Here is a 283,920-nt window from a genome sequence, read left to right as displayed (position 1 = left end):
GAATTGTCGTTTTATGATTTTGTTTTGACTGCTACGTTTAAATTAAGCGTTTACTTAGAATTTGTTAGTTTTGAATGACTGAGTCACTGAGCCATTTCAGTGTGAAGATCGAACGTGATTACCAAAAATGGTGCAAATTAAGATACGTTGCTCTAACGACACAGAAATGGTCACTTAATCTAGGGGATTAATATAGGGTAAGAATTGAATCTTCTGAATGAAAAATAAATATATATTGGCGAATAATACGGGGTACGTAGCCGTGACGTTCCCAACCGTTTACTATTCGAGTTATCGATGAATAGTATAAGTGCGTAGCTTAATATCGCGCGGTGAATAAAGACAATGCTGAATAGGATAGTGCATCTAAAGGACCACGAGAATAGAATAATATTTTTTGTACAAAAAATTTTAGACATTTGTCGTTCGTTTGACTTTGAAATATGTTTAGATGTATGTAAATAATTAGAAAAGAGATCAATCAAAGAGATAAATATTCTCAAATATACTGTGCAAAATTCGATGTTTAATTAAATATATAATACAACTCATAAGAATATGTCTATCAATATATATATATGGTGAGTATAAAAAATTAAAAATTATTGTAGAGGTTAAAGTCAAAAGATAAGTTGCATTTAATGTAGATTGAAAATTAAATTAAGATTTATGTGATTTAAATGTAAAGTGAGAGATTATCTTTTATTAAATAAAACTTATTTGAATCTCTGCATTAAAAGTTATCTTTGTTTCAATTTTTAAGAAAGCTTATTTATTATAGTTAGTGACAATCTTCACTATAAATAAGAAGAAAATTAATGGAAAAGATATACATGAAGAGAAAATGTGTGAGAAGAGAGATTATGAAATAAAGTCACTTTGTTTAGATAAAAGTGTCTTTATGTGAGAATGTTATCATTTCTTGTAATCATTGAGTGCGATACTTGGATTTGTACAATAATACACTATTTAGGATGGGTTATAATCATTTTTGTGATAGGAAAATATTTTTGAGACGATTTTGTGGACATAAACAAGAAGTACCGAACCATATTAAATTCTTGTGTCTGTTATTATTTTTCTTATGGTGTAATTTTTTGTTGTGTTCTTCGAATCCTTTTAGGATGTGAGTAATTTTACTTGTGAGAACATTAATTACCCAATAATTATGACATCATCTTCACCTTCCTCCAGCTTATCACGACGGTGTGCTCAAGATTTGAAACTAAATGTTGACAACTAAACATGGCGGGACTTAATAAGTTAAAAAAAATATAGGGGTTGGTCTATTTTAATTAGTACTAATAATGTAACTCTTAACCTAAAAGCCTCAATGATAATTATAGATTTTTGTTTTTCTCTAGTCAGAGTCGTGATAGAAGGAAATGAATTAAGTTAATTAGCCACTAAGTGGGAATGAATTAAGTTAATTACCCACTAAGTCGTGATAGAAGGGAATGAAATTATTGAAATGAACAATTCTAATCGAAATAAGTTCTTTCGATTGCATAATCAAGTTTTCTCAAATTTGTCCCAATTCTGCTTGTTTTTTTAAAAAATTCCTCTATTCAACTCTAGACAAGTAAATCAAAATTTGATTTTCATAACTTAACCAAATTTTACATAACAAAGGTAACACATGTTGAATGGGTTTTCAATGGGTACCCAAACCTACACTATGTGATTAAAAGTGTGTCCCTTGTGAATTTTGCTGAAGTCATAAGGTAAGCTACAAAAATCTAAACAAACTATCAGAATAACTTCATAAAAAGAACTTGAAATGGAGCAACCAAAGTCTCAGCTTGAGTGCCTTTTTGACTACCTAGATCAATATCACCATGTTGCTAAGAGACACATAGGATTTTCTTCTTGCACCCAACATCTTCATACACCCGACAGTGAGAGGAAAAATAAAAAATACACTTCAATTAACCTACATTTTCACTTATACGAATTGACAATCCGTGTGAGCTATACGAATTGGCAATCTGCATAGCCTAGACGGATTGACAATTTGTATTAGCTCGAACAGATTGTCAATCCGTATAGTGATAAAACCCTAATTTATGGATTTAATTTTTAGTATCAACAAACTAAGGAACCTATTTGCGACTCTCTAAAATTGGGTTAAATAAAAAGAAAAAAAAAGAATTAGAAAAGGAGATGGAAAAAACAATGTCACAATCTTGAAAGATTGATAAGTTGAGGATGATTCGCTACAAAGAATAGAATTCTTTGATAAAAACCTAAAATTTCACACAAGAACCAAGAGAAACACTCTCTTAATTGTGTCTAATATGAAATTTTATAAAAAAAACTGTCAACACAATGTTTAAGGAGTCTATTTATAACTCCTACTAATAACTCTAAATTAGGACCAAGGCTCAATAACTAATCTAATAATTAAAAGACTTAAAAATAATAATAAAAAGTCATGGCAGCCCATTACAAGTCCAAAAATAGGCCCATAATATAATTAAAAATAAAAACAAGTCTTATTCTAAAAGTTGAATAAAATTTATGAGTTTTGCTTCTTCTTCTTTTCCTTCATGAGAGAATTTAGTTTCTCGTCAAGCTCTTCTTGAAATCCCTTACTCTTTGCTCAAGTGATTGATTCATCCATGTTGAATTCATCTAAGTCAAACTCTTCCTCCTTAAATAATCTTCTATTATATATACTATACATAAGGACAATGTTGGAATTAATAAAAAAATTGAATGATGTATGTAAGATTTGACTGGTGTAAGAAGAAAACCCCTTGACACAAACCCAAAAAATTATTTGGCCCATTTAAATATGATGGCTAATGTTCAAAGTAATTTAATTTTTTTTCAATTTTATTTATAGCTTTGGCTCAAGAAACATGCAAAAGTAGTGTAAATGTTAGACTGTCCATTTTTTGGTAAAAGAATAATGGTTAATTATACTTTTAGTCTTCTTATTATCGTCAAATTTAGTTTTTTCATTTTTAAAAAAAAATTAATGTCTATCTATATATTTTAATTATACAATTTTAGTTCATATATTAAATTTAGATACAGTTTAACAGAAATGTTGATTAGATAGTACTCTAGTAGAGTGTTAACATAGATGTGCTAGTGGATGTGCATCACAGCGTCGTATTAGCATTTTTTGTTAAATGTTAAATATCAACTTAATAGATAAATAAAAAGTATACAATTAAATAATGGAAATCAAATTATTAAAAAATAAATGAGATCTTCACTATACTGGATTGAAACAACATTGAAAACTGACAATTTTTCTTTTAGTTGTAATTTTTAAGGAATAAATATATTTTTTATCCTGTAACTATAGTTTTATTTAGTTTTAGTTCTCTAAAAATATTTTTGTCACTTTATAAGAATATATATAACATACATGCTGTAAAAAAATAAATAACATACGTGTAGTGGTGTCGTATTACGTGTTATCTTAAAATAATTGCTAAATACATGACCGATCATCATCAAATAATGATAGGAATTGTTTTTTAAAATTTTAAGATTTGTAAAAAGAAATAAAAGAAATTTTAAAAAATCAATAAAATCTTTATAAGAATTAAAAACATATTATATCATTTTGGAATTTACACGTGCATGATTAATGCAAATCTAGCTAGATATATAGCTTATCCTATCAATTTCTTAACAAAACAAAACCGTCAATGCAAAATAATGACTCATTACCTAGCTCCACACTGTAAGAATTTATTTTTTTTGTTACCATTGAAAACATGAATCAACCGGTATAAAATTAGTCTAACTTAATCATTGACAGTAACAAAGCTTCATACGAGCGGAAAGTAGCCATGGCCCCCAAATTTTTTTCTTCCCTTTTGGTAAGTATTTATAAATAAAGTTGTAAATAAATTTTAAGTGTATTGGTTTAATTATTTGTCCCATCCCTCAAACTTTTTGAGTAAAATTTGTCACTAATTATTCATCTCGAGTTTGAGTTTTAGATATATAATTGGGAGGAATAACTTTTTTTTTAATTTACAGCCGAATAATATTCCGTTGGAAGCTTCTGACTCGGACTTGCAATTGTTGGTCAAATACAAGGTCAATAGAAAGCACCATTGTTAATTTGCATGTTTTATTTTTTAACTTCGGAATTTAAACATCATAGTTAGACCTATGAAGATCGTGCGTGGAGGGGCGATCTTACGTACAAACTGGACTTTGTTTCAACATTAATATATATCATTTAAGATTATTGCAATGGCATGAGAATACAAGAAAGTATATGATAACATGAAATTTCATTTGTACTTAAAAATAAAGAAAGGAAATAATCTATCACATGAAATTAACTTTTACAACTCATATATAGTTTATTGTCTCCAAGAGCTTTTGGGGTTGGTTACTATTCTTTGCTAAATAATTATAACTGCTTGAGCTATGTGCACTCAATTACTCAAAGCTGGCTTATACTAGTAAGTACGTATGGAATACCACATTGAAACCATGGTGCTACCACGATCGGCTTTAATGCTACCATGGTTTTTCAAGGTGATCCACCATGATTTCAAACAAATTATTAGTGAATTAGATCCGGGTGTGATGGTGGTGCTGGGCCTCGTAGAATCAACCCAAAGAGAGACTCATTTTCCCTCGGCCATTGATCATCTTGCGATGATAATGACCTACAGGCTGCTCCTAATTGAGGAGAAATAACCAAAATGGTGAAGATGACCAGCAGAACCGTGAGGAGGGTGTTCTTGTATGTGAAAGCCATGCCGTGTTCAGTTAATAAATGAAACAAAAACAAAATGCACTTTTTGTTGTTGTGAACTTGTGAAGGAATTTAGTTTGCCTTTTTGGTAGGACTAGAATGAATATTTTGTGAGCTTGTGAGGGGATGATATGATATGTGCACAACATTTGTTTATATAGGAATTGGGGTTGAAAAATGGTAAGCAGATATGGCTAGACCTGTTCTTGCTCTGCTGGGCTGATTGCTAACTTGCTTGTCTGAAAATGGTTTTTTTTCTTCTTGATTTGAAGGTTGAAAATTTGGAACCTGGATTAATTCAACAAATCAACACGTACACAGTGACTTGGACTAATGAAACAACCGACAATTCACACCTGATACGTAGTTTAACGATTAATGGAAAATGCATGACACTCAAAATTAATGGATCAATGTTTTTTTAAAAAAATATATATAAATGGATCAATGCTTTTGAGTGCTGATATTTCAGGTATAATTAATTAACAGGGATATAGTAAAAATTATGTAAATCGTCAATTATTCCAAAAACATAAAGTGGTCATGTATGATTTTTTTATTACATTTCTTTCAATCGTACTTAATGCAAAGTACTTACAACTTAGAAAATCGTTATTTAATTTATTAATCAACCAATTAAAAAAATCAACCAATTAAAAAAATCATTTCCATGAATTCATACGCATTTGTGCCTAAAATATTGTTACTAAATAGCTACTCTTTTTCATATAACATTTTTAATAGAAAATCTATTACCATGTAAATCTTAATATGTATTTTTTGCTATTTTCACGGTGTAAAATCTATTAGAAGAGGACTTTTTTTTAACTTAATTAATAGTTTCGAGATCCAACTTTAAAATTGCAACTACATTAAAATATGATAGGAAAAGTTCTATTGTTCTTAATGGTTTTATCGGATGATTCGATACTGATTATTGAATAGAGTACATCAAATATTCACAAAAATAAAAAATAGGTAGATCAAATTAAAAAAAAAACTTACTACTTATTTATATGATGACATTTTAGAATCGAAAATCTTAATGAGTTAAGAAAATAAAAAAAGGGAGCATTTTTCTTTCACTAAGCAAGTATTTGTTAATTAGATAAATAAATAAATCTGCATTTTTCAGCAGGATTGAAAATCCCTAACGTAAGTTCCCAATACTAAGATCTGGGGGATTAATATTTGAGTCATTATAAGCATGCGTGGAGATATATCATGTAGAAGAAAAAGAAATGTACAACCAAGAAAATCATTTGAAATAAATAAAGACGTGTTCAACTTAAATTTTTGTTATGTCTTTAGGTTGACAAAATTCACGTTGCTGAATATAGTTATAACTTATAGACCTTACTTTTAAAAGGGAATTTCTACTTAGGAAGTTAACGGCATAGAATTCCTTGATCTTCCTCAAACATAAATTATGCAAATGGAGGTAAAATATTATCAATATGTAGTTGTTTATATTGTTAAATGCTGTATATCAATGGGAGGCAATTTTAACCTTTTTTTAATAGGAAATTTTTTAACCTTATAAAAGCCAGCTTCAAACCCAAAGGTCAACTTATAAAGAAAGTGACACCAGCATTTCTTCATATATAATATTCAGATCGAATATTGTATTTAATTATTCTGAGACTTAAAAATCTAAAAATAACTTTAACAAAAAAACGAGGATTTGAAAATGAAAAATTACAATCACTAATGCATAATGGAAAAAGAAGTCATATTTTATCATAGAAAAAGGAAATGTCATACGTTAGGCCTTGTAAGGCTATTTTTTTTTTTTGGTGATGGAAGGATTTTCTTTTATTTTACTTAAGGTTTTTACTAAAAGTTTGCCGAAGTTCGAGAGGAAACTTAACTATGGCTGAGGATTGAATGGGCTATTAGAGTGCATAAAAGACTCGTGGGTGGAACGGCAAAAGTGGTCATACATACTGAGAGGAATTAGAGGAATTCAAATATAAAAAATGGACTCAGAATTAACATAAGGAAGCATCAAAGAAACGAGTGATAAACATGGACACGACCCAACCCACACCACACGATTTAGCAGCAAAGTAAAGTATATGAGGTTCACGGAGTCCTCACATTGCATGAGTCATGCATGACCATTTTTTGCACCTTCACGGAAGGGGGCACTCTTGTTCTCTTCTTTGGTCCAAGTGACTCATCAAAAATAAAAAGAACAAGTATATCTACCATTCCAACTGAAGAAAACTTCTCACACACTCGCCTTCTTTGTCAAATTTAGGTATAGATCCTTAACATTAGGAACTAACATAATTATATTAACGCTAAATATAAATATCACTTTCGTCTATTATATTTTAGTGTTATTTCATTTTTGTACATTAAATTGTAAAAGTTTTATTTTAATATATTTTTTATGTTTTCAAAAGTTTCACTTTGGTCTACGTTAGATCTAAAATTTCTTATCATCATTGCACCAAACGTTTTAGATTTACGTTTGTGGTGGATCACGGTGTAACTTTGTGGTATCACAATAATATTGTTTGCATATATGAGTATTAATGAGACACTAACATTGGTTAAAAAAATCAAAAGAAATAAATAAGATGAATCTTTCAAAAAGATAAAATATCAAAATAAAACTTTTTAAAACATAAAGAATTAAAATGAAAACTTTAAAATATCAAAATAAAATTTTTGGAAATATAAAAAATTAAAATAAAACTTATAAAAATAAAACATCACTCAAACGAATCAAAATTAATATTTAACCTTATATATTAGCAGTTGTTAATTCAAAGGACTAGAAATTCTTTTTAATAATTTTAGAAACTGAAATAACTAATAATTATAATCTCAAGTACTTAATTAACTCATGAAAAGGAGCCCTCAGATTACGATCAGTGTGGAATGAAACGTTGATTTCGTCATAAGGAGCATGTCACGTGTATTGTTTACACGTTTTTCCAGTTCCCTTCTGTAGGACGTGACTCAAATCTAATTTACTCCTCCAGCCGTTTAATGCACTTCATCTTTAAGAAAATTGAATAAAACTGCTTCTTTAGGTAGCAAAGTGTAGAATAGAAAAAAAGAGATCAAATTATTCATCGCATATGAAAATAGTCTTACATTTGTCATATATAGTATCTACTACAATCTTCAGAGAATGAAAATGACTTGTATAATGAAAAAGAACATGCATAAACGTAAATATTTTTTATTTTTTTTACTTTAACCATTTCAAAATAATTAAGGACTTTAGTTAATTTAATTAGTGAGATTAATATTTTCAACAATTGGTTTTTTAATCAGTATTTCACTCTCTTAATCTCTTTTTCATCTAAGTAATTAATACATATCCACTTAAATGTATTTTATAAAATAAAAATAATCCAATAGATAATTTAAAGAGAATCTTGTAAAGAGAAAAAAATTCAAAACATCTCAAAAATCTTATAAAAAAGATCTAAAACGGTTACATATTTGTCAAAGAAATTGTAATTAAGTTGGTACTCTAGCTTTGTCCTCTTCCATACGTTGCCCAACCCGCGTGCGTGCTCGCACATTAAATTAGTACTAGTTGTTTTATTTCAGCCAATGCCTATGTACTAGTTGAGAAATTAAAAGTGAATGTTTTTTAATTAAAAATTATAATTAATTTCTCAATCAGTTTCCTAAATGCCCCCTATTAACAAGACCCTTACATGTTCGGCTTCTTTGTGCTGACAGAAAAAGGTTGCTCTTTTGTAGGTCAACATTACGTCCCAACACGGAATAGAAGGGGATTTTCTTTTTTGTATAAGTCATTTTTCTTCTACATCTAACATATTTTTTATAATTTTAATATTATCCTTATATATATTCATACGAATTTTCATATTATTATTAATATGATACTCTAATCAATTGAATTAATAAGTCAATTATGTTATAAAATAATTAATATCATATATATAATATATATTTAATACACATATAAGTTTACATAATAAATTTTGTAACAATTAATTTTGATCTAATAATGTATTTTTTACATGTATAAATTTTAAATAAAATCATAGGTTTAATAAAAATTTATATATGTAAAATAATTAATTATTAGATCAAAATTAATTGCAACAAAATTTATTTTGTAAACTTATATGTGTATTAAATATACATTAAAAATTTTAATGTTATATATAACAATATTAATTATTTTATAACATAATTGACATATTAGTTCAGTTGGATACAAATTGACAATTTTTATGATTCATACGAATTGCAAATCCATATGATCTATATGAATTGTAAATCGGTAATAGTCTTGTCTTATGAATTGTGAATCCATAATGAACTTACATATTATCAATCCGTACAAATTATAGTTAAGGATATTTTTTATTTTTTTTCTTTGATTACTAGGTGTAGTAGAAAAATAATTGATGCAAGAAGAAAATCTCATAACAAGCACAAAGCATACTTACCACAACTAGGGCAATGAGGCCCATTCTCTCGAAAACTCAGATCCATCTTAAAGAAATTTTTAATTGGTGAAGCGCGCGCGGGCACACACACCTATATTACATTTCCAAGAATAATTTTTAGTAAAAGCTTGTAACATATAAATATTACATTCCCAAATTCACATTAACATAAATGAAATTTTTAATTGGTGAAACACACAGTCTTATCCTCCCAAATATCATGAGGCACTGTCATTTCTCGGAAAAACCTTGATAACTTTAGAAGAAGGAAGTCTTAATCATATAAACCATGAACAGGAATAAACATGTAATTGTTAACATCAAGTACACAAAAATGTTTCAACATATGGTCCAAAATTTGCCGGCTGAGTAAGCCAAAAAAAAAGTTTCGATGTTGACGGCTTTTTTACAAAAAAGGGACAAAATTTTACATTTTTTTCTGATCGGATGTATGTTTTAAAAAATTACCTAAGAGGGGATAAGTCATAACGGGTGAGTTAGAAGTCATAACACTTGTTACCACTCCTTTTTTTAAAAAAAAAACTGAAATCATAAAATTAATTAGTTAAAAAAAATTGACTTTAAAGTCGTAAATTTTTTTTTTGGTTTTACGATTTTAAGGTCGTAAAACCTTTTTTTTATGGTTTATTACTTTAAAGTTATAAACCTTTTTTTTTTATGGAGATCAACAATCAAGATTGAACCATGAAAGAATGGATGGCACGGATTGAAGGATGAATATTGAATTATTGAAGTCGTGAAAGATTACACGACTTCACTATTCATGGAAGTTATTTTATATATATCCATATATTGATTGCATGCCATTGGTGTATATGCATTATTATAATTATTATACATGTTAGATATATTGCGTATCTAACGTAAATTAGTATTTAGTTATTATTAATCTAGGGTTTACTTAGATAAATTATTATACATGTTAAATTAATTTTGTTTAGTTACTATTTTATGTTTTAGTATATTAGTGTTTAGTTATTATTAATTTAGGGTTTAGTTACATAAATTATTATACATGTTAAATTAATTTTGTTAAATTATTATTTTATGTTTTAGTATATTAGTGTTTAGTTATTATTAATTTAGGGTTTAGTTACATAAATTAATTTTTAGAATATTAAATTAGTTAAAAAATTCATTATTTTATGATAGCTATTATTTTTTTATTGATGGTGGATACAGTACGTAACATTAATGACATCAAAATCATGAATATGATAAAGGTAGGACATAGGTACTCTAAAGACGTGTATGTCATGATGCAAGAAAGTCAATACATTGTTATCCCACATTATGTTCACACGTATGAGAAACATGGGAGTTTGAGGTTCAAGAAATTGTAAACACGCGACTTGGTCGACGAGCAATGATATGCACTATCAACTTGAATGAATAGTTGTCTCATTGTGGACAATTTCAAATACTTCAACTATCTTGCTCGCATGCAATTGCAACGTGTGTTTTTTGTAATTTAAATTATGATGACTTTATTGACCTTGTATACAAGTTGGAAAATATTTTCAAAGTTTATTAACATCACTTTCATTTCCTTGAAGTGAAGACACACATTTTATGTCTGATCCTTCGAAACGATGACAGACATCAGACAAATCGGCTACTACTCGAATACATAATGAGATGGATGAACCAATTTCAAATAGGTCTAAGAAATGCTCATTATGTGAAAGTGAAGAACATAATTATACTAATTGTCCATACAAATAAGTACATACTAATATAACTTGTACTTTTTATGTTTTTCTTTCATTTGTATTGTGCGTTTAATATTAATGTATTAATTATGTTATTTTTTATTTTATTATGTATTTTTATTAATAGATTATCTAAACTTTAAATAAACAACAACAATTAAATAAAACAATATTAAAAATATATAACATGTTTTAAATAATAAAACATTAATATAAATTAATAGCATATCAAATAAAATCATAAAAAATATACTAATAAATAAGTCAAGTTGATAATATTTATTATACATTTAAATATTATTTTTTTAAAAAAAAGAAAAAAACATAAAAAAATTATAAATTTGAAAAAAAAAATAACTTAAACATTAATAAAATAAAAGATTTACAACTTCAAAGTCATAAACCATAAAAAAAATATGATTTACGACTTTGAAGTCATAAACCATAAAAAAAAAAGGTTTTACGACTTTAAAGTCGTAAAATAAAAAAAAATATTTACTACTTCAAAGTCATAAAAAAAAATTAATCAAAGTCGTAAATATTTTTACGATTTCAATTATAAAAAAATTGTAACAAGTATTTGGACTTCTAACCGTAGTACCTTCCAACTTACTCCTTCTAGGTAATTTTTTAAAACATATCTCCGATCGAAAAATAACATAAAATTTTACCCCATTTTGGTAAAAAAGCCCGATGATGACATTTTTCATACTTAGATTGATGGTAGATTAATTATAGTTCAACTTATATTACCCATCAACATCAAATTCAACTATTAATCAACTTAAGTACATAATTAAGGTCACCTATGATGACCTAAACATATTTTAAAAGAGATTACAACTAACAAAGTACACTACTGTAAAAAAAAAACTAAGTACATTAATAACAATATTATGTCAGCTACTTAGCCTACAAGACAAACAGAGTATTTCTAATATGGTTTACAATATCCTTGAGATGCTAAACATAAATATGATTATGATCTGACTATCGATTTTTGGATAGGGATGCTTCCAGCTTTTCTTTCAACTGTATAGCAGCAGTCTCCCCTCCCTCAGTTCTTATGGAGAATGTGTGAATAATTTTATCATCTGTAGTCGAAACACTGGAGTCTTGAGCCACAATTTGATGCTCCTTGAACGTTTTAACAACATTAGAAACAGGGTGAATATCTAAGGGGCATCTCACTGTCACAACTGTCTCATCCTCTCTTTCCTGAAAATCCATATCTGGCAATGACAATTTTTGGTCCTGATTGTGGATCATGTTCTTCTCAGCTTCCAACACCTTGATCTTCATCTGGAGATCAGTGATAAAGGTAATGGCATCACCAAGCAAAGATGCCTTGTCCATTTTAGATATGTTAGGGACAACAGCTCTCAAGGCATAAAACCTTTGGTTAAGCTTCTCACGTCTTTGTCTCTCAGCTTCAACATGATTCAGCGGTTCCTCTCTCCCATTTGCCGGCTTTCTACCTCTTTTTCTGGGCTTCCGCTCATCTGCATGAATGGAGGATGAGTCTTCATTACCGAGATCTAGACAAGGAACCCCGCTTCCTTGAGCATTAAAATTCCCAGCCATCATTTGATTCAGTTGAGGGAACATTTTACCTTCATTACTGACACCTAAAGTCCCATTGGAAGAATTTCCATAAGCATGGTTCACCCCTAGTGCTTGAACCTCATAGGAGTCCGAAGTAAAACCAGGATCATCTTCCACCTTCGGGGAGAAACTAATAGTTATAGACTGAGATTTTGTGTCCCCTAGGCTTAACTCATGCCCAAAAATCTTCGGAAACACCTTTGCCTGTCCGGGACTGGATTCCCCAAATGCTGTCCTGACCATCTCCACAACACCGTGCTCTTCAGGCACCATTTCGAGCGAACCAAGCTCCACCACCCCGGACTTCAGAGGAACAAACACAACAGTTTGAAGACCAGCCAATTTCCCCATAAACGATCTAGATTCTAATTGGTTTAAACAACCAGCAGCATCGGAAGCCCAAATCAATTTACCAGACTTGAACGAACTGCCAGGGCCACATGGCGAATCAAAACCAAATATATAACACATTGAGGATAAGTAAAACATGAGCAAATCCGAAACCCTGTCCAATCTCGCATAATTAGCCTCTTTCGACACAGACCCACCAAAGCAGGCATCAAGCTTCTGCAGCACATTCTTTCTCACCTCCTGCTCATCCTCCTTCCCAACTCCATTCCTCTCCCCTTTGGGATCACTGCAATGCCCATCACCCCAAACCAAGGCAGAACCACCAGATTTCAAGACAGCAACCTGCCAAAACACAGCATAATTCCACTTGGAACCCTCAACAAGCTGGCACAACCGCTGTCGGAGACCCGGGTCAGTACTGGCCGATGGCGCAACCACACCGGAAAAGACATTATTGGAAAGTGCGGAAATAAAGAACGCAACAGCCTCTGCACCCAGCACAGACTCCAACACACCCTTGTCTTCCTCGTTCACACAAAACTTCTCACCCATCATCTTTCTTTCACAGTTAATATCTCATAAATCTCAAGACCAAAACTTTTTCCAAAACCCGTTTCACAGAGATCTCAACTGAGCCAAAATTCCCAAAAACCCCCCAAAATTTGCATAAAGAACCCTAGAATCAAACTCTTGAAAACATCCAACTAAAACCCACAATTTGTGAAAATGGTGACATGGGTTTTCCTAATCACAGATAATGGATGAATATCCCAAGGAATCTAACTTAGTATTGAGCTCCAACATAGTTGGTCGCAACCCCAATTAAAAACGTTCAAGGAAGGGGAACAAACAGATTCAGCGTAAAGACAAAAAGAGCAGAATTACCTGATGGGTATTGTGATTTGGCGTGGTGTATGATGAATACGAAGAATAGGAAAGTTTTGAACAGATATGAGATTTTATAAAACCTGAGAAAGAGGTTCCGTTTCAGATCTGGAATGTTAATGTTATCAAGGCTATTTGTTCTTCCACTTTATTTTTTTTCCTTTTTTCTTTTTTAGGTTTCTTTTTTCTTAATTTTTTTTTTTTGCTCAGAAAAAGATTAGTATATACAGAGGCACAAATATAATCCTCTGAAGTGTTAATTGAATATTGGATCACAAATATCCTTGAATCTATTTTATAGATTGTAAAAACATTATAGTGAGACATAATTATCTATGACGTCAAAAAAAGATAATTATATATAGAATTTATTTTTATACATTATTAGATTTTATAATATTAATTAAGTAAAAAAACTTTATTTATATATATGGATAGTTATCATAAAATTTATTAAATTTTATTTATATAATAATTTATATTAAATGATTATGTAAAATATTTTTAGGTGTTAATATATTTTAATTGATTGTCTTATTTTCAGTAATATGAAAATCTTACCTTAATGCCTAAAAATTATAATTATTAATAATGTTAACTTTAAATATGAGATACGTTAATTCCTAAAAAAATGTGACTGGTTTTAAATTTATAATTTATAATGATTAAGAAAAGTCTTTTCCATTCTCTTAAAAGAACGTGTTATGTAATTATTACTAAATTTTTTAGGGGAAAAAATAAAAAAAAAAGCACTCTAACAATGTTTATGAGTTTATGAGTCGGTTGGGATTGTTTTTATAAAATTGAACAGTTAAATTTTGATTGGTGTACTTCAGTCTGATTTAAAAAACAATTGAAACTCATTCTATTCATAAGTTGTTTGATTTAATTCTCAATCATGATTTATTCATTTAAATTTGATCTTTTTTTAACTATTATTTTATATCATGATTCATCTAAATATCTAATACAATTAACAAAATATTATCAAACATCAAGAGTAGTAAAATTGATTCATTCAATATCATCAACATAATATTCTAAAATAGATTAATGCAAATTAAAACAAAGTATGTTTTAACAAGATTTATTATAATAGTTTGAATCACTATTATTTCCTAAGAATTAAGTTCTTGCAATAAGATTTGTTGTAACTAGATTTAGTGAAACAAATGAACAAAATATGATTCATTAATATTATAAACATGAAAAAAAGTAAAACAAACAACGATGTAACGTGAAAAAAGTTTCAACACTTGAGGTTCCAATGTTAATAGTATTTAAAGTCAAACCAAATAATTTTAAAATCTTAATCAGTTCAGTTCGCTTTTGATCGAATTTATAAATTTAAATTTATGACTCAACTCATACATGAAAGATTTTGATAAATTTAATTCAATCTTGATTCAACTATATAAATGACTCAACCCAAATTTTTCACATCCATGTGGATTAATTTAGACACAAGTTTTGACGTGACTCCATGGAAATACCCTTACCTTAAACCTTTTAACAGTGTTCAAATAGTAATTTTCATAAATTTGGAAGTTATGTAGTTCTCCGGTGACTTCTTTCTTAGTACTAAAAAGTGTTAATGATCACCAAATATTTTTTGTATGTGTCTTGTTTCGAGTGAATTTTTTTAAGAAATTTTATTTTAAAAAATATTTTTATGTTACTTTAATTAGTATTTTTTATTTACAAAGCAAAGTTGGAAGTTATCAAATTATTAATATATTTTCTTTCCAAAAATTATTTAATTTAAATGGAGACTTTAAAATTAAAACAATGCAAGTAATATTATTTCATGATTAAATGAATATTTATTTTTGAAAATATTAAACATATTTTATCATGTTTTGTTGAATAATAATAAGAATAAATACTTCCCGTGAGATTTCGTGTAACTGCTCAATCTTTTATTTTTTAGTCATTACATTTATTTTTATTACCATAAGGATGTCAACGTAATGTTTTCAAACTTAAAGGAAAAATATTATAGGAAAAAATGATGGGTTATGCGTAATTTATTAAAGCTCAGGGAAATGTTATTATAATTTTCTCTAGTATAATAATAAAGTTGAAAGTAAATTTTTTTATCATATTATTTGATATTTTAAAGTAATTTCAAGAAAATTACAAATTATAATAATTATTATAATAAAATTGTAGGTTATATTTTTTTAAGAATCTTTAATATACTTTATTTGTGTGATTTAACCAATAATCTATTAATTGGACAATGATGCAATGTATTTGCTAAGTTAATAATCACATTTAGTTAAATAATTTGATAATAATTATGGTAGTAACTGTGACAATAATAAAAATAATAATAATGTATAACAAATAATAATGATCATAAGAATAATAATAATAACAAGAGCACCTGCTATTGTAGTAATGATTACTATGGAAATAATAATAAATACAAGATAATGGTTAATTAAATCTGAAAATTACAATAAGTGTTTTTTATCATGAAAAATAAAAGGACAAGAATAAACACTACAACCTTAGGAAATTCCTACTGCTGTTGTGCAATTCCTTGATAAAATTTTGTTTCAATTTTTAACATAAAATTAAATAAATAATTTTTTTAATTAGTACCAAAAAATCGGTACTATACTGTAATGTTATCTTTTAATTAAAGTTAAATTTTTATTCTAATCACTCACATGATCAATATCAATATTAAAATCTTACACATACTACTAAAATAAAATTCAACTTTCATTAAATAATAACATAAAATATATTAATAGTCATGTAGTTAAGTTATGTACATTTTTTCCCTGAGTTTTTTTCTTTTAATTTGAACGAGGATAAAAAGGCTATCAAAAGCTCAAACTCGAGGTTTAAAATGTCTAAGAGTATGTTTTGATAGATAATTTTAATTGAGAAAAATAATTTATTAGAGAATTTAAATTTCTTTAATCTAAAATTTACTGTTTGAATGTTTTTTTACGAAAAATTTAAATTTTTAGAATTTTAAAACAATTAAAAATATGGAATTTTAATTTTCTTTATAAAAGGTGAGAAATTAAAATTCTCTTATTGATAGAAGAACTTTCCAAAATGTTTGTGTTTCCTTTATCACCTTTATCCTTCCTTCCACCTAAAAGTTCTCAAAATTATGTTTTCGAACCCGCGACTTTTCTCTCATGTTGATGATCCTCTTCTTTGAAAAGCACCGTCCAAACTCGCAGAACTGCACCCATCAACTAAGGGAGTAGTCGTCGCCCATCATGCGACGAAGGTGCTCGTCGGCGCAGATGACCTAGGTCATGCCTTGCGCCGTTCATTGAATGTTGTGATCGGGTGTGGTGATGTACATTGTTGTATCTAGGTTCCTTGGGAACTTCACATGCTACATAGTATTATTCTCTTTGGAAGTACTCCAACCATATCTTCTTTTCTCTTTGCATTTATTTTCTTTCACCCTCACAATTTTAATTTTCTTTATCCAAATACAAAAATTTGAAAATAAAAGAATTTCAATTGAAGTATTTGAAATTTTTAGAATTTAAAGTTTTTCAGAATTTTAAATTCTCTTATCAAAACAAACTCTAAAGAAAATGTACACTTCACTAGAGGCTAGAACATGGACACCACAACAATACTACAAGGGTTTTGCTTCCTACACCACCCTATTTGCTTTTTGCACCTCCCAAATTTTCAAAGTGACCATAGTAACCTTGTCTTCCTCACTTGTCCATAAGTTGTTTTCCTCACTTCTCCATGCCTGAAACATTGTCTTGTTCACTTCCTCACATTTCATGGCTCAGGTTCACTTGCACAGGTGAGTTGATTATTGTGTTGTTTATACTTTTTGTATTAGATTATTATAACCAGATTGAGTTATCCGTAATTATTTTTTTAGAAAATGAATTTTTAGGATAGGTCCAAATGAAAAATTATGGAATTAAATCCATAAAAGTAACATAAATCCAGATTCAACAATCTAGAATTGTTGTTATACAAATCCAGATCAATGAATCTGAAATGGTGAAATAATAGTACCAGATCAAATAATATGAATAATATAACATATTTCTGGATTGGATAATCCGGATTTTTTCTTATACAAGTACGGATTTATTGGTCTAGAAATTATGTGCATTTGTTTATTAGTTCGAATCAATCAATCTGAAATTATGGAATAATAATACTGGAATTGTTTAATCCATTTTGAGTTTTTTGTTTCCTAGATCAAATAATTTGGAACTTCAAAACATGAATTCCGGATAGACTAATCCATAAATTATATTATATTTGGGATCCAAGAATCTAGAATTAATGTTTTGAAGTTTCGGATTAGTCAATTCGGTTTAACTTTTTTTCATTTTATTGCCTTTTCTGGAAGGTTGGTTTAGGGTATTTATATTGATTTTAGTTATAAATTGGTCTGAATATGTTGGATAGTTTTTGTTCATTAACTTATTTTTGTTGCTTCTGAGAGGTTTATATGGAAGACGATTATGTGAGGAAGATGTCAGATGAAGTGGATATGGAGGTTGACATGGATAATGAAGTTAGAATAGATGAAGATATTCATAAAGATTATGGACAAGAGATTGGAAAAATTGTTGATTGTAGCAAAACATTCATAACTTCAGAAATAATTATTTTGTGTCAGTTTGTAATAACTTGAAAATATTGTACATTGACATATTGATGTTGTATGTTTTGTATATAGATTTTTGCTACTCGAGATGAACTGTTGAAATGAGTTCAGGATGTTGCATTTGAAATGAGTTTAGTTGTCATTTTGAGGTCAAATACATCAAAAGGGCAACTTGGATGGAAGACCATTGTTGTCTATATCCCTTATGAAATCCCTGTGACATGCCATGCCTGGAGAAAAAAAAATATTAAAAGGAGAAAAAAATAATCAACAACTAATAATGATCATCTCTCTAGCACAATTTAAAAACATGATCAACCACAAAATCAACTCATAAAATACTAAAATCTTTCTACAAAATCATATAGAGAAAATGTTCACCTTTTGTTTTGTAATTATTTTTGCAAAAAACCAAAACGCTCTTTCCCACCCAAAGCACGACCACCAAATGAAAAATGTATCCAAACATAGAAGTGAAAAAAGAAACCCCTCATTCTGAATATGGAAATCATTGTTTAGCTCTTTCATACTGCACAACCGAATCTTATCTACAGAAACCACAATTCGACCCATCACATGCATCATTCAAAATGAAAAGAGAGAGAAAAAAAATCTAAAGGAGGGAGAGAAGAAAAACATAGAACCGACTCATTCTTTTTTTTTTTTTTTATCCATTTTTTTTAACTTTTTTCTTTTCCAAGCTCACTACACCACTTCTCTTCTCTCTTGTCTTTGCCCATTCCATTCTCCCTCTATTAGCTAACTCAACCAAGTCCAATAACAACTTACAGAGCCCAATTTACTAATATGCCCGTAACATGTCACGTGTTGTCCAACTTAAGAGGTTATAAATGAAATTTTATATGTTTACAACTTTCATATATGTTTAGTAGATAATTTCTTATACATCTTTCCAACCCATCTACTCCACTTTGGAGTGGACAGTTTATCAACATCCTAATTAAGTGCAAAACTTGTATTTTTGTTTGACACATAACCCTTGTGGCAAAATGGGCAAGAAATAGGGCGTAGTTTGGCACTTTGGCATATTTCATGGGTCTCGAATTTCACTATTTATAACTCTTCCCAGTCGATTTTGGTTGTCTCGCAAATTATCTATTTTTGTCGCTAGTTCTGTTATTTGTCTCTCAACATCGCTGGTCTTACAATGTCGCATTTATTCTCGTCCTTTTCACTTTCAACTGACCATTGAAGAACAAATTGCGTATAGCTCTATTATTTTTCATAAATTTGTGTTAACGTATTTGAGACATATCCTAAACTCCTAAGAATTTTGGGTACTAAGCTTCATAGTTATCTCTCCAATCCTTGTCTTGAGTTTGACAGATAAGCTAATTAAATAATGAATATTTCTAAATTATTCTACAATATCTTTTTTTATATTAGTTTTCCTATTTATCAAATAAAAATATTAAATATTTTTTATGTTTTTAATTTTTAAGAAATTAAATATATTTATTCTTTATTAATATGGTCTTTATACAATATTTAAAAAAGTAGCATAAAAATATTATAAATATAATGCTACTCTATTCACACACACACACACAAAAAATACTACTCTGAAACAATCAATCAAAATGTATATATAGTCACTTTGTTGTTGTCTTTATATGATTATATCTATACTAAATCTACATACTATTCTCTCTCATTCTCCAAACTAATAACACATGAGAATTTACTTAGCAAATAATCACTGGACAACCATTTTCGCAGTTGCTGTCATCATTAATTAAAAATATTTGAGGTGGAACTTTTCTTTGATTCAATTTCTATTCTGAATTAATTAGCAGTATTCTCTTAAGATCAAACTAAATCGACCCGTTGCAAACGAAGAGTTCTATTTGATTGTTCGTTTGCGACATAGTAGTGTGTAGTGATGTGGCTGAACGCGGTTGTGCCACGTGGTCATTCATTGTTTTTTTTTCTGAATAAAAAAATAGAGTTAATCAGAGTAATAATAATTTATATTATAAATTCTTCTCTAACATAAACTTATAAGTATTTCTAATATTCTTCTCTAAGTAGAGTTAGAATTTTATCTTATTAATCTGCGTAGTAATAATTTATATTATAAATTCCCATAAATTATCGAAATTAAACTTCAATAGAAGAATCTCTACACAAAAATAACTAATTGTTTCGCAAACAGACAATCTTGTAATTTGCATCTATTTATTGATTATTGATAGCGAATTTTTATGAACATATACTTGAACTGTTCATTTTTTCTACGTCAGCATATATATATCGCCTTCAATATATATAGAATATCGAAATGTATTTTTCTACTAATTAAGAAAGAAGAGAAAGGAATCAAACTAATATCTTATATAGTTCTACATATCATACAAAGCTAGATGACTGAATCGATGAACAATGGATCAATGGTTATTCTAAACGGAGAAACCCGTGTATTTCATCAGTCCTCACAGCTCGTAGATTTAATTCATGTTTGTTCGAGAATGATCAAATAAATTTTAGAAGACAATATTTATTTAATTTTTTGATAAATTGATAAAAATTAATTATTCTTAAAATAAACTTAACCAAAATCACGTACTCAAGTAATTATAAAGTTCTAAAAAGAATTCTGCAAAAAAATTTTTTTTATAATAAATAAAGTCCTAGTAAATAATATGACTAAATTATCAGTTACTTTAGAAGTTATAAAAGGAAGAAATTAAAATATTCTTAAGAAACCAGTTTATAGTTATTTGCCACTACTAATATACTCGTTTTCATTAAAATAAATTAAAGTGTATCACGTAGTAATTTCCTGAGAAATTTTAAAACAAAAAATTACTGTAACAGCTTTAATCAACCACGGAGAGTGCAAGTTACTAAAATTTAAACTTGAGAACTCGTACAAATCTTCGGCATTAAGTAATTAGTCATTTATTTAATCCAACAAGTTGAGAACCAAATAATTAAGCTACGAACACATTTCATTGCATGTAATTATTCGGCGTCTCTTAATGCTTACAATACGCAACGTATTATTAAGTGTGTTGGTAAATTAGGATCAAAGTATGTTGGTAAGTTAGAATCGATCGGTTCAAAAGTAAAACAATTAAATCTTACTTTAGATCTATTAACATTTGTTATTAATTTTTTTAAAAAAAATCACACATGCTAACAAAAGTCTCCATATATCACTATTTTCTTTAAAGTAAAAGAAAAAAATCTATTTAAATTCTTACTTTAGACTTCATTTTGTACTGGATTAGTGCTATGTATTAAGAACTTTTTTCTAACATGATGAAACCATGATAAAAACACATACATATATAACAATTACAGAAGACAGATCAAGTTGAAGACATGATGGGATTAATGTGCATAATCGTCCTGAGCATGCGATGCCTTATTTAAGAGTAAGAAGTATATATATATATATATATATATATATATATATATATATATATATATAAGAACCATTAATGTAAGTAATTAATGGCTATTATATATATATATATTATTCCATACATGATACATACATACAAGGTGCATGCCTAGCTAACCTATCTTTGGCACACGAGTGACCACCCCAATTTTGTCGACCCAAACCCAAACTCGGTTGCACCAAAAGTCCATTGTCACCATAGATCCTTCTCCCACCAATCTTGCACGAACATTATCATTCTCTCTCTCAATCTTCTCCACTGCTACCACCCCGTTTGTTCCCACAACCTCAGGCCACGAACTCTTCCCTACACCAACATTAAAATAGATAATATATAATTAAGCACACATTCATTAAAATCATAATAATTTTATATACAGCTAGATTGTCTTCTCTTCTGCTAAATAGATGTGATTAATAACGAAATTTTTGAATACAAATGATTAATGTGCTGAAGTTAATGTTACATTGTTTAGATAATATCTGAGTTTGATCTTTGACAGAAATAATTTTTATTAAATTTTACATATTTCTAGATCGAACTCCGAATTAATTATAAACTTTTTTTCTTAATGAATTGGATTAAGACAAAAAAATAGACGTCATTAATACCTTGACATAGTAGACTTGCCATTTTGCTTTCTCGGTGTTATAGCTCTTCCTTCAATTTTCTCTCTTGTAACTGAGTGATCACAAGATTTTAGAAGCGTAGTACAAATTAAGTGTTGCGTGCATATATATATATATATTGGGGGTGGACCTAGCCAGCTAGCTAGGTGTTTAATTTCTCATCAGATAGTAACGTCAACTCGGAGAGTTTATCGTTGAATTGATTGTTGTATGTCCTTATTAGCTTTGGGGATAAAGTTTGAATCAGATGATGTACAACTTTGACTATTAGATGAGGTTCACTTTGGAATTTATAGAGCGATTGCGGATTTCTTTGACTTTCTCGTAATTGCTTTTTAAAAAAATTGATATTGAATTTTGCACATATATATAAAAAAACAATTTGACATTGAATTACTAACTTGTTAACCCGGTTAAACGGCTGTGAATAAAAAATCTAAAATTTGATAATTACTAATCATTAATTCATTATTTGTTATGTATGTACGTAATAGAAATTAACTAAAATTTTGCACGTCATTAAAATGCATAAACAACCACGTGCACGCTGAAGGAAATGATTTTGGCCAAATATTACCTTTAAATATTTTAAAACAAAACGCAAAATAAAAGTAATTAAGGTCATATTTTTAATCAGTAATGAAAACAGAAAATTTAAAAATATTTTTAAATTAAAAATACTTGTTTGAGATTCTGTTTGGTTTATCTCATCTCAATTGAAATATTTTCTTTTATAATTATCAAAACACGATCTTTTATAATTAATTCTTGTTTTTAATATGTTGAGCATTTGTTTCAACTTTTATAAAAATTCATTCTAAAAGAATTGAATGGCCCAAACTAAACTAACTCTAATTTAACAGCATTATTTATTTCTTTAAAACCAACTATTAAAAGGGTTATGTAACTTATACTATCTAAAAATAGAGTTAAATAACCTAATTATAAATGATGAATACAATTCAGAAAATTCTATGACTATCTTTTGTTTTTTCAAAGAAAAGAGTAGTTAAACTGAGATATATAATAAATAATTTACAATAGCTCATACTGTTTGTACATACTGATCAATTGAACTAAATTCTTTTAGTATCAGCTATCTTCTAAGTATATAGAAAATTACACTGACTATCCAATATGAGCTTGTTTTAACTACTTTGAACAAGTTAGATAATCCTATTAAACTAATAATGTTATTTCTTTATTCCATCATAACCGAAAGAAACTGAAATGTATAATAGTGCAATTGCACCTCCCTTTGACAGAAAAGATAAAGTGTACATTACTGATCGCAGTGTTAGATAAAAAAATTAGAAAATCAATAACAACAAACATATGCAGTGGAATTAATACACAAACAATTCTTATAATAATACTTAATACCAATAATAAATAAGAGTGTAGAAAAAGATTGGGTTAAAATGCGCTATATGTTAATCCGTTAATCTAATCGAGTGCATCAAAAGAATTCTGAAAAAAAAAATCATGCTATATATATCGTGTTACTTGTGTGTCTCCCTTTCTTGCTCAGGGAAAAGAGATATATATAACCAAAGAACCCCAACGTTCAGTGAGAAATAAAATGGTGAGGAACAGGAAAAAAAAATTCTACTTGCAGCAGCCTTTCTACGGATAATAAAATTAAAATCACCAACGTGCAAAAGCCAGTTAAAAACAGTACAATAAAATCTCTTTAAAACCGTTAAGATATATATTGACCCCGTAAAAGGAAATTTCCTAAAAGGCAGAAGCACAAAAGTTATAACATTAAGTAAAACATAGGAAAATATATATAATAAAAAGATAGCTTTATTTTTTTAACAAAACTAATTCCGAAAAGATATTTTTATCTTTAAATTTTAAATTACAATATAAATATTTTCCAACACGCAGTGCCTTTAATATTGGACAAGAAAGAAGATGCTAGTGCAGTAGTGCATGTATCTTAGTTTGATTATGTGTTTTGTGGGACGTGTCTCCACTCTGCTGCAATTTGGTCACATGCTGCAATTTAGGCCCAAATTAAGCTAGTGATGATCAGTGGTGTGAATGAGCAAGTGTTGATAGATTAAATTTTGACTTTCCCTCACTTCTGTCTGATGAGTGATTATCGATTAGACAAGTGCTACACCGTGATATATATACTTGTAATAGAACATAACATAACTTCTATTAATTTGTTGAATAATATATGGTGTTATTATGGCCCGGGGATCTCACCAACAGCATCATCAAAACAAAAACAAAAATTATTATAATTAGGTGGTTTAATATCATTTTGGTCTCACTAATCACTTGGTTTAAAATGATTATTATGACGAACGTACCTGCAGCTAGCTACTCTTTGTACGTTGCATATCGTGGCAAATGTATCACTCGTATATATGCGTGCTACAGGATTAGAATTGTCATGTTGGGTATCATGATTTTTTTCTTGCATTATAGCAGAACCTGGCTCCTTGTGTGGTGCAACTTTATTAAGCACCTAGTGATCTTATCAATAACTCATGTGAAGCAGCGAGCACTGTGTAAGCTTTAATTAATTGGTCCTTGAAATTTTTGTTTTGTGTGTATGTATTTTTATCTAATAGTGATGAAAGGTATATATATATATATATAATTATTTATGGGACTGAAGTGTGAAAAAATAATAAAAATGAGTTCGGTCTTTTTACAGTAAACACGGTCAAAGTTGGTCAAATTATAAAACTTTTCTGGTTGGGGGAGCACCAGAGCAGACATTGGTTTTGTAAGTTGAATTGTTGACATCTATATATGTTGTTGGGTGAGCAACAGGTCTATTTTCTTGTAACTTTTTTGTGGGTAATTAACCTTCGCACATCTCGTGCAAAGTGTGGCTATAACACACTTCCTTGATAAAATATTTTTTATTATAATTTTTTTTATTTGATTGAGAATTTTATACTAAATTTATTATAAATACTTTTAACATTAATTTTTTTAAAAAATATAGATCAGTTTAATATAATTCAAAATGAAGGTTACAAAATACTTAGCCAAATTAAACCCATGCACGTATAAAATGAAAACAAATGAGAGTGTGGGTTATTGTGTGGTGAAGTTGTGATAGACTGCAATGCCCTCACACCAGTCTCCCAACGATGAATATGACATAACAGGACGAAGAATTAATAACTCAACAAAACAGTTATGCCTTCATGAACCCACCGGTACCACTTCGCTTTCATCATGCAATGGCTACTATGGAACTTTTTAAAAGGCCATGTTACTATCTAAAACTGATAAACCTAGGGCATGGGCCATCCTAGCTTCTTTTCAGTGATTATGAAGGGAGGTAATGAAACAACTTTAACAATTTTTTTTACTCACTCACAGTGGTCATAGAGACAGGATGAGATTTAATTTCCTTCTCCAACTTCCTTGATTTAACTACTATTGAAAATTTGACATAGAAACAAATTAAATTACATTCCACGCAAGACTTCCCCTTTTATTAGCTAAAAAAACATATTGAATATGCTTTCACTATCTTGATTTAACTATTATTGTTGTTGCAAAATCCCAGCTATATATATGCATTTACACCTTTCAAAACATCATACATAAATGTATTGCTGTTGCAAAATTCTAGCTATATATATGCATTTGCCTTTCAAAGCATCATACATAAATGTATTGTTGTTGCAAAATCCTCTACTCGCTACCCAAAGCATATGAGTAATTGTGTGTTTAAATTAAATTTGTTATATGAGTTTATTCATAGTTAACTACATTATCACGAGCTTAAAATTTTATGTAAATTAAAACTTTATAATCTATTCCACTTCATTCTTTGAGAAATTATAAATTTTTTTTTAACTTCATAATTTAATTTTATATTTAAACTACATTTGAATTAATTATATATATATAAAACATGATATTTAATATCAAATTAATTTATATAAGAAGTGATTTATGAATCAAATATTAATATTCACAAAGTTGTGGTGTTGTCATTGTGAGATAAAATGGCTTTATTTGAGATGAAGGTCATTTTTTAAATATATTCCAAATTTATATACAAGTAATGATAAATAAATATTTTAGTATTTTTTTTTAATTTTTTTCTATCACATCATAAATTTTATTATATTTATATACTTTTTTCATTTTCTTTGATTGTTAAATAACAAAATGTATGTTCACTTAACATTTTTCTTTTGATTAATTGTAAAATTTGTCCCCCTATTTTTCTTATTACACTAAATCAATTATCCTATTTTTTAATTCACTGTTTGAGTCTTTCTATATTTTAAAGTTTATTATCTTAGTTAATTTTAATATAATATTAATATAAGTTTTATTACTACATCCAAGTAGTCATTTAAATATTTGATATAAAATATAATATTGATATAAGTTTTATATGAAAATAATTCAAAATTCAATTTTTTTTAATTTATTATATTTTTATAATCTTATATATTATCTTTTAAAATGTAATATATAAGATTAAATTTTATTTTCACACATAAATTAAAATATATATATTTATATAAGTTTTATTTTTATTTTATATAAAAATAAATTTTTTTCTTATATATTATAATATATAATATATAAAAATAAAATTTAAATTTTCAACTATATATATAATTTATATTTTATATCAAATATTCAAATCAACACTATATCGGTAAAATAATGTTTTTCTTACTTCCCATTAAACCTTTTTCTTTATATATACAAGGGAGAGATGAACAATTATTTTACAAACAAACTCAAGCATATAATAAAACACATCAAGTCTGCAAATACAGCATGCTCTATTGCCAACAAGAGAATATTTGTGATGGATAATATGTAAATAGTTATCTAGTTAAAACAATCGTTCTAGCAAAAAAGAAATGTGGCTGCTACGTTACGTACGGTTCTGAATCCTGACAGGGAAGCCACCAACCATGAAAGAAGTGAGATACGCAGCGAACTCGGGTTCGGCCACCTCCGACAGCACCTTGAAGCTCTTGATAATCCCGGCCACAAGTCTTTTCATCTGCAAAAACGCCATTTCCCTTCCCAAACACACCCTTGGTCCAGCCTGAAAAACCGGATAAGTAAAAGCATCCACCCCCTCGAATTTCCACCTCCCTTCCACCTCGTCCCTACTCAGCCACCTCTCTGGCCTAAACTCGCCCCAATCCGCCCCCCATATCTTCTCCGACCGCCCCATCGCGTAAATATGATACGCCACTCTCCACCCTCTCTTCACCTCTGTCCCATCCGGCAAAACGTCGTCTTCCCCTGCCTCCTTCGTATCCACCGGCACCGGCGGGTACAGCCTCATGCTCTCGCACAACGCCGCGTGCGTGTATACCATGTCCTTCACCTCATCATACACGTGCGTGTATGCCGCGTCTTTCTCCATAACCTCCTTAACCACCTCCTCCTCCACTTTCGGGTGCTTGGAAATCAGCCAGAAGAACCACGTTAGCGCCGCGGAGGTAGTGTCCCTCCCCGCTAAAATGAAGCTTATGATAATATCCATAACGAACTCTTCGTCGGAGTGGCCAGAGCACAAAAACCGTGATAACAGATCCAAGGTGTCCAGAGTTTCTTTCTCTTGAAACTCTTTCTTCTTTTCTACGATGATTCTCCTTGCTAAGCCTCTTACCTCGGAGATCGCTTCCTTGAGGCGCTTCTCGGAGCCGAGGTTGAGGAGGCTTTTGATTTTCCAGAAGAGAGGGAAGGCGGCGTTGAACCTCTCGCTGCTGATTCTGGTGGCGTCGTCGAAGGCGGTGGCGAAGGGGGTTAACGGGAGGGAGGGGAGGAGATACTCCGGGTCGAAGCCGAACGCGATCTTGCAGATGTTGTCAAACGTGAAGCGTTGGAGGATGTCCTGAAGGTCGGGGATGACGGTTTTGTTTTTGGCGGCGGCGGCGAGGAGGGGGAGGAGGCGGCCGGAGAGTTCGGCGTCGACCACGGTTTCGACGAACTTGCGGAGAGCGCGAGTGTTGAACTCGTGGCTGGAAATTTGGCGCTGAACTTTCCATCCAGCGCCATCTGAGTTGAAGATACCCTGGCCGAGGAAGTCTCCAAGGGCCCGATTCAGAGTCAGGCCCTTGGGGTACACAGGGAAGTTGGTCTTGAGAATGTGCTGGACAACGGTGGGGTTCGCCGTGAAGACCTGGCGGGAGCCGAAGGCGCGGTGGAGGACGAAGGTGGAGGAGGGGGAGGCGTGGAGGATGTCGGAGATCCAGTGGATGCGGCGGCGGTTGTTGGCGGCGATGGAGAACACCGAACCGATGACAGGATATGCTTTGGGAATGGTGGTGGGAGAGGGTGGTGGAGATTTGCCTCTGGAAAGTGTTGTGGCTAAGAACCAAAGTAGGGTTGCAAACAAAATAAGCAACAAAGCTGGGCTTTCAGGTTCCATTTTGCTCACTCAATCACGTCCTTCCTTTGGCTTCACTCTACATATAACAAATGTACTTAACCCCGCAGCTGCTTTATATATAATCCCTTATCGTGCAATGCTTACTTACGGAGAATACTTTATTCCTAAGAGAGACAAACTAATTTGGTGAATTTTAGATACTGTCATGACTTTTAATCGTAAAAATATCTTCTTTTTTTTTTTTATAAAAAAGATAAAATTTAAAATTGTGGACTAAAGTTTTTACTATATATAGAAAGATATTTCTCGTTTTAACGGTAAGATATTTTGATATTTTATTTGGGCATCTGATCTTAGCCACTGAGAGTGAGAGAGCGTGGATTAATTTGTGCTACTTTGTTTTAGTTTAAAGTTGTAACGTGAAATGGAAAAATAATTGAAGAAGACATGATAAAAAGAAATTTGCGGCAAAATGTAGTGGCGACGAGACAAGACGATGAGAAGAGTCTCCACTTTCACATGCAGTGCGCTAAATGCGGTGCCTCTCTGCCTTGCATTCCACTTTCAGTCTCCTCACTCATTGCAGTAGATGACTATAGCACCATGCGAGAGAGGGATATAATAAATCAATTCATCTTCTTCCACCTTCCGGTCATTAGGATAAATATTCAAAACAAATAAGGTCCATCAACACATTTGATAGATAGATAGATAAATACATGTTTCTTAAGCATGCTAACATTCGATACCTAATCCGGTGTATGGAATTTTATTTTATTCAAAAAGACAATCAACCTTGATTGTCTCTATTTCTTAAAAATTAGTATTATGACTTTCTCAAATACCTTACTTTTAGCAAAATAAATAAATATATAGGATATTTTATAAAATTCGTTAGAGTTAAATAGCTTACATTTTTAAGATAGATATTTCCTAATGCAGTTTTAGAATTTCAACAAAGGGGTCAAGAGTTTGAATAACTTAACTAATGTGATTAAATATTTATTATATATGTAAATCTCAAAACTTGTTCAAAGCTACGTAGATGATTACACAAATCTTCAATATTATATTCATGTTCGTTATCAGCGTGAACATCTTTTAATATTATGCATTCTTTACACTAAATCCCATGCATCAAACAACTCTTACACCAAGAATTATCGATCAAACTGGCCAACTCATACAATTATAATTTTTTTGATTATCTAAAATTCCATCCTTAAACACATGTTTTGTGTGTAAAAAATAGATACAGTAAAAGTTTTCTCCTTTCTTCTTACAAGAAAACACATAGGATTTTAGGCTAAGGCTCGGTATTTTGGACGAAGGGAAGATAAGTGGACAGAAACGAAGAGCTAAAACTTTTAGCAACAAAAATAAAAAATAAAAAAAAAAGAGAAGGAAGATAAGCTTAATTCGTAGTTACATATGAAACAGGTGCTTGGCATCAATATCAGACAATGCCTATAAATGATACCCAATAAAGATTAGTATGCGCAAGTCATTCATGCGCTATCAAAATAACATGAGTACAAAAAGATAAGTTAATCTGCCAACACATTAAGGTATTCGGGCTTGAAAACTTGACAAGCATCAGATCCAGTTTAAGGACCTACCACCACTGAGAACTTAACAGTTACAACCCTCTACAAATTACGTCGGACATTATAAACTTGATCATGTCATTAGATTTTAAAGCAAGACCAACATTTGAAAGCAGAGTTTAACATGTAAATGAGACTCCAAAAATTTGTAAAATTTGTTCATAAACTTTCGTAATCATTGAACAACCCCAAGCCTGGCCAAAAATCATGACCACCATTCTTACATGTCTGCTTTGAAAGTGCAAAAGTATATAATTGTCAAAGCAAATTGAGAAGATTCTGGGTGGATTCATATCGTCTCTATTGATACGAGTGTTCACAATGCAGTATAATATACCATATGAAAGTTTATTTGTGCCTAAAAATAAAGGAAGAACTAAAAACACTTCCATTTATATGCTTACCATCTTCATCTTATTGCAATTTTCCGAAGCTCATGCAATCGATGAGCTATGTCTTGAATAAATTGTTTTCCATCATTGCCATTTTGAAGAGAATTTGTTAGGTGCTCCAGAAGATCATGATCAAATTCAAGTGCTTCCAACCGTTCATTAAGGTCTGATATTTCATTTTCTAGAGCAACCAACTCAACTTCTCTTCTAGGCGTGCAGATTTGTAGTTCAGGAGATTTGGAATGATTGTTTTCTGCACTAAGAGAACAAGCATCAACATCTTCAGCAGCTGATCCATCTTTATCAATATGATTTCCATTCAATGTATTAATGCTTTTCTCTGTGGACAATCCAGTATCTTCATGACCATCTAATTGATGCCCTTCACCATTAGAAGCTCCTTGTTGATTCAATTCACTGACTTCAAGTTTCTCAGATCTATCATTAGGCGCATGCAAAGAGATTTGATGAACCTTCTCTTCCAAGTTTTTCAAACATTGAGAAATGTATTCCTTTTCCTCCTCAAATTCCAAAAATGTGGTTCCACTGGTCACATCTTCCTCACCAACTTTGGATACCTCAGCATTCTTTGAACTGCTTGCGGTATTTGTGATGTTATGCACACCAGTGTTTTGCACTGTGACATCTTCTCCTTTCAAATCCCGACTTTCCTTATGCATATTATGGACCATAGGTTCATCATCCCCCAAGTTTGATCTATAATATTCCAGCTCGGCTTCCAAATCTTGTATCTCTTTTTCCTTTTCTGTGAGTAGATCATTAACTTTCTCCAATTCATCATTATCATATTCTGCTTGCTCCTCCATCATTCTTAAATATTGAAGAGCCTCCATCTGCAGTGCTGCCTTCTCCTCCTGTAACCTTGTAATCATAGACATTGCTTCATTTGTAGCAACAGCAGAAGCGTTTCTTTCTGCCTCCAGTTCCTTCTGTAAAGAATCCATGCATTTCTTGTAATACTCAATTTGTCTCCTCAGTCTATCATCATTAGAATCTCCTTCAATTTCATCAATATTGCTTTCATCCAGAGAATCAATACCAGATTCCACTGAGGATGACTTTTGAAGTACCTGAACTCCGTTAGAACTAGAAGCCTCAGCATCTGTCCCAGGTGGCGAGTGAATATGATTTATGGGAACATATGATGATATATTAGACCCATTAGGAGAAGATTTGTCTGATGGTGATTGCTCCAGTTCTTCCTTGACATTATCAACTTCCTTAGGATTTATAGGAGCAGAATTACATACCTCCAGATGAGTCTCAGTTGATGCTTTTTCCTCTGTACCAATCTTCTCTAAAACTTCCCCTTTCTTTTCAGATACCATTCCAGTATCACTTGCTTGTGCAACATCTGCAGCTGGAAATATTTCATAAAGCAAATGTTAAACAACTATTTTGAAGAACAATAATGGAAATATAGGGAGAAAGAAATGTAACATTTTTCTGATGATGCTTCAGCATGTGCATGTGTGTCGTTCAAAGTCATAAGCTCAGATAGAGGAGTAGGACGAGAATCCTGAGAAGGAGAAGTAATCTTACTATCTTCTGATTCTCTATCAGGAACATTCATAACAATAGGTGATGGTGAAACCTCGTTTATTGAAATGAGCTCAGCCAGGTCAGAACTGAATGTCTCTTGCTTTTCTTGCTGCAAATTAATTTCTTCTGCAGAATTGGCATTCACATCTTGATGTTCGCTGACATTAGGCTCCACACATTGATCTGAAGGCAAAGGCATGGATTTGGCAGAACTATCATTCAGATTTTCCGGATTCAAAGCACTCGGAATACAGTTTGAGGAAGGTGCAGATGTAACTTGAGCTTTAGGGTCATTGCTGGCTTCAATGTTCTCATGAAACACACTACTAACATCATCATCATCAGAAAATAGAAATTCGGACTCAGAATCAGAATTAAGTCTCAGCTCAGTGTACCCAATATGAGATAGTGGCTGAAAACTGCTTTTTCCCTCTGATCCAGGAAATTTATCCCTCATTTTCTTCAAGTTATCCCGGTGATTTAAACGGCTTTGCCTCGGTGCACATGGAAAAGGAATATTTGGCTTAAGAAAAGCTCTCCCAGGTGATTTTAGTTGGATAGATCTTGGGGAGTTCTGATCTGACTTCCAAAGCTTACCACAACAAGTACATTGTCTTGTACATAGTCTTGCACCCTTAGAGCCAGCAAACAAATCTCTACTTAGTGATGGACTTTTGAAACCAGAACCACCAAGAACCAGCCCAAATTTACCCACCAACAATTTGTGCGTTTTTGCATTGCACTTGGTCTTTGCAGTGACGGACAAAAGACAATCATCACACATCCTATGCCCATCTGCCAGCTTACCATGAATATGACACAAAATCAGAGATGATATTTCTGATTTGTGACTGCTGCAAAACAGGTTCACATAGAACTCCGGCCTTTCACGGCATAAGATTTGATCAAGCCTAGAACACAACAAGCAAGGCATTTGCAGTTGGCAATAACTCGCAAACTTGGTGAGCATATATGATAGCAAGGCATTGAGTAGCAGCAGAAATATCAAAAGCCACTCACAAGCTGCAGATGTAAGAAGGGAAATGAACCCTTTCATTCTCCTTGCTTTGACAAATGAAGTTTCCTTTCCACCTGATGCCATCTCCACCACAGTTGCTCTTACAAATCCACAACATTCATGACAAGACAGGGAAAGTCATCAATCAAATCACAGCCACCCAACTCTAAGCCCAAAATTGCATCACCAAGTTAGATGGTGAGCTAAGGCTAGAAGGCTACAAAATTGGCATCAAACAACCACCATTAGACTCAAATTATAATTAAAACCCAAGCTAAATGCAATGCATTTAATTTTGTTAGTTTAGAACCACATGTATCCTGGACGAGAAACAATCCTACTCTAATACTCTAGCCAAATAAAGACTAGATCACCAGTAAAATCTTTTCTTTCAAATATTGAATATAGTTACATATTCAAGATTCAAACTCAAGACTAATGACTAAATCAAAACAACCACACGTGAGTTGATCCATGTGTTAGGTGATGGATTATATTTAATTGACGCGCCATTTTAACGATGAACAAATCCAGACAGACATCATCCATAATCATAGACAGCCCAACCACAACCACAACCAACATCAAACAAATTGAGCAAAGCCATAAATAAATCCTCAACTCCTTAGACAACGACAAAAAGAAATTAATTAAATAAATAAATAAACAGGAATAGATTTTCGTTTTGCAGAGTAATTGATGAAAATGAAATATACACCCTCTCATCCAACCGACCTACACTAATAATTGTCGAGTAACCGTAAACATAAACAGAAAGTGAATTGAAACCAACCCAACCGTAACGCATTACGCCTTAGATTATCAACTACCAACTGCAAGTTTAGTGACGACAATTAAATCAAATAAATTCAAGGGCCATAAATTTCAAATAAATAAATAAATTAATTAAAAAGGTCGTGGAAAATTCAGAAAAATTGCATGATTTATTTATTTTCATTCATATTTTTTGATGTTGGGGAAATGCGGGTACCTGTTTCTGTTCTGCAGCCTGCGAGAGAGAGAAGAGGATGAGGTACAGAGGCAATTTCTGATCAAAGATGCCAAAGAATTTGTCTTTCTTTCTTTCCTTCCAAAAAAGGAACAAAGAAAATTATCAAAAATAAAAATAAAAAATAGTAAAGAGAGTGAAGAAAATTGAAGAAAAATAAGGCGCGGAATTACGTGTAGGTCCCTCTCCGCTTGATCCAGTGACCGTTGAAACCAACGGCCTTTGATTTGTTTGCTAGCAAATGCATCTGAAAAATAATTTAATTTTGTTAGAATATTTTCATTTTTAAAATCATTTTGATTTCTGAAAATTTGTTATATGAATGAATGAGTGACTTTATTTTGCATGCATCATTTGTGTAAAAAAGAATAAAAATTCATCTAATAAATTATTTAAAGCATTTTATAATTCATGTGTTGTTGTACTATCAAATATGATGAAACAAAAAATATATTAAATTTAAATAATTAATACATAATAACGATTATAAGTATAAAAAGTGTATATAAGTTTTGTCGACTGCTCAACACGTTGCTATTGCACAGCTGCAACAATGGATGAAATGTGGTGCTGTCAATCATTTTCTAAAAAAATATTCCATCAATGAGTTTCTATGTATTTTAATATGTTGAAACAATGTATCGTATCTTTTCCTATATATTCTTCTTTATTTCTTTCCAAGCAAACAAATACTGTGAAAGAGAATAAGTTGAATGCTTGGAAAGTAATTAATTGCATGCATGAAGGGACTGGTGTTCATTGCTTGATCGAATTTAGTGTTGATTATTCTCTTGGTATAGACTTTGATCATCAAACTAGTTTGATACCCGTCGCACGCGTCTTTTATTTATGTTTTTAATTTGTCTATATATTTATCTAAAAAAGAGTGTGTATATTTTTTATTTGTAAAAATTGAAAACAAATACTAAAAATTGAGTTATATCTTTTGGTAAACTGTTGTGTATATATTAATATAGGAATATAACATTATATGATAAATTGAAAGAACCATTAATTTGATTTAATAAACATTTGAAGGGATCAATTTTTTAAAAAAACTTAGGAGACAAAATTAAAACCAAAAATAAAATAAAAGATCCAAAGTGTATTATAATACTATTAGAGTTTGACTGGTGGCCAGATTAAGAAAGGATAAGGTAGAATAATTATGATATCCTATTATAATTAGTTGTTTGTTGTATCAATAAAATATATATAGTGTTCTCCTGTCTATTTTTATCCTATTATTTCACCGGAAGCTGAGTTAATAGGATAAAAGTCTCTCTTTTTCTCTATATGTATGATAATAAATAAATTTATGCAATATATATATATATATATATATATATATATATATATATTATGCACTAATATATTAATTTATATAATATATATTATATTTTTTAATTAGCATATTATCTTTTGTATATATATATAATAATTTTTGACACATAAATTTAAATTAAATTATATATTAAAAATTAAATAATTATTATTTAAATATTTTTCAAAGCAAAATATTTGACTATTTTATAAAGCTTATATAATTTTTTATAATTATATAAAAAAGTAACAGCATGAGTAAAATACAATTTTGTATAGTTTAGTTAAAATTATTTTTTTGGAGTTTGAGTGTAATTGTGAATGAACAACTGAATGAAATAATTGATTTTGGGGTTTGAGAACTGTGAAGGTTGGTTGAAACTCCCCTCTTTACTCTGAGTCTCTGATATGCTTGTTGGAAGGTTTGAAATTGATTCCAGAAATCCCAGAAGCCAAAGGTGCAGAGGCATGAGGTCTTTTTCAAGCAATTTGACTTGGAGCACAGAATATAATTTTTGAGTTAGATCTCAAAACTGTGATGAACGAAAAAATGAAAAACTCTGCTGGATATTCTGATTTTCGTGTTTTATTATCTAAGTGTAAAGTTATTCTTTTTTTTTTTTTCTTTCAAACTTGTGAGTTTTATTTAGAGACAAACGAATTATGTTCTTTTTTATTCTCTTATTTTGAATAAAATGACATAAATATCTTTATTTAAAAAATATTAAGATAATGATAATTAAAAACCGTCCCTTTGTATAACCTTGCAAACTTAAAAGGCTAAAACAAAAGATAAAAGAATAAAACAAGAATTATTAATAACATAAAGGAGCAAAATTAGAAAAGAAAAAAAAATTATTAAAGCCATTTGTAACATGTGAGTAGCTGTTATTTGCTAAATTTGATAACACTAACAGTGCCATCAAAAGGGATAAATGTAAGACAAAATAAAAAGTTAAAAATACAATACTGAACCTAAAAAATATATTAGGACGAAGTTTAATAAGAAAGAAATTTTTCATGGGAATCATAAATAATGAAAATATGTTTTTTTAGAAAGAGTAAAATCTATTTGTTTGATTAAAAACATTTAGATAAATTTTTAAAAAATTAAAGAATTATATAATATTTTATCAATTGTTTTAATTATTTATTATATTAGTAATGATATATAATATTTTTATGATAGTAAAAAATAAATTAAGCTCCCATAATTTCTCACATATCCAGTGGGAAAGTTTTCTTTGAGAAAAATTGTATATGGGAAAGAGGTGGTGGTTGGTTTGGATGTTTTCGTTTTCAGCACCTTCTCCTTCAACCTTAGTCTCCCAAAACCACTGTCACGGTAAAGACTTGTTACCAGTCCCGTTCGCACACCCACAACAACCTCTCTTAGACCATCTGCTCCACCATCTTCAACGCCACCAACCTCCTCGTTTTGGATCATGCTGAGTAAAAATCTCCTTCTTCCACCCCCTCCGTTGTTTACATTTCTTCTTTTTCATTAATTTTTTTTTATTTAAGTTTGTTAATTTGCAAAATTTTGATACTTGAAGTGCCTGCTCAGTAATGATTATTGTTTATTCAAGTTTGACACACTGAATCTATGTTGATATTGTGTTTTGATTTTGATTAGATTTGGTTTGTCTAGTAGTTGTTGATAAGATGTTTGGTGTAATGTCTCAATCTATTTGTTAATATTTTCATATTTTGAAAATAGAAGATAACAAATCAAAACAAATTTAAAAATGAAAATTATTTTAAAAAAATGAAAATAAAAAATGTGTCACCTAAAAATTCTCAACCCAAATTCTTGGGAAACTAAAAACTTCTCTCCAACCAAACGCCTCCTACGGGTCAAACACTTAAACCTAAATAATTATTATTATTTCTGTTTCAACTTTCAAATTAGTTTTCACATTACATACACAGAGTGACAGAGAAGATCCGTGGACGAAAAAAAACTGAAAGCAAGTGATGACAAGTGCCTTATGGAAGAACCAAATGACTTTGTTTGTTAGGGTTTATAGCACGGTGTTACTTCACTGAAGCAGCGTGCATTGTGTTCGCAGGTGGCACCAATTGATGAGGGTAAGGGATCTCAACACTGTTGAATTGGCTATTTGTTTATGCATCTCAATGTTTTGGGTCATTGAATTTTTGTATGTGTTGTTGTGCTCAGAGGCTAGGAAGCATTCGGAGCTATGCAAAGCATCTTCGTATAGATGGTGTGAAGGATACTATAGCTGTTGCCTCTGGCAAAGGTGGTGTTGGCAAGTCAACCACTGCTGGTAAAAACCCTTTGATGCCGTACCCTTTAATTGTGTCGATTTGAATGAGTGAAGTGTTGTTTGAACTTTGAATTGAATTGGCAGTTAATTTGGCTGTTGCACTTGCAAGAAAGTGTCAGCTTAAGGTTGGTTTGCTTGATGCTGATGTGTATGGACCCAGCATTCCCACCATGATGAACATCAATACAAAGCCTGAAGTCACTCATGGTATATCCTTTTCTTTCTTTTGATGGAAACATTCATCTTAAGTGCCATCGGATAACTTCATGTATGTAGCTATTAATATCAATCAAAGTTTGCTTTCTAGGCCCCTGTTTGAATAAATTTCTCCACAAGTATTTGTGAGAGAAGAAAGTAAGAAGGAAAAATTAAATGAAATTATGCTATGTTAATCTGTAGGGGCTCTTTCGTATTTGCTTGTCTAAAAGCTGATTTTAACTTATCAAAGAAGTTTATTTCATTTTTTCCTTCTTATTTTCTCATCTCATAAGTGCTTATGGAGAAATTTATCCAAACAGAAACCCTACTTTCTGCATTCCACCAATGGTGGTCATAATGTCAAAGCAATATGACTTATATATTAAGCTTAGTTTTGCGGCTAATGCTTCCAGCTTCCATTACAGTTAATGCTAATATCTTGCTGTTGATTTGCTTTCAGATAAGAAAATGATTCCTATTGAAAATTATGGAATCAAATGTATGTCAATAGGGTTACTTGTGGAGAAGGATACCCCAATTGTTTGGAGAGGTCCCATGGTATGCCTATGACTGCCTTTCTTCTTAGTTTTCTTCTTTTCCCTTTCATTTACTATTTCTTGCTGTAACTGTTTTCTGCAACTTTAGTTGTTTGTTGGGATATACTATGAAGGATTTCTTATTGAATGCATGTTCTTGCAAAAAGCCACTTCTGCTGTTTTCTATCTGAATTTTTATTGCTGGATTATTGTAGGTATCAAATGCTCTTGAAAAAATGACAAGGGGAGTTGACTGGGGTAACCTTGACATTCTAGTGATGGATATGCCTCCTGGCACTGGTGACGTCCAGATAGCTATGTCTCAAAATCTTCAATTATCAGGTAGTTAATTCTGCACAGTTCCTTCTGTGGAGATTGTTTATATATTTTTATGTATTTGGGCATATACTAGTCTATTATGTGATTATAATACTTTGCTATAACAATAAAAACAAAGATATTTTTCCATGACTGAATATCTATTGGGAGAGATCAATCTCTTAAATGAACCTTGGTATCTCGAGAGATTAGTTTCTAACCCTTGATTGGGATACCTTGCGTTCGACCCCCAAAAAATATATTAATGATTCAGTATTGTTAGTCAAGAAGATAGTTCTAGTCAGAGACTCTGAGGGGGATAACCTGTGTGAGAAGTTTAGCAGCAACTTTGACAATCATCTTGAACCTTCACTTTGTCCGGCTTTATGCATTTAGTCTTTTTTGTTCTCATCTGCCTGATATATGCAACGAACTTTACATGAAGATTGTGGCAAGACCTCATGTTTACCATGCACTGTTAATTCATAATCGAAACGTTTTCAATCAAATATCAATTGAATTATAAGAATTATATTTTTTAAGTTTAAATAAATCAAAGACAAAATTGAACAAAGTATCATGCTATTGTGATATTTCATATTATAACAGTATTGCTAATATTTCTTCATATTGACATTTTTTAGTTTTCATATTCTTTGGTTATTCATGGTCATGGCTGCTTGTATGGTAGGTGCACTGATTGTTTCAACTCCTCAAGATGTTGCATTAATGGATGCCAGGAGGGGAGTAAAAATGTTCAATAAAGTTGATGTTCCGGTATGATAATCACTTGGTGTACTTGCTTTCTTACTTGTTTACGAGAGATTTTGAATCAGAATATACATGTGTATGCTTTTCTATTGATGTTCAACACTTAAACATTTGCAGTGTGCATATAGTCAGATAGTATTGTGCCATCATTTGCATGGTTTTTGAGCTAGTGACACACAAGCACTGGATTCTTATTAGGTTGTCTGAAATCCCAATTTTGGTGAATCAGTAGATTGCATTTGATTGGAATCAGTGTTTAGGAGTCAGAGTGAGTGTTGTGCAGAAATTCTAATAGCTTATTTCCGTAAATTATTCATGATGCTAAAATTAGTCTGAATATAGACGAGAAGTATATATTGTATCAAACATTTGGTGGAAGCATAGTGCTTATTGTGGTCTGTTTTCAGTTTTTTATTTTATTTCTCCGGACCTATGTGTGCCAATTAGGATGCTGAGAATGAAATACATGATACCTACCATTGATATATCAACCATTCCTTCTTATGATATGGTGTTCACGTATCATCTAAAAGCTGTGAGTGGATCCTACCTTTGATTTGCATAATCCATTCATACGGGAATTTGAACTGTTCTTACAGATTTTGGGAATTGTTGAGAACATGAGCTGCTTTAAGTGTCCGCATTGTGGTGAACCTTCATACATATTTGGTAAAGGAGGGACTCAAGGGACAGCCTCCGAAATGGGATTAGAACTTTTAGGCAAGGTATGTTTGATTATCTGTGTGTGGCTTGTACTTTTTAAGTTATAATTTTATTGATATTTAATGGGGACTTAATTGAATGAAATAATTGGTCAAACTTAATCTTACTCAGTGATAGATCTTTAAATCTTTTTATAATTTATATGCGACAACTAATCACTTTTTACTTTGCTTTGATGTTGCCATAAAATTTCTCTTTGAGCATATGAGGAATGAGTGTTTAACTAATCTAATGTGTAAAGTAAATCCTCAAACTTACGGTTTCCGATCAACCAAATTGAATTTATTTATTGGGTATTTCTGACATGTTTTGAATTCAACAATTTATTCCAGATACCACTGGAAGTGGAGATCAGAGAAGCTTGTGATCAGGGGCACCCCATAGTGTTGGCTGCACCTGATTCAGTAGTTTCCAGAGCATACGGCGAGGTAGCTGAAAAGCTTGCTCAGAAACTCAAGGAACAGCAGTTCCAACCGGAGATAATACTATGAAGTGCTGCTTTTAAACATGTTACTCCGCGACCAAGTTACCAGTACATTATGCATCCTTTTATTTAATAAAAGAAGACCTAGCTAATTGCCCTGATACTCTGTATACGGGATCTGGCTTCTTTTAAATTGTCTAAATTGTGGTATAAGATATAGGCCCGGCACAAGATTAGTAGATATAGAACTTTTGGATTGAAGAGTTATAGCATAGCTAAAGCAACATCTTGTGAAAGAGAATGCACTGAGAAATCTATGATTCTTGACCAAGTAGATGTGGTAGTTTTTACGCAAGGTGTGCTAGATGCTTCCGAGCATCTGATTGGGTGTGTTGCTATGGGGAATATGTTCTTAAATGTTGAAAAGAAAATTGAGTTGATTTTTTGAGGTCCAAACTTGAGGTGAATTCGACATGCATCTTTCTTAACGACCTTTCGCAGTGGCTGCCTAGGTTGAACATTCGTCACAAGATTGGTCAACCAACCAATTGAAAGCAAACTGAATATCTAGCCTCAACTTTTTGGGGAGATTGGAATATGTATTAGCGATTACTACGTACACATTTTACAAACGTGTAAAGCATATTTTTTTCTTACTTCAAAAAGAAAAGATAAAAGGGACATTGTACTCATCTCTACTTTAACGCCTTTGTTAATATTTACATTTTTTTATGGTCCAATGTATTTTGTTTTTAATATTTTATTATTTTATTACGTTGACGGGTACTTGATCGATAGTAGTGTGTATATTAGTTCATCATAAAATCATAGCTTATTTTAGTTTTTTTATTTATTTCAAACACAATTGAATCATAACTTGTATGAATCCTTGGATAGTATTATCACTTAGTCTTATGAAAGTGATTTAATAATTTTTATAGTTTATTTTAATTTACATCAATAAATTTCATAATTAAATTTATGAGATAAACTCATTTATTTGATAGAGTACTTGATTAAACAATTTTCTCAAAGCAAGTAGACTTTCATGCTACATAACCTTTCTTCGTAAGTTTATAATGTGGGATAATGACTAATAATCAATACGGAGGTTATTATCAGGCCAGCTAAGATCCTTCAATTAGTTCAATATTTTTAAGGACAATAGTAACCAAACAAATTTTAAGTTTAAGCTGCCAAAAGTGCATTGACAAGGCCGAAGCTATAACCTTATCTTAACTAGTATTGCAGTCAATAAATTGCATGAAATAAATGTTTACTCTTATATAATTAAAATTTATAATAAATAAATATCTTTAGATATATATAAATTATATTTTAAATTTATAATACATAAATCAATTTTTTCTATTAAGATTTTAAAAAAACTAATGAAATTTAATTTAGAGATACAGATAAAAAAGAGTAAATTGAAGGGGTATGTAGTTAAAAATTGAAAGAAAATTGTTTTGACAAATTACAAAAATAATGTGTAAAATACATCGTCAAATGGTAAAAGAAAGATGATGTTAAATGTGTATTAAAGAGAATAAGTCTCACTCTCCAAATAATATATTCTAATTTATAATGTAAAAGTTATTTTTAACTGATTCGCTCTTTTAGTATTTGAATACTTGTCCTATAAATCTAAGCTTCCAACCCTACCCTTGTTTTTAATTTAGTGGTTAAGACAGAAGAAGGATGAATAAGATAAAAGGATAAGAGTAAGAAAGGTCATCAACAAGATAAAATATAAAATAATCTAATGGATAATAATATAAATTCCATGAAAATGACAAAATTGCTCAAACAAGTATCATAAATAAGCTATTACGATATAAACAATTTTTATTTGTGGCTTCATTTCAGTAATGTTTTTAATAAAAATTTAATGGTTAAGTATTTTTACATTGTTAAACGATTAAAAATAATTGTTAATATAAAATTTAAGATAATTATTATAAAAACTAAACAGACTTTCTTAAAAAAAAAAGCTAACATATATGTTATTTGTTTTTTTAATACAATAATGTTTTTTAGTGAGAGTTAGTTAAAAGATACCCCAATATCTGACCTAAGGAAAAAAAAGATATTCGATGATAATGTGGTATTATGAGTGTAGAAGGTATTGTTTCTTCTAAGATAAAATGTAAGTGTGGGTTTTTCTGGGTGTACTAGAAAAGGCAGTTTTGGTTTCTGGCCATATCTAATATCTTTAGTTTCTTTGTTGTTGTTCTCCAATCTGCACTGAAACGTGGCTGAATGCCTCTCTCAGTCCCAGCCAGAGCGAGAATCCACCATCTCCATGGACCCTCCTTTTTCCCTTCCATTTCCAAACCAAAACAAAAACCCATTTGGCCAACCCTTTTGCCTCTGAATCGCGCATTCGGGTGCAGAAGCCTCGAAATCGCCGTCCCTAGCCCCTCCTCCTCGCTCCCTTCCAACGTTGGACCGAATAGTTGGAAACACGTGGACGTTGCCACTCTGAGCAACCTCTGCGTCGACATCGTCCTCAATGTCCCGCAGTTGCCCCCTCCCTCCCCTCTTCAACGCAAGGCTTTCATGGACCGCTTGGCCCAATCTCCCCCTGACAAGGTTCTCTCTCTCTCTCTCTCTCTCTCTTTCGCCTCTTTTTGTTGTTAATTAAGGGTTTGTTTCTTGGAGATCCCACATCGACTAGTTATATGGCCAAATTAAAGTATTTAAACTCTCGCCTCGTAAGCCGGGTTTGTAGGTTGAGTTAGCAGAAGCCCTCACCAAAGTTGGGTCGCTTTCTCATGGTGTGGTTGGTTATATATGTAGACCAAATCTTGGGGGACACTGCACTGTGGAGTGGGGTCCAGAATATTATATCCTCCAACAACAAATTTCACTTCTATGGGACTGTACAAGTTAACTTGTCATTAGTCATTCATTACATTAGATGGCTCCTCCTTTATGCTATTACTGTTTCTTCTTCTTGTTATCTTGTTTGAGTAAGTTCTTCAGGATTGCTTATATGAAAACAATTTATCCCATTTGTAAGTACTTGCATGATAAGTACATATTCAATAAACACTTAATTAAGTTGTTTACCCAAATAGACTCTTAATAATGGAAATTTAAGTTCTCTTTCTTGCAAATTCCCCCATTTTCTGTACTGTTCACTTCTTATTTATTTGCTGCAAATGATTGTATTTCCTTAGTTGATCCTATGGTTTTTGGTGTAGAAATATTGGGAAGCTGGTGGGAACTGCAATATGGCTATAGCAGCTGCAAGGTTAGGACTCAACTGCATATCAATTGGTCATGTGGGTAATGAAATCTATGGGAAGTTTCTGTCAGATGTGCTTCGTGATGAGGGCATTGGTTTGGTTGGGATGATTACTAATGACGATATCGTCAACAGCTCTAGTGGTAGTGCCTCTTGTGAAACTCTTTTATGTTGGGTTCTTGTTGATCCTTTACAAAGACATGGTTTTTGCAGGTAAAAATCATTTGTCTTCTAATTTGAATTGTTGCTATCATGGTGGCAATTATTTGTTCTCATATTTTTTGTTTACAAGGCCCTAACTATGTTTTCTCAATTAGTCGGGCTGATTTTTGCGAGGAGCCTATATTGCATTGGATGAGTAAATTGTCCAGTGAAGTTAAAATGGCTATTAAAAATTCAAAGGTCTTGTTCTGTAATGGATATGGATTTGATGAGCTCTCTCCTGGTGCACTACTCTCAGCAATGGAATATGCTGTTGAAGTTGGCACATCAATCTTCTTTGATCCTGGACCACGTGGAAAGAGTCTCTCCACTGGGACCCCAGATGAACAAAGAGCTCTTAACCAGTTACTGAGAATGAGTGATGTTCTTCTTCTAACTTCTGAGGAGGTTTCTTTTAAATCTCTCCTCATATTGCATTTATCCTTGATGATTATTATGATTGCCTATGGTTGTCTGCTTTAAGCTTTAGCTGTACTATTACTGATATTGTGTCGTACAATTACTCTTTTTCTTTGCCTTATAAAGTATAAAAAATTTCCTTCTGTCTCTCATTTGAGCTATATATTTATGCTGTTTGCACTTTGCATTTAGATGCATGGCAAGTAATCCATGTTTATCTGTTTCCATCTCTCAGTTTCTTGTTTTGTAATTTAGGAATTCATAATCATATTTTGTGTTTTTGAGCACCTTTGTAACCTTATGCAGTGTTTCCACCATTCCTCAGTATGGACAATTGGGCATATTTTGTTTGTTTGTCCAACTTTTTATGTATGCTGTATATATTTCTACTTGCATATTTATGGATTCTTTCGCCTTGCAAAAGAGTACTTTGTCCAAGAAACTGAATCAATCTAGAACCTTTAAAAGTGTTGTGTAGTTTTGCAAATTTCAGTTTGCTTCACTTGTTCTTTCAACATAGATAGCAAAAGTCACATGAAACATTTGGAAGTATGAAGAAAAGGATAATCTTTAATTGAAAGTTATCCTGAAAATTCATTTGCTCGTGTCAGTCAATAAATAGTTCAGAGTCTATGGATCATGTTTATCATCTGTCTTTCTCAGTTTTTATTAAAAATATGGCAGGACGTCTGCATGCAGGATAAAATTAAGCCTAATTCATAAGCATTTGCAGGTTTTTACAGTCCAAACCCATGCATACTGATCAATGATCACTAACCTTTCCTGCTTGCCCACCAGACTCCCACCATCCATCCTCTGTTGCTACTCCCTTTTCCCCTAGTGTACATCTTGGTTTTGGTAGGGTGCCCATCACATTATTATTTAATGGCCTTTTTTATTTCCTATTATTTAATAGCTTTGCTTCACTTGAATTACATATTTGAAATTCGGTACATTTCAAAAGTTAGCCCTGATGTACAAGTTCATACTATATTTTCCTTTGTTTGTGATTCAGTGATTCGCCAACTATTTACATGCTAACTTCTCCTATCACTACACCTAATTTATTCTACATTCTTTGATGGATGAGTCAAGACTAAAGACACCAGCAGCTTTTGGGCCAATCTAGTTGACAACCACAGACTTCAAAGGATGGCCCATTCAACAAATGAAATGATCTTGGTTGGTAGAGATACAAGCCTGTGTATTGGTTCAGGTTGAGAAAAGTAAAAAATGCAGCCATAACTATCCTTTATCTAGTTACATCCCTGTTGCAACTCTCGCCATCAATGTCCTCCTCAGTCACATGGGTGCCTTGTTCTCCACAACCTTGGTGGAATTATTTTTTTTCCAAATTTATTTATATATAAAAGGCTGACTTTAAACCTTACTTCCAAACTGAGTTCTCATCTGTCACTTCTGTTTTCTTATATCTCCTCTGCCTCCAGAATCTTCCTCTACCATAGAATTGCAAGGCAAATGGAAAATAACTAGACTTTTCCTTTGGCGTGACTAAGTTTTATTTTTTAAGCATGGATGGCCGCTCTACGGATCATTCACAATCCATTTATGTTTCCAAATTGCCTCAGGTTTGCCATTTCAAAGTCTCATATTTCAGTAAACTTTGAACTTGTGGTGGCCTGGTCCTGACTCCAGAAAGACTTGCTTCTATCTTTGTTTAATGAGACATTCCAAATATTATGAAATTCATAGGCTTCAGTTGATCAGATTATATAAATCCTGCAGCAATTTTTATTTTTGTTACAAGTCCATTTGTTGTCAAATTCCTGCCTAAGCAAAAGACTATTGGAGTTTTCATTTTTTGGTGAGATTTGTCCTGGCAATATGTATAGAAGATATTGGTTTTCTCTTATTCCCAAAAAACAATAATGTAATGCAAAATAATGATGTTTTTGTTTCTGCTATTTGTAGGTTGTTTTACAAACTACTTTCTATTTTATTTATATTTTTTTGCAAGGCAACTACTTTCTAATTTAATGACATCTTTGATTTTATTGTTTTGCATGACAGGCTGAGGAATTAACCGGCATAAACGATCCAATATTAGCAGGGCAGGAGTTTCTCAAAAGAGGGATTCGCACAAAATGGGTGATTGTAAAAATGGGTTCTAAGGGTTCAATTCTTATAACAGCATCGAGTGTAGCTTGTGCACCTGCATTCAAGGCATTATCTTCTCATTCTAATTTTCTTCATTGCTTTCGTTACATTCTAGCAATTTTGAAACAATAATTTTTTTCACTTTATATACTGCTATTCTGCTTAACAGTGCTATGACCCACTTTGTTATTTAGAGTTTCATGGGTATTATTGGCTTAGTGGTGAAAATTTCAGTTGAAGACAAATTAATGAAAAGATTGAAAATTAAGGCTATAACCACTTTTTATGAAAGATCATATATCAAAACAAAATGTCCTGAACGTTGCTTGTGGTTTCTTCAACTGGAAGATTTTCCCCCCTTAATGATTCAAATATGAATTTCAAAGGAATAACCAAGCTCAAGTGTTTGGTTTACTCTAAATATATGCTGTTATTTCTTCATTGATTGTTCAAATATGACGTCTCTCGCAATAATATTTATTGAACTTATGTCTGACAACTGTGTCCTTTGACAACATTAATCTTTTTGTGATAAACTAATTCAATTTCTAAAATGTTATCAGGTGAATGTTATTGACACTGTTGGATGTGGAGACAGTTTTGTTGCTGCTATTGTCTATGGTTTTATACATAATATGCCACTGGTTAATACATTGGCAATTGCAAATGCAGTGGGTGCTGCAACAGCCATGGGCTGTGGTGCTGGTAGGAATGTAGCAACACTGGAGAATGTAGTACATATATTAAGATCATCAAACCTCAGCGAAGATGATGAATTTTGGATTGAAATACTTGAAAAGAATGTGGTTGCTCAGGAAATAACATACCTGTCAAATGTTATGAACGGAAACAAAAACCGTCTCAACCTTGTCTCATTTGACAAGGTTGCCTCTGAGCTCTTGCCTAAGCTTGAACTTCCACAAACAGTGGGGAATGCGCCAACTTGATAGGTTGTGGAAAAATAGATTGAAGTGCATTCATGCGAAAGAACACTTCTGATTCTTGGGTTCTTGGCTTTATCCTGTAAAAGTAAAAATTTAAGCATTAAGACTGCAGAGTTTTATCTCTCTTGGGTTACATAAATTGCCGTAGCTAAATTGCTTTGAGCAAGTACATGAAAGGTAGCTAGCTTCTCATCAAGCACTTTAACTGATTTTTGGCATTTCAGTCTCAACAGGATTCCTTTGATTTTGATGTCAAAGGTATTTTTACTCCCTGAACCAGTGGAGCAGAGCTCTTATCCTCTGAGATCCCAATGTTTTTGCATCATTTTTTGCATGAGTGCTTCTCAAACAGTGTATGTAATAGTCTTCATCTTATCATAGTTGATTGTTGACGCAGACAGGGAAAGATTGTTTGTATGACTTAAAATATTTGATTAGGGATTACTCTACAATAGTTTGTCTATGTTTCTCCCCTTTTTCTAGAATGTTTTTTCCCCCAAATTTAGATTCAATGATGTTACAAATGTTCCATGTTTACGACCAGCCAAAGCAATGGTATTTCGAATGCTATTTCAGTTTGTTTTGTTTTGGGGTTAGGCGGAGTTATTTTACCACAAACAAAATGATTATGTAGTACACAAACTTCAGCCCAATAAAGAAAACGATATCTGCTACGGCTATGGTTCAAGATGTGCTAACCAAAATGGTAATAGATGCATTCATTTGGTTTGTCGGGTCTCTTGCATAGTGTTTGATTTTGCTGGGTCTCCTTCATATTGTTTGATCAAAAGGGAGGGGAGAGGAGGGATTTAATGAATTTTCTTGTTTCAAAATTTTGGTGAGAAAATAAAAATGAAAGCTTAAAATATTTTTTTATCCAAATTTCTTTCAGTGTGGAGATTTAGAGGATGGGATTTGATACTAATTGAAATAAACTATTTTCAACTGGATGATTCTATTTATCTATTTTTAATATAACAGTAATTTGTTTTTTCCTCTCATTTCAATGTAAACCAAATAATGTCTTTTTTCTTCTCTATTAAAATTGTTTGTTTAATAGAAATATAAAGTTGGTCTAATCGTGAAGGGAGAATAGGAGAAAAAGAAAAGATGGTGAGTTCATATTCTTGTTACCAAAAACTAACAACTAATATTTGTTCTTAATTTTTTTTTATTTCCTTCACCTTTCAACGAAATAGTTTTAATTTTTGTGTGGATTTCTGTTTTCCTTATTGTTGGGCCACCAAGCGTCTTGGGAATAATAGCAATCCATCCTTTTTACTTTACCTTCTTCGCTTTTTGAATTTATTTTTATTTTCCTAAAAACATTCATTTCCATAAAATTAAATTTCAGTTTTTTTTTGTCATAATTGGTGGATGCTTCTGATTTTAGCTTGTATTTAATACATTCTAAAAATTAAATTTTGGCAAAGCGTGTTAAGAAAGTCCAGCTCTGCTAGGTTTCCATTTGTATAATCTACTAGTATAACAGGCTCTTTATTGCAATTTAAATACTCGAAAAAAGCATGTGCACATGTTTTTTTATTACAAAAAATTCAAAACATAAATCTTGTTTCATTAAATTTACATGAAAATTATGAAACTACACTAATTCGAAACAAAAAAGACAGTAAACATAATAAAATTGCGTGAAATAAATCTCATGAACAAAAAAAATGATTAATTTTTTTAATTTCAGTGTTTAGTTCAACTATTTTGACTCACTTTTAAATACAAAGAATTAAATTGATATTTTTAATAGATAAAGGATCAAACTGAATATTATGTGCATTTTTTAACCTAAATTATATGAAAACATTTTTATAAGGATCAAAACAGGAAAATCTTTAAGATTAAAATCATATAAAAAAGTTAGTTGAGCCAATGAAAATAACTATCAAATTATCATATGCTCTAAATCCTATTCAGTTATTATACCAAATGTAATACAGCAAAAATATAGGGGATATAAGACACAGGACACGCACAGGCCCGGTTACAATACCCACGAGAACCAGAACTGAAACTGAACGCTCAATGTTTACAAAACGTTGGGATCCACATTTAAAATTGAATGTAATGTTCTCAATAGCCATAATTGGTGCCGTAAACGGGACCATAATCTGCAGAAGGTACATGGCCTGCATGACCAGCAGCACTTGAGGGCGGAGATGCATAGACAGGGGCATTAGTAGGATAGGAATTGTAACCTTGGTTAATTGATCCCCCCATATGATCCTGTGCCGCACTTGCAGCTTCAGCCATGAAATTCTGCATCAGATACATAGTGGTCAATTCAGAATAGCACCAACCATAATAATAACAATGACAACAACCACCACCATAATAATTAGTTGGAAAACAGGCACAAAAGCCTTGTGCCTTAACTGCCTTTTTTTTGTTTGAATTAGATATAGTTGTAATAACTGCCATGTTGAAAAGCTATTAGATAGTACTAGTAACTAATTGTGATTGAGGGTGGTTTTTGAAAGTAGTTAAAGGATAAATTAGGAATAACAAATGTGTGCACGAAAGGGAGTAATTGTCTTTATTGGAAGCCAATGCGGTTGCAGTTACCGCTACCAGCGCTGTTGCTAAGGTGAACTTGATGCCCCCATCTGGCCTCAACCAAATGAATCATCCAACCTCAGCTAGGGTAGGCAAAGATTTGGGAAGTACGGGTGGCCCCCATTATGCGCAAATTCAAAACAAGCATGCCTTCCCACCATATGGCTTGCCTCCCAACTATACACCACCCAATGTGGCATACACTCCCAATGAGGATGTCAATAACTCTGCTCCCATACTCATTAAGAGCTGACAACCTCATCATGTACATGTCTCTCAAACCATGGGGGAGACACATGAAATTCCTCACCACAATCTAGCCGACTTCGAGCCTTGCCTCAGATATGCCACTGAAGGGCAAGCATTTGGTGGTATACCCTTGCAAAACACTTTGGAGGGCCCTCAGTTTCGCCACCAACCACAACCTTTGCATGTCACAACAGGTAAAATCCCTCCTATTATGGAAGGAAAGGGAAAAGTTGGATCATCTAGAGGAAAGGCTCAAGGCCATTGAAGGAGGCAAAGATTATGCCTTTGCTAATCTAGAAGAGTTGTTCCTAGTACCCAAACATGGTCATTCCCAAGTTCAAGGTGTCGGACTTTGACAAGTACAAGGGGACTACTTGCCATAAGAACCATCTAAAGATGTGTTGTCGAAATATGGGGGCATACGCAAAAGATGAGGAATTGTTGATACATTTCTTCCAAGAAAGTCTTACTAGAGTAGCTGCTACTTGGTACACTAACTTGGAGCCTTCCCGAGTCCATTCTTGGAAGGACCTAATGGTTGCCTTCGTTAGGCAGTATCAGTACAATTTTGATATGGTTCCGGATAGGATGCAACTACAGAACATGTGCAAAAAGGGGCACGAATCTTTCAAAGAATACGCCCAAAGATGGAGAGACCTGGCAGCTCAAGTGACACGAATCTTTCAAAGAATACGCCCAAAGATGAAGAGACCTGACAGATCAAGTGGCACCTCCAATGACGGGGAAAGAAATGATCACAATAATAGTAGACACATTACCAATGTTTTACTATGAAAAATGGTGGGGTACACACCTTCAAGCTTTGCGGATTTGGTCTTCGCTGGGGAAAGGGTTGAAGCGGATCTTAAAAGAGGCAAATTTAATCATCCTGCTTGGACGAATGAGAAAACTGGGGCAAATGAAGAGGGTGAGGATGAGGGAGAAACCCATGCTGTGACTGCCATTCCTATACGACCAAGTTTTCCACCAACCCAACAATGTCATTACTTAGCCAATAACAACCCTTCTCCTTACCTACCACCCAGTTATCCACAAAGGTCATACCTAAATCAACCACAAAACCCACCTACCACACAACCAACACGAACACCACCTTTAGCCTAAACCAAAACACCAACCAGAAATGAATTTTGCAGCGAAAAAACCTGTAGAATTCACCCCAATTCTGGTGTCCTATGCTTACTTGCTCCCATATCTACTTGATAATTCAATGGTAGCCATAACCCCAGCCAAGGTTCATCAACCTCCATTTTTCCAAGGATACGACTCGAACACAACATGTGCTTATCATGGAGGAGACCTGGGGCATTCCATTGAGCATTGTAGGGCCTTGAAGCGTAAGGTGCAAAGTCTAATTGATGCGGGCTGGCTGAAATTTGAGGAGAATCACTTGTGAATCCTAACATTGACAAACGACACCACGCATGGGGCAATTTTGAAAGCTGTTGTTAGATGTCTCTAATGACTCATCAGGATCTTCAAGTTTATGCCATTATTGTAAACCACAGTTACAATGCTAAATAAAATGGATAAATTTGACATCTTTGTCCCTCATCCTCTCACAAACACATCTTTTGCTTATTCAAACTTCCACCGGAATATGAGTGGAAGCCATTGGTCTGTTTGCTCAAGCGACTTGCGCTCCTGAGTGTTGACTTCCAAGACCGTTCAATCAGAGATTACTCGTCTTGCACGTTGGTGGGGGTGTCGTAAAACCACGAGTAAAGTTCAAAACAATAAGTTTAAAAAAAAAAGCATTTGATTGACTGTGTTTTCAAGTAAAAATATAGACATTCATGTGACCTCATTTTATCATTCCTAGAGAAGTGAGTTATCAAGAATAGGAGTCATTTGACTTAATCCATCAACTGAAAAAATCCTTCAACTATTTCTCGTCCTTGAAAGTCCTTTTTGAGAATCAATCGCTTCTTTCATTCTTCCTTGCTACAAGGTTGTGAAAACAAGACAACGATTGATACCTCAAAGCCCTACATTGGGGCAATGAAAGGCACCATGCATAAACCTTAAGTGAACCTAGGGGTAGATTAGAAGTCCTCACCTAATAGGTTCCCTGCTACAAGGTCATGACGAAAGACAACGATTGGTACCTCAAAGACTTATACTGGGGCAGTGAGAGGCATCGTGCATGAGCCTCAAGTGAACCTAGGGACAGATTAGAAGTTCTCACCCAATAGGTTTCCAACTACAAGGTCATGATGAAATATAACAATTGATACCTCAAAGCCTTACACTGGGGCAATGAGGGGCACCGTGCATGAGCCTTGAACGAACCTAGGGGCAGATCAAAAGTTCTCACCCGTCGATGTTTTTAAACAAAAAGGGGGGGCACAAACTCGAGAATTTCAATGGATTGGTTAAACATCAAATGACCCCATTGTCGTCACACCAAAATGGTCAAGTGACTAAATCAAACAGAACATACATTCTGAGGGAGTTCCCGGAGAGATTTGCAAAAAGATAGGATGAGGTTGCATGAATTATCACCTCTTTCAAAAGGACAGTCAATTTGTGTTTTTCAAAGAAAATTAAATCAAAATCAAAATCACAAAATAGGGAAAGAATGTCATGAACATTGTACAACTTTCCATTACATTGCATTGTTTCATATGAAGTCTGCTTTGCCGCATTTCAAGACAAAGGTTGCATGCATCTGCATCCCTAAAAATCATGTTAACTGCATAGATTTCCTACATCTAATATCCAATCGTGTGGATTTGGGATGACCGACCCTCTCGATGAGTCGATCTCTTGCTTTCTCATAAGGGTGAACCCTTGGGTACTAGTACCTATCACCTTAAGAGGGCTTCACGCCTTCACCTTCAGAGGACTACACGTCATCGCCATCAGAGAGCTATACGCCCTCGCCTTCGTAGGGCTACACGCCCTCACTTTCTGAGGACTACATGTCCTCACCTTTAGAGCGCTACACGCCCTCGCCTTCGTAGGGCTACATGCCCTCACCTTCCGAGGACTACATGTCCTCACCTTCAGAGGACTACACATCCTCGCCATCATAGGGCTGCACGCCCTCACCTTCAGAGGGCTACACGCCCTCACATTCAGAGGGCTGCACGCCCTCAACTTCGTAGGGCTACACGCCCTCGCCTTTATAGGACTCCACATCTGCACCTTAAGAGAATTTAAGGTCCTCTGCCCTTAATGCTTAATCGAGACTTGCGCTCCCGATTAAGGGGCCAGTAGTTTCCCTTTATCAGTTCTTTTTCCTGGGCCACCCCCTGATATTGGAGGAGGGCTAACTATGCAAGTACAACCAAAGGAGGAGGCTATCGCGTAGCTACTGTGCATACCGGGGCAACATTTCTCCCGTGCCACTACAAAGAAACGAGTGCGGATCATGCGCACCAACATGACCACTCTTACACAGATGTGGATGACGTTACTACTTAACAACATTCTGTCCAGCGATCGCAATACCGATCTCCCACTGCGGAAGTATCAGTTGGTCTGTGCCATTTCGACATAGGTAAGTATGCATGTGGCTAAACTGATTTTTGATGTCATCCACTATTTGCAGGGATCGTGCCCACAAGGCACCCAGTGGACCCGGAGGAGTCCAACAGGGCCCTGGGGTTTCCAGCTCGGGTTACGGGCCTCCGTTAGTCCTACGAGGTGTCCGTCCCCCCTAACAAGGTCATACCATCGTGACATAGGTAAGTATGCATTTCTCTCAACTAATTTCTGATGTCATCTATTGTTTGCAGGGATCGCGCTCGCAAGACACCCAGTGGACCCCGAGAAGTCCAACAGGGTCTTGGGGTTTCTAGTTCTGATTACGGGCCTCTGTCAGTTCTACGGAGTGCTTGTCGCCCCAAGCAAGGTTATCAGGCCCCCTACTAATCGAGCTTTCATCAAGAAGTGTTGCGCCCTCAGGCAGGCGCATGGCGAAACACCACAGCAGTTTGGGGATGGCCAGCAGCGGGCAACAGACGCACCGCCACCACCTCTAGAGTTCACCTCAGCTCATCCACAAAAATGTTAGAGCGTTGCCTATGACACATGGCCGACCAATAGGCGACCAAGTCCAAAGCCAAAGGTAAGCAATGTACTAGGTCCGTGACCGACAAGTCATCACGCGTCCAGCTCAAGACGTTAAAGAAGCGTTACTAGGAGGCAACCTAGTACCTTTTAAATCTCTGCTTGTTATTTGATCACTTTTGTTTCTCAAGTCATAGTAGGACACACCTAGTTGCTCATGATCCTTGGAATTTAAATAAAACATGCACAAGCTCGGAAGGTAGTCATACCTCACAAAACATATATATGTATGTTTAGGTAGCAAGATACCTTGGATATGCATGTATATAGCAAAAATATCTCACAAAACCTATATATGTATGTTTAGGTAGCAAGATACCTTGGACACGCATGTATATAGCAAAATACCTCACAAAAATATACACATGTTTAGGTAGCAAAATACCTCAAGAAAAGGAAGAAAAAAAAAAGAAAATAAATAAAAATAAAAAGTTGTCTAGCTAGAAAACAACATGCTTGTGAAAAGAGATAACTTCCAAATTTTGTTTGAAAAAAATTCACTTATCATAACCATTTTTTGGAAAAAAATGTGTATACACTTGAAGAATGAACGTTGTGAGAATTTTCCCGAATACCCAAAAATAGACTCGGATGAATACACAAATTGATAAAAGAACATATTTTGGAAACACTGGGTTGACTAAAATAGAGAAAATGAATCCTGAGCCCTAATATCACATGACCATAAAAGTTTGATGCTTGAGTGTCCACGTAGATGCATGCATGACCAGTTTTGCATAAAATTTCCTAATCATCATTGTTGCATGTGTATCATGGAAATAATGTGGGACATCCCTTTTATCCCTGGACCGCTAGCCAAACCCACACCCTGATATTTATCATGTCCAGCCGTTCTACAAGCCTTGAGCCCAAAATCCCAATTACCATAAGCCTCAATCCAGGGTGAGAATGTCAATCCTTGCCCTCGGAAGAAAACAAAGAAAGAAAATTCCCAATCAAAAGAGGGGGAGAAAGCAAGAAAGGAAAAAAAATTCCTAATCAAACATCGGAAGAAAACAGAAGAAATATACAGAAAGGTCTTTGGACCAGACAATATCTGAACAATACAGAATTGTCACCAAGTAAACAAGAAAAAAAAAAAGCAAACCACGACCTAAAGTGGTCTTTTCCCTTTGATTGCCAACCAAAATTCTGTGCGTTAGCGACTTTCTCGCCCTGCACTAAACAAAAACAGAAAAGGAAAAGGCAAGAACACTCAAAGTCGCATTCCCCACAAGAAAACAAATCATTCCCAAGAAAAAGTCCTATTGATCCATGATCACGCATGTAATCTTTGATTTGATAGGAAATAATTTGCAAAATCAAGTCATGACATATCTATGGTTCGGAATTAAGACGAAACACTTACCTGTGTGAGATTGATACACTTTGAGTGATTTTCTTCTATTTTTGTTGAACCCAGTGTTTCCTCTAAATGGTCATTTAGAAACGAAATGCTAACATCCAAAATCTCATTTATGGTTATGAGAAGATTTCATCAGCATACTCTCCTTCCCCAGTAGACACATTGTTTTTCATCCAAAAAGCATATGTTGCTCTGATAAGTTGGAAGTTTTGTCTCTTTACTAAAGCATGTTCGCATTTTAGTATAGAAAAACTGAGACTATTTTAGTCTCACAAGTTATCTAGAACTATGTAGGTCTGAATTCCTCATTGAGGATACGTAGGAGCAAGAGCCTCTCTTTTGTCGGCCGCCCCACAATCTCTATCATACGGACCCTGCAGTCATGTGACGTGCGGAGACAAATTATGGTCATTCCGCACACTTTTTCGCCATTCAGACACAGTAGTGTTCGATGGCACGCAGAGACTAACGTCGTCTTCTGCGCCTTTTGTCATCCAAAGGCGGTGGGCTCGATGACATGCGGAGATAAATTATGGTCATTTCGCACACCTTTTCGCCATTCAGACACAGTCATGTCTGATGGGACGCAGAGACTAACGTCGTCTTCTGTGTCTTTTGTCATCTAGAGGCAGCGGACCCGATGACATGCGGAGACAAATTATGGTCATTCCGCACACCTTTTCGCCATTCAGACACAGTCGTGTCTGATGGCACGCAGAGACTAACGTCGTCTTCTGTCCCTTTTGTCATCCAGAGGTGGCGGGCCCGATGACATGCGGAGACAAATTATGGTCATTCTGCACACCTTTTCGCCATTCAGACACAGTCGTGTCTGATGGCACGCAGAGACTAACATCATCTTCTACACCCTTTTGTCATCCAGAGGCGGCGGGCCCAATGACTTGCGGAGACAAATTATGGTCATTCCACACACCTTTTCGCCATTCAGACACAGTCGTGTCTGATGGCATGCAGAGACTAACGTCGTCTTCTGCGTCCTTTTGTCATCCAGAGGCGGCAGGCCCGATGACATCCGGAGACAAATTATGGTCATTCCGCATACCTTTTCCGCGGACCCTAGAAATATAGCATTTTTCAGCCCTTGTATTTTAGGGCACCTAGACTAGTTTTTGTATTAGGGGTACTTTTGTAATTTCAAATGCACTAAGTAAATATTTGATGTGTGTAGTTGGAAATAAATTTAATTGAATTGGTTGAAGCCCAATCCAATTAAATTTTAGAGGGGGAGGTGAGCATTTGCTTACTACACCCCATTGCCACATCATATAGTCACACTTTGTGCATGTCCTTCATGCTTTACATGCCTCATGACACCTAAGCACACTTAGTGGAGAATCTTGGAATTGATCTTGGATTAGTGGACTGAACCATAACTAAAATTCACTAATCATAATTAGTGAAATTTTGGCTCCAAAGTTTGGCTCCACAAATTCAATTTCAAATTCAAGTCAAATTTGAATTGAAATTCAAATTTCCCTCCAATTTTGTGTGACACTTAGGCTATAAATAGAGGTCATGTGTGTGCATTTTTTTCAACTTTGATCATTTGAATATTAAACTTCAGATTTCAGAGCTCTTTTAGAGCACAAAATTTCATGTTCTTCCCTCCCTCTCCCTTCATTCATCTCCTTCTTCCTCTAAGCTCTTATCCATGGCCTCCTATGGTGGTGAGCTTCTTCTAGATTCATCTTCTCCTTGAAGTGGTGTCTCCTCTCTCTCTTCCTTCTCCATTCCACTGCCATTCATCTTCCAAGAAGCAAAGGAATTCATTGATGAAGAAGATCCTAGGCCTACAAGCTCCAATGGAGCTTACATCATGTGGTATCAAGAGCATCTTCATCTAGGTGATGTTCTTTTGCTTCCTCTATCTTTTTGTTCGGTGAATTTTCTTTAATTCCTTGTTCTTCATCTTATTCTCCATGTATATCCTCCATTGTCTTGTGGTTTGGTGTTGTTTAGAGTAGATTCAAAAAAAAAAATATAAACCGATTATATCTTAGATCTACACTTGTTCTTGCATTTCTATGGTTCAAATTTTGTAGATCTACTCTTGAATCATGTTTTTGTGTTGATTTTAGGTTCTATCATTTTTCATTCATAATATTCTTGTGCTGAACCTTAGATATAAATTTTCTTCCAAAATATTGATTAGAAAAAAAAACACAAAAATCTAAGTGTAAATCACTTAATCCATGTTGTCTTAGAGTCATGTTTAGTCATAGTAATTGTCACATTATGTTCTAAGTTTGTGTTGAATTTTTATTTTGTTGATTGAATTCTAGATACATTTTTTCATGTATTCTTGTCATTCTTAGCCTATCTTTTGAATTTTGAGTCTAATTCAAGCATGGTATTTAGTTCATAACATGTTCTAAATCAATTCCTAGAAGTAGTCTTGTTGTTGAACTCTTTTTTTTTCTAAGTTTCCTACATGATGCCTATGATGAAGTTGAGTTGTGGTGCTGAGTTGTGGCTGGATATGTGAATCAAAATAAGTCTTAAGCTCTCTTAAATTGTGTTATTCAAGATAATTGAGCATAAGCAAACACAAATTGTAACTATCCAAGCCTTAAGCAACATAAACACTACTCTTGATTTCTAGGTTGAAATTGCTGGTGTTGACAGCTTGAACATACGAACTTGTATAAATTACTGGGAATTGGTAACAACGTGTTTTGAGCTGAAATTTTTACTTAATTTTCTAGACATCTGGACCAAAATTATGAAAAAAGAACCAATCGATTTGGATTAAAGTAAAAAATAAGAAAAATCACACAATTGGCAGAAAAATCAGTGTCCAGGAAAAGAAAAAAAAAGTGAAAGGGAAGTGTGCTTGTTGTTTTGGCTCAAAATTTGTTCTATAATTGGTGACTATTTTATACCAATCCTAGTTCTAAAATTTCAATTGAAAACTATTATGAAAACAAGTACCAAAACTAGAGGTTTCTTGAGTTTTTTTTTTTTGTTTTTCTACTCTACTCTAGATCCATTCTAGGTTTCTCTTTGAGTCCTTGCTTGTTTTTGTGTGCTTTTCATTGCTTTAATTGTTGAATAATCCTTGAAAATTTGTCTTGTTAAAACTCTATTGATTTAGCTTTCATTTCATTTTTTTTTTGTCTTTGGTTATTACTTGTCTCTTTGTTTCCTTGTTTGTGAGTTGTCATATAGGAAATTGGAAAGGAGGATTGGTGCCATACCTTGAAAAATTTGAGTCAAGAAGCAAGAGGCCAATCACTTTAAAGTAAATGAAGCAATAGAATATTGCATAGTGAGGAAGTTTCACAGAAATTCTTGCCCACGATGGAAGTATCCGAAGACAAATCCAATAGAGAATTTTGACAGTAATTGGATCAATCAAAATACAATCAATTAGCACCTCATACACTGGACATAGCTTCCACCAATTCCATAATGTAAGCTCTAAAACTTTTATCTAATGTCACTCAAAGGCAAACAAAAACATGCCCTGGTGTTGGTGAAAGAAAATTGAATAAAGGAATTCAGACCTCAAAGTATGAATCCTTAGCACAATCCAAAGGCATATTTCACTGTCACACACTTATAATACAAGGAAAACTTAAATAATTACATTTGAGAAAAAAAATATTCAAGGTCCCATTATGTTTCTAATGGAGCTTTGTGATCAGGTCCAGCAAGAATAATCTGCATTAGAAATTTAGCAATGAAAGACTAATTGGTTAGAAAATCATAGAAATGAATGATGAATGCTTCAATTCTAAAAGATATGATTCTCAGATTTGGCTCCTCTAAATTCTGGGATGCACCTTAAAGGGTAGAGTGTAGATGATAGCTGTTGATTGAAAAATTAACGATTGAGATTGTAATAAAACACATGCACATGAATAACAAAACAGGAAGTTGATGAAAGATCTTACAATCAATAGCTATCATTCAGCACTTCAACATTTCTAAAGTGCAACATGCACTTTAAAAGGGCCAAAAATGTCTTGGCATAAATCTAGAGTAAATAGTTTAGGGAGACATACATTACAGTCAAATGCAAATCTCCTTGCAAGCATGATAGCTGCATTCCTTTCTCGCTCTGACTCAAAAGCTAATACAAAAGAAAGACCTTGCTTCGGTTGCCAAAAGACTGCCTGTGCTGCAGCATTCCCACCTCCTCGAACTCCACAAAGCTAAAAAATACAAGAAAGCACCATATTTTAGTGTATAACAACAAACAAGACAAAGAAAGGAAAATATAAAAAATCTTGAAAATGATTAGAGATACTTTACACAGAAAGATAGCTACATTGTTCAAGGTGCAAGAAAAAGGTTAGAAACAGTATTAATCACAAAGTAAATGTATGGATCCTTTCCTTATGATAGAACATGAAAAACTACTTTTGAGTTTTACCAAGAATTATCTAGAACCGAGCGCCCACAATGTGAGATACCTGCATTGAACTAGAATAGTATTCTTTGGCAATTGTTGTATTTCCTTTACAGAGCTTCATCCTCATCTTTCCAACATGAAGTACATGAATAGATTCATTTGGATGGTCTGAGACAGTCTGAGTTACAACCACCTGCAAAGTGTTACATTAAACTATTATTATTGTCACTGACTTTGACCATTTTCTAAAACTTCTTACATTAAAAACAAAGTGACAGCTACAGTTTACTATAACCAAAGAATCTGACAATATTTTCTAAAACTTCTTAGTTGAAATGTTAATTAAGTACAACACCAAGCTACAGTTAATGAAAATCAGACACTACTTTTCACTGAAATTTGTTTACAAGATGGGAAGGGACAAGCATGGAACTGTATACAATTGGTAAAAAGTAAAAACACTGTTCAACTTAAAAATCACAACTGCACAACAAGCTCACAACTTACTAGCAGCTTGTATTGAGATTTTAAATTGAGATTGGTGGTAACTAGGATGGCACAAGACTTAGTCAAAGAGACTCCAATATCATGTCAAAAAACTATTAGACATATTAGTTTAAGCAAATGATAATTCTCAAAATCAGAACCACCTGGTCAATCATACTTTGATGCAATGTCAAAGAACCACACAGCTTAGAAGGTTAGACTTAAAAGTATTGATCAAAGAATTATAGAATTTTCAACAATAGCACCCTGTAAACCTAAGAGTTGCTTGTTTTGCCATATGCTATCACGAGAATTACTTCTGCAGAAGGCTTCTTTGCAAGAATCACCATCACGGAAAAACCTTATTAAGTTTTTCTTTTAGCAAACCCCCCCCCCCCCCCCCCCCCAAAATAATTGTCTCACCACGATATATAGTACATAACATAAGGCACAAGATAAAAGCAATTTTTTATTGTTGGTTAAACCACCCTTACAAGCACCGGAATAGAATGCGCAGACAGCACTGTTGTTTACTTGAGTTAGAATTATAATGTTAGTTATGGGCCTGTCTATTTGGGTTAAGATTAGTAAATGAGCCTGGCTAGTGTGTACTATCTGCATTTAAACTAATCCTAATAAAAATAAAGGAGTCGGAGGTCTGACAAGTTGAGTCAATGTATCCCCTTTATAGACTCTAGCTTTCCCTCCTTTCTAACAACTTAGAAGTAGTTATATTGCAAAATAACATGGTCAAATGAGCTACAAAATAGACATCACAAGTAACGAATGATAAACTTATAAAACAACTCTAATTATTAAAATAATAACTTCAGATAGATGCTTGGATCAATTCTAGGAGGTAGAAAAAGAAAAGAGATCAAAGTTGACATACATTGAATTCAGTGTCATGTTTTCGCACAAGTGCCTCTACATAGGTTCCCAAACCAGCAGCTGGAAAAGAATATAAAATGCTTTTTTCAACTTGATTGGACAAAGAACCAAGTCCATCTATTTAAATTCATGATACAAAAATGTATAGTTTATTTATATAAAAGAAAATACATAGAAATGATTCCTGTTAATGAATACTAAATCAAACATTTACGACCAGGAATGGGAACCCAACCTGGATCAATTGGACCAGTGGTTGACAATGTGATCTGCTGGCCCTCTGAAATAATATCAACTTGCAATACACGTCCAACATCAAAAGGTTCGGGGGCATAAACTGACTTGGTAGCTCCTGAGAACAGAAAAGTTGTATCACATGATAGGCAAGGATAGAAAAGATACTAGACATGGCATTTAACCAATATTCCCCCACAATGCATCTCAAATGGTACACCTTACAGATTAAGCCCTTCAGACAGTTAAGATAGGATAACATAATGTATAATGGCCACAAAAACAAAGTCCGTGCTATGAATCATAAAAAAAATAGTTTATAACAGAATCATTGTGAACATCTACCATAAAATGTTTAACAAATGAGAATTTTGTTTAGCAAACTCAGACTTATCGATAGAGAGAAGGTTAATGACAAAAAAATTGCTCCTTCAATGGGAAATTGATATCTAATAGGATGGAGGATATCAACAAGCATATTCGTGATAATCTGAGGTACAGCACATTTGTTGAAGTGAATGTGCAGCAGAAAGAGACTGCTAATATGGAGCAGAAGGAGGTTGCTTCAGAATACTTTGTAACGCAGGTTCATTTATCTTTCTCTGGGGCAATCTTGTTTTTCTATTATGCAACAGGTAAATGAAACGTGTTATTATTTATGTTCACAAATTAAACAGGTAGAGAGCAGCAAGTGGGTAAGTTCAGGGAGAGTAGCTCTTCAAGAAAGGATAAATATCCCACTGAGATAATTCCAAAGAGAATTGTATTGGATATTGACAAGGCAAAAATACAATGCATCACTGGAACAATGATCATTTTCACATTTTGTTGGTAATATAATCGCATATTCCTCTTTTACTTTATGTTTGAAGATTTGTGTTCAGTTTATAGTTCACAATGCTTAGTATAGGGAAGGTGGAACACTTAAGAAGTGTTAGATTAAAATGTGCTTTTTAATGTTTTATTATCTTTCTTATTTTGCACTCTTCCTCAGCTGTCTGCACCATATCTTGTCTCATCTTGTCATGTACTTGTTTCTTCTTTATATATACAATAGTCTCAGCTGAGTGAGACAAGTTCTCCAAAATATTAAGTTCATCATCTTAACTTGGTATTAAAGTGGGAACAGTCCCGCTCTGGAGTCTGATTGTCGTTTGCTGTCTGCCGGTGCTCCGTCACCGTTAGCTGCCGGAAAATTTTCCAGCTAACTCAGGGTTAGGTGCGCCTTGTTGAGCGCAACCCAACTCAAGTTGTTTCAAGAGCAAAAGCTCTCTCATGCTCTCTCACACACCGTTACAGTACAAACTTGTGTTAGGCACGTGAATCTCACACGTCACCTTCCCATCACTGGACCACCATCACACCACCACCATCGTCTTTGTCGGCCTCTTATGGACCCATTCCATCCCCTGTTTGGCTCCAGTTGTCACATCAGAAAAGTGAACATATGATCCAGCCATTCTTGGGTTTCTTTTTGATTCAGATCTGATAGGTAACCTCTGTGGTGTTCTAATTGTGGAAAAGAAAGCCATACTCAAAAGAAGTGTTATGACCTACATGGTTGGCCTGATAAGGCAGCAAATATCTCTACATCTGAAAAGGCTGAATCTCGATTTTCTGATGAAGAATATCAGGAGTACCTGAGGCTGAAATTTAGCAGCCAGGCTCATTCCTCTTTAGAACCAAGTGTAACAACAGCCTGCATTTCTCAATCTATGGAAGGTCAAGGTCCATGGATGGTTGATTCAGATGCTTCTAATCACATTTCTAGTAATAATTCCTAGTTTTCCTCTATCTACTCACCTAAATTTCCTCACCATGTTACATTAGCCAATAGGTTCAAAATTGCATCTCAAGGAATTGGTCAAGTTCCTCTTTCTCCCTCCTTGAATTTAAATTCTGTTTTGTATATTCCTAATTGTCCTTATAACCTAATTTCTCCAAGTCAGTTGGCTCGTTCCTTTGATGTTGATTCCTTTGTTATACAGGACCGTGGTACGGGCTGAATGATTGGCGTAGGACATGAATCACAAGGCCTGCACGGACATTGTTAATTAGTGCAAGTGTTCTTGTTCACCATTGGGGTGATACAATCCTCACTACCTGTTTTTTAATAAATAGGATGCCCTCTTCATCTCTTGAAAATAAAATTCCTCATTCAATCCTCTTTCCTAATGAACCCCTGAATCATGTTTCTCCTAAGGTCTTTGGATGTACATGTTTTGTTCATGATGTTTCTCAGGTCTTGACAAGCTCTCAGCAAGAGCTATCAAATGTGTGTTTCTTGGTTATTCCAGCCTTCAAAAGGGATACAAATGTTACTCCTCTCCAACCACCAGGAGATACTACATGTCAGCTGATGTTACCTTCTTCGAAGAAACCATGTTCTTCTCCAAACAGGATGATTCCAACTCTATAAACAGGTTTTGCCTATTGCTTGTCTTAGTCAAATAGTATCTCTTACTCACACAACATTCAATCACGGAGAAATTCAGCACTCTTCTCCAGTCAATCGTCAAGCTGAATTATCTCCATCTTTTGTCTCTACCTAGTAGAGCGGGACACAAAGAGATGGTTCCACATGAAGATACTCTTGATTCATGTCCTTCACACTCAGTTGTTCCTAGAACAGATCCTTCTTCATCATCATCTTCTCATGATCCAGATTCAGGTTGGCCCATCGTCTTTAGAAAAGGTATTCGGTCTACTCGAAATCCTCATCTTGTTTATTTGAGTTATCATCGGTTGTCTCCTTCATACTTCTCCTTTGTTTCTTCTTTGTCTTCCATTATTGTTCCCAGGAATGTTTGTGAGGCACTTGCTCACCCTAGATGGTGACAAGCCATGATTATTGAAATACAGGCTCTTGAACATAGTGGTATATGGGAGTTAGTTCCTCTTCCACCTGGAAAGAAGGTTGTTGGTTGTCAGTGGGTATATGCAATCAAGGTTGGTCCTAAAGGTGAAGTTGATCATCTTACAGCTTGCTTGATAGCCAAAGGCTACACTCAAATATATGGTCTTGATTATGGAGATACTTTTTCTCCAGTGACCAAGATCACTATTGTTCATCTCTTCCTTGCCATTCGTCATTGGCCTCTTCATCAACTAGACATTAAAAATTGTTTTTCTTCATGGTGAGTTGGAGGAGATTTATATGGAGCAATCTCCTGGTTTTGTTGCTCAAGGGGGATCAGGTTTGGTTTGCAAACTTCATCAATCCCTTTATGGTCTTAAACAATCTCCAAGAACTTGGCTTGGAAAATTATTTTTTTTGCACAGCAAACAATTAATAGTATTAATAATGGTTCAGTACTAGATGTACTGAAAATAGCAAATAGATACAAAGGCAAATCCTGCCAAACCCAACTACTATAGATAAAAGCACAGTAACTGGATACTCAGCAATCAAACAACCCTACGACATTTCTTCCTTCAATCTAATAGACCACTGATTAAAATGAGTATGGGAATCTTTCTCCATACAATTTAACCAAGACCAAGTGTGGAATAAAGCTTCATCCATGACTTTTTCGGGGCTAAAAGTCTGGTTTTTGAATACCAGAGAATTTCTATGCTTCCAAATAGTCATAGATAGAGCTACCCATAACACTTGCCATCTCTTGTCTACTGAGGTTTTCCCACTCCAATTAAAAAATTACATAAAATGATATCTAGGCTCAATGGGGAAAGGACCCACTCTATTGACCCAGCTCAAAGTCTCCCACCAAAGATTCCTAGTTTTTATACATGAATACATGACATGACCAACAGTTTCCTCTTCCCTATCGCAGAGAGGACAATCATAAGAAGGCAACTCCACATGTCTCCTTCTTAGATTATCCTTGGTAGGTAATTTGTTTTTATAAGAAGGTACTTGCTCTTGGTGGCATTTTCAAACTCCAAATAATCTTGGATGCGCTGTCTTCAGTAACATGTCTGTCCTCAGCTTTTAGGAGATTGTAGGCTGACTTTGTGGTATAAGAACCACCAGAGTCAGCACTCCATAAAAGAAAGTCCCTACTTGAAGGTTGGATGTGAACATCTTCAATGTCTGCCATGAAAGCTGCCGCTGTACCAATTTCATGATCAAAGAGATTTCTCCTCCATTGGAATTTCCATTCCCATCTGTTATCAACTAAGAGGCCCATTGAGTTGATGGAATGGTTCTGCTGAGTACTCACTTGGTACAATGCTGGGTATTTGTCTTGGAGGGTTAACTCACCTTCCTTCCACTTGTCCTTCCAAAACCTAATCCTGACCCCATCACCCACCTTCCACCTCATGTTATTGATGAGACTATTGCTATGCTGCTGCTGGAAAACAGCTCTTAGATCCTTCCACCAAGGAGAGAAGTCCACCCTGTTTCTACCATAGCATAAAGCATTCCACCCACCATATTTGGACATCAAGACTCTAGCCCAAAGCTGATTCTGGTTATTTGCCAAGTCCCATCCCCATTTACCAAACAAGGTCTCATTAAACTTGGACATATCTTTAATCCCAAGCCCCCTTTTGTTCTTGGGAAGACAAACAGTATCCCAATTGACCCACGCTATCTTGGCTGCCTCAGAACCTCCTCCCCAAAAAAAACTCCTCTGAATAGAAACAACCTTATGCACCACTTTTTTAGGGATTCTAAAAAAAGAGAGAAGGTAAATAGGAAGGGCTGTTAAGACAGAATTGATGAGGGTTATCCTGCCTCCCATAGACAGACATCTTTGCTTCCATTTTGCAAGCTTGACTTCATATTTGTTGATGACAGGCTGCCAGACGTTCCAACTTTTAGAGCTCTACCCCACTGGAATTCCAAGGTAGGAGAAAGGAAACTCCAGCTGTCCACAGTTGAGAAAAAGAGCTGCCTCCCTACACCAAGCCTCAGATTTGCCCATGCACCCAAATTGGCTTTTAGCATAATTGATCTTGAGACCAGAAGCCATCTCAAAAATTCTCAGGATAGATTTCAGTACTCTAACATTAGCAGTAGTTGCAGAACCAAAAAACAAAGTATCATCTGCATATTGTAGAATATTAATCTCCTCCTTTTGACTCCCCCACTTGATAACTGCTGAACATGTTCTTAGAGATGGCTGTCCTCATCAATCCAGTAAGGCCCTCAGCTACTATGTTAAAGAGGAAAGGTGCAAGGGGGTCTCCCTGCCTTAAACCTCTCTCGGGCACAAACTCTGTAGTGGGACTGCCATTGATTAATATAGATATGGTTGCACTAGACAAGCAGCCATAAATCCAATTTCTCCATCTTTCACAGAATCTCATCCTCAACATCATGTAGTTTAAAAATCCCCAAGAGACCGAATCATATGCTTTTTCAAAGTCAACTTTGAAGACCATGCAAGGATTATTTTTGGATTTGGCTTCAGCTATAACCTCATTAGCAATCATCACACCATGAAGGATGTGCCTTCCTTTCAGAAAAACAGTTTGTCTTTCATCAATGAGGTGAGGTAGAACAAGAGCAAGTCTATTAGCCAGAATTTTGGACACTATTTTATAAACACACCTTATAAGAGAGATGGGTCTATAATCATTAAGAGATTGAGGGCTATTGGTCTTGGGGATGAGGGCTATGAAGGAAGCATTGCTTCCTTTAGGGAATATTCCATTGATGTAAAACTCATCCAGGAACCTAATAAAATCAGGTTTTAGAATCTCTCAAAACTGCTTGATGAAATTAAAGTTCAAGCCATCCGGACCAGGACTTTTATCTCCCCCACAAGCCCACACTGCTGATTTGATTTCCACTTCAGAGAATTTGGCAACAAGGCTTTCCTTCTGTCCTTGGCCAAGGGAAGGAAACTGAATCCCATCCAGGGTTGGCCTATTGAGATTTTGTTATGAGAATCTCTCTTTGAAATGTGTGAGTACTGCAATCTTGATACTGCTAGGCTCATGGACCCACCCACCCTCCATGAAGAAACCTTGAAAAGCATTGACCCTCCTTCTATGATTGATCAATCTGTGAAAATAAGCTGAATTTCTATCCCCTTCTCTTATCCACTTCACTCTAGATTTTTGCCTCAACATGGATTCATAAGCAAGAGCTGCATTCCACAGCTATTCCTGCAAAGATTTATTGAGCTCCATTTCAGCTTGAGATAAGTTTGAACCATTAAATCCAGCCTCCAAAGCATTCAGGTCCTTTAAATTCTGGATTTTAGTAGCTGTAATAACACCATTTTGTAAACTCCACTGCCTTATGCGATCTTTGATGAACTTTAATTTCTGCTTGAGAGCAAAACCACCCCAACCACTAGGATGATAGTTACCCCAGTTGTGAGCCACCATATTCTGAAAGCTTTTGTCCTTCAGCCACCAATCCATTATCTTGAAAGGTTTAGGTCCCCAATCATTGGTTCTAGACCTCAATAGGATGGGGCAATGATCAGAGAAATCTCTATCCAACACGAATTGAGTAGTATCTAGCCATTGGGACAGCCAGTCATCAGAAAGAAGGAACCTATCCAATTTGCTCATGACAGTCCCATTGGGTCTACACCATGTGAAATATCTCCCAACAGACCTAACCTCCTCAACCTCCATATCTGAAATCCAAGAATTAAACTCAGAGATGCTAGTAGTTTTTATCATACTTCATCTTGTCCTTACAGTTGTTTTTATCAGCATAGGACACACCCAGGTCTCTAGCAATCTCCCTATGAAGATCCTCCTCATTCTCAAAATAACTATTATTGAAGCTGCTATTAGTGACAGGGCTTTGGGAGGAACAGTCCTGCTTAGGGGTCCTCCCAGCAGGTTCTGGAGAATGAAGAACCATCCCCTCCCCATACTCTTTTTGATTAATCTCAATGCCCATGTTCCGTGAATCAAGCTCATCCCTATAATGACCTGGGTTGAGATTTACATGGGCCATATGATTTGCTGCAACAGACCCCTTTCTTCTAACATACACCTTGAAGGCTGAAAGAGACTGAGTTCCTTTAGAACTTGGGCTGGTAGTTACAAGGCCCAAATTGTGGTCCGAGACTCCCTCCACCAGGCCTGCAGAAATCCTTTCGTAAGGGCAAATGGGGTTTGACCCATGTTTGACCCCTAAAGAGGCTTTGGGGCTAATAACTGAGGGTTCATCTCCTTGTACCCAAAGGTTATTAGATTTTATTAAAGCATCTTGGACTTTATCGTCAACGTCCACTTCCAAAAATGGATTATGCTGCTTGCTTGGATAGAACGTCCTAGTATCTGCCATGCCCTCCCCATGCATGTCTGAGGCAAGGGGACCGTTGCAATCCTTCTGCCCCACGCCTCCAGGTGTCAGGCCCTCAGGAGCTGCCAGAGGCACGTGACAACCTCGGAGTGACACCTCAGCACGACTGTGATGATAGGAAGGAAGTTATATCCGACAAAAGTAGAAGGAAGTTATATCAGGCAACTACAAGGAAGTTATATCCTTCTGCCCCATTCCTGGAATATCTTCCATAGGTCTTTTTCACGGACCTCATCGGGGGAATCGGGAAAAGTAGAAGGAAGTTATATCTGGCCTATCCCTCCACGTTGATGATGGTTGCTTTCCTCTCGCGGTGACCTGGTAAGGGGCTTTCAGCTCGTCTATACCCCTTCCAAGAACTGGAAAGGTCTTCGAAGTTGCCTTTCTCCTACTCTTCACTTGAGTCCATTGTCCCTCCTGAAGGTTGTCGCAAGTGTGTCTTTGACCGTCGTCCTCTATGGTGTTATTGCTATCAGCATTCACACTTCGTCTTCTTCCTTGTTCACTCCGACAGCGGGCGTTGACTTTGCTGGCTCTCGCTCCTTGATCACTCGTGTCATGCAAAGTTTTCACATTTCCTTGTTCACTCATGTCATGCAAAGTTTTGGGATGAAATGGAGTGAAGCAGATCACTCTGTTTTTTATTATCACACTTCTCCTGATAAATGTGTTTACTTAGTCATTTATGTTGATGACATAGTAATTACAGGGAATGATGATATCAAAATCTCTCAATTGAAGCAAAAATTTTCCATTCACTTTCAGACCAATGGTCTTGGCCACCTAAAGTACTTCCTTGGTATGGAGGTAGCTCAATCCAAGGAAGGCATTATTATCCCGCAGAGGAAGTATGCTTTGGATATTTTGGAAGAGACAGGAACGATTAACTGTAGACCCATTGATAGTCCCTCAGATCCAAATCAAAAGTTAATGGCAGAACAAGGTGAACCATATTCAGATATAGAAGATTAGTTGGGAAACTCATATATCTTACTATTACCAAACCTGACATTTTCTTTGCAGTTGGGGTTGTTAGTCAATTTATGCAAGCTCCTTACGTTGATCACTGGAAGTCTGTTCTTCGCATTCTCAAGTATATTAAGAAGACTCCAGGACAAGGACTGTTGTGTATGAAGATAAAGGAGACACTCAAATTTCTAGATATTGTGATGCTGATTGGGTAAATAGCGGATAGCGTCACAGGCAAATAGCAGAAGCCGCATAGCGGTTGAAATAGAATATATATAACAATTAAATATGTATAAAAAAGCATGCTATATGCAAATAAAAATAAGCTGGACAAACATTATCATAATATTATCACAAAAGTTAAATTGTTCAAGACAAAATATGTTCATTCTCCTTTGCTCCTTCCCCAATATAATCAAAAAAAGCTAAAAACAGCAAAAATCTAATTAGCTAAACAAGTCCCAATAAGGCATATAATCAAAAAGAGTTGCATGAAGGAGAAGTGAAAATGCTATTGTTGGGTCTATTAGAAGAAAGCCCAAGTCCATTAGTAAAAAGTAAAAAGAATAGAGTAAAAACATAAAATTTGATTCTGATGTTTTACAAACCAATAGAGTAAAATTTTAAAAACACACATTACTACTGCACATGAGTTTTAACAAAGCCAAAAACCTAGTCCACAAGCCCAAAACTACTCTGAAGTGTCGTGAAGACACGACCCGAATCCACAGTTCGCACCTGACCCGGTTTCATTTCTTTCAGAATAATGAACCAAAGAACCCTAAACACCGTCGACACAATTTCTCTTCAGATTCAAGCTTGTCGGAAACCGACAACACAATAGCCGCGACACAATACGATTACGCAACACATAAGGCACCCGCGATTGCGATTTTCACGGAATCCGCAACGCGATGCCGTCGGGATTGCATTTTCACAAAAACCTGCTACGCTATAGCACGATAGCTGCTATTTGACAACACTGATTGGAGGAAATGTTATCTCTTGGAAGAGCAAGAAGTAGAATAATGTTGCTAGATCTAGTGCAGAAGCGGAATATAGGGCTATGGCTTCGGTCACATGCGAATTAGTGAGGATCAATTGATCAAACAACTTATTCAAGAGCTAAAGTTCTGTGAAGTTCAGCCAATGAAGTTGTATTGTGATAATCAGGCAGCTCTCCATATTGCCTCAAATCCAGAGTTTCATGAGAGAACTAAACATACTGAGATTGACTGTCATTTTGTGAGAGAGAAGCTGCTGACCAAAGAGATTAGTAGAGTTTGTCAATTCAAATGATAAGCTTGCTGACTTTTTAACCAAATCATTAAGGGGGCCTCGGATTCAGTTTATATGTTCCAAGCTTGGAGCATATAATTTATATGTTCCAGCTGAGGGGGGATGTTAGATTAATATGTATTTTTTGTATATGTTTTATTATCTTTCTTATTTTGCACTATTCCTCTGCTGTACTAGGGGATTCAGTCTGCACCCTATCTTGTCTCATCTTGTCATGTACTTGCTTCTTCTTTATATATACAATAGTCTCAGCTGAGTGAGACATGTTAAGTTCTCCAAAATATTTAGTTCATTGTCTTAACTCGAAGAAACATGATATTATATGCAGATAAGACAGTAATCATGTAGGCAGATACTTTGAAGCCAAAAAGTTTGTCTGAATAATAATAGTTTCTGCAAGTAGCAACGAAAGTGGGATTTTTTTTGAGGAAAAAAGTAACACTTCTTGCAGTAAAGCATCAATATGATAATAATCACAAGTTATTAGGTACCCCCCATTACTTAGTTAGGTTACATAGTTTGAATGAGACATGTTGCCTATAAATAAGGGAGGTTGAGAGAGAGATCTTGTCATTTTGAGAAAGGATTGTACTCTTAGAGAGTGGGGACAGAACAGGATCTCTTCAATACACTGACAGCTAAATAAAAATTCAATTCTTTTTCTAGTTTCTAATCCAGTTCCTGCCATAAATTTGTAGATATGTTATCAAAAAGTATATCAATTTATATTGGGAGTATTTTGTCCCATTAAGAATAGTTAGAAGTTTCTTGATTTGCAATAATTCTATAATCAGTAATCACTATGGATAGAAGTGTCATAACAAAACATGAATATTAAGTTGATATCAATACCCAAACATGGTGTAGCAGAGGTAGATAACAGTGTAAGTAAAGAGTCAACTGATTTACATGATCAGCATTAAGAAAAATCAATCCAGCATAACATGTTGGCTTAAAAAAGCTATTCATCATTCAAAGTGCAAAACCTTTGGAATTTTTACCTGAAATAAGTTCCTTTTTGGCACCTTCAGATGATACACGATACCACTGAATTGAACATTTTGAAAGTTCAGGGCCATTATCAGAGCAAGGTTGAATTTGCAAATATGAGCCTAACGTTTCAGTTCCTTCTAATTCATATAAATGGGGAGCATTTTCCTCTCCTTTCTTTGTCCTTGCTAACTGAAAAGTGAAATGGAAGAAAATCAGTGATAAATTACTATGGAAGACATCACAACAGTCCTCAATTTTATCAAAGAAACATATCATTCACTTCAAACAAAAGTATAATTTAATAATGATGTCCAAACAATAATCATTACCATAGAAGACCTTTGAAAATCCCCAAGTCTATATCTCATATTATAGCCAAAGGAATATGGAAGATATGAATATTTTTTATTTTATTTTTTTCATTATTTCCAATAAGTGATGCTGATATTAGGTTTGAGAATTTGACAGTAAGATAATTGTGTGCAGTGTGCGCACACACCCATATCAACAATCAACATACATACACACATATCACATACTGCAGAATAAACTAACACTTCCTAAAGTCTTGTACATCAAACAGTGTATTAATATTTCATAAAATCAGTCAATGAAAGAAAAATCACAACCACTTGAAAATGACATAAGATAATAGGCATACCTCCTTTTGTAGACGAAGATATAGTCTAGACTTCTCAGCAAGTTGAGCCCTCAATGCACGAAGCTCATGTTCCATATCCATAACCTAAAATAATACATAATGTATTGATTTCCTTAAAATAGCAATGAAGTGTTAATATCATGGAAATATGATATGTGGCTAAGAAAACAGTGAGAAGGAGGAAATTTCAACATAGGAGAATAATATCGATAATGTATTTAAAAGAAAAATAACACAGGCATAACCAAATACATTCCCTGAAATTCCCTGGTTTTAGATCCACTCTACACCTTCATAGATGTAATATTTTACACTGATTCAAATTATTTATCTTGTTTTGCTAGTTTAATGGTCATACATCAATAGTACATAACAGTACGATCAATCAGCTAAGTAGCTATTTGTGAAAACCAGCAAGCCAACAAATCAACGGTCTCAAGAGGACTGAGATAACTTAAACTTTAACCAAATACAGAAAAAAAAGAACATACAAAATATGGTGGCATTAAGTATACAAACTTTAATCAATGTTCTTCATTTATACAAAGTATTTTCCTCATATATCAAGAATTTCATCACCACCTCCAAGGCTCCAACCTCTTTATAATGAATAAGAAAGTCAAGAGACCAAGCATACTGGCATACCAAAATATGGTGGCATTAAGTATAGAAGAGAACATACAAAATACATTGCCAATAAGTATTGAGGAAAACTTAAAAAGTAGAGGTTGGCTGAAGACAAAAGAACATTTAAAATAATAACAATTGATCTATGACAAGAGATAAATGAACAACGGAACAATGTATACCTTGCTTGGCTGATGCAGCATTTTGATTCTCCGAGCCTCTTGAACTTCCTTCATTAACTGTTCCAGGTCCTAAAGTTCCAATAGAAATAAATTTTGTTAAATGAAAATTACTTACTCGATGCAGCACTGCAATATCAACAGTTACATTTTCGATGCAACCAATCAATATTATGATTATTGAAGAGTTTTTCTTATTTGATAATTTCATATAGAATAAAATTATACAAGAGAAAGTGAGTAAAGTACAATTAGGGGAATATTAAAAAAATGGAGGTAAAGAATCAAGATTCAAGAATGCATAAGGTTGTCCACTCTTTCCATACACCAGAAATTATGTAAACAACTTTGAAACAGTCATGAACATGGCACAAAAGAGAAGCAATAAGCACTGTGACAAAGCAGATCTAGGGTAAAAGATTGACCCTCAAAAAACACATTTTTTTCCAACCACATACACAAAGAAAAGAAATTCAAAAGCTGCATAATGCTACCAATTTGGTATCCTTGTTTCATCCCCAAATCTTTAAAAAGAAACAAGAGAAATCACTTATAAGAGTTAAGCGAAGGGCCACATCCCAGATTCATTCAGAATACCAAGCATCTTATTCCAAAGGAGAGAAATCACCCTACAAATACATCTAAAAATATATGGGTCACTGATTGAGTATTAATCATACTGATTCAGTAATGCAGTATAGACAAAGATCTGTCATAGGCATACAGGGAGTTTTAGATTTTCAAATGAGGTTGTCATAAGAAAACCTCTCCATGTTAGGAGACAGTTCAAGATATTGAAGATGAATTTGTTGATAGGAAGAAACATGAGTAATTTAAGCAAAAGCAAGAGGGGTTGAATCACATTACTCTGCCAAACATTCAGTTTTCTTCATAAGGAAAATCCCAGGAAAGATTAGATTAAGAATCATGAATAGAGTACTGTATTCTTTTATGGTGCATAATGTAAAGAAGACAATGATATAGGAATGGAAATAACTCTAACAAGGAATGTCCCATATTGAGACAACCACCAGATATTTGACATCAGAAATGACATCCAAACCAAAAAAACAAACCATGCTCTAAAGTCTAAAAGAACTATGTTCCCAACAGATAACTTCACATCATGCAAACTACCCTGGACCTACCTCAATAAAGGACAAATCAAACATGAAGAAATTTTTATTCACTAATAATTCCATATATCATAAATTTAAAAGAAATGTATTCAAATTAGAAAGAAAATAATTGATAATAAATAAGATGCACTTAACATTATGGCAGAAGGAAAGATCCAAACCTGTTTTCCTGAAGCTTGAGACATTCTCTCATGCTCCTGAAGTGCCTCCTCCACTCTCTGAACTGCTGCTCTGGCATTTTCTATTTCAAAACGAGCAAAAGCTCTTTCCTCATTCACAAGTTTCTTAGCATCTTCAGAAGCCTACAAATGAAGATAAACTCTCAACAGTGGAAAAGAAAGTTTCTTTGGTCACTCTTCCATTCATTCATAATGATCGAATAGAACGATACATAATGCTGATAAAATGTTGAATAAATAGACTGAGAGGTTTCATTCCCCAGACAAACTAGATAGCCAATAGACTGATAGACAGAGAAAGTGGCATTTTGTTCATATTGCCTGTACATTGTGCAATAGCATTAATATAAAACAGCACTCTGATAAATTGTTATACTTATATGTAATAACTAAAAATCAGCTGGGTTGATATTGAAATCACAAATTCTCTCAGATCATTGGTGCAATAGTCTAGTCTCTCTTGGACCCAAAAATATTATGCCCCTTAATTTATGCACTGTACAGTAACAGTTTATCTTGTCCTTTGATGTCTGCAGTTGAAGCAAAGCACTTAGTAGTTTTAAGGAAATATTTGTCATAAATATATTAAGGGACGTTATAGTAGTTTTAGGGATTTCAAGCAGACATGGAGAGGGATCAGACTGCAGTTTTATATTAATGCTATTGCTGGTCATGTTTTGCTTTCTTTTGCTGCTGAGTTTAGAGAGAATATTAATTTCCCTTCTTATTCTTAGCAGACCTTTTTTTTATTTCTAATCAAATTTCTGCTTCTATCTCAAAAGAAATTAGCATCACCTGCTTAAGAAAATTTGTTAGCTTCTTCACCTCAGACTTCTCTTGTATTAATTCCCCTTCCCTTTGAGTCAATTGAACTGCTAGAGCTTCAACCTGCAGAATGCACCAAATAAGCTACAGTTTATTAAAATCACAAATAAACAGATGCAAGAATAAATGATCGATAGAAGTTGTAACTTCTGCGCAGGAGAGGTGGAACAACGAATCTATTATATAGATCAGAAAAAATGAGACAATACAAATTTGTGATTTAAAGAAAAACTATCCCATATTTTGTTATCAATGTCTTTGCATTCACTCCCCATCCATCCCTACTATGAACACACCCTCCCCGCCGTGTTTATTCTGACCCATCATGACATAACAAAAAGAACATAAAAAAACAAGTGCTCTGCAATCATGTTGGATATTTGTTGATGCAACTCCTTTAGAAAAATATAAACACCAAGAGAATAATACATTGATCTATATTATACTGGAATTATTACTCATTCCTTATTCCCTAACTGCACCATACTGTGGCAATTATTTTACACTTAAGAGTTTCCCATGACCTAAAATGAATCAGCAAGTGTAAAATTAATGGGATAACTTGCTGCAAACTAAAACTTAAATAATCTATTATAAATGCATGATGCAACCAATCATTGCTAATAAAAGGCCATGGTTCACATACTAGACCTCCAGCAACAAGCACTTGCAAATATTTAGTGCAATCACTTATCAAACAAAATTGAGTTTAAAGGGCAAACAACACTCTCAAGAAGATTGACAATAAGAAGCACTCACATAGTGGTGCACAAACAAGAAATCTAGGAAGGACTATTGAAGAGAAGTGAGTACCCTCAAATATCTCAAAAACAAACTCACGTTCATACCTCCAGACAAATAATTATCTTATCTTCTCAAGCTAAAATAATTTATAAACTGATTCATTAGCCACCATCCACTACCCATAACCCACAAATGCCTCTAAAATTCTGTTGTCAGACAGTCTTTCTTGATTGTAGATGGTCTTCCATGTTGGCCATTTATCCTCATGTATATAGTGTAGTAATTGGATGGTACCAACAGTCATTCTACAATACTTTCCAATCATCTCTCATAGTCAGAGGTATGAATCTAATCATTTTACATTAAATCAGTATAGCATAAGATTATATCAATTATCAAATACTGTCATCTATTGTATATATGATTTAAGCATTCAAATCTTCTCATCACCAATTAGCAGTTAGCATTAAGTCTAAGTTTTGTGTTTTCCATCTTACATGATGGGGGTCACACACGACACTGGCCTGCAGCAAGAAAGTGTTACTATTTACATAGGTCCTTAAAATTGAAGAAACAGCACAATATATGGAATTCTAGCATATGCCAAATATACTCTCCAGTCTTCCCTTCTTTTTTTGTTTTTTAAACTTTAAGGATCCAGCCTAATTGAGCCCAATCATCCCCCCTCCCCTCCCACTCCCCCAAGGAATTTAACTTTTAGAGAGGAAAAGGTGCTCATTGATCGAAGTATAATGAACATGACTTTAAATTATACTATCAGCTTCATATGAATTATTTATCAAATAACAGGATAAATTTGAAAAGGCAGATCAAAGAAAGGAACTAACCATAGCAATAGCTTCCGCTACATCATCCTTGTTTCTTCCTGCCACTCTCCCTTTTAAGGATTGCAGTGCATCTCGAAGCTTCTTCAAAAGAACATGCTTTTCCAGAGAAGCTGCTTCTCTGAGTCTAGCCTGAATGTCACCAGCAAACAAACAACTTAGTTATGATAGCAAGATGAAATTCTTTGCAAATTGTAAGCACGGATCATTTCAATCGAAAAAATTGAAAAACAAATTATATAATAGAATTCTCAAGTTGAAATGCTCTTCAAAACTATGCATTACAGTGGTATTAAAAAATTTAATTTAATTTTAAGCATAAAATGATGACCTCTTCAGACAACTTAGCAGCAGCTGCCAAACCCTTCTCAAATTTGCTGGCAAGATCGCGAACCGACATACGTTTCTGCTGGTCCAACAGCTGTGCAGTCTCTCGCGCAACAACCTCCTTCATAGATAGCACTTTTGGATCATCCTTTGTCTCCATGATCTGATTATTAACTCCGATTTTGTAATTAGGAAACCGAAGAGAAGCAAATATTACATCGGCCGACACCACCGGCACTGCATCTTTCTGCATAGTATCCCCAAAATCATGGGTCATCCTTGTCATTTTCACGATCTATCACCTCTGCCAATCACAAAAAAAAAATGCAGTCTTTAGCAACAATAATTGAGCAGATTACATTCCACTCAAAGCAGTCCAATGAATTTTAAGAAGCAAACCTAAACAAAAAAGGAGCATTCACCCACAGATATGCATAAACAGAATAAAATAATAACAAAAAAAATACTCCAAAGTCAGAAACTAATAAATTGAGATACCAGTACTCCACTCTAACCACTAAGCTTATTGAATCAAAAGCAAAATCTGACAGCTTGCAACAATGAAACTAAACCCTAATCCTGCTACTTACCACATTTTCTTTTTCTCTATTTTTTTTAGCTGAAGCTATAGGGAAAAGCAAGCTGACCAAAAGCAGACAAAAAAACAAAAACTTGAACTTACAGATCATGAAATGACAAAAAATGGGTACTTGAAGTTGGGATTCTTAGATCAGATGCAAAGGGGTTGCTGAAGTTTTGTTATCCACCAACAGGGTAGCAATGAGAGAGAGAGAGAGAGAGAGAGAGAATATGGTAAGAAAGATGGTAGCTTTGCTTTTTGAAAGGAAAAAAGAGAATGGCGCCCCAGAGAGGGGTGGCCCCTAAACAAGTTTGTGTTTTAAGTGTTAACGTTTTTTGTTGTAGTGTTTCCATCTATGTTGGATACTCTCTTCTCTTCTCTTGTCCATTCCTTAAAATGCTTTAAATTAAACTCAAAACTCTCTGGCGGGTCCCAACCTTCTCTTCACCGTTTACTCACATACTTCTTTCCACTTTATTTTTCATTTAATTTTTTTAATAAAGTGATTTGTTTTTAAAATGTGCATAAGTAATTAACAAATTTGAAAATTCTAAAAGTATTATTTATGTCACCAGCTCATTTTATATCATCAAACACATCAATCAAATCACATCAAAAAATCACATCAAAATGAATTTAAAAATATTCTAAATTCAAATTAATATAAATTTTTAGACATGACAATTTTTAGTTTCTATCTTAACGTTAAAATCATGGGATGGTGTTTAAAACGTCTACCCAAACATGATGTAAATTATTCTAGATTAATCAATAGTATCAAATTGTTAGGACTGAGTTTAAAAAACCATTCAAATCACATTAAAGAGGAGGGAAGAAGAAACTTGCTTTGAGTTAAACGTTGTTACAACTCCAATACAAAAACCGGTCAAATAAGGCAGAAGTTTTACAACTCATAACCTTTAAGTGGAAAATTTTTCATTTTAACATATTTTATTCTATAAGTGAAATTTATTTTTTGATAAATACTTGAAATTTATTTGAATCTTATTAAATATATGAATCTCATTTCTTATTTAATAAGAGTCTAATTTCCTTTTTGGTAAGAATTAAAGACATGTAAATGTAAAGAAGGATTTCTAAATTAATAAGACCCACATGATTTACAGTTAATAGTAAAAGCTAGAATATATTTAAAGGTAGTTTCTATGTAATAGCTTAGGCCTCCTTCCTATAATATATATATATATATATATATATATAAAGGAAAATGATAGAAAATAAGTTTGACATACACCAAATTAATTTTACCTTTATCAACTTCAATACAAAATATTTTCACAATTGAGATTTCCTTAAATTAAAACATTAATAAATTATATTTTTCATAAACTTTATAGCTTCAAAATTAAATTATTCTAAAGTTGAAAATTTTGAGAATTAAGTTGACAAAGGATTAATTTATTATAAAATTAACAAATATATAACATGCAAATTTTCAAAATCAAATCAGCATATAATCATACATTATCCTTTTTATTTGAGAATAAATTATTATCTTAGTGTTACTTTTTGCTGGAAATAACACCATAATTGTGACTGTATATATAGTCGAAATTTTTTTGTTTTGTCCGCAATTATTATATAACTGAAACATTAGCTATTTGACTTGCCTTTGTTGAAATGCATAATAATAATGTCAGGCAAAACTTCTGTAAATCATGAGTTGTTATATTCTTCTGGAAAGGGTTGTTTTCATTGTGTATTCAAATTTCCTTGCACTTCCTTGCCATCAATCATCATCTATCATCTATCATAAACTTTTGTAACTTCCTATGTACCCGGATACTCGTGTAGCTTTCTCTCCCTTTCACTCTCTCTTTCACTCTTTTTCTTCTATTCTTTTTTTATAAATTTTCAAACTTACATGACCATTTTCACTTCATATTCAACCTGTTCATTTTAAAATGCTTGGATGATTAAATAATATCCTTTTATGAACTATACATAGGTACTATTATAAATTCGAGTTGATATATAATTTTCTATAAAATTACAAATTGAGCTTGTTTTATTCTTGAAACTTGTCGTTGCAATAAATTAGTATTTTTTTAACAAATAAATTAATCTTTTAAAAAAATTAGATTATTTGCTAGTTAAAAACTTAATAGGTGTCAAAGGAACAATATGTTTTTGTGCTGGTAGATGAACTATAGACAATGTTTTGGTAGCTTATCATGAGATGTTGCACTATTTGAAGTGTAAGAGGAAGGGGAGGAAAGAGGATTTGACTTTGAAAATAGACATTAGCAAAGCTTATGATCGTATTGAGAGAGTTATTTATGTGCTATGCTAAGTCAGATGGGTTTCCATATATATTGAATTTGTTAAGTGGATTATGATGTGTGTGACTATAGTCAAATTCTTTATTAGTGTGAAAATGGCTGGATATATTGCTCCAAGAAGAGGCCTTAGACAAGGTGATCTTCTTTCTCCTTATTTGTTCATTTTATGTGCTAAGGGTTTGTCTACTCTTATAAAGGATGCAAAAATGAAGAGTGGGCTTCATGGAGTTAAAATCTATAAAGGAGCTATACTATTGTTTCGCACTTGTTATTTGCATATGAAGTTTCTCACTACTAGAAAAATCAGATTTAACATCGACGGATTAACATCGATTTTTAACAAAACCGATGTTAACGTAAATACGGTGACATAATTGTAAATAATGTGTATTCCTTAACATCGGCTTTTAAGAAAACCGATGTTAACAACCACATGTATATGAATCTTACGAAATATAATCTTGTATGAGCATAGTAAAATTATTATGTTCAATAAAATTTTAATTTCTTTCTAAATATTTAATGCATATGTCAATCGTATGTATGTTCAAATCTTAAATTATATTTAAAACTACCAAATAATACAGATGTCATCACATGTCCAAAATATAAATTTGAGATTATTAATTAATATGATACCAGTTGATTTATACACTAGTGATTATCACCATAGATTTCATTTCTATTAAAAATTCCCATCATGGGACTCTTGCAAATGATTTGTTCCAATAAGTCCATGAACAAGAATCCTTGGTGAGGCCAAGGGAAGCTTTCCCAGGAACAGGTCAGTTGGTATGCCCTGATCTCTGTTCTATTCTCATGAGATTTGAAATTGATCATATGAACCATTAGGCTGGAATTTCTGGCTGGTGGGATATCAAAATTAGGATGTGGCCGTGCCGTTTGAGACATGTCCACACATCCATGATTTTTAACTAAAATGTGAGCACATACGCAACATTCTGGTTTGGTGCTGTTGTTGCTTATGGATTGTGGTGCTAGTAGTTGAAACTGCTTTGTCCCTTGATGTTATACTTATAATATAGTTAGCTTAGCTGGTATTGTCACGACAGTTCCATTCATCCATCCATCCATTTTATATGTAATCGCAGTTATATATAATATATATATATATATATATATATATATATATATATATATATGAGTGGTATCGTAGAATTATGAGACCCTCAATAGTTCACGCATATTTTTTTAATAATTATGTAGAGGTTGGGTCTGGTTCAGGTTTATACATGAATTCAACATTATTTTGTACATAACTTAATGTGTCTTTTTTGAGATATATAAATAGTTTGTGCTAAGGATGATAAGTATTTCTCATGAATCATGATGGCGAGTGGTGACTAAAATCTTCTCCTACCTAAAATTGAACATTTGCAGATTGGAAGTATCTTGGAAGTTCAGTAAAAATGCTAATCGTCGAATTGAATTTGCTAATGCCTGCGTGTTTTTTGGCTTCTTCCATGCTTAAGCTTCAAACTCCATTTTAAAAAGTGAGAAGTTTTGAAACTCTTAAACATAAGATGGCCAATTTGTTCTCTTGAAAATAAATTGTTAGACATTTTAGTGTAATTGATCTCTTTATTATGTTAAAATAAGAGTGCATGTTTGTTTTAATATAATAACGAGATGTTCGGTTTAGGCAAATTTTGGAAGTTACATGGAAGTTACTAAAACTTCCATCAACGGTTGGAAGTTACATGGAAGTTACTAAAACTTCCATCAACGGCAGTTTTTAAAAAGGAAAAAACTTCCATCAACCGCCAAAAACCACCTGTTCTTTGATTATAAATAATCATTCTGGTTCAGAAAGCATAACGGTGTGACAAAACATACAAGACCAAAACAAAACTCTTGAATTATAATCTTCTGATTTTATCCGATTGAACAATTTTGGTTGAACCCCGAAATTTGATTCATTCTGAAAGTGTTATACACGACTTCAGATTTATCCAGTATTATCTCGATTTTCAAATTAACCAACAAAAGATTGAATCAAATCTTTCGAGATGACGAACGATAGTTTGAAGATGACAAGCAAGTTTGCGAAGTTGGACAAGTTTGAAGGGCAGGATTTTAGAAGATGGCAGAAGAAGATGCACTTTCTCTTGACAACATTGAATGTGGTATATGTGCTAAGTACACCGATGTCGGTGTATATGGAAGATGAAACTCTGGATCAAACAAGGAAGCGTTCGAAATGGGAGAACGACGATTAAATTTATCGTGGACACATTCTGAACGATATGTCTGACTCTCTCTTTGATATTTATCAAAATGTTGAGTCTGCTAAGGAATTATGGAACTCTCTTGAATCTAAGTATATGGCAGAAGATGCCTCAAGTAACAAATTCTTAGTTAATAATTTCTTTAATTACAAAATGATTAATTTGAGGCCTGTTATGGAACAATATAATGAACTGCTGCGGATTTTGGGTCAGTTTACTCAACATGATTTGAAAATGGATGAATCCATTGCAGTTTCATCTATAATTGATAAACTGCCTTCTTCTTGGAAAGACTTCAAGCATACCTTGAAACATAAGAAGGAAGAGTTGACTCTGGTTCAACTCGGTAGTCATTTCATGATTGAGGAGTCGCTGAGGGCTCAGGAAATTGACAAAGTCAATGATAAAAACGTAGCAGGTTCCTCTTCCGTTAATATGGTAGAGGAAAGTGGAACAGTTAAGCAAAATTACAATGCTAAAGGTAACAAACGAAAATTTCAAGGAAATAAGAACAAAGGTCCAAACAAACAGGCAAAATTGTCATGTTGGAAGTGTGGGAAACCTGGTCATTTAAAGAGGGATTTCCGGGTGTTCAAAGGAAAGAACAAGATTGGTCCAAGTGGGTCTAATGATCCTGAAAAGCAACAAGGTCAGATTGTAGTGAATAATTTTAATTCGAATACGAATTCAAATTATGTATCACTAATATCTGATGCATTCTATGTGCAGGATGATGACGTTGCTTGGTGGTTTGATTCGGGAGCAACAAGCCATGTGTGCAAAGATTGTCGTTGGTTCAAGGAATTTAGACCAATCGATGATGGCTCTATTATGAAGATGGGCAATGTTGCAACTGAACCAATCCTAGGATTAGGTTGTGTGAATTTAGTTTTTACTTCCGGAAAAAATTTGTATTTTGATAATGTCTTATTTGTACCTGGTATTCGTAAGAACTTATTGTCTGGTATGGTTTTAAATAATTGTGGTTTCAAACAAGTACTTGAAAGTGACAAGTACATCTTGTCAAGACATGGTTCGTTTGTTGGATTTGGTTATCGTTGTAATGGAATGTTTAAATTAAACATTAATGTTCCTTTTGTTTATGAATCTGTTTGTATGACCTCGTGTAGTTCTATAACTAATATGACAAAATCAGAAATTTGGCATGCTAGATTAGGACATATTCATTACAAAAGATTAAAAGATATGTCAAAAACAAGTATGATTCTTCCTTTTGATATGCAAAACTTGCATGATGACCAAGATCACTAGGAAACCTTTTAAGGATGTTAAAAGTGAGACTAAAGTCTTAGACCTTATTCATAGTGATTTGTGTGATTTGCATGCTACTCCATCATTAGGTCATAAAAAATATCTTGTTACTTTTATTGATGATGCATCAAGGTATTGTTATGTATATTTATTAAATACAAAAGATGAAGCTCTTGATAAATTTAAAATTTATAAGAAAGAGGTAGAACTTCATCAAAATGGGTTAATCAAAACTCTTCGTACGGATAAGGGAGGTGAGTATTATGATCCGGTTTATTTTCAATCTACTGGAATAATACATCAAACTACAGCTCCCTATATACCACAACAGAATGGTGTAGCCGAAAGGAAGAATAGAACCTTGAAAGAAATTGTGAATTCCATGTTATCCTATTCGGGTTTAAGTGAAGGATTTTGGGGTGAGGCTATGTTGACAGCCTGTTACTTGTTGAACCGAATTCCTAACAAAAGGAATAAGGTTACCCCATATGAACTTTGGCTAAGGCATATAGTTAAGTGTATAATGGGAAGTCTAGACACTTGGGTGTTAGACACAACATGGTTCAGGAGTTAATAATGCATGGTATGATATCAGTGGAGTTTGTGAGAACTCAGCATAATTTGGCCGATCATTTAACCAAAGGGTTAAGTAGAGATCTCGTGAAAAGGTCGGCTGTGGGATTAGGATTAAAGTCCATCTGAAATCTCTTTTGTTAAGATACCCAATTCCCATCTAATATGACATTAGGTGCTGAATTCAATGTGGAAAGCTTAACATGTAGAGATTGGAACACATCATCGAAAGTATCCCAAAAGGAATGTGTTCGGTTCTGTAAGTTAAGAAGATTGAAGTATAACTCCTCAATGGTTCTTTTGAAAAATTGCATTTGCAGGTGCAAGAAAGAAAAGGACTACCTATATAAGCATGAAGTTTAGCCGCTTCAAGAAGCTGGGACTTGGCTTTGATATGCTTATGAAGGATAGGGACACAGGCTAGTAAACTAGTGTCGAGTAAGAGTAATGTTATAAACTATTGTGCAGATTATCTGCATGTATTCATTATGAATAGAAAGGGTTCAATCCTTAGTGACACCCTGATATTTGAATATTTGAAACATGTAATTTGCTAAGATGAAATTCAATCGTCACGATATTTCATCTATGCAGTAGTTTGTTGTATGTTATGACTTTGGTGATTTGATCGGTAATTACACTAAAATGAGGGAGGTTTGTTGGACATTTTAGTGTAATTGATCTCTTTATTATGTTAAAATAAGAGTGCACACTTGTTTTAATGTAATAACGAGATGTTCGGTTTAGGCAAATTTTGGAAGTTACATGGAAGTTACTAAAACTTTCATCAATGACAGTTTTTAAAAAGGAAAAAACTTCCATCAACCACCAAAAACCACCTGTTCTTTGATTATAAATAATCATTCTGGTTCAGAAAGCATAACGGTGTGACAAAACATACAAGACCAAAACAAAACTCTTGAATTATAATCTTCTGATTTTATCCGATTGAACAATTTTGGTTGAACCCCGAAATTTGATTCAATCTGAAAGTGTTATACACGACTTCAGATTTATCCAGTATTATCTCGATTTTCAAATTAACCAACATAAATGACATTAATTTGATGAAAATTGGAAAGTGACGTCAACTTGGTCTTTTAAATAAATCGAGCTTGATTTAATTGTTTAGTAATATAAAAATAATATTAATTCAATATAGCTATCTATTAATTTGGTTCCTCAATGATAAGAAATGACATCAACTTAACTCATTATAGACAATGATGATCTTGATGTCACTTTTCAATGATTGAAGGATTAAATTTTAAGACTAAAATGATCATGTCAACTCTTTCAAGAAATAAAATACTTGCTTACTTTAAATTTTAAAACAATCTATTGTTTTTCTATTTATCATAAGTTTCATTAGTCCATATGTGTAAGAAAAATGGGCCGGATCAAACAATTTAAATAATTAAAAAAAAAGTGCTGTGGCAAGTCCAATACCCAATATCTGAGTTAAAATTTAATAAGATTGTTGAGCTGATTAATTACCAACATTGATAACAAACGGTATTAATAATAAATTAAAGGGACATTCAGTTTCCAAATGCATCGCATTGAATTATTGATTATATGTATGTATTGAACCTTGGTAACAAATTATTGATTATTGTGTCTGGTTCTACCGCAGTTTGAAGTTCAATGACAACGTCATGGTTGCTGCCCTCTTGGGCGGTGATAACGCATATAAGAATATTAATAAAGAATGATAAATCAGTTTTTTTTTAATATGTAACAATATCAAGAGTTTATAACCATTCATAAACTCTATTATATTTTTTTAATTGAATTAGCTATAATAGTTAATTAAATACTTCATATTTAAATAGTCTTGTCTGATTTATGAGTACCATATTTTGGTACAAATTATATGTATTTTTTGAGGGAGGTAAATACGCACTACTCAAACTAATAAAACTATTATGGATGATGAAATTATCTTTCAAATAGTTAATACAGTTAAATATTTACTACTCAAATTTGAAATTAATTATTGATTATACTATAATAATTATGTGTGAGTTGATCTAGCAGTACTCATAAGTACAATTTATCAGAGAAAAAACTCATAAGTACGATTATTACATAATTAGAGAAATTAACGTAATCACTAACTTACAGTTCATCAATAATAAATAATACTACTAAGAAAAGTCACCGAGTAAAATACTACACTCTTCAAAATCACCTATACGGCTATACCATGCATGCAATTGTGTGCTTCCATCCTCTCCCTCAACCACACCGCCATAGCATCCATCCATGACCCATGCACCTTAATTTGGCAATATCACCACCGACAACACCATCATATCAATGCAACATATGTGTAAACACAATAATTTTTTTTGTACAAGTTGTTAGCTGATTTGAATTACTGGTGTAATTCTTATAGCATGTACCATATATATATATATTTCCGTCGTTATTTGTTTATCACAAATTCATTTGAATTATTTTATCTTATTCTTAAACAGATGGGTGAATATTGACGATAGTTGTATGGTATATGAGTTTAGGACAACAACTCCTATTAACAATCTTCTTTGCAGCACATGAAAAATCCTATAACCTTGGTCTGAGGAACTCCTGTATGCCTGTCTTTGAAGTTTGATGATTTACTTTCAAGTTTCTATTTACTCCTGGACCCCCAAGCCTTTGTCCTACTCTTTGGTAGTTATGCTGAACAGAAACAAATCACCTCGTTAAATGCATAGGAATAGAGTTGTAAAAATGGGCTCAACATGTAACATGTGAAAACAAATCAAAAAGTGTAAATTGCATTGAGTCAATAAAATTGATGTAGGGTGTTTGTTGTAAAGATTAAATATGTTTTTAGTTCTTTAAATTTTGATAATTATTTTTTTTAATCCTTCAAAATAAAACATGTTTTTATCAGTCTCTTAAATTTTTGAAACGTTAACTAATGAAAAAAGTCACTTTTAAAAAATTGAGAACTAATAAAAACATTTTTTTTGAAGGACTGAAAAAATAATTATCTAAATTTAAATATTAAAAATATATTTAAGTCTTATTTTAATTATGCCAAAGAATTAATTTTAAGAAAATTAACATGCGTTTACATATGATTTTGTAAAAGTGATTTGAAAATTTTGATTTTCTTTAATTGGTAAGGTATAATTGTCATTGGAGTGTAATAAAAAAAAAGATATAATGCCCCCTTCCTTTGTTTTAATTTTTTTAATAAAAAATATTTTTTTAAAAATGCTTTCGAAAAAATTTAGTGTTTTGTTTTTTTAAAATGAAATCTGAATATATTTCTGATTATTTTGATAAGTATTTTGAATGAATTTTAAAAAACTGCAATTACAACTATCTTTTTGAAAAATGCTTTTAAAATTAATTTTAAAACTTTACTGAGAATATTTATTTAATCTTGTTTTAAGTCCTAATGCAAAATTATGAAAAAGAGAAAAATAATATTCAACAACAAATATTTTTATTTAATATAATAAATTTTAAAAGTACTTTTTTTTAAATGGTTGAGAACAAAAATATAAACTAATTAATTTATAATAAAGTATTAAACTATTACCATAAAGTTATTTAGAAAATATAAGATAAGAAGACAATTAAGTATATTATATATTTTTTTATCTTAGTATTTCATTTAAAAATAGAAAAAGCTTGTTTTTCTCTTGTACACTTGTACCGTATTTACTAACATGATTTTTGAAAAATATTATTTTACGCAAAATATTGAAAAATATTATAGTCTTGTGCCTAATTTACTAATATTGTTACATATGTTAATTTCTACCTTTCATTTAAATGTTTTCATTTTTTTAATTCATCCGTATCTTGTAAGTGATGTAGGAAGGATGAGCACAAGATGTGATGTACTTGACTAGTAACATAATTATTTTAGATTTAATTACTGATTTGAGATTTAATTACTGATTTGGTTGTTATTTGATGTTTATATTTTTATGATTTTTATGTTTTTAGTTCTTATTATTTTGAAAGTGATATTTATAATCTCTATAATTTAAGTTTTATTTATTTTTTAGTTTTTATAGTTTAAAAATAATATTTTTAATTCTTATAATTTGTATTTTAATTATCTTTTAGTTCATATAATTTGAATATGATTTTTTTAGTTCATATAATTTATATTTTAATTATCTTTTAATTTTTATTACAAATATATATATATATATATATAAATTAACTATAAATTAGTTATAAATTATTAACTATTTTTTTATTATAAATTATCTTATAATAAATTAGTTACGAATTAGTTGTTAATATTTTTGTATATGAGTATAATTGATAATATTATTCATATTTTGATAATAAGGACTATAAAAGAATTAAAATATAAAATATATGATTAAAAAGACCATTTTTAAAAATAATAAAAATTAAAATATAAATTATAAAAACTAAAAAAATTAATTTAAAACTATAAGAAATAAAAGATATAAATTATCACTTTATAAAGAAGAAATGAATAATTAAAACATTTTTTTTATAATAGAAATTTCATTTCTCACCACGCTAATAGAATCACATTGTACGAAGTTGACTTTTTTAACTGATGCCTTTTTCTTTAAGAGATTAGTCTCCTAATTTTTAGTTATGAAATATCTTGCTATTGGAAAAATAAAAAGTGTCATGGGAATAACTTTGATAATAATGTTTGTCTTTCTGTTTAAAACCCTCAAAACAAACATTTAGCTAGAAGCTGGCATTTATGACTTCTCATAAAACTGAGCTTTGAAACGTATGTCCAGCCCGTGAAAATGTGAAATGCAAAATTAAACACACTCTAGTAGTCATCATCAACTATAACTATAAATCTTACGAGGACCACTTGTACTTACCAATTTAAATAATAGACAATGTACTTTTACATTTTTACAATTTTTTTAATAATTGAAACAGGAAAAAACAAAATAAAATACATAACGTGATGTATCAAACAAGTTGAATGAAAACAATAATTCCAAAAAACAACATTTTTAATTCCTTCTAAAATCTTTATCCTCTTCAATGAAAACCTTTATTTTATATGAAACAAGTAATTTCATTATTTTCCATGACTTGTGAACAATGTTCACAACTATAGCAAGTGGTTACATATTTTGTTTGTCATATGCATGATATATATATATATATATATATATATATATATATATATATATATATATATATATAGAGAGAGAGAGAGAGAGAGAGAGAGAGAGAGAGAGAGAGAGAGAGGAGACAATGATATTACGAAATTATAAATATTATGTTATGTTTTTAACATTGCTTAATAAATTAAATACTAAAATGATACTAATAATTACTATTTACAGTAATTCTATTACGGTATTAAATCTTCAACTAATAGTTTCAAGAATTTAATGAGGTCTGTCAAATTTTAAAAACCTTGACTATTACAATTTACAAGGGCCACCGTCAAAGGTTTTTTTCTTTTTCTTTTTCTTTTCAAACCCACCAAATTATATTTTGCTAAAAAAAAACAAGTTCATAAATATAATTGATAAACCATCAGATGTGAATAAGTTAACGTAAGATTTTTGTAGTTTAATTAATAATCTCAAATTTAAATTAAAATATATAATTGTGTTAAATATTTAAATAAAATATTTTATTATTTGCAATTAGTAATTTTATATAATTAAAGTATATTTATTTACAGTGAAAAAATAGTAGTATTATTCAGAAACCAAAGAATAATTTACTAATTTAGAGGATTTATAAAGTAAGAGACAGTGGTCACTGTACTGTGTAGTACCAATGTTGCAGGTGCGTTACTCATCCTCTGCTCCATCACACCATTTCACGCACATGCTCCCTCACGCGCTTTCTTTTCGATTTGAGCCTCACTCGCGCTCGCTGGATCTTGCACTCATTGCTTCGCGCCATAGATCGCCACAATTTTGTCTTCTCCACTTTTTCTTTTTCTCCACGTGCCCCTTTTCTCGCTTCTTCATGTTCCAGCGTTTGAATCGATGCCGCAACTCCAAAGATACGAACTTTACTCCATTTTAGAAGACGGGTCTTAAACAACTGCGTTCAACTCTTCCCAATTTTGGATTCTCGTGTAACTGAAACTGAAACTGCTTCTGCTTCGGAAGCTTCTTTCTTTGGGGGCAACAATGATGAACAAAACTCTTCTCCTCACTTATTTCTACTTGTTCATCTACATTTTGCTTTCTTCTGGAGTCATTTTGTACAACAAGGTATATATGTAGATATATATGTTTTTGTGTGTGTGTGTGTGTGTATAATGTAGCCACTTCAATTCTTGGGTTAGACTAGTTTTTACTTTTAGTTAAAGCATTACCAATGCAGTATCATTTTTTTTTTATAATTTTTTTGTAATTTTGCAGTGGGTTTTGTCTCCAAAGTACTTTAACTTTCCGCTTCCCATATCACTCACCATGATTCACATGGGCTTTTCTGGGGCAGTGGCATTTTTTCTTGTCCGGGTCTTTAAGGTATGTTATGCCATTTTTGGTGTTGTGTTGTACTTTGGGAATATACTCCTTTTCCTGATTTTAGGTCCAATTTGGATTGCCTTTAGTATTCAATGTTGGCCTGACCACAAAGTTATTGAATTAGGTGTTTCTACAGTGGATGTTACTGTGCTCTTTATTGGAATTTAGGCTTTGATCTTGGTTGCATCTAGGGACCTTTATCATGTTCAGTTTGTTGGAGTGTTACCTTTAATTGTAGTTTTTTTTTTTTCTCTTGTTGGGTGAATCTAAATGATGTGATTTTTGTAACCTCTTTTTTTATATGCATACATGCATCTATACATGTTGATGTCAGTGTTTCACTTTCATTAGGATGTGGTGCTTCGCTTCATTTGCGCAAACCTTCCTCTGTACTTGATTGATCTTTTACTGCCTTCCACCGTTGTTTTGATCACTTTCATAATCTGGCTATTTGATTGGTGTTACCTACTTACCTTAATTTATATTCTTTTTCTCTGTATTGCAGGTTGTCACTCCTGTTAAAATGACATTTGAAATGTGAGTGTCTTTGAGTTGAAGCCTTTTTGAGCTTGCTCTCCTTTGACCAACTTATTTCTTAAACACTTCCTTCTATTGCAGATATGCTACTTGCGTGATACCAATAAGTGCCTTCTTTGCATCAAGTCTTTGGTAAGCACTACAACATGGGCAAACTGAAGTTGCTCTGAGTTGGGATAAACATAATCCTTTGATAATGGGAGATATCCCTCATGTTTGTGTTCCTCATCATGTTTGATTTGTTAAGTGCTTGTGAAAAAAAAATTGAGCCTTTATTTATTGATGAATTTTTGTAAAAGAAAAAGTAGATGGTTGTGACTGCTTTTAGCCAGTTCTTGACTAGTTTTTTTTGTTCCATCAGTTTTCTGGATTGTCCGAACTAGGGACCAGCTAAGCCTGGATTGCAAAATTATGTTCTACTGTTACTCTGTTTAAGGACATTCTTATGCTTCCAGTGTGGTATAGAAGTTTTATTAGCCTGCATTAGTCTGGACATCTCACTCCTGCAATGACCAAAACTATTAAGATGGTGCTGTAGGCATGAAGTTCTATGTTCTAATTTCTCAATAGAAAAATCCTGTCAGAGAATCTGGCATAATAAAGAGTGAAGACCATCTGGTACTTGGAAATACTATGATTCTCTATCCAATGAAAGGTCATTATTAGACTCCTCAGAATGGATTACCAGTGGTCTTAAGTTATTATAATATGATTTCCGTAAAGTAGATTTTACTTTTTTGTCTCACCTACACATTTGGAATTTGTTCATTCTCTATAATTTTAATCTGTTCAAAGTATGATGTTTCTAAGAAATTATGATAGTTCACTTGAATAATTCAATGATTACTTTGGTGGATCTTCTATGTTCTCTTATTTACATGTTTACACCTCATGTAATATCAGTACTTATGAAGAAACAATTATGTTTTTGGTTTTTACAGGTTTGGTAACACAGCTTATTTGCATATTTCTGTGGCTTTTATCCAGATGCTCAAAGCTCTGAGTATGTCTTTAATGATCTTCACATGCTTGTTTACTGTCTGAATGATATTTTCTTAATTCTAAAACTTGATGTTTCAGTGCCTGTGGCAACATTCCTCGTGGCTGTTATGTGTGGCACTGACAAAGCAAGGTGTGATGTGTTCTTCAACATGTTGATGGTCAGTGTTGGAGTTGTCATTTCCTCCTACGGAGAAATTCATTTTAATGTAGTTGGTACAGTTTATCAGGTCACTGGCATCTTTGCTGAAGCTTTAAGACTGGTCTTAACACAAGTCCTTTTACAGAAGAAGGGCTTGAGTTTAAATCCTATTACAAGCTTATATTACATAGCTCCATGCAGGTATATTCTGTTGATGTTTTCAATGAGTAAATAAATAAATAAATAGTCAATTGAGTCAGTGCAGTGGTCATATTAACCCACGTCGACAGATTTCTCTTTTCCTACTAACCCGACAATTCAAGCTCTTATGGACTTGGGGAATAACTCCTATCAATGTTGATATACTTTTCTCTATATGCATGTGATTTAGTAGATAATTATGTTAGTAATACTGATTTTTGGGCAATGTACAACATGCATATATATGAGTAATATGTAATATGCAGTCATTCTTGTATTTTAGTTTCTTTGATTTATGTCATATCTATTTAATTTCCTCCATTATTAAGTAAAAAAAATATATTTGATGTTATTGGGAGTATCAATGTTTGCTTATCAACCAACCCAACATACCATATGTGATCTGCTCATTCTTTTGTACTTTGTTATATGCAGTTTTGTGTTTCTCTCTGTGCCCTGGTACCTGCTGGAAAAGCCTGTTATGGAAGTTTCACAGATTCAGTTCAATTTTTGGATCTTCTTTTCCAATGCTCTATGTGCTCTAGCCTTGAATTTTTCCATTTTCTTAGTAATTGGTAGAACTGGGGCCGTAACCATACGGGTTGCTGGAGTGCTCAAGGACTGGATATTAATAGCCCTTTCGACTGTTATATTTCCAGAGTCTACAATAACTGGGCTGAATATAATTGGCTATGCTATTGGTAAGTTTTGTTTGAAATGATCAAATATGATTTAATATCCCTCCCTCATCATCCTTACATGTTCTACCTGCAGCACTATGTGGAGTTGTGATGTACAATTACATAAAGGTTAAGGATGTCCGAGCCTCTCAATCACCAAATGAAATTATTCCAGATGGAATCACAAAGGTATCTTCTTGACACTTGTTAGTATTTCTACGAGTCAATGTAAACTTGCTATATACATGGTAGCAAGAGTTTTAAGAATGAAGTAACAGATAAAGATCATGAAAATGTTCTCACATATATTTTAGCATGGTCATTTTAATTTCTAGTTTATTTCATCGAGTTCGATTGACATACAGGACTGGAAATTCGAGAAGAGGTCATCTGATTTTTATGTGCCTGATAATGTTAGTAACAATGGGGGAAGTGGTGGAGGCAATGGTTCTCTTTCTGATATGAACATTGATGAAGAAGCACCGCTAATTTCTTCAAGGGTGTCTCATATTGGACGTATGCAGCTAGCCAACCATGCAACAGGAAAATGAAAACCCCAATACAAGATTCATTTTAGATCTTCCCCTTTTGGAGAAAAGAACAAGAGGAAGTTGGGTCAAAAGCACCACTCTTTATTCTTTTCTAAATAGTGTGCTTTATAATGGAATCATGCATGCTTGCTCTTTGTAATCACATTTATGTTGACCTGTGGTTTAAGACCAGAGTGGGGAATCAATTCTCCTCTTAAATCCTATAATAATCAATTTAAATTTATAGCCAGCATTGGGGGCACAAAATTGAAATGCAGCGGTTGGTTTTCTTTGAAAATATTTATAGCTTTACTCCCAAGCGGATTTAGTAACATATCCCATAGCCAAAGTCCAGGATCAAAGCGAAGCAGTTTTCAGATACCCAAATAGAAAAAATAAAGCCACCTTTTTTTTAATTTGATTAATCGTAATTTGCATCATGTAGATTTTAAATCCATCCACTCACTTTTAAGTCAAACTAGAGACTCCAATTTTGAATCTAATGGTTACTAAGAAAAATTGGTCATGGATAGGTTTTTACTAATGGTTTGGCCTTGTGCTTGGCTGATCATTTGCCAAAAAAAAAAAAGAAATTTTAGTATCCATTGTTACATACTTGTCTACATGCATTTGCACATCATGTAATCACATTTGTTATATTTTGTAACTCCAGTTAAAAAGATATTTTTTGAATTGAATGTTAATTTACAGCCATTGGGCTTAGTAGGTACTCCAGGGTCTTTGTTTGTTTTAGGAACGTCAAATAGCAAATTATTTTGGAAGTATATTAGAATCTTCAGTTTAATGTTTTAGGCGTTGGAGGATACCCTTGGTTCTCAATTTTACATGTTGGCTTGGTCAAATTGGCTGTTCCCTGTTTTATTCCTTTTTCACCTATTGGCAATGTCTTTCGCTTGTAAAGGATGACTCCGAACAAGAAAATTAACGAACACTGAAAATTATTATTAGGGTACAGTAATCAGTTTTGCACGATGTTTCTCATTCAAAGGCAGTTAAGTAACTGATGATATATAAGAAAAAACAGAACGTGATAATATTAGGATCCGCACATGATTTATTCTTACCAATCCATGACTAGAGTAGGACTGCAAATAGCAACGACAAACAACCCATCACAATAATGACTAAATGCATTTTAGGTAACACTTATTTCAGGAAAGTTTTTTTTTTTCCAAATTCTCTTAATAAACTGATAAAAAAATATTATTTTTCTAAAGTAAGTTAAATGAAACACATTAAGGCTTGAATGTCTAAGAAAAGAAGCTTCATATGAACAGCAGCAAGCCAACTCTGAATGTAATTTTACAAAAACAATCCAGCACAGTTTCGAATGTGTACAGAAATAATAATAATAAAAAAAACAATGAAGGGGGGGGGGGGGGGGGAGGGGGGGATAAATCTCCTTTGAATTAGACATATACAGAACGAATTTCACAGTATAACTTTCTATCTAGGCCTACACTTTTGGAATGTTACATAAAGAAACACGGCACTCAAAAGAAAAAGCAGAAGGCTCTCGTGTGATTTACATAAAATCACAGACAGGGTACAGGGTATGCAAGTGTATATATATTTAATTAATCGATGAGACCAAAATAATGCCTTCAGACAGCAATCCTCTAACTTTCCCACTAATGAGAACAATAATCAAGTTGGAAGGACTAGGATGAAGTTCACTCGTGTTCAAATATAAGAATTAATCAAGGTGATCTCCACTCCTTGCATACAAAAGCCTCCTGGTGGGAACTGGAGGTGCCAACCCTGGGATATCCCTAATATCTTTGTTGTTGGGATGCACAATCTACAAAAGGTATCGCCAGTTAAATCAGAGGCATAAAATGTCGGCAATGTAAACAAATATGAAACATTTAATAGTGCACACCGGAAAATCTGTAGACAAGATATTGAACATGAGCATCTTCCAAGTATGGAGGCTGGTCTGATTTTCAGTCTGTTCGTGTCAAAGGGGGGTGGGTATTCCTACTGGTGGAGGGACCTAAGGAAGCTTTATCATCAGTCTGATCACAGCATCTTCCACCAATATATGATTTGGAAGGTTGGGTGTGGGGATAAAGTCAACTTCTGGACAGATAAGAGGCTAGGGGAAGATTATACTCTTGAACAGAAATACAATCAGCTTTTTCTGATCAATAGGCAGCAAACAGTCCTCATTTCAATGATGGGCAAATTCTCTCAGGATAATTGGAGGTGGGACTTGAAGTGGAGGAGGAATTTATTTGATTATGAAAGTGACCTAGCAGTGAATTTTATGGAAGATATTACTTCTATACCTATTCAGAGATATGTGAAGGACATCATGATTTGGAAAGCTGATCCTAGTGGTGTGTATTCCACTAAGTCAGCTTACAGATTAATGATGAACCCCTATACTCCAGCCTCTGATGTGAGAACCTCAAAATTAATTTGGAAGCTGAAAATCCCCCCAAGGGCTGCAGTCTTCACTTGGAGGCTTCTTAAAGATAGGCTCCCCACTAGGGACAACCTCATAAGAAGTGTGCTCATCCAGGAGGCTGTTTGTCCTCTCTGTGGTCAAGAGCAGGAGGAGGTGGGTCATCTCTTTTTCAACTGTAAAAGGATAATAGGCCTGTGGTGGGAATCCATGAGATGGATCCAGGTTGTGGGACCTCTCCCAGCTTCTCCAGCAAGCCATTTTGTCCAATTTTGTGATGGGTTTGGAGCAGATATAAGCCATAGTTCATGGTGTGGGTGGTGGGTTGGTCTAACTAGTACCATATGGCAGCATAGGAACCTCCTGATAAGCCAGGACAAACCTTTTGATTCCTCTAAAGTCATGGAAGATGCTTTGTTCCTAGCTTGGTCTTGGCTAAAAGCTAGAGAGAAAGGTTTTAACACTAGTTTTAACCACTGGTCTTCCAATATCTCGGAATCCTTTGGTTAATCTGTGTGGGGTAGCCTTTCTTGTTGGGTTAGCTTGGGTTTTCTTTTGGAGGGCAGCACCAGAGGTGCCTTGTACTTTTCTTTCATCCAGTACCCCTTGTACTGTTTTGATTATTCTAATAATATATATACTTTATGCCTTCCAAAAAAAAAAAAGATATTGAACATGAGCATTTCAATATGCATTCGCTAGAGGGATCATCATACAATATAAGTTCTCACCACTTTAGTGTTGTATAATATGATTTCGAAATTAAGTTGTTTCAAATATTTCCAGTAAAATGCAAATGCTTCTTTCAAATAAATTCTTGGAACATCTTAGTTTAAATTTCAAAATTTGTAACAGTATTTGAGAGGAAAAATATCCACAACAAATTCATCAGAGTAACAGATGAAATGAACATGATTACCTTCACCACAATAATGGCAATTACACCACAGACAATAAGGAACAGAAAAAGCATGATGCACTTGTCAGTAGCTACCTGATAACAGGGAAAGACAATTTAGTTCCATGACACAGGTTTGAAGGAAAGTAAATAATGCATGGAAGCAATGAAAATGAATCAACCTGTCTACCAATCTCCTTAACAAGTTGGGAAGCCTTCTTAATTGAGAACTGAATTGAATCAAGCTCATTAACAATACGACCCATTTGTTCAGTCTGCATAAATTATAAACAGAAATAGAGGTCAAATTTGTTATCATTCACTCTTCCCTTCATATAGATTACTCAATGCAAATCAGACTTACTTGGCCTTTCAAGGTAGCAGCAGTTTGGGTGCCAACTTCAATTGTTTGATGTACAACCTACATTTTGGCAGAAGTAAGAACAAAGGTCCAGGGGCAATGGAGGTGCAAGTATGAAGTGACTCACCTGCTTAGATCTCTCAATTGCCTGGTCAGTTTCATCCATCGTCTTCGTCCCAGCATTGATAAGTTCTTGATTTGACATTTCTATAATAGAAGCAAAAAACATTATTGCTAACATTTACTAGTTAACACAAATAAACATTCAAAGGGTGTGTTTGGAAGAGTTAATTTACAGCTTATTTGCGCTTGTCTTATGGCATAAGTACTTGTGTAAGTGTTGGGAGAACTTATGAAAATATCTTCTATGTCTATAAAATGTTTTCAGCTTACTTTAATAAGCTCTCCAAGATAGATTATGGGAATAACTTATAACTCGTATCAAAAAATTTTAACCTTATTTACTCTTCAATCGTAAAAACAACTTATACATATTATGTAAATGCTTACATGATAAGCACTTAGGGTCCATTTGGAAGAATTTATTTACAGCTTATTTAAACTTTTCTTATAGCACTTGTGCAAGTGTTTGAGAGAGCTTATAAAAGTAGCTTATGATATGTCTATAAGCTTTTTTAGCTTATTTCAATAAGCTCTCCTAGGTAACTTAGGAAAATGGCTTATATACAAATAGTTTAGCTCAATTTCCTCTTCAATTGTAGAAAAAACTTAAACATAAGTGCTTACATGATAAGTACTTACTAAAAAAAACTCTTAATTAAGTTGTTTATTACATAATAAGCTGTTAACCCAAATGCACCCCCATGCACAACAAAGATGAAAGCCTGAAGTTTTCCATTGCAAAAATTGACACTCAAACACAATGCACACATTCTATATGGAGGACTGGTTACAGAAGAAGCACAAATATAAAGTAAAATCAATTTCAATTAATATGACAATGAACACTTTACCTGATGCCAGTTGAACATTTTCTTCAGCTGTAGGTACGCTTACTCCTGCTCCATTGTCAAAAAGTTCCAGTTTTTTATTTCCAATGGTATTCATGTACCTGTTAATCATTGAAGTGATTTATAAACCCTCCTTTCAAATAGACCAAGACCCAAAGGAAAAAAAAAACCTTTATTTAGCAGTAGAAATCTACAAAAATGGAAACTAACTTTTGCTTTATTGGATCCACTAACACTCAATGTAACATTTATCATGAATTCATGATTTAGAAAATTGAATATGCCTGTAAAGAAAATTGGTATCGACAATCTGATTTGCTAAAACCTTCAAAAGAAGCAATTGTGTGTTAAAGACAGCAATGGAAGAAATATGAACTTACGTTTTTCTCAATGCCACATATGAGTTTAGCTCCTTAATCTGCAAGAAGAATGTAAGTTAGAAGACATAAAGAGTTGGTTGTTTGTTTAGATGGACATGCAATGTATAACAAACATGTGGACAATCCTCAGACACTCAAACTATTTTCTGACAGTCTGGAAATCACTTCAGTTGATGTCTTGACAATACCAACAAAGTAATTGCCATTGCTTGCAAACTATTTATAAAGTCTTACATGTCAAACAGAATAAGCCAGAATGCCAATTCTAAACATATATGATCTTGTGCCCCTTTCAAACTTTGAAAAGTTAGATACAAGATTTTCAACATGAGCAAGGAAAAATAAAAAAGCATTCCAGGTACTGACCATTGATTGCTTTTCATCATTGAGCTGCTTATTCACTTCTGGGGGATTTCTTCCCTCTTCGTCTTTAATCTCACGATCAAACTCCTTTATCAACCTGAAACCATTAACATTTCATATTCTAAGAATGCAAGTAACATATTCCAAAAGTAAATTACAAAATATGCCAAAATCACAAGAAATTTCACTTCTTTCAGCAATATGGTGTATTGAAACGGGGAAAATTAATTCTACTCTGTCAAATCAGAGGATTGGAAAGCAGATAGGTAGTATGATAAACAACAAAATAACTATCCATTTTTTTTCATAAAATATTCAAAATAGAACAGGGTTCCATGTTCCCATGTTATCATGATATCACCATTTCAAATCCAGGGAAATTGGCACGAGATGTAAATTCCATTACAGAACTCTTGTTTATGATATTTAATAAGGAAAATAAAAGGTGATATTTTGAATAGAATCTGCATTTTCCTTCTCCTTCACAGTTTGTTTTTAATCTCATTCAGAGAGCTACAGTTTTCACTAAGTAATACCAAGATTAAAATTACCGAAATGCATAACTAACCTTTTGCACTCCCTCATCTTGTCCGTGAGTTCTTCCAGCTGATTACTTTGTCTATTGGCATCTTTAATCTTATCCAGCTTCTGAAAGCCATTTCTGGATACAAAAGGTGAACCTTGTCAACAATAAATAAGCTAAGTAACACATTACAGATCATCTACATTAGAGCACATCTCCAACAACTTAGACGATGGGATCTATTTGCAAAAAACTATTAATCTCTGTTTCCTTCATTCCCTTCTCCATGAACTGATATGGGTTAACTGTTAATGTAGCACCAACTAAGGATACATTATTACAAGACTAAAGCGTAAGAAAAATACAAGTAAACCATAAATCACGTGTATAAAGATAAACGAAGGATAGCGTAACAATCATCATTGAGTGAAAGAGGACAACCTAGGCCGTATGAGACAGTAAAATTCACAGTTTCAAGAGATGAAAAATAAATCACTCTGACCATACAAAATATGTGTAGTGGGAAATAAAAACAAGCAAAAACTTCCCTAGAGTCTGACTACCCCCCTTAAAAGTCCAGATGAAAACTCTTCTCTTCTGCACAATATAAACAAGTCTCTTGTGTAGAAAAAGCTCAAATATCACAAAACCTAAAGGCCAAACAACACCAAGCTAAATAATGAATAGGAAATTACATTACAGAGGCTAACAATATTATTATCAATGAAAATAAAAGAGGAATACGATGAAAGGAAGAATCATAATAGGATAGAATTAAGAGAGGGAGCATACGCGAGGGCTCGAAAGTTGTCGCGAATTTCACCGTGGATCTGCTCCACCTGAGGGCTCATCTGCAAGTTGGAGGCCATAGCTGCCGGAGATTAAGTCTGCCCCCAAAATCCCGGCGAGAAACGAAAAAAAAAACCTAACGTCGGAGAGAAACCCTAGGTGGTTGGTGAGAGAGGGAGACGAAGATGCATAATATAATAGTTGTTGAGAAAGGAAGGAATCGAGAATGTAGAAGAAGAATGCGATCGAATCGAATTGAAAATTGAATGAATCGCTTGGAGAAGAAAGAGAGAACAGAAAGAGCTGTACACACGAAACAGAACAGAACACAACGAGGAAGTTCGACCTGTGCTGTACCAATGATGGAACAAACAAATGAATTAGGAAAGAACCGTTGTCAAGACAATATTTTATTATTTATATTTTTATGAGATTAATCCTTTCCGTTTTTTCTTTTCTTTTAATTTCATAGTTTTTAAGTGATAAAAGCAAAGAAATTAAAGAAAAAATAAATTGAAATAGCATGGATGACAGCTTGGCACAACGCGAGAGAGTTTTGTCGCCATTCGTTTATTTTATTTATTTATTTTTAACGAAATTGTATTGTAGAACAAAAAAGTATGGCATTATGTTTTAGTTAAAAAGAAATAAAGATAAATTCTCAAATTTGAAAGAATGTGATCCTAGAAAAAATTTGAAAGAATGTTAATAGAACATTTATGACCAAATGTAATTTAGTCCTAAATTTGTATTTTTTTGGAAACATATCTTGTTATTTTAACCAATAAAATAAAGAAAAAAAATAACATGTCTCTAAATTTTTTATAGTTTTATTTAAGTTCCTAATTTTTTTCTCATTTTGATTCCTATGTCAAAATTATTAAATATATATGGAGATATATATTATAAAGTAATATATTACTATATATTATATTTAATATATTTATTTTATTATTATATTATATTATATTATATAGAGAAAGAAGAAAGCTTATCCTATCACATTTATCCTAATCTAGCTTACCTCGGATAAAAATATACTAGATTAACACAATAGAATAAACGATAATATCATATCTTATTAACGCAACAAACAAAAAATTATAACATGATATAATAATTGTTTAATTTTATCCTAATCACCAAACAGGCTCTTACTATCTCAAGTCTCCAAATTAGGGACTAGAGCATATAAAAAAAAACTTGAGAAAAAAAATAAGCACTTTCAGACGAAGAAGAAAATAAAATATTTTTTTTATAAAGCTAAAATTAAATTATACGTAAGTTTTTTTTAAGCACTTATATATGAGTTAAAAATAATATTTTAGGGAAACTAATGAGTTTTTACAAATTAGTTTAGGTATAAATTAATTTTAGATTATAAAAAAACTCATTTAATTTTTTCTCCTAAAAATATTTATGCAAAAGTTTATCCAAACATGACTCATAAAAGTCATTCAAAGCTTTATTTATTACTTAAATTACAATTTTTGTCCATTATAATTTTAAATCTATGATTTTAATTTCCTATTTTTAAATTAAGATATTTAATTTTTTTTATTTTTATAAATAAAAAATTTTAATCATTCCATCAGTTCAAACATTCAATTTGATGTGATTTATTAATACTAACGTGATACTTAATACTCATGACTTTTAATTTAAGGATAAAATAATAAATTATTAAGATATTTAATTAATTTTATAAACATTATTTTATATGAAACTTTAGCCAAAAATTATTTTTGTAATTATTAAATTTATAATTAAAATAAAATATTTAATATTTAAATATATTTAATAGTTTACATATTGATTGATGTAATTAATATTAATTTATGTGATTAGAGAAAAAATAATATGTATATTAAAATTAATTTATATCTCTTAGTATTTTATTATATTATCTTTGAATAAAAGGTTAGAAGATAAACTTCACTTTTTTTATATTTTAAACATCTTATCAACAACTTATGTAATATTGATGTTAGATAATCAACTGAGGGAAGAATTAAAATTAAAAAGACTCAATATCTTTATGAATTTAAAATTATTGGGTATAAAAATGGTAATCTATTCTAATTTATTGTTATCAATTAACTCTGCGTTAATTCCTAGCACCACGGTTCATAAGAAACACGCATATTAGATATTGAATCTGTTTTCTTAAAAAGTTGAAAATAAGTATTATACCCTCTAATAAAAATAAACATTCCAATAAAAAGTATATAGTGCAGATTATTTTATTTTAAATACATTGGTTTAAATTAAAATCAACGGGTATGTAGATTTAAATTTTTATAAGTTATTAAAATCAAATGCGCAACATGAAGTTATAAAAGTGGGTTGAGTCCAAATTTAAAGGATAATAAAAAAGGAGATGGTACTGGTTGAGGTTGGTGTGTTATTCAAAAGAAATGTAATTTGGTTGTTATAAACTGAAGTCGTGATGCAGTTGCAACAAATAATTGAGAGATTGATAAAAGACATGCGCTGTTTGTGGGTCTCACTACCTTAGTGTAAAAAACAAAATTGATTATATAATTTACAATAATCCTTTTTATTTAATTTTTATAAAAAAAATTTAACATCTAAAACATATTTTAAGTGCTAATAAGTTTTTAATTTAATTTCATAATATATAATATAATTGACAACAATACATTCCTATATTATAAAATAGTATTTTAGCTTTTACACTGCACAAGTAAATGTTTATTTTTTACTAGGAGAAAGAAAGATATTCCATACTTGTCTGTATATTTTTTATAAATAAAACACAAAATATGAGAGAGAAGGAAGGAGTAAGTTAAATAAAAAATGGGAGTCTGTAGTTGAGTTGAGGGGTAAAACTTCAATTGACTCTATCAAACAAATTGGAACAAAAATAAATTCATGTTACCTAGCCTCACTGACACCCCTATTATTTGCACCAGCAGTTAAGCCTTTTATTTAGGCTTATACAATGACCAATTCATAAATTAAAGTTAAATGAGTTGTATTCTTTATTTTTTCAAGTAATTGAAAAGGATGATATTAAAAGTAACTCGTATATCAATAGAGTTAAGTCAAGGGAATGAATTAGTGTTTCACAACATATGATAAATTAAAGTAATTAAAGTTTGAATTTCAGTTGAGAAAGATTCCAACATATATTAGTTTACTCTCCAAAGGAGGATACTTATGGAGGAAAAAAAACTATTATAATAATAATATATTTGGATAAGAAGAAAATAAAAAAGAGAAAAATATAATTAGTGATATTTTTGTTTTAATTCCGTTATAGAAAAAATATGGAAAATGAGAGAAAAATAAATTTTAAAATTTAAAATTTCCCCTTCTGTCACTTCTTCCTGAACAAATTAAACCGAAGCTTAAAGCTTCTTCAAATACTTCATTTCAGTTAATTGCTTGTAGATTTCGCCTCCAAGCTGCAGGCTTTACCTACGGGAGAAAAAGGAGATTCTTATTGGTGTTCAAGTTCAACCAGAAAGAATCCAATTATTTTCTTAATTTACCTACAAGGCTACAACTCTTTCAGACGATTTCCCTTTATTTTAAATTTTAGTAGAAATAATTTTAGGCTATTAATGTAATTAGATTGCAAGTGTAAATTAAGTTTCATAATAATTTTTATATGTTGTAAAAAAATTATGTTAAAACATATAAAATTAAATGGTGAGTGAAACTAATTTTGATAAAAAAAAAAAATAGATCCTTGGTTAGGAATATTTGTGATTGATAATTCTCATTTTTGTGTTGGAGGAAAATGGCATCTAGTTTGGGACCTACACATAAGATAAAATTATTTGTTTGTCGTGTTCCTGATGTTCTTCCTACCTTACCAGGTTCCCTTTATCTTCAAAGGGACTTCAGTGTCCAATTGTGTTCAGAGTCAGAAGCAACCTCATTACTGGTGGCAAATCACCTTGGTCGTAGAGTTGAGGCTTCATAATGTTATATTAGAAATAGATTGCAAACATCATATCTATGATAGTTTTCATTCGGGTTTAATTGTAAGGATAAACTTGCTTTGATAAACAACTCATCATTGAGTTTGAGTTTGGTTCTAATCTATAGTATGTTTGAGTATCCTGTAGGGTAGTCTTCAAATTGCGTTTTATGAATGCAATAAAATGTGCAGTTAAAATTGAAGCCCTGTTTTTTCAGACCCATTTTTCTTTCCCCACCCCACTTGTCCTTTTCTGCCTCAGCGGAAAACCCACTTCCAAACTTCTGTTCCTATCTCTCTCCACACTTCTGGGGACACTGTTGTTGTCGTTTTCATCTGTGTCACTTCCTAGCTCTCGGTTTCATTTATTACATGTTGTCGATCTGTGTGTTGTTGGGTCCAGAAACAAGGCATGGAGGTTAAGATTCAGAAAACGTTGTCAATGTGCAAGAATTTGATGAAGGAGGTAAAGACATGGGGTTGTTTGCAGCAGACAGGGCTGAGTTTACGATATATGATGGAGTTTGGTTCCAACCCCACTCCCAAGAATTTACTCATCTCTGCTCAGTTCCTTCACAAAGAGCTTCCCATTAGAATTGCAAGGAGAGCCATTGAGCTTCACACTCTCCCTCATGGCTTGTCTCACAGGCCTCCTGTCTTGAAGGTACCACTCTTACATTGTTGGTATTGCTATTCAGGATATTCGGTGTTGTCTCTTGGTTTTAAGAAAGCATGTTTAGGATATTTCTAATGTTTTACAGTTATTCTACTGTTCTGTTGGTTTTGTTTACCATTTTTAAGAACTTGGCATTAGAGTTACTATGAAGCGTTTGTGTTTAGTGTTAATATAATATGCACCGCAGATTGTTGTCCTCTGTCTTGTATTTGTGGACAATCATGCTAAACCTATTTTGCAGTTGACACTTGGCATATAAGAATGTGAGGTTCTTGTTATATTTGTGTTTAGTATTTCAAAAGGTTAAAGTCCCACATTGCTTGGTTTGAGATATTTTGAAGTCATTATAAATTGTATTTAATAAAAAAAATGTCATTTGATTTGATTTTCAGTGAATTTGATGTTTTTTTTTCAGTTGTGCATTTTTTGTTTATTGATTAACTTCTGGTTTTGTAGATGGTTATTGATCATTAAACTTTGTGCTACTGTTTTATGTTTTTATGTTAAAGATTGGTACTTGGATTCTTTCCGTGAAATTAGATCTTTTCCTGAGATGAAGAATATGAATGACGAGAAAGAATTCACTGAACTGATTAAGTCCATCAAGGTGAGACACAACAATGTGGTACCTACAATGGCCTTGGGTGTTCAGCAATTGAAGAATGTTTTTGAGGACCCTGATGAGATTGATGAGTTTCTTGATCGCATTTACATGTCAAGAATTGGAATCCGTATGCTCATCGGTTAGTTCCAAGAACACACACCCTACCTTCTGTGAGACTAATGAATGTACTTGCTCCAAAATTTGTGTGTTGAGATCTATATATTGGAGGTTGAAACTCTAAAAAGCCAATGTTTGTGCTTTTCGTTTTAATCCTATTCAGGACAGCATGTTGAGTTGCACAATCCCAATCCTCCTCCCAGTTGTGTAGGTTATATACATACAAATATGTCTCCTGTGAATGTGGCAAGGAATGCTAGTGAGGATGCACGTTCTATGTGTTATGGTGAATATGGAAGTGCTGCAGATGTTCGAATTTACGGGGATCCTGATTTTACTTTTCCGTGAGTAACATCTGTGAATTCATTTGCCTTTTGTTTTTCGTAGAACCCTTCTTATCTAGTGCATGGAATGGAATCGTCTGCTATCTTTTTCCTCCTTCTTTAATTCTATGTTTTCGCTGAAGGTATGTTCCAGCTCACTTGCATCTTATGGTTTTTGAGTTGGTTAAGAACTCACTGCGTGCTGTCCAAGACCATTTTATGGACTCTGACGAAGTTGCTCCTCCCATTAGAATAATAACAGCAGATGGAATAGAGGATGTTACCATAAAGGTAAGTTTCTATAACTTTTAAGAACCTTTTGTTGGGGTATCTCCACCCTGTTCTCAGTGTTATTTGATTACTGGATATTGCTTAAAAAATTCCACATGCCAATAATGCTGGAGGTGCCTCAGAACACAGCTTTTAAGGTGGGTTTGACAGTTAGATTTTGGAGGAAAAGGGAAGGGATCGAGGACAATTTTTTCAATTTTCATTGCCAATAAATTGTCTAGTTTGATAATCTTTTTAAATGAAAACAATAAAATGACAGATTAGCATAACTTAATGTCTGAATTTTTATTTACTTTTACAAACATTATATAACTCAATTTAAACGTATAATTAATAGCTTTTGGAACTATCTTTTTTTGTTGAGAATTTTTGCCTTTTGTTGGGCGCTTTTTAATTGCTATAACCAAGATGCTTTTTTGTTTGTATAAATGACATGTTAGGTCTCAGATGAGGGAGGTGGAATACCAAGGAGTGGTCTTCCAAAAATATTTACATATCTCTACAGTACAGCCAGAAATGCATCGTGGGATGAAAATGAACCTTCTGATCTTGGAACAACCGATAATATAAGTGTAAAAATGGCTGGAAATGGTTATGGACTTCCTATTTGCCGCTTGTATGCTAGGTATTTTGGTGGCGATCTTCAAGTAATCTCTATGGAAGGATATGGTGAGTAAACTATTATTTGTTATTTAATAATATTTGTCATTTAGACTTCCCTTCTAAATTCCAACATTCTGCTGTAGCCCTTGGAGTATGACAACTTTTTTATTTTTCTTCTTTGTTTCACATATGGATGGATAGGGTTTGAAATATTGAATGTCATACTGCTGTCAACCTTTCCCAAAGTTTATCTCCCGCTAAAAGTCCTTCTACTACTAAAACTGTTACATCTACCAGTAACGTTATATCCTTTTGTAATATGCACCTTATGAAATTTATTAAATACAAGTGTTCAATATTTGAAGATATAAAAAGTAGATAATATTCTTTTTTTTTTTCATAGTTGAGATGATTTTACTAAGATATTATAAAAGGATTTATAATTGTTTGAAATCTTATACCTTACATTTGTAGTTAACTGGTTTGTCTTTATTTTGTTTTGTGGACCGTTTTCTTTTCTGGTCTTATCTACTGAGAATTCTGAAGCTCTTGATACATTGTTTGCAGGGACTGACGCATATCTCCATTTGTCTCGTTTGGGGGATTCGCAAGAACCTTTGCCCTGAAAGTAAAATGACTTGGGTAAATATTGTGCACGGAGAAGCACCAAAACGATGCAGACGCGGGCAATAAGAACTGTTTCTGTCAATGCTATTTTGATTCTAACAATTTGGGACTTTGTTATAGACCAATATGTTTCCTGCTAGCCATGGAGAATCTAATTAAGAAAAGCAAAAAGAATTTATCTTATACAAAAGTGTAACTTTTAAGGATATTTTCATGTTAACTACTTTGGGGGTGTAATTAAAGTTCTGTTTAAACCAAGAGAGAATAAAGATTTTTAACCAAAGAAGTTGTTCATATTAGCAATTACAATTCCTAAAAGTAGTCAAAGCTTTGGTTAAAATCTAAAATCAGATTTTGTTCAATCCTTCAGTGGTGGCAATGCCACACCAATGATGTGCATTTGTAGTGTTGAAAAAACAAATAATGGGTTGGCTTTTGAAGAACAGACGTTGAAAAACTCCCTTAAACCAACAACGGAGAGACGGCGTGAGTTTATGATATATATTTTCATTTCAATAGAAATAGAGTGCCAGTGAGTAAAATAACATCAAAATCATGTATTACCTATAAAGATAAAGAAATCGATTTAAGCTGAATTGAAAGGGGCCGCGCGAACGCAGGCCCCCACTACCACAAATTATGACGTAGGCTCTGTCACTTGGACAGACCTTAGAAAAGCACCCCTCCTCAGTGCAATGGAGGTCACTTCCCTAGGCCATGGACCTTCTTGATCATCCATTGACCCCGTCCAGGTAAGTATGTTGCAATGTGATACACATCTTAATTTTATAGGTCATCCTCCCTTCTACTCTGACAAATCTGTTCGATGTGGGATTTTTTGGGCAGAGTACTTCAAAGGCTACGATAAGATGGTTTAAACAAGACTACAATCAAGTGGAACTATACTAGAAGATGTGTTTTGTTATTATACTACCAGTGGAATCAAGATTATAAAGGTTTAGTTTCCCATCAACTAATAATGAATCGGGTATTCAAACTCCAAATAAACTTCTTCAAGATCCTATGAATTGAAGGATTCAAACCTTCAATAAAATGTTCGTTGAACATTTTCTTACAAATACAACCAACATTTTCTCACAGCATCCTTCAAGTTGTTTACCATAAGACAAAATAGACATTTTTTATCTTCGCTTTTCTTTAGACGCATCTTTACCCTCAACTACACGTCTCATCTCCCTTTCTCTGTCATGACTCAGTTTTACCTCAGATGACATGTGCATGACTCAATTCAATCACAATTAGTATAATTACTATATTAGAGCACACTTTTTTAATTATATCTGTATTGTCGTAACTTTCACTTTGGACCAGGTAAGATCCAGTCCAACCAAAGATCATAAATTATTTTCTATATTTATCTCAAACTTTCAATAGTAGCAGATTTGACACTGATGATCAAAATCAAACACATAGATATCAAGAACTTAAATACAAATGATTTTCACCATACCGTGATAATCAAATTTACATTTTCTAAATGAAACATCTGTACAAATAAAAACAACCACAAGCTAACAAAGTTAAATTTTGCATGGACAAATTCTTTTCAACTAAAACACAAATTTTAAAATTTCTTTACATTAATCATTTCACTGTATCTTTCAACATAGATATCAAAATCAAACACATAGATATCAAGAACTTAAATACAAATGATTTTCACCATACCGTGATAATCAAATTTACATTTTCTAAATGAAACATCTGTACAAATAAAAACAACCACAAGCTAACAAAGTTAAATTTTGCATGGACAAATTCTTTTCAACTAAAACACAAATTTTAAAATTTCTTTACATTAATCATTTCACTGTATCTTTCAACATAGATATCAAGAACTTACTTAAATAGAAATGAATTACACCATACCTTGATATTTTACATTTTCTAATTGAAATGTTTATACAAATGAAACAACCACAAGCTTAAGTCAAATTTTGCATGGACAAATTTCCTTCCACCTAAATCACAAATTTTAAAAATCTCTTACTAATTATATATAACTAATATTCTTTCAACGGAATTGGAAGATGTAACAGGCCATTGCTATATTGTAACGCATGTACGCCAAGCCACGGTACAGTAAAATTTGGCACTGACAAATTCCTTCCTCATCAAAAAAGAATTTTATTAACATGTGAACATAAGCTCACATATCAGATAATAACTGACTAACACAAATACTACACCCGAACTTCGCCAAAATGCCTAGACAGGTATACGTCTTTCCGTATGGAATAGTGGATTTTATAATAAAATATCAAGTCATTGTTGTCTCTTCTCAGCAATGTGGGACTTCATCACTAGTACTTCTGCAACATCCACCAAATAGCCTTTCTCTTATATTTTTATATTAACCAAATGTTATTCTTGTGCTAACGTTGGATCACGGATTCATGACCCAGTAAAACACGACTAATATTAACCACAGAATCTAACTTTCCATTCTGGTTTCTTGTTGCGTAGCACTTATAATTTTGAGCAATTGAGGCTGAATATTATTGCTCTTTGTGGAAGAGAGACAATAATTCATGGACCCTTTTGAACCGAAATCTACTCACCATTTCTGGCCCCCTCTCAAATCCGTTCAAGAGTTCTTTCCTATTCAATATTCCACAACCTAGTGACGCGTTAAAGATTTGGTAGAACAGCCTGAGAAATTGAAGAATGAGTGAGTGTCATATGAGACGATCAACAATTCATAATCCCAGATTCCAGAAACCATTATGGATTCAAGCTAAACCTAATATATCTGATTAACTGATTCCCTTAACATTTAATTAATGGTGGTGAGATTACTGCTTGGCAGCACACTCTTCATCCTCCTTTAGTTCTCTATATAGCTGAACATTAAAGAGACATGCTTAGGCAGAACTTTAGAGTTGACTTGGGGAGCGAAGTTCACTTTTCTCCTTGGGATAAAGTAGGTATACATATACTAGTGGAATACTGCTGATTGCAATGCACAGTACAAATATACGAGAACCAACCAAGGAACCTTGTTGCTACTGAATTATGGATACGATCCAGCATGACTCTGTAACAGTGTCGTGGTAGAGATATGATTAGATACATAGACATATTTTAAGCATGCTTCTTGGACAATCGTGAGTTATTCACACTTGCACATTTCAAAGACCATTGTAATAAATTTAGCTAAACCCCATATATCTGATTAATTGATTCTCTTATAATATTCAATTAATAGTGATTACTGCTTGGGAGCACTCTTCATCCTCCTTTAGTCCTCTATATAGTTAAACGTTTAAGTGTTAAGAACCAACCAAGGAACCTGGTTGCTACTGATATGGAGCACAGATACAATCCAGCATGGCAGTTTTATTAGGTAGAAATAGACACATTTATAGCTTAACTGATGATTAGCTACATAGATATATGTTAAAGCATGCTGCTTTTAGATTCACATTAGATATATAGGATTTATACATTTTAACTTAAACGAATAAAAAAATGGTAACTCATCACAACAGTAGTAGTTACCAGTAGTCTTTACAAGAACACTCTCCATTACTAAAATGGTGGAAACGGCTCCTATCCCTTATTATTATATCACAATCATAAACCTTGGAGATCATTTTACTTGCTTGGTGACAATCTTTACAAACCCTCAGATTCTTGGTGACACGAAGGGTCTCTCCTCGTTTGGTCTTCAACAAACCATAAGCAATTGCAAGTTTTTCACTATGGTAGAACAGGGGATTCTCCCTTTCCTCCTCAACAAGATCATGCAACACACCATCAGTATCAGGAACATAACCAACCACCCTAATTGATTCCAACATCTCATAAATCTTGGCATATATAGCCTCAGCCAGGGGATGATCCCTCCCCCCGGCAACAAATTCATTCACTACACCCTCCATTTCAATCATTGAAAATCCTGGTTCCTTCTTCACTCCCCTATCATCCATCAATTTCCTCACACCAGCAACTTGTTCCCATTTTCCACAACTAGCATACATATTACCTAGTATCACATAACGTCCACTATTTTCAGGATCTAGTTCAATCACTCTATTACCAACCTCCTCCCCCAATTCCAAATTCCCATGAATTCTACAAGCTCCAAGAAGGGCACCCAAGACAGCAGCATCAGGACTCATAGGCATCTCATCTATGACCTTTTTCGCTTCCTCTAGCCTTCCAGCTCTAGCAAGCAAATCAACCATGCAACCATAATGCTCCTTGGTGGGATCAATGCCATGAACATCAACCATGTAACGAAAGTAATACCACCCTTCCTCAACCAAACCTGAATGAGCACAAGCTGTGAGAACGTTCACAAAAGTGATGCTGTCAGGCGCAACCATTGCTTCTTCCTCCATCTCCTTAAAAAGCCTAATAGCATCCTCTCCTTTGCCATGCATTGCAAACCCCCCGATCATGCAATTCCATGAAGAAACTCTTTTTACTTTCAACCCACAAAACACATGAAACGCCTTGTCCAAACAACCACACTTGCAATACATATCGATAATAGTTGTGGCAAGTTTTGAATCCAAGACAATCCCAGTTTTCTCAACATATTTATGTATCCACATCCCTTGCTCTAGAGCTCCCACTCCCGTGCAAGCAGAGAGCATTGTGGCAGCCACAAACCTATCCAACTCCATCTTCTTCTCCACCCTCATCCTTCGAAACAAAGCAAACGCCTCGCGAAATCGGTTTCCCTTGACAAAACAAGCAATCATGGCGTTCCAAGAAACAGAATTCTTCTTGCAAGGCATGAGCTCAAAAACGCGAAAAGCCTCGTCAACGAGTCCCCACTGAGAGTACCCGGAAACAAGACTAGTCCAAGATACGACATTAGGATCAGACATGGTACAAAACACTCTCCTAGCATCATCCAAGGAACCAAAAGCGAAATACACGTGAATCAAGTTGTTGAGAGCGTAGGTGTCCCCTCCAAACCCGAATTTAAGAACGTGTGCATGAAGCTGTTTTGCTTCTTCCTCAAGTTTACATGCCCTTATGAGAGAGGGGAAGGTGAAAGCGTTGGGCGTGACGCAATGTTGTAACATGTGGGAGTAGAAGAGGAGGGAAAGGGAAGGGGTTTGGGAGAGGGAGAAGAAGGCTTTGAAGAGAGTGTTATAGAGGAAGGTGTCTGGGTTGGGAAGAGTGGTGAAGAGTTTGAGGGCGTAGTTGATGTCTCCGTGCTTGGAGAGGGAGCAGAAGGTGAAGATGCGAGACATGGCGTGGTTGTTCGTGGAGAGTCCCAAACGGAGGAGGAGGGAATGCTGTTGCTTCACTTCGGCCATGCTTGAACATGCCCAAGGTGGAGGAACCCAACAACTACTCATTTCACCTCAGAACGATGCACACCTTATCTACTTTTTTCATTATTTATAATATTCTGTGTTTTCCTTTTCTTTTTTCTTGCCTCGTCAAAAGTAAAAAATATTTTCTCAATTCTTTTAAATTCCTGTATAAAAAAGTGTTATATACTGGCGAGAAGCCTTTCGGATACACGGACTCATACTCTAATAATTTTGGTGATCATTACTAAATTTTTTATTCAGAAAACTAAATTTATCATTCAAACTGGAAAATGGAATTTATAAAGGATGCACATACAGCGACAAAAATGAGTAACAGATAAAATTAACCCACCAACCATCGAAAAGCAAGGTATAGAAAAAGATAAGGTAATGATAAAATGAAGAAAGGTCCAACCTTTTGTCTTGTTGGACTGCGAGAACTCAGATACTATAACAAAAACACATACACCGATATTCAAACCTCATGATACATCGGTAAAAATAACGTGACAGTTCCAGTCAGAATGAGCAACAAACATAATGATAATTTTATTGACAACGTAAATGAAAAAACAAAGATAATTACTGAAGAAAAATCAAAGATAATTACTTAAGAAAAATCAAAGATAATAATATATAAATTGAACATAATAAATTGATAGTGATTAATTGTGAAGTAGAAAATTAAAGAAATTGTTTAATACCCTAAGGTATTGGATTAACAACATTAATGAAAATATAAATAAAATAAAATTGAAACAAAAAAAGTCATGAACTTTAGGCATGGTGATTCAAACCGGGAGGTCTTCATCCCACATAACTTGTTTCCTAAATATGACCTCCCAGACATGTTTGTCAAACCTAAAGAAGAACATGACTTCATCTCCTGCCATTAAATTATTTTCACAGAGGTATTGAAACCATGGATCTGCAACAGATGGCAGACCATTGTGCACGGTGATCTGTCATTGGTTTCGTGTGCCATTTGGAAGCTGAACAGGAACAATTTTTTTTGATCCAAACAAAAAATTTAAAGTTGTTGCTGGAAGAACCTACATTGAAACCAAAACAGTGATTATACAACCATTCAAAGTGATCAACAGTGAATGTAATTTGAAAATGATATTTGAAGTAAGAGAAGATGGGAACCAAAAAATAAAAACATCATTGAGTGGGTAACAAACTCCTACCAAAGGGTTGGTATGTTCGATCATGTCTTGGGTGACATCAGCGGTAAAGATGTGCCTTCTGGTTGTAACAACCGACCTTTGACATGTCTGTCTAAGGATAGGTCCCATGATGTCGACTTCCAAAGAAGTATCTTTAGAGGCTGCAAAAAATCGGATAATGACACTGTCATTAATGTCGTGGGTTCTTCTAAACTCTTTCAGCCCATCAGCAAAAAAACATCGAGTGCCACATTTGTGCACCCTAATAAAATGCTTGGTTCCATTGTAGTCAAATAAAACATAAGTTGGGTAATATGGCCTCCATTGACTATGGTAACTCAATGGAACTTCAATGATGTTCTGCACAGAAACATGAAAACATTAGGCAATCACAATTTTTTTATTTGGAATAAGAGAAAAGGAAAAGTGGTTGGGATTGTTAATGTTGACCTTCTGAACACGAAATGCTGCTGTAAATCGTGTTCTTGCCATCATATTTGATGGGCCCTATAGCACAACATTGAATGTAATTAGTTTCAAAACAAAATAGGAAAGCAACATATACGAAAGGACAAAAATCGATTCCAAAATGCAAACAACGTATAATGAAGTAATACATAAATATACATAAAGATTGATGATTGGAATGTTAAAAGAAAGAAAAGAAGTTAAACATAAATAAGAAAGAAAAGAATAAGGATTAGAATGTTAAAGAACTTACCGCATCAGAGAAGAATGATGATTGGGTACTCATACTGTTAAGGATTGAGTGATGTTGTTGGAGAAATGAGAAAAGAAATGAGGAGAGCAAATGAGGAGAACTGTTGGTTATGATTTGATATGCTTGAGTTTTTGTAATTTGTATTGAATGGGCTTTAATTTGGAAACCGCTTATAATTCGGGAGTCTTTTACAATTCTCGTACCCGTTTTTTAATTTTGAAAATCCTAATTAATAATTAGGAAGCTTTAAGAATTCCCGTACTGGTTTTCCTTCATAATGGTAAAAACAATGATTAGCATTGATAACGGTGAAAATATACTAATATATTAATTAATTGTGAGGCTTTAACAATTCCCGTACTGGTTTTGCTTCATAATGGTAAAAATAATTATTAGCTTTGATAACGGTGAAAATACTAATAAATATATTAATTAATTGGGAAGCTTTAACAATTCCCGTACTGGTTTTCCTTCATAATGGTAAAAACAATTATTAGCTTTGATAACGGTGAAAATACTAATAAATATTAATTAATTGTGAGGCTTTAACAATTCTCGTATTGGTTTTCTTTATAATGGTGAAAATAATTATTAGTTTTGGTAATGGTGAAAATATTAATATATTAATTAATTGGGAGGCTTTAATGGTGAAAACAATTATTACCTTTCTGCCATGTGAAATATGATTAGACGTGTACAACACGAATTCCAATAGGATCTATTGTGGGGATATTGAACATTTTACACGGTACCTTGAAAACTAAGTCACCATTGATATGAAGCTTTAAATTGGATGTGACTGTCCTACTTCGCAACCTGCAACCACATCAAAGTATGACCTTCCATATTCAAAAATTCAAAATTCAAATCCGTTATTAAAATAACACTTAATGACTGTTTTCGAAAATAAAAACACATAAATGTTTTGACGAAATTGAATGATAATACAATAAAATGAAAATGAATTTAATAGTAATTACAAATAAATTACAAAAAAAAAAGTGATAGCAAAGTCGTCAGGTATAGGACCAAAATTGAAAATCAAAACGCAAGAAATATGGGTATAAGAAATGACAAAGTAATAATAATAAAAATAACAAAGTTGATCCTCTTAGCAAGTCATTCAGAAGTGAATTATGACAGTCTCCAAATGGGGATTTCTTTGCAAGATATGAGTACAAATTGATGCAGACGTGGCATTATGATGAAGAATTGATATGAACACTAAGATGGACAACAAAATTTAAGCAAAAATATAACTGAGACTTCAAATAATAATTTAACCAAATCCATCTACAACACATGATTGACAATAAAAATGTAAGCCTATGTGAGCGGCAAATCAGAAGATAAAAAAAAGTAAGTACATGATATACATGGTGTACCAAAAGATAAAATAAGAATAAAATATGCTAAGGTCCAGGTTGTGTGATGTATCCAATCAAACAGATCTGCACAATCGCCAACATGGAAATGAAAATAAAGTTATGAAGGTTTGCCTCGCAAGTCGCTCATAACGCAAACATTGCAATCATGGAGATCGAAGGTCTTTAAAAATGTAAGCTTGTGTCTTGCAATACATCAGAAAACCAAGATGGAATACAATTGTAACCGTTTGACTTGAAATACATCAAAACATGAAAAAAAGGCAACAATTTGCTAAAACATGAAGAAAACAATAATGTGGACACCATATAACAATAAAATGAACAAAACATGTTGGGAAACTTGCAGAACGGACATCAACAAAGCATGGTGAAGGCCTTCTTTCTAGGACATCTTTGCAGAACAAACATGAACATTTAAGCAATTAAAAGAGAATTAAAAAACAAACTTGTAGTTAGGTTTGTGGGACAGTGTTAACGACCTTTATTGTGCTTCACTTATCGTTTTTGCCTTCTTTGTTGTTCTCGACTTTCATGCGACCAAATAAAAACATGTATGTAATGAGTTGCTAAGAAGGTTGTTCATGATGCAGATGCAACACGAAAAGGTAAATTAACGAAAACTCATATACCCTAACAAAAATTCATACACCGATATACATCAAAAAACGAAAATTAGAATTATGACAGTCTCCAAATGGGGATTTCTTTGCAAGATATGAGTACAAATTGATGCACACGTCACATTATGATGAAGAACTGACATGAACACTAAGATGGACAACAAAATTTTAAAAAAATATAACTGAGACTTCAAATAATAATTTAACCAAATCCATCTACAACACAGGATTGACAATAAAAATGTAAGCCTATGTGAGCGGCAAATCAGAAGACCAAAAAAAGTAAGTACATGATATACATGGTGTACCAAAAGATAAAATAAGAATAAAATATGCTAAGGTCTAAGGTTGTGTGATGTATCCAGTCAAACAGATTTGCACAATCGCCAACATGGAAATGAAAATAAAGTTATGAAAGTTTGCCTCGCAAGTTGCTCAGAACGCAAACATTGCAAACATGGAGATCGAAGGTCTTTAAAAATGTAAGCTTGTGTCTTGCAATACATCAGAAAACCAAAATGGAATACAATTGAAACCGTTTGACTTGTAATACATCAAAACATGAAAAAAGGGAACAATATGCTTAAACATGAAGAAAACAATAATGTGGCCACCATATAACAATAAAATGAACAAAACATGTTGGGAAACTTGCAGAACGGACATCAAAAAAGCATGGTGAAGGCCTTCTTTCTAGGACATCTTTGCAGAACAAACATGAACATTTAAGTAATTAAAAGAGAATTAAAAAACAAACCTGTATGTAATGAGTTTGTGGGACAGTGTTAACGGCCTTTATTGTGCTTCACCTATCGTTTTTGCCTTCTTTGTTGTTCTCGACCATCATGAAATCAAATAAAAACGTGTATGTAATGAGTTGCTAAGAAGGTTGTTCATGATGCAGATGAACATCAAGCGGCAACAATGTGTGACAGACAAAATTAACCCACCAAAAATCGCAAAGCAAGGTATAGGAAAAGATAAACTAATGATAAAATGAACAAAGGTCCAACCTTTTGTCTTGTTGGACTGCGAAAACTCAGAATAAATTACAAAAACACATACACTGATATTCAAACCTCATGATACATGGCAAACCAAGCTGAATACGAATTCCAGGCTTAATAAAAGCGTGAGAGCAAATCAAAACAGGAGAGAATTCAAAACCCACAATCCAAAAGGCACAACGGAAATGGAAAATGGAAAACTGGAAAGGCGTGTAGCAATGGAAAGCGTGAAACATCGAAAAGAGTGAAAAATTAGAAAACGCGCATTGGTAACTGAAGGGGTACGCAGAAAACGACGAAAACAATTAATGGCAAGTGAAAAGACATTTCTTCTTGGCTTTCAGAAAGACAAATACCATAACAAAAAATGGTTTGTTTGACACAGATCTGAACAAAGAAAACATGGTTGGCTAGTAAATGAAAAAAAATGAACAACCCTAAAAATCCATTTGCTGTTCAGAGAACTGAGAAAACCACAAAAAAGTAGTAAATGATGCAGATGCAAAATGAACAACAAACAACGATGAAATTGTGAGGGCCTTGTTTGTATCATGATAGATGAAGATGATAGATGATGATATATAAATATATAAACATATATAACCAAATGAAACACATGAAACCAATGGACATCAGGGAAATCAAAAAGAAGTTATGTACATTTTTTTTTATCGCAACTCATTGAGAAAAAAAGCATTGCAAACCACGCAAGATCAAAACACAACAAAAGCCCACAAAAATTGATCATGACAACAATCCAAAGAGAAAGATAGAAAAGCTGGGTAAACGAAAACATACCGTTCATTGTCGTTCTTCAGTAATCATCTTTGTCGGCTTCTTTGTCATTCTCGACCAACATGAACAAAGGTTGAAGCTTTCTTGTTGCGATGAAACAAAAAACCACAGAAAGGTAGTAAATGATGCACATACAACATCAAAACCTAACAAAAAAAGGTCGAACCTTTTGTACTAATCATAAAAAATGAACGAAGATTGAAGCTTTATTGTTGCGATGAAACAAAAAACCACAGAAAGGTAGTAAATGATACACATGCAACATCAAAACCGAACAATAAAAGGTTGAACCTTTTGTACTAATCATAAAAAATGAACAAAGGTTGAAGCTTTCTTGTTGCGATGAATCAAAAAACCACAAAAAGGTAGTAAATAATGCACATGCAACATCAAAACCCAACAAAGCCCGAACAAAATGGTACATAACAACAAACCACCCAAGAAAATCGAAAAGCTTCGTATACAACACAACAAACTCATGATAATGTGGTGAAAAAAATTGAACCTTTCGGCTTGAAATACCATCATACATGCCGAACCAAGCCGAAAACGAACATCAAACAACGTTTATGAACAAAAAGGTAGAAGTTTTTGCTTTCTTTTTGTGCTGCTATATAACAACCAACCACCCAAGAAAAATCCATTAGCTTCGTATACAAAACAACAAACTCATGATAAAATACAAAAAGGTCGAACCTTTTGGCTTGAAAAATCGAAAAGCTCCGTACACAAAACCACAAACTCATGATAAAATACAAAAAGGTCGGACCTTTTGGTTTGAAATACCATCGTAGAGGCCGAGCCAAGCCGAAAACAAAAAACAAAAATGAGGAAGAAAGACAATGAAAAATGGAAACCATGGAGAGGAAATCCAAACGGGAGAGAATTTAGAGGTCACAATGCAAATGGAAATCGGAAAAATGCAAAGGCGTGAACACTGCAGAGCCAAGGCCAACTCGAAAAGACAAAACAATAAGTGTAGCGTTGGTGGAAACGAAAAAATGAGGGAGGCCAATGCACGTACACACAAAATGACAGAAACAATAAATGCAGTGTGATAAGACGTTTTTGGGCGGGAATGAGGATGACTCACAGTGCGACACGTAAGCCCTGGCAATGCCACGTAGGCATTGCCAGGGCCTTGTTTGTATCATGATAGATGATTATTTTCTTTTCTTTCTAAAAAGTGATAGAATTGGAAAATAGTCTTAATATTACTAGACAAGAAAACAATGATTAACACTGGGCTGCCAACTGAAACCTCCTACCCAGAAGAATTATTATATAAATAAATTATCCATAAACAATTTTGCCTTCAATTAAATGCACACAGAAGGTCTAAAATAATTTAGTAGGTTACATAAATTATTGGAAATCTCTTGTTATATATATTTATTTTTATGGATAAAAAATTAAACACGATAAAATCTCTAAGTTGTCCACCAAATAATATTTTAGTGATATCAAGAGAAATTAAACTCATATCCATGTAAATAAAGGATAACAACATGCTCTTCTTTTTAAATACTATATTACTAATATTTCTCTTATCCATATATTGATAAAATGCTACTTGATTATTGGTGAAAGAGTGACAAAACAAAAGCGAAATATGAATATGCCTAAAGATATAATGTGAAAGAAAAAAGAGAAAGTGAGAAATGAAGAAGGTTGATTGAATATTTTAAAAAATGATTGGTCATATTAATATTGATGTTAATGTTTTTAATTATATAAAAATAGATATCTATTGCATACTTTTAAGACTAAAATATTAATTATTAATAAGATTTAGTTCAATTTGGTTGAGAATAAATAAATGCATAAGCTGATCTAAGCACACTGTCTATGATATTACTAAAATATTAATTTATTAAAAAAAAATAATTGGATGAGATGCGATGGGATGAGATGACCGGTAGGAACCAATTGAAAAAAAAAAAGCAAAATAAAAAATGAAATGAAAGCTAACTACCGAACAACCACAAACATTGTTGTGGAGAAGAGAGAAAGCAAGCTGAATGGAGGTGTTGCAGTTGCTGGCTTCCGATTTTACCCTCCGCCATTCCCTTTCCAAGCCCACCGTCTCCCTTCCTCCCACTCACTCACTCTCCGTCGTCGTGTTCCGGCGGCGGAGATCACCCTGCGGCGGGCGGTGGTGGGCTCCGCGAGCATGCGCGGTGGAGGTGTCGGAGTCGGAGGGAGGGAAGATGGTGATGGAGCTGGTGGGAGCCTTCAACGAGTTGACGGAGAGAATGAACGTGCTGTCGACGAGCTCTTCGCGTCTTCTGTTTAAGTGCCTCAAACTCTCCATCCCCATCTTGCAGAGCTCTCCTCTCGCTCCCGATGGCCGTTCCCCTCTCTCCAAAGCCTTATCCGTCGCCTTGCTCCTCGCTGATCTCCAAGTTAGTTCATACTACTACTTTTGAAATTCTTTCTATCTTCATTCTAAATATTATTACTACTTTAGCTTATAGGATAGATCATAGATGTTTAATTTTTATATTATTAAAATTCTTAATTGTTGACACTTTCTTTTAAAAAAGAACAAACTGAAATTCAATTCAGATACAGTGATAAAAGAAGGTGTAAAGATTAAAAAAAAAAGTTTGAACTTTTTTGGCTAGTTATGGTGTTGTGTGTAAAATGCATTTCTAAATAAAGGAAAAGAAAGAATATTGAAAATTGAGAGTAGGAGTGGAAACCCATTTTCAAATTATGAATTCTAATTTATAACATGATTATATTTAATTTAAGTATTTCCCTAATTTTGAGCATCTCTGATACAAAAACTCAACTTGCATTCTTAACTCTCTTTTAGTATGTCCCTTGTTGTCGAGCATAGAATTTAAGAATACTCATTAATTTTTACTTTAATGGTAGAATTCAACTTTAGTTTTTATTTTATCTCTCCACTTACACAAGAATTCTCATTTTTACTTTAAAAATTGTTTTTAATGGTTAAGCAACCTTGCTTGTAATTGATTATATAAACAACTTCTTTAAGAACTCTAAAGGAATTTATTTGCTCCAATGATATTCTCAAATTGTTTAATTTTAAGAACCAACATAAGCAATTATTAAATCCGAGTTGCTCTTATAATTCTGTCCTTCCTTTTTTGTTGTCTTGTATGGGACATATTATTGTTATTTTCGTTGCTGTTTATTGTTTGTTTATAGTAAATGTGAATGCAGATGGATGCCGAGGTAATCTCTGCTGGGATATTCAGAGCAGTATTGGAGGCGGGTGAGTTGAGCATACATGAAATTCGGAATCAGATGGGTCTAGCCACTGCTCATTTGCTGCACGAGAGTTTGCGGGTGAATAATTTTCCATCCAGAATAGATGTTGTGGATGATGATAATGCTGCTGCATTGAGAAAGTTCTGCCTCACTTACTATGACATCAGGGCTTTGATTCTGGACCTGGCTTTGAAGCTTGACATGATGAGACACCTTGATTATCTGCCCAGATATCAGCAGCAGATTATTTCTATGCAGGTTATGAAGATACATGCTCCTCTTGCTCATGCTGTGGGAACTACCTACTTGTCACTGGAATTGGAAGATCTCTCGTTTCAGTACTTATTTCCTTATTCATATCTTTATGTGGATGCGTGGTTGCGAAGTCATGAGACTGGGGGTGTATCTCTTATTGACATCTACAAGGAGGAACTGCTCCGTAATCTAAAGGCTGATTCCTTGCTTGCTGAACTTGTGGATGATGTCTCGATCAAAGGTCGCTTTAAGAGTCGTTATAGCACAATGAAGAAGCTGTTGAAGGATGGTCGGAAGCCAGAAGATGTGAATGATGTACTTGGGATGCGAGTGATATTGAATCCTAAGGCTGGAGAGAATGCATTAGAGGCTGGAGAGAGAGCATGTTATAGGACTCATCAGATCATCCAATCTATGTGGAAGGAAATCCCTTATCGGACAAAGGATTATATTGCCAGGCCAAAAGCAAATGGATATAAAAGTTTGCATATGGCAGTTGATGTGAGTGAAAATGGTAAGACAAGACCATTGATGGAAATACAGATAAGAACAACTGAAATGGACAGGCTAGCAGTTGGTGGAACAGCTGCTCATTCATTATACAAGGCTGGCCTTACTGATCCTGAGGAGGTTAGTGTCTTCTTTCAAAATGAATATGAATGTCTATCACAGAAAATTGAAAGCAATTCCATCTAAAAACTAACTACATATGAGGGCATTGAACTTATTTTAATTCTTTTATCTTCTTGAGAGAACACAAAGAAGGGAACTGGCATTTATGTTTTAGTTGTTGATGCTCAGGCAAAGCGTCTGAAGACCATCATGTTGGCTGCAGCTGAATTGGCTGCGCTGCGCCTTAAAGATTTTCCAACAAGTACAAATCATAAAGGAATTGAAATTCACCAGAGGGATAGAGTGTTTCGCCTTCTTGACAAGAACGGAGACGGTAAAATTAGCATTGAGGAACTTACAGAAGTGATGGAGGAGCTTGGTGCACCAGCAGAAGATGCCCGAGAAATGATGCAGCTCCTTGACTCAAATAGTGATGGCTCCCTCAGTTCTGACGAATTCCATATGTTCCAAGAACAGGTGATTTGATATCTTGTGACAGATAGAATAAAATTTGATTTGTTCTTTGTTGTTAAGTGCATCTTCGTGCAGAATTCTTTTAAGTTATGTAGAGTTTCTTAATGATCCCATTATCAGATTACCAAAGCTTACTTTCACTATAAGTTCATGGTTAAGTTAGAACGTTTGGAGATTGTATATATTGATGCCTGATTGTCTTCCAGATTTCATAATTGGTCCAAACTACTACTATTTTTGGCCTGAATTCCCGATTGCTGCCATTTTTATGATATGATGCTGGTTGTACGCCAATGATGGAGATCAAGATAAATGCTTGCTAAATCCCGTCTCATTTGTTGTAACTTTGTTGTAGGTTGAGTTGGTGCGTAATTTAGAGGTCCGAGATGATCAATACAAGAAATTATTGGATGAGAAGCTTCATATGGCAGATGAGAGTGGTTTAATTCAAGTTTATAGTAAGGAGTTCGGCAACAGGCTTGCGAGCTAGTGCTTCATCCATTTGAAACGAATGACAGAACAAAACACACTCAATTTACTCCACTTGTGATATGATCATTAAGCTAGAGCCACGCGTAAGTGATGTAATTTCCATGTAAATTAATTAATGACAGAAATTCCAGAGATAAAGAAATTTGCAATATCTTATTTCTGACCTGTTGTTTTATAAGTTAATATTACCATAAACTGTACGCTCCTATAATGAGGATTAATGAACTCTGGTGATGGATAACTATACAAATGGTTCTAAGCATGCTTTATTGCTATTAATATTTTCACAAATCACAAGGCAATTACATTAACTTCTCTTAAGGTTAACATTCAGACAGATGAAACTCCATTTCTATTATCTTGAGTATTTCATCTAACCTAATTTTTTGAGAATTTGACTCAACTACAAAAAGTGAAAAGAAAAATTATGTTTACTAAAGTAAAAATGTTAAAAACTAAATCTACTAAAAAAATTGTTACTTTTCCTTTTTTAAAGGACAGCTCGCATCTTATAATAATAATAAGAAGAAGAACAAAAGAACATTGTATTTCATAATCTGTTTTCTGAGTGTGCTCACGGCACAGCAGGGAAAGTTTGTTGTTGATAGTTTAAATACAGTCATTACATTGGATTAGCTTTTTGGACAATCAACTAGCTACACTTTCAATGGACGCCACGCGAGTACCTAAAATTTGAGTTTGACCACCTTTGATGTTCAAGTTAGATAATCTTTCAAACCGAGTTGTAAGGAGTGTATGATCCCTGCTATAATGCAAAACATGGACGAAACGTGAGAGTCCCAGTAGCTAGCTACTGTGTTGAACTCTCCCCATCATGTCAGATACTGAACCAATAAGAACAGACAATGCGCTTGATCTTAGCCAAAAGGCCAAGAAGAATATGAGTTTCAACAAATAGAGAGGTGCATTCTATAGTAAACCATCAAGGCATTATTATCATTTCTCAGCGTTGTGGGACTTAGTCACTTGGTTCAACATTGGGCATTGAGTAACTTTTCTATCCTTATTGTCTTCGGATCGAATGACTGGTAGCACAGCTATCTTTTCATGCTTGTTGGTGCAAACACGGGTGATTTTGAGGAATGGGTGAGAATTGAAAAGAAAATCCATTCTTGCTCTGGGTCTGGCTGAAAGAGTGAACTGATAATTCCAATTCTCCAAAACTAAACAAAACAGAGTCTGGTTTGTGTTGAAAATCTTCAATCTTTCCACAGAGAAATCCATGGACACTACTGAATCGAAATTTACTCACTCTTTCTAGCCTCCGTCTCAAATCACTATGAAGACAGTTCCTTTCCTATGCAACACTTTGCCACCTGATGATGCACTAAAACTAAACGGTTGAAAAGCTTACGTAATTGAAGAATGAAGGACACTAGATATTACACACACCCACATTTCACAAACTCATCATCATGGGTTCAAGCTAAACCCCATATAACTGATTCATCGGTTCCCTAGTAGTTACCACCAGACACTTGTCCTTACAAAAACATTTCCATATAGCTAGAATGGTGGAGACAGTTATTGTCTCTTATTTTATATCACAATCATCATATGCCTTGGAGCTCAGCTTACTTGCTTGGTGACAATCTTTACAAACCCTTATATTCTCTTGGTGATACGAAGAGTCTCTCCTTGTTTAGTCTTTAATAAACCATAAGCAATAGCATGTTTTTACTGTGATAGAATAAGGGGTACTCCCTTTCCTCTTCAACAAGATCATATAACATACTAAAATTAGTATCTAAGGGAATGTTTGATTTGATTATTTTTCTGATTTTATTTTTACTAAAAATAAAAAATGGTGATAAAAATATTCTCAATCTGAAAATAATAAAATCTCATTTTCAGTTAAAACTAGAAATCTCATTTGAAGTAAAATGAAAATGTGATGGCAAGGAATGTAATTTTAAGTAAATCTAAAAATATTTTTTTTTTCAAAATGCATTTTCAATGTTTTTATTTCTTGAAAGTAGAAAACAAAAAATCTAATCAAATATGTTTTCAGAATTCTAATTTTTTGAAAATGAAAACAGTTTTTAAAAAAGAGTTTTCAAAAAATGAAAACTGAAAATAAAAATGCAAACCAAATACACCCTAATTTGTCTCCCAGATTTCATAATTTGGTTCAAATTAATTTTATTTTGGCCTGAATGGTTGCAGATTTCATATCAGTAATTACCAAAAGCTTATTTTCACTACTTGTTCCCGTTTGCAGACATTTTATAATATGATATATGCTACTGGTTTGATTTTGTTGTAGGCTGAGTTGGTTAATTTAATTTAGAAGTCCGAGATGAATAATACAATAAAATATTGGTTATGAAGCTTCATTTGACAAATGACAGTGGTTTAATTCACGTATATAACGAATAGCGAACAAAACACTGGCCTTACTTCATTTGTGATTTGCTGTAAGATCATTAAGCTAGAGGATGTGTTATGCACCTTCCCTTTTTGTCAGAGTTCAATTTTGGAAGTTGGCAAGTTGCTCTAGTCCCATGTTTAGTATTGGATTCATTAGCTTTAGTGATGGGTCACTATACTATACAAGTGCCTTTATGCATATTCTATTGCTATTGATATTATCACGAGTAATTACATCAACCTCTCCCAATGTCAAACACTTATAATAGTTGTTGACAGTGACACTTCTCGATTGGAAAGATTAAACCACATTCCTTACATTTGAGTTGTTATTACATCTAACCACCTTTTTCCTTTGGCATATGTATGTTTCCTAGACCACATAAATGACAAAACAGGAAAGAGAGGTGTATTTTCCCAAACAAGAGGGGTGTGATGAGTGTTATCAGTACAAGTGTATGCATCGACATGCAGTGCCTTGGTTGACTTCAAAGTTCAAACCATCAAGGCACTTGCTAAACGCCTCATATTTTGGAAGGCCTAAAAGAATTAATTCAGTACATTAAAGCTTTCAAAAATGTTGTTGATTTAAATAAATAAATAAAATTTCATTATAATAACTTTTTAATGCATTACATTATATTAAAATATTATATTTTTTTCTTTAAAAAAAACAAGATTAGATTATTTTTTATTGTAAGTATTGTACTTTATTAAAAGATTAAATTCTTTTTCACTAACATGCATTACTTATAAAAGATAATCTGTTTCTTCTTTTATTTGGGATTATGATATAGTTATTAATATAAACGGTTAGTGTTTTATGTTCATTATTACATCATAACACATTCAACATATCATATTAAGGGTCATTCCTCAATAAATATATACAGGAAAGAAAAAATAATTTGAGCAGGTAAAATAAATGAAACTTCTCTCACCAGCTAAAGTTTAACTTATATACACATCAACTTCAACTTAAAAAGAAGTTAAATAAGAAAGTTTCTAAAGAATTGAAATGTACAAATTAAGTTTAATTTGAGAGAAATTTCATTCATTTTACCCTTTTAATTCATTTAATTTTCTTCTTCTATAACAATTTATTAAAAAGTTTATTCAAACTTACCTCTTAGTCAATATCAATTTGAGAAAATCTAGTTTCTATTCTATCCTTTTCCTTTGTCAATACTTAAATCCCCATAACCTAAACAAGTTTATCAATTATCCAGTTTTATTCATTCCCATTTTGATGGTTCGGTTCAGAGGTAAACTTCCATGACATGTTACAAGGCCCTGGAAAAAACTGAAGCCAAGCAAGACAAACTGCCTTTCAGGTTCACAGTTCACTAGACATGGAGAAGCCATCTTCGAGATGATGGATTCCTCAATTCAAAATTGGTGCCATCATTGTCTAACATGTGTGCATTTCTCTACTCTTTAACTATAATGCATTTACAATTGGTTTTTATATCATCTGCGTAGCTATCCACCTGAGCAAAAAAACAGAAAATAGCCTACACATAATGTGGCTTCTAATTTGCTGCTGATCTCACTAGCCCTTGCTTGGGGGGAACACCCAAATCATTCAATAATTTCTTGCATAACTGCACCGTATGAAAAAAACATCGATATCAATCACATCATCAGCCTCAGATTTTAGATGGGGAATAGACAAAGAGAGTATAAATAAATACCTGTTTATACACAGAACCATCTCCATACGACTTCCTTAATTCTACTACATACAATGATGGACTTATTTCAAACACCTGTTATATTTGAAATGAAGTTAGTTTCTTAGCATCAGCAAATTATGCAGACATTGAGATTAGTTTACGATCGATTAGCTCATTCTAAACATACATTACCTCTACTACCACTGAGAGGCAGCCGAGAGTTTTGTGCACCTTGTTCTCTCGCATCACTTTCAACTGAAATTTTGGTATTATATGTACTTTTAGCTAAACTAACATTTAGTTTATTTGCAAGTTTGTAGGAAACAGAAGCAACTTCAATAAAACATAAGTTATAGTACTAACTTTGCCATTTTTCTTCTCGACTCTAAATTCCATTTCTGTCACAGTATCTTCAATCCTATCGATCAGATCTTTAACCGAAAGAATTGATGCAAATCTTATCTTTCTCTCAGAAACATCCTGTAACTCAAACCACATTGTGCATTAAAATGAGTTAAATTTCATTAGGACGTGGTGAATGTCCAAAGACACAGGAAATTATGCCCAAAATTTATAATAGTACAAATACTGCCAATTGACTTCCATGCTCACCTCTTTCTCAAAAAAGCCAGAGAGGTCTAAGCATGAAGACATCCCTATCAATTGAAATGCATTGATTAGGGTTGGTGATCCTGAATTCCTCTGTTCTGCTTCATTTGGCTGTTACCATGAGAAAAGTTTTAATTACAACAGGAAAAAAAAAAATACAAAATTCCTCAAACACGAATTGTACGAAAAGGAAAAATTACGGTGGTTATTTTTTGAAAAAAATAAATATTAACTAACAGATTCGAAAACATGTAATACAGGATTTGTTGCTAATCAACGTTCATGCAGTTACACAAAAGTAACATTGGTACTAAATAGCATTTTTTCAAAAAAAAAAAAAAAAGGGGGTGGAAGAACAAAAGTATAATACTTCTTCATGGGAGGAAAAGGCTTCATTGTCAACATGTACATCCTCATCCTCAGGATTTGCTGGAATATAACCCTTCTTGAACCATGGGTCTTCTTTAATCCCAGCCATTGTTATCCGTGTTTCGGGGTTAGGATCAAGAATTCTCCTTATCATATTTTGTGCACCCGGTGATAGCCATTTTGGTATCTGAGCATCTCCTTTAAAAATCTGTTATCCCTCACACAAAAATGGCAATTATGATATAAAACTAATATACTAACCATGTAAAAGGAGAACATAGAGGCAACATATGAATATACCTTCTGATAGAGAACTACAAGATTTCTATCATCAAAAGGTAAGTATCCTGTTAGGCTTACATACAATATAACACCACATGACCATGTATCTGATGTTGCACCATCATAGCCCTTGTTAGCAAGAACCTCTGGTGCTACATAATTGGGACTTCCACAAGTTGTATGCAGCAGTCCATCTTCCTGAAAATTTTGACGAAGTTATAGCATACGCCAATACCCAAAATGATATGCTTTACACTGAGGTGTGGTTCAAAGAATAATATCTTACCCTAAGATGCTGGGGTAAAGCACTAAGACCAAAATCAGTTACTTTTATGTTCCCTTTATTATCCACTAGTACATTCTCAAGCTGCAAGGACATAGCATCACTTGTGTGTAATAAAATGCAAGACATAAACCCCAAAAAAACAGATAACTGTGTTGTGCAATTTCAACTTGAAAAGGGAGAGAAGGTACCTTGAGATCCCTGTGGAAGACACCTTTAGTGTGGCAGTAGCTCACCCCATCAATTAACTGTTGGAACAGCTTTCTACATTCTCCTTCGGTAAGTTTACCTTTGGATGCCTATGAATACAATTAACTCATCAAACACCATTTGTCATAAATCATACATAAGAGTAAGTGTATGCATGTGAAATATTTTTATACTGGCATCTAGTAATAAAGTGTCAAATATAATAAATTGTTAGTTTTTATCATAATTATTATTTTAAAAGTTGTATTAATAATAATGTCTGATTGATTGATAGTGTAATTTTTAAAAAATTAATAGTGCATAGAAATTAAACTAAAATCATAAAAATCACTAAAAAAAAAAAGTAATTGATTCTTACAATTATGTCAAATAACTCCCCTCCATTCACGTACTCAAGTACCATATAAATTTTTGTTTTGCTAGCCAAGACCTGCATAATTATAGTTATTAATCATAATCAGAAGCATCAATGATAAAGTTGCATGTTGCAGACGCAATAGATTACTCTACCAAATAAATTAATAGATAAATAAAACGCAGTAGATTACTTTAATGTGCAAAGGGACCGACCCATAACATATTTCTATCCAGAGCAGCAGAAGCAATAAACACAGGGAAAAAAATTTACAGTCAACTGTGTGCCAAACCAATTGCATTCATACACTATATGTATATGGTGGGACCACCGGATTTGAATATAATGTGTGCTCATGAGTCATGACAGTGGTTAACCAGGTTCTCATCTCATCCAAGATTTTTTAAAAATAGTATGTTTTTATTCTGGGCATTTTCACAATTGGAATGTAATGGACTGAAATCCAAATAAAGCACCTGTGCCACATGTTAATCATTCAGTCACCACCTTCATTGGATAAGATGATCATCAGGTGCAATACACGCAAGAATACATAGAAATTAGGACAAAAGTTTAACAAATTTCTCGTCCACAACTTTTTTCTTCTTCTTCTTCTCTCTACCTAATTTCAATTCATATAAAACACAACACTGTATAATATATTATTGTGTTCTTTACTTTTTGTAGTTATATTGACAATAAAGATATGAAAAGATATCAAATAAATCTAAAAAAAAAAACGTGAATATAATTTAACCCGTAAATTGTTACTTTGAGCTAAACAAGTAACTGTTAGGTGCTAAATAAAATGCTAACTAAGTAACCATAAGTCCAAAGGTGCAATCCAAAGTTTGATAAGCAAAACAGGTATCTACATTGCTCACGTGGTATGATTTTATTGGTGTTAACAACTTGCTCCAGAATTTTTAATATGAAAAATTGACCTCTTGCATATCCTCACACTATGTATCAATCTCCCTCATGGGCTCAATGTCACATATCATCAATATAGTCAAATAAAATAAAAGTGTTTGAGGTCCAACCACCGTCTGTGTCATTTAATTAATCAATGTGACATCAGAATCTGAGGATGAGTTGGTGTTCTGACTCGGTTCAACACCACTTCCATGAACTCAGCTAAACTCAGTAATTTATTCGAAGTGGACGTTTGTCCACATAAAACGTACTGTATACTAATAACGTAGAGTTTGCTGTATCGTATGTGCAGAGCATTAAATATTACAGAGATCGAGGAGAAAGAAATGTTGATAAAATGCTTGAGGAAAAAAGTTATTGTAAAATTTTCAGTCACAATGTTAAATATTTCAATTTTTTTATTTTAAGAATCAAAAACAGGCACGAAAACACTTCACACGCCATACTTAACCAATCGAATTAAATTTCCTTGATCAATATTTCATTTTAATTTAGTATTTTTGTTTAATTAAATTTTTTTATTTTTAAAAATTTTGTATGGTTTGAATTTTAATTTTTTGAACCACTGAATTTTTTTATTAAGAGAATTTAAACAATAATAGCAGCCTAGCAGGTACTATTAGTCAGTCGATTATAATTATTTTTTTCTCTCCATGATACTGCCATGTCATCTACTTCACAAAGTTCATTAATTTTGGAGATTATTATGTTTCTATTTAAATTTAAATAACATAACATTGCTATGCAGTTTTAATGTGTTTGATTTTTCGTTAGAATATATGTTTGAGTTTGACATGTTTGACCACGTTTAAAAAAACTGAATTTTTTTTCTTCGTAACGAGCAAATTATAATTGCAGTGGGTACATCATACATGCCAGATCTAACAGTAACGGAGGACAATAAAAATCCAGTCCATAAATGAATTTCACTAAGATTAGGTGCGTCGTGCGAGTGTGCAAAAAACTTGAGATTTCAGATAGTAGTTTTTTAATATAATAAAAATAAAAATGGTAAGTCAGAGATGAATATGAACAGAGCATGACAGTACCTCATATAATCTAACAACGTTGGGATGCCGGAGGAGCTTTAAGGTGGCTATTTCCCTCTTTATCTGCAATTTTTATTTTTCACCAGAATTGCACAGATTATTGTTCCAACATCTATGATTATTTAATTAGGCCTTATAAACATGAATTCAGTAAGAGACTACATGTGCGTTTGAATTAATATTTCAAAGGATTAAAAAAAAAGAACAGATAGATGCTCAGTGGACTTGAGTTTTCTAATCAAAACAAAATAAGGACCACATAGTTTTTTTTTTCTTTCCCATGTCACTGAAATATTCATGAGGGAAACAAACCAAGAAGAAGGTGTGAACTTTTCGAAATTGTGAAAACAAGAGAGAGAAGTAAGAAGAACCCATTAACAGACCTGATTGGTGATGTTGAGATCAACGATCTTATTCTTCTCAATGATCTTAACAGCAAAAGCTTGGCCAGAATCAGTGTTCCTAGCGAACTTGACTTTGCCAAAATTGCCCTCACCAAGAGTCCTACCCAACTCGTATTTCCCAAGTCGCATTCCTTCTCTCTCGCTCTTCTTCTTCCCAAGGTTTATAATCACCATTCTTCTTCTTCTTCTTCTTCTTTCACTCGTTCCCCCGTATTTCGTTTACGTATAACGCGTGGCACAGTAGATGAAATGCAAGAACAGAAGGAGAATATTATGCAATTTCCCAAAACAGGAAAAAACCGAAAGAAGAATTGAAATGCGCAAAGTGGCCAAGCAAGGATTAGGAATGGATGAAGATGAGGAAACACGCCCATCAAATTTATGAAACTCGGTCATTATTTATCCGGTTGAGGCAATGGGTCAAAGATACAAGGAATGAACTAGTAATTAATTACATTTAACTTGATATATATATTAAAAAATTCAAAACGTATTTATATATATATATATATATATATATATATAATATAACTAATATTATTTGATTAAAAAAGATTTGTTCATAATACAAAATTTAAAATAACAATTAAAGTATTAAAATTGATAACAGAAATTCACAAATAATAATTCAATAACATAATTATATAAGTCTATGATTTTTTTAGCCTTTTGAAGATTTTTTTGTTTTTTTACGCAAAATGAGATTTAAAAATCAACCCAATTCATTGAGTTTATTTCAAATCAAGTGTGTCTGACCTGGTTATGTGTATGATTGATTCAGCAATCCAACTAGTTTGACTATTCCACTCAATCTCAATTGGATCAATCTAACCAATCAGATTGAACTTAATTTTAAAACTATAATAGCCAATTCGATATTATTGAGAAAGATTCTATTACATTATATTTCTTTTCCTCCCAAAATAAGTGTTATTTTAAATGATTTTAGACCAATAAAATTAACAAATAAATAAAAAGAGTAATAATTTTATAAAAATAAAATTATTAAAGAGATGAATGAGAATATTATTAATATTAGATTCAAAAATTAAAATAATATTTATTAGAAGTATTAATAATAAAAAAATACTTAATGTTAAATTTCAACTGCGACACTCATTTTAATAACGAGCTACTATAATTTTTTATATAATAACTGGTTAGGATGTTAAATTGTTGGTTCTACTATTGTTACACAGTAAGAGATGCCCTACACGTAAAAGATTCAATATTCCAACCTACCCCACGAGGCCACGCGCGATTTCGGTGATTTCGTGAGTTCCCCACGTTTTTTGCAATTCCCATCCTCCACTCATTTTTTATTTTTTATGATGCAAATGACAAAGCTTGTTTTGGTTTATTTTTGTTTTTTTAAAACATAATTATTTTTATTTCTCTTGTTAGGTTGTCAATTCACTCTCAAATAATTGTGACCATATATAAACTTTAACAACAATATTAATTTCATGAGTTTAATTTAAATATAAAAGATGTCATTCAATTATATATATACAATAAATTATATATAGTAATATAAAATGATATTGATAAATATAAATTAAATTATACACTGTAAAAATATTTTATTTTATGATAATAAATTTGTATTTATTGATATTAATTTATTAACATATTAAATATTAATACATTTAAGAATATATGATAATAAATTTTGCATTAAATCTTATTAAATACAGTAATTAAAATATCTATAATAATATTAAATATTAATACATATAAATTAATAAAGATACAATAACAGTATTAATTAACTTATTAGAGATTTATTCTTATATTTATACTAATGTTCATGACCTTGACCTATTTATACTAATGTACAGATATTTTGAGACCTAAGGTGAAATTGTTAAAAAAGTTTTTTTTATAATAATTTTAAAGAGATTTGGTATATTATATAAAATATCAATTTTTATATTAATTTTCTAGCTTTTTTAGCTGTAAAATCATTTATCAGAATTTTATAATTAAATAATTTTAACACTTCACTTTCAATAGATAAAATAACTAACTCATTCAATTTATCTTGTAACATTGTTGATTTTAGATAAGATTTAAGCAATTTTAATTTTGAAAAATTTCTTTCAGCAGTAGCAACTATTACAAGGATTGTCAATAAAATTCTATATGCAATGTAAACATTTAGAAAAGAGTCTAAAGTTTTAATATAACTCAATACTTCTATTGGTGTGCTAATTTCTTCTCTTAACACTTATCTTAGTACTTTCAATTCTGAAAATAAATCAAGATCATCAATATCAGAGTCTTCATTAAACCTTAAAAACTTTTCAAGATTAATACAATATTTTTTTAATTCATCCTAAACTCTAAAATAAACTCTAAAATAAATATAGAAAATGATGATCGATGAACAGAACGATAGAACCTGAAATTGGAAACAGACTGAGATTTGTTATTTAGATATTGTGTTAGGCGCAAGGGTGCTACGTGATACGTGTTGTATTACTGCGTATCCAGAGTCATGCCCATGAAATGAATTGTTCCACCAATCCACCGGGATGGAGATGAAAGGCTCCATACGCGGAACGCCGGGATGTATGTGATTTATAGGCGTTCAGAATCCAGACGATGTCAAATCCAGAGAGGTTGAGCCGCGGAGACAAAGTTTGATCAATAGACAATAGGTTTCATTCAAGGGAAGGAGAATAATAGATTTTTTTTTATGAACAAAAGATGAAGAGGTGAAAAAACTTAAAGAATGAAGTCTGAAGAGTGAGATACGTTGATTAGAGAATTGAGATGTGTTAAAGAAAAGTTAATAGAGATTTAATTTTTTGGAATAAATAAAACACTTTAAACGATATTAATTGTGATATTGGTTAATTTTTAAAAAGATGATATTGATTGAATAATTTTTAGGAAAGAGAGAGATTCTAAATTATTTTATTTTAATCAGTTAAAATTTGTTAATAATTAGTAATAAAAAAAATTTAGGGGCTTACAATTTTTTTTTTATCTTAGGTTAATGCCTAATTTGCCTTGCATCTTACACGACCCTGTTGATAAATAATTCAAACTTAAAATACATATATAACACAACTAAACTAATTTTTTTAGAATGTTAATAAACTAGATTTAAATCGTTTTCAACAATAACTATATATCTCTTGTTTTTTACCGCTAGCCGCCAGCTGATAACTGATCACCAACCTTATATGCATGTACCATGATTATAAATCACTCTGTTTAACTAATAAAATATAAGGTATATATATTAAAAAAGTAAAAAAATAAAATAAAATTCAACCAATGTCCTCGATCTAGCAAGAAACTTGATTCTCTTTAAGCTATGACTGAGTTTGATTTGAATCTTGTAAATAAAAAGAAAAAAAAATACAGGGAGAATTTGGCCACTTAAATGATATATATATCTGGTTTGACTTAAATTATACTGGTAATTTTAAAAAAAAACAAAGAAGGTCATTTATGAAAATGAAATTATTAAAACCTTATATTTGTTTAATTGTCGGTCAACCTCAAAATTTTAAAATAATTATTATAAAAATAGAAATTTATTATATATGACATTTTATGATTAATGTAAAATATATTTACATTCTCATTGCATTCTAATCGTTTTTTTAATACATGTGAAATTGATGAGAGGGTTTCTTTTAGAGGGAACTCCATAGTTCAACGACATTTCCCTTACATTTAAATCATCTTTTAAGGAAACTACGGTATTTTTATTGTCAGGAGGAAAGTTAGAAATACACTTTCTAACACATAATTCGTCATTGACAATGTTTTTGGAAAGTAAAATTACTTCTTGGATTACAGATTCAGCATTTAATTAGTTTTGCATCGTCAAAAGTTAATCCCAAATCCACCAGTCGCAGGGTCGTAGTATCGGAAATAATTATGAGATACTGTGGTACTGTTCTGTCTTCTCACTCTTCAGTGGTTTCTGAGAATTTGTTTAGATGCATTCTTAATTATAATCATTTAATGGACCCTCTCGGATATTTCCCTGTGTCCGAGTGAAATTTCTTCATTTTTCGGAAAGTAGACCTTTCACAATATCAAATACTAACAATACTTTGTAACAAACGAACCCTCGGAGTATTTCATAATATTTTACAAGGTAAAAACATATTTTACCCTAATAACTTTATTATATAATCCTCAATTGTATGTGACCAGGTAGGAAGACAGCACCAAATGCACATGCGCCATCTTACTATGAAAAAATGTTTTATTTTTGTAACTGTAGATAAACGTTTTAGTTTTAGTTTTAGTCTTTAATTAATTCTATATAATGCACTACTTTAACATTTACATACTTTATAATAATATATCAGCCATCGGGTTTTTGTGTTGTTTTTCATTTGGCTATGCAAGGGCACTGAATCCTTTGCATTTCTTGAAAGATAGCCAGCTTGGACAGAGCCTAGTTTTATTGCAGATGCGGAATTTATGTTGTGGTCTCGGTTTTGGATATAAATATTAATAATACATTAAAAAAATTAAAATAACATTTTATCTTAGGATTTGTTTAACATGACACTTATTACGAGTCAAACATAATAACATTATTATTAACAAATGATAAAGTGAACTAAATAAATAAACACTACAAGTGTGTCTGTATTAACCATTTTCTACCCCCTACCACGCATCTTTTTTATCCTACTAACCTAGTTATTGTCCTGTTTTATAGTTGAATCAACCATGCTATACAGTTATACACGTGATCCATGGTAGCACTAGCATCACGTCTTTAACTCACCCCTAATACCCACTAGAGTCCTCTAGCCTGAAAAGAAAAAAAATATTGCCTCTCATGATGGCGTGGTGTGTATTGCACTATTCCTGAACCTCTTGTTTCTCAAGGTCTTGACTCTAGTTGACTGATCCATGTGTTAAAAATCTAAATATGTTGCCTTTACTTGCCTTTGTGGAAGAGACTAGAAATTATTATATGGTTTTGGATAAAATTGATTTCTAACTCAAATTTGAAATTTCTTTACCTCAATTTTTAAAACAAAAAAGTTTACTTTTGTTTTTAGTCACCAAAACAAATCATTTAATTTCTTTACCTCATTATTATAATATTTTATTTTCAAGGTCGTTAATTTTATCACAAATTTATGTCATTACTATAATTAACATCATTATTAATTAGTGTTTTATCACATCATTGTCATTAATCATTATAATCATCATTGTGATCACACTTATTATTATCCCTATTATTATCATCATATCTGTCACCATAAGTCAATTATCATTATTTGTCTTCTCATGCACACATTGTTATCGCACAATTATCAAACAAGCTTGAATTGAGAAGTGAGAGTGATCTTTTATACCTTAACTATTTTTATTTTATTATAACATCAAAACAATGAAATGCCATTTCTATTACAATAATGTTATATAAGAATAGTGGAAATGATTAAAAATATTATTTCTATATAAATATTTAAAAATAAAAAACGTGACATTTAGAATTAAAAATAAAAAATATTTTTCAAACCAAACAATTCTTTTGTTTTGCTTATGAAAATATTTTTTTGGATCCATATTGCGGAAACATTTTATTTTTTTAGCTGGAAATAATTTTATCATTCAGCAACTTCATCTGACCAGTGACAATGGGCAGCGAAGAAAGAGTAGCCCATGATTGGAAGAGGACGCAAAATATGGGGTGTTTCTTATTGCACCTCGAAAGATAATAAACAACACACATTTCATATTTCGAAAGTCCAGTACATTTTGCATTTCTCTTTTCGGGTGCAGGAAGCATTAGCCCAGAATATGTCACCAACTCTTGATACACCTGTGCTCTCATGCCTATCCGGCTGATGAGACTCTTTGACACTCTCCTTTGGAGATTTTTTTTCTGGGATTGGTTGATTTTCAATAAATTCAGGAGAGAGAGAGAGAGATATTATTTGAGAAGCAAAATCTATCACTAATCTGATATTAGGCTAAGATGCATCTTAAATAGGTTTTAAAAAATATTTTTTAGAATAAGAAATATTATAGTATAAACTAATTTTTAAATATGCATCTTAATATGATATCTAACTAAGAAATATTATAGAAGCTAATTTTAGAACAAGATTTTTTAATGAAAATATTGTTATTTGAATTTCTTAATAAATTTTAATTTAAAGACAAAATATCTAATATACCAATCCTCATAAAGTGTGATCGGCATTTAGCAAGTGTAACAAATGCAACGAGAGAGTAATAAAATAAGAAAATAATAGTCATGCGAAAATATAAAATATTTATATTTTTACGTTGTCCATATGTTTGATTATCAAACTAAATTAAAAGTATAATATATAATATATAATATATAATATGTTTATTAATTTTTATGATAATTATTTTTACTATGTTTGATTATCATTTGTTAATCATGTATGATAATTATTTTAAAAACTATATTAAAAATATAATATATAATATATTTGATTATTATGTATAATATATTTATTAATTTTTATGATAATTATTTTAAAAATTACGCTAAAAGTAATTTAATTAAGTTATTTAATTTTAATTTGTAAAAAAAATACTTTTATGCTATCATTTAATAAAAATATATAATATATTTATTGACTTTTATAATAATTACTTGAAAAATAATATTAAAATTAATTTATAAGAAAATAATTTTGTCCAATCACAACGTATATGATGATATATGTCTAATTCACACCATGTATGACCATGTATGATGATATGTCTAATGACTCGATAATTATTTTAAAGATAATGTTAATTTGTAAAAAAATTAAATATAGAAATAGTTCAGAAAAAAAAAATGATATTCTGTGAACTTTCATGTCACATTCACACAATGCCTCCTCTGCCACTTACAGGAGATGGAGATAAAGCATTCAATATACTACATCATATGATATGTTTCCCAATTCAAACATGGATGGAACCTACAAATTGGGTACTTTATTCAGAGAAATGACATGCTGAGTATCTATTATTTTTTAACTAAACTTGAAGAAAACATGAGGATATTCAGTACAAAATATTCCAACCTCGACTACGTAGTTGCTAATATATTATATCAGACCAAACCCCTTGATCACACAAAGACAGATACTGCCATATAATATATACACACAACATTATTTCTGGCAGATTTAGACAACTATTGTGGCATAATTAAAAGGTTCAAAGTGATTCAAACATCTCAATTCTCAAAGCTCGGCATCCCGGTGTTGTCCACCTAATTTCTCTTTCACCTCTTGTGATTTTTGCTTTGCAGCCTTTGCTATGTCACTTGCCTTCTCTGCTGCTGCATCCTTCATTTCTCTAGCTTTCTCTGCACTGTATTGACCAGCTTCTGCACATCATACATTAAGAAATTAAACTAGCTTTACCATAACTTGATTTTATTCTCAAAATATTTACCCTTTTTGATTTAATACCCCCTTAAACCTGAACACATCCTTGTCTCATACTGAGATAAAGGGTCATCCAAATCTGTACATGTTTACAAGTTATTTGCCATGTGAAACCTTTAAGGGTGTGTTTGGTTTAATCAAGAAAGCATAGATACTTACAAAGCTCGTGCCTCATGAGCTGTAGTAGCACCATTTACATTCTAGATGAGCACCATGTGGAAAAACCAAACACTATATTGATTGCCGACAAGCATGAAATTATTTTAGAAAATAAAATTAATGCCAAAAAGTGGAAAAGAAGTCAAGCCATTAAGTGAGTGAAAATGGTTTCTCTCTGTAGCATGTATAGCTTGTGCAATGCAGAAATGTTTCTAAAGTTGGTGTACAAACCAGATGCAATGTCTTGGAGTTTTTCCTTGGTTCTCTGAGCAGTGTCACTGGCGTAGTCTTTGGTCTTCTGAGCCATGTCATTGGCATGATCATTAGAAGCCTCTTTGCTTCTCTTGGTAGCATCACCAGCATACTCTTTGGTCCTCTGAGCCGCATCACTAGCATATTCAGCAGCCCCTTTGCTTCTCTGAGCAGCATCACCGACATAATCTTTGGTCTTCTTAGCCGTCTCACTGGCATAATCAGAAGCCTCTTTGCTCTTGTGAGAAGCATCACCAGAATACTCTTTTCTCTTCTGCACTGCATCACTTGCATAATCTTTGACATTCTGTGCAGCATCACCTGCGTAATCTTTGCTTTTTTGAGCATAATCTTTGGCATTCAGTGCAGCATCACCTGCGTAATCTTTGCTTTTTTGAGCATAATCTTTGGCATTCAGTGCTACATCACCCGCATATTCTTTGCTCTTTTGAGCACCATCACTTGCATAGTCCTTGGTCTTCTGCGCAGCATCACTTGCATAGTCCTTGGTCTTCTGCGCACCACCGCTGGCATAATCCTTGGTCTTCTGCGCACCACCGCTGGCATAGTCCTTGGTCTTCTGAGCAGCATAATCTTTTGTGTTCTGTGCAACATCACTAGCTTCACTTGCATAGTCCTTAGTCTTCTGAGCAGCATAATCTTTAGTCTTCTTTGCAGCATCAGTTGCATCACTTGCATAGTCCTTGGTCTTCTGAGTAGCATAATCTTTGGTCTTCTGTGCTGCGTCAGTGGCATAATCCTTTGTCTTCTGTGCTGCATCACCAACATATTCTTTGGTCTTTTGTGCAGCATCACCAACATAGCCCTTTGATTTCTGAGCAGCATCACCAGCATAGTCCTTTGATGTCTGTGCAGTGTCACTGGCATAGTCTTTGGTTTTCTGAGCAGCATCACCTGCGTAGTCCTTTGATTTCTGAGCAGCATCACCTGCATAGTCCTTTGATTTCTGAGCAGTGTCAGTTGCATAATCCTTGGATTTCTGTGCAGTGTCAGTGGCATAATCAGAGACTTTGTTAGTGGTGGATTCTTTGGATTCCTGATCATGTTTGAAGCCAAGACCTTCACTGAGTTTCTCTTTAGCCCATTCTGTCCATGACTCTGCGGCTTCTTGTCCCTCTTTACCAGTTTCCATGGCCTTGTTCGCAGTTTGTGTGGTCTTGGCTTTAGACTCCTGAAAATCGTGACCTTCCTCTTTGGTTGAAGGCATGTGGCCAACACTAGTGCAGTTACAGTTCATGGCAAACAACATCATCGCTATAACCAAAACCGAAACCACCTTAGAAGCCATGATAATATAAAAGGCTCAAATTTGTATGTGTGAGAAGTGAGAACAAATAATAACAAAATAGAGAAGTTTGGAACTTGTAAGATTGCACAACAAATGAAAGTAACGAAATGCAATGCAAATGGTGGTGGAGGTTGGTTATGATTGGGGTGGTTTTATAAGAGAGTGGAGTGAGTTGATGCATGCAACGTGGCTTGGTTACAAAATATGTCAAATTTTACGTGTCAGTTGAAGAAAGAAAGGTGTCAAACTGCATGTCATGATTTGGTTCGTATTCTTATGCAGAGTTTTCCGAGTTGGCACGTGTCAATGCCCGGATGGAACATGGATGCACCGAGTAAAAGGATGGTAGATGGAACTAGTTGTCTTAGTTCTTTTCTGGCTGCTTCCTGCATTCTCTTTTGCTTTTATCCAAGAACAACAATTTCCATTTCAGAATGCAAAAAGCCTCTAATGTTCCGTCTTATCGAGTTAACCTTGTTTTCTTGCTTCTCCCATTCATGAAATTTTTTAGAATTGAAAATGCATATGACAAACAGCTTATTTTTCGGTTAAAATTTGTAGAAGAGAAGTGTTAGAAACACGTTTTTTTAGTACATATTATTTTAAATACACTTTTATTATCATTAAAATGTATTAGAAATGAAATTTTTTAGAATTTCATTTAAGTTTATGAAATTAATTACTTTTTTCATTATTATCCTTGAATTAGAGATCAAAATGAAAAAAAGAAAGATTAATTTCTTAGACTTAAGTGAAACTCTAAAAAATCTTAGGAAATTACGAGCTTTTCTTAGTTTCAAGGAATAAAATGAAAATGAGATGCAAAATCAAAAACTAAATTAATCATTTACTTTTTTTTATATATATAAAACATTTTTATGTAATTTATACATGATCAAATATGTTTGGGGTTCTCTTGAACCCATTTCCATAATCTCATCAAAAAAGTAAAAACAATCACTTAAAAAATAACAAAATTACAATTTTTAGGGAGATTTTAGTTATAAAAAAATTATTTAATTCATTTTAAAAAATTTACTGTTACAAATTATTTAATTCATTTATAATCAAATTATATCTATTAATTTATTAATCACATCAAATTACAATCTAACAAAATTATCACTCAGAATTATAAAAATATAATTTATTTTCACATAGATCAAATTAATACATAAAGTTTTGTAAAAACTAACTTAATACTTTTCAAATTTTATATGTACTCCAAACATATTTTACACATTTATTACCCTTGGATGGATCCGAGGGGAATGGCATCCGGCCTGGCCTTTACCTCTTCAAATTTTTAAAAATTACACATATATATAAACTCTAGTCTTTTTTATTATTATTATAAAAATCCTTTAATTCATAATTTACTAAAATAATTGTGTAAATTAAAATTGACTTAACTTGTACCTTCCCTTACCTGCTTTGTAATCCGTCCCTGTCAATAATTACATCAGCACACAAACTTCTGAAGCACGGTAAATACAAGTTGTACCTTCCCTCACCATGAGGACTTCGGAATGGGATTAGTAAAGACGACATCATGATACATATTTTGGGCTGAAATCAAATCTTACATCTGTTTGATAAATTTGCCCGGCGAAATAGAGAAAGAAAGTCTTATGAAGATACTATCAAATATCATTAAGAGTTTTATCAAGATTATATATTAGGCATTCAGTAAGGTATGCAAAAAACACTTCACATAAGCACTCTTGCAACTTGTATTGTGTGCAACATATATCTAGATGTCTTCTACTGTTCGTGATGAAGTTAAGGTAATATCTAAGTTTATATCTTTAGCCAAGAACTAGATTCCATTAAATAAATAATAAAATCAAATAAATAGAAAACCGTAACAAGGAAAGCCTACTCTTAGAACTTTTGGTTTCTGTTCTATCTTAACAAAATATATATACTTCTCAAGACCAAGTAATTGACTAGTGACTAATACCGCAATTTGATAATCTCTAGATAGTCAGCACAAGAATTTTGGAGATCCGAACCAAATCCCATGCAGCCACGTACTAAAGTGTATCTCAATTCTCTACTGTTGTTGGAAATAGCTCAGAGATGTGCATTTTGATTCAAAATGATTCCCTGTGTCAAACAAATGTTTCAGACTTCTTGTATCAGTTACTAGTAAAAAATAACCATATATAATTCCTAATAAGCAGCATTAAGCATTTATATGGATGATTAAACAGTTCAGACATATTCAATGTTTTAGGAAGGCAAAAGACATGCTATTATGTAAAGATTAGAAAGCATGGCATGCTGACGTATGACATCACTGATGAACACAAACTCTTGCTGTTGAGGTGTATAAAGGCTTTCATGAAAACAACCCAACGGACAGAATCCCCTATCCTTGATTAAGAACACGTGTAAGGATTCTAAATTCAACTGTGATTGACTCATTAGAATAATTAAAACAGTATTTTCCTAAAGCAAGTGATTTTCAACTGTTGTAAAAAATATTAAACACCTTTTTGAAAATCAAAAAAGGTTTCTATAATTAAATTGGCTTACAAATAAATTTGAAATTGAACCTTAACTCAAGCCAAAATATTTTTTGCATGAATTCTAAATCAATGTTTTAAATCCCAAATAGCAGTGCATAGCAGCCGGCCACGAAAACATTACTTGATAGCAGATACCAAGATATCCACTATTTTGAAATTTTTATATAGTCTATGTGTATACTATATACATATAAATTCTCAAAAATAATAAAAATTGCTTAAAATTGTTGACATTCATAATTAACAATAAAAATTCATAAGTGTCTTAACAAAACATACAAGTAAATGCCAACAAATTAAGGATTTCAGAATTCTCAAATTGCCAAATTACCATTATTAAAATGCAAATAAAAATAATGTTTCCTAAACTTCAAAATTCAACCAATTAGGAAGAAGTGAAGAAATGGTTATATACTCTTTGGAGCCTTTTTTGTTGGGTTAGAGTCATAGTTGCGCTTCAATTTGTTTTTATCATCACTATATAGAGTGAACCTCTACTTTTGTTTTTCTCTTGTGCAAAAGGGAGGGTAGCCCCATTGTTTTCTAGGGTGTGGTAACAATCACAGGAAAGACTGCTGGAAGAGTCAGGCATATTCTCACTTCAGGCTGGATAGATGTGATTGCTTATGTAAGGCTCTGTTTGTATTAGATTTTCTTGAATGCTGACAAGCATTCATGGGAAAGGGAAATTTTCTCCTACTCATAAAGGCTAAGGGTTGGAAGTGTCTAGGCGCTTTGGAAAGTGTGTGGAAAGTAGGTTCACGGTAAGAGAAGTCCAAACCAAATAGGTTATAACAAGTTAGAAAGGTCTAAAATACCACATGAATCCAATCCAATAATTTTATGCAAAAATCTAGCTAGGCAACAAAATACACACCCGGAAGTCATACATTGTTTAGGGACCCAAGTGCATGCCCAAAGAAAGACACATAGAGAGAGAGAGAGAGAGCTGCTTACTTTGTTGTGAATTACGATACTATGAAAGTTTGCATGTCTTCCTATTGTGGCCAAGTCCCTTGCACTTACTGCACTGAAGCTGACGTTTAATTATGTCTATTGATTCAACTTGCTTCATTTTTGGCCGACCTGGAGGGCGCTTAGTTGGTGGAGGGATTACCATAACTAAAGCAGTAGATTCACCTTGGACTGGTGGTTTGTCAACATTTGGTACAGGGTGAATAGATTCTGCATATGTTAATCGATAATTCTCAACTGTGAAGTATCTCGAACAATAATCATATGGGCTCCTACCAACACATTCAAAGACAGCAATGGCATGACAACAGGGCACACCAGTAAGTTGCCATCCCTTGCAGCTACAATCCCAATTATCAATATCGACAATATCCACAGATTCTCCACGGACCTCAAATGTGCTACCTTGTGAGAACAATACTTGAAGTGAATGAGCAACTAATCTTTCCTTTTGGAGCAATTCCTCCTTGGATGGTGTCAACTTTGTCATCCATTGATTAGATTCTACCTGTCGTGTATAAATTGTTTCCATCATCTTACCTCGTAATGCATCAATCATTTGAGTAATTGGCAATTCATGTGCCTCTGACACCCAACTGTAGAATTGCTGTCCAAAATTTGATGAAAGAAGATTGTACCTTGCTCCATTAAAGAATGCATTTGCCCAGTGTTCTGGCTCACTTTGTATGACCCAATCATAGGCTTCAGGAGAAATACCTTTAATATTCTCAATACTACGTTCAAAAGTCTCCAATTTGGGCGCATAAGCAGCAGCATAAAAATCATTAACCATGAAACGTCTGGCCTCATGAGAAAATTGTCCCTTCAAGTCCTTGTTCAATTTCTCAGCAAGGTGGCGTAAACAATAGCTGTGGTAGCATTTTTCAAATACATCCGACAATGATTTTTTTAAGCCATTCTGAAAATCTGCAACAAATGTGATCTGCTCAGATGTTGATGTCGCTAATTTCAGTTCCTGCAGAAACCAGTGCCAGTTGTCTTCAGTCTCGGTGTCTACAACTGCAAAGGCTACAGGAAAAATGCCATCATTTCCATCCACAGAAATTGCAGCCAATAACTCCCCTTGGTACTTTGAGTTTAAAGGAGTTCTGTCAAGGAAAATGAGAGGGCGACAGCCAAGCTGGAAACCAGATATTGAGGCATGAAATGCTACAAAGAGACGATGGAAACTTGAGTCCTCTTTAGTTGTGAATGTTGCAAAACTCCCTGGATTGGTTTCTTTTATCTTCTCACAGAACAATGGTAACTGAGTATATGCCTCTTTGTAGGAGCCTTGAAGCTGCTCTCTAGCAATTTCTTTTGCACGCCATGCTTGAGAATAATTTAACTGAATCCCATACTCCCGTTTTATGTCATCAGCAATATCCTTTGGCTTGTAATTGGGTGAATCTTTCAACTTCTCTTTTATAATACTTCCCACCCAACCCCTAGTTGCTCGGTATCCAGCTTTAACGACAGATCCTTCACAAGTATGATTGCAGTGCATTTTCTTAATGCAAATCAACTGAGTGGTTGACAACTTTGATGCATATACTCTCCAAGGACAGCCTTGAGATTTACATTTGACAGTGACACGATGACTATCATTTTTCTTATATTTGTAAGCAAACCCATGAGCAATAGAGTATTTATGCAAAGCTTCTCGAAATTCACTAAAACTATTGAACCTTTGGTCCACACCCGTGATGGTATTTTCCCACTGCTGTGCAGCTTTACGATGATTGTCATCATTGCCCCCAGAACAAATTGAACGTGCAGGGACTTCATTAGCTACATCTACTACCTCTACCTGATCCATGCATTGGACAGCATCAACAATGACATTCATAGGAGCAACAACAGGTACAGCGGCTTCTGACACAGTTGTCCTGCTTGACCTGCAATTACAAGTTTTCTATAAGATTTTCAAAATAATGCACAAGTGAATGCATATGGCTCTAAAATACCCTATGGCTATTCATATTTGGTCACAGACATGGTATCCCAATTATGTAGGTCACATCTTCAACTTGAGACAACAGGAAAATATGATATTAAAAAGATGTACAACTCTTAATCATATCATGTCCAAGCCGTAATTTCTAAATTTTGGCCAAATTAAACTATATAAATAATAAATGTCTATTAGTATCAAGGGAAGGCTATAAGAGACAAACAGAACTTGTGAATAACTACCTACTACCAGGCATGTTGGAATTGTTATTTCGAGCAGCTCCTTCCTCTGACATAACAAACACATCAACCGTGTTAGCATCCCCGAGGAAATTGACCATGCGTTGCAAATCCTTGTCTTTTGACACTGTAATAAGTGTTTTCTTGTTGCCAGGAAGGAAGTACTTGATAATCATCGTACTTACATTGCAGTTGAACATTTCTGCTATCTCCGACTTAAAATCACTCAAACTTGTCTGCTGATCAATGTCTATTGCATAGGCATCTCCCCCACTGTATGACAATGATCCATCCTTATCAGTTACAAACTCACCTCCTGATTGACATATAGCTATAACTTTCCTCGTAGCCATGACCTACCAAGTAGCAAACATCTAATTATTTATTTTATACCAGTGTGAAAATGCAACTGTGATAATTCAAAGTCAAATATCAGGGGACATAATAATAAACAGTGAAAAAGGTTCTTGCATTTAGCATTCTGAACTCTTCATTGCAAAGACCCAACAAGTAAATTTCACTGCCCAAAATCCAAAGTCATATTTGGCATCAAATTTCAGAAGCGAAATACACATTAAACAAACACAACATAATCTACCATAGAAATTTTAGATAAAAATTCAATCTTTATAACCCAAAAAAAAACAAAACAAAACAGTGCCCACATGAGAAACCTATGATTTAGAGAAAAGAAAAAATGTTGGTTGATAGAAAAAACAAAAACAAATGAAATAATATATTATTTTGATAGGGGGAAGGCAGAAGAGTGGTAGCAAAAATGTAATTGAGAGAAAATATGGAAAAAAAAAAGAAGAAAGCCCTAACCCAGAAGAGAAGGAAGAAGAAGATAGGAACCTAAAATGCAGAATGGAAGGTGCAATTGTTGGAATGCAGAGATGACGAGAGGGAACCAATCAGAGGGAGAAAGCTCTGTTCTTTTTCGTTTACGTCCCAATGTGTGAAACCTGCCTCTACGACGACGTATTGGCAATGTCACTTCACTTTCACCTTTCTGTTTTGCACAAAACACCACTCCACTTCTTTTTTATCACTACCATTCTACCCTAATTTTGTACACTTAATTTTTAAATTAAATTAAATTAATATATATCATTTTAATTACTTAATAATTTTATTGAATTAAATTATAAATCCTCAGAAAAATCGTATTAAATTAATTCAAATTACTTTTTTGTATTAAAAGTATTAAATATTCATATTTTATTTTATTTTTAATTTAATAAAAATATTAAGTCATTTAAGTTATCCCATATATACTAGAATAGCTATATGAAATTGTTTTAATGTCTCATTCTTTTTTATATAAATTTATTTCTCATTCTTCAACAAGAGTATTTATAAGGATTCTTTTAACCTCTTACCTTTTTAAAACATATCTTTTTTAACATTAGTTTAAACTTGAATTTCAATATTTTTAACTAAATGGTTTAATTTTAAGTTTTTATCTTCTTTTTTTAATATATTTAGTTTTTACTTAAATTTGAATATATTTTTTTAAAAAATTATTAAAAATTAAAAATAACAATATATCACAATAAATTATTAATCATAAATAGAAAATATATTTTATTTGTTAAAAAATATAGAAGCATTTATTTATTATAAATTGTAAATTTTCAGTTGTATAAATAAACATATTTTAAATATTAGTTTTTAATTCAAACCTATGATTTACATATCAGGCAGACCCTTGATCACTTCTCCCGGACTATGCATGGACAACTAGGCCTACCTAGCGGTGAACTTGTTTTTAAGTAATTTCTAAAATTTAAGTCTTAAATAAATAAATAAAATATAATTATAAAAAATTATACTAAAGTGATCAATTAAATTTTATAAAAAAATTAATTATTAACGAAATCAATAAATATTTTCCATCAATAACATAATAAAAAAAAATTAAACACATCCAAAGTTAATTTTACACATGAGACATAGTAAAGAAAAAACTATTTGCCAACAACGTGAATCATTTATTAGATAAATTAATCAATAAAATTATTTGATTTTTAGTTAAGTTTTTAGAAATGAAGAATTTTATTGCTTATATTAGAACACGATAGATTCAAGTGGAGGATACTGTTGTCTATTTTTTTATAAAAAAAAATACATAATTAGATATTTGGTCTAGCAGTTTTTTTTTTCAATTGAGTTTGAGGCTTTAGAGTTTTTAAAATCATATGCAGCATATGGTCGTTTTAATGTTTATATTCACAAAAAGTAAAATGGATAATGAAGAAAAAGTGTTGATTTTGTGAGATGAGTCATGCAGTAGCAGTAGGAGCACTTGCTGTTCCATCTCCAACTCCCATCCCTTTTGTATTACCTTCTCTCTCTTCTCTTCTCTTCTCTTCTTTCCCTTTCTATGTATTCTTCTGTTTTGTCTCATCATAACAGTTTCTTTTCTTTTTTCGTGGATTTTAGTTGAATTCCACTGCTCCAGTGGAATTGGAACATGGTCATGGTCATGGGGTGAAGCTCATTCAAGATGGGTATAAGTGGCGCATCGTTTTGGCTTACGATGGAACCCAATACGCAGGTTTCCCACTCTGCTCATTCCATTTAATCTATAAAGTCCTTACCTTTCTAAAAAATTCTCACTTGGGTCGGACGTTATCTACTTATCTGTATCCGGGTTTTGTTGTTTCACTTGGCTCTTCTACTTGTCTCTGTATTCCATGCTTTTAGTGTTTCTTTGTTTTTCTCTTGTGATTCTATAGCTGTTGTATTAACAAACACCACAATGCCAATGAAACTGCTTTGTTTATTAAGATATCATAAATTGTTGTGACTCTTTGGCATTTTTGTATGTATTCAATTTTCAGTTGCTTTGAAGAATCTCAAACATTGTATCTATCGTTTTAGAGTGATCTCAGTTATTAACTGAGCATTGTGATTATAGTCAAGAGGTCAGAAATTTATGGATTCCATAGTTGTATCATTATTTTAATGGTCTAAACTCTTTGTCTTTCAAAATCCATTGAAAATAGTTTTTAAGTCCCAAAGTATGGAATGGAATTTTCAGCTCAATTGTAATGATAGTCAGTGTACTTTAAGTAATAAACCTCCATTTTAGTCCCTAGATTGTAATACTGAATCACTTTAGTCATGACTGACTTTACAGAATCTTCAATTTAGTCCATGAAGGTTGCAAAAACTCTTTAATTTTAGTCCTGTTTCACTTCATTTTTTATTGCCATTTTTTCATCCCAAAAGACTAAAGTGAATGTTGTATAGCTAAGGATTTAAGTGTTGGATAATTACAATTTTAGGGACTACTAGAACCGGGTTTTACTTGAACTTTAAGAGGATACCAAATCCTTTTGTCTTTAGGCTATATAGAAAGGTGCACTTTTCCAGTATTAATATGTAAAAGTATAGTTTTAATAATTGAATTCTTTCCTTTTCTCCCTTATCTTGAATGATGATCATATTTCAGGCTGGCAATATCAGGAGTCTCCCCCTACTGTACAATGCACTGTGGAGAAAGCTTTAACTCAGGCAACAAAGCTTCAAAGGAAGGATCTCTGTTTGGTTGGTGCAAGCAGGACCGATGCAGGAGTCCATGCTTGGGGTCAGGTCCGACGTTTTTTCATTTTATGTGGCTTCAACTTTCAAGCAACAACCATCACATATTTATAACTTACTGTGACTGCAGGTTGCTCATTTTTTTACACCTTTTAACTATGACAACTTGGAACAACTTCATGCAGCTTTGAACGGTCTTCTTCCTACTGATATCCGAATTAGAGAGATCAGCCCTGCATCAGCTGAATTCCATGCTCGATTTTCTGCCAAAAGTAAGATTTACCATTACAAGATATACAATGATGCCATCATGGATCCATTCCAACGGCACTTTGCTTACCATAGTGTGTATAAACTCAATAGCGCTGTTATGAGAGAAGCTGCAACATATTTTGTTGGCAAGCATGATTTCTCTGCCTTTGCCAATGCATCCCACAATGATCGGGTACCAGATCCAGTGAAGCATGTATTCCGATTCGATTTGAAAGAAATGGTATGTAACTAGTTCTATGTCAAGTTTCTTCCCCAATATCATTATAAGTATTACACACTGTATTTACCCTATTTGTATCTTCTTTCTTTATTCTATGTGAAGACGTTAAAGCTTAAAAGGCTTATTACTTCTATTTTCTTGCTTAGGGAGCTCTTTTGCAACTAGAAGTTGAAGGCTCAGGTTTTTTATATAGGCAAGTCCGAAACATGGTAAATAGTCTTACTTGTTCCTAAATAATGTAAAAGATTATTTTGCAGTTGCAAAATTACTGTATAGTTGTTCCACTTTTGCAATGAACCTATCTGTTTGCTTTTCCAGGTGGCTTTGTTGCTTCAGATTGGTAGGGAAGCTATCCCTCCTGACATTGTACCACATATTCTGGCGAGTCGAGATCGCAAAGAGCTTGCAAAATACTCCTTGCCTGCCCCTCCACATGGTCTTTGTCTTGTTTCTATCAACTATAATGAAAGTCACCTATTGCCTCCGCCGGAGTCCCCCCCTGCAAACAGTTTTGGTAGACATCAGACCATAAGGAAATGCAAGGTTCCATTCTTTTTGTAATAATAGGCAGCAAAACAAACAATCTAACTATCTTAGGACTGTTTTTTTTTACATTTAGATTTTAAGGTTGTTTAAACTTCAAAGATTTCATTTGATTGAAGTACTCTATTTGTTTAATTCAAATATGCAGTTCAGTGAAGTTAACTGTATTTTACTACATTTATGTTAAAGTAAAACATTAAATCATTAACTCAGTCCTCTAAATTAATGCCATCAATCAATTTGATCCACAACATTACCACCAAAAAAAACAAATTTAGTCCATGACTTTGAAAATCATAAATCAATTGATCCGTGACATTGCTACCACCGCTCAATTTGCTTTCTGATATTATTAAATCAGTTAATTTAATTGTTAGTCAATTTAGTCTCCAGCGATAGAAATCAAATTAATTGATTGATAATTGCAAACTTAAAGAGTAAATTTGTTTTCCCTATCGTGAAGGACTAAATTAGCTGGTGGTAATTTCAACTTTCAAGGAGTAACTTGTGAATGACCAAATATATTGGGGAATTTTTTTTTGCACCTAACGTTTTTCTTGTCCAATATTTTGTCGTTTTTTCAAAAATTATCCCTACTAATAAATTTACTCATTTTACAAATTAATAACATATAGTCCATGCAGGATTTGAACCTATAACTTTCAAGTTATTAGTATAATATTTTAACCAACTAAACTAATAAACTAATTATGTTATAAAATAATTAATATTGTTATATATAATATTAATTTTTTTTAATTTATATTCAATGCATATGTAAATTTACATAATAAATTTTATGACAATTAATTTTGATTTAATAATTAGTTTGTTTATATATATAAATTTTTATGAAACTTGTGATTTTTATTTAAAATTTATATATGTAAAAAATACATTATTAAATCAAAATTAATCGTAATAAGACCAAAAATACAAAAATTTAAATAAAAACCATAGATTTATAAAAATTTATATATATAAAAAAATTAATTACTAGATCAAAATTAATTGTCATAAAATTTATTATGTAAATTTACATGTGTATTAAATATGTATTAGAAATTTTAGTGTTATATATAATGACATTAATTATTTTATAATATAATTAGTTTATTAGTATAATATAAATAACATGAAAGTCATAATGAGTTATTAATTTGTAAAACATTTTTAATTTTTTTTAAAAAAAATTGTAATCCTTACTCTTACGGATTATGGTCTCTTATGGACTATGAATCCGTTTATTAGTAGAGGTAATTTTGAAAAAAATGAAAAAAATATTAGATGTAAAAAAAATGCTGGTGCAAAAAAAAATCCCAATATACCGGTGTGCCCTTTTTCATGGGCTGAAACTGATGCTTTGCTCTATTCTACCAACATCCACCTCCACAGTTTATTGATATAAAATTCATTTGTATAAGCTACTTCGACTCAGTTCAGAATTGAGGGTTTAAGGATTACATTTGAAATCAGTTTAAATATTGAGAGTTTTCTATTTTTGTCTTTATTATTATTTTTTTTTTCTAATCGTTGAAGGGTGCAATGCCATTGTATCAAAAGTTCTCGTATCCACAAAAGCTTAATCATCATTTACTTCTATAGGAGCTAATCTGGCCATTCCCATGATTTTGTTCCAAATACATTAACTTTGCTTCAACGTTGATGTTATGTAAAATAAAATAATCCTCATTCAAAGAAAAAAAAAAAAAGCCGTACTATATGGTACGAAGGGAGGAGAGTACGAAACGCACGAAATTGCTTGTTATAACTTCATAATGAGAAGACTTACGTATAATTGTTTATGAAATGCAATTATTTTTAGAAAAAACATTAAAATTTAACAGATAAGAAAAAATAAAATATCAAGATTTGTTCTTAGATTCTTTCCCGCTAATTATTGAGTTATCTTACCAAAATAAATAAGCAATATTGTCAAGCAAATTCTAGAGGTGTTATAATAATAATAATAAAATTCTAGAGGTGTTCAAATTCAAATAAAAATAAAAAACCACTAAAAAGTAAAAAAATAAAAAAAAATCAATATTTTTTGTAGTTAATTAAATTGATTTTTGGTTAATATGTACAATTTAGTTTATTATTCAAACTATTAAATTATATCTATATATTATCAAAATTATTTGACAACTATTACCTCGGTATAATTTGATCCCTCATAATTATTTATTTAATTTTTTTATTTCTTTATTTTGATAATAGAAACTATAATGAAAATACTAATTAAGAATATATTTATCAATACTATATATGTTAATATTTAATACTAGAAAATACCATGCATGATAATTGATAAATTTTTTATTATGATATTTATTTGTTACATATAATATATAATATAATGAATAGATCCAATTTTAGCTACTAGGTACTTAAATGAATAGAAATTTAACAGAATATTATTATAGAAAATACCATGCATGATATTGATAATTTTTTTCATCTTTTTTATTATGATATTTATTAGTTACATATAATATATAATATAACGCGTATCATCAATTTTTTATTTTTATTATGATATTTATTAACAAGTTTTTATAGATTTTTATAAATATTTTTTAATATAATTTAATTTAAAAGATGAAAATAAATTATAAATTTTTTAATAGAATAATTATTATTTTAGTAAAATCTCAAGATTATTTTCAATGATGCAGAGATGAATATAGTTCTTATAATGTGCATGGTTAAACTGAGATATTGGATGTGGTGCAAAGCTAATGTACAAAAAGTTTCTTATTCGGTTATTCATTATATGATTGTACTTTGCTGCTTTTAAATCTCGTGTGGGGTGAATTTTTAATTTCCTACTTATCAGTTGTGGATAATAGATAAGCCACCTCATTAGTGTGAAAAGTACGATTTTTTCCGTACCGTCAAGGATTTTCCACAAAAAAAAAGGTAAAAAGTGAGAAGCAAAGAACATTGGAAATTTTGGAATTACTGCTAGTCCTAAAATTTGACTATATTCATATTCCCAACGGGGAGAACTAGATCAAATAATTAAGGAAATTGCATAACATCTATCATGATGGTGGGAATACAGTTCAACTAAACGAAATATAGGATACACTTGTGAATAGTGACTTCCCACGTTTTGCCAAATTGTCAATCTGGTTACATGATGTATTTGGATGTTGCTGAATTAGAATTCAGTTCATGCCAATTTTCCATCCAGTTGGAAACAAAAATTCTAGCATTTTTTCTCCCTTTGCTTGGGATTGTTCTATAACCAGTGGCCAACTAAAACACCACATGGACTTGACATCAGTTTAAATAATACAAGGTAGCATTATCATCACAGCATCAATTACTGTTACAATGAACATCTGCTCGTAATGTCAACAGCAGACTCTTATTTCTTCTACTTATCCTCCTTTTTCTTCCATTTTTCTCTAGGAAGAATTCTCATTATAGAGTTGTGAACAATAGTATGTGTATGAGTCATGCGCTAGGTTCTGCAGAGCACAAAGAAGCATATCTAAGTCAGTTTAAAGTCAAAACAATAACCTAATGCTTTATATGATTAAAAAACACTCATCTGAATACCTGTTCCTGAGAGCGGAAATACATGAAGGGTGTATAATACAAAAAATTTGACACCCTAGATGTATAAATATCAGCATATCTGCAATAATAAAATTTAGACAGTTCAATATCAAAAGAGTAATGTGATAAAATAGAGATCAGGGTCATAAAAAAGTAAGCACATACTTCTCAATTTGTCTCATCAAGTGGCTTTTATCCCACAGTCCAGCACGAGATAGAAAACCCCACCTAATGCAGACGTGTAAACCAAGTAAATAGCAAATACATGTCGTAAAATAACCAAAAAGAAAGACAAGCAGCATGCAAATTTTTGTTAGTAGGAAGTCTTAACCCAAATAGCAAAGGTACAAAAACATTAGATATCCCAACTTCTCTGCAACTTGTTAAAAACACAAAAACTAGGACTATTGATATGGTCTGTAGTTTGTCTGCTGTTTCATTTTTTATGTTCATCTTCACTGTACCAAGAACAGTTTTTCATTCACTGTGTGACCACAAAAGAGAAGTAACCAGTGGGGAAGGGATTGAAGGTTTGCTGGTTCAGAAATTTCATGACAGAGGATATTTGATCTTTCTAATTAATCTAAGGGAATATTTTAACCCGGGAAACATTGACTGAAGTCTGGACTCAATCACCAGTAAATAGTAATTCTTTTCCATGAGAAGTAAGTTATTAGCATGAAGTAGGTTCACATATTTAGCCATCTGGCAGAAGTCAATAAACTAAGTACAGACCGAGTACAATTAGGGAGCTTCTGAATCAAAAGCTCTATCCATTGAGCTTACCTTGAATTGAAGAGCTCCCCATCTGCCTCCAGCATTGGAGCAATTTTCTCATCCAGTCTTTGCATAACAATAAGTAGCTTTTGCATGCTATCAGTGAGGTCTTCATCATTCAAGTTAGTTGCTGCTAGGGTCTTTTAAGAACATGGAAAATCTTACAATCAGTACTGAAGCAATAGGTCAATAATGTATATAGTCTTATCTGGGTAACTTAAAAAAAATATAATAAAAAGTATGCCCAACACCTCCAAAGTGAAAAAATAAGCAACCAGATAAGGTTAACCTAGGGATAAGATGTAAGTAGTTTGGGCACAAGAAGCTTAGTTGAAGAGTTAAAAGGCTTCAACATATGGAAGGAAAAAGCTTTCCAAAATCGAAGAAAGTTACTAACTAGGCTAATAATATCACAAGTTTACAACAAAATAAACTATGATTAATTACTGAGATATGTTGGGAAGATCAATGAATGCATTGAATGATTATATTTAGATTAGGAAGGTGTAAGGAAACAAACTAATAGCAGCAGAAAATCTATCACACAAATGCAAAAGCAAATTCTCAAGAGCCTAATGGTTTTAGTTTTCCAACAATGGTAATAGGTATTTCCATAACTGCAATAAAGCGTAAAAAATGGAATACACAATGGGATTATATGACCAAAACTTACTTGAGCAGGACGGTCTTTGCTTCGCCTCTGCAGAGCCAGCCGAAGTTGATTAAAGAGATCCCCTACAATCTCCTTTTGATTAATAAGCTCCACCAATGATTCTCTATAACTGCGGCTACCAATCAAGGCATCGTACTGCAGTTTGAACATTTACAAAGCACAAGGATATTATTACATGGCTGGATCCTGTCATGGCATCATATTTGCTATAAATAGTACTGATACATGCAGTTCAACACAAGACCATTGAAAGCCATTAAATACATTGTAGCTTCAAGCAATCATATCATTTGTGTATTTTGAGAAAAAAATAAATAAATGAAGTTCTGAAATCTTTCTTTACTCAGAAACATGAGTCAAACATAGACTGATTGTACTAACCTCTTCTTCCAGTTCTCGACAAATCAATGCTGTTCGCCATCGCAGATGGACTTTTGATTGACTGACATCAGTGTAAATATGGTCGCCAACATACAATATTTCATCTCCATGAATATCTAGGGAATTTTCAACCATTTGTGCACTTCCCCCCGAGTACAAACCACCTGCAGAAGAGGGTTAAGGTAAAGTATCATGATCGTAATTCATAAGTATTAAAATTAGCGGCTCAGTTATCGGCAGTGAAAACTAACGTGGTGAATGGTTGAATAGTATTAAAATAAATTTTAGAAAAAATGTCAGCCAGTCATTTTGCATTTCAGCAATAGATTATCATCACAGAAATAATAAGATGCAATACAATCGTTATTTCTGAATCTGATCAAACATAAAATATCCAGAACTAAGTGGTTGAATATTTTTAATGCATCATAAAAATATCATTCAGTTTTTTTTTTGTATTGAGGGATGTCAGATTAGTAGCTAACTTGTCTACAATCTGTGACTTATTCTCCATTCACATTTCTATAAAGGAGGCAGCAGCAGATCCAAAAGCTATCAGTAACAGATGTATTAAACAAAGGAATGCTGGCATATAAATATATAAACTTTTTTATTTTTAGATAAATATATAACCTTTTTGGTTTTGCTAAAGGAATAAAAAGCCCATTTGTCTCAATTTGTATGATTCATAGTCCATTTTTGGAAGTCTCAAAAAGTATTTTTAAATAATGTATTTCTCATTTTGAAACCCTATTGTCCTTGTATTATCTGTTTAGTTAAAAAAATTGAGGAAAGTATTCAAAATGATAGTCTTGATTTATATATTAACCTATAAAATTAAAAAATTTAGAAAGATATGATATTATTTATTGGAAAATAAGGATCTTTATCTTCTTATACAGTGAAAAAGGAAATGATTCAAAAAATAAGGAACAGACAAACTACTAATTACCAGTTTGAGCTTTGAAGCATGGACGCATAAGGCCCTCGCCTGTGACCACTTCATACATGGGATGTGACGTTTGGAAGAACTCTGGTTTTCTTGCTGAGACTATTACCTATCCATGAACAAAACCATGTCCATTTATCCAAAGTTTATTTCATAATAAGATAAGGTTGTTAATTTAGGGAAAAATAATGACGTGGAGATAGTGTATTTTATTCCTCCAATGTCGAGAATGTCTCATTAATTTTCTTCAAGAATAAAAATATGGAAGAAATAATTTACATGAACTTACAATGTCAAATAGATCTCGCCAACCCATATCGTTGGGAAGGAATCTATTAAAAGAATGCTGCATCATTTTGTCTGTGTAAAGATAATCTGAGTTGGTAATTAGCAGAAGTTTCTTGCCAGCCTGTTTCATGAAGACAACTAAATAAGCAGTAGAAGGGCATTATAATATGTTATGCAAAATATAAAACATTAGAAGTAATACCTCCTTCTGATCCAAAAGTGCCAAAGGTAATTCTGGATCAGGCTCCACAAATAGTTCAGGCTTAGACATGATCTCACTCTGCATAAATTTCATATGTCATTCATTGTGAATGAAGCACAACACTATTGCTTCACAGTGGCCAAAAACAACAACGTGAATGTGTTTACCTTAAGACGACCTTCAACATGTGCCCAGAAGAGAGCTTTTCCAACAGCCTGAAAGTTGTGGCAATGGTAAAGAAAAAAATGTCACTAACCAAATACATCATTTAATGTTTCTAAAACATTTGCACTATATTACCTTATATAGCCCTTTATAATCAAGAGCAAGATCTGCTGGTATAGTTTCATCATCCAATCTGTCAACCATCTGGGAGAAATAAAACATTATTAATGAAGTCTCATCATAATAAGACATTATTACATTAAATAAAAAGGTATCCCCCTCATAAATTAGGTAGGTACTATAATTAGTCATGTTATTATCAAGAATTAGATAGAGCAAGGCAGCTTACAGGAGCTGCCTTATATTCAAACTTCACATCTTAACCCAATACCCACTTGAAATTTGGAATACCTAGTTGGCCTCTAAAGAGTCAACAAGAGGAATATACATTTTCACGACTTTCCTCTTACCCTGTCAGGGTTCATAAGACATAGCTAACAATGTTCAACTTAGCAACAAAACCAATGACCCACAGGAGAGATAAAAAGAAGCTACATAAACCAAAATAAAATTATATCAGAATATATCTCCGCTACTGAAAGTTTAGTGGTTTTCAACAGCAACTGCAACATACCTGCATGTAGGCCACAGCTTCAGACACAGAAAACAGTGTATTGAGAAACTCCCATCGACTCTCCTTTCGCAGGTCCACCAGTTCTCTCCCATACATCTCACTTCCATTGCATATAAAATTAAGTAGCACTACAGAAATTATTACTCCGGTTTTCGATAAATGACATCTACTAAGCTAATAATGTGTGTGAACATGCACACATGAGTGTTAATAGTGTATACATATCATATATCAATTTGAAGGCTGTGCTGCAACACAATCAATCAATGAATAGTAGATAATTCATGTGCAAACCTATAAATGCATAAATGAGAGTTATGTTAGAAGATGGATTTCTGTCAGCCTAAAATGATGTATGTTTTGATAACTTATGTTCATATAACAAGTGAGCAAGAAGCCTGACACTTACCTAACAGCTCGAGTAGATAACATTTTGGTGCCATGCATAGCTCTTTTTATGTAACCAAATCGATCAGCTTTAACCAAATTGCCTTTCTCTTTGTCTATGACAAGGCCTCTAATTACCTGAACAATTTATAAAGGAATGCAAAGATCAGGTCACCCAAAAAGGGATAATATGGATTGCCAAATGCCTTCAGCTTGCAAGAGAGAACTACCAGGTCAGGATCAAAGGCAAGTCCATCAACAGGGAAACCCATATTCTTAAGGTTTTCCATACAGTAGTCATAAGCCCTCCCTTCCCAAGCCTGAAAGAGCACATGTCAACATCATAAAAGTCCATTTACCTAAATAGAAATAAACCTACAGTTCCAGGAAAAACCACACAATACATAACCTATTTCGTACTTCAATAATTTGAAGCACCATGCTAATGATTTTAACATATAAGATACAAACATCAAGCACAGAGTAAGGGGAAAATACCTTGTACTTTTACCAATGTGGTAAAACATAATAACTAATGGAATGAATTAATATTATAAAAAAGTATTGAGTAATGACTCATTTAATGATTCAGTAGAGTTGGTATTACCTTATGCTAAACATAAAAAGGTGGTCTACCGCAAAAAAAATTATTTAGCTGCATGCTTAATGATTATATAGTTCATACAGACTATATGATACATGGAACAGAAGCGTACCATCACATTATAATGGATCAAGGTATAGTCCATGTCATATCCAATGGCACTAATGGACCGCAAATTCAATGTACGGCTGCAGAATATTCCACGAGGCGAATTTCTGGATGAAGAAGGGCTCTACACAAAAACACAAACAAAGTGATATTTACTTACAGAACATGAATCTATTTCCCAGTCAAGAAGGGTTCTACACAAGAACACGAAAAGGAGTAGGTCTACTGCACCGGAATGCCCAAGTCTTGTAGCAAGTCTTCAGCGTCTCTTGCTTCTGATCTGGCAACTTCCTCAATTGGACCATCTAATGAAGCATGACCATCAATTCCTACAAGCAAGGGGACCACCATTTGCCTTATTTAGCATAAATTAACAAAACCATATTCAATCTAATAAGAGTAAATAAATAGTCTATACTTCTATACTATCATCCAACCATAATCGTAATAAACTTGTTGACTTTTATAATAACTACTTAAAAGTCAGATACCTAACATAAATTCGGGTTGATTGAGAGTATAAATTTTTTTACGCTGACAGTACATAGTATAATAAAGCTAAAGCCAATTGTCGTGTAAACATTGAAAACTAGTTGGCGGTAACAAAAGAGATGCACTAGAAGCTAATGAAATCTGTAAAAGCTGGCTTTTTTTTTTCAGTACATTAAGGAACAAACAACTATATGGTCCAATGTCCTATTCTATGATACAAAGAAACTTTTACATTCAGAAACACCACTTGATCAATCAAAAAACGCACCCCAAAACAAAAGCAAAAAGAGAAATTGAAACCTTGGACCAAAAACCAGGAATTTCGAAAAAAAAGTTTCAAGTTTTACCAAAAGCCTCAAGATGCTCCAACTTGACGTTCAAATCACCTTTGGTGCTCTCCCCGAGGTAGTCCACATCGGACTTGTTCGACTGAGTCACCGAGAAAACTTCGTCGCCGACGGACTTTGAGTCAACGCTGCAGCGACAGAGCGTCAACGCCTTCGCCCACCTCGCATTCAAGCCGTTACGGAAAGTGGGTGTGTTGAAAGCTACTATTTTTAAGCAATTGGTGGTGGTGGCGGGGGCCACTGCTGGCGAAGCGTCGCCGCCGCGCACGGCGAAGACGCGGAAAACCTCCGCCGTGTACATGAATTGATGGTGATTGAAGTGAGTGAAGAGTGTGAAAAAAAAAAAAAGAAGAATGGGTTGGGGAAGTGAAGTGTGAAGAACAACACTTGTGTTGGGATGTGTTGTGTTGTGGATAGAACTTATTGCAAGTGACAGAACACACTGAATAGTGAATGATGAGATTTTTTTTCTTTTTTTATTATTTGAATTTGGATTGGTCAGATACTCAGATAAAGATTGGAAGTGTTAGGTTAAGCTCCAAGGAAAGAAAATATTTTTTTTTCTTTATTTAAATTACGTTATTGTTATTTATGATATCTTTAAGAAAATATGTTGTTGATGACATGTCGATCATATCTTTCCTCACCACTTTTTAAATTTTTCATTGAATTTATCTGATCAATATTAGATTTTTTTTTTTGTTTGATACAATCAAAATTAGATTTATAGTGAATTACCTAATTGCTTTTATTATATATTTCGTGCCACCAATCTATTATAGATTGACAATTGTGTGTGCGAGAGATGTTGATTAAATAATGATAAAAAAGTAAGATGTTGATTAAATATATTTTTAATGTAAGTTTGGATGGAAAGTAAAATATGGAAGAAGGAAATAATAAAAGAGATAAAAAAAAATGAGTGAGTAAAAAAATGTATTATTTGAATGAATCTTATCTTTGTATAAATAAAAGTAAGTAAGTTTTTGGATATTTTTATCATTTTTATTTTCACGTCGAAATGCAGGACAGTAAATTAATACAGATCAAATTAATAAATTAATGTTTGTCCTCTTTTGTCATAAATTAATATTACTATTTTAATGTTTATAATAAATGCTAATAAATACTTTTTCTTTAAAAAATTATGAACGTTGGACTGGAGAGTTAACGTAATGGTCCAATTCTTTTTTAATGGATCTGACAAGTCCTCTAAAAAATCAAGTTCATTCATGGTCCGTTTTTATATGATATAAAAAATAATAATGATTTTTAATTACGTTAATTTATATCAATAAAAATTTGTTAATTTATATTATTTAAGTGAATCATTATTCTTTTGAAACCGATACCAACATATATAATTTCTCCTAAAAAAAACCGTGTGCATAAAAAAATTGAATAATATAAAGAGATTGTATCCTTCAAATATAAATGTTTAATTGAGTTATTAACTTAAAATGAATCACATATTAATATAATCATATATTCAATTTGGTTTAAATAAAATTTATATCTTTCAATTTAAATCAGCGAAATATTCATTTTTCACTTAATTTATGTAAAAAATTAACAAATATTTTTTTTAAGAATTTAACCTGCTTTTCATCTTTTGCAAGGGATACAAAATTAGTGCTTTGCAATTAATTTAATTATCAACAATATTTTAATTTGATTTCACTCCTCGTTCCCTAGGAATAATAAAAATATCACTTTTACTTCATATTATTATTTTATTCATTGAAAGTTATTATAGTTAAAAATCAACATTAGATTGATATATAAAATATATTTGCACCTAAATATTATCATCGTATATAATCACTATGCAGGAACAACAATGATGGTTCAAAAGTCATTATTTGAAACAAAATTTGATAATTAAATTGAAATTATTTTTGTAAAAAATTACGATAACTAATTTATTTGTTGTCTTTTAAATGTTACCATTCATGTTACAAAGGGTTATGGGGTCAAACTGTTAAAATTAATTATTGTATTGGTCTTTATGAATTAATTATTTGTTTTTTATATATAGAATCAAGGCAGTATTATTAGTTATTAATATAAATAATATTTAATTTAATTATTTTAATAATATTATTTGTTATATTGTTCACAATAAAGTCTATGCTTATTTTTATGATTCAACAAATGAGGTTGGACTTTGTTTGCCGCATACTGTTATATCAGATAATTTTTTTGTCACATTCTTTTATAATTGTTTATATTTATTTTTACATCTAAGGCAAATCATCAAACTGGATGGATGAATAACATGAATTAAATATGATGCTTTATTATGTATTAATCCTATTATGATTTTTCATATTTCAAACATATTTTTAATAAATATTACTTAATTGTTCATTTTTATTAAATAAAATTAATAACATTCAAAATAAAATTATAGTGTTAAATGGATAAAAAAATACAAATTAATATCAATTTTTGCTTTGTAAAAGTCATACTGTTTGATAGACAATAATAACATTTCTATAAAAAAAAAATATGACGCCTATCAAACAATAATATTTAAGAATTTTTTTCGGCATCAATTAGATACCAAAAATTTAGTAAAAGACAATCAACCTTTCTATTTTTATTTTTTTTTAAATCAGTAGTCTTCCTTTCTAATCTACAAAGCAAGTCAATAATATTTTTTAAAAACATTTTTACGACTTTTAAAACACACATAATTTTATGAATTTTAATAAATCTTAATCAAATGATAAATTAAATATTAGAAAAAAATGTTAAAAATTTACTGTTAACATTTTTATTTTATATAAATAAGTTATTAAGAGTAAGCATAGTGAAATGCTTATGGGGAGGGTCATTAAACAGGTTATCTGGAGATCCTCTCCTCCAATCATGTGGAAGCACACACTCCCCAAAACATTATGTTTTTATTGGCATTGGAGCATGTTAAACATGGATTCAATATGAGACAATGATTTTTGTTCAATTTGCTTCGAAAAGTGCTAAAATGTTGGACCCTGTCTGCTTCAATCGCTGTCTCTATTTTGGAATTGTTCGTGCTCCTTGGGTTTGTTTTAATCTGTTCCATTTATGAACCATTGGTTTTTCTGGGATTGTTTATTTTGACAAAACTCGTGTTTTAATTGGTTAATCAGAAAGCACTGGGAGCTAGTTTAGAAAATACAAGACGACCTTTAACTCAAAAACTAGTAATTATTATTGCCAAGAAATTCAGCAACACTGAAAACTAAAACAGCAAGAGCATGTGGTTAATGTTGCGTCATTCCTCATTTTCTAAAAATAAAAGATTTTCTAATTTGATGCCTAATAACATTGAAAATTTTCAACATTTGTATATTAAATTAAAGATATGGTTAAAAGGTAGCTAATATTTTTTATTGACATTTTTAAATATTTAAATGAAGATTAAATAATTCCTATTTTTTCATATAGTAAATTATTAGAGATATAAATTAATTTAATTATTTAAGTTAATTACTTATGTAACTAATTATATTTATGTAATGAGTGAGTTTTGTTCATTCAAAAATTCTTTCTTACATTGTTTTCTTTTTTTCTATTTTTCTTATTCATTATGACAAACATGAGATTTGTCATAAATTATTTTTATTAAAGACTTTTGATGCTTTTTCTGAAGTTCTCATTATAAAAAGTGGAAAAGAAAAACCGGCACTTGGGGAGTAAGAAAAGTACGTTATCTTATTTGGGCATCACGTAAAGTAACGCGTCTTTGGATTTTATTCTATTTTTTGAAGAGTACGGAACGACTAATCTCTCTGCAGTCGTCACATCCGTGACTACCAAGGAAGCAACCAACCAGTTAGATGCATGCTTGATTTACGTTAAAATTATTGTGACACGAATTCCAATAAGATGAAAGTAAAATAAAAAAAATTCTAATCCCTTTGTAAAATATTTTTCATTTCCAATGAGTTTTTGTTATGGAACCTCGGCTTCGCTTATGCTCTGATTACTCATCATTTGTTGCTTTAAGTCCAAAAAATGTGGTGCATGAGAAGGTCTGTTTAAAATAATATAAATCTTAATAATATAAATTTTACATCGACTAAAAGTAATTTCACATTAGTATATATATAAGTGAAGGACAACTTTTATCTTTTGACTTAACTTTTAAGGTTTGTTAAGAAATACTCAAGTCCTAAGACGAGTTTCGAGAGAGTTAGGTCTCTTCCATTATTCATTCTAAGAGTTACTTTATGAATTATGATCTTAAATATGATTTTCATATTTATAATATAGTTTATTTTGATATTATTATCTAATTTTTATTTTATTTATTTATTTTATTATTTGAAATATTTTTATATTTGATTTTAGTTCATGAAATATTTTTGAGAAATTGCCTCCTGTTTTCCTCTATCTCAGGTATCTCATTTGACTTTTAAAACAAGTTCGTTGGGATGATTATAGCCGCCAACTTTTTTTTAATTAAATACTCATAATTATTTGACTTTTAAAACATTGACGAAAAAGTCCTAACAGTGATGAGTAATGTATTAATGTTAAAAAGTTGGAAAAAAAAGGCCGATGGGAAGATTATAGCCACAAACTTTTTTAATTAAATACTCATAATTTCAGAAACCACACAAATCAATTAGTTTGGGACCTGAATAATCAGAAGAAAAATTGGACTAGGATTACTGACTTACTTGCAGGCAAAGAAATGTGAAAATCCACTCTTCTAATTAATTTGACCAATGCTATATAGTATGAACTCATTGAACTATGATCCTACTATATATAAGTTGGCAACCGGGTTCAACTTCCCAACCGACAATTTATTTTTTAATTCATTCCTCTCTTGTTGCTTTCTACGGCTAGTTTTCCGGCCATCTTCTCAGAAGGCACTAATTGCTTCAGCTTCTTGTTGTAAAAGGTTCATTTCTTCTTCTGTTTTGCATGCATTCCAATCTCTCCATTGTTTGATTTAGTTTTTGTTGGAGTTAACTTGTTGCCATTATCTTTATATATGCTGAAATCTTTTCAAACTTGACAACCGAGTGTGAACTTCGAAATATGACATTAATTGCACTTTACCTTCTTCACAAATTCATGTAAACACAACAAACCAGGAAAAAAAGAAAAAGAAAAAAAGAATTGATGAGATTTCATGACGAAGTTACTGTTTGAAGAGCACTTTGTTGTTGTGTGTTACTAGAATTGATGCAGTTTTTTTCGATTTAGAGTCATTGGTAGAGGGGTTTGTGAGCAAAAGGAGTCTTTCTACATTGAAATGGAAGGGGATATCAGTGTGAATGGAGATCCTAACACTTACAGTAACAGCAATCAAGACTCAAAGAAGAGTGAGGCCAAAGATGAACCCGCCAAAACAGTACCCTTATACAGGCTTTTTTCATTTGCTGATCCTTTGGATCATTTGTTGATGTTTGTGGGAACTGTTGGTGCTATTGGGAATGGAATCTCCTTGCCCTTAATGACTCTGATATTTGGAAATATGATCAATGCATTTGGAGAATCCAGTAACACCAATGAGGTCGTCGATGAAGTTTCCAAGGTATTTTCCTCAACAACCCCTTTTTCTGTTACTAGTTTATATTTGTGAAGCAGTATCATTAGAAGTTAGAATTTAACATTTTGCAATGAATTACTGTGTTCAGGTGTCTCTGAAATTTGTATACTTGGCTGTGGGTACCTTTTTCGCGTCATTTTTGCGTAAGTATATCAGATTATCTGTTTGTGCTTACAATCTAACTATTTAGTTTGGCTCATTATGACTAAAAAAGAAACCTTGTTTTATGTACCAGAGTTGACATGCTGGATGATCACTGGGGACAGACAAGCTGCAAGAATTAGAGGATTATACCTTCAAACAATTTTGAGGCAAGATGTCAGTTTCTTTGATAAAGAGACTAATACTGGAGAGGTTGTTGGAAGGATGTCAGGTGATACAGTTCTTATTCAAGATGCCATGGGTGAAAAGGTATTAATGAATCACTATACATAAATCATCACCAAGTCGTTTTCGCGTAACTACCATCAAAACAATAGTTTAAGGTTGTTTAATTGTTTATCTCCGGTTTGATACCAGGTGGGACAGTTCATACAGTTAATATCAACTTTCTTTGGAGGTTTTGTTGTAGCATTCATCAAGGGATGGCTTTTAACTGTTGTCATGTTAGCTTGTATTCCACTCCTTGTCATGTCTGGTGCTATGATAACTGTGATTATTTCAAGAGCATCATCCGAAGGACAAGCTGCTTATTCTACAGCAGCAAGTGTAGTAGAGCAGACAATTGGTTCTATCCGAACTGTATGCACACCAGCAAAAACAAACTCTTCATTTTTTTTTATTGCAGAGTATAATCAGTATATAAATGACCTTTATCTCTCCAATGCAGGTTGCATCATTTACTGGGGAGAGGCTAGCTATAGCCAAATACAATCAGTCCTTAAACAAGGCATATAAGACTGGAGTGCAAGAGGCACTAGCCTCTGGTTTGGGATTTGGTTTGCTCTACTTTGTTTTTATCTGCAGTTATGGTCTGGCTGTATGGTTTGGTGCAAAAATGATAATAGAGAAAGGATATACTGGAGGCAAGGTTTTGACTGTAATATTTGCTGTATTGACTGGCTCCATGTGAGTTGTGTTTCTTTTTCTTTCTTAAAATGAACCTACAATTTCTAAACTTGACTGAGTTGACTCCCTCCTCCCATTTGAAAACTCAGAAGATATGAATAGATAATTAGATATTATATTATACTAACTAACTATGATTCCAATCCCAGGTCTCTAGGGCAGGCATCTCCAAGCTTGAGTGCTTTTGCTGCAGGACAAGCTGCAGCCTTTAAGATGTTTGAAACAATTAAAAGGAAGCCAGAAATTGATGCCTATGACACTACTGGTCGGAAGCTTGAAGACATTCGTGGTGATATAGAGCTTCGGGAGGTTTGCTTTAGTTATCCTACAAGACCTGATGAACTGATATTCAATGGATTTTCTCTTTCAATACCAAGTGGCACTACCGCAGCTTTGGTAGGACAAAGTGGGAGTGGGAAATCCACAGTTGTTAGTTTGATAGAGAGATTTTATGATCCACAGTCTGGTGCAGTGCTTATTGATGGTATCAACCTCAGAGAATTTCAACTGAAATGGATCAGACAGAAAATTGGCCTAGTCAGCCAGGAACCAGTTCTCTTTACTTGTAGCATTAAAGAGAATATTGCCTATGGCAAGGATGGTGCAACTGATGAAGAAATCAGAGCTGCAGCAGAACTTGCTAATGCTGCCAAATTTATAGATAAACTTCCTCAGGTGAGCTCTTAAACCCCATTTAAATGTAGAAACTGCATAGTGAATTCCAATTCTTCAAAGTGTATAAGGCAAAGGAAAATTTTTCTTACTTCTATCTTTATTATTAAAGAGGTCCTTTAACCTCAATAATTTTGTATGAATTATGAACTTAGGGACTAGACACAATGGTTGGTGAGCATGGTACTCAGCTCTCTGGGGGTCAAAAGCAGAGAGTTGCAATAGCAAGAGCAATTTTGAAAGATCCAAGAATCCTACTTTTGGATGAAGCTACAAGTGCCCTTGACACTGAATCAGAGCGGATTGTACAAGAGGCATTGGACAGAATAATGATAAACAGAACAACTGTCATAGTAGCCCACCGCTTGAGTACTATAAGGAATGCTGATACCATTGCTGTAATCCATCTAGGAAAAATAGTTGAAAGAGGTAAACATATTATATAGTAAATCTATCTTTTCCATGATTCCATTTTAAGAAGGCTCGTGAAAACTAAATGTTTATATATCTCATTGCCTTATTAATATACTTTTCAATTGATCAGGTTCACATGTTGAGCTCACCAAGGATCCTGATGGAGCCTATAGCCAGCTTATCAGACTACAAGAAATTAAAAGATTAGAAAAGAATATAGATGTCAGAGAGCCTGAAAGTATAGTACATTCTGGAAGACATTCAAGTAAAAGGTCTTCTTTCTTACGATCTATAAGCCAAGAGTCACTGGGAGTAGGAAACAGTGGCCGCCATTCATTCTCAGCATCATTTGGTGTGCCCACATCTGTTGGCTTCATAGAACCTGCAGGTGAAGGGCCTCAAGATCCTCCTTCAACAGCTCCTTCACCACCAGAAGTGCCTCTTTATCGCCTGGCTTACCTAAACAAGCCAGAGATTCTAGTGTTACTGATGGGGACTGTATCTGCAGTGATAACCGGAGTAATATTACCTGTTTTTGGTCTATTGCTTTCCAAAATGATAAGTATTTTCTATGAGCCAGCTCATGAACTCCGTAAAGATTCAAAAGTCTGGGCAATAGTATTTGTTGGACTTGGGGCAGTATCATTCCTTGTTTATCCTGGTAGATTCTACTTTTTTGGTGTTGCTGGGGGTAAGTTGATCCAAAGGATTCGGAAAATGTGTTTTGAGAAAGTAGTTCACATGGAAGTAAGTTGGTTTGATGAAGCTGAGAATTCAAGTGGAGCAATTGGAGCAAGGCTTTCTACTGATGCAGCTTCTGTTCGAGCTTTGGTTGGGGATGCACTTGGTTTGCTGGTTCAAAATACTGCCACAGCAATAGCTGGATTGGTAATTGCCTTTGAATCGAGCTGGCAGCTTGCTCTTATAATCCTTGCTTTGGTGCCTCTTCTAGGACTAAATGGATATCTGCAATTCAAGTTCTTAAAAGGATTCAGTGCAGATACAAAGGTTTGTTCCTGACTTCTACTAAGTCTCAACCAACATTGTGAATGAATAATATGAAAATATGTGTTCTCAACTTGGGGGGAGGTGGAGTGATAATTTTGATTATAAGTAATTAATCCATTTCTTTAAACATTTTTGAAATCATACTAACAGGAGAGGAGAGTTTACTCATGTTAATGAGCATGGATCAATAATGTTACAAGCATATGCTCAGAATGCATTTTTGACTTAGCTATATGTTATGAATACTGATAGTCTGATATTCTATATGCCCACAGAAATTGTATGAGGAAGCAAGCCAAGTGGCAAATGATGCTGTGGGGAGTATAAGAACAGTTGCTTCTTTCTGTGCTGAAGAGAAGGTGATGGAATTATACCAGGAAAAATGTGAAGGACCAATTAAGACAGGCAAAAGGCAAGGGATAATAAGTGGAATTAGTTTTGGAGTATCATTCTTTGTGCTGTATTCAGTTTATGCAACCAGTTTTTATGCTGGAGCTCGACTGGTCGAGGATAGAAAAGCAACATTCACAGATGTTTTCCGGGTAAGTTACTCTCTTAACTTGTTGACAATGTAAAATATTCTATCACTTTTCTCTTCTCATTGTCACAATTGCTGCCAAGTCATTAATCAGTAAGATAGGGTGGTCCAATGTACAAGGTTTGCATCAAATTTCTGGCATTGATGATTTTGTGTCTCTTCATTTGCAGGTCTTTTTTGCTCTCAGCATGGCCGCCATAGGAATCTCTCAATCTGGCTCTTTGGTCCCTGATTCAACTAAAGCAAAAGGTGCTGCTGCTTCCATATTTGCCATTCTTGACCGAAAGTCAGAAATAGACCCAAGCGATGACACTGGAATGACACTGGAAGAATTCAAGGGAGAGATTGAACTTAAGCATGTCAGTTTCAAGTATCCTACCCGACCCGATGTTCAAATATTCAGAGATCTTAGCTTGACCATTCATAGTGGCAAGGTAACTTTCTAATTTGCACATCTTGCCTTCTTCACTACTCTAATTTGTTCTTCCTAAACTAATGGATTGAGTATACTGATACAATAAACAGACAGTAGCACTGGTTGGAGAAAGTGGAAGTGGAAAATCAACAGTGATTTCATTATTACAAAGATTTTATGACCCAGACTCAGGTCACATTACACTGGATGGAACAGAAATCCAAAGGATGCAAGTTAAATGGCTGAGACAACAGATGGGCCTGGTGAGTCAAGAGCCTGTGCTGTTTAATGACACCATCCGAGCCAATATTGCATATGGAAAAGCAGACGCAACCGAGGCAGAAATTATAACTGCAGCAGAATTGGCAAATGCTCATACCTTCATTAGTAGTTTGCAGAAGGTAAATTGCAGTATTCTATTGATCCAATATTTAGTTAAACTATAGGCATCCTCAAAATTCTGAATTAGTACATGTTATTTAGACAGCATATGAATGCAGATCTGAAATGTTGAAAACAATATGCAGGGTTATGACACGTTAGTAGGGGAGCGAGGAGTTCAATTATCTGGGGGACAGAAGCAGCGTGTGGCAATTGCACGAGCTATAGTGAAGAGTCCGAAAATATTACTACTAGATGAAGCCACAAGTGCACTGGATGCGGAGTCTGAAAAAGTGGTTCAGGATGCACTAGACCGTGTTATGGTGGACCGAACCACAATAGTAGTGGCTCATAGGCTATCTACTATAAAGGGTGCAGATTTAATTGCAGTAGTTAAAAATGGGGTCATAGCAGAGAAGGGCAAGCATGAAGCATTACTCAACAAGGGAGGTGACTATGCTTCTTTAGTAGCATTGCATACAAGTGCTTCTACATGAAGCATTACAGCTCGTTACATGGAAGGAAAAGTCTTTGAGGACAGCCTAACTATCACACATCTCAGATTAACACTTGTTTGTCAACATATTCAAGTCTGTGGGTTCATAGATGATCATGTATGATTTGCCCATCCTAATTCCGATGGCTCCAAGAATGTTTGGAAGGAAAGATGAAAATAATATTAAAGATAAATTTTGTGTTTTTTTTTAATAAGACTTGCAGATTTTAGATTTTATTTCAATTCAAATTTTTATTTTTTATTTTTCATCCTCTAAACTAAACCCACCTTAATATTAATCGTGATTGTAATGAGATTTTTTCTTAACTTTAGATATTTCCAAAGGATTACTGGATGACGATTCTGTAATTGTTCCAATTCTAGTTTTGAAAAAATAATGATTTTAGATACTTTGAAAAATCTAATCAATTTTGACCGAATCTCATAATAACGGAAAAACCCATGTTCCTAATTTTGATGTATGCCCACATACATGAATTAGTTGTTATCATTATGATCTTTCACTTGAGTTTTTCATAATAACGGAAAAACCCATGTTCCTGCTAGTTTTCTTAGATATTTATTTTTCTATTTATACAAGAAAACTTGGATGTATATGTCTTTTATTTGCGTAACTACTAAGCATAATACAAATTAAATATTCTATTTAAAACTAATAATATATATTTAAAATTCTATTTAAATTAGATCATATAATTTAAAATAAATAAAGATAATTCAACAAATAATTGTAAGACTGATATGATTCAAATATTTTCTAGCCTCAAGGAATGATATGATGATGACAACCCACATGTGCAAGTAGGAATGATAAATTAGATAAGATAAATTTTTTAAATAATAAAAAAGGATAATATGATTTTTAAATTAAATAAAATGATAAAATAAAATTTCAAATAAAATAATAACTATAAAATTGAAAACAAAAAAAAAAGCCAGTAAAATTTAAACTTGACTTAAAATAGTTTACAAGCTGGTCAATAAAGCTTATAAACTCCTGAAAAACCTTATAGATTTATAGAGACTGAAATGATAATAAATATATTAAAATAAGTAATTAAAACAAAATAATAAAAATCAAAAACAACTTTCTTGTTTTATTAAAAATTGAACGTAAATAATTTTTTTTATTAAGAATCTAAAATAAGATTGGCTAATTTATCGATAACCTAAAACATATTTACAGTTATAAATTGCTATAGATGTAAGGTAATATTAGAAAAAATAAATAAATATAAAAGTTAAATATTTCGTATCGAATATAAATCTCACATTTTGATAATGATAGAGGATTGAGAGAAGACTAAATTTAAAAAAAAAAATGAAAAAAAGGCACAAAAAAAGAGGGTTTTTGGATATAAATTTTTTTGAGCGACATGCAACATGGAAGTGTAGACTTTTAATAGACAGATAGTAATAGATCTGTTTAAAAAGATAAGCTATTACCTCCATTACTATTTATAAGATAAAATTTTTTAAATTTGTTTTTTTATATACGATCCAATTCATATTATTTTTTGTATTAATTTTTTTAGACTAAAAATTTCTCTAGAAAGAAGTCATATTAACATTCATTTAGAAGATAGACAAATATTAACAATAATGGTATTTTAAAAAAAATAAATCTAGGACAAATTTATCGTTATAAATTAAATTAATTATTTTTTTAATCTTGATAAATTAGATAATTGAATCTTATTAACGAAAGTTGATTTATAATAATAAAAAAAAAAGTTTACACTTGATTCAGAGGTCTGACATAAAAATGTAAGTTTTTGTTGCATTTATTCGATTGTGTAACCAAATACCACGAGTAAGATGAGCGTAATTTTAATTTGAATAAATAGTTATTTGACTTAAGACAAAAAGTAAAAAATTAATTAACTTCATTAAATTACGCGAATCTCAATTAAAAAAAAACTTTTTTTCCTAATAAATAATCCTTCATTAAATTTATTTTTTGGGCGTATGAAACTGCTGCATTTGGTAGATGCTCTTCGAGCTGATAGAGAATTTCTACCAGGTGGGTCCTATGTTTTTTTTTTTCTTAAAAAATCTCTTTTCTACCACTCAAACAAACACACACTTTCACTGACTTTCTTTTCGCTTCTGTTATACCAAACACAATGTTAATCTCTTCCAAAGGATAAATACAAATGTTCTTGAGTTATATTTTATTTGAAAGAAATTTCAAACTTGACAGTGAATCTGAAGAAAATGATGAAAAAACTTTGGTCAGAGGTATGACACCGATGATGAATCATTTACTTTTTTTTAATAAAATAATTATCTTAATTTCAACACTATACAAATCAAATCAATTGATGTGGCTAGACAGCTAAAACATAATTTCGGATTATAATTTGATTAACTTGCGGGCTAAGTAATTCACTGATTCAAATTTTCTATTTTTTCTTAAAATATTTAACTAATGTTGTACAGCATGAACCATCCAAGGTGGAACTTGTTACTTTCCAACTATTTATTTCTGCTGCATCCTACGACTAGTTTTCCATGTTTCTGTTAAGGTAGAAATTGCTTCAGTTTTTTGGTTGTAAAAGGTTCACTTCTTTCTGTTTTTATTCTTCTAAAATATTTTTGGTTGTAAAAGCTTCAGCTTTTTCCACCGATTCTCTCCACTGCTTGATGTAGTTTTTGTTGTTAACTTGTCATTTTACGTCGCTTAACTTCTGCTGAAGTACATTTTTTCAAAGTTGACTCTTGATTTTCTCTGCTGAAGTATTTCTTGTGTTTGACTGAGTCTGAATACAGAACCCCATTAAAAAAAATGTCGTCATCTTCTGCACAAACTCAGTTCACACACAACAATCCAAGAACAAAAAAAAAAAAAAGGAGAAGAGATTTCACTATGAGTTTACACTTTGGAGAGCACAATCTTGTGTTTACTAACTTCAACCTATAATGCATTTTGTGCAGGTGTTTTCCGTTAACAGTGATTACTAATTAGTAGAGGAGTGTGTAAAGCCTTCCAACAAGAAAATGGCAGAGAATATTGACTTGTATGGAGATTCTGACATCAAGCAAGATTCAAAGAGCAAGGTCAAAGATGAATCTGCCAAAACGGTACCCTTATACAAGCTTTTCTCATTTGCTGATCCTTTGGATCATTTGTTGATGTTTGTGGGGGCTGTTGGTGCTATTGGGAATGGAATCTCCATGCCCTTAATGACTTTGATATTTGGAAATATGATCAATGCATTTGGAGCAACCGAAAACTCCAACGAAGTTGTTGATGAAGTTTCTAAGGTAGTTCCTCACTAATCCCGTTTACTATAGGTGTATTAGTAACTTAACATTCTCAGACTTAACACTTCACAATAAATTACTGTGTTCAGGTGTCACTGAAATTTGTATACTTGGCCGTGGGTACCTTTTTTGCGTCGCTTTTGCGTAAGTACATCAGATTATCTACTTGATCTTACAGTGTAAATAGCTAACTAATTAGTTTGGCTCCTTGTAACCCAAAAAGAAACCTGGTTTGCTGTGTATCAGAGTTGACTTGCTGGATGATCACGGGGGAGAGACAAGCTGCAAGAATTAGAGGGTTATACCTTCAAAATATTTTGAGGCAAGATGTCAGCTTCTTTGATAAAGAAACTAGAACTGGAGAGGTTGTTGGAAGGATGTCAGGTGACACTGTTCTTATTCAAGATGCCATGGGTGAGAAGGTATTAACGAAACACCACACGAGTTTTAAATCATTATCATCTTGTTTAAGCTAAATTTGTTTCTTCATTGTTTTCCCCCTTTTCATTCCAGGTGGCACAGTTCATACAGTTGATGACAACTTTCGTTGGCGGCTTTGTAATAGCATTCAGCAGGGGATGGCTTCTAACTCTTGTCATGCTTTCTAGTATTCCACCTCTTGTTTTGTGTGGTTCTATGCTAGGCCTGATCATTACGAAAGCATCATCCAGGGCACAAGCGGCTTATTCTATAGCAGCAAGTATAGTAGAGCAGACAATAGGTTCTGTCAGAACTGTATGCACCCTAACCAAAAAAAGAACTCCTTACTTTTTTCTTTTTGATATTGCCGAAGAATATATAAATGATTTCCATTTATCCAATGCAGGTTGCATCATTCACCGGGGAGAAGCAAGCTATAGATAAATATAATCAGTCCATAATCAAAGCTTATAGGGCTGGAGTGCAAGAAGCACTAGCTACTGGTTTGGGGTTTGGTTCTCTCTATTTTGTTTTTAACTGCAGTTATAGTTTGGCTACATGGTTTGGTGCAAAAATGGTAATAGAGAAAGGATACACAGGAGGAGAGGTTGTGACAGTAATTATGGCTGTATTGACAGGCTCCATGTAAGTTGTGTGCGTTCCTCTTTCTTAATGTGAGCCTACAATTTCTAAAATGGACTCCCTCCACCTATCTGAAAACTCAGAAGATATGAAAAGAGGCTATGTCATCCTACCTAACTAGATTTTGAATCCCAGGTCTCTTGGGCAGGCATCACCAAGCTTGAGTGCTTTTGCTGCAGGACAAGCTGCAGCCTTTAAGATGTTTGAAACAATTAAAAGGAAGCCAGAAATTGATGCTTATGACACTACTGGTCGGCAGCTTGATGACATCCGTGGAGATATAGAACTTAGGGAGGTTTGCTTTAGTTATCCTACTAGACCTGATGAACTGATATTCAATGGATTTTCTCTTTCAATACCAAGCGGCACTACAACAGCTTTGGTAGGAGAAAGTGGGAGTGGGAAATCCACAGTTGTTGGTTTGATAGAGAGATTTTATGATCCACAGGCAGGTGAAGTTCTCATTGACAGTATCAACCTCAAAGAATTCAAACTGAAATGGATCAGACAGAAAATAGGCCTAGTTAGCCAGGAACCAGTTCTCTTTACATGCAGTATTAAAGAGAATATTGCCTATGGCAAGGATGGTGCAACTGTTGAAGAAATCAGAGCTGCAGCAGAACTAGCTAATGCCGCCAAATTTATAGATAAACTTCCTCAGGTCAACCCTTGAATCTCCATTTAAATGTCAAAAATGCATAGTGAATTACTGCTTAACAGTTTGAAATGTTCTCAACCTTTGTCAGGATTATCTTTATCTGCAATACTATATAAGACTTAAGTAAAAGAATTCTTACTTCTATTACTATACTGAATGTTCCTTTTACCTCTGTAATTTTGTATAATAATGAACGTAGGGACTAGACACAATGGTTGGTGAGCATGGGGCTCAGCTCTCTGGGGGTCAAAAGCAAAGAGTTGCAATAGCAAGAGCAATTTTGAAAGACCCAAGAATCCTACTTCTGGATGAAGCTACAAGTGCCCTTGATGCTGAATCTGAGAAAATTGTACAGGAGGCATTGAACAGAATAATGATAAACCGAACAACTGTCATTGTAGCCCACCGCTTAAGTACTATAAGGAATGCTGATAGCATTGCTGTTATGCATCAAGGAAAAATAGTTGAAAGAGGTAAACAGGACATACAGTAATAGAAATCTAATTTCTCCATGACTCATTTCTCAAATGTTTATATACCTTATTGCATTATTATATTTTTCCATGATCAGGTTCACATGCTGAGCTTACAAGGGATCCTATTGGAGCCTATAGTCAGCTCATTAGACTGCAAGAAGTTAAAAGGTCAGGACAAAATGTTGCAAATGACACAGACAAGCTAGAAGGTACTGCACATTTTGGAAGACAGTCAAGTCAAAGATCTTTCTTACAGGCTATAAGTCAAAGATCATCAGAAGTTGGAAGCAGTGGTCGTAACTCATTCTCAGAATCACATGCGGTTGGCTTCTTGGAACCTGCAGGTGGAGTGCCTCAAACATCTCCAACAGTTTCTTCACCACCGGAAGTGCCACTCTATCGCCTGGCATATTTAAACAAACCTGAGACTCCAGTCTTACTGGCAGGGAGTATAGCTGCAATAATAAATGGGGTGTTATTACCCATTGTTGCAATCTTTATGTCCAAAATGATTAGTATTTTCTATGAGCCAGCTGATGAGCTTCGTAAAGATTCAAAACTTTGGGCATTATTATTTGTTGTGCTTGGCGTGGTATCATTTATCATGCCTCCTTGTAGATTCTACCTTTTTGGCGTTGCTGGTGGTAAGTTGATCAAAAGGATTCGGAAATTGTGTTTTGAGAAAGTAGTTCACATGGAAGTTAGTTGGTTCGATGAAGCTGAACATTCAAGTGGAGCAATTGGAGCAAGGCTTTCTTCTGATGTAGCTGCTGTTCGAGCTTTGGTTGGGGATGCACTTGGTTTGTTGGTTCAAAATATTGCTACAGCAGTAGGTGGCTTGGTAATTGCTTTTGAAGCAAGCTGGCAGCTTGCTCTTATAATGCTTGCTTTGGCACCTTTATTAGTACTAAATGGATACGTGCAATTCAAGTTCTTGAAGGGATTCAGCGCAAATTCAAAGGTTTGTTTTTGACTTCCTCTAAGCTACCAACTAAAAAATTGTGAATGAATATGGAAATATCTGTGTTTTCAACTTCAGTGAAAGTGAAGATTTCTTTCTACATTTCATTTTTTATTTTCGGCACCACACTAAGATAGAGACATGGATCAACAGTGTGAAAAAAATGTGCTCTGAATATGCTTTTGTCTTATCTATATGTTATGGGTATTAATATTGTATTTACCTAACAGAAACTGTATGAGGAAGCAAGTCAAGTGGCAAATGATGCTGTAGGGAGTATAAGAACAGTTGCTTCTTTCTGTTCTGAAAAGAAGGTGATGAAATTATACCAGGAAAAATGTGAAGGACCAATTAGGACAGGCATAAGGCGAGGAATAATAAGTGGAATTAGTTATGGGGTATCATTCTTCATGCTGTATGCAGTTTATGCATGCAGTTTCTATGCTGGAGCTCGACTTATAGAGGATGGAAAATCAACATTCTCAGATGTTTTCCGCGTAAGTTACTCTCCTAACTTGTTCACCAAGTCAAAATTTCCATCACTTTTCTTCTTGTTGTCACAGTCATTGCTAAGCTATTATTCACTGAGATAATATGTCTCTGTGCACGAGACTTCACCATTTTTCTTGATCCTGATTTGCAGGTCTTTTTTGCTCTCAGCATGACAGCTATGGGAATTTCGCAATCTGGCTCTTTGGTCCCTGATTCAAGTAATTCAAAAAGTGCTGCCGCTTCTGTATTTGCTATTCTTGACCAGAAGTCACAAATTGACCCAAGTGATGACTCTGGATTGACATTGGAAGAAGTCAAGGGAGAGATTGAATTTAACCATGTCAGTTTCAAGTATCCTACCAGACCTGATGTTCAAATATTCAGAGATCTTAGTTTGACCATTCATAGTGGCAAGGTAACTTTCTAATTAGCACATCTTGTCTTCTTCTCTACTATAAATTGACTATACTGTTAAAATAAACAGACAGTTGCACTGGTTGGAGAAAGTGGAAGTGGAAAATCAACAGTGATTTCACTATTACAAAGGTTTTATGACCTAGATTCAGGTCACATTACACTGGACCGAAACGAAATCCAAAGGATGCAAATTAAATGGCTAAGACAACAGATGGGCCTGGTGAGCCAAGAGCCTGTGCTGTTTAATGACACCATCCGAGCCAATATTGCATATGGAAAGGGCGGTGATGCAACAGAGGCAGAAATTATAGCTGCAGCAGAACTGGCAAATGCTCACAACTTCACTTGTAGTTTGCAGAAGGTAAATTACATAGTCAACTCAATCTCTTGAGGACTAGTCCAACTGGTGTATCTTCAAAATTCTGAATTAGTACAAGTCATTTAGACGCCAAATGAACATAGGTCTGATTGTCTTAATTCTCGAGAACAATATTTTATACATGCAGGGTTATGACACAATAGTAGGGGAGAGAGGGATTCAACTATCTGGAGGGCAGAAGCAGCGGGTGGCAATTGCACGAGCTATAGTGAAGAATCCAAAAATATTACTACTAGATGAAGCCACAAGTGCTCTTGATGCCGAGTCTGAAAAAGTGGTTCAGGATGCACTAGACCGTGTTATGGTGGACCGAACCACAATAGTAGTGGCTCATAGGTTATCAACTATAAAGGGTGCAGATTTAATTGCAGTAGTTAAAAACGGGGTCATAGCAGAGAAGGGAAAGCACGAAGCATTACTCAACAAAGGAGGTGACTATGCTTCCTTAGTGGCATTGCATACAAGTGCTTCTACATCTTAGTTCCTTGAGTCCCTGACCCTTACTCTTTGCTGATTGTATCTGGGAAAAATTACTTGCTCGGGATTTTTGTCCTTTTCAATGATGAATCATATTTAAATGTCACTCTGATGGCTTTGTTTAGCTATACTATGCAATATTTTTTTCTTGAAAGTAGTGCAAGAAATTGTTAATTTTGTTTCTTGTTTTAGGAAATGATTCTCGTATGTCACTCTCATTTATATAACTTTTTACATAAAGATCCTTCACAAGAATTGGTTACTAGTTTACTAAGTAGAACTTGCGTACCTATGATCTTGATGTTAAAAAACTTGACGTGCAAATATCATACTCTTTTTTAGTCGTACCAATTTCCCTCTGGCGAAAACTGATTCCTCAATCAATGAGTTTCAGAATTTACATTTTTGGTGAATGTTCATATTTGAATCTCTTAAACAGATGTATGGAATTATACGGGTATTTGTTTCTATTTTTATTCTTATATTGGGAATTACAATAAGTGTTCAAGTAATTGTATGGTTAATTGATTAGAAAAGAGAAATATACGCACAACATATTGGACCTGAATACACCGGTCCTTTTGGAGTTCTTCAAGCTCCAACACGCAGAACAAAATTATATTTCAATGAGAATCTTATTCATCTAGAGGAGATATTGATTTATTTAAACAGGATCATGTGTTCATTTTTTAAAAAATAAATTAAAAATGATTTTATTTAAAAATAAATATAATTTTAGGAGAATAATGAAATTTTTGTAATTAAAGAGAAATAGTTTTATTAATTAAAATAATGATTTTAAGGTAAATAAAATAAATATATGTTCTTAAAATAGAGTTTTTTTTATAAAATAATATATAAATAAAAGAATAAATAAAAGAGTAAATAATAGAGTGAAAGTGTCCTAGTTATAAATGGAGACATATTAGGTCAATTTTACAATTTAATGTCTTTATATTTTCTCTTCTTCCTCTCTCAAAACTCTTTTTTTCGCATACACTCAAACATGTCTAAAATTACTATCCCGGACTTGTGAAATAATGTGTGCTGAGAGAAATATCCCTCGCATGGAGCTATTTTTTTCGTATATATCCAAAACTGTCTCAGTAATACTATGATCCCAAACTCGTTAATCGTTAGATTGTCATGAAATTTTAATACCATGTTTGAAACTCATTTTCGCACATCTCCACCGTTGAGATTTATAACGTAATGTCTGTAGTGAGAGAAATATCTCCCGTAAGAAGATAGTGAAATGAAGACTTCAATCTCTCTTCCTTCTCTCTAACACTTGAAAACCCTCACAGAACAACTAGAGAAAAAGTTTGAGGAATCTTAAGGAACTACTAGAGACATCACTATTGCTGTCAGACTACACACATGAGTTCGCTTAGAAGTAAGTGATGAGTTTATCATAATTAGGATTAGAATGAACATGTGTAAGGATCTTTAGAAAATCAAATTAGGATTTACTTTGGGATGTTTATTGTATTGTAATTCTTCATGTATGATTATAATTACGGGATTGTTGTGTTTGACAGATCAATTGATGCCCTGATGGGAATGATTGATAAAATTGAATACTCTTGGTGTTTTTTTGTGTTTTTGAACCTACGATTTTGATTACTTTGATTTTGATATGATTATGTGAAATTGTTTGAGGGGTTTTACTTCCCATGTTGTGAGAAACATTTTTGTATAATTTGCTTATGTTTTGGATAAGATTTACTAAATTAGCGTGATAAATTGTTATATTGGGATAATGAAATTGTAATTGAAATTATGTATAAGTAATAAATTGAATATGTGACGAATTGTGAGATAACATGTTGCTTTGAGATTATAACATTGTTATTGAGATTGAGTATAAGTGCAAAGTTGAACATGCGTTAATTTGTGAAATACACGTAAGCATGTGATGACAGATTGTGACATTGTGAGATGTTAAATTGTGGACTTGAGATATGATTGTGAATAAGTGTATGGTTAATACTTGATATGACAATACTTGTGGTGTGAGTTCTGAATTATACAATAACCCAACTAGTATTTACCTTGAGAAAAGTGTTTATGCGCGAAGAGTTAAAAGAAAAGTGTAGGGTTCCAAGTTAGGAACATGAAGTGTTAAGTTGTAGCACAATATGTTAAACGTGTTTGAGAACAAGTGTGAGATCGTGGGTATTGTATAATTCATGAGAAGTGTTTGCGTGCAAAAATTATTTTAGGGGTTGGACCTGAATAAAAAAGGTGAGACTCTAGCGAATTCTTCGGAGTCTAGACCTTAGGAGTAAATACACTCGGCTTGAATGCTCTTTTAAGCCTATGTTAATCCCATATGGTTGGAGCATTCTCGCAAAATAAAGTGATCCTAACTGGTCACTTTATGATTTTACTTAGTGAGAGTAATCTGATATACCCATTGTGTTACGTGTCTTGTTATGTACTTCTAAGTGTCTTAGTGTGATTTTTCACTAACATGATATCACATTGCATATAGGCTCAGGTCTTAATATAAATGTTGCATAACGCCTTTGAATCATTTATTATGAAAATGGAGAGTGTTGTTATGTCTTGACTCGAGTGTGTGATTGATGTGTAATGTAATTGGTGATTGAAAAATGAATTTTAAATAATAAAGTGGTGAAGTGACATGGATTGTTTTAAGTTGAGCTATGTTATAAATATTTCTATAATATAATTTGCTTATGTCTTTGTCTACATGTATTTTCTTTAGAAATGTGATAACTCATTCTTTATGTGTTGCTTGTGTTTGAATCATGTGATGATCTTTGTTATGACTTTGGCAAGTGCACCAAATCGTGACAAGTAGTAAAGCTCGAAAGTCCGAGTATCGTGTCCACAGGGATTTTATTGCACTTATTCAATACCTCTCAATTTGTAAGTGGGAGTAGTAAAAATAGGAATTAAAGTAGGAATAGAGTGCTATTATTAAAACAAATAAGAAAAAGGGAAAACAATTAATAGAAATGCCAAGACCAGACAAACCCAATTGGCCTACGATGCATGTAAATATGATATTCATTATCAATGAAATGGTATTAGTTCTACCCACATCTGTTGACTACTTGCCCCTGATGCCTCACGTTGGCAAGCCTATTTTAACTACCTATCTCCCAAATGCCTTTGCGAAGATTCAATAATTAAAATGCATTAAGATTAAGTTCTAGATGTTGCTTAAATGCATGGGCAGTGAGTTATCATTCTATGCCTAGCAATGCTAACCCAATGATTCTTTTCTTTAGATGTTCTATTAGGTGTTACCCTTTCCCAAGCGTATAACCCCTAAAATTGATGCATGCATTGAATCTTAAATATTATTGAGAATTACCCTCTCCCGAGCGAATAAAACCCAAAAAAAGATCTAAGAATGAATGCACGAATAAAAGAAAAGAAATAGAACAGAAAAACCTGGAATAAATTCCTTTGCATTGATAACTCTTGAAGCTCATTGTACATCGTTGGCTTTTTAGGCCTGCCAGGCCCTAGCTAGGGGTTTAGCCACTCATGGTCATGGAGGGCTTACAACTGGGGATGAAAGAAAGAATAGGCTAACAAAACAAAGAATATAGAGAGGGGAAAGAAAACTCAGGCTTGAAGTACTGAGAGTGGTGCTCTGAGACGGGATGAAATTTCCTTGGGACTGCCTCTCTATTTATAGTTGCTGAAGTGGGCTTATGGGCCTTCGTAGTCGCGCTCAGCGCCACACCTCGCGCTTAGCGCGTTCAGATCGCGCGCTGGGCGCGCCATGCAAGCTGGGCCTGTGCTTCTGTTGGATCGGGCGCTGGGCGCCTAGCTGGGCTTAGCGCGCGTAACGGTTTCCACCTTCGTGCTTAACGCCACGCTCAGCGCGTGCAGTTAGTTGCTCGCTTAGCGCCTGATGCGCGCTTAGCGCCCCTATTGGATTGGGCCTGCTTCAGAATTTCTTCTTTTTTTCTTCCTTTCTGTGCCACTTTTGCTAAATGCAACCTTATTTTCCGTATCTGCAACCAGAATTTCAATTAACTTAATTTTCTTACTTTTAATTACAAATAACGGCTAAATAATTAATTTTAAGCCAAAATTTGACTATTTAACTCCTATAAATTCACAATTATTTAGCAGTTATCAATCTTGAACCTTGTATTCCTGGGAGCAGGTGATTAAGTGAATGACTTTAAGAGCATCGTGCTAGATGATGTTGGGACACAATGCTCTGGTAAGATGTGACATTAGAGCATGAGTTTTTGTTTTAGTTTCATGATGTTTCAAACATATACTTTACTTTATTTTATTTCGCTGTTTAACTTGAGTTCTTTTGTAAATTTGGACAGTTTTATTTTAAGTCGGAGATATTTTTAATAAGTTTTATTTGACAACAGTGAAGCGAATTTGATCCTTTTATCCACGTGAATTTGTTTAAGCGATTTAAATAAAATTAATTTAATTAAATTCTAAATTTTTATATATTTTTCTTAATTATATTTATGTTGAGATAGATAGTGCCACATATATCAGTCATATCCACTATAAAAAGCTATCCACTAGTTCCTTTTGGCTATAACTTTGTTTTACTTGATTTGAATATTGGTGTTTTTTTTCATCTTTAAGTTCGAAACATTTAGATAAATATTGAAATCCTTAGCTGTGACTGGTAAGTGGCAAATAGATGCACCAAGTTAGATGAAGATAAGAAAGACATCGTTAAAGAGAGTTGGAGCTGATATGCTAGATATAGCTAAGAATGTTATCCCAACCAAGCGTTATGCTGCAGAACAACTATTGAAAAATAGGTTCTAATGTTCAATGAGTGTTCCCCTTGCATACGTACCTTAATGCCTCAGCAATTACACACATGATTGAATTTTTTGGCAGCAGCATGATTTCTAAGTAGAGTATTATTGTTGTTAATGGACATTGTATTTTGTTAAAACTTAAATCTAATGATATATTATATTTGAACTTTCTATATAAAAAAATAAAACAAAAAATTAGATGTGATGTTCCATGATAGCACTTTAAATGTTTTTTTGACAGAACACTTTAAATGTTAAAAAGCTATAAAATGATGTTTTATTTTAGGTGTTTGTTTTATTTCTCAAAAGCTATCGTCATTAACTAAGAATCCTTTTACCATGAGGTTTTTTGTTATGGTAACTCAAGTCAAGTTATTACTCGACTTACTCATTGCTTCGTGCCTACTCGGCTCAGTTGGCTGGATTTAATAATTTTATCGAGAGTAACGATCAATGACTCAGCAATGACAAATTTCTCTTCAGCACATCTTAAGAGAAGCGAATCAATACGCTGATTGGCTTGCGAAGCATGGCTCTACCAATTCAGATTCTTTCACAACTTGGAATAGCTGTCCTCAGCATCTGCAGCTTTTTGTTTTGGCAGATGTTGTGGGTGTAGTTTACATTCGTTCTTAGTTTTGCCTTTTGGTTGTTCCTGTTTTCTTCATTGATAAAAAAAAAAAACTAAAATAAGTTTGAGAATTTTACTTGCACAACAATTTGTACATTTAAGAGAAAGAAATTTGAGATGTAAATAAATTATGTGATTGAGAGGAATAAGCATACAAAATGATATTAGGAGCAAATCATTGGCCGGATGACTTTAAAGAATCTCTAGAGGACACTGAGACACAATGTATAGGGATATTGAGGATATGAGTTTCTATTTTAATTACATAATGTTCCAAATTTGTAAACTTGGACGGCCTTATTTTGAGTCAGGTATGTTTGTAATAAGTTTTATTTGATAACGGTGAAGCGAACATGACCTTTTTACTCACTTGAATTGGTTTAAGTAATTTAAATAAAAATTAATTTAATTAAATTTTAATATATTTTTCTTCTTATGTCGGAGCTGATGTCACAAACTTCTTTGGTCTCTTTCAAAGGGTAAAAACAAATGTTATTTTGAGTTATATTTTACAAACTGCGCATAAAAGTTCTCTCAATAACTCATACAAATTGCGCTATAGTTTAACCCTTCAGGATCCTAACTAGGAATCCTACAATTTTCTTTAACACTGCGCATAAAAGTTCTCTCAAGGTACACACTGGTCGGGTTACTGTATAACTCATAACTCACATGACTCATAACTCACATGACAAGTAATCACTACAAATATCAATCACACACTCATTCACAACCATGCTTCATGTCTACAGTTTAACATTTCACACTCTAATTAATTACAAAATATACTCAACAATTAAATAACAATATATCATAATAATAATAACATACAATATTTAACTTCAAGGCTTATAAACAAGTAACTATAAAATACACATAAAATATATATATAAGTATATTATATTCAAAATATATAACAAAATATATATTAACGTAAACGTAAATGTACATATTATTTATAATATATAAAAAGTATTAAATATATATTAATATAAAATAATCACAATAATATCAAATATATCATTAAGTAAATACAAATTATATATATAACAATAAAATATATACTCATATTGATTTCTATGAACAACATGTATACCTATATTTTGAATATATTTCAACTAAGTTGCCAACATCAAGAAAATGCCTAATTACAATGTGAATACAACTTTAGTTAATTTCTTTAAATGATTTTAGCCAATTCAATTATCCAACAATCCCTACACCTATGAATTTCATGACAAGAAATCACCCACGTGAAATAAAATATAAAGTTTGTAAAAAAAACAGTATCAATATATATGTACACGGATACACTGCGGTGTAAAAAAATAATTATCTGGACACAATATACATTAGCACAGGAACAAGATTGAAAGACCAACATATCTGGTATAAACAAAATCACCACCACACAATTTTTATGCTAATTATAAAGAATTCTAATTCCTAAGGTACACACCTAACACAAGAACACATCAATCCTACAACAAACTCGCAACAGAACACCAATTGGTTCATCAAATACACTCAATCCGCGATTAAACATGAAAACATAATTAAATTCATAAACCCCCCAAAATAACCCAAAAATTGATCCTCTAGGGATCCCTACACATGTTCATTCTAATCCCCAAGCGTGAGTAACTCATCCCTTACCTCGAGGTAGTCGCTTAAATGTTCTCTGTTAGCAATGGTGGCGTCTCTGGTGCTCTCTAGAGCTCCTCCTCTGATTGCTCTGTTAGGGTTCTTGTGCGTCAGAATATGACCTAATTATATTTTATTTATTTATTTATTTATTAACTTATTACTGTATTATTTATTTATTAATAATTACGGCTGTTACAGGATGACTTTAAAGAATCTCTAGAGGACACTGAGACACAATGCATAGGGATATTGAGGACATGAGTTTCTATTTTAATTACATAATGTTCCAAATTTGTAAACTTGGACGCCTTATTTTGAGTCAGGTATGTTTTTAATAAGTTTTATTTGATAACGGTGAAGCGAACGTGACCTTTTTACTTACTTGAATTGGTTTAAGTAATTTAAATAAAATTAATTTAATTAAATTTTAATATATTAATTTTTCTTCTTACGTCGGAGCTGGTGTCACAAACTTCTTTGAAAACGAATGTTATTTTGAGTTATATTTTATTAAAAAAATTACAATTTTGACAGTGATTGTTTATAAAATAAGTTTAGTTAGAGGAAATGACAATTGAGGGCGAGTCATTTGTTATTTTTTTAATAAAATAATCATACGTTCAACATTGTGCAAATCAATTGATTCGGTACAGCTAAAATATAATTTCGGAACATAATCTCATTAAATTGCGGGCTAAGAAATTTGCTGATTCAAATTTTGCTATTGACTTATCAAAATATTTAACTGATGTTGTATAGTATGAACTATCCGAGTTGGAACTTGAGTTCCACTTTCCAACTAAATATTTAGTTGTGCTGCATGCTGCAACTAGTTTTCGATCTTCTGTTAAGGTAGAAGTTGCTTATGCTTTTGGTTGTATAAGGTTTACTTCTTTTGGTTTTGAATGCATTCTTATCCCTCTTGTTGGATTTTGGTCTTCTAACTTCTAAGGCATAATTTCGACAGTGACACTCCCTCTTATCTCGGAGTCTCTCCATTGCACTTGATGTAGTTTTTTTTTTTTTTTTTGCCACTTTACGTTGCTTATCTTTTGCTGAAGTAAATTTTGTCAAAGTTGACTCATGGTTTTCTCTGAAGTATTTTTCTTGTTTGATTGAGTCTGAATTGAAAACCCCATTAAAGAAAAGGCCATCATCTTGTTCACAAACTCAGTGCACACACAACAAACCAAGAAGAGAAAAAAAAAATGAAATTTCACTACGAGGTTACACTTTATAGAGCACAATAATCTTGTTGCGTGTTACTAACTTGAACCTGTAATGCATTTTCTGCAGCTGTTTTCTGTTTGTAGTAATTACTAATTAGTAGAGGGGTGTGTAAAGTCTTTCATCAAGAAAATGGCACAGGATATCGCCTTGAATCGAGACTCGGACAGCAAGGAAGATTCAAAGAGCAAGGCCAAAGATAAAACTGTCAAAACAGTACCCTTATACAAGCTTTTCTCATTTGCTGATCCTTTGGATAATTTATTGATGTTTTTGGGGACAGTGGGGGCTATTGGGAATGGAGTCTCCATACCCTTAACGATTCTGATGTTTGGCAATATGATCAATGCATTTGGAGGAACCGAAGATTCCAACGTTGTTGATGAAGTTTCCAAGGTAATTCCTCATTAGTCCCTTTTACGATAGGAATATTAGTAACTCAACATACTCAGACTTAACACTTCTCTATAAATTACTGCGTTCAGGTGTCTCTGAAATTTGTATACTTCGCTGTGGGTACTTTTCTTTTGTCACTTCTGCGTAAGTGCATCAGATTATCTGTTTGTTATTTTTGTTGTTGTTGTTTTATCAGCCTGATAGTTCTTAATCTAACTCATTAGTTTGGCTCCTTTTGACCCCAAAAGAAACCTTTTTTTCTATGTACCAGAGTTGACTTGCTGGATGGTCACTGGGGAGAGACAAGCCACAAGAATTAGAGGTTTATACCTTAAAACAATTTTGAGGCAAGATGTCACCTTCTTTGATAAGGAAACTAGAACTGGAGAGGTTGTTGGAAGGATGTCAGGTGATACTGTTCTTATTCAAGATGCCATGGGTGAGAAGGTAATAACAAACCACCATACAAGTCTTAAATCATTGTCATCTTGTTTGTTAAAAGAAAAAATTCATTGTCATCGTGTTTAAGCTAAATTTTGCTATTTCATTTCAGGTGGGACAATTCTTGCAGTTCATAGCAACTTTCATTGGATCTTTTGCAGTAGCATTCATCAAGGGATGGCTTCTAACTGTTGTAATGCTATCTTGTATTCCACCTCTTGCGTTGGTTGGTGCTGTGCTAGGCCAGGTTATTTCAAAAGCATCATCCAGGGGACAAGAAGCTTATTCTATAGCAGCAACTGTGGCTGAGCAGACAATTGGTTCTATCCGAACTGTATGCACACTGACAAAAAAAGAACTCCGGACTTGGTCCTTTTGATATTGCAGGATCTATAAATGACTTTTACTTGTCCAACGCAGGTTGCTTCATTCACTGGGGAGAAGCAAGCTATAGCTAATTATAATCAGTCCTTAACCAAAGCTTACAAGGCTGGAGTGCAAGGGCCACTAGCTTCTGGTTTGGGGTTTGGTGCTCTGTATTTTGTTTTTACCTGCAGTTATGGTTTGGCTACATGGTTTGGTGCAAAAATGATAATAGAGAAAGGATATACAGGAGGAGAGGTTATCACAGTAATTGTTGCTGTATTGAATGGATCCATGTAAGTTGTGTATGTGTTGCTCTTTCTTAATATGAGACTATAAATAATATCTAAAATTGATTCCCTCCCGCTGTCTAAAATCTCAGAAGATATGATTAGATATTATATTATCCTACCTAACTATATTTCCAATCCCAGGTCTCTTGGGCAGGCATCTCCAAGCTTGAGTGCTTTTGCTGCAGGACAAGCTGCAGCCTTTAAGATGTTTGAAACAATTAAAAGGAAGCCAGAAATTGATGCTTATGACACTACTGGTCGGCAGCTTGATGACATCCGTGGAGATATAGAACTTAGGGAGGTTTGCTTTAGTTATCCTACTAGACCTGATGAACTGATATTCAATGGATTTTCTCTTTCAATACCAAGCGGCACTACAACAGCTTTGGTAGGAGAAAGTGGGAGTGGGAAATCCACAGTTGTTGGTTTGATAGAGAGATTTTATGATCCACAGGCAGGTGAAGTTCTCATTGACAGTATCAACCTCAAAGAATTCAAACTGAAATGGATCAGACAGAAAATAGGCCTAGTTAGCCAGGAACCAGTTCTCTTTACATGCAGTATTAAAGAGAATATTGCCTATGGCAAGGATGGTGCAACTGATGAAGAAATCAGAGCTGCAGCAGAACTAGCTAATGCCGCCAAATTTATAGATAAACTTCCTCTGGTCAACCCTTGAATCTCCATTTAAATGTCAAAAATGCATAGTGAATTACTGCTTAACAGTTTGAAATGTTCCCAACCTTTGTCAGGATTATCTTTATCTGCAATACTATATAAGACTTAAGTAAAAGAATTCTTACTTCTATTATTATACTGAATGTTCCTTTTACATCTGTAATTTTGTATAATAATGAACGTAGGGACTAGACACAATGGTTGGTGAGCATGGAGCTCAGCTCTCTGGGGGTCAAAAGCAAAGAGTTGCAATAGCAAGAGCAATTTTGAAAGACCCAAGAATCCTACTTCTGGATGAAGCTACAAGTGCCCTTGATGCTGAATCTGAGAAAATTGTACAGGAGGCATTGGACAGAATAATGATAAACCGAACAACTGTCATTGTAGCCCACCGCTTAAGTACTATAAGGAATGCTGATAGCATTGCTGTTATTCATCAAGGAAAAATAGTTGAAAGAGGTAGACATAACATGTAGTAATAGAAATATAATTTCTTATACCTTATTGCATTATTTTTATTTTTCCATTGATCAGGTTCACATGCTGAGCTCACCAAGGATCCTAATGGAGCCTATAGGCAGCTCATTAGACTGCAAGAAATTAAAGGGTCAGAAAAAAATGCAGCAAATGACACAGACAAGATAGAAAGTATAGTGCATTCTGGAAGACAATCAAGTCAAAGATCTTCCATACAATCTATAAGCCAAAGGTCATCAGGAGTTGGAAGTAGCGGTTGTAACTCATTCTCAGAATCACATGGTGTGCCTGCAACAGTTGGCTTCTTGGAACCTTCAGGCGGAAGACCTCAAGCTCCTCCTTCAACAGTTTCTTCACCACCAGAAGTGCCACTTTATCGCCTGGCATATTTAAACAAGCCTGAGATTCCATTCTTACTGATAGGGACTATAGCCGCAGTAGGATCTGGAGTAATATTACCCATTCTTGCACTCTTCATCTCCAAAATGATAAGTATTTTCTATGAGCCAGTTGATGAACTTCATAAAGATTCAAAACATTGGGCATTACTATTTGTTGCACTTGGTGTGGTATCATTTGTCATGCCTCCATGTAGATTCTACCTTTTTGGCATTGCTGGTGGTAAGTTAATCAAAAGGATCCGGATAATGTGTTTTGAGAAAGTAGTTCACATGGAAGTTAGTTGGTTCGATGAAGCTGAACATTCAAGTGGAGCAATAGGAGCAAGGCTCTCATCTGATGCAGCTGCTGTTCGAGCTTTGGTTGGGGATGCACTTGGTTTGCTGGTTCAAAATATTGCTACAGCAGTAGCTGGCTTGGTAATTGCTTTTGATGCAAGCTGGCAGCTTGCTCTTATAATTCTTGCTTTGGCACCTCTATTAGCACTAAATGGATACGTGCAATTGAAGGTCTTGAAAGGATTCAGCGCAGATGCAAAGGTTAGTTCTTTAATTCCTCTAAGCATTCCACTAATATTGTGAATGAATATGGAAATATCTGTTTTCAACTTCAGGGGAAGTGAAGTGATTTAGATTTGTTTCTTTGTATATTTCATTGTTCAATGTTGACACCACATTAAGAAAGAGAAAACTACTATATGGACATAGATCAACAGTGTGCTCTGAATGTGTTTTTGACGTAGCTATATGTTAAAAGTATTAAAATTCTATTTACCTATCAGAAACTGTATGAGGAAGCAAGTCAAGTGGCGAATGATGCTCTAGGGAGTATAAGAACAGTTGCTTCTTTCTGTGCTGAAAAGAAGGTAATGAAATCATACGAGGAAAAATGTGAAGGACCAATTAGGACAGGCATAAGGCGAGGAATAATAAGTGGAATTAGTTATGGGGTATCATTCTTTATGCTGTATGCAGTTTATGCATGCAGTTTTTATGCTGGGGCTCGACTTGTACAGGATGGAAAAGCAACAATGTTGGATGTTTTCCGTGTAAGTTGTTTTCCTTATTTTTTACCCAATGTGGGACTTCCCTCACATTATACTCCAACATTTTCTTCTTGACGTCACAGTTATTGTTAAGCTATTATTGACCAAGATAGGGTGGTCCTGTGCATGAAACTTCACTATTTTTCTTGTATTAATGATGTTGATTCCTGATTTGCAGGTCTTTTTTGCTCTCAACTTGGCAGCTGTGGGAATCTCTCAATCTGGATCTTTGGTCCCTGATTCAAGTAATTCAAAAAGTGCCGCTGCTTCTGTATTTGCTATTCTTGATCGAAAGTCACAAATTGACCCAAGTGATGACTCTGGATTGACATTGGAAGAAGTCAAGGGAGAGATTGAATTTAAGCATGTAAGTTTCAAGTATCCTACCAGACCTGATGTTCAAATATTCAGAGATCTTTGCTTGACCATTCATAATGGCAAGGTAACTTACTAATTTGCACATCTTTTCTTCTTCACTACTATAATTACTTCTTCCTAAACTAATAGATTGACTATACTGCTATAATAAACAGACAGTTGCACTGGTTGGAGAAAGTGGAAGTGGAAAATCAACGGTGATCTCATTATTACAAAGATTTTATGATCCAGACTTGGGTAACATTACACTGGATGGAACTGAAATCCAAAGGATGCAAGTTAAATGGCTGAGACAACAGATGGGCCTGGTGAGCCAAGAACCTGTGCTGTTTAATGACACCATCCGAGCCAATATTGCATATGGAAAGGGCGGCGATGCAACAGAGGCAGAAATTATAGCTGCAGCAGAACTCGCAAATGCTCACAACTTCACTTGTAGTTTGCAGGAGGTAAATTACAGACAGTGTCTTATTTACTCAATCTCTTAAAGACTAGAACAACTGGTGTATCCTCAAAATTCTAAATTAATACATGTTATTTAGACAACATATGATTCTATGAACACTGGTCTGAATTCTTGAGAGCATTATTTTATATATTCAGGGTTATGACACAATAGTAGGGGAAAGAGGGATTCAACTATCTGGAGGGCAGAAGCAGCGGGTGGCAATTGCACGAGCTATAGTGAAGAATCCAAAAATATTACTACTAGATGAAGCCACAAGTGCACTGGATGCTGAGTCTGAAAAAGTGGTTCAGGATGCACTAGACTGCGTTATGGTGGACCGAACCACAATAGTAGTGGCTCATAGGCTATCCACTATTAAGGGTGCAGATTTAATCGCAGTAGTTAAAAACGGGGTAATAGCAGAAAAGGGAAAACATGAAGCATTACTCAACAAAGGAGGTGACTATGCTTCCTTAGTAGCATTGCACACAACTGCATCTACATCTTAGTCCCCTTACAGCTTATTGTTGATTTTATCCGAGTAATATTAGATCCTGGGGATTTTTGTCCTTCTCAATGATTAGGCAAGTTTAAATGGCATTCTCCATTTGCACTCTGCAGCTTTATTCACGTATACTATGTAATATTTTTTGTTGAAAGAAAGTGTCATAAAAGATATTTTGTTTGTTTAATCTCTTCTTGGTTCTGGAAATGATTCTAATATATCATTATCATTTACATCAAAATCTTGCACAAGAATATGTTACTAATTTACCATTCAGAACCCACACACCTGAGAGTGAGATTGTGTAGGAACCTGAATTGTGTAAAAGTGATGCAAATATCAAACTTATATTTCTTTAATTTTAAAATTTGACCAAATTCCCCTGTGGAGAACTGATTCCTCAATAGGTCTGAGATGCTACATTTTTCATGAATGCAGTTCTTTAAGACTGAAACACCCCGACAAGATCTTAATCCTTAGCTGTAACTGGTAAACACCAGATAGATGATGACAACAGAGACAATGATGCTATAAAGTGGTTGGAGTTGGAGATAATGGCTAAGCATGTTATCACAACCAAGGGAGATGCTGCTGAAGACAATGGTGCTAAAAAGGTTCAATGAGTGTTCCCCTCTCATACCTTAATAACTCAGCAATTAGACACCTGGCTGATCAAGCAAAACTGAATCTCTAAAATATGAGCAGAACCTGAAAAAAAGGGAGAAAGAGTTAATAAATTATGTTTTGCAGTAAGTTTGGCACTAAAAAAATTATGCTGATTTATTTAAAAAAAAGATAAAATATATTTGTAATCTCTAATAAATATCTGTGGTTGTTATCTAATAATTTTTTTTCATTTTTGTTTTCTGATAAAACAAAAAATTTGTTTTAGATCCTTGACACTTTTTTGAATCTTTATAAATTAACAATTTTGTGTTTGTTGTCTGATAATTATTTTTCATTTGTTATAAAAAAGACTAATAACAAATAAAAAAATTATGAGGAACAAAATACAAAATTTTCTAATTTATCAGGGATTAAAAAAAGAATCAAAAATAAAAAATAAAATTATTGTTTTATTAAAAATCTAATGGGATAAAATTATCAAAAAATAAATATAAAATTCAGATATTTATTAGGGATTGAAAATATATTTAGCCACAGAAGAAAACTAAATGTAATAGTTTTCATTGCCTGTACGTGAGAAAGGCCGGGTTGAAAATCATGGAAAAAAAATTAAAAGAAAAAAATTCTGTAATTATATGAAACAAATTGGCCAGGAGATGTTATTGCTTTCTATTTGAATTAGGTGTCAACCCATTAGGTGCCCGGGCTTATTTTGAAATATTTTAAGAAAGAATGAAACTTTTATTTTGTTAAGAAATATTTAAGATAAATATCATGATTGAAAAGGTTTCGCTAACGAAATTGGGGATAAATTGAATTAGAGAAGATGGTATTATTCACATAATATGAAGGGGTTTAGAAGGGGAACAATAGGTTTTTATACCAGGGCAAATTTTTTAGACTTTTTTCATTTGAGGCTGAGTTTTAAATTATTATTGAAAAGAGAGAAGTTGTACAAGTGTTAAGACTAATTAACTTTTTTTTAACTTAAATTATAAATTTTTTTACAAGATGAATTTTTTTTATTTACAACTTTAAAATTATACGTGTTTTTTTATTTTACAACTTTAAAGTCGTAAGTTTATTTTTTTTTATATTTTACAACTTCGAAGGCGTAACTCTTTTTTTTTAAGTTGTTGTTTTACGATTTTTTATTTACTTGTATTTTCTTTTGTTTTGCTTTCAAGTTTTTTAAAAAAATTATAAATAATTATATTTATTTAATTATTAAATAAATAATTTTAATTTTAATTGTTATTATTTTTATTTAATATATTGTATATATTTTCATATGATTTTATTTAATATGTTATATATTTTTTAATATTTTTATTTAAAATATTTTATATATATTTTATTATTATTTATTTAATATATTTTGTATATTTAAAATTTAGATAATTTTTTAATAATTTTATTGAATTTTATTTATTTTTTAAATGAAATAAACAATGCAAAATATTCAAATTTTAAAAATCTAAAATTTTAAAACAAATAACTTTATATTTTTTTATTAATGTTAACTTATAATAAAAGTAAAAACTATATTAATAATATAAAGTTATTTGTTTTAAAATTTTAGTTTTTTAAAATTTGAGTATTTTTCATTATTTATTTCATTTAAAAAATAAATAAAATTCAATAAAATTATTAAAAAATTATCTAAATTTTAAATACACAGAATATATTAAATAAAATAATATTCAAAAAATATATAAAATATTTTAAATAAAAAAATATATAACATATCAAATAAAATCATATCAAAAATGTATACAAGATATTAAATAAAACTAATAACAAATAAAATTAAAATTATTTATTTAATAATTAATAAATATAATTATTTACAATTTTTTAAATAAACTGAAATCAAAACAAAAAAAAACAAAAAAAATACAAGTAAATTATAAATCCCAAAACAAAAAACTTTACACGTAAAGTAAAAAAAAAAAATTACAGAGTCATAAAATATATTAAAAAAATTAAACTTAACACTTCAAAGTTCTAAAATAAAAAAAAAAGTTTAAACTGATTTCAGTTAAAAAAATTAATAAATCATAACATCGACTTCTAACTTAAAACATCCTATTGTTGGATAATAATTTAAAATCCATCCCCATACGAAAAAAAAATTACAAAATTCGCACCCATTTGATTAAAAAAGCCGGAAGAATATACTTAGGGGAGAGTTAAGGGGATTTCTACACCTAGTCATTTACAATATATATATATATATATTGTAATCGCGACACTTTAGAAAACCTTCTTTTATGGCATGGACGTTGTAACTTCAAACACTTCCAATTTGTTTATAATTTAATATAAGTTTTTAATATAATTACAATGACAAAAATGAAAATGATTGAAGATAATACTGATATATAAGGTTAGGGATTATTAAAGTTATTAATTTATATTAATGTACAAGGCTAAGAGTTGTTAAAAAGAAAGCTATAAGGGCACTCAATTAATAAACAAGAATATGTAAAATTTACTTGACTGAAAATGATAAAAGTTTAAGAAGTTCACGTTGTAGTTCGGAGATTATAGACAATATAGTATGTGGGAGAATCATACCGTACTGAGATCAAAATTAAATTTGATTACTTGTATATATAATTAGCCTCAATTACGACCACATTCTGTTTACAATGCTCTATTCATTTTCTAATCAATTAATTAATCTAACCATGAAATTATCATTTTATTCTTGTATGAATATTGAATAACTAGATGCTACAATAACCTTTTTTATATGTATATTTCAATCAATTATTTGTTGGATAATGCCAAAACAATTATGAGCAGGTCAAAGCATTTATTTGGTACATCAATATTTGTGGTAAATCACAAAAATAAAGGTCGATTCAATTATGGTAAAGAATAAAATCAAAAGAATGTAATTTTAATTTCTATTGTTAATGGAAGGAACTCAATAAAAATAAAAGACTTTATTGTAAATCAGCTTTTGGGGAAACAAATCCTTATCCAAATTCCTGGGCTAATGGCATGAAGATAACCCACAGGAGACAATCTACAACTCTTCTCCCGTCATCGCTTGCGTAGCACATGCATGGACCATATCATAAATGTTGACTAGCTATTATATAACTTAGTTGTATTATTGTATATTTTTATTGCACGGTTTTTGTGTTTTATTCTTTACGAGCTTACTAATTAATCTTTTCCCCTTTAAAGATGCTAGACGTAAGTAGCCGTCCTACCCTTAAACTATATAGTACAATATTAACCAAACAAATATTTATATACATTATTCCAGAACAAAGATTGTACGTAGCGTTGTATGATCAGGAAAATAGGTCATTTTATTATTTGGGAAAAGACATCATGGAGATAATTCTAATTAGTAAACATCACGATGGGATCCCAAATTATCTTGAGTCAAATCGGTACGTAGCACATATAAAGAGAGAGTAGCAAAGGGCCAAAATAAAAACAAAAAGGAGGTGGAACTAGAGATTAAAATTTTGAGTTGTTGAACAAATAATTGTTGGGACGCTATTCAATTATATATATAAGCCTTAGCATAATTAAAGAATAAGAAATGGGTATCGAGGCAATAAAGGTTAAACCGTAATTGTCTAGAGGTGCTGCTCAGGTATATATGCATACAAAATGTCTATAGGTTTCAAAGTAATATACTACTAGGTATAGAAAAAGAAAGAAAACATTGGTCATGGAAAAAATATATATATATACCAATTTGAGCTTTCAACTTAATTTTTGTGCCAACACGAATATTTTAGCAAAGAGGTCAACCTTCATATTACATTCCAAGTTCAAATTTTGCATGATATATATAATCTTGCATATATTATCTACAGTTGATGAGAGAGATAAATAAAAGCTTCCATAATCAGCCATCATAATGGAACAGAGTTTTGACTGTGATTAATGATTTTTTTATGCAACTCATATATTTGGTTGTGATCTTGTATCATATATTGAAGAAATATTCACACTCCTTTAAAGAAATAGAGTAGGGTTGTACTTCATTCATATATTTTAACTTGACTTTATGTTTAGGTGACGTGGTATTTGAGTTTTTTCCAACAGCGATGAAAGCAACTCTCTTACGCAGGCAAATTGCATTCATGGGCATGTTTTAAAATCAGGTTTTGGTGACCATGGCTTGTTGGTGCTTTCTAATTACCAAGTTCATGTGTACTCCAAACGCAATGACTATGAAGCTGCTCGTAGTGTGTTTGATGGAATGCCCCAAAGAAACGTGTTTTTGTGGACTGTCATGATTGTCGCGTCCAACGAACACAGTTACTACCGTGATGGGGTGGAGCTGTTTTGCATGATGTTGGACCAAGGCATGTTGCCAGATGGGTTTGCCTTCTCTGCTGTTTTGCAGTTATGTGTGGGGTTGGATTCGGTTGAGTTGGGTGAGATGGTGCATGCCCATGTTGTTGTCACGAGATTTTTTATGCATACAATTGTTGGTACCTCTCTTCTCAACATGTATGCAAAGTTGGGAGAGAATGAGAATTCAGTTAAGGTGTTCAACTCCATGCCAGTGCGTAACATTGTCTCTTGGAATGCAATGATTTCCGGGTTTACCTCTAACACCTACAAGCATTTGATCGAAGCGTGAGTTTGAAGAAATAAAATCTGGAATTTTGGGAAGAAATGGTATTTGTGAGATTTTTTTTAATTGATTTGAGATCTGTTTCTTTTTTTAAGAAAAAATTGAGATTTGTTTTTGAAAGATGAAAAGTATTTGGCAAATGATTCGAAAGAGGATTCTCAATGTTTGATTTATGTATTTCTTTTATATTAATTGATTTTGGGGTTTTTAACCAGCAAAAAATATAAATTTGATTTTAAAATAAATATTGATGATTTTTAGATCATCACAAATTGAGATATCAGATATTTATAGGACATGTCATCACTTAGTTGATGATAGAGATCTAAAATAAAAATTTTAAATATTAGAGAGTAGATAAAAAAAAATCATCAAGGATCAAAAATAAAATTCAAATACATATTAAAGATCAATTAATATTCATATTTAAGCCAAACTTGCAATTTCTTACTTAGGTATAGATTCCTTAACTTGCGCCTCTCACTTTAAGTGTCTGGCTAGGAGAGTACCTTGGCCATTTTTAACTTTCAAATTCAACATTACACTACTCTTATTGGTCATATTGAATTGCATGAAAAAAGAAGTATACCATATTGCTGCTTTACTGATACGACACTTATAAGTTATAACCAATAAAGTGGCAAATATCAGAGGAAAAATTCTTGGATAATCTAGAATAATACTATACTTGATATTCAATCTAAATTTTGTTATATAATATATTTAAGACAAATACTAACAACTATCCTTAAACACTTCTCAAGGAATCAAAATATTAAGTTAAACGCAACATTTTTTTAAGCTTTCAATACATTATACTTCTAATATATAGTAATTAGTGTTTATAGAACACTGCTAATATTTTAAATTTAATTCTGGGATGATTATAAACCCTACGTGTAATGTTCATACTTCATATCAAAGAGTGCTTGTTCCATGATGCATTTAAACCGTACATAGGCTATATATCTTTGGTAATGGGAATCTAATTCTGTTTTGTTCATTTGCTTTATCTCGTGATTTAAAGAGGAGCTAGCCTAGTTAACTTGCAATAGCAAGCTATTGCCAGCTGGTTTTCATCAATCTTATAGTTTTCCTTCATTCTCCTATTGCTTTATAGTGTTACTTTGCATCATTCTGAGAACGCGGGAAGCATTTCTACCTCAAGTTTGCAAAAAGGTTCGTTTCTGGCTTTTACTTAGAAAATAACAATGACATGAACAAATGAACAAGGAAGACCTTTGCTTTTCTTTGATATATGTTTTGATGTTGAATGTGCTTTGATGACTCATGTTGGTTTTGCAAATATACCTTGTACCTTCATTCTTTCTGTCCTATTATGGTTTCCCTGCTAACATTTTTTGTGTCACACCCTTCAATTTTCACTCGTTTCTATTGCTGAGTTTGGTTAAGTCAACTAATTTCCAATATACGTGGCTTTTGCAGTTTTTGACATCTAAAGAATTATAAGTTTATAACGCACTTCAGTGACTTTTGATGGAAAAACTTAAAGGGAGTTACTGACTCAAGCCAGTGATCCTTCTTCAGTAGCTGTTTTTACTTTTTAATGTTTAGAAGTTGTAAACCAAGAGAGGTTTTACTTGGGGAAATGGTGGCTGAGGCTTGCTTGGATGGAGATACGATTTCAAATGAGACGACAGGATCAACGAGTGATCATCCACCAGTTCAAGGTCCTGAAAATACCCAAGAAATGGATGGCAGGCAGCAGGATTCCAAGAAGAACAAAGTGAAGGGTGAAAGCAATAAAACAGTACCCTTTTATAAACTTTTCTCATTTGCAGACTCTTGGGATTGTCTTCTGATGGTTGTTGGGGCAATAAGTGCTGTTGGTAATGGAATCTCTATGCCTTTAATGACTATACTTATTGGAGATGCGATTGATGCTTTCGGAGGAAATGTTGACAATAAACAAGCAGTTGTTCATCAAGTTTCTAAGGTAATGCCTACCTCCCTTTCATTAATAATCAATGTTGGGATAATATCTACAAGAAGGAAAATGTGAAAATAGAGAGCTGGAATGATTCGGAAACATAAACACTTTCATGGGTGGGTAAAAATGAGATGTACAGTGCTCCACTTTAAATTGTGTCACATTTTTTCTTGCAACTGAATAATTGTAAAGTAATTTTTATTTAAAATTTGTCTTATCTAGTTCCAACTATTTATTAGTGTGTTGTCTCTTTGACAAGTGTACCAATTCGCTCTAACTAGTAATTTTCAGAAGTCCGAGTATTGTTTGCACAGGAATTTTATTGCACTTTTATTGAATACTCTTTAATTTGTAAGTAAGAAATAAATAGTACAAAGCAAGAATAAAAGCAAGAGTAATTTGTAAAATCAAACAATCAAGAAATTAATTAAGATGAGGATGTTAAGACCGGACAAACCTAATTGGCCTACGATGCATGAATTTATGATGTTTCATTACCAATGCAATTGAATCTATTCTACCCACATATGTCAGTTTATTTGCCCCTGATGTTTCAGGATGACAAGCCTATTTCAATCACCTATCTCCCAAATATCTTTGTGAAGACTCAATAATTAAAATGCATTAAGATTGAATTCTAAATGTTTGCTAAATGCATGGGCATTGGGCCATCATTCTATGCCTAGCAATGTTGACCCTATGATTCTTTTCTTTATTTGTTCTATTAGGTGTTACCCTTTCCCAAGGGTATAACCCCTAAAACGGATGCATGCGTTCCTTCTTTAATCCTTATTAGAAATTATCCTCTCTCGAGCAAATAAAACCCAAAAGAAATTTAAGATGTAAATGCAAGATAAAAAGAAAAGAAATTAGAACATAAAACCTGGAAGGAATCCTCTTTGCATTGATAACTCTTGAAGTATATCATACATTGTTGACTTTTTAGGTCTGTCAGGTCCTCGCTTAGCGCGAGTAACGGATTTTGCGTCTTCATGCTTAACACCCTCGCTTAGCGCCTGTGCTATCTGGCCCGCTTAGCGTGTGACGCGCGCTGAGCGCTTATTTTCAATTTTCTTCTTTTCTTCAATTTTTTTCTTGTTTTTTGCTTGTTACACCATCAGCCTTCAATTCTGCAGCCAAAATTTAAACTTTATCAATTCTTTAACTTTTAATTACAAATAACTGTTAAATAATGATTTTTAAGTCAATATTTACCTGATTTTCTATTATTAATTTACAATTATTTAGCAGTTATCACAGTGTCAGTGGTTTTATTGTACAATAAGCCTGTGTGGTATCTGATTTCACAAGAATTAAGTGTGAGATGAACAACTTGGATTCGAAATTCTATTTATTTCCATGTCATAAGCCATTATGCTTTGTTTCATGCTCAGGCATCTCTGAAGTTTGCATCCATAGGCGCAGGTGCCTTTTTTGCAGCATTCTTGCGTAAGCACGCCAAATTCTCGTCTGATTATGTGTAATGTATAGAAATATAATTTTGCTTTATACCACAATAACAAGAGTTATAAATACGTGCAATCTTCCAGAGGTGTCTTGTTGGGTGATCACTGGGGAGAGACAAACTGCCAGAATAAGAGGCTTATACCTCAAAGCAATCTTGAGGCAAGATATCAGCTTCTTTGACAAGGAAACTGTGGAGAGGTTGTTGGAAGGATGTCAGGTGACACAGTTCTTATTCAAGAAGCCATGGGAGAGAAGGTATTAATGGACCACACTTCAAGTCCTAAACCGTTAGCATCTCATCAACAGTAAATATTTTGACATTGTCATCCAATCATAAATTGTTATGTATGGTATCTTTGTTGATTTTTACAATAACTACTTAAAAGTTGTGTACCATGATTTCGGATTGGTTGACAATATAATTTTTTTTAATAGTGCATATAAATTAAACTCTTTCATCAAAATATGATAAAACAAACTTTGAAGTTAACTTTTTTTTTCTTCTTGTGGTTGATATCTCAGGTAGGAAAATTCATACAGTATGTGGCATGTTTTTTTGGAGGTATAGCCATAGCATTCATCAAGGGTTGGCTTCTAAGCCTTGTTCGTCTATCTTCTCTCCCGCTTCTTGTCCTCTCTGGTTCCGTAATGAGCTTTGCTTTTACAAAGATGGCATCCCGAGGACAAACAGCTTATTCTGAAGCAGCTACTGTAGTGGAGCGAACAATTGGTTCAATTCGAACCGTATGCCAACCTTCAGAATGTACTTTCCATTGTTTTTCTTATTCATGTTGTAAGAGAGTAGTAGATAAAAGATACACATTGCTCCAACGCAGGTTGCATCATTTACGGGTGAGAAGCAAGCTAGAGCTCAATACGACGAATACTTAACTAAAGCTTACAGAGTAGGAGTGCAAGAGGGTGTGGCTGGTGGGTTTGGCTTTGGTTTAGTTCGTCTATTTATTTACTGTACCTATGGTTTGGCAGTATGGTTCGGAGGGAAGATGGTACTAGAGAAAGGTTATACAGGAGGACAAGTTATTAGTGTATTTTTTGCAGTTTTGACTGGTTCCATGTAAGTTAGCTTCTGCTTTACCATATACATTGTGGATGGATGAATAAACCCATATCTTACAACCTCTCTCCCAAGCTTGGCAGAAAAATTTGATAAACTTTTCTGGGCTAATTTTATTTTGTAGGTCACTGGGGCAGGCATCTCCAAGCTTAACTGCATTTGCTGCAGGACAAGCCGCTGCCTTTAAAACGTTTGAAACAATAAAGAGACGACCAGATATTGATGCTTATGAGCCTTATGGTCAACAGCCATATGATATTCCCGGCGATATAGAACTTAGAGAGGTTTGCTTTAGTTATCCTTCAAGACCTGATGAACTGATATTCAATGGATTTTCAATTTCGATACCAAGTGGCACTACAGCAGCTTTGGTAGGGCAAAGTGGGAGTGGGAAATCAACAGTTATTAGTTTTATTGAGAGATTTTATGATCAACAAGCTGGTGAAGTTCTCATTGACGGAATCAATCTCAGAGAATTTCAATTGAAATGGATCAGACAAAAAATCAGCCTTGTCAGCCAGGAACCAGTTCTCTTTGCTTGCAGCATTAAAGAGAATATAGCCTATGGTAAGGATGGGGCAACACATGAAGAAATCAGAGCTGCAGCTGACCTTGCTAATGCTGCTAAGTTCATAGATATATTTCCCAATGTGAGCTTGCCATTCATCTTTCATATTTTGGAATTTGCTGTGTCTGTGTGTGTGTATTAAGTAAGAGGCCTTTTTATGTCAGTAGTTTTGTAAAATTATGAGTTTAGGGACTTGACACGATGGTTGGCGAGCATGGAACTCAGCTCTCTGGAGGTCAAAAACAAAGAATATCTATAGCAAGAGCAATTCTGAAGGACCCAAGAATTCTGCTCCTTGATGAAGCTACAAGTGCTCTTGATGCAGAATCAGAGAGAGTGGTGCAAGAGATACTAGACAGAATTATGATAAACCGAACAACTGTCATTGTAGCCCACTGCCTAAGCACAATAAGGAATGCTGATGTCATTGCAGTTATTCATCAAGGAACAGTAATAGAAAAAGTTATACGTACTGTGTTGCCACGAAAAATGAATCTCAGTATAACAATCTGCTTTCATGTCATTCTCTCCTCAAACACACATATTCATTTTTCCTTGACATGTACATTGCTGCATTCTTATTTCTCTCAATTGATTAGGCACACATGCTGAGCTCACTAAAGATCCTGATGCAGCTTTTAGCCAGCTCATTAGATTGCAAGAAATTAAAAGGGAATCAGAACAGCATGTTGGAAATGACAGGCTGGCCAGAAAACTTTGTAGATTCTGAACGACAATTGAGCCAACGGCTTTCTTTCCCTGAATCTTTAAGTCGGGGATCATCTGGAAGAAGAAACGGCTGCCAACACTCGTTCGAAATATCAAATGCCATGCCTACCTCACCAGATCTCTTTGAAACATCAGAAGGAGGGCCTGAAATTCTTCCTTCAGTAGCATCACATAAACCTCAAGAAGTCTCACTTCTCTGCGTTACTTATCTTAACAAGCCTGAAATCCCAGTGTTACTCTTGGGGACTGTAGCAGCAGCAGCAACTGGGCAATACTACCCACCGTGGGGCTTCTTCTCTCCCACATGATAAATACTTTCTTTGAGCCTGCAGATGAACTCCGTAAAGACTCAAAGTTTTGGGCATAAATATTTGTTGTCCTTAGTGTGGCTGCCTTCATATTTCTTCCATTAAGGTCCTACCTTTTTTCTGTAGCTGGTTCTAAGTTGATAAAAAGGATCCGGCTTATGTGTTTTGAGAAAATAATTCACATGGAAATAGGCTGGTTTGATAAAGCTGAGAATTCAAGTGGAGCACTTGGAGCAAGGCTCTCAACTGATGCGGCTTCTATTCGAACCTTGGTTGGGGATGCTCTTGGTTTGCTGGTTCAAGATTTTGCTACTGCAATTACAGCCTTGGTAATTGCCTTTGACGCAAACTGGAAGCTTTCTCTCATTATTCTTGTTTTGGTACCTCTACTATTACTAAATGGACATTTGCAAATAAAGTCCATGCAAGGATTCAGCACCAATGTAAAGGTTTGTACCTTACTGATATCAAACTATAAACTGCTTGCATGAAACCTTATGAAAATATCTAAAATTTAGACATGGTGCCATAGTGACGAGAAACTTTGGATGTAAATGTTGCCTGAGCGGAAGCAATCAGACTAACCATTGTGCATAGCCATTTGATTGCATGCGTATTTTGCATTGGGATAGATCCGAAGGTAAATCCAATGGAAGGGATAAGTTTTTGTATGCTAAGTAGAATGTTTGTGTTATGCTGCATTACTCTTCCTGCATATACTCAAACAAGATAAACTAATTCATGAGGACAAATAAACTGTGTTTCAATTGTGGTCTCAACTCTCCATACATCTTTGTCTATATTTAATTAGTACATCTTTGTTTCTGTAGTTAACTAATGCTAATATCATTTGAGCAATGTGATTATGCTCTATATGTTCCACAGAAACTATATGAGGAAGCAAGTCAAGTAGCGAGTGATGCAGTGGGGAATATCAGAACAGTTGCCACTTTCTGTGCTGAAGAGAAGGTGATGGAGTTATACCAGAAAAAATGTTTAGGACCAATTCAGACAGGTATAAGGCAAGGTTTAGTCAGCGGAACAGGTTTTGGCTTATCACTCTTCTTTCTGTTCTCTGTTTATGCATGCAGTTTTTATGCTGGGGCCAGACTTGTGGAGAGTGGCAAAACATCAATCTCTGATGTTTTCCGTTTAAGTTATTGTCTGATGTTTGTCTCGATCCCACATATGAAGGTTTTTACTTATCTGAATTGTTGATCACAAAGAGTAAGCTAATATCTCAGATAAATTAAAAAAGTTTTATTGTTTTTCTTTAAAATAAAGCAAAATAGCTAATTTGAGAGCTTAGCTCATCACACTATTCTTGCATTGAACAATTCATTTCTTAATTTTCAGGTATTTTTTGCTCTCTCTATGGCAGCTATAGCAATGTCACAATCTGGCTTCATGACCCCTGCTGCAAGTAAAGCAAAAAGTTCTGCTGCTTCTGTATTTGCCATTCTTGATCAGAAATCAAGAATAGACCCCAGTGATGAGTCTGGAATGACATTGCAAGAAGTGAATGGAGAGATTGGGTTCCACCATGTCACTTTCAAGTATCCAACAAGGCCTAATGTTCTTGTATTCAAAGATCTTTCCTTGAACATTCATGCAGGAGAGGTAACTAACAAAATAATCCATTGGTTTGATCCATAAATCTCATCATAGGAACAAGTGATTCTTTCAGACAACCTTTTCTTAAGGGAGAATCAAAGAGTTTGATTACACTGATGGAAATCAGACAGTTGCTCTAGTAGGTGAAAGCGGAAGTGGAAAGTCAACAGTGATCTCATTGCTACAAAGATTTTATGGCCCAGATTCGGGTCAGATTACACTTGATGGAACAGAAATCCAAAAGCTACAACTTAAATGGTTTAGGCGGCAGATGGGCCTGGTAAGCCAGGAGCCTGTGTTGTTTAACGACACCATCCGAGCCAATATTGGGTATGGAAAATGTGGTGATGCAACAGAAGCTGAAATTATAGCTGCTGCAGAACTGGCAAATGCCCACAAGTTCATTAGCAGTTTGCAGCAGGTAAACCTACAAACTATTCAACAAAAAACTATATTGTAAAATTTTGAATAACTAGCTATCTAAACACCATAAGTATAATTATGCAGGGTTATGATACATTGGTAGGGGAGAGAGGGATTCAACTATCTGGAGGACAGAAGCAGCGGGTGGCAATTGCAAGAGCCATAGTGAAGAGTCCAAAAATATTACTGCTAGATGAAGCCACAAGTGCACTTGATGCTGAGTCTGAAAGAGTGGTTCAGGATGCGCTTGATCGAGTGAGGGTGGATAGAACCACCATTGTGGTAGCTCACAGGTTATCCACCATAAAGGATGCAGATTCAATTGCAGTGGTTGAAAATGGAGTCATTGCAGAGAAAGGAAAGCATGAAACTTTGCTTAACAAAGGTGGTACATATGCTTCCTTAGTAGCACTGCACATTAGTGCTGCTTCATAATAGACCCTTTTAGTACGTTTCACCAAATATCTGATGGTTTCTTAATCTTTTCTTTAAGGAATTATTTCTGTGTAATAAAACTTTCTAAACACTTGATTACCCATTCTTAATGGATTTCACGGTTACATATCTTTTAATCATATTGGTGTACAGATAACAGCCACAAGCATCTAAACCAAATGATATATGGTAGGTATCCCGTATGCTGAAATCTATAACTTCTGCAATTTAAAATTAAAATGGTCTTTTAACTTTTCATAGGTTAATTTGTGATTTTCCAATTATGCCACTGATATTAGAGGGGTGTTCAGAACTAAACCGAACCCAAGTGAAAATAAAAAAAAAAAAAACTGATCCAAAAAAACGCAAACCGCTGAAAATCGAAATTTTTTTATATAAAATAGATGGTCAAATTGTTTATATAAAATAGTTCTTATGAATTTTTTTGGTTAGACATATTTATTGAGAGTGCAAATAGGCTTGTCTCATATGTACCTCTTCAGAATTTATGTTGGTGGACTCCCCCCTGCGTGCTTTAATTAGAACAGATAATTGTCTTAGAAATAGAATTGGCCTTCCAATTATAGGTTCAAGTGATTTCTGCTTACCAATGGATTTGGTCCATATCTCCCCATGTTTTGTAACCTCTTCTTGTTCAATTAATGTTATTTCCTTTGGTGTGCTGCAGAGTTCTAGTAGCAGGTGGTGTGCCAACCTCGTTGGGATTCTGTACTATGACTGCTATAAACTACATACATAGCTTAGCATTACATTATGATGTACATAAATTTTCAAATAAAAAATATTATTGACCATATCATAACTTTAATTCAAATATTTTTTTTCTGTTTTATTTTATTCTCTTAAAAAAATAACTTTTTTTTTACCTTATTTCTCACTTATTCTTAAAAAAAATTGTTCTCATCTCTTTTTTTCTATTTCCTCTTTTTCCTTCATCACATTCAAACAAAGGGTAAAAAAATATAAGACGGGGAAATTTACGTGAGTGAGAAAGAGAATTTTACACGTAAGTACTTAAATCCATTGCTTCTTTTCAGTTTTAAAAAAGATAAGACATGGAAATTTACATAAGTGCGATGAGAGAGAGTTTTATACGTAAGTGCTTAAATCCATTGCTTCTTTTCATTTTACTCAAAAGAAAGAGGTTTAATCTAATGCCTTCTCTTTTTTGGTCAAAAGTTTACTACTGCCATGAATTGACTTAAAAAATTCACAGTCAACATCAATCGGGCTGAGGATGGAAGACGTTCCCTGACACTATTGTTCAAAGCCATATCTTCGAAATTAAAAGCAGCACATGGACGGGACCGGAAAGCCACGTTATTGATTATTCAATCATTAGAGGTTTGAGATCTCTTGTCGATTCCAAAGAACAAAAATTAAATTGTATATTTATATATAACCAGAATTGACTCCTATAGACAATGAAAGGATCTGAATGTGCATAATGAATTGTAACATTTCATTTTTCATAAATAAATTAAAAAGATTTTTTTAATTAAAAAATATAATTTTAGAAAAATGTTGATATTTTTATAATAAAATAAATAAGAAGAAATAATATTATTAATTAAAATAATAGTTTGAAGAAAAAAAAGAAAAAATATTTTATTTATTCATTTGATAGGAAATAAAATAGAGTATTTGTTTATAAAATAATAAACAAAAAAATAGAGTAAATAATAGGTTAAGTACCTTAGCTATAAATAGAAGCATACTCTCTCTTTTCTCGTATACTATCAAACCTGTCTCAGAAAAATGACGATCTCGAATTCATTCACTGTTGGATTGTCCTGAAATTTAAACATCAGTTTCGTCGAAACTCATTTACAAAAATTCTCGCCGTTCAAAATTACAAAAACACGTCGGAACGGAGAGAAATACTCTTTGCATCATAGCTTTTTCTTTTCTCGTAGAAATCCAAATCTGTCTCAGTAAAACTATGATTCCCAATTTGTTAACTGTTGGATTGTCGTGAACTTTTGATATGTGGTTCGCGATTTTACGCACATCTTCACCGTTGGGATTTGCAAAATAATGTCTGTGAAGGGATAAATACTCATCACATGTAGATAGTGGAATTGAGGCTTCAATCCCTTCTCCTTTTCTCTAACACTTGGAAACCCTATCAAAGCAATCAAAGGACAAACTTGAGAAATCTCATAAAACCACTAGAGATACCGCTATTGTTGTCACAATACACACCACTAAAGATGTCACTATCACTATCACAATAGACACATGAGCCCACTTAGAGATAATGGATGAGTTTATTGCAATTGAAGTTAGAATGAACATGTGTAAGGATCCTTAAAAGATTAAATTGGATTTATTTTGAGATATTTATTGAATTTTTTCCTTTATGATTATAAATACAATATTGATGTCCTAATGTAAATTGGTTGATAAAATTGAGTTCTCTTGGTGTTTTCATTTTTCATACCTATGATTTTGATTAATTGATTTTGATATAATTGTGCGAAATTATTTGAGGAGTTTTACTTCCCATGTCGTGATAAACCTTTTGTATAAATTGTTATATTGAGATTATGAAATTGTGATTCAAATTGTGAGTATGTGATAAATTGAACCTATGATGAAAGGGGAAATACATTTGTATTAAGATGCGTATATTGAGTTGAGTTATGAACTGTACAATCACATAATTGTAAGACCCTTTAAGGGCGACAAGTATTATGATGAGATTCACTGTGGGAACCTAACGAGTTTAATCATAAGCGCGACGAGTTAAAATGATTTTGAAAACAATTGATTAGTTGTATGTATTGCATAGTTCATAGGTAAAGTGTATATGATTCATGAAGTGTGATAACATGCTACTTTGGGATTATGCCATTGTGACTGAGACCGAATATATTTGATAATTTGAGTATGTATTGACTTGTAATATATATGTGCATTGAGATGTTGTGTGCATTGGATTGTGTGTTATGAATTATACAATCACACGACTATAAGACCCTTTAAGGGCGACGAGTTAATGATAAGACCCTTTAAGGACGACGAGTTAATGCACGACGAGTATTGTGATGGGAACCACTGTGGGGACCCAACGAGTTTAATTACAAGCGCGACGAGATAAAACTATTTTGAGAATAATTGAGGAGTCATGTGTTTTGTACAGTTCATAGATAGAGTTTGTGTACTAAAATATTTTATGGGTTGAACCTGAATCAGGAGGGAGAGGCCCTAACGGACTCTTCGGAGTGTAGGCTTTGGGGGTAAATACACTTGGTTTGAATGCTCCTTTAAATTTGTGTCGATCCCACATGATTGGAGCATTCTCGCAAAACAGCATGACTCTGATTAGTCTTCCTATCATTTTACCTAGTAAGAGTGACATGACTTACTAGTGTATGGTTTGTCTTATCATGTACTCCAGGCGCCTGACGAGATTTTTCACTGACATGGTGTCACATTGCATATAAGATTGAATTTTAGTGTATATGTTACATAACGCTTGTGTATTGATCGATATTAATTGACTTAGTGATATTGTGTTTTGATCCTTGATTAGTATGTGAATATTGTGAAAATGAATGAGAGGTGTTATGTTGTGATGTGATGTTGAGCGACAAAGTGGTGAAATGACGTGAGCTTTATTTAAGTAAGTTTTATTTTGTTTATATGATATGTATACCTATATGTTGTCTTGTTTTTTTTCCATTGGTTAGGAATGTGATAACTTCATGTGTTGTTTGTGTTTGAATTCTGTGATGATCACGAACTTTGTGTTCGTGGAAGCAGATGACTAGGTGAATTGTTTTAAGGAATCTTGTGCTGAAGAACGTCGAGACATAATGCTCTGATAGAATGTGACATTGGAACATGAGTTTTGTTTAATTACATGATGCTTTGAGCAAAAAAAAATGTTTCTGACAAGTTTATTTGATAATAATAAAGTGAATGTGAACTTTTTATCTTTTTGAAATGATTTTATTTAAACATGTTTTAAGAATTTTTAATTAATTATGATTTCTTATTTCTTTTATTATTAGGACATATATGTGTGGGATAGAAGGCGTCACAGGTATGGGCAATTGGGCATGCCTTTTCATTATTTCATGGCATCCTGATCCACTGCCACAAACTTCTCTCAAATTTCACAACCAATAATCATTTGGGTATATGCTTTTTCTTATGAATATATTTTTACCAAGACCTCACAAAATGATAGTGACTTATGTCCTTTAATTAAGTAGTTCAGAATTTCAATTTTAATTGACCTTTAAGTATAAAATAAATCATGTTGAAAAGAAAATATTTTATGTTAAATTATTGTAAAATCCATTAACAGGAACTCACTCATGATTAGAGAGGTTAACTGGTAGCCACCTATATATGGTTGGCTAAAAATGTAGCATTGATGGAGCAGCCAAGGGATGTCCTGGTTTAGCTGGTTGCGGGTGTCAGCTCTCTCTCCTTTGGCTGTTTGCAGCGCATTTTGGAAATTTAAAACAGTCTCTATGCTGAATCGATGGGTGCTATTACAGCAGTGGATCTTGCTCATGATGAAAAAGGTTGAAATAACCTTTGGAAAAAATTATTTCTTGAATTAGTAATAGTGTCATTAAATATAATTGCAATTTAAATAGTTTAATTTATAGATGTCTTTAGAATAAATATGAATTTATGATATTATTAATTAAAATTAATTTATTTAACTATTCTCATTTATCTTAATAAATTAGTTATTTACTTTCAGGCCATAAAGGAGTATATTTGTTATTAGTTACGCCTTTCATTCTTTTATCGAAATAATTATTATAAAACTTAACGATTCTATGATTAGATGAAAAAATTAAAGTTAGTACATTCCAATCAAATTTAGAGTGACTCAATTAATGAAATGGAATATTAATATTAATAATAATAATAATTTCCCAATTTTTAGCAGAATAATCGTATACTGTTTCACGTTTTCAAGTTTCCCTTCCTTCAACTAGTATCTTACACTTGAATCATGGTTAAGCGTAATTGAGTGCAATATTTGATAATAAGATTCTGAAAGTTTTCAAATGTATCCGTATTGGCTATGGATCTTGGTGTTCAGGATATTTCTAAAAGAGAATACTATATATCAATTTTTTTAATATATGAGAAAATTCTCAACTAAATCTAAAAGTAAGAAATTGTAATCAGATCAAGTATCAACATTTTAACAACAGTGTTGACCTATGGTAGGCGGTATGATAATTTTGTTCCTTCCAATTTCACGCCAAAAGAGAAGGGATCTAAATTAAGATTATGGAGAAATAAAGAAAAGATAGACAGAGACACAAAGAGCTACAAAGGTTGCAGATGAGCTGTGATACTTATTAGCAATATTAATAAAAAAAAAACTTTAATATTATATTAAAAATTAACCTCACATTTATTTAGGATAAATATTTTTTAAAATAGATATTAATTTTGGGATGGAAGGTGTATTAAGTGTGTGTTTAGCTTATTGTTGAAAGATCTCAAACAGTTTTGAATTAAAAGTTATAAATTTGTATTTCTCACAAAATATGTATTAAAATGTGTACTTATTCAATTTAATGATAAATCAAACATATCCTTTGTTTTACTAAAGTTTTTTTGCAAAGACTAAGAAAACAAATAAATTGATTTAAAAATTAATAATTTTATAAAATTAATCTTTTCATCACTAATTCATTTATAGATTTTGTTATCGATATTATTTTAAAACTTTTTTTTCTTATAAGATAATTGTTATGAGATGGATTGAGTATTAATAGTCTTAGACTATCTCCTGTCCAAGGCCCCAACCAAATTTTATGTGTGACATGTAAAAAATTTTAATTTTACAAAAAAAAAAAATAATAACATTTTCAATTACGTATTAAGTAAAGATTAGTCGAAACCAAATAGACCTTCAGAACCACCTATTAATTTCTCTTTGTCTAACTGGAGTACTTTAACATGACTTTCAATGCATGTGCATGCATTTTAAGTTTTTAAGACAATTTTAATGGTTCAAATAACTCTTGTTCCACCAACAAGGTACAACAGAGATGGTAGAAAGCTAGTTCCTTAAGCATGCTCGTAGAGATTCAATTTTCTAGCAGTACGCCTGAGGGTAGGTTATGGGAATACCTTGTTTTTTTATATAAAAATATAGCTCTTGTTCCATGGTAGTTTCGAAGTTGAAATGATAAATAAATTTTTTACTTTGGTAATGGGCATCTAATTCTGTCTTTTTCTTTTGCCTTATCTCGATATAAAAATAATCCATGTAAGCTCGCAATACTAGGCTACTTCCAAACTTATTTCCATCAACCATATGGTTTCCCTTCATTTTCCTGTTACTTTTTAGTGCTAGTTTGCCATCATTCTGAGAGGGCAAGAAGCACTTCTACCTCAAGTTTGCAAAAATGTTCATCACTGGCTTTTACTTCTTTTAGAAAATGACAAGAACATACATGGCCAAGGGAGACCTTTGCTTTTCATTAATACATGTTTTGGTTTTGAATGAGCTTTGATCACTCATGCATGGTTTCCAAGATGGTTGCATCTTAGTTTCCTCTGCCCTATTCTGGTTCATGCTAAATTTCATTGTTCACTTTCAACTGAGATAACAGGAGATATCCAGCAGTTGTAGGTCCTCAAAATACCCAAGAAATGGCAAGGCAGAAAGATTCCAAGAAGAACAAGGTGAACGACGAAAGCAACAAAACAGTACCCTTTTACAAACTTTTTGCATTTGCAGACTCTTGGGATTATCTACTGATCTTCGTTGGGACAATAAGTGCTGCTGGGAATGGAATAACTAAGGCTTCAACAAATATAATTATGGGAGAAGCAATTGATGCTTTTAGAGGAAATGGTAACACTAAACAAGTAGTTCATGAAGTTTCCAAGGTAATGACTAACATCCCTTCACTCTGAATCAACGTTGCAGAAAATCTATTCGGATGTATAAAAAAGCTGTCCGGGTGGGGAAGAGATGAAAATAGTCTGAGATTGAATGCTTTTAAATTATTATTTTTCTCCTTTTTTGTTGCTTAGCAGCTGGTAAAAAACAAATATGGAATTGTTTTACTATCAGGCTGTTAGACCAAACGTAAAACGTTTGAATGGGTGGGTGCGGATGAGTTGTATAGTAATCCATCTCCAATTGTTTAATATTTTGTTGAACCAGACAATTGTAAGTAATTTTTATTCTTAACTTCTGCATTATCATTTTCCAACTGCCTATTTTCTGCTCAACAATGTTAAGAAAGTAGCTTGATTGCATAAGAATCAATTCAAATTTGAAAGTAACAGTTTGGATTTCAAATTCCCCTCATTTCAATGTCATAACCCATAATGGCTTCTTTCATGCTCAGGTGTCCCTGAAGTTTGCACTAATAGGTGCAGCTTCCTTTCTGGCCGCATTTCTACGTAAGCATGTCAAATTCTCTGCTCATCATGCATACTATATAACTAGAAGAAAAATTTATTCTTATCTAAAAATAAAAAGAGTTATTCATAAATGGACCATTTCAGAGGTTGCTTGTTGGGTGTCCACCGGGGAGAGACAAGCAGCAAGAATAAGAGGCTTATACCTCAGAGCAATTTTAAGGCAAGATATCAGCTTCTTTGACAAGGAAACCAATACTGGTGAGGTTGTTGGAAGGATGTCAGGTGACACACTTCTTATTCAAGAAGCCCTGGGAGAGAAGGTATTAATGAAAAGCTACAAGTACCAAATCATCACTATTTCCTCTACAATACAATAAAAATAAAAATTAACTTTTTCTTTATCCTTTGTGTGATAATACCAGGTAGGAAAATTCATACAGTGTGTGGCATGTTTTTTAGGAGGTTTAGTCATAGCATTCATCAAGGGTTGGCTTCTAACCCTTGTCCTTCTATCTTGTATTCCACCTCTTGTCATCTCTGGTTCCATGATGAGCTTTGCTTTTGCAAAGTTGGCATCCCGTGGACAAGCAGCTTATTCTGAAGCAGCAACTGTAGTAGAGCGCACAATTGGTTCAATTCGAACTGTATGCCAATCTTCATAATGGAACTTGTCAATCTTGTTCTTTTAGGTGTTTCTAGAGAGTAGAATATAAAAGATACACATTCCTCCAATGCAGGTTGCATCATTTACAGGCGAGAATCAAGCTATAGCTCAATACAATCAATCCTTAACCAAAGCTTACAAGACTGCAGTGCAAGATGGAGTGGCTGCTGGTTTAGGCCTGGGGTCAATCCGTTTTTTTATTAATAGCAGTTTTGCATTGGCTGTGTGGTTTGGAGGGAAGATGGTACTAGATAAAGGCTATACACCAGGTCAAGTCATGAGTATATTTCTGGCACTATTTTATGCCTCCATGTAAGTTAGTTTCTGCTTTAACAACTGCTTTTGGAATTCATCAATCATATCTTACAACCTTTCTCCCAAGCTTGGTTGGAAAATTTGATACTCATTTCCATGTTAATTTTATTTTCCAGGTCTTTGGGGCAGGTTTCAGCAAATTTAACAGCATTTTCTGCAGGACAAGCTGCTGCTTTTAAAATATTTGAAACAATAAATAGGCATCCAGATATTGATGCTTACGACACAGCTGGTCGACAGGAAGATGATATTTCTGGGGATATAGAACTTAAGGAGGTTTTCTTTAGTTATCCTTCAAGACCAGAGGAATTTATATTCAATGGATTTTCTATTTCAATATCAAGTGGCACTACTGCAGCTTTGGTTGGGAAAAGTGGGAGTGGGAAATCAACGGCTATTAGTTTGATCGAGAGATTTTATGATCCACAAGCCGGTGAAGTTCTTATTGATCGTATCAACCTCAGAGAATTTCAATTGAAATGGATCAGACAGAAAATAGGCCTTGTCAGCCAGGAACCAATACTCTTCAGTTGCAGCATCAAAGAAAATATTGCCTATGGTAAGGATGGGGCAACAAATGAAGAAATCAGAGCTGCCACTGAACTTGCTAATGCAGCTAAATTCATTGATAGATTTCCACATGTGAGTTCGCACTTTCATATTTTGAAATTTGCATTGTTCTGCCTTTGCAACAATATTAATTTCAATTTTCACAATACGAAGACTACTTTATATTGCTATTACCTCATTAGTTTAGTAAAATTATGGTTTTAGGGACTTGACACAATTGTTGGCGAGCATGCTACCCAGCTCTCTGGGGGTCAAAAGCAAAGAATTGCCATAGCAAGGGCAATTTTGAAAGATCCAAGAATTCTACTCCTTGATGAAGCTACAAGTGCCCTTGATGCTGAGTCCGAGAGAGTGGTGCAAGAGACACTAGACAAAATTATGATAAACCGAACAACGGTCATTGTAGCTCACCGCCTAAACACAATAAGGAATGCCGATACCATTGCCGTTATTCATCAAGGAAGAGTAGTAGAAAATGGTACATATTTTATGTTACCACATAAATGGAACCAATTATGACTATTTACTTTGAAGTTTTTCTCTCTTACACGTTCACACATGCCACCCTTTTTCCTTCACATGTGCATTATTGCATTCTAATCTCTTTCAACTGATTAGGAAAACATGCTGAGCTCATTAAAGATCCTGATGGAGCTTATAGCCGGCTCATTAAATTGCAAGAAATTAACAGGCAGTCAGATGGTGCAAATGACTCAGACCAGCTAGAAAACTTAGTAGATTCTGAACAACAATCAAGCCAACAGTTTCCTTTCCCTCAATCTTTAAACTTGGGATCATCTGGAAGAGGAATCAGCAGTCATCACTCATTCAGAATATCGAATGCTATGCCTACTACACTTGATCTCTTGAAAACATCAGAAGGAAGGCCTGAAGTTCTTCCTCCAGCAGTATCACATTCAACTCCAGAAGTCTCAATATTCCTTCACCTTGCTTATCTTAACAAGCCTGAAATCCCAATGTTAGTCCTAGGGACTCTTGCAGCCACAGTAACTGGGGCAATACTACCCCTTATGGGGTTTCTTATCTCCAACATGATAAATACTTTCTTTGAGCCTGGGGATGAACTCCGTAAAGACTCAAAGTTTTGGGCTTTAATATTTATTGCCCTTGGAGTGGCTGGCTTCATATTTCAACCATTAAGGTCCTACTTATTTGCTGTAGCTGGTTCTAAGTTGATAAAAAGGATCCGGCTAATTTGTTTTGAGAAAATTATTAACATGGAAGTAGGCTGGTTTGACAAAGCTGAGCATTCAAGTGGAGTACTTGGAGCAAGGCTATCAGTTGATGTGGCTTCTATTCGAACTTTTGTTGGGGATGCACTTGGTTTGATTGTTCAAGATATTGTTACAGTAATTATAGCCTTGGCAATTGCCTTCGAGGCAAACTGGCAGCTTTCTCTCATCATTCTTGTTTTGCTACCTCTATTATTAGTAAATGGACAAGTGCAAATGGGGTCCATGCAAGGATTCGTCACTGATGCAAAGGTTTGCAAGTAACTCACATCAAACTATCAACTACTAGTTTGAAAACATCTGAAAATATTTAAATTTCAGACATTGTGGGAAAAAGGGTGGCAGGAAACTTTTGATCTAAATATAACCTAAATGAACTAATCAGATCAATTTCTATCACCTAATCTTATATTGAAAGGGTAAACGAATAACCAGTAGAGACACAATAAAAGACAATCATTCAAGAAAAGCCACTAGATTGCATGTGGTTTATTTTAGTTTTACCATGATTAGATCCAAAGGTAAATCCAATGGAAGTGGTGGGAATGATATGGTACGTAAAGGATTTTGCCTCTATATTTAATTAGTACTGATATCCATATGACCAATATTTACTGTGCTCTATATGTTGTACAGAAACTCTATGAGGAAGCAAGTCAAGTAGCAAATGAGGCGGTAGGTAATATCAGAACAGTAGTCGCTTTCTGTGCAGAAGAGAAGGTGATGGAGTTATACCAGAAGAAATGTTTAGGACCCATCCAGACAGGTATAAAGCAAGGTTTAGTCAGCGGAACAAGTTTTGGGTTATCACTCTTCTTGGTGTTCTCTGTTAATGCATGCTGTTTTTATGCTGGAGCCCGACTTGTTGAGAATGGCAAAACATCAATCTCAGATGTTTTTCGTGTAAGTTAATCCTATCCTTGTCACCATTTCAGATATACAGCTTTTGTACTTATCTCAATTGTTGTTAACAAAGCATAAGCTAATATCTCAAATAAATTAAAAAATTGTTTTATTTTTCTTTTCTTTTTTAAATAAAACAGCATAGATAATTTAAGAGCTATGCTCATCACATTTTTCTACCATTGAACAATTCATTTTCTAATTTCAGGTATTTTTCACTCTCACAATGGCAGCTGTAGCAATGTCACAATCTGGTTTCATGGCCCCAGGTGCGAGCAAAGCAAAAAGTTCTGTTGCTTCTATATTTTCTATTCTTGATCAGAAATCAAATATAGACCCCAGTTATGAGTCCGGAATGACGTTGCAAGAAGTGAAGGGAGAGATTGAGTTCAACCATGTCACTTTCAAGTATCCGACCAGGCCTAATGTAATTGTATTCAGAGATTTTTCCTTGACCGTTCATGCAGGAGAGGTAACTTACCAAACAATACATTGGTTTGTTTGATGCATAATTCTCATAGAAATACATAATTCTTTCAAACAAACCATCTAGTTCTTTTTTAATGGAGAATCTGAGAGTTGGATTATCCTGATGGAAATCAGACGGTTGCTCTAGCAGGCGAAAGTGGAAGTGGAAAGTCAACAGTAATCTCATTGCTGCAAAGATTTTATGAGCCAGATTCAGGTCAGATTACACTGGATGGAACCAAAATCCAAAATCTACAACTTAAATGGTTTAGGCAGCAGATGGGCCTGGTAAGCCAGGAGCCTGTATTGTTTAATGACACCATCCGAGCCAATATTGCATATGGAAAATGTGGCGATGCAACAGAAGCTGAAATCATAGCTGCAGCAGAACTGGCAAATGCCCACAAATTCATTAGCAGTTTGCAGCAGGTAACCTACACACTATTCAACAAAAAATTATATTGTAAAATTTTGAATAACTATCTTTCTAAACACCATAAGTATAAGTATGCAGGGTTATGATGCATTAGTGGGGGAGAGAGGGATTCAACTATCTGGAGGGCAGAAGCAGCGGGTGGCAATTGCAAGAGCCATAGTGAAGAGTCCAAAAATATTACTACTAGATGAAGCCACGAGTGCACTTGATGCTGAGTCTGAAAGAGTGGTTCAGGATGCACTTGATCGAGTGAGGGTGGATAGAACCACAATTGTGGTGGCTCACAGGTTGTCCACCATAAAGGATGCAGATTCAATTGCAGTGGTTGAAAATGGAGTCATTGCAGAGCACGGAAAGCATGACACTTTGCTTAACAAGGGTGGTATCTATGCTTCATTAGTAGGCTTGCACACAAATCTTGCTTCTTCTTAGACCTATTATAGCTAGTTGCACCTATTTTCTGATGGTTTCTCATGGCATATTTGGAAACTCGTTGAGAATGGAGGAATCAAATTTGGAATGTGGAAACTATGCATGTTAACTTTTGAAAATCACATTCGAAACGTGAAACCAAACATGCTACCGGTCTCTATTTAAGGTACTTTTTCTATTTTCTATGTAATGTAATTTTCTAAAGACTCGATTACCCATTTTCAATGGGTCTCAGGTTAAAACCTATTATAATTGGAGATTATGAGCTTAGCATGTAATATTGGTATGGTAATATGCTAAAGGACAGAGATATTGAGCCAACACTTGCCTCATCCAATTGCATGTCTCTGTTTATCCAAGCGAACTAGTTTGTAAAATATACAAAAACAGGTATATTTATTGATTAATCAAATAAATAATTGCATTTTAGATTAAGTGAAGAACATTCTCACGTTACAAACAAACTCGTCACTTTGTTTTAATACTTTTTGCTTTTGTGTTGGGCCTAGAGCCCGCCCATCTGGTTGGATAGGGAGTTGCTATTCACATTCTCATTTTTGGTCTTCCACCTCCTACCTCTTTCTAGTTTCTTTTTTTTAAAAAAAAAATTACGAAAAATCTTTTCTAGAAACCAATTTTCGAGACGTATATTTCATGGTCTGATTCAAGGTACAGACTAATTGTGAATTTAATTATTTGTGATGCGGCTAAGATTGTATTAAATATTTAAAGATAGAGTCCTATAGTATAAGGTATATATAGTCTATACCAAAAAAATATTCATGGAAACTTTTATAAGCTAATTATTCAATAAGCTCTCCTTAATAATTGTCAAAAAAAAAAAAAAATCTCCTCGTGAAAAATATCATTCATTCTTTCGTTTCTTCAAACACCAAGAAAGAGAGATCTTTTCATTGTTACATCACACTCCAACCCCACCAGTACAATCCTGAGTCAAACTTCACAAATAACTCTCTTTGGATTTGTGTTAAGGATCCCACCTAGATCGTGCTTGTTGTTATTAGGAAACCAATTGTATTTTGTAGCACTACAGTGGGTTAGTGGTGTTAGCACCTGATGACTTCTCATGATTCACGCCTCAAACATGCTTATCAGTATCCCTTCCTTAAAGTTGCACACTTTAACAACAACAAAAATAGTGGAATGAGATAAATAGCTATTAGTGGACCATTGTTTTTTTTTTTTTCAAATAAAGATGCTAATTGCATATTTTCATTTTATATCCATTATTTACACTTTTTAATTAGATTTGGTTGTGTTTTGTCTCAAAGATTTGGTTATTTTTCTCTGCTGATAGATTTTTCATGTGTTAATAACTCTTTTTGAGACATAACACAACCAAATCTTTTTGAGACAAAAAAAATTATATAGACATTTATGAAAGAAGAAAATGAAGTGATAGTAAATACAATTTCAGCCATAAGTTAAAGTATATTTTCATAATATTATTTTTGTATTTCTTTCTATTACATGAATTATATAATTTTATACTTTTCTTTTCTTCTACACTTTGTTTTTATTGTAAAAGAAACTATGTAAATACAATTTCTCAACAATTTGATAGAAATTGACATGGGTCCCTACCCTATGTTAAGCATCAAATCAACGACAAGTCCACTAGTGCATCACGGGCAATTAAATGTTGAAGAATCAAGACACCTGATCAGGTCAACTGCTTAGCTTCAAATCTATAATTTAATTGCGAAAATGCCAGGCCCAACACGAGTGTGCAACCTCCTAATCAGTAATCATACTCTAATTTCTTATCATTATTAAATAATATAAATTATAATAAATAATTAAATTATAAAAAATGCAATTCACTAAAAATATATTTTAGTATTTTACTTTTTATTTTTATGGTGCATGTGATTTTTTAATTTTTATATTATTTGAATTAAAATATAATTTGTAAATTAATATATATTTTATTTAAAATTATGCATAAGTAAATTTAAAAAATTAAGTAAAAGTTGAGTAGACACCCTGCGGGTTTTCCCAATCTCAACCAAGATGTTATTGAGTTTTAATTTTTGACTCTCATCTCTTATAGATTAGTCTTGTCTTTAATGGAGTACGAGAATGAGACTAGTCAAACTCGCCCTATCAAACGCTGAAGGCCTAAACTTTCGCTTGATGTACCAATAATGTAGAATATATGCTCCTAACAAAATGGCAATTGTATTCCTCAAGGAAGAAAGAGCAATGTAATGTAACATGAAGAGTGTAAAATGAAAAATCCCATAAAAGTGGATGACTTTCTCATTGAGGAACCATAAGTTCTTAACATGACTACAAAAATTTGATACCTATATTTAGCTATATTTATACACTTGTAGCTAATTATAATCACGGGGTCCGTAGCCAAATGATTGAGATTCCTGCTGCACCAACATTGCAAGCTTCCAACAAGACATACACTGCGACTACAAAGAAAATTTGTAACTAAAGGGATATGCTCAAAAGTTTGTTAAGAAATTAAGAACAGTTTGATAAGTACCTCAGCGATGTCTCACATCTTAAGATACTTCTAATTAGGCCGACGTACCAACAAGAAAAAAATGGTTATTTTTTATTTCAAACCTCTATTGTAAAATGGGATGGAATTTAAGCACGTGTGTTTAAGAACCAAATTGCAAAAAGACAAGGGATTTCGAAGATAAAATAAAAATGACATTTGTATTAGTTAAATCACAACTGCATTAACAAATAACACCTTATTTGATGTGAAGTGACAACAAACTTGGAAAAAATTTCTTATATATTTTAAGTATTCCTTCAAAGGGAATATCACCTATTACTTATATACTCAACCCCTTACCACCCTTTTCTCCCTCATAGCCTTTCTCTGCTTTTTACATTACCATCTCTTTCTCATAATCAAGATCAACTGCCACAAAGAAACGTACATATAAAACAAGCTAGCACCCTCTTCCACTCATTGGTAAATGGTGGAACTAAGTGCTGAAAGCCAAGGTGCCCTCATCACACCTGGTTTTTCTGTTTGTGCATGACTGAGACTCATTCATGCATTAGACAATTTAATCACAAGTCACAACTATGCATATGGTTATCGTGTTTCTATACTCAACTGATTTATCTTTACATTTCTTTCTAGATTATAACATGAAGGAGATTTAGTTGTCAGGGGTTGGAAAGGGCATCCTTGTGATTCATTGGCTTGAAGACTGTAATATTACTGTGAAGTTCTTTGACAGGTATTTGGTTAAATCACTTTTCTCTTAAGTTTAAGCATCTTTATAATGTAATTGCTTTTGATATATACTTCATTTGGTTAGTTAACTAGTCTATGTTGATCCCTCTTAAAGAGTAAAAGCAGCAGGCTCAAATGCTCTTCATAACTAAAACTACCACACATATTTACTTAATTATAAGAGAAAAAATAGTTGCGGTTGACCATTCAGAACTTCCAAAGCAAACTTATCAAGGTGTGACATTAATTGGAAGCATTTTTAAAAGCTATCCTTAAATTGGGTTTAGTGAGGAGGACAAATATTCTTAGGCATCTAAAACTAGTGAGAATTATACATGAATACATGTATACTATACTAAAAGGGGATTTTAATTAACAAAAATATGAGCTTAAGGTGATCCTCATATCATATGATCATATATCTCAAAAGTCAGAACGAGACAAACATGTGATTCAGTGTTTTGCATTTCCATTATGTAATATGTGGTACAAAGAAACTGCACTGAACTTTGAGAACTACTCAGTAGTATGCGGTGGCTCTAAATTCTAGCCGCTGCTATTCATTTTTCTCTCACTTTCATGTACTGTCACGTACTGTCCACATGTGATACTGCAGACATGGTTCCTTCAGATTTCACGGGTTTCCCTTTTTCACTATGCTTTTTGTCTGATCTGAAAAATTTTATAACACCGTCTTTGGCATATACATTAAGCTTGATAAACATTCTGTTTCAACCCATCTGATGGATCTCCATCCCTATTCCTATCTGCTACAAATTTAAAAAATTAGTCAAACTTGTGCACAAATTGATGGGCCAATATTGTGACATTCGTGTCAGATACATAACTTATATGCATTTCTCTCTATTTTAATCAATTTAATTTGTTACTTCTTAATTCCTATTGTTACTTCCTTCGGCGGTCGTAGATTATTGTGGTCTTAATTAATCTTTATATGACATGTAATTGTTATTAACTTTTTTCAAAATTTAAAAGCTTAAATACATCATTTAAAAATTGGCCAAGACCAAGAATACATGCTATGGGATGTCTGCATGTCAAGACCATGAATACAATACTGAACTTAACCATCTCTTTATACTCTTCTAAGATATTTCTCTATGCTTAACTTGGCTTCTATAAACCACGCTCTAAGTCCTACCTTTAGTCAATGAAACTTTTTCATCGAAGTCCAAAAACACATCTCAGATTAATATCGGATTCTACAACAATATGTTTATCCCAATATGTGTTCTATGTTCAGCTAATGAACCTTTGGGTGAAAAGAAAGATACTGTTTTTCCCTCTGTTAGAGCCTTAAGTAAGGAATTGGAACCTGTGGCTCATGATACCCACTTTGTTTTGTGTCTTTTCAACGCAAATTAAATATTAAGATTCCTCAAGTGTCTTTTTCTTTTTCTTTTGAAAGTAATCATACTTAAGCAACACGCACGAAAAAAAAAAACATGCGGTAAATTTAGAATTACATTATCTAACACATCATTGACGGATTCAGAAACTAAGTTTATGAGAGGATTGAAAATAAACAAATTTTAACATAAATATCTATATTAGTTAATAAATTATAAGACTAATTTTTATGGTATATGATTAATTAACATGAAGTACCAAATTCTATAAAATTGCAGATTTAAAAAAATATTACAAATAATAAATTTTATTATTTTAATAATTAGATATAAATTAAGTTCTCATAAAATAAATCAAATAGGAAAATTTTCATATGATTTAAAATTTAATATACATGATCAATAAAATACTTCATTAATGATGTCAAAAAAATACTTCATTCATATTTTGAATTTTATATGTGGATTCTATATGATGTTCTCATTTACTGCAGTTAAGAAATGTAATTTTAGATTTTATAAAATATATTATGTAACTTCTTAATATGTTTTTTATTTCTATATTATTTAGATTTTTTTTCTTATTTACTAGTAACAAAAGAATGCTTCATAAAAAAGTTAATACTACTTTATTAATTTTATATAATAACAACTAATTTGGTAAAAAGAAAAATTAAAGCGTTGTATAAAATAAAATGGAGAAATTATATCATAAGATATATATAATTACTAACCCGTTAGTTAAAGTTGGTCTAATGATAAAAAGATTGAATAGTTTACATCAAATTCTTAAGTTTTAATTTTATTATTTTCATTGTAGAAAAAATGTAAATACTGTAATATTATTATTATTTTGGGACCGTACGTGGAGATTTGTAACGCTTGTTTTTGTGAGTGGATTTCCTTTACAAGGTGCTGCACTTGGAAAAATACTTGATCCTAGGCATTGCTTGGATTTGCGTAGCTGCTTTTTGGATTGATTTGCTTCCTCTGCATATCTTTATAGACCATAAAGAAACACTGTCCTCCATTTATATCACAACCTGCATGCATGCAAAGGGTTGATAGCAGAGTCCTATAAGATCTTGATAAACTCACATCTAAAAGATATGTTTTTGCTTTCTTATTTTTTTCACCTTTGATTCCCTAGCTTGATTACGCTTCAATCTGTGGTCCATCACCCGTTGAAGATAAGGAAAAGAATACGACAGAAGCCGATCTCTGTAAATTTGATTTTGACACTTAAACATAGGGATCCATATCCTCATACACCATTTCTAGCCTTACAAGACACATTCTGTCGCCTTCAGACGCCATCAATGCCTTCTTAGACATCAAATGAATTTGGCTTTTTGCTTAAGGCTACGTTTAACAATAATATTCTTTTAATCACCATAACACAATACTTAATTAGTTTTCGAATGGTAGAAAAATCACAGATTCAATCTTCTTACCAACAATTACTATTCACCGATATTAAAAATTAATTTTCAAGTAGAATTGGAAATATCTTTATAATCCTTCCATCATATGAGTCAAGACTAATTCTCAATTTGGATTGTCATACTTAAATTTTATCATCCCTTTTAAGAATGCATTCTAGGGAAAAGGTATATAATATTTATAAAATGATTAAATATGAAGACATTAAGTTAATAAGAATATATTATTTTATTATTTTATTTTAAATATATTAAATCAAAAATAAAAGAAAATATTATCTCTTCTTTTCAAAACTTAACTCTTGAAACAAAAACATATCTTAAAATATGGAATTATTTGGGAAAGCATTGCTTATGCTTGAATCCCATTTTTCGCAGCAGTCAATGAGGCTGTTTATACTTGTTCTTTAAGCTATATAATGCAAAACAAAAGCCATAATCAAATTGTCTTGAAATCAATTATATATACTTGATTTAACGGTAACCTCCCATAGAAAATTCACCAACCCAACCTATCTTGGAACGTGACACCACTAACAATTTCACCTTAGAAGACAACTTAATATTTGAAATTACATTACTGTTCATTATTGTTCCTTGTACATAAAAACGGACTACAAGAATCTCATTGAAGAAATATGATATTATTATTATTATTATTATAGTAAGTTCCAGATTCATATTTGATTGCTTGTAATCTTGTATGCACTGGATCTTCGTTACACCTGCTACCTGCTGTCTTAAATACAAGACACATAATAAAACAAAAGTACTGACTTTCCTCACTTTATATTACAATATAATAAATAAAAAACAACTTATATTAACAAGAGGGATATATAATATTTACACTATTATATAAATTGAGGAAAGTTTGTCTAGATTAAAAAACTGAATATCATATATAATTATGTGAGAATGGTAGTGTAATTTGTTTTTAAAATATTTGTTTATAAAATTAATACTCATTATTAGCAAGGTTCCCCCAAAAACACTAGGTTTAAGTGTCTAATAATTATTTTCATATGCAGTCAAAAAACTATTTTTATATAATAGGTAATATTATGTGGCAAGAAAAAATAAATTTGAGTGGTAATGAAATATTTGAATTAGTAGGATATTCACATAAACATGTCATCCAAATTTTTTTATAAATTAATTTTTTTGTATAAATCATATATCCTTTACTCCGAAGACAATATGCTCGAGCAGATTGTCTCCTGTAAAACATAAATTAATTTTAAAAACTAATAGTATTTCAAAGTATTTTTTAAAAATATTAACAATAGTTTTTTAATAAATTAATTTATGCATATTTTTCAATTAAAATTAGGTTAAATTACTCTATAAAATATTAAATTATTTGACAATTTGTAGTTAGGCTTTCAAATTACTGTTTTTTCAAACAATTTTTTTTAACTTTTATTTATTTTTTAATTGAATTTTCCTGTATGAAAAAAGTTTAGCTTTAATTAGTTGAATAAGGCGTGTAAATATTATAAACCTCGTTATCTTTGATACGTATTGGAAAAGAATAAATTTTTTTTGTCTAACTATCATTAAAAAAAATTAAGGTGAGTACAATTGTGATTGGCTTATCAAATAAATAAATAATGTAAAAAGATTAGAAGCATACTAAAGCTTCTGGCGTGGTAGCATGTAAACATACATTATGGGTGATATGTCTGGTTCACTTTGTCTTTGTGTCACGTTCTGTGGGAGTGGAGTGGCCAACTTCAAATCTGCAATGCAGAAAGAACAGAAGATATTAATTCATGAAAGAGTGATCCCACTTGGTTTCGTTTGAAGGTGTTGAATGTTGATCTAAGATGACTATGGAGACCCTGTTCTGTTCTGTCACGAGGTGGCACTCTCACACACTCACACGAGTGTCTCATAAAGTTTTCTGTCATTAAACACTTCGTGGCAGTTTCCTGCTACATTCAACTACCCCCTCACTCACACACACCGTTTCACACGTCACAAACAAACACAAAATGGTCTCCACGCACATTCCTACTTTTCTTCATTCTCTTCTGTCACTCTTCTGATCTTTTTTCTCATCTCTCAGAGACCCCTTTTGAGTCATGAAGCAAAAAACGCCATCTTCACCGACCACTGCAAGAAGTGTCTTGAAGAAGCAAGGTCACAAGTCCCTGCAGAGTCCTCCACCACCACCACCACCACGCCTCAGAGCTTCTTCTAAGGCTCCAAAGTCACCGCCAGAGGTTGTAAACAGGGAATCCATTTCATCAACGAGAGCTGAGTCAGTGCCTCCAGACTTGAAGAACGTTTCAAGGGCTAAAAGGGGTGTCGTGGTGAACAAGCCTAAGTTGAATGAAGAGGTTTTGGGGTCTCAAAAAGCTGAAGAGGGTAAGATTGTTATTGTTGCTAGGCCACGGCGAAGGGTTGGGGATTTTGGTTCGAGGAAGAGTGAAGATGATGACTCTCATGGAAAGAAGAAGAAGGAGTTGTTGCAGGAGAAGCTTGAGGTGAGTGAGAATTTGATCAAGAGTTTGCAATCTGAGGTGCTGGCATTGAGGGAGGAATTGGATAGAGTTAAGAGCTTGAATGTGGAGCTTGAGTCTCAGAACACAAAGCTCACTCAGAATCTTGCTGCTGCTGAAGCTAAGATATCAAATGTTGGCATTGGCAACAATGGAAAGGTGAGAATTTGTTATGTTTTGCCTCAGAAAACATGTACTTTGAATTCCCTTCCAATGTCCCTATTAAGTGTTGTTTTCTTATTCTGTTTATAATTCCAAGTGTGGTTAATCCGTTTATTAGAGTCATCAGTCACTGTTTGATTGGATTTTCCATGTTGTTAGTTGTTACTCTTAACTTATACTATGGTACAAAAATGAGTTTAAATATCTGTTTTATGCATAAAAAATTATCTGTCACTATGCTTGGAAATCAATCTGATTTTTTTTTTCTTGGATGAAGAAGGAGCCAATTGGAGAACACCGGAGTCCCAAATTTAAAGATATACAGAAACTCATTGCTGAAAAATTGGAACGGTCTAGAGTAAAAAAGGAAGGTACTCCTGAAATAATTTTTGCTAAAGCATCAATCTCAGCTCCAACACCAAGTTATGCCGTTCCTGAAACTATAAGTGTAGGAAGAAAATCTCCACCCAATACATGCCTGCAGCCACCTCCACCGCCGCCACCACCAATTACAAGTGTAGGAAGAAATTCTCCATCCAACACATGCCTGCAGCCGCCACCGCCACCGCCGCCACCGCCAATTCCAACTCCGCCTTTGGCAAGATTAGCTAACACCCAAAAGGCCCCTACCATTGTTGAACTATTTCACTCCTTAAAGAATAAGGATGGGAAGATAGACTCAAAAGGATCAGTGAATCATCAGAGACCAGTAGTTATTAGTGCACACAGTAGCATTGTTGGAGAAATTCAGAACCGTTCAGCTCATCTTCTAGCAGTAAGCTTTGCATTCAATGTGTTTTTTAAGATATGCACTACTAATTAATGAGATAGTAACAACTAACCTTCCTTTCCAGATAAGGGCAGACATTGAAACAAAAGGAGAATTCATTAATGACCTTATTAAAAAAGTAGTAGATGCAGCCTTCACGGATATTGAAGAGGTCCTAAAGTTTGTTGATTGGCTTGATGGCAAATTATCATCATTGGTAAGCTTCTAACAAAGTTATATATCTGGCAGACCAATGACTACCATTTGGGCAGCTAATATGTATTAATTCTTTATCATTTAAGACAAAATTTTATTCCACTTATAACATATAGGTTAAGAAAAGCAATCTCATTGTTTTTAAATTTATTTCTAATTTCTAGTATCTTTCTTATTTGTTACTTTGATATGTTATAGTTTATACACTATTATTTCTCTCTTTTGATAAGGGTACATGGGAGGAAATAATAATTAATGCCAAAAACACAGATAAATAGAACTAATTTTTTTCTTCAAAAGTGACATATAACAGGAAATGGAGGCAATACTTTTTTTTTTATCTGGACACTGAAAGATAGGCTCATTGATTTAGCATTTAATGTCACCCCCCTTCCAGTTCCCAAGACAAAAAAATGGTATTATCTATCCATACTTTCTTGTTCATTGAGTTTTACTGGTGCATTTAGTTTAATCTTCATAAATGATCTTAAGCCCTACAAGGAAAGGTGGTTGTGCAGAACTCATAAGATATTGAATACAAATGTTTAGTTTTTTAGTGTACTTCTAATGAAGTTTCATTAGTGAATGAGACATAGCTACATGATTCATAAAAGTATGCAAGTGTTATGTAATGTCATGATCAGGTTGTACAACAAATAATAACTGGTTTCTTAGTAGCTCTGTATCTTGTGCTCTGCAGGCTGATGAGTGTGCCGTCTTGAAGCATTTTAAGTGGCCAGAGAAGAAAGCTGATGCAATGAGAGAGGCTGCAGTTGAGTATCATGAGCTTAAAATGTTAGAACAGGAGATTTCTTCCTACAAGGATGACCCTGACATTCCATGCGGAGCTGCCTTAAAAAAGATGGCCAGCCTATTAGACAAGTCAGATATATCTATCTAGATAATGCTCCCATTTAATAATTACTGATGTGGAATACTTACTCTGTCCCTCATTTCATCCCATTGTGATAGGTCTGAGCGGAGCATACAGAGGCTAATCAAGCTACGGAGTTCAGTCACACATTCATATCAAATGTACAACATTCCAACAGCATGGATGCTTGATTCTGGAATAATGAGCAAGGTATCATTTTTTATGCTTTTACTTTGAAATAAGAACATTGAATAAACATAGTATATAGCTCTGAAATGAGAACAATTATTGATGTGAACTGCCTTGTATAAGGTATAGTTGGGTGTCAATCTTTCTGCGATTAATCATTAATCCCATCCCTCCACCATGCATCATTTTGCTTTGTTACATGTAACAAAGCCAATGAAGGATGCATTTCGTTTAGGATGTGTTACTCTAGAGTCTGTTTCCTGCACGATTTAGAAGTCGATGTGGCTATCCATTTTTTTTTTTTGTTGAGACATATTATATGACTTCCTCTTTACAAATAGAAAGGTCGTTTCATATTCAAACATGAGTGTTACATTGTCACTGATTACCATCGGCTATGAGATTGCCATACATTTCCAATAAACACAGTTATTTGTATTTATTATATAAGACAACTGTAAAAAATTTAGAAAAGCATGTTTGTTTCTTCTCTTAGAATGGGTTTTATCCTCCCTTGTTATCTTTGTGAATTAATAGGAAAGTGTAGACATGCTAAATTTACTTTGTAAAATTTGTGTAGACGAGTAACATACCATCGATGCAGATAAAGCAGGCTTCCATGACTCTGGTCAAGACGTACATGAAAAGAGTGACAATGGAGCTTGAATCCATTCGGAATTCAGACAGAGAATCCATTCAAGATTCTCTTCTGCTTCAGGGCGTGCATTTTGCATATAGGGCTCATCAGGTAATATTTAATAACTCTCTGCACTGCAGATTCTTTTGTCGTTAGTTTTGATTTTCCTGCAACTTTGAGGCTGCAAATCTGTAACTTGTAGATGTTGAGAAATGTGTCACTAGAACAAATCATAAATTGATACAATCAAAAGAACTAATCCTGTTACTGCAACCAGATTGCTGTTACATGCATTGAAAAATTAAGATTGCCAACTTACTACCGTGATTATGAACATTCATGATGCATGTGAGCAAGTTTGTTTACATGTAATCAAAAGACCATTCTCATGGCATGAAATAGCTGAGTGAATTGTTTTGCATGACGAAGCATGATACCTTTTTTTTGGTAGATAAACTATATGCACTAATCTCATCATACATTGAGTTGTCACACTTTTTTGCCATGTTTTTGTAGTTTACTGGAGGATTAGACTCAGAAACAATGTGTGCTTTTGAAGAGATAAGGCAACGTGTACCAGGAAACCTAACAGGGTCTCGAGAACTTTTGGCTGGCATACCATAATCATGAGAAACCACTGATTTTTTTATGCTGCTACTAATGGTTACAAAAGCTGGCTATTACACATTCACTATTCTTTTTCTTATCTCCAATGTCATTGCTTGGTAGACACTGAACCCCTCTTAAGAAATATCGAAGAGCATAAAGAGATTCTGAAGAAAGAATACTTCATAGTAAGGTCATAAAGTGGCGGCTCTAAACATGTCATAACCTAGGAATAGGATCTTCAGTTCAGGGTAGTTTAATTTCAACAGTTAATTTTGTTAGGTGGTTCTTTCTAGTGCTGTAACAAACAACATAAGTAGCTTAATTTGCCGTTTGTAAGTACATATGATTAACGTTTACCCAGTTACTTTATTGATTTAACGGTCATGTTCAATGTGTAGAGCTTGGGGAAAACATTTTGAAGCGATTTCTACCGTGTTCTACAAGGCAATTCGGTTCTTTATTCAAGAAGGAAAGGTTAATTGGAAAAGTTAATCTTGTTTTGTGCCTGTAACATTGATTTTGATATGGAGCAAAAAAGATTATGAAAGTTCATGGATGATTTTTCATTACAAAAATAAATTCGATCCATGAATATTTTACCTTCGCTTATAACCCGTACCAAAATACCGCAATTGTAAGACTCACAACTTCCAATAATAAATGATGGGCGTTGATGGTAGTAAGAAAAGGATAAAAGTATATTTATGTTTATAAGAAAGTAGCAAATAAGCAATGTTTGTATATAAATTGAATGTTTACATATATTTGTGATTTTTAATAAATATCTTATTTTTGTGTTTATTTTTTAATAATTTTTTTTGTATTAAGTTAATTTCGTTTTTAGTTATTGATAAATTATTAAATTACTAAATTTTATGTTTGTTTTCTAGTGAATTAGTAAATTTTGTTTTAGTCTCATATTAATAACAAATAAAAAAATTATCAAGAAGTAAATATAAAATTTGTTAATTTATCAAATATTAAATTTAAGTGCTACGAATAAAAATAAATTTACTATTTTATTATAAATTCAATGAAAAATAAAAATTTATTAAAAAATATTTATTAAAGATAAAAAAATATATTTAAGTCTTAGTTAAATTTAATTTTAAAATACTACCTGTAAAGAATTTTATATTATTTATTAGAAAAAATGATAGGTATGTTTATTAAAATAATCATTATAAAGTTGAATTATATGTTAATCCATAATTAGAGTATAACGAATTCAACGGGCAGACGATCATTATCAAATTAGAAAGGTCCTCCGGCATATGATTGAGAGAGAGAGGAAACGCACCGTTTTGTCGAACACGTGTCTCATTAAACGGTGACGCGTCAGCAAAATTCCTAACACGTGTCGACACTCTGCTTGCGTCTCCACCGTAGGATGCTGGGCGGTTCATCGAACGGCCGATATCGAAGTAATTCGTACGCAGGACAGAAGAAAAAGCGTGGGAAACTATAACGGTCACACGCCGAACGAAAGTGCGCGCCACGTCATCAATGCCCAATAAGAGAGCTGAAAAAAGACGCCTCCAACCAAAAACCAAAACAGAGTAGTTTGCATCGCCGTCGTCAACCATGGAGATCTCCGGCAGCGTTCTCCGCCAGCTCAGCTACGTCTCCGGCTATGGGACCCACACGCGTTCCCGTGGCGTGGCTTCTCGTGTTGGGCTGAGAATGGGGACGGGTTCTGGTTTCTGTGACGAGGGGCATCTGCAGTATTACCAGGACACCAAAAAGATTCTGACCCCTAAGAAGTTGAAATTGCTCAAGGGTTTCTCCAAATTAGGGCTTGCATCGGATCCCGAGAAACTTGCCATGTTCCATGATCTTCAACAAAACCTCACCTCGGTACATTTTTTTTCTTTCTCTTTTTTATATTGCTTGCTGTTCAGAATTATGAGTTATTCCATTGTCTTATTTAGATAAATTTCTGCACAATAATTATACGAAGAGAAATTGAGAAGATTGAAAAAATTGAACATTTTGATAAATTAAAATTAACTTAGGCACGTTATCTTCTGGAAAAATTAAATTAGAGAATTCTGTAAAAGTTGATTTTGATGGGAGAAGCTTAATTTTTGTATTTCTTTTCTTATATAGAAAAGTTGTACTCCTAAAGTTGATTTTGATTAGAGAAGCTTATTTTTTGTATTTCTTTTCTTATGTTGAAAAGTTGTACTCCTGATGTTTTGCAATCTGACAACGATACCAGTAATAATGATAATAATTTAAGTTTTTCGTGGCAAAAATAAAATTGAAGCTAAGTTTGTTGTTGTTTTGTGTGCAGGATGCTGGAGAGGTGTTACTGAGAGAGTTAGAAGCAGCAAGAGCAAAGGAGAAGGAAATGAAGAAAAAAAGAAAGCAAGAGATAAAGGCCAAACTCAAAGCCTCCAAGATGAATTGTGAATCTTCTTCATCTTCATCGTCTGAATCAAGTGACAGTGATGGTGATTGTGATCAAGTGGTTGACATGAACAGCTTCAGAACTGGTGCTGGTGTTGTTGTCCCTGCACCTGTGGAGGAATCCCCACTGCCCAAGACCCCCATTGTTGAGGATACAAATGCAAAGGCGCATCGTGATGCCATGGCATTGTGTTCTAAGAATGATATCTCTGTTAGCAGTGTTAGAGATTGTATTAAGAGCGAGAGTGCTGTTGTTACCGCTGCTCCTCAAAAGAGGATTGAGGTCTGCATGGGTACCAAGTGCAAAAGATCAGGGGCTGCTGCACTGATGCAAGAGTTTGAGAGAGTGGTGGGTGTCGAAGGTGGTGCTGTTGTTTCATGCAAGTGCATGGGCAAGTGCAAAACTGCTCCTAATGTTAAAGTTCAGAATTCTGTCGATCATAGCCTTGCTCAAGGACTCGATGATTCTGTTAACATTCCTGCTAACCCTCTCTGCATTGGAGTTGGCTTGGGGGATGTGGATGCCATTGTGGCTAGATTTTTGGGAGAGAGTCACACAGATATAGGTATGATAGGTGCAGCTACAGCTACTTGATGTTGTTGTGGAAAAGGCTAGTGTGCTATTTGTAATTGTATATATACTTAGCCAGTATGCTGAGGAAACATTATTGGCAATGATTTTTTTTTTTTTATTGTTCATATTGTATATAAACTAGTTGTTTTGAAGTTTCATTTCCTTGTTTATTGGGAATGCTATTTAATTGTTTCACTCTTATAAATAAGTTGGCGGCAATTAGCTGTTTCCACTTTGTCCTTGATTTTTCAATTAACACCTTAACAGAGTTTTTTTAACATTAAATCATAAAATTATCAATGCCAGTGTGGTTTATATTATATAACCAGAGACCTGACTCGTAAAGCAGCGCTTTTACAAATTTTGTTTTAAGTAGAATATTAAATACCATACATGACATGGCAACGAAATTATATTGAGTAAAGCAATTTACAAGTTACATTCATATGATCATGTACTCTGTACAATTTCCACTAACAACTTTAGGGGACAGGAAATCTTAAGCCTAAAATCTGTTGGGAAACTTGATCACCATTTTCATCCCATACATATTCCTCAAAACCGTTAAGCTCCTTCGGCATCAGCTGCATAGTTTAGAGTTGTAAACTGTGCTGACAAGCTACACCCTCTTCTAATGGGACGAGCAAGAGTGCCAATATTGCGATTATTCTTTCTCCACTTTGAGCACCTGCTGTTAAATTTTTAAAGAAATATTGAAGGGGGATTTTTGGACAATTATATAGGCATATAGCTCTGACATGCCCGAGCATTTTAATAGCCAATCCAAATTACACTGTCAACAGTCATGCATGCATGTGCAGAATTGATTTGCTTACCGTTTCAAGGCTCAGTTTCGGGGACGTTTGGGGTTGGGCTCATATTCCAACCCATCCGTGTTATCACATCTTCTAACAAACTGGTCTAGAGTTTTCTGCTTTGAAGGGCTATTCACCGGCAGACTAGCTGAGACCTCCAAGGCGTTCTCATGGCCGTCTAACATCTGTTTCAATAACTTAAATTCAGAATGCTTCTTAAAAGCATAAATCCAAACTATTTCTAAAGGGTAGAAATATAAATCAGACTTGTACCTCCATATCATTTTACTATACAGAAACGGAATATACAAACACTCTCACTTTGCATCACATATGAGAGTTCCAGAAAGAAAAAGAGATGTACCTGCCCCAAATTTTCCAGTTTGTTTTGCACTACGTCCCTTAGAAGTGAAAAAATTATATGATTATCATTGCATCTAAGAAATCAAGTTAATACCAACCACCAAGCCTAAGATAACTGCAGAAAAACACAAAACGTACCATATGATGTCATCAACCGTGTCATTTGCTAGCAAGTAGTATATATTCACTGAAGACACCTAAAAACAAGAAGTAGCCAGTCAAAGAATCATCAGAACATAGATTATCCTTGGCAACTAAAATAAGTTAAGCAATGGAAGACCTTTTCAATATGGAGATATCTATCACAAATTTTTCCAGAAATTGCCGTGATTTCTTAATGTTACCATGCTAGTACTCTTGTACTGTTATCTGAACTGTAGGATTTTAGATCACTTTCTTTTTTCCTTTCTCTTTCTACTAAACAACACACAAGTTTGAGAATACCTGGCCAATTCTATGAGCACGGTCTTCGGCCTGAATTAGGTCACCAGGAGTCCAAGACAATTCTGAAAAGATTACTGTGCTGGCAGCAGTTAAAGTTAACCCAACGCCTCCAGCTTTAATAGATAGCTGTGTGAACATAGAATCATTAACTCAAAATTGAACCATATTTTACACTAATTATAGTCCAAACTAGCAAAGAGCTCAATAGAGAAAACACAAATAATTACAAGGATATATGTGAACAAAATTATCATACCACTGCTGCCTTGATAGAATCTTTTTCCTGAAAGTCAGTAACCAATTGTTGCCTGGATGCAGCAGGTGTACTTCCATCAATTCGTATGCAACCCACTTTTTTCTTCTGGAAATTTTGAACAGTTCTCATGAGAGTTTATCATTTCATGATAACATGGATAAAATTTAAGTGGCCTTACAAGAAGAAACTCGTGTATTGAATCGATCATTGGCTGATGGTGTGCAAATATAAGAAACTTGCATCCTGCCTGCAACAATGATGACGCATAGCATTACCAGATCCAATTGTGGTCAACAGCCCAAATTAAATAAGAAGATGAAGATAACAAAATGGAAGATGCCATCCTTATTAAGAATACACAATGATTTACTACACTCATTTGGTTTGGGGTGAACCATGAGATAAACCAATCAACTATCTGTTCACAATTAATCTGATATAACAGTTAATATGTGGTTTGGATAGCAATTTCTCAGTTAACTGTGACACCAATAGCTTAATGGCAGGCACAATAAAGTGTCATGAATTGCCATTTTCAGCAGCATTATATTTGAGACCCAAAATCAATGGTGTGAAAATATAACTTACAGGGAAGCAACCTTTAGTACTCATGATTTTAATTAACCAGCTAAAAGTTCTCTATTTTTGTCTCAGAAGCTTTATCACCACAACTTTCCAACATTGAACACAGGCTACATATTGGAGCTTGAAAGTATCGAAGTTAAGGAGATATAATACAATATTATCTTATATGTTCTTGAAGAATCAAGGTTATAATATAACTATGAGTTGACAGGATATGGAAGCTCCATTAGTACTAAATACTAAGTCAGCTTACTCTAAAAAAATTTAGTACAATTTTTCATTCAATCCATTCAACTTATAGTCAGCATTAATGGGCATCATTACAATAAAAGCAATACAAAATGAAAAATTTACCCAACATTAAACATATTGACTAGTATGAAATTAGATGACAAATGAACATGCATACAAGCAAGCAAACCCACAAAAAAGAGACAACAGAGAAATCAGAAAACAGATCTTAGGTATCATAGTGCATACACCTGCAGCAGTTGAAAGTATTAATCTTCAACTGCTGCAAAGAGGAGGAAAGGAATACCTCAATGACAGTTCCAACATAATCAAGAACAGATGGAATCTTGGCTTCTGCAGAATCAGTATATATCTGGAATTGAAGGAATCAAAATTTAGTGTTTAATCGGACAATCAAAATTTAAATTGCCCACATACACAAGGAGTGTGAGCATTTGTTGCAGAAAATAAACTATAAACATATTTTCTAGCTCTAGGAAATAGCAACAATTGCTCAAACAGATAGTGCAACCCAAAATTCTGTGCAGAGCTCCTTCAATCAATACCTTGTTAATAAGATTCTTTTGAGCAAACTTGAGAGATTCAGCCTCCTCTTGTGATTTAGCTGCCTTAATTTTGGCTTTAACCATCTCCAACTGCAGGAGAAAAATCAATATTGGTCAGCTTTTACCACCTCCAAGTCTCCTACAGCAAATGCAAGACAAAAATATTACCGTTTTCAAGTAACCTATTTTTGTAAATAAAATAAATAAAAGCTATCACCAGTCCACCACAGATCTAGATTTGTGTCTTGCAGAACAAATTTCTAACCAATTTCATAAAAAAGGATATCAGTTTTTTCTGTCTTCCCTGAAGCCCAGACTGCAATTTATTTATTGGCAAAAGCAAGTTAAATCAAATGCTCATAATATGAGCATTGAAAAACTAACAAACCGTCGGACCAGAGGTAGTCAAATTACTTGTTTGAATTGAAATTCAACAATCTTGTATAATTTACTTAAATAATGCTATATGCCATAAAATAAGCTAAAAGCATAATACCAAGACATGTAGCAATTGCATCCCATGACTAGCTTGAGTTACAACTATCAAAACTGAATGATGCTATACTTGTCTCAAGATGTACAGCAGATATTTTGAATTACCTCTCGAAATAAAGCATTAATTTGCTTCATGTCCTTGCCAGCCAAGTCTAGGAAGACCTGAAATCAATTACCAAACAATACAATAATCAATTCTGAAGTTCCATCAACAATGAGTGTACATAGAATGAAATACAAACTGTCAAAAGTGTGCAGAACATAAATGTTGCAGAGAACAAATGGTGATAAATATACACACTTGTTGCCTGCGCTTTACAGGAAGTTGAGAAAGAACGTCCTTTTTAAGCCTGCGAATCATCACTGTTGCCTTGATCAAGTTGTGCAACTCTTCATGGTTACTTGCACCTTGATAAACTCCAAAAAATCCCTGAAAGAAAGAAAAAATATTACAATACACTTAATGGAGTAAGAATACTCTAATATCAGTAATGAAGAGATGACTTACACCCTTGCAGTACCGGTTACCATATTCATGAACGTTCCTATATACATCAGGATACAAAGCTTCCAGCTAGAGCACAATTTCAATCAGATTAATATAATATGTATTCCAATAATGTAAAACATTAATGAGGTATTAAACCTAAATAGACAGAAAAAGAGTTACCTGCTTGAATAGTTCAATTGGTCGTGATAAAGCAGGTGTTCCACTAAGCAATAATGCATATTGAGCTTTCTGACAATCTCACCAATTTTTAGTTTGTCAAAGAAAGCATGAGAGAATTTGACAGAGTTACAACAGACAGTCTATACTGCAACTAAACTAATACCGAAGCCAACACAGAATTTACTTCAACTGTTTCACATATGAAATCAGACTTCCTTTTGGGTAGGAGAGGAACAAGGGTTTAGACTTTAGAGCACTAGACCCTTTGCAGATGCTTCTGTACAAACAATGGACTTCTTTTTTCCTTTTCTCTTTTGTGTAACTATCCTTTCAATTCTCTCCCTTTTTCATTTCTTATCTTTTCCATATGGGCTTTCTAGGTCTGTTAAGCATGAACTTTAGAAAGAGATATACATGTGATTGTGGCTTCAAGAGGTAATACCTTTATGACTGGAAGAGAAGCAGTTGTCCTCTTTGCCTGAGCATTTTTCAGAAAATGTGACTCATCAGCAATCACAACCTGAATAAAAATAGGTCACAGCTAAGAGTGTGATTTATCAGCAATGATTGGAACTACATTTACCATGCATACAGTTAAATAATTATAGCCCCAGTCATTACATCAGGAAAAGCTTTGATTGTACAAACACAACAATAAAAAATTAAAAAAAGCTGAAATGTCAAAATAAATAATACTACTTGACCACTTGCTCAAATCGTTTTAGTTTTATAAAAGAGCATACTGAAAGGGAAAAAGACCATAATTGAAACAAAAGAAAAAAATTAAGCTGTATCTTAGCTATCTTTGGATCATAATAGATGCTATAGCTGCTATATACTCTGAAATTCACGTGCAACTTCAAACTAATGACATGCATGTAAAACAATTGCAACCATTGTCAGATAATTTTGGTTTAAGTGGATAATGGAAGTCGTTTTCATTCAATGATCAATGACTAATAAAAAATCACAGCCAAAAGACCCAAAGAAGGGGGAAATAGTAATATTCTTTCTCCTCCATAGCTTTCACCAATCTATAAAGCATTTCACAACCCATTTTCAAATAATCACACTGTTTAACAGCCTGGCATAACACTGCTGGTCATAATGAGCCTCACAATTTACAAACATGAAGTATTTCATCAAATTTTCGATGCTTTGATTGCAATATAATGTATAGATGACTTCCTCCATTCACTGTACTTACTCAGCCTTCAAGGAATGGTTAGCGGCAGATACTGACACATGATTAAGATTACAGGAAGGTGCTAACCTTAAAGTTACATGTCATAAGCATATTCTGTAGCTTTGGCACCAAATCGTATGAGATAATGTTGAATAGTCCATCCAGATGAATGCTGCTTTTGGCACTTGAAGATACTATATTGAAACCTCCTCTATTTGATCCACCATTTTGAGACAAGACAATCTACTTCATCAGAAGAGAATTCATAGTGCAAAAAAATTATATACTTTATCAGAAGAGAAACCTCAAGCAACGAAAAAAAAAAAGATCTTCTAGAGTTTTCTATTCACACCAACAGGGAACAGAATATATAAAATTTGATAAAGGGATCACGGATAACATACAAGTATATCTGATGAAGGAATATTCAGCCATTGTTGAATCATCTGAATTAATGCAAAACAAGGAGCATACATTAACTTACTGAATGTGTTCTATTAAATGATGAAAAATGTAGAAATGCAACCCTTACAGAAGCCCATTGCAAGCGTAACGAAGATGGTGCAATTATGAGAACAGGCCACGAGTCCTGAACACAAGAAGCTACAGCAATGGCCTGCAAAATGAAGCATGCTGCTCAATTTTATTAAAAAAAAGGAAGGCCAATTTCGTAATTTAGCAAAATGAAACCCAATAAAATCTAAGAGCCTCACTTCCAACATCATCTCCTCTGTCTGCTACCTACCCCACTCTTATTCATTGTTTTGCATCTTCCACACAATAAACTTCCACACCCCTACCACATCATTCTTTTCCTCCTATATAACAGACTCAATATCACTTTCTCCATAACTAACTCTCTTCCCTAGTCCCTACCTGCCTGGATGATTCTAAGTGGAACATGAACATATAGACCTGTGGGTATAAACCATAAGAGGCTTCCCCATAGAGGTTGGTAACCTATCATATTTTGATTATGTTGAATGAGGGGCAGGTAGACTGCACTGAGAAAACCAAGGGGACAGTTGACGGTAACCAATATTGGATCTATGATATGCTTTGATAATTGATAGTTTGATACCATCTTGAATTTGGACTGAGCCTAACTAAACTCCAAAAGCTAATTCATAAGATGCTACTGTGACAGTGATGTTATTTATGTGTTTGTTAATTAAGTTACATAATCTACAGTATCATTCAGGAATCAGGATGATTTTTATCATGAGCCAATCAGCATCTAAGACTCTAAGATGCACTTTTTTAATTGCAGAAGATAATTAACAAAATTTACAACCCAACAATGGATATTAGATAGAAAAGCAGAAATCCTGACAAGATTTAACTTCTAGCACAAATAATTGTTTGCTTGTAAAGAAGCAAAACACTGCTATGCATCATGATGCACAGATAACGTGTGGAAATGATTTAATTTTAGGCAGTGAATTGCCTGCAAAGTTTTCCCAAGTCCCATTTCATCTGCTAAGAGAACACGTCCTCCATGCTGCAATATAAACCTGAAAACAAATAAATAATAACTAAAATCAATGCATGGTAGAAGAACAAGAGAGGAAAAAACAAATAGACATGAAAAGACAATAACTAATCCATATTTATGAGTGGTGACGGGAAAAAGTGATCAGGTCACTACATACCTAACACCTTCTCGCTGAAATGGCAATAGCTTTGATTCAATAAAACTAGGGATCTTGTGGTATCGATCTTTCAGTAAAGCAGACAAAAATAGCAACTTCAGAATTTTTCAGAAAAAACAAAACACAAATTATATACCTAAAGAATTTGCATACCTACAAAGGAGATAGCAAAAAAGTTGATAACGAAAATATTTAGTAAATACCTTGAAGATCTGGAACTGCAGACGCTGCAACAATGGCACGTTGCACTAAGGGATCTAAGTTATCTACCTGTAAAATTATTTAAATATATGAAGGAGGAAAGCTAAAAGATATAGAAATGGAAATTAAGAAACAAAATAATTTCAGGAAAAACCACAAACTTAAACATAAAAATCTGGCATACGTGCTTACTCTAGGATAACAGGTTTTTATTACTCAATGAATAAAACATGTACTCAATCCCAGATCCCACCTTTGCACCTCCGAATCCTATTATTATCCACATAGGATGCTTTACTTTTTCAATAATATATCTTTTTATTAAAAATTTAGAATATCCAAGGGTGCATAAACAGGGTTGCATGAGAAAAGCAAAATTGATATTGGCAAGAGACAAAAGGGGAATATATGTATTAAAACAAGTATGAAATTAAAACTAAAAAAGGAGACAACCCAAAATTACAGTAGCATTCAGGCCTATCATAAACATCATGGGCTTCCTCTTATCTCCATGGTAAAGATTTGAAACTCATATGCACTAGTTTCTCTCCAACCAAATAATTCAGAAGAACCACAAAAAACAACCTATTAGTTAACAGAAGGAACAAACAAATCTCCAAAAAACATTACTCACTAGCTAATACTCAAACAACCAGGACAATCATCAAAGATAAAATATATATATATATATATATATATATATATATATATATATATATATATATATATATATATATATATATTCAAAAGATCCATCAGAACAACAAATATGTGCTGAGAAACAAAAATTCACTTCACGCCCAACATGGAAACTACTTTACAATCAAATCCCAAACATTGTAAACAGTTTTCACAGAATAAATGATGAAAGGTCCATCCACCAACAGTTGTAATAGAGATAGCAACAGGTTAGGTTGTCATGAATGAACCCTATTTGATTTCTCTCAGACTAGCTCATCTCACCAAACTCAATTACTAAGTTAGATAGGTATCCTCAATAATCGAGACAAAGCCTAAAATTTAAATTGGGAGGGTGTTTCTGTGATAATTTGAAGAGGGTCACAAGCACAAAGCCCCTCCCTCATGAATGAAGGCACTAACAACGGTCTTACTATTAATTGGGCCAAGACTCAAGGTTGAGGTGACATAATTATTATGAAAGGGAAATTTGTGTAAGTCAAGATTGTTTTGTCATATGATGGTAAATAGTGGCATACTAACATCAATTTCCTAACTATAAGGAACAAGCTGTTACCTGAACATTATAACCAGGTATTTCTCCAATAACCTTTTCTGCTTCTGACAAGGAAGATAGTGGGAATATCCATAACCTGCAGGCTCAAAGTTTTCATATGGCTAATGCAACAAAGTAGGCAATCCAGAGAACTAATATATGTTCACATTGGTGTGCACAAATTGAACGAAAGGTGGATAAAGAGAAGCATACCGTTCCTTTGCATTCCAAGAAGATCTAGGGATTCTTCGAAAAGCAGCAATTACTACCTGTATATGGTCAAAGACAAAACCTTGTTTGTGACAGATTCGAAATTGAATAAGATTCAATATTCTGCAAGTAGTTTAGCCAGAAAAACCTGGTCATATTGAAACTTTGCTGCAACATTTCCACTGGAATGAAGAAAAAATTTGACCGAAAACTTTGGCAGCTCTTTAGCCTGATTGTCTGCAACACATAAAGCCAGATAAACACCAAAAGATCACCATTTGATACCTTGAAACCAAAACAAACTACAGCAAGCAAATAAAAAGTTTCAAAGACCATTGAGCATAAGCAATGGTGGAGAAACAAATTAAAAGAAAAAAGATAGAGTAGATAGATTGATAGAAAGAGAAATGGTGGAGAAGATAAGCCCCACCATTGTTTGTCCCTGATTTCAATGTCGTGGGCAATGCTCTTGCTCCTTGAGAGAACGCATCAACCTGGATTGAAACAATAAAAGTATGATACTAATCAATGCTCCTGCCCAGAAATATTCATACTTCAGAATTCATGATTATATAGTAGAATACTAGTTATTATCATTATAGTATCAAACAGCTCGTGCGTGCTTCTACTTCTAAGTTGTTTCACTTTAAATGGAGCATATCATAGGCATGAACGAACACTTAACATCAAAACGATAAAGTTAACCCTATAAACGACAGAAAGAGAAGAAGGCCAAGAGAGTTGAAATTATGGGAAAGAAGGGCCAATGAGAAAAGAGAATAACTTTACAGTTTGGGAACGCGAATTGGGAAGGGGTTTTGGTGGGAGGTTGTTGGTTGTTGCAGATGCAGAATGGTGGCGTTGATGCGGAGAAGAAGGAGGAGGAGTAGGGTTGCGTAGTTGAGCAATTTTCTGGAAAGCGTCTCTTTCGAGAGAATCGAGGTCCTCTGCGCTCAAATCCCAGTCATCCTCCACCTCCATGGATGCTCTCTCTGTTTTCTCTTTCGTAAACGTGAAAAGTGAAAACTGTTCTTCCCTTCTTCACAAGGCTCCCTGCCTTACCAGTATTCAAATTCAATGCCCGGTTTTTTCAACATTTATATTTTCTTAATCTTTTTTTAGTTTTAACGGATGAATTGGTAATTTATGTTTCGGACAACGTGTGTTTGGTTTGTATTTTTATTTTATGTTTTTCTTTTCATTTTTTAAAAATTATTTTTATTTTTAAAAGATTTGAATTCTGAAAACATGATTGATTTCTTGTTTTCTGCTTTCAATAAATAAAAATACGAAAAATGTATTTTTTTAAAAAAAATGTATTTTTAGATTTGATTAAAATTACATTTCTTTTACCGTTTTTATTTTACTCATTTTATCCAAAATAAGGTTCTTGATTTGAAATGAAAACACTGAAAAAATATTTTCCCTGAAAATGAAAACAGAAATCTAACCCAACATATTTCTTTACCATTTTTTATTTCTAATGAAAATGAAAAAAAAAAACAATCAAATCAAACACTCCCTTATGTTTTGAATCTTTGGATCTCAATAACATAAAAGAGAAATGACAATAACACATGAATTAACAAACTCTTTTCAACACATCCTTTGTAATTAACTAAAAAATTTTTAATCACAATTTCATAATTTTTAATAAATTCTAATCAATTATGGAATGTATATTAGGAGGAGTATACTTCTCAAACAAAATAAGGTTTAAGTGATACTAGACTAAATTACTTTAAATATGGTATTAGTTTGAGTATTGTGTATAAAAAAAGCTTGATTGAAAGATAATAATTTTATTAAAAGTGGTTAGTCAGGCTCTCCTATTTGAATTAACTAAAATTTAAATATTACATATGAAAAAACTTGATTGAAAAAGGAAATATTCAATTGATGATCAATCAGGTTTCGGATGTGAATTAATTATCCATTCGTATATTATATTAATAACAAAACATAACATAACATGTTAAAAAAATAGGTGAAAAAAAAAATACTTGTAATAATACAAGTTAAATGAATGATTTAAATATTTTTTTTTCCGTAAGTTTATACTTTTTGAATTTTAATCTTTGTATTTAAATATGTATTTTTTTAATTTTTATTATTGTAGTTTATTTTGTTTGTTTTTAGTCTATTTAAGTTTGTGTTTTTTCAAATTTTACATTTGTAATTATTTTGTTCATTTTTAGTATTGATAAATTCATAATTTTTAATTTTGGTTTCTACAAACATGAACTTACAAAGGTGAAAATAAAATAAAAAATCAGGATTAAAATTTTAAAAATATAAACTTATGTGAATTAAAAATAATAAAAAAAATCACAAGACCCTCAATTGAAAAGACATAACTTATATAGAGAATAAAAATGAAAAAAAAAACTTTTAAGAACTAAAACTGAAAAGTATTAACTTACATGATTAAGAACAGTTTTTTATCATGACAATGGAATAAAACTTCCACTAATTTTTACCAACGAGACAAAACCATGTTTAAGCCTAAGTTAATTGGTGTATTACTTGAGTTTTATTATTTCAAATTTAAAAAACAAATATAATTGAATCTTTAATGCTTTCAATTTTACATGGGTCATTTTAAATTTAACCCAATTGAAATATTGGACTTAAACTAGAAATAGACTTGATTAAGCTCTATTTTGAGGTCTAACCTTATCTTATTTTTCATATTAAAAGTTTTTTAAATTGTATTTTTAACCATTTAAATATGCATTCATTAATGTATACAAATTTATGAATGAATAATTTTATCAATGATTAAATGTTTGTATAAAATGAAATCTTAAATAAATTTTAATATTTTATAAAAAAAATTAATATACAACTTTTTTTCATATTTTTTGAAGTGTATATATTTAAGAAAAAAATATAAAGAACTAATAACGTGATGAGAAAAAGGGAAAAGTAAGCTTGAAGAAAAATTTAAAAGGAGTAAAAATAATAAATAAAGAGATTCTGGCATTAATGATATAATTAAATAAGATGTCAGTTTTTATCATCAAATAATAAACTCAAACTCACGTCACAAAATATCATAATTTACATGATTAAACATTAAATAATTCCTTAAATTATTCCTTCTGTATACACCTGCGTTATCATAACTTTTTATAATGGTTTAGACCCCATGAAAAAAAATGTACTAACATTATAAAGTTTTTTTTTAATTGGTATTGTTATCTGATTAAAGAATGATAAATTTGTTAATTTTGATAATAACTATTTTTGCAAGTAAAAATAATAATAATTATTTTAAAAGTCACTTTAAAACTAAAATTTATTCGCTTGTTAGTGTAATAGAGTATCGATTAATTTAATCTCATGTTTTCCTTTTGGACCTTGTTTCTTACGATTTAGATAGGGTAAAAAAATTGGGAAAAAGGCAATAGTAATGAAGTCAGCGAAGGTTTAAAACTACAAAACCGTTGGCAAAAGCAGCGCTTAGTCGTTCCCACCATTTTTCCTAATCCCATTTCTCTTTTTCTCGTTCTCTTGAATTTCTAGGGTTACCGTTGGAACCACTCGCCAGCCACGTACGTACGGAGGCTCTCTCTTCCTCCGCCATGAACTCACGGCAATCCTCTCTGTCGCCCTGTGACATCTGCGGCGCCACCCAAACCCTATCTCTGACCATCCACAACATCCGCCACCGCGCCCACACCTGCCGCCACTGCACCAACTGCGTCCTCAAGCAGCACCCTGGCCTCTTCTGCCCTCTCTGCTTCGAACTCCACGACGACTCGCCCCTCCCTCCCCACCACCGCCTCATGTGCGTCCGCTGCCCCGCCGTCGCACACCGTTCCTGTGCGTTCCCCTCCACCAACCCCTCCGCTGCACCCGCGCCAGCACCACCGTTCTTCTGCCCTACTTGTCTCGATTCTAACTTCACCTACTTCAAACTCCCCGACCGCAAGACCGGAGCCGTCGACGTCCAGTCCGCCAAGGTGCTCGTCACTGCTGCCCGGATCGCTGCCGTGTCCATGAGCAAGGCGGCCGCCGTGGCACGGTTCGATGCGGAACGTCGCGCCAGGGAGGCCGCCGTGGCCAGGAAGAGGGCGAAGGACGCGCTGGAGCATCTCGCGGAGATCCTCGCCAGGGAGCAGGCGGAGCAGGACGAGGAGGAACAGAACGGCACCGTTTCTGCTGGCCGGAGGCGTGGCGCGTAATAGTGTACTTCTTCGAACAATTCATTGTTGCCATTAAACCTGCAATAATATTTGGAATGTGGATTTGGTTGTTGTTGTTATGATGATGATGATAATGTTGTGGAATTTCTGCTTTGCTTTTGGTTGGTTGGTTGGTTGGCCGGGTGCTGATTGTTGCAGGTTTTTGGTTAGGGCTAGTGGTTGCATGGTTGGAATATTGAAATGTCAAGCATTGGTACTTGTGTTTTACCTCATACGAATGCAGTCGTTGCATGCCATGTTGTGATACTTACGATGCACTTATTTATCATTTAAAAAAGTGAATTATGTGGTGGATAATTGGATATTGGCCTTGCGTTGTATGGAATGGATGCTGTATTTGTGTCATGGTTGATCTATGCGTTTGTCAATCTGCTTCACCAGTAATTGTGTGTCTGGTTACCTCCAACTCAGAGACCCGTTGCAGTTGGTGGTAAAATTTTCAGCTCAGTTATTCCTTGCCCTGAATTCTCATTGATTAGATGAAAATAACATCTTTCTTGTAACTTGTCTCAATTGGATTTGAAATTTCTGGGTTTTTTTCTTTTCCTCTTTTTTGGTCTCTGGGGTTTTGGTGTTAGTAATAAATAATATAAGAGTTAAAGACTTACTTTTAGTCTGGTTTATGATAAAATTGATATGTAAATATAAATAAGAAAAGAATGTTAGTTGGTTTGTTGGGCAGCTATTATCAGTTAGGATTTTATAACTGTAAACTGTTGGGTTGCTGCCAATAAATAATGAATGGCTGATGTATTTTAGATAGAGACTGAACTGGTAATCAAGAAGTGCAGTGCACGGTTTCTCTGCTACCTGTTTCTTTCCGCTCTCTCTCCTCTCTGTTCCGTTATTCTTCTCTCATCCCCTCTTTCTTTTTGTTTCTTTCTCTTCCCCACCTAAATTCTATATCAAAATCAGTGATTAATGACCTTATGTGAGATTACTCAATAAATTAGTACAAACTTCAGCCTTCTGAAAACTGATAGCAAATGAATGGTTTAGTGCAAATATGCCAAACATGTTAGGGATGCTACTTTAGGAATCAAGGCTGCTGATAAAGAAGCATATATTGTTCTTGCAGGCTGTAGGTTTTTTCCTTTCCCTCATCATTATTACACTTTTAGTTTGGGATATGTACTAGTGTGTTGCTTTCATTAGATTCCAACATTTAGCTTATTTTCAGATTTCAGTTCATTTTTTTATATAAATAATATAAGAGAAAATTGCTGGAATGCAACAGAGGTTGGCTTTGACATGTAACTGGTTTGGCTGGTGGAATAAGGGTCAATTGGTGGCAATGATGGTGGTTGGCTTTGACATGGTCCATATGACAGCAGAGGAACAAAATACTGTTTTCCAATGAAACCTTCAATGGCAATAAATTGTTGGATGATGCAGCATTCTTACTCTGGACATGGCTTAGAAGTTTGGAGAAAGATTTTACAACCCATTTTAACCAATGGTCAAGTAATCTTAGAGTTGGTTGTGTGTATTAGCCGAGGATAGCAACCATAGGATAACAGTAGATATAGACTCTTGTATGTAGTCAGCTTTTGGTTCCTATCAAGATTGTATTAAGCCTGATATCCAGAACCAATTGTATGGACTATCACAATTATGTACTCTTTGTACCTCTGGTACTTCAATATATACATATATTATATTTGCTGATAAAAAAAAAAAAGTTTGAAGATAAAAAAAGATGAACTGAAATCTGAAAATAAGTTATTCCTGTATGCTGCTCTTCCTTGATATCAAGTGGAAAGTTAACCTCTAAGGCAGGATAACATCTAAATTGGGAAAAGCTCTTTGTCAATGGCTTTTCTAGTGTGTTTCATGGATATGGGTACAAGTGCAGGTACACAACGAATTTTCTAAAGGTATGGGTATGAGAGGATATTATCATAAGAAATTTAAAAACATAAAGTATTAAAGTCATAATATAAATACCATTCTCTTATTTTCTTACTCAAATAGCAAAAATATTTAAAGAAAATACAAGTTGAAGGGAGTGAAACAGTAATTTGTTTGGTTTAGTAAGGAACCAAACAACTAAGCAACAAAACTTGGTGTTGTGTATGGACTGACTTGTTCTTGAGGCATAAGTGAGTATTGGGTGGGGTAGCCTTGGTACCCAATAAGTACTGGTACTGAATATGTACCCAGTGTGGGTACAACAACTTTTGGGAGTACCCATGCATAATAACTTTTCTGTATGAAGTTCAATATGTCTTGGCTCCTACTTCCAATGTCTTGTGTAGAATCACTTTAAAGAAATGCAACAGGGTTCTTCACATAATAAGATCAATCCAAATCATTGGGAGTGATCAAGTGAGGGTATAAATGCTTAACATATGTCCTGGCTTCATTCAAAACATGAGTGGATGAACTGGGGATATTGCCTTTTGAAAGGTTATGTGGATGCCCAACAGATTGGATTTGTTTACCACCATAATGTTGATTTTTTTTTTTTTATAAAGTCGGGTTCAACCTTTCAGTTCATTTTTCTTATCTTCAAACTGTTGCATTCCAGCAATTTTCTCTTTTGATACTAGTGCTTGTTTATCCATCTGCTTTCTTGTGGTTGTGGTAGACACTAGACAGTACTACCCCCTGTTGTTAGGATGTATAATGAGAGTTGAATAAGAACAGCTGCTAGTCAGTTATTCCATTAGTTAGCTAGTTAGTTTGATTATAAATAGGGGCATTCTGTTAAACCGTTAATCTTCCACAAGGTGACAAAACAATATGATGACTTAAGTCAACATAAATATTTACTCACTCATAAGATTTTTCTTTTTAAAACATTTTCTAAAGCTTGATATTGTAGTTGAAAGAACATTTGCTTATTGAATGAAACTAGGGAAACAGTACACGATTCCATATATTTTGAGAGGTGTGGATCCACTCCTTACACTGCTTTCTTAATCACCAAAAGTTCCCTTTTGTAGGCAACTACTGGTCTACAATTTATAATCGAAATCCACCCTTAATGGACCTAATTAGCTGCAGGTCCATTCCCCTTCTTTCTAACATAAACCTACTTGATCACAACTCTACTATCTGTTTTAAATATGTAAATGTAATTAGCATTAATTTAGGACAGAATATTTCCTGTGCATATCTTTGAAATTTATAGCCTGTAAGTACTAGATCCTATTTATATTATCATTAACCTTTATAAGTGGATAAGTTCTTGTATTTCGAATCAGTAAATGATATTCAAAAGTTTATTCCTTTTGAACTTGTCGTTTGAGGGAGGGATTTCTTTTGTTTTCATAGTTTCATTTGTGTACTGTCTGGTCCGACAGGCATCTGTGGTGGGAGTTGTTGTAAAGTCCCACATTGCCTATTTAATTACTGAGGTGCGGTTTATATACCTTTTGGGAAACTTCTGGTAATGTCAATTAGTTTTAAGATGAAATCTAACACTATAATTTTAAGTGCCTAATATTATCCCAAATCAGAGATGCTTACCCAAAGAAAACTTGAATATTATGGTCCCATCAAATGCAATAGTAGCACATATTGCATATAAACTTAGCCTCTTTACTTCCCCACTCAAACAACTAAATGTAATAACAAAAAATTGTCTAAAATGCTTAGCCTCTTTACTTCTAACTAAGCCATTAATGTTGTTAATGAGAATTTGATCCAAGCAGACCTAACATTTGCCATAAAAGCATAACAAATCATCCATAAAGAACACAAGCTAAATTTTCAAAACATTCATTTAAAGTTATATTTCATTTCTCTTAATTTTTTTCTCTGTTGAAATGGGAAATTTTCTTATTATAGATCATACAACAGGTTATGATATTGAATGTTATTATATTGGGATTGTTTATCATTCCACTATATGCTAATTATTGGGTGTGATTCCACAATATGCCCAGCATATACCATAAAAGCATAACAAATCATCCATAAAGAACAGAAGCTAAAATTTCAAAACATTCAATGAAAGTCATATTTCATTTCTTCTAATTTTCTTCTGTTGAAGTGGGATATTTTCTTATTATAGATCAAACTACTGGGTGTGATTTTGAATGTTATTATATTGGGATTGCTTATAATTCCACTAAGTGACTAACTATTTAAATTGTTAATACTTAAATTGATTCATGGCCTATAATACATTTTTTGCTTCAATTTCTCTCCTTAATCAGTTCATGGATATTGTCAATACTTAATCTGCTCTTCCAGATGAGAAATTCACCACGTAAACTAATAATATCATCTGTAAGCGAAACTTACATCTCAAAATGTAGATACATCGCAACCCTTGCCTTTTTTATTTCCTTTCTTCAGTAAAGGCTTAACCTATGTGTCATTAGTCCTTTCTGCTTTATTTAATCATACATTTCTATGTCAGTGTCATTCTTACACCATTTAGACTTCAGAGGGAAGTAATAATCCGGGTTTTTTTTTTCATTATTATCTGGTTTACACTTTATAACCATTTGCTTTAATTTAATTTACTTGTGCCTGCCAATGATGGAATGTATATGTTTCATACCCATGTCCTATTCCACAGCTCAACCTGATAAATTGTGTTCAATGTTAGCAAAGAAAAGCCAGTACAAGACATTTAGGAATTTCAGTAGTTGGATGATTATGTTTAATGAGAAAACTTGCCTATTTGCAATACTTACAGCAACTTATGCTACAATGTGGTAGAGGAGATCCATAGAAAGGGATATGCATTTGATTGGAATCTTTAGACACCGACTCTCAGTCGATTGTCATATGCATTACAATTCAACTAAACTGCACAGAATCACGAACAAGGTTCTTCCTTTTATCTTTTTTCTTCTTGTTCCTAATTGTAGCTTTAAAAAAAAAACACACACACACTCACACACAAAATTCATTAAGATTGAAAAGATAGGTATAAATGTTTTAGGATAAGAAATCATTGAGAACTATACCATGAAAAAAAGGAAAAAGACAATAAACTAATAACAAGTAAAATGCAACATGACACTTTGATCTCTCTGAAGGTCTAATAAAGATACCCCTTTAACAAGACCATTAGCAGAACACCACAAAGAAGCTACATGAACTGGTTGATCCTGAATGGACTCAAGAGTCAACTGATGACCGATAAAGATTCTAGCATTTCTGTCTGACCAGATACACCAGATAACTGCAAATTGAGAACCACGCAGGAACTGCTGGTGTCGAATGCTCTAAAATTAACACATGGGCATTGCTGGAGATTGTGTAAATTGTTTCTGTGATTCTTCTGTTAACACCTGAACAAGTACAGATCTTTTTCGGTCTTTCCTGATAACGGGTTTGAAAGTTTCTTGTTGTTAATACTCCTCCTTGCTTATCGGGTTTTCGAAAATGATTTGTCCTAATGTTCAATGTCTGAGAAGATTCAATAAAGAACCTCCGCACAACTTTTGGCATTTGGTTAACTCTAACTTTTTAATCATTATGGTGATTGATTGAGTTTTATATGTTATAAATATGTTTGTACTTTGTACTTCCCATTCTCCGTGAATTTTCCGAGATTACAAAGGAAGGATATTTAGCATTTTCAGCTCTTCACTTTGATGAGATACCTGGACTTGGATTCCTGGCTGGATAGATGAGGCCAGTGTGGTTCCTTTGCAAATAATCCTAACCCTATAAATCTGTTTGGGTCTATTTATTTACCTTTCTATATGCGGTCTTGATTTTTCCCTTCATAATGACTGAACAAGGGTGCATGCTTAGTGCTGTGACTGTCTTTATGTTAATGGGGTAGAAGAAAAATCAACTCCCCAGTTTCTTGAGTTGTTGATGTCTCAAATGCAGTGATTAGTTTTATGAATACTGGTATAATATGATAGAGCAAAGGCCCTTGGGTCAAAATGTTTTATTTTTGGCTAAATCAAGATCCATTGGCAAAGATATGGGGCGAGATTGTCTTTGGTGGCATTGACTGACCACATTTATGGTCCACTTTCTCGCAAAGTTCATTGGCAGGTCTATTATATTTCAACCTCATTTGCTTCATTTTAGCTCTTCTTATCAACCATGTTGGTGTAATCGGCTTTGTCCAATTTTCCCTCCTAGTTTCATTTATTCCTTTTCATACAAATGCTTGACAACTAAATATTAGCAGGGTTTCCGTTGGCTGTTGCAATTCATTTTTGCCTACAATTACTTAACATTTCAAACATCTAATATTCCTTTTTTCTTCTCAGTATATCCTAAGAGTTGAAGGCTGCTGTACTGTTTGCTATCAATTCTGGAAGTGCCTCCTCCACTGGGTTTCTCTTGGTAATGAATAATTATCGTATATCGTTATTGGATAACTATCAATTATGCTTATGCACTTAATCACATTATTATTACTATTATAACGTAAACGCATGACAGTCGTTGTATGGTTGGTTGCAGGGTTCTTTGGAGATTTCTTCTTGGGAGCATATGACTCGGAGTTTGACTATGGCAATCTACCTAAGGATTTACTGAAGCTGCGTAATCATATTTTGGTGTCATTACTATGCTAAATTGTGTATAGAAAATAAAAAGGTTTACATGACTCACAGCAGTTAATAAGTGCAGCTCTCGGAATTTCTATGCCATTGGGCCTCTTATAAATTGTGATTGGTATATTTTATGAATAAGATTTGTGTCATTTTCTAGCAAAGCAAACAACTAGTAAATTCATCTAAAAAAAACTGCTAGTAAATAAGATTCACATTGACTAACAAAGTAGCAGTTGGTCCGACATGGTGATGCAAAAAGAAAAGGGCAAATGCACCAGAGAGAAACAAACACAGACCGTGGCAGGGTAGGGTAATGGATTGTTTTGTTTTAAAAAAATAATTTCTATTTCAGAATTAATAATTTCATAAAAATATGTGGTATTACCTAAAAAATAAAGCTAATTTAGAATATTGATGTACCAAACGTATTACAATAGAATGGGATAAGAATAATTATCATATCCTATCTTGATCACTAAATCAATTCTTAAAATATTGATAGAGAAATTAAAAAATATAATTAATATTTTTTATTATTATCATGTTATTAAAATACAACTAATATTTTAGATTTCATAAAAAAATTCTGGAATTTTGTCTCGTATGTTTTTTTTATTTTCTCACTTCACAATAAATAATTAAGGATATAATAAAAATATCTCATAATTAATTAATATTGCAATGACACTCAAAATATATTTTTATTTAGGCTTAATTGCATTTTTTATCTCATTTTTTTTAATTTTTTGGTGAATTTTATTCTCTAACAAATTAATTTGACATATTTTGTCACTAACTTTCAAGAAACATAAATATAAATATTTACAAAAAGAAAAAAGTAAAATAAATTAAATTTCTCATTTAGGCAAAAAAAATTAATTTACACATCTTAAAGCAATCCATCATTAAGTTAAATAATTATTTTGGTCTATAAATATATAAATTGGTGACAATATAGTCCTTAAAAAAAATTTAAAAAATAATTCAATCTCTGAATGAATAATAAGTGTGATAATTTTATTTTATCATTAAGTTTACAAGACTATTTTAATTTTGCCATTAAGCTGTCATGTTTATGTTTAAAAATTAATTTAATAATTTATAGAACTCATTTGAAATGGAATTATAAAATTTAAAAATCAATTTATCTTTAAATTTAAGTTGTTGTATATATACATAATTATTCACTTTTATGTATTTAAAGACCAAATGGTCAAATACCCGTCATTACTTAAAAGTTATTATTCCAAAAAAAGTTATTAAAAAGTATAATCTTAATGTGACTTTTAGTCCATTAATTATTTTATTTTAATATATTAACCTTAAATATTTAATTTTAATTATTTATCTTTTTGAAATATATTATTTTAGTTTTTTTTCAATTTTCTATCAAAAACTTTAATGCTCTGCTCCTCAACTTTTGAACTTTTAGATGATTAATCTAAAATAGTGGCAGTTTGAAACTGCCACTATTTTTATATTCTTCCTATTCAAAAAGCCAGTATCTTTATGTTGTTTTTATTCATCCTCTTCTTCAAACCACACCCATCATGAGCATTCACCACGCAAATCAAAAAACCAAATCTCAAACCCAGATCAGACCAACCCTCAAAACCAATAACAAAATCTGGGTTCTCGCTGACAACGCCACTCCTCATGACTCCGGCAGCCACCGTGAACACAGGATGTTGTCGTGTGAGATCGCAGTTGTCGGTGTCATCTGGAAGGAGGCGCAGGATGGAGTACCAGTCATGGGGGGTAATGTAGTCGTCATCACTTTCATATCTGAGTGGATGATGGAATCTCTGAGGATGACGTCGTTTTGAAGCGCCGAAGCTCCCAAATTTGCCACCAACACGCGCACTGCAACCACCGCGTGCCGCCAGCGAACCATCCCATCACCCCCTCAACCCTCGTCGCACATGAAGCTCAACACTTCGCCACGAAACCAGATCTGGTGAATATTTGAAGTGCAAAAAGTGAGTTTTGATCAATATTGTGCTAATTAATAGAAGCATTTTCCCTGGAATTACTTTGTCCATTTATTATGATTTCATGCTCTGGTTATTTTAAATTAATTAATTTAAAATTTAAAAGTTAATGGAACGATAATATTTTTAAAAATGAAAAAGAATATTAAAATAAAATTTGAGAAAATATAAAAAAAATCAAAATTAAATATTTAAAATTTAATAAAAACAAATGTGAAACTTAATATAATATAGATGATTAAGAAAGAAAAAAAATATCAAGAAGAGAAAATTTTAGGAGGCAGAAAAGCATTTTGTCATGGACGACGTTAGAAGCAAAATATAGAATCTTGGAGAGCAATGTAGAAACGTATGTGATTCTTTATCTTGGCGTGTGTCAATGACCCCCACCATACACGTGGCAAATCTTTATTCGTTGACTTATGGATATTTTCGTCATTGTGACATCGCAACCAAGCTATAAGTACGACCCCTTCCACCCCTCTTTCATTCATAGCTATTCGCAGTTCCCAAATTCATTTTAATCCTAATTCTGCACTTCTTGATCATTCGATTTTTCTCCTCAAGGTTCGTCTCTGTTTCATCTCTTTTCATCATCGCAGCCTAATTAGCCTTAGTTTATTGATTTAGCTTTGGTCTTTCACCATGGTTACATTTTTACGTTTCTATCTTTCGATTTGTGATTTGTTACGTTAATATGTGTATACCGGTTTTGTCGTTGTTGAATCCGAAACTTTCCATTCGACTTTCTGATTCCGTATCTCGTTTGTCACATGCAAAATCTTTCCCGATTTTTAATCTGGCTATCTGATTTGATTTGATTTGATTTTGAGGAATTAGGGTTCGTGGTTTGATTTGATTCTGTGATTCGCTTGTTATATGTAAAATATTCCCGGTTCTTAATTTTAGGGTCTGCGATTTAATTTCTTTTATCACTTTTGAGGAATCAGGGATCGTGGTCTGACTTATTGTGCATTATTTAGTTGTATGCTGCAAAATCTTTCCTTATTTTTTAATTAGGGTTTAGGGTTTGCGATTTGTCATTTTTGGGAATTATGGTTTGTGGTTTATTGATTATGCAATTCGGGTTTGCTTTCTTTCCGGTTTTTAATCAGAGTTCCTGACTTTGATGTTTCTTTTTTTGTGATTGAACAGATGCAGATATTCGTAAAAACTTTGACCGGCAAGACCATCACCCTTGAGGTGGAATCCTCCGACACCATTGACAACGTAAAAGCTAAGATTCAAGACAAGGAAGGGATCCCACCTGACCAGCAGAGACTTATCTTTGCGGGTAAACAACTTGAGGATGGTCGCACCCTTGCTGATTACAACATCCAAAAGGAATCAACCCTCCATCTCGTGCTTCGCCTCAGGGGTGGCATGCAAATCTTTGTCAAGACTTTGACCGGGAAGACCATCACCCTTGAGGTGGAATCCTCGGACACCATTGATAATGTTAAGGCCAAGATCCAGGACAAAGAGGGCATCCCCCCAGATCAGCAGAGGCTGATTTTTGCCGGTAAACAACTTGAGGATGGAAGAACCCTTGCTGATTACAACATTCAGAAGGAATCCACCCTTCACTTGGTGCTTCGTTTGAGAGGTGGTATGCAGATTTTCGTTAAAACTTTGACCGGAAAGACCATAACCTTGGAGGTGGAGAGTTCAGATACCATAGACAATGTGAAAGCTAAGATTCAGGACAAGGAAGGTATCCCACCAGACCAACAGAGGCTTATCTTTGCCGGGAAACAGCTTGAAGATGGAAGAACCCTTGCTGACTATAACATCCAGAAGGAATCTACCCTGCACTTGGTGTTGCGGCTTCGTGGTGGCATGCAAATCTTTGTTAAGACTTTGACTGGAAAAACCATAACTTTGGAGGTTGAAAGTTCTGATACCATTGATAATGTGAAGGCAAAGATTCAGGACAAGGAGGGCATTCCACCTGATCAGCAGAGGCTTATTTTTGCTGGGAAGCAACTGGAAGATGGTCGTACCTTGGCAGATTACAATATTCAGAAGGAATCCACCTTGCATCTCGTCCTTCGCCTTCGCGGTGGTTTTTAAGCGTGTTTTTTTTCAAGTGTTCTTGTTTTAAGCGTGTCTTTTTTCAAGTGTTCTTGTATGTCATGTCTGTTATGTTCAATTTCTCCCTTGAACTTGTTTGCTGTTCTGGTTTTGGTGCTGCTTTTTATGTTTTAATATGATGTATTGAGCTCGTTTCACCAAAAGAATTAAATATCAATATCGTATCATAGTTAAATTCATATTTCGTATTATTACTTCAAATATATAGTTTTTTATTAACGAATGTTAAGAAAATTCAGATTCTAGTCATACAACTTAACCAGCGTAACCAATAAACAAGCGTCATAGTTCATAAGCTAACACATTTTAAAATAAGAAAATTCAGATTCTAATCAAACAGCCTAACCAAATAAACACAAATAGCACAACAGATAAGCTGACACATCATAATACATATAATACATAGCTTATATGTTCAAAATGTTTGCATGATCATATTTGATGGCTAGCTTTCAGCATTTTCTTTGTCTGTTATATTATGTGTAAGTTCCGACAGTCGCTAGATTAATCCTCCTTTTCAATTAATTCATCAAGAGTACCTCATAAAATTGGCAGCTGTTACCTAAAAAAAGAGTACGCCAAAAGACTTCTCAACAATTAACTACTTAATTACGAAAAAACTAAAAATTTAAAATTTTACTTCTTATCATCAGAAGTCACATTCAAATATTTGTTGTTATATGACTTAACAAACATCAACCTGATATTACTAGTTGATTCAATTCATTCAATTAGCTCGGATTAAAAAGTCACCTAAATGGTTATTTTTTTGTACACGTGTCCTTTTTTTTTTTATTTGGATACATGAACCTGAATGGTCATTGATATTACTCATATTTATTATTCATTTTCATGATATAAGAATTATTTTTAAAACAAATGCTTTTTTTTGGTCGGTGGGCACTAAAGGAAAAGAATGAAAAGAAAAGTAGAAAACAGAGCTACAATAACATCTTTCTCAAGAACAAAACCCCCCAAAACATTAGAAGAGGGACCATGATAGAAGGAGGTGAGTCTAAAATCTAAGAAATTGGCCATGATCTTGGAAGGGTGTGTTGAGGTGAACAATCCACTTAAGCGACATCTTATGTTTGAATGTTTGATAGACTAACTAAGATGACAACCTTTTACATATGGAAACTCCTAATACTAAATTAAGAGCATTTTAAATATTATACTATTTTATGTTTATTTTCTTTTGAATAAAGGGTAAATCTTATCTTGAAATTGATTAAAGGAACTAATCTATATATCTATAAACTAAAAAGGAAAATAAAGATTGTCCAATATTTAATGGAGCATCAAAAGTATTAACTAGGATTTTTAGGATATTCTCTATTTTATTTTAAAATCTTAATTATGTATCAACATGAATTTGTTTTAGTATTTTAAGTTTCAGAAAATGCTACTCTTGTTTTTGTGAATTAGGCCCAGTTTTTACACTTTAGGGAGAAATTTTACCTCTATGACAGCTCTATTGTGTGACTAAATCTAGTGTGAGGAGAGTCCAACAATCCTAATTTTTCAGATATTTATATTTATATTATTTTTCACACCATGCACTATTGTGTAAAATGGCTGATTATTCAATAGATTGAATCACGTGAAACTAATGGTGATTGTAGATTTGTAACTAATTAAACAATTAAGGTGAAACAATGATTTTCTTTGTGTAGAAATTAAAAAAAAAAAAAAATATTTGAGTTTATCGGTAAGAATGAGGCCCCTCTAAAATCTAATTTATTGGTAGTTAAACTTCTAAGAATTTGTTTAGTTATCTATCAACAAGAAAAGTAGTTAAAGATTCATGGTAAGCATAATTAAGGAGGGATTTATTGTTAGGAGTTTCTTTTACAGGGCTTAGTTGTTAGGAGTTATAACAACTATAACTAATTTGTCTAAGAAAAGAGAATAATGCATTTTTTTTTTTATCAATAATCAACCTAGAAAATTGTAACAAATTTACCTTAAAGCTAACGCTTTTTATCATTGAATTTGGATCCATTTTTTTATGTCAATTCTTATTTTTATTTAATTACAATTTCCTCTTAATACCATTACCTGCTTAAACAGTTAAACACTTAAACCCCTCATTTTTTTATTTGTAAAAAAAAAAATACTTCCTCCATTTTTAAGTATAAGATTTTTTTTCTAATTTTATTTGTATTTTTTAAAAAAATTCTTTAAGTTATCTTTACATTAATTATTTTTTTTACCTAAATATTTTTAATTATTTAACATAAATTTTATCTGTTATGAATTTGATAAGAAAATTAATACACATTAATTAACTAGAAGAAAAAAATAATTATTCCCTCCGTTTCAAAACTATAGATGTTCTGGTTTTAGTTTTGTTTCAAATTATAGATGTTTTACGAATTCAAAATGAAATTCATAATTTTTTTTAACTATATTCTTGTTCATAATTATTAGTGCATTGAATATTTGTTGTTATTTAGACACTAATAATTAATTACTCATCAATGAAAATGTCCACTTAGCATTCTCTTTACTATCAAATATTTATGATTAATCTAACAACATGATTAAATATGAACACTTTACTTTAAAATTTCTTATTGAGTGTGTACAAACCTTAAATATGTATAATTTTAAAATAGAAGGAGTAAATAAAAAGAGAGCCTACGAATCCTAATAATTTTAAAGGTTATTTTGATAAAATAAAATAAATTAAGAGAATTTTATATTTAGAGACAAAAGTTATAAAATTTAACTAATTTGTTTAAACTTGACTTTGACTCAACTTATTGGCAAAGGAGGGTCTAACTTAGAAGGCAAGCATGTGTGTGATTGATGATATTAACACACTACACGTTGATCCATTCAAGAGCCTTGTAGAAACGTGATCCGTTGCGTATGTAATGCTCATCTTGCCGTGTCAGCCACACATGACACAACAAATCTTTATTCGTAAATCCATGGGTATTTTCGTCATTGACTCATCACAGCCAAGCTATAAATAGGACACTCCTACGCCTGTTTGGATCATACCTATTCGCGCCTCTAATCTCGCAGTTCCTTGATCTCTCCTCTCAAGGTATGTTTCTGGTTTAACACCTTTTGATCGTCATAAGGTTTCATAACCTCATTAGGCTCAGTTTATTGATAACATACGCGTTCCGATTTAGTTATGTTATGTTGATATGTGATGTCTGATTTTTGTCTCCGTTGAATCCAAATTCGTTCAGTTGTCTTTCAGATTCCATGATCTGATTGTTTATGCTATATGTTTTCCGAATTTAGTTACGATTCCTGATTTAATCTTTCTCCTCATTAAAGTAAGGCTTTGTGGTTTAATTTTTTTAATTGAGGTATTAGGGCTTGTATTTTAATTTCTTCTTCTTCTTCTTCCATATTTGAGGTATTGGGGTTTGTTTTTTGATTCTATAGTCGATATACATATGTACCTGGTTTTGATGGTTCTTTTTTGTGATTGAACAGATGCAGATATTCGTGAAAACTTTGACCGGCAAGACCATCACCCTTGAGGTGGAATCCTCCGACACCATTGACAACGTAAAAGCTAAGATTCAAGACAAGGAAGGGATCCCACCTGACCAGCAGAGACTTATCTTTGCGGGTAAACAACTTGAGGATGGTCGCACCCTTGCCGATTACAACATCCAAAAGGAATCAACCCTCCATCTCGTGCTTCGCCTCAGGGGTGGCATGCAAATCTTTGTCAAGACTTTGACCGGGAAGACCGTCACCCTTGAGGTGGAATCCTCGGACACCATTGATAATGTTAAGGCCAAGATCCAGGACAAAGAGGGCATCCCCCCAGATCAGCAGAGGCTGATTTTTGCCGGTAAACAACTTGAGGATGGAAGAACCCTTGCTGATTACAACATTCAGAAGGAATCCACCCTTCACTTGGTGCTTCGTTTGAGAGGTGGTATGCAGATTTTCGTTAAAACTTTGACCGGAAAGACCATAACCTTGGAGGTGGAGAGTTCAGATACCATAGACAATGTGAAAGCTAAGATTCAGGACAAGGAAGGTATCCCACCAGACCAACAGAGGCTTATCTTTGCCGGGAAACAGCTTGAAGATGGGAGAACCCTTGCTGACTATAACATCCAGAAGGAATCTACCCTGCACTTGGTGTTGCGGCTTCGTGGTGGCATGCAAATCTTTGTTAAGACTTTGACTGGAAAAACCATAACTTTGGAGGTTGAAAGCTCTGACACCATCGATAATGTGAAGGCAAAGATACAGGACAAGGAAGGTATTCCACCAGACCAGCAGAGGCTTATTTTTGCAGGGAAGCAGCTGGAAGATGGGCGTACCCTGGCTGATTATAATATCCAGAAGGAATCCACTCTGCATTTGGTGTTGAGGCTTCGTGGTGGTATGCAAATATTTGTGAAGACTCTGACAGGGAAGACCATAACCTTGGAGGTGGAAAGCTCTGATACCATTGATAATGTGAAAGCAAAGATTCAGGACAAGGAGGGTATTCCACCAGATCAGCAGAGGCTTATTTTTGCTGGGAAGCAATTGGAAGATGGTCGTACCTTGGCGGATTACAATATTCAGAAGGAATCCACCCTGCATCTTGTCCTCCGCCTTCGTGGTGGTTTCTGAGTCTGTCTGTTATGTCCAATATTAGTTGAATTCTCTGTTGTTATGTCCAGTGTATGTTGAACTCGTTGGTTGCAGCTGTTATTTAGGTGCTGCTTTAATGTTTTAAGTTTTAAGGCTATGTCTGTGACATAGCTTGCTATGCACGGTCTCGTGCAAAAGAATAAAAAACCATTATCATCTCACAATTACTTTTTATTTTATTAAAATTACTACGAATAGTTTCTGATATATTTGGTACTAATTTGATTTGTTGCTTTGCATGAGCCCTGATATTTCATCAAAAATGGTTACCAACGCAAGTTCACTCGTCCTAAGCCAAATTTTCTCCTTGGATAAACAAAAAATCTATTGTGATCGTGTTTGGCTGCAATTTTTTGGCAAAAGTTTCTCCTCGAAGTAGAACAGAAAGTTAGGATGGATTTGTTTCTATTAAGGCAGTGGGTACAGAGTGGTGCACGGCACGGCATAATGTTGAACTGAAAAGATGGATTGAAAGTGGGGATGGACAAGATGAAAATAAAAGAAGAGACAAGAAAGATTGAGTAATACAGCATAATGTGGAATTGAAGAGAAGGATGTAAACAAGATGAGTAAAATTAGAGACAAGAAAGATTGAGTAATTCAGCACAATGTGTGAAATTGAAAGAGAAGGAGGTGAACAAGATGTGGAAATAAAAGAAGACAAGAATTGTAACTTCGACAAACTAGATGACAGCTGTTTTACTTCGGATGGGATTTTATTTCTTATCAGACTTCGGATGAGAAATTGATTAGTAAATAGTATAATTTCAGTTTTTAAAACCATAAAATGAGAAGGAAATCAAACAAGCTTTTATTTATTATCTGCAATCAGTTTACCAAAAAATACAATCCTTTTTCAAATTATTTATCACTCGTCCAATTTCATGTGGGAAATTCTACATTTCATTTGCCTTGATGATGTTTGAGGCTCCGCTATACGTCCATAAACTGATGAAACATAGACACTACTATTTAAACCAGCAGGCAGTATTATATTGCTTTGACACATTGATTTTAATTTCAAAATCAGTTTTGTTGGATAGTCAGCCATGACATGCTTCTTTAAATGGAGATTGATAATAACCCTAACAGTACTGTGGGAGAAATGTTATTTTCATTCGGGAACGGAGGCAAAATTATTTTCAGTATTACACAGCAACGAACCCATTCTGCAGCAACTAAATTATAATCAGAGCATCTCTTGGCGTGTGAACTAAAAATTGTGGGACCAAAGCTATCGTTTTGATCGAAACCATTAAAAAAGATTTAGAATTAATTGAGCTCATTCAGAAGTTATTGCTTTTGGATGTACTATAATCATGTAGCTTACTAGTTACTATGCCTAGAGTGAAAATTTCATGGGGGTGACGAATCAATGATATGTTTAGGTTGAGTATTGGTTTTACCCATGGTGATAATGAGTGTAGGCTTATTCTTGGTGTATTTGGGAACAATTATTCATAGGCATGCTAAGATTTAGAACTGTGCCTATTGTAATTAAGTTGATTTCTTTTGAAATTTTTCCTGTGGTTCTCGAAGCTCTCAGCTAACCAACCTAGGAAATACGCATTTTCAGCCTACCATGAGTGTGTTTCTCACTTTCCTCAAAACTGCTTTACCTTAGGAGCATAATGGTGGTGATTTTCTTTTCGAAATGAATGTAGTGAAGGAACACGCGACCATAAGCCTTTCTCTAACATTCGTTGGATTTGAGTTAATCCAAGTAATTACCCCGTGTAATTTTCTGCAGTGCCAGTTTTTTTTTTTTTTTTGGAGAATCCATTGTTTTAATTATATCTTGAGTTTCACAAACCTAATCACTTAATCATTAATTTAGTTCACAAATTATTTTAAATATTTCAATGATTCCAACTTTTTAAAAACTTAAAAATCAAATTGAATTATTTAAAATAATTTAAGAACTAAATTGATTTATTTTTTAAAATTTAAGGATTCAATTGAATCTCTTAAAAAATAAACCTTTTAAAAATTGAAGATTAAATTAAACATTTAAAATAATCTGCTCAATCTAAATCACAAATCGTCTATTTTATAAGTGATAGGGCTTTTAACTTTTCATCTAATGCAAATTTTTCATGCAATGACAGGGTTACTTTTTGCCGATTTGTATGCATTCATGTTCATCAAAGCTTGTGTGTTTTTCAACATAGGCATCAAGGTTGCTTCATAAGTCTAACACCTTATGATACTAATCTGGAGAAAGTAGCAGACTATCAATGACTAATACATCTTTCTCTCAAAGTCAATTCATTTTCTGCATAATTATAATTTCTGGCGGCTATGTCTGTTTTGCTAACAAGTTGAACCAACATATGATGGATTGGGGCACTGTTTAATCTGATAAAAAGCTAACATTGAGGTTTAATTTGCATAAAAGTTTCTGGTGCTCATTCTATTTGAATTGTCACCAGATTGTCTCCAAACAAGTCAGTTTCTGCATATGTATCTTCACTGTCATGTGCATTATGTATATCAGATTATTAAAAAATATTTATGACCTGTAAGCCTACTATTTATGGGAAACTAGAACCCCTACTTGTTCCAGACAGAAAATTGAGTAATGTATCCTCATAATATTTGTTCAAGGACCAATTCATATATTATTTTATGAACATGGATTCTCTCAATTCTCATTACACTTGCTATACAAACAGGCATATATTTTGGGTGTCCAGGATATTTTCTGGCCAGAAGATACTAATCTCTCGAAGTAGAAGATTGATTCAAGGAACTGACCTTTCCGAACAGATATTCTTCAATAAAAATAGACTTGCGGATTAAGCTCCTGACTACATATTAAGGAGCATTTATATGCCAACTACATCTCACCATGTTGATATTAAACTTACTATATATAAAACATGCTTATGCATATCTCCTCTTCTGGCAGGCAAGTCAAACTAACTGACTTGCTTGCTTAATTTACTAATTTCTTGACAATTATTATCAACTCTAAATCAATTGATCCGTAGTGCTGCACAGCCGAGGCTGTGATACTGCAGACATCTTAGAAGAGGGGTCATTATCACTCCTACAAAGTTGGCAGTGATTTCTGAGAGTCTCCAATGATTGAGGAAACAGCTGCTTCTAATGCTGCCTTAAGAGAAGGATCGTTGGTTATGGCAGCACTGACAACATCCACCAAGGCAAGGTTTTTCTCTGAAGGTAATATTCCCTCAGATTGTTGAGGTTGACCATGCAATGAAAGTGGAAAAGGTTGCAAATGGTTTGAAGAAATAGCACTTGGGAATTTCATGTTGTTCTTAGAGGTTTGGGTTAAGTCCAAAGTTATAGTTGGACATGATGGTGCTGCAGATGGATAGTAGGTAGAAGTGCATAGTGGAGAGAAGAGGTCTGAATTTGAATAAGAATAAGTGCTTCCATGTGAACTAGTGGTTGAGCCAGAAAGGAACATTTTCAGTGCTGCTGATGTTGTGCACGCCATGGACCTGGCTGCTGGTGGGAGTGAATGATTATGATTCCCCTCATAGGTTGTGATGACAACACTCTCATCTTCAGCACACCTTTGAACCTGTTACAAAGTAAATAACATATCTTAGCTGCAAGACACTTTCAAGCCATATATAAAACAGTTTACTGCAAAATAATGGAAAGGCAGCAAGTACGAATGTCAAATTTCTTCGAAACCTCAAAAAAGACAAATTACTATATTCAAACTACCACAATGTAAAATATATAAAGCGTAGATGAAGAATCAGGAAATTGGTTAAACTTAGGATTTGAGGTGCTGACATCAAAATGTTGCCAAGAAAAAAATCTGCACCAACCTGCTTGCGAACTGGACATGCAGTTCCCATGTTGCAGCGATAATAGGCCCGAGGACAAGGATTGCCCTTTGATATCTTTTGTCCATATTTTCTCCATTGACACCCATCACCCATCTGAAAATATATAAGGCAATGCATTATCGTAAATAGTTTTCTTCAATGTCAATATTTCATTTTTATTAGTGCAATGCACAAATATATATATATATATATATAAAAGAGCCAAATAATGTCATTTGACTTTTCACTTCCAAAAGTGTGAGCATAGGAAAAATCAACATGATTGTTAAGCTTTTGATCACATTAATTTTGAGTCACTAATAAAACATTTAAGTAACGTAATTTTGCTTGGTAAAATTTGCTGACATGATAAGAGTTATGTTGATAGATCAGCAAAAATGACAACATTATTATATAAATCGATCGATTTGAATTTAGCTTCTCTAAAGTGAAAAAGGTATATTCACCTTTAATATTTACTTTATGTTTGGATGAGGTGTAAATTAGAAAAAAAAAATAGAAAAAAAAATACCAGAGAAATATAAAATAGAAATAAAGTGAAAATGATATATTATTCATATGGAAAGAAATAAGAGAAAATTAAGGTGAAGAAAATTTTCTCTACTTATTTAAATGAGTTAAAAGTATAATAAAACACAAATGAATAAATTATATAAAAGACTTCTTACTAAAATAATTTTTAGAAAAATTACATTTTAATATTTTGTATTTTATATCATTAAATATTATTAAAAAAATATGTCCTGTCCTTTCCTTTGTGAGAAAGAATTTTTTTATGGGTCTCACTCCAATTTCCCCTCCTTGCAACCAAGCAACCAAAGCCTATTAATTAATTTACCACATATGTAGTTTCATTTAGATGTGTGAATACACCCTTACTTTCTAATCAGTTACAACAACCTTTTTCACTTTAGAGTCAAATCAAGTAAATAAATGCATAAAATGATAGATGTTAGTATAAGAAAACCATTAGCAAACCAATATATACAAGAAATTTCAACAAAAATAAGATAGAAATCCATACCAAAGATGATTCTGATCGCGCTCTTACGGACACTCTAGCTTTCTTGCAAGAAGCCTCAAATGCTTGCTCTTCTACGATTTTTGCTTCTTGTAATATTACCCTGTTATTGATTTTACCTTCAACATTGTAAGTATAAATATATTTCAGGTTTCTGCCTATGTTCTTTTCAGTTTTCAATATTTTCAACATAAGTAAATACTTCTGAAGAGTTACCACTGACCAGTATTTAAGAACTGCCTGCAGGAGGGTAACGCTGGTTTCTCCATGTTATTCTGCTGGCTGTCCTTCTACAGACATATGAAGACATGGTTTATTCATTTAATTAATTTGTTCAAACAAGAATGAGAAGATCAAAGAGATATACTATGAGTTTGATGGTTAAGGAAAAAGATGTTAGGTTCGATCTATTTTACTAATAAAATTTACATTTTAACAAGGGTCCTATATATATTAATGGTCAATCAGAATCCATAAGTGATGTTAATTGTATAAAAAATATAGAAAATTAATTATCGTTCCGCCGTATGATGTTGTGCAGCTGCTAGTTACAAGTGTAGTCCTAAGGTTGAGCAAGTAAATTAGTACTGATAATAATTTTCATAGCAAGTGCAATAACAAAAATGAATTATTAGTCAAATAAGAATATATATAAAACAAATTCAAAGTCAAACTTGCCTGCATGTCCTCATTATTTCGAGGTGATGAAGATAGTTTCTTCTGCTGCATCGCCAACAATAACTGATTCTGAAGAGCAGCGTAGTGTTCAGAGATCTCATTTAGCATTGACCTTAAATTCTGATTCTCCTTCTTCACCTCCTCTAACTCAATTTGCAGCAAGCCCAACTAAAATCACAAAAAAAAGGAGCAATACAAGGGGCATCAATCAAAATTCATGCAGATTAAAATAGGTTTAATTAAATTGTTTAGCCCATAAATTTAACTAGTCAAAGATTACCCACTTGATTCAGGTTCTGTTGCTCATGATTTTGGGGAGGCTCCAAGTTATTCAGACTCAAACTGAGAAGACTAGATCCTAGCTGCATAATTCTCTAGTCCATCAGTTAACTAAGATCATTAAATAATTCACAAACATGGTATTTTGTGATAAGTATTGATAAGCTTACAAAACAAATGATTCATCTAAAATATTGATTTATATCATCATTGATAATAAAAGAAACAGAAAAAAAAAGAGTTAAAAATAGGGAGAGACAAGTGTTGGACAAATTAGCTAGCAATAGCTTAGGTAGCTAGGAAGCAGTATATACAACATATATAGCATGGATGGAAATTAACTTACAGTATTTTTAATGGACGGTTCCTCAGTCCAGTTGATTGCATCTGTATCATTAACGTATGCCTTTTCCTGAACTTCCAGCAATTTTTTCAATGCAATTTTGCCCTCCATTTATATGTAGACTTTATGCCACTCACTGTTACTGAGATGTTGATATCAGATATGCATATGTAACAAGTTCTCGATCGGGTTCTTATGGTTTCACTTCCAGCTTAGACTTCAGCTGATCCTCACTTGGAATCTAACTTCTGAAGCAAAACCACAAATATATATATATAGTGGACGCAACCTTTCAATATATATATATATAGGCCCATTTGATAAGTATTTTCCACAAAATATAAATGTGACCTAGTTTAAGTGGTGGAGAGAAAAGATAGAGACTAGATGGGGGAAAAACCAGAAAAGAAATACATTGTAAGTTTTTTTTAACAAAAAATTAAATCACTAATTTAAAGACTACTTTAAAAATCATATATATATATATATATATATATAAATCTTCTATAAAATGATTTTTCTTGATTTACCATGAAAGTTAATCGCTCAAATTTAAAAAAATAAAAATATTACAAGGTTATAATGTAGCGAGATTTGCTTTAGGCTGTACAATAATTTTTTTACAATAAAAATAATAAGATTAACACTTACAATTTTATACAGAATGTCCAAATCTCTGAGAGCTAGTTAATTATTTAACCCGTAAATCAATTAACATAAATTTATTCTAGTGTAATTAAAGGTCTTAAGTTTAATTTGATGTGCACTTACGTTAAATCATTAGAAGAAGAGCTCCGCCACCAAATATAATCCTACTCGACTAAGAAAAAATTACTTTATGTGAAAAAGACGTGGTCCAAAAAAAAAATCCACTAACTACTGGGAGACATTGATGTAGGGTTAGATAAAAATCCACTAATTAAATGTCTTTTTATAAGACATTTTATAATACCTATAAAATATTTAATTTTTTTACTAGTTGTTCTTATTAAATACTATAAATATTTATATTTTTATTAATATTGGTGCATAATATTCTTAAACTTTAATTAATATTTCACATTTCTCATAACAGGTTAATAATTATTAATAAGGATAGAATTTGTTCATTAGAAACATTAATTCTTAAAGAAAAATGGCTAAAATAAATTGAATCAGCTATTTTTATCGGTATGTAAAATTATGTCCAAAATGTCTTATATATTTTAAGGACCAAAGTAAATATATAATATCATTGTGTTTATTTTTCTATTATATCATTTATTATATTTGATATTTTTTTTTCTCATTTTAAGTTGTAATATTTGTTGTATATATAATTATACAAATGAAATTTCAGGGACTAGAATTATACCGTATTAACTGTTTTATAGAAAATGAGTGCTGTCGCTAGACTACAAGGCTATTATCGCCATGTGAAGGGATTTTTTGCTAACTTTTTTCTTCTGGTGTGATCACAAATAGCATAGTAGTATTTTGTTTATTTGTCGTTGTTGGGAAGTGGTTTGACTATAATTAATTTCCTTGTGAAAACAACAGTTTATGAAGAAAATTTCATTAAAAATGTCTAGAGAGTACGCGTTGTTCTTTAATTTCTAACTAAAGAAGGGGAAATGCCTGAAAATCTCATGTTCCATAATAAACGCGTTCCATTCATTACAAGATCCTTATTTCTTTGATTGGTTGAGCCAGATTTAGATTTTATCTAGAAAGAAATCAATTCAATGAACTATCTTTTAATAGTGTAAGTCAACCAAAGAAGCATCCTCCGTGATGACCAACAAAATCAAAGGATCCTTGAAATAATATATGACTCAGCCTCAATTCTGACCCTGTGCTAATTCACAGCCTCTAAACCTTAATTCACACTAACCAAAATCAATAAGGTCCCCTTGAAATAATATATTCAGTTAACATTCACTTTTAAAACTATAATTAATAAGTTTCATGTTTATGAACAGATAATATTAAAAAAAATAAAAATTGATACTTCCATAGTTAGAGTGAACCATTTGGTGTACTTCTACGCTCTTATGCTTTCCTAATGCCCATCTTTTTAGTAATAAACCCCTGCTTTCCTGGGGACTTAAGCTATAATTATTTATTATCAGCAATGATAATACAAATATTTTTTTCTAAGACTATTTTTAATAAATATTTAATGTGAGTGAGTTATTAATTAAAGAAGAATAATAACCTCTTACTATTGTAATAAGAAATAAGATTATTATGCATGACTTAAATGTATGAGAGTCGACAAAAAAATCATACATATATTTACTAGTGTTAAATAAATAATATAGTGTTGGTCATTGTGTTGGTGTTTGAGCATAGAATCAGGACTTTAAATCTAACCCTTAACCCTGTCAATTTCTGAACAGATTTTAATTTACATGTCATGCCAACATTTATGCCATACTACCACATAACAATAGTGATACCTACCGACACCAAAAGTGATATATTAAGTAAAAAATAATTAACATTTTTCAAATTTTTTAAATAACAAATATTTCAAAACAAATTGAAAAAAAATATAATAAGTCACAGAAAAAAAATACCTTAACTCAATAATTGATTCCATTATTTTGCATGTGCAGTTAATGTCATCTTGGTGTCTCTAAGGAAGTCGTCTTTCATTTTTCATCGTCTTTGTTTGTTCAACCAATGACATGGACCCCAACTGTTTCTTAATTATTAAAATATGGGGCCAGCATTTGGTCGTGAAACTCGATTTGAATGTCATATGTACATGGATAAATAAGTTGCAGGTAACTTTTTTTTTTGGATAAATAAATTGCTGCTAATTAACAATTGATAACCGAAACTTCCTTTGAAAGTACTGTTCAAACTTCATATACATATTAGCTAATATGTTTTTTTTATCACTTTTAAATTATTAAAAATACTAGTAGTAAGTTAGTAAACTAGGGTTATTTAATTTTGACCACATTATTTATTATGTCTTACATATACAAGATGTTTATTACATGACGCTTTACAAGACAACATGTGGATCATCAGGGTAATGTTCGAGGAAGATTAATCATATTAGGAGGACATTGATATCATGAATTTTGAAATATATACATAGAGAGAGAGAGAGAGAGAGAGAGAGAGTCCTATAAGAAGACTTGGAAAATAATTCTATGCGCGTCGTCTATCCCGTGTTTGATGAAAATTTTGACTTCGAAGGGGTAATATTCTAAATTTTGGAATCACTTTGACTTTGTTCAGTAGTGAACATCACCACCAAGGGAAAAACTTGAATACTCACGTCAGTAGATAAACACTGTATACTTAAATAAGGATTTAGATCTTTTGAAATAAAATAAAATAACATAAAAATGTAAAACACGGAGTTATAATGAATGAATAAAATTTGAAAAAATGAATTTCAATATTGCCCAATTTAATATATTTATGTGTGTGTATTTTATTTTAGCACCAATAATTATTTCTTACAAAAAAAATTATTATTATAAATCCATACTTCCATACTTTTCCTATAAAATTAAACCATTTACCTTCGAGGAAACATCATTAGACTCGAACGAGTAAAGTGGAAGTTTGATGGCTTGTAGTATGCAGCAATGGTTCAAAAGAGAGTTTACTAATGAAAAGGACAAAAAAGCAGACTTGCTTCAAAGTCATATCCAATCCAAGAAAACAAAATAATTAGTAGCTGGTAAAGGATTGCGGCGCACACATCAAACAAGACCAATTCAAAATGCCACAACCAAAAAAATCTTCACTGGATAGTGGGGAAACAAAAATATAAGGGGGTCCAGCTATACTTTTGTATATGAAAATCCCATTTGTTAAAATATTTAAAATAAATAATAATTACTTGATAGAATATTATTATTGTCAACTTTCTCCATTGCATTGACCTGCCAAGCACCGCAGTAACAGCTCAACATTTCCTTTGGGATGCTCGGTTAATTAGGTTACTATAATGCTCCGTCTAACAAAGGGCAAAATCTATATGTTCAATATTTGGGATGCCTGTAAGAAAGATCACCAAGGACGAAACTTGATTATTCATGCCCTTGGTCTTCAGTGTATTGACAAGTATTGTACTTTAATCGGATTCTCAAGAAAAATTATCGCTAGTATAAGTTTATAATACTTGTAAATTTGCTAAGATTAAAATACATTTCAACAAGAGCTTGACCTCTACAAAGATGGCATCGATTAAAGCAGTCATCAACTACTTTGGAACTAGTATTATGATCAGACATGGTGAGTGTCTCTCAACAAAAGGATCAAGTTGATAGCTACAACCGAGGTTGAGGTTAAGGGGGCCTTCGGGAATTAACAAAAGGAATTGAAAAACTTATTTTCTTGCCTTTTTTCATTCCATATAACTGCTTTTATACTATTACCAAGAGTCATTCATTGGCTGCACTGTAGGAAACAAAATTGCTACATGTCACTACAATGCCTATAACACAGTAAATAGAAATAACATCTAAAATACTCAGCAAAAACTAACACCTCCCCATCATCCTTTTGTACTATATCACAGTTAAGGATGTTTCTTTCTGTATCTCATAAAAATCAAGGTATACTAACGAAGGTTGGTTCAATTAGTGAGGAACAAACTCACATTTCAAAATGATGTAAATTTGATTCACGTTGTTAATGTGAGGATTTTATTGGTAGATAATTTATAAGTATCTTTATAAGTGTTTTTTGAGCATTTAAGGCCTGACCTGATCTGGATGAGCCCACGGAACCCAACTCATTTTAACTTTTTCCCATCAAAAAATAAAATAAAATCAAGGAATACTCTTTTTACATTTTGAATTAGCCTATCCGAAACATAAGGGAAATACTCCTTAAATTTTATAGGGTACAAAAAGCTTTAGCCCACACATAGTCTTCCATGTATTTGGGCTTCTCAACTTAAACCTGCACGGACTCCTCGCCGAACAAATCCAAATCCTCGGTTCCTAAATCCTAAGTGGACTCATATTGTGTAGACTCAGACTCACCCTAGGTGCTCTTATCAGGGTATTTCATCCCAAAAATTAAGTAGTCTTAAACTATCTTGATCTTATTAATTAATTCTTATAAATTTAAAAAATTGAATATATGTTATATAAAGGTTGATTGTGAACATAAAAATTTGCTAATTAAGAACTATTTAATAATTTCTTATTTCATCCCATTTCTCTTTCTTATTTTTTTTCCTTTCAAACAAACACAACTTTAAGATGTAAGAACATCATAATTTTTTTTTGAAGCAAATGACTAAAGAATGGTCATTGTAACACAATCAAGTTTAACACCGAGAAGATATAAAATTGACCCAATAATTGAAGAAGAGTGAAAGGAGAAAAAAAAAGAAGAAGTTATGGATTCAAATCCCTCAATTGATATTTTTAACAAAAAATTAACATTTATCGAGAGAGAAAAAACACTGAACTCAAGGAATTAAAAGGAAAAAACGGCATTAGGCCCTTAAAGGCCGCGATAAACTTTTTCTCCTCTTTCGGTTAAAAATATATCTAATGTCTTGCATTGTAGTTTTTTTATCCAATAATGCTGTTTATACGAACAACTTTCCATTAAAAAATATAAACAGCGACTTTTAATTAATATGAGAGAAGTAAATATGTGGAGTGGGAAACAATTGCTTGGAGAGACATTTTGCACCACTTAAGGTAGTGGCACACCGGAAGTCCACAACTTCCTAAGAGAATAAAGGTAATAATGCACAAAATTTGAATAGAGAAACCCATACCATTTCATAAGTGGTTTGGTTATTGAAGACCCTACTAATAAAAAACCCAAAGAAAGAACGAAAGAGTTTAATCCCCCATCCCACCCCAAAAAAAATGATACTAAATATCAAATCGTTTGCCATTAAGGAAAAAAAAAAGTAGTCTGGGCAGCCTGGCAATTCTCCATTACAAGCACATAATTTATGACTTCTTTCTCTAATTAGAAGTCATAAATTATTTACAACTTGAGAGTCGTAAATAGTTTACGATTATATATTTAGAAATCTTAGGATATCTTGGACTTAATCCTTTTTTAGTATTAATTTAAATTTTACTCCATTTGATAATTTAGAAAAAAAAAATTACGCCTTTTGATCGTTTCGCCTTCCAAGCACAGCCAAAATGTCAGCTAGCAAATTTTAGTACTCGAGCAATTAAGCATAATTTGTTAAAATATCACACACTAAGAATATGGTTGAAATACTCCACATAACACCTGAATAATCCTCTTCCCTAACCTTCGAAAGTAACTTGGACTTTGTGCCTTTCTAATATAATATAATTGATGCATTTTCAATATGCACAAACTCAAAATGATCCACCAAATTTTTACCTTGATTGATGGTTTATACTATGGTGGCAGTAACTGAACCAGAATTATAGAGAGTACAAATCATTTCCAGGAGTTTTGGAAGGTTTGGACTCTCCCACAGCAACCTATTTATAGGCAACATGCCTTCTTTCTCTAATTATCCTTGCCCCAAGTAACTAACTCTCTAATTATTCTACTAACAATGGGAGACGTATCATATGATATGGACTCCCAAAAATACTGTTGTTGGAAATAGAACTCCGATATAGCAATTTTAGAATTTGGAGATAGAAATACACAAACCACCAACTTTATTTCTACTCCTCCTAACAGATAACATTGTTTTTTTTCTTCTTTGCATTTAGAAACCCCTAAACCTATCCTCTTAAGGCCTGTTTGCACATGAAATTTGAAAACCTGGCTCCAGGAAATCTAAAAGTCTGATGTCAACATCAGAAGCAATGACATAATAAATGAGTAAAGCAATGTATTAAATATCCTCCTGTGTCAAGATGTGTACTAGAATTGATTGACAATGGGATAGTCATTATCTGATGTAAACCAAATTGTAGCATATAATTTGTTGTACTCAAATGAGTTCAATCCACTATCAACAGTTTCAATAATTTAAATGAAGGCAATAATCCTGAATAGCCAGTTGCCATCAGATATGAAAAGAATCACAGATCTAATACATTTGGAATTTTTCCTTTGTTTTCTCAAAAACCTCTTCAGCAATGATGGCCTCATTACCATCAGCTCTCTTAATTTCCAATGTTGCTTTCTGATAGAATCCAGTACCTCGCAGTGCATCGGCAATGAAATCATCAAACCCAATAGCAATTGCTGCCTCGGCCTTCGCTCCATAAACCAACCTCTGTTAGAAAAAGAACAATGTAATAAGTTAGCTCAAAACAGGATAAACATGGTATAAAAGATACTCATAGGAATAGCAAGGCATTCCAACCTTAATTCGAGAAAGGTGGATTGCACCAAAGCACATGGGGCAAGGTTCACAAGAAGCATATATTTCACAATCAGCAAGTTCTATCTGCTTAAGCTTCTTGCAAGCCTGTAAAATGAAAACACTGCATGAATCATTTTTTGACACTGCATAAAGTTTATAACATCTATAAAAAAATAATGCACACATGAGTCATACAGCGAGATTTAAGTTTTATTTGGAAGTTAAGAGCCCATAAAGTCTCAGCTAGCCTTTATAAAACCTAGATAGAATGATACATTGATACTAGATGTCAAATTATCTAATAATTAACCTGTTGTTCAAAAAGTGAGGCAACTAATCTGGTGGCAAATATATTATTTTAAAGTTCTTCACAATACTGCAGCATTGTCAACTGAGACCAACATGATCTGCATATTAGAATTTAAACGGGCAACAGTACCCTTAAGCATGCATAGCCTCACAAGTCATACCATATGTATAAATTATAATCTTATCAAATCTTTCAGCAGCATATCCAAAAAATTCAACAACAAATATTAACAGGGATTTAGCCAGTTTCCAGCAGGTGACAAGATTAATTATGTTCTGCATGTATCAGAGCTCATCCCCTTTTTGGTTTTTCTTGCATAGATTGAACTGAATACAAATCCAAAACCATTGTTTGACACTGTCAAATCCTAATTGATCATTTTACACACAGGCATGTTGTCAATAAAAATAATCTTAATGAGTGGCTTAAAATTTGCCCCCAATGAGCTAAAACTAAAAGAGGTAACCAAAGTTTGAGTAGTATCTACAAAAAACCGTATGTTTGTGTTGATAATTATCCTTTCAACCATGTCCAATCAAAGCTTGTAAATTCTTAATCTGTAGATCCCTTTAGTCAAAATCATGAATAGCAACCACAAACTAGATTTCTGTATAGAATTCTTTGGAAAACTAGGACAAACGATTCTACATGTGCACTGTGGATATTCCCCACCTAACATTTACAAGTAACATTACGTTTACAAAAACAAGAGTAATGTCAATTAACACACTCTTCTTACCACATTTTTTATTTATCATTAGTAGTTTCTTTAAAAAGTCAATACTTGTTTTAAAAAGCGACCTATGTCAGAGACAACGAAATTGACATATTAAAAAAATAAACCCATAATAGAGAGCATCAAAGAGTTTGCTATCCAATGGGGCAGGGCATATTCATCATGTGCAAATTTCAGTCAGAAAAACACAGCAATACCATTATTTGCTACAAGAAAATAAGTAAATCACTTGGTTATTCAAAATCTAACCTCTCTTATTGCTGTCACCTCAGCATGAGCAGTTGGGTCTGTGTTACACAGAACCATATTGTGACAACTAGCAACTATTTCATCATTATGAACTATAACGGCACCAAAAGGGCCTCCATCTTTACAATCTACCCCTTTATATGCTTCTTCAACTGCTTTGCTTAAAAATTTGTGGTCTCTATCCTGCACGGCTGATTAAGCAAATGACCACACCAAAAGAAAAGCAATAAGAGGCCGAACAGGAAAATAAAATCTCCAAATGGCTGTTTTCATTTTTAAAAAATGTACTCATATACTGATTTACATACATGGGCTTTGAAAATTAGCATATGATATATCATTTGCTTTTCAAGCCTAATGTTTACCTATATGAACAATAAATTCAGGTCTCTTTCTATTAAATGAAATGATAAGATCATAAGACATGCATAAGACTCTGAAATCCAAAACAAATAAATCTGACCACAACAGAATATCAAGACATATGAAGGCCTTAAGTGTATCAATAAAAATCAGCCATGGATAACTAATAAGAAAACATTGCAGCAAGAAATCAAAACAATGCAGAAGCATTACCTTCCTGGTGACCAGCAAACGCAGCAGCTACTGAGACAGTTCCATCCTTAGTTTCCACGACTGAAATAATATTAAAAAAGACAAAGAAAACATAAAATAAACACAATGAAATAAATGAAACATTGTGTTCTAAATACACCATATTTGCTCTGTTGTTCAGTTGGGTAGGGAATTTCAATTTCAAGGATGCATATAATACTTCATTACTTCAAAAATTCATATACAAGTCCCAGAAGAATATTTGTACAGTTTGCAAATATCAATAGACAACCTAACATGTAGCAAGCATGTATTGCACAAAAATTCCAAAAACAAACCGATAAAATAAAAAGGGTGGGCATGAAAAATCCATAATCGTACAAATCCCGCATCCACCAACAAAATTGGAATCTGTGAAAACAGAATCAAGTACCAAGTACTATGAAACAGAGAGTAAAAAAAAAAAAGAGAATGATAAAGGGAACAAGACATGTACCATTAACTTCTTCCATGACAGAAGCGTTGAATGTGATTGTCGGAGAAACAGGTTGGGTTAGAAGGAGAAGAAGGGGAATGCGGTCCACCAAAAAATAGAATATGGTCGATACGTAAATATTAATAAATAAATACATTCACATTTCACCCTTAAAATAAAAAGACATGTATGAATTTAATAAACAAAAAGGGAGGTGCATGAATGGGATGGTTCCAAGGGAAATCAAACGAACCTTCCCTTTTGCTCCGGAACAGGATGGGGCATTCCATTTTTTAATATTTTAATTTAATATAGACATTACAAAAAAAAAAATAATGGATAAAAACATAAATTTAATTTTCAAATGTGTAAAATGTGCGGTAAAAGAGTCGTATTATTAAATTTTTCAAATTATTTTATCATAAATTATAATGTTGAAAGATTAATTTAATAATATTTTTTTAAAATCAATTTAATATTAAATTATAAAATTTAAAAATTAATTTTTTATTATATTATTTACGAGACAAATTTATTATACTTTTTCATATTCATGATTAAATTTAAATTTTACATTTGAAGAATTAATTTGTGAAACGCGTCGCAGTTTTAATAAACAAACGAAGTTGACTATTTTTCCAAAAATAAAGTAGTGGATGTGATGTATATGACTTATTCATTACACGCATTGCTCGGCGACTCACCCAATATTACGCGGGTACGTTATGAAGTTCGATAAATAGTTATTTTTATTTATAAATATAAATTTATTTTTGATGGAAATTTAAATTTTAATTCTTAAAAATATTTCTGATACAAAGACTAATTTGTTAAGAATCTATACATTTAGGGTCAAAAATCACTATTTACTTAAAATATCATTTATTTTTCATTTTTTTTTAATCGTTACAAACATAACATTAGAATAAATACTTAAAAAATAGAAAAATAAACATAAGTTACAACAAATATAATAATAAACATAATATTGATTAATAAATATAATTTATCTGTTGTTCTAAAATTTATAAAGTGATCGTACCTTATCTAAAATATGAGACTCAAACAAAAAATGTACAGCCTTAAGTTAATCCTTAAAAAATGATTATACATTTTTGTTTGAACCTCATATTTTGGGTAAGGTATTGTTATATTATAAATTTTAGAGCAACAGAAAAATTATGTTTATTAATCAATATTATATTTATTATTATATTTTTTATAATTTATGTTTACTTTTCTATTTTTTAAGTAGTTATTGTAATATTATGCTTGTAACAATTAAAAAAATAGATGAAAATTAAATTATATTTTGGGTAAATAATCATTTTCGTGTTGGAATGTGTAGAACGCTAACAAATTCATTCCTGAATGTGTCACGTAAGCTCTTTCATTAACGATAATTTTGAGAATGAATTTATCATTACTCTACATATTTAGGGACGAAAATAACTATTTATCCTATCAAATTTTTTTCAAAGTTCCAAAAGCTTTAACCAATCACTTGGTCACATGGGATGGGATGATTATTATTTTCCCTGGTTTATACTTTATTTATAAAAAAAGTTTAATTTTTTTTTCCTATTTTTAGTCCTTAAGCAATTTTTTTCCTGTTTATTGTTTTATTCTTTTTTTTATTTATAAAAATCGAAGACCATGTAAATAGATTCATAATAATTTATAATTTATATACTCAATCTATTAAGTTAGATTAGTCTATTAATATTATATATAGTGAATTGTAAAAATTAGTTAAGACCGATAACAAAACTCTATTATTTAAATTTGAAATAACTAAATTAAAAATCATATTTAAGATGATTTCTTATTTGTTAATTGTGTAAAATATTTTCTTTGATGGAGTGTAAAATATTTATTCTAATAGTGTAATAAAATATTTTGAGTCGAGATTACAAGTTAAAAGTGGATCAGATTCATAATAATAAAGAAAATATTTTTGGGTGTGAAATGATTCTTAACTAAACTAGAGAGATCGTGAGAATTATTTCCTTCTATTAATATTTAATATGGTAGAAGATAAATTAATTTGATAATAAGCATTCCTTATCTAGAATATGTTTAGTGTTGAGAGTATTCATAATGCGATTCCTCTTTGATAAAAAAAATTTATGCGATTCCTCATTATATTCGGAATATTATATCAATAATAGAAAGAATCTGATTGATTCTGGTGTTGTAAGAAAAAATTAAGCTCTTTGTTATAAAATTTCGTTTTATACTACTGGTAAGTAACGTAACATCAATTAGGTAGTGAATTGAAATGACCGATGAAATATAGTTCAAAAAACTGTTTTTTCCGTTTATGAATTAATCTTAAGATTACATCATTCTTAAAGGAAATTTGTAAAAAAAAGAAGAAGAGAGAAAGTGAAAATTCAATTCTATAAATATTCATTACAGCATTTTAAGATTAAATCGTTCTGGAAACTTATTATTTGTACCAAAAAAAAAAGGAAATATATTACATCACATCATATTCTTTTTAAAAAGAATCAAATCAAATAAACGATGAACTTCTACAACCTGATGGTCATAACAATAATTAGGTAAAACGTGAGTTTTCGAATCATTTGTTTAAATCTCATGACTTATGTAACCAAAAAAAAAAAATCTCATGACTTAGTAATTACTATGCGTTGCTCTATGGCCTAAAATCCCACGTGTGTTCGTTATTAGTAATTTTTATATAAAAAAGATATTATTGAAACCAAAGATAGCATGAATCATGCCGGAGTTGGTACACAAATTACATAGTAGAGTAATGATACATTGATTTTCCTATATTTAATATACCCTATTAATAACTTTTTTTTTTCTATCACATTATTAAATCTTATCATACTGATAAAAACAACTTATCATACTTATACCGATTAATAATTATTTTTATTAAAAATCAAAATCAAAATCAAATATTATTTAAATAATTTAATTTTAACTTTAATATATTAATGACTTGAATAGTATGATTTGTGGTATGAGTGTTTCCTCCATAATATATACACTACTCTGTGAGTCTGAGGAAAAAAGAAAAAGAAAGTAACCCCTTCCTTCAAAGATATAAAGCCGAAAAGCATACATTCCATAAGCCGTACCCCAAGTATGACTGAAGGCCAGCTCAAGACATTTGTGCGTGATTATCGAAGTCGTAGTTTTGAGCCCTTCGGATGATTACATCTTTAAAGTATAACAAAAGCGCAACTTGTGAAATATACATTTCAGAACCAGATTTATTAATTTGTTCTATAGCATCCTGCAACAACCCTTCTCACTTGAAAAACAGAAGCCTGTGGGGTTAATGCACCATTCTCAGAATAAAACATTTTGTTTTTGTATTGAGAACGAACACCCCAATAAAATGAAAACATTTTCCCATTTTGTTTAGAAATCTACGAAAACACGTTTTCGTCTAGAATATGTTTGTAAAAAAAAAAGACCAGGATTGTGTACTTATCAAATAAGGAGAAGCATCTAACAATGCCCGACATCTTTGAAAAATGAATAAGGATCAAGGCCCAGATTGCTAATGGTTTGTGAACCGGATAGCCCAACACATTCATTCGACAATTTATTTATTATTGATATATTTATAATTATTGTTGTTGTCACTAATGGACCCGACACTTACTCTCCTATGCCGAAGTGTCTCTCTAATGATAACTTGTCTATGTCTATGGTGCGTGCGAGTTTGAAAGAGTGAGAAATACTTGTAAAAGACACTTCGATGCTTAAATAAGAATTTGACTCTGAGCTAACAATGATGTAAGATGAATACTC

General features: G+C 33.0%; 29 protein-coding genes, 1 long non-coding RNA gene, 1 other non-coding gene and 2 pseudogenes across 54 annotated transcripts; 16 read left to right on the top strand and 17 right to left on the bottom strand.

The window, feature by feature from the left end:
• Positions 1 to 11,671: 11,671 nt before the first annotated feature.
• LOC114382415 (transcription factor bHLH3-like) lies at positions 11,672 to 13,887 on the bottom strand. Its single transcript, XM_028341813.1, has one exon. The coding sequence runs from the start codon at positions 13,431 to 13,433 to the stop codon at positions 11,913 to 11,915; it is 1,521 nt and encodes a 506-aa protein (XP_028197614.1). The 5' UTR covers positions 13,434 to 13,887; the 3' UTR covers positions 11,672 to 11,912.
• A 7,781-nt stretch (positions 13,888 to 21,668) lies between these two features.
• On the bottom strand, positions 21,669 to 22,586 carry LOC114380840 (glu S.griseus protease inhibitor-like). The gene is made up of 2 exons (XM_028339919.1): positions 22,433 to 22,586; positions 21,669 to 22,127 (listed from the first exon to the last, which is right to left on the bottom strand). The coding sequence occupies exons 1-2, from the start codon at positions 22,452 to 22,454 to the stop codon at positions 21,934 to 21,936; spliced, it is 216 nt and encodes a 71-aa protein (XP_028195720.1). The 5' UTR covers positions 22,455 to 22,586; the 3' UTR covers positions 21,669 to 21,933.
• A 4,523-nt stretch (positions 22,587 to 27,109) lies between these two features.
• LOC114381151 (cytochrome P450 94A2-like) lies at positions 27,110 to 28,962 on the bottom strand. Its single transcript, XM_028340335.1, has one exon. It carries the CDS (start codon positions 28,845 to 28,847, stop codon positions 27,336 to 27,338), a length of 1,512 nt encoding a protein of 503 aa, XP_028196136.1. The 5' UTR covers positions 28,848 to 28,962; the 3' UTR covers positions 27,110 to 27,335.
• A 1,558-nt stretch (positions 28,963 to 30,520) lies between these two features.
• On the bottom strand, positions 30,521 to 34,492 carry LOC114381205 (probable myosin-binding protein 6). Of its 3 annotated transcripts, none has more exons than XM_028340402.1 (3): positions 34,380 to 34,492; positions 32,269 to 33,605; positions 30,521 to 32,188 (listed from the first exon to the last, which is right to left on the bottom strand). In XM_028340402.1, the coding sequence occupies exons 2-3, from the start codon at positions 33,470 to 33,472 to the stop codon at positions 30,825 to 30,827; spliced, it is 2,568 nt and encodes an 855-aa protein (XP_028196203.1). In that variant the 5' UTR covers positions 33,473 to 33,605; positions 34,380 to 34,492; the 3' UTR covers positions 30,521 to 30,824. The 3 variants fall into 3 exon arrangements, with proteins under 3 accessions (XP_028196203.1, XP_028196205.1, XP_028196204.1); XM_028340404.1 differs by having other exon boundaries at positions 32,371 to 33,605; XM_028340403.1 differs by lacking the exon at positions 34,380 to 34,492 and having other exon boundaries at positions 32,269 to 34,003.
• Positions 34,493 to 36,946: 2,454 nt separating this feature from the next.
• Positions 36,947 to 41,703, top strand: LOC114380732 (iron-sulfur protein NUBPL-like). Its single transcript, XM_028339759.1, has 9 exons — positions 36,947 to 37,172; positions 37,653 to 37,811; positions 37,903 to 38,011; positions 38,096 to 38,218; positions 38,670 to 38,767; positions 38,961 to 39,087; positions 39,755 to 39,840; positions 40,434 to 40,559; positions 40,890 to 41,703. The coding sequence occupies exons 2-9, from the start codon at positions 37,806 to 37,808 to the stop codon at positions 41,046 to 41,048; spliced, it is 834 nt and encodes a 277-aa protein (XP_028195560.1). The 5' UTR covers positions 36,947 to 37,172; positions 37,653 to 37,805; the 3' UTR covers positions 41,049 to 41,703.
• Positions 41,704 to 43,092: 1,389 nt separating this feature from the next.
• LOC114381827 (fructokinase-1-like) lies at positions 43,093 to 48,454 on the top strand. The gene is made up of 5 exons (XM_028341051.1): positions 43,093 to 43,576; positions 44,191 to 44,447; positions 44,552 to 44,843; positions 46,887 to 47,039; positions 47,537 to 48,454. Exons 1-5 carry the CDS (start codon positions 43,244 to 43,246, stop codon positions 47,918 to 47,920), a joined length of 1,419 nt encoding a protein of 472 aa, XP_028196852.1. The 5' UTR covers positions 43,093 to 43,243; the 3' UTR covers positions 47,921 to 48,454.
• Positions 48,455 to 59,485: 11,031 nt separating this feature from the next.
• Positions 59,486 to 79,154, bottom strand: LOC114382610 (stomatal closure-related actin-binding protein 1-like). Of its 2 annotated transcripts, none has more exons than XM_028342148.1 (13): positions 78,900 to 79,154; positions 78,222 to 78,521; positions 77,894 to 78,022; positions 76,272 to 76,364; positions 75,459 to 75,599; positions 74,162 to 74,230; positions 73,353 to 73,436; positions 72,700 to 72,880; positions 62,189 to 62,305; positions 61,955 to 62,013; positions 60,638 to 60,769; positions 60,227 to 60,376; positions 59,486 to 59,882 (listed from the first exon to the last, which is right to left on the bottom strand). In XM_028342148.1, exons 2-13 carry the CDS (start codon positions 78,501 to 78,503, stop codon positions 59,838 to 59,840), a joined length of 1,482 nt encoding a protein of 493 aa, XP_028197949.1. In that variant the 5' UTR covers positions 78,504 to 78,521; positions 78,900 to 79,154; the 3' UTR covers positions 59,486 to 59,837. The 2 variants fall into 2 exon arrangements, with proteins under 2 accessions (XP_028197949.1, XP_028197950.1); XM_028342149.1 differs by lacking the exon at positions 78,900 to 79,154 and adding an exon at positions 78,808 to 78,824.
• An 11,805-nt stretch (positions 79,155 to 90,959) lies between these two features.
• Positions 90,960 to 95,042, top strand: LOC114381333 (probable sugar phosphate/phosphate translocator At1g48230). 2 transcript variants are annotated; one of them, XM_028340558.1, is made up of 9 exons: positions 91,268 to 91,418; positions 91,569 to 91,676; positions 92,182 to 92,213; positions 92,295 to 92,345; positions 93,155 to 93,216; positions 93,294 to 93,555; positions 93,991 to 94,256; positions 94,330 to 94,424; positions 94,601 to 95,042. In XM_028340558.1, the coding sequence occupies exons 1-9, from the start codon at positions 91,335 to 91,337 to the stop codon at positions 94,784 to 94,786; spliced, it is 1,146 nt and encodes a 381-aa protein (XP_028196359.1). In that variant the 5' UTR covers positions 91,268 to 91,334; the 3' UTR covers positions 94,787 to 95,042. The 2 variants fall into 2 exon arrangements, with proteins under 2 accessions (XP_028196360.1, XP_028196359.1); XM_028340559.1 differs by lacking the exon at positions 91,569 to 91,676 and having other exon boundaries at positions 90,960 to 91,418.
• A 993-nt stretch (positions 95,043 to 96,035) lies between these two features.
• LOC114381334 (novel plant SNARE 13-like) lies at positions 96,036 to 101,836 on the bottom strand. Its single transcript, XM_028340560.1, has 10 exons — positions 101,485 to 101,836; positions 100,738 to 100,830; positions 100,173 to 100,266; positions 99,807 to 99,844; positions 99,430 to 99,527; positions 98,583 to 98,662; positions 98,459 to 98,515; positions 98,277 to 98,369; positions 98,116 to 98,190; positions 96,036 to 96,587 (listed from the first exon to the last, which is right to left on the bottom strand). Exons 1-10 carry the CDS (start codon positions 101,559 to 101,561, stop codon positions 96,483 to 96,485), a joined length of 810 nt encoding a protein of 269 aa, XP_028196361.1. The 5' UTR covers positions 101,562 to 101,836; the 3' UTR covers positions 96,036 to 96,482.
• A 3,486-nt stretch (positions 101,837 to 105,322) lies between these two features.
• Positions 105,323 to 108,957, top strand: LOC114381335 (pyruvate dehydrogenase (acetyl-transferring) kinase, mitochondrial-like). Of its 4 annotated transcripts, none has more exons than XM_028340565.1 (6): positions 105,323 to 106,113; positions 106,619 to 106,852; positions 106,994 to 107,174; positions 107,297 to 107,444; positions 107,885 to 108,113; positions 108,615 to 108,957. In XM_028340565.1, the coding sequence occupies exons 1-6, from the start codon at positions 105,846 to 105,848 to the stop codon at positions 108,671 to 108,673; spliced, it is 1,119 nt and encodes a 372-aa protein (XP_028196366.1). In that variant the 5' UTR covers positions 105,323 to 105,845; the 3' UTR covers positions 108,674 to 108,957. The 4 variants fall into 4 exon arrangements, with proteins under 4 accessions (XP_028196366.1, XP_028196365.1, XP_028196363.1 ...); XM_028340564.1 differs by having other exon boundaries at positions 105,327 to 106,097; positions 106,650 to 106,852; XM_028340562.1 differs by having other exon boundaries at positions 105,327 to 106,097.
• A 316-nt stretch (positions 108,958 to 109,273) lies between these two features.
• LOC114382880 lies at positions 109,274 to 109,434 on the bottom strand. The gene has a single exon (XR_003660338.1). It is a non-coding gene; the product is annotated as a U1 spliceosomal RNA (small nuclear RNA).
• A 2,654-nt stretch (positions 109,435 to 112,088) lies between these two features.
• LOC114381432 (pentatricopeptide repeat-containing protein At5g66520-like) lies at positions 112,089 to 114,047 on the bottom strand. Its single transcript, XM_028340681.1, has one exon. It carries the CDS (start codon positions 114,014 to 114,016, stop codon positions 112,193 to 112,195), a length of 1,824 nt encoding a protein of 607 aa, XP_028196482.1. The 5' UTR covers positions 114,017 to 114,047; the 3' UTR covers positions 112,089 to 112,192.
• A 1,121-nt stretch (positions 114,048 to 115,168) lies between these two features.
• LOC114381002 lies at positions 115,169 to 119,372 on the bottom strand. Of its 2 annotated transcripts, XR_003659915.1 has the most exons (5): positions 118,630 to 119,372; positions 116,617 to 116,680; positions 115,594 to 115,650; positions 115,405 to 115,503; positions 115,169 to 115,304 (listed from the first exon to the last, which is right to left on the bottom strand). It is a non-coding gene; the product is annotated as an uncharacterized LOC114381002 (long non-coding RNA). The 2 variants fall into 2 exon arrangements; XR_003659914.1 differs by having other exon boundaries at positions 115,169 to 115,503.
• Positions 119,373 to 121,695: 2,323 nt separating this feature from the next.
• Positions 121,696 to 124,911, top strand: LOC114382380 (probable GTP diphosphokinase CRSH, chloroplastic). The gene is made up of 4 exons (XM_028341757.1): positions 121,696 to 122,079; positions 122,870 to 123,802; positions 123,974 to 124,261; positions 124,614 to 124,911. The coding sequence occupies exons 1-4, from the start codon at positions 121,696 to 121,698 to the stop codon at positions 124,746 to 124,748; spliced, it is 1,740 nt and encodes a 579-aa protein (XP_028197558.1). The 3' UTR covers positions 124,749 to 124,911.
• A 586-nt stretch (positions 124,912 to 125,497) lies between these two features.
• On the bottom strand, positions 125,498 to 125,652 carry LOC114382892 (annotated as a pseudogene).
• A 2,702-nt stretch (positions 125,653 to 128,354) lies between these two features.
• LOC114381001 (CBL-interacting serine/threonine-protein kinase 1-like) lies at positions 128,355 to 133,724 on the bottom strand. The gene is made up of 12 exons (XM_028340163.1): positions 133,294 to 133,724; positions 132,911 to 132,973; positions 130,929 to 131,000; positions 130,552 to 130,659; positions 130,364 to 130,444; positions 130,096 to 130,275; positions 129,797 to 130,003; positions 129,430 to 129,537; positions 129,181 to 129,297; positions 129,010 to 129,072; positions 128,836 to 128,910; positions 128,355 to 128,745 (listed from the first exon to the last, which is right to left on the bottom strand). The coding sequence occupies exons 1-12, from the start codon at positions 133,486 to 133,488 to the stop codon at positions 128,674 to 128,676; spliced, it is 1,341 nt and encodes a 446-aa protein (XP_028195964.1). The 5' UTR covers positions 133,489 to 133,724; the 3' UTR covers positions 128,355 to 128,673.
• Positions 133,725 to 140,255: 6,531 nt separating this feature from the next.
• LOC114381409 (late embryogenesis abundant protein D-29-like) lies at positions 140,256 to 142,589 on the bottom strand. 3 transcript variants are annotated; one of them, XM_028340659.1, is made up of 3 exons: positions 141,702 to 142,589; positions 141,126 to 141,668; positions 140,256 to 140,674 (listed from the first exon to the last, which is right to left on the bottom strand). In XM_028340659.1, exons 1-3 carry the CDS (start codon positions 142,453 to 142,455, stop codon positions 140,529 to 140,531), a joined length of 1,443 nt encoding a protein of 480 aa, XP_028196460.1. In that variant the 5' UTR covers positions 142,456 to 142,589; the 3' UTR covers positions 140,256 to 140,528. The 3 variants fall into 3 exon arrangements, with proteins under 3 accessions (XP_028196460.1, XP_028196461.1, XP_028196457.1); XM_028340660.1 differs by having other exon boundaries at positions 141,126 to 141,467; positions 141,522 to 142,588; XM_028340656.1 differs by having other exon boundaries at positions 141,126 to 142,588.
• A 1,514-nt stretch (positions 142,590 to 144,103) lies between these two features.
• On the bottom strand, positions 144,104 to 149,165 carry LOC114380736. 3 transcript variants are annotated; one of them, XM_028339767.1, is made up of 4 exons: positions 149,013 to 149,165; positions 148,161 to 148,513; positions 145,947 to 147,862; positions 144,104 to 144,564 (listed from the first exon to the last, which is right to left on the bottom strand). In XM_028339767.1, the coding sequence occupies exons 2-3, from the start codon at positions 148,508 to 148,510 to the stop codon at positions 145,966 to 145,968; spliced, it is 2,247 nt and encodes a 748-aa protein (XP_028195568.1). In that variant the 5' UTR covers positions 148,511 to 148,513; positions 149,013 to 149,165; the 3' UTR covers positions 144,104 to 144,564; positions 145,947 to 145,965. The 3 variants fall into 3 exon arrangements, with proteins under 3 accessions (XP_028195568.1, XP_028195569.1, XP_028195570.1); XM_028339768.1 differs by having other exon boundaries at positions 148,983 to 149,159; XM_028339769.1 differs by lacking the exon at positions 149,013 to 149,165 and having other exon boundaries at positions 148,161 to 148,206; positions 148,343 to 148,470.
• A 1,188-nt stretch (positions 149,166 to 150,353) lies between these two features.
• Positions 150,354 to 152,899, top strand: LOC114381892 (tRNA pseudouridine synthase A 1-like). Its single transcript, XM_028341116.1, has 6 exons — positions 150,354 to 150,497; positions 150,603 to 150,717; positions 151,618 to 151,757; positions 151,837 to 152,199; positions 152,346 to 152,408; positions 152,518 to 152,899. The coding sequence occupies exons 1-6, from the start codon at positions 150,438 to 150,440 to the stop codon at positions 152,758 to 152,760; spliced, it is 984 nt and encodes a 327-aa protein (XP_028196917.1). The 5' UTR covers positions 150,354 to 150,437; the 3' UTR covers positions 152,761 to 152,899.
• A 2,836-nt stretch (positions 152,900 to 155,735) lies between these two features.
• Positions 155,736 to 162,732, bottom strand: LOC114382409 (5'-nucleotidase domain-containing protein 4-like). Of its 2 annotated transcripts, none has more exons than XM_028341798.1 (17): positions 162,359 to 162,732; positions 161,712 to 161,809; positions 161,485 to 161,604; positions 160,999 to 161,088; positions 160,791 to 160,906; positions 160,382 to 160,481; positions 159,883 to 159,951; positions 159,750 to 159,797; positions 159,583 to 159,660; positions 159,382 to 159,501; positions 159,096 to 159,201; positions 158,144 to 158,307; positions 157,763 to 157,897; positions 157,099 to 157,229; positions 156,478 to 156,540; positions 156,313 to 156,391; positions 155,736 to 156,221 (listed from the first exon to the last, which is right to left on the bottom strand). In XM_028341798.1, exons 1-17 carry the CDS (start codon positions 162,618 to 162,620, stop codon positions 156,159 to 156,161), a joined length of 1,842 nt encoding a protein of 613 aa, XP_028197599.1. In that variant the 5' UTR covers positions 162,621 to 162,732; the 3' UTR covers positions 155,736 to 156,158. The 2 variants fall into 2 exon arrangements, with proteins under 2 accessions (XP_028197599.1, XP_028197598.1); XM_028341797.1 differs by having other exon boundaries at positions 162,320 to 162,731.
• A 4,305-nt stretch (positions 162,733 to 167,037) lies between these two features.
• Positions 167,038 to 173,197, top strand: LOC114382281 (ABC transporter B family member 11-like). Its single transcript, XM_028341584.1, has 13 exons — positions 167,038 to 167,219; positions 167,528 to 167,858; positions 167,962 to 168,016; positions 168,109 to 168,284; positions 168,393 to 168,614; positions 168,703 to 168,941; positions 169,091 to 169,616; positions 169,769 to 170,042; positions 170,158 to 171,035; positions 171,311 to 171,577; positions 171,744 to 172,007; positions 172,099 to 172,389; positions 172,516 to 173,197. The coding sequence occupies exons 1-13, from the start codon at positions 167,041 to 167,043 to the stop codon at positions 172,864 to 172,866; spliced, it is 4,053 nt and encodes a 1,350-aa protein (XP_028197385.1). The 5' UTR covers positions 167,038 to 167,040; the 3' UTR covers positions 172,867 to 173,197.
• A 2,421-nt stretch (positions 173,198 to 175,618) lies between these two features.
• LOC114381881 (ABC transporter B family member 21-like) lies at positions 175,619 to 181,282 on the top strand. Its single transcript, XM_028341105.1, has 12 exons — positions 175,619 to 176,153; positions 176,243 to 176,297; positions 176,400 to 176,575; positions 176,667 to 176,888; positions 176,980 to 177,218; positions 177,351 to 177,876; positions 178,073 to 178,346; positions 178,445 to 179,310; positions 179,541 to 179,807; positions 179,954 to 180,217; positions 180,287 to 180,580; positions 180,726 to 181,282. The coding sequence occupies exons 1-12, from the start codon at positions 175,887 to 175,889 to the stop codon at positions 181,077 to 181,079; spliced, it is 3,804 nt and encodes a 1,267-aa protein (XP_028196906.1). The 5' UTR covers positions 175,619 to 175,886; the 3' UTR covers positions 181,080 to 181,282.
• A 7,536-nt stretch (positions 181,283 to 188,818) lies between these two features.
• Positions 188,819 to 194,983, top strand: LOC114381880 (ABC transporter B family member 21-like). Its single transcript, XM_028341104.1, has 13 exons — positions 188,819 to 188,998; positions 189,443 to 189,769; positions 189,859 to 189,913; positions 190,041 to 190,216; positions 190,323 to 190,544; positions 190,631 to 190,869; positions 191,008 to 191,533; positions 191,730 to 192,003; positions 192,079 to 192,959; positions 193,202 to 193,468; positions 193,644 to 193,907; positions 193,999 to 194,292; positions 194,447 to 194,983. The coding sequence occupies exons 2-13, from the start codon at positions 189,506 to 189,508 to the stop codon at positions 194,798 to 194,800; spliced, it is 3,816 nt and encodes a 1,271-aa protein (XP_028196905.1). The 5' UTR covers positions 188,819 to 188,998; positions 189,443 to 189,505; the 3' UTR covers positions 194,801 to 194,983.
• A 4,008-nt stretch (positions 194,984 to 198,991) lies between these two features.
• LOC114381718 (pentatricopeptide repeat-containing protein At3g16610-like) lies at positions 198,992 to 200,047 on the top strand. The gene is made up of 2 exons (XM_028340946.1): positions 198,992 to 199,020; positions 199,504 to 200,047. The coding sequence occupies exons 1-2, from the start codon at positions 198,992 to 198,994 to the stop codon at positions 200,045 to 200,047; spliced, it is 573 nt and encodes a 190-aa protein (XP_028196747.1).
• On the top strand, positions 199,154 to 208,751 carry LOC114381022 (annotated as a pseudogene).
• A 6,176-nt stretch (positions 208,752 to 214,927) lies between these two features.
• On the top strand, positions 214,928 to 221,362 carry LOC114381242 (ABC transporter B family member 4-like). Of its 2 annotated transcripts, XM_028340457.1 has the most exons (12): positions 214,928 to 215,517; positions 215,985 to 216,039; positions 216,145 to 216,320; positions 216,423 to 216,644; positions 216,738 to 216,976; positions 217,096 to 217,621; positions 217,754 to 218,027; positions 218,168 to 219,054; positions 219,439 to 219,705; positions 219,914 to 220,177; positions 220,309 to 220,602; positions 220,688 to 221,362. In XM_028340457.1, the coding sequence occupies exons 1-12, from the start codon at positions 215,278 to 215,280 to the stop codon at positions 221,039 to 221,041; spliced, it is 3,798 nt and encodes a 1,265-aa protein (XP_028196258.1). In that variant the 5' UTR covers positions 214,928 to 215,277; the 3' UTR covers positions 221,042 to 221,362. The 2 variants fall into 2 exon arrangements, with proteins under 2 accessions (XP_028196258.1, XP_028196259.1); XM_028340458.1 differs by lacking the exon at positions 220,688 to 221,362 and having other exon boundaries at positions 220,325 to 220,505.
• Positions 221,363 to 223,877: 2,515 nt separating this feature from the next.
• On the top strand, positions 223,878 to 233,557 carry LOC114382615 (protein CHUP1, chloroplastic-like). Of its 5 annotated transcripts, none has more exons than XM_028342164.1 (9): positions 223,878 to 224,038; positions 224,181 to 224,280; positions 229,160 to 229,754; positions 230,038 to 230,532; positions 230,612 to 230,743; positions 231,443 to 231,624; positions 231,715 to 231,826; positions 232,386 to 232,553; positions 232,959 to 233,088. In XM_028342164.1, exons 3-9 carry the CDS (start codon positions 229,176 to 229,178, stop codon positions 233,064 to 233,066), a joined length of 1,776 nt encoding a protein of 591 aa, XP_028197965.1. In that variant the 5' UTR covers positions 223,878 to 224,038; positions 224,181 to 224,280; positions 229,160 to 229,175; the 3' UTR covers positions 233,067 to 233,088. The 5 variants fall into 5 exon arrangements, with proteins under 5 accessions (XP_028197965.1, XP_028197966.1, XP_028197964.1 ...); XM_028342165.1 differs by having other exon boundaries at positions 230,035 to 230,532; positions 232,410 to 232,553; XM_028342163.1 differs by having other exon boundaries at positions 223,879 to 224,038; positions 230,035 to 230,532; positions 232,959 to 233,557.
• A 1,015-nt stretch (positions 233,558 to 234,572) lies between these two features.
• LOC114382616 (diacylglycerol O-acyltransferase 3-like) lies at positions 234,573 to 236,272 on the top strand. The gene is made up of 2 exons (XM_028342166.1): positions 234,573 to 234,908; positions 235,348 to 236,272. Exons 1-2 carry the CDS (start codon positions 234,636 to 234,638, stop codon positions 236,056 to 236,058), a joined length of 984 nt encoding a protein of 327 aa, XP_028197967.1. The 5' UTR covers positions 234,573 to 234,635; the 3' UTR covers positions 236,059 to 236,272.
• Positions 236,273 to 236,417: 145 nt separating this feature from the next.
• On the bottom strand, positions 236,418 to 246,024 carry LOC114382614 (SWI/SNF-related matrix-associated actin-dependent regulator of chromatin subfamily A-like protein 1). 3 transcript variants are annotated; one of them, XM_028342157.1, is made up of 25 exons: positions 245,735 to 246,024; positions 245,376 to 245,439; positions 245,094 to 245,182; positions 244,949 to 245,004; positions 244,757 to 244,832; positions 243,504 to 243,570; positions 243,301 to 243,367; positions 243,096 to 243,162; positions 242,181 to 242,264; positions 242,053 to 242,094; positions 241,736 to 241,891; positions 240,905 to 240,982; positions 240,463 to 240,531; positions 240,301 to 240,366; positions 240,094 to 240,222; positions 239,898 to 239,954; positions 239,298 to 239,387; positions 239,039 to 239,104; positions 238,094 to 238,162; positions 237,916 to 238,020; positions 237,660 to 237,785; positions 237,354 to 237,412; positions 237,217 to 237,253; positions 236,874 to 237,037; positions 236,418 to 236,728 (listed from the first exon to the last, which is right to left on the bottom strand). In XM_028342157.1, the coding sequence occupies exons 1-24, from the start codon at positions 245,924 to 245,926 to the stop codon at positions 236,885 to 236,887; spliced, it is 2,064 nt and encodes a 687-aa protein (XP_028197958.1). In that variant the 5' UTR covers positions 245,927 to 246,024; the 3' UTR covers positions 236,418 to 236,728; positions 236,874 to 236,884. The 3 variants fall into 3 exon arrangements, with proteins under 3 accessions (XP_028197958.1, XP_028197959.1, XP_028197960.1); XM_028342158.1 differs by having other exon boundaries at positions 236,418 to 236,725; XM_028342159.1 differs by lacking the exon at positions 236,418 to 236,728 and having other exon boundaries at positions 236,927 to 237,037; positions 237,126 to 237,253.
• A 2,369-nt stretch (positions 246,025 to 248,393) lies between these two features.
• LOC114381238 lies at positions 248,394 to 255,802 on the top strand. Of its 2 annotated transcripts, XR_003659972.1 has the most exons (3): positions 248,394 to 249,139; positions 255,354 to 255,429; positions 255,550 to 255,802. XR_003659972.1 is itself a non-coding variant. In XM_028340447.1 (2 exons), exon 1 carries the CDS (start codon positions 248,533 to 248,535, stop codon positions 249,133 to 249,135), a length of 603 nt encoding a protein of 200 aa, XP_028196248.1. In that variant the 5' UTR covers positions 248,394 to 248,532; the 3' UTR covers positions 249,136 to 249,139; positions 250,394 to 255,347. The 2 variants fall into 2 exon arrangements, 1 of the variants encoding a protein (XP_028196248.1); XM_028340447.1 differs by lacking the exons at positions 255,354 to 255,429; positions 255,550 to 255,802 and adding an exon at positions 250,394 to 255,347.
• A 2,264-nt stretch (positions 255,803 to 258,066) lies between these two features.
• Positions 258,067 to 264,529, top strand: LOC114382185 (polyubiquitin). 2 transcript variants are annotated; one of them, XM_028341440.1, is made up of 4 exons: positions 258,067 to 258,199; positions 258,788 to 259,697; positions 261,569 to 261,570; positions 263,189 to 264,529. In XM_028341440.1, exons 2-4 carry the CDS (start codon positions 258,788 to 258,790, stop codon positions 264,332 to 264,334), a joined length of 2,058 nt encoding a protein of 685 aa, XP_028197241.1. In that variant the 5' UTR covers positions 258,067 to 258,199; the 3' UTR covers positions 264,335 to 264,529. The 2 variants fall into 2 exon arrangements, with proteins under 2 accessions (XP_028197241.1, XP_028197240.1); XM_028341439.1 differs by lacking the exons at positions 258,067 to 258,199; positions 258,788 to 259,697; positions 261,569 to 261,570 and adding an exon at positions 262,660 to 262,784.
• A 2,400-nt stretch (positions 264,530 to 266,929) lies between these two features.
• On the bottom strand, positions 266,930 to 270,768 carry LOC114380990 (probable WRKY transcription factor 47). The gene is made up of 7 exons (XM_028340150.1): positions 270,510 to 270,768; positions 270,169 to 270,246; positions 269,885 to 270,052; positions 269,430 to 269,496; positions 269,210 to 269,325; positions 268,165 to 268,278; positions 266,930 to 267,908 (listed from the first exon to the last, which is right to left on the bottom strand). The coding sequence occupies exons 1-7, from the start codon at positions 270,615 to 270,617 to the stop codon at positions 267,408 to 267,410; spliced, it is 1,152 nt and encodes a 383-aa protein (XP_028195951.1). The 5' UTR covers positions 270,618 to 270,768; the 3' UTR covers positions 266,930 to 267,407.
• A 6,529-nt stretch (positions 270,769 to 277,297) lies between these two features.
• On the bottom strand, positions 277,298 to 280,291 carry LOC114381096 (guanosine deaminase-like). Of its 2 annotated transcripts, XM_028340282.1 has the most exons (6): positions 280,144 to 280,272; positions 279,986 to 280,058; positions 279,669 to 279,728; positions 279,093 to 279,283; positions 277,798 to 277,902; positions 277,298 to 277,707 (listed from the first exon to the last, which is right to left on the bottom strand). In XM_028340282.1, exons 1-6 carry the CDS (start codon positions 280,144 to 280,146, stop codon positions 277,519 to 277,521), a joined length of 621 nt encoding a protein of 206 aa, XP_028196083.1. In that variant the 5' UTR covers positions 280,147 to 280,272; the 3' UTR covers positions 277,298 to 277,518. The 2 variants fall into 2 exon arrangements, with proteins under 2 accessions (XP_028196083.1, XP_028196082.1); XM_028340281.1 differs by lacking the exon at positions 279,986 to 280,058 and having other exon boundaries at positions 277,319 to 277,707; positions 280,144 to 280,291.
• Between the last annotated feature and the right edge of the window lie 3,629 nt (positions 280,292 to 283,920).

The sequence above is a fragment of the Glycine soja genome, chromosome 13 (genome assembly GCF_004193775.1).
Source record: "Glycine soja cultivar W05 chromosome 13, ASM419377v2, whole genome shotgun sequence".
NCBI lineage: Eukaryota > Viridiplantae > Streptophyta > Magnoliopsida > Fabales > Fabaceae > Glycine > Glycine soja.
This window is presented reverse-complemented; position numbering and strand designations above follow the sequence as displayed.

Excerpts from the sequence above, each read along its gene's own strand:
- LOC114381335 (XM_028340565.1), top strand. The coding sequence starts at position 105,846 with ATGGAGGTTAAGATTCAGAAAACGTTGTCAATGTGCAAGAATTTGATG. Across the intron at positions 107,445-107,884 it reads TAGAGGATGTTACCATAAAG|GTCTCAGATGAGGGAGGTGG; the intron begins GTAAGTTTCTAT and ends ATGACATGTTAG. Across the intron at positions 108,114-108,614 it reads AATCTCTATGGAAGGATATG|GGACTGACGCATATCTCCAT; the intron begins GTGAGTAAACTA and ends CATTGTTTGCAG.
- LOC114381718 (XM_028340946.1), top strand. The coding sequence starts at position 198,992 with ATGGGTATCGAGGCAATAAAGGTTAAACC. Across the intron at positions 199,021-199,503 it reads GAGGCAATAAAGGTTAAACC|CGATGAAAGCAACTCTCTTA; the intron begins GTAATTGTCTAG and ends TTTTTCCAACAG.
- LOC114381827 (XM_028341051.1), top strand. The coding sequence starts at position 43,244 with ATGCCTCTCTCAGTCCCAGCCAGAGCGAGAATCCACCATCTCCATGGA. Across the intron at positions 43,577-44,190 it reads CCCAATCTCCCCCTGACAAG|AAATATTGGGAAGCTGGTGG; the intron begins GTTCTCTCTCTC and ends TTTTTGGTGTAG. Across the intron at positions 44,448-44,551 it reads CAAAGACATGGTTTTTGCAG|TCGGGCTGATTTTTGCGAGG; the intron begins GTAAAAATCATT and ends TTTCTCAATTAG.
- LOC114382380 (XM_028341757.1), top strand. The coding sequence starts at position 121,696 with ATGGAGGTGTTGCAGTTGCTGGCTTCCGATTTTACCCTCCGCCATTCC. Across the intron at positions 122,080-122,869 it reads TGCTCCTCGCTGATCTCCAA|ATGGATGCCGAGGTAATCTC; the intron begins GTTAGTTCATAC and ends ATGTGAATGCAG. Across the intron at positions 123,803-123,973 it reads GCCTTACTGATCCTGAGGAG|GCAAAGCGTCTGAAGACCAT; the intron begins GTTAGTGTCTTC and ends GTTGATGCTCAG.
- LOC114381892 (XM_028341116.1), top strand. The coding sequence starts at position 150,438 with ATGAGTCATGCAGTAGCAGTAGGAGCACTTGCTGTTCCATCTCCAACT. Across the intron at positions 152,200-152,345 it reads GATTCGATTTGAAAGAAATG|GGAGCTCTTTTGCAACTAGA; the intron begins GTATGTAACTAG and ends TTTCTTGCTTAG. Across the intron at positions 152,409-152,517 it reads ATAGGCAAGTCCGAAACATG|GTGGCTTTGTTGCTTCAGAT; the intron begins GTAAATAGTCTT and ends TTGCTTTTCCAG.
- LOC114381880 (XM_028341104.1), top strand. The coding sequence starts at position 189,506 with ATGGCACAGGATATCGCCTTGAATCGAGACTCGGACAGCAAGGAAGAT. Across the intron at positions 189,770-189,858 it reads TTGTTGATGAAGTTTCCAAG|GTGTCTCTGAAATTTGTATA; the intron begins GTAATTCCTCAT and ends TACTGCGTTCAG. Across the intron at positions 189,914-190,040 it reads TTTTCTTTTGTCACTTCTGC|AGTTGACTTGCTGGATGGTC; the intron begins GTAAGTGCATCA and ends TCTATGTACCAG.
- LOC114382185 (XM_028341440.1), top strand. The coding sequence starts at position 258,788 with ATGCAGATATTCGTAAAAACTTTGACCGGCAAGACCATCACCCTTGAG.
- LOC114380840 (XM_028339919.1), bottom strand. The coding sequence starts at position 22,454 with ATGGCAAGTCTACTATGTCAAG. Across the intron at positions 22,128-22,432 it reads GGCAAGTCTACTATGTCAAG|GGAAGAGTTCGTGGCCTGAG; the intron begins GTATTAATGACG and ends ATGTTGGTGTAG.
- LOC114381238 (XM_028340447.1), top strand. The coding sequence starts at position 248,533 with ATGAACTCACGGCAATCCTCTCTGTCGCCCTGTGACATCTGCGGCGCC.
- LOC114381333 (XM_028340558.1), top strand. The coding sequence starts at position 91,335 with ATGATGAACAAAACTCTTCTCCTCACTTATTTCTACTTGTTCATCTAC. Across the intron at positions 91,419-91,568 it reads GAGTCATTTTGTACAACAAG|TGGGTTTTGTCTCCAAAGTA; the intron begins GTATATATGTAG and ends GTAATTTTGCAG. Across the intron at positions 93,217-93,293 it reads CCAGATGCTCAAAGCTCTGA|TGCCTGTGGCAACATTCCTC; the intron begins GTATGTCTTTAA and ends TTGATGTTTCAG.
- LOC114381242 (XM_028340457.1), top strand. The coding sequence starts at position 215,278 with ATGGCAAGGCAGAAAGATTCCAAGAAGAACAAGGTGAACGACGAAAGC. Across the intron at positions 216,977-217,095 it reads GCACTATTTTATGCCTCCAT|GTCTTTGGGGCAGGTTTCAG; the intron begins GTAAGTTAGTTT and ends TTTATTTTCCAG. Across the intron at positions 218,028-218,167 it reads AGGAAGAGTAGTAGAAAATG|GAAAACATGCTGAGCTCATT; the intron begins GTACATATTTTA and ends TCAACTGATTAG.
- LOC114382614 (XM_028342157.1), bottom strand. The coding sequence starts at position 245,926 with ATGGAGGTGGAGGATGACTGGGATTTGAGCGCAGAGGACCTCGATTCT. Across the intron at positions 243,571-244,756 it reads TACCTGGTTATAATGTTCAG|GTAGATAACTTAGATCCCTT; the intron begins GTAACAGCTTGT and ends ATAATTTTACAG. Across the intron at positions 240,532-240,904 it reads CTTCTCTTCCAGTCATAAAG|AAAGCTCAATATGCATTATT; the intron begins GTATTACCTCTT and ends TGAGATTGTCAG.
- LOC114381409 (XM_028340656.1), bottom strand. The coding sequence starts at position 142,455 with ATGGCTTCTAAGGTGGTTTCGGTTTTGGTTATAGCGATGATGTTGTTT. Across the intron at positions 140,675-141,125 it reads ACTCCAAGACATTGCATCTG|AAGCTGGTCAATACAGTGCA; the intron begins GTTTGTACACCA and ends TATGATGTGCAG.
- LOC114381432 (XM_028340681.1), bottom strand. The coding sequence starts at position 114,016 with ATGAGTAGTTGTTGGGTTCCTCCACCTTGGGCATGTTCAAGCATGGCC.
- LOC114381151 (XM_028340335.1), bottom strand. The coding sequence starts at position 28,847 with ATGGAACCTGAAAGCCCAGCTTTGTTGCTTATTTTGTTTGCAACCCTA.
- LOC114381096 (XM_028340281.1), bottom strand. The coding sequence starts at position 280,279 with ATGTATTTATTTATTAATATTTACGTATCGACCATATTCTATTTTTTG. Across the intron at positions 279,284-279,668 it reads GTTTGCTGGTCACCAGGAAG|CCGTGCAGGATAGAGACCAC; the intron begins GTAATGCTTCTG and ends TTGCTTAATCAG. Across the intron at positions 277,903-279,092 it reads AGGTGACAGCAATAAGAGAG|GCTTGCAAGAAGCTTAAGCA; the intron begins GTTAGATTTTGA and ends TTCATTTTACAG.
- LOC114381334 (XM_028340560.1), bottom strand. The coding sequence starts at position 101,561 with ATGGCCTCCAACTTGCAGATGAGCCCTCAGGTGGAGCAGATCCACGGT. Across the intron at positions 100,267-100,737 it reads AAGATGAGGGAGTGCAAAAG|GTTGATAAAGGAGTTTGATC; the intron begins GTTAGTTATGCA and ends TAATGGTTTCAG. Across the intron at positions 98,370-98,458 it reads CTGCTACCTTGAAAGGCCAA|ACTGAACAAATGGGTCGTAT; the intron begins GTAAGTCTGATT and ends TAATTTATGCAG.
- LOC114382409 (XM_028341797.1), bottom strand. The coding sequence starts at position 162,620 with ATGTACACGGCGGAGGTTTTCCGCGTCTTCGCCGTGCGCGGCGGCGAC. Across the intron at positions 159,798-159,882 it reads ATTATAAAGGGCTATATAAG|GCTGTTGGAAAAGCTCTCTT; the intron begins GTAATATAGTGC and ends CACAACTTTCAG. Across the intron at positions 157,230-157,762 it reads GCAAAGACCGTCCTGCTCAA|ACCCTAGCAGCAACTAACTT; the intron begins GTAAGTTTTGGT and ends TGTTCTTAAAAG.
- LOC114382615 (XM_028342163.1), top strand. The coding sequence starts at position 229,176 with ATGAAGCAAAAAACGCCATCTTCACCGACCACTGCAAGAAGTGTCTTG. Across the intron at positions 229,755-230,034 it reads GCATTGGCAACAATGGAAAG|AAGGAGCCAATTGGAGAACA; the intron begins GTGAGAATTTGT and ends TCTTGGATGAAG. Across the intron at positions 231,625-231,714 it reads ATGGCCAGCCTATTAGACAA|GTCTGAGCGGAGCATACAGA; the intron begins GTCAGATATATC and ends CCATTGTGATAG.
- LOC114382415 (XM_028341813.1), bottom strand. The coding sequence starts at position 13,433 with ATGATGGGTGAGAAGTTTTGTGTGAACGAGGAAGACAAGGGTGTGTTG.
- LOC114381205 (XM_028340402.1), bottom strand. The coding sequence starts at position 33,472 with ATGGCATCAGGTGGAAAGGAAACTTCATTTGTCAAAGCAAGGAGAATG. Across the intron at positions 32,189-32,268 it reads TGAAGCATCATCAGAAAAAT|CTGCAGATGTTGCACAAGCA; the intron begins GTTACATTTCTT and ends AAATATTTCCAG.
- LOC114380732 (XM_028339759.1), top strand. Across the intron at positions 39,088-39,754 it reads TCAAAATCTTCAATTATCAG|GTGCACTGATTGTTTCAACT; the intron begins GTAGTTAATTCT and ends CTTGTATGGTAG. Across the intron at positions 39,841-40,433 it reads TCAATAAAGTTGATGTTCCG|ATTTTGGGAATTGTTGAGAA; the intron begins GTATGATAATCA and ends CTGTTCTTACAG.
- LOC114382281 (XM_028341584.1), top strand. The coding sequence starts at position 167,041 with ATGCTATATAGTATGAACTCATTGAACTATGATCCTACTATATATAAG. Across the intron at positions 168,285-168,392 it reads AAGATGCCATGGGTGAAAAG|GTGGGACAGTTCATACAGTT; the intron begins GTATTAATGAAT and ends GTTTGATACCAG. Across the intron at positions 169,617-169,768 it reads TTATAGATAAACTTCCTCAG|GGACTAGACACAATGGTTGG; the intron begins GTGAGCTCTTAA and ends TTATGAACTTAG.
- LOC114382610 (XM_028342148.1), bottom strand. The coding sequence starts at position 78,503 with ATGACAAGGATGACCCATGATTTTGGGGATACTATGCAGAAAGATGCA. Across the intron at positions 62,306-72,699 it reads CAAAAAGGAACTTATTTCAG|GAGCTACCAAGTCAGTTTAT; the intron begins GTAAAAATTCCA and ends TTCTGTTCTCAG. Across the intron at positions 62,014-62,188 it reads CACTGGTCCAATTGATCCAG|CTGCTGGTTTGGGAACCTAT; the intron begins GTTGGGTTCCCA and ends ATTCTTTTCCAG.
- LOC114380736 (XM_028339767.1), bottom strand. The coding sequence starts at position 148,510 with ATGGCTACGAGGAAAGTTATAGCTATATGTCAATCAGGAGGTGAGTTT. Across the intron at positions 147,863-148,160 it reads TCCAACATGCCTGGTAGTAG|GTCAAGCAGGACAACTGTGT; the intron begins GTAGTTATTCAC and ends TTGTAATTGCAG.
- LOC114380990 (XM_028340150.1), bottom strand. The coding sequence starts at position 270,617 with ATGGAGGGCAAAATTGCATTGAAAAAATTGCTGGAAGTTCAGGAAAAG. Across the intron at positions 269,497-269,884 it reads GAAATAATGAGGACATGCAG|AAGGACAGCCAGCAGAATAA; the intron begins GCAAGTTTGACT and ends ATATGTCTGTAG. Across the intron at positions 268,279-269,209 it reads CGCGATCAGAATCATCTTTG|ATGGGTGATGGGTGTCAATG; the intron begins GTATGGATTTCT and ends ATATATTTTCAG.
- LOC114382616 (XM_028342166.1), top strand. The coding sequence starts at position 234,636 with ATGGAGATCTCCGGCAGCGTTCTCCGCCAGCTCAGCTACGTCTCCGGC. Across the intron at positions 234,909-235,347 it reads TTCAACAAAACCTCACCTCG|GATGCTGGAGAGGTGTTACT; the intron begins GTACATTTTTTT and ends TTTTGTGTGCAG.
- LOC114381001 (XM_028340163.1), bottom strand. The coding sequence starts at position 133,488 with ATGGTGATTATAAACCTTGGGAAGAAGAAGAGCGAGAGAGAAGGAATG. Across the intron at positions 129,298-129,429 it reads CTGGCTTTTTTGAGAAAGAG|GATGTTTCTGAGAGAAAGAT; the intron begins GTGAGCATGGAA and ends TTTGAGTTACAG. Across the intron at positions 128,746-128,835 it reads ATGGTTCTGTGTATAAACAG|TTATGCAAGAAATTATTGAA; the intron begins GTATTTATTTAT and ends CATACGGTGCAG.
- LOC114381881 (XM_028341105.1), top strand. The coding sequence starts at position 175,887 with ATGGCAGAGAATATTGACTTGTATGGAGATTCTGACATCAAGCAAGAT. Across the intron at positions 178,347-178,444 it reads AGGAAAAATAGTTGAAAGAG|GTTCACATGCTGAGCTTACA; the intron begins GTAAACAGGACA and ends TTCCATGATCAG. Across the intron at positions 179,311-179,540 it reads GATTCAGCGCAAATTCAAAG|AAACTGTATGAGGAAGCAAG; the intron begins GTTTGTTTTTGA and ends TTTACCTAACAG.